Source organism: Falco cherrug, chromosome 4 (genome assembly GCF_023634085.1).
Source record: "Falco cherrug isolate bFalChe1 chromosome 4, bFalChe1.pri, whole genome shotgun sequence".
Taxonomy (NCBI): Eukaryota; Metazoa; Chordata; class Aves; order Falconiformes; family Falconidae; genus Falco; species Falco cherrug.
In genome coordinates this window covers 24,802,539-25,026,772 of record NC_073700.1, presented here as the reverse complement: position 1 = coordinate 25,026,772, position 224,234 = coordinate 24,802,539, and the positions used below count along the sequence as shown (strand labels likewise).

Sequence of the window (224,234 nt, the reverse complement as noted above, 5' to 3'; positions counted from 1 at the left end):
TCCAAGCCTCTTGCGCCAGGCACAAACCAGGAGGAGCCAGTTCCTGTAATTACAAAGTTGAGCCATAACAGAGGAAAACTAATCAGCTTGCTGGATGCCAGCAAATTAAATATTAATCTAACTATTGTGAACACAAAAATGTTCATCTTCAGATATTTTCTAGCACAAGTGTCAAAATCAGAGTGGAACGAAGGTTTTATTCATTTTCCATTATCAATTTAAATAAAAACACTCAGAAAAATGGGCAATGATGTGCAGAAGCCACTCAGCACAGGTAATTACAGTGCAAGTTTAGGCAGCTAATCACTCCTAGAATATGCTTCAGATCGAGATAACTCAGACTGGCTTGTTTCTCTGCTTTGTTAAATCAGGCAGACTCTCAGCATAGCCTGATGGGGATGAGGCTCCCAGTCAGCATCTTTAAATAACAATAGGGCTGTCTGGCGGGCATGGAAGCTCTTCTGCCAGCCAGTGGCAGGATGGACAAAAGGTCCTCTACAGCAAGAAAGCAAAGCCACAGGAGGGAGGGACACAGCAGGAGCCATGCTGGGAGTGGGGTGGGCAGCTCCAGGCAGGAGCAGGGAGCAGCGAGAAGGCAGGGCAGAGGGTACAGAGCAGGGCTGGTCTGGAAGCAGAAGGTATGAAAGCCACAGGTGAGGACATGCCTGGAAATGAGGAACAGCTGCAGCAGCAGGATGGAGAGGGATGGACATGGGAAGGCAGAGCCTCATGGGCAGCCTCTTGCAGCAGCTCTGGCCCTTGCAGCTCTCAGACAGAAGAGCCCCCCAAGGCCATGTATGTGGCACCCACACCCCACCTGGGACACTGCAGCTGGCGGTGCATGGCTCAGTCCTCATCCTCCCTGTCACCGAGCCCCACAGGGGCCGGAGGGAGGAACAGCAGCGCAGTCAAGGGGGAATAACGGCGCCAAACCCAAAGGACCCTTCTTCAAGGGAACCCATGTCTTCGTACTGCAGGCAGGAGGTGACTTTCCACAACCCTTCCTCTGGCACGTGGCCTGACCTTCCCGTGGGTGCCAGCCCACGTGCTTTACATGCCAGTTTCAACGAGGGCCTGACTCCACTGCCGGAGGTGGCCACAGCAAGCAGGAACGACGAGCCCTGACCCAGCATGGGGCAGATGCAATGACTGCGGTCCGTGTACCCGGGCTGGTGAAAGGGGCATTGACCTGAGGCAGAACACACTCAGCTGCAGCCTGGATAATTTTGCACTCTCCAGTGTCTGACCACTACATTCACTTGCTCCCCTCTATAGTTCTAGTGGATCACCTTTACGCTCTCTATCAGTAATTTACATGGGCTTTTTACTTGGAACTAAGAAGAATTATTTTTATAACAGCATTCATGGATATTCTCTCTTCTGCTTAATTATTAACTTTGCTGTAGTAAATAAAGGGTGTTTATGAATTCCATCAATCTCAACAAACCTTTTGCACGTAAAGTACTGACGCATTTGTAATGAAGCAGCAGCTTTTGCTTTATTTAAAGGAATGAAATGATAAATACAGTTCTGTGGATGCTCTTATGCAGTTTCTTACAATTCGAATGCCTGCCAGCAATTATGCCTGACTTACTAGCTACTTCATTATAACAGCCTAAAAGATAGGAGTGGACTGGAATAAATCGGGATTTTAAAGAGCTTGTACGCCCTTCAGCAACACACGGGTTTTCAGAGATGGCAGAAGCTCTATTAGTTAACACGGCACTCAGTATTCTGTTTTGAAACTAGTCTCTCTTCATGTCAGGAACTGTGCATGAGCTGAACTCAGCTACATCTCTGAACACTGCTTCTCGCAGACTCTGCTCACAGCAATGGTGGAGAGCTGCTTTGGAGGGAAATGCAGAAATTCCGTATTTGCTTCCTGTAGCCCATTCTATGTCCAGCCTTTCTTTGGTCATACCGATGGGCTTGTATTCTGAGGAGCACTGGTTGCCCTACTCATTGTTCTTAAGATCCTCATCAAATAGAACACACAGGGGAAGTGTCAGCAACTGAATTATTCAGTGTGGACCCCAAGATTGGCCTCACCATTGAAAATGCATCTCTCCAGAGACACACAAACTAAAGCAGTAGCTGTTCCTGGGTGTTACATATCCCAAGACACCTCTCCCACCTATTTATACATCATATTGATAAACAGGCATTGTCAGGGTTTCTTCTTCTGATCCACTTGATCCTGACAAAGAATAATTCCCCTGAAACAGACATGTTCTCTTCTGTTTTCTAAATAATCATCAATAATTTTTCCCCTCTTGATTTAAGAAAGCCGTGACCTTTGGGTATGTGCTACTTAGGATCCTAAGGGCTCAGTGCAAGCAACTGACAGAGAAGCCAGTAAATTATTCCAGCTGAGCAGCATAAACAACTAGAGCCTTTGTTGATATGAAATGAAAATGACTGTGCTCTCATTCTGGAAGAAACCGTAGCATTACAAAGCACAGGTTTGACAAGACAAGCTAAAACCTACACTCTTCAGATTCCAGTAGGCCGATGCCATATTAATTATTTATCAAGATGTTTTCTTAAAGTAGTGTCTTTGTGCCTTTAATTTTCAATTCCCTTAATGCTATAAGGATCTCTGCTGGCAATGCATCAATTATTAACAGAGTTAAAACAATATTTGTTTTCCCCAAATACATTTTTGAATGCTGTCCTCATACGAGTTAGGTTTTTCTGAAACTTTAATGAGGGACTCTGATTTCCTCCAGACTCATAGCTGAGGCTCGGGCTTGGCTGGGCTTTTGATTTGACTGGCGGAGCATGCACAGCACCGCATCCTTCACACTACTTGTCCCACCGGGACCAGGGTAGTGATCAAGCTAAACAGCTGTGATAAGGGAGGAGAAACAGCAGCACGTCTGTAACTGGGAATTTCAGTCACTGAGTTCAGAGGTTCTGTTGTTCTAGTGACTGTTTTGCATTTTCTTGTTCCAGCAGCTGTCCCCAGGCTCAGTAAAGAGAGCCTGTGCTTCTCTTGGTTTGGAATACTTTTCTCCTAACAAAGAAAACAACAGTGCAGTTCCTTTAATCTATGAGAAAGCCATTTCAATTCAGCAAAAGGATACTTAAAGCATCATGGTTTTAAGAATTTTATGCAATCTCAGCCACTTCTCTCTCTGCCAGGGAGCATATAAAAAGTTAAAACCCCAAATACTGCTTCTTGCTTTTCCAGGCCCTAATTATAAATACATTTTCACAAGGAGGGGTCAACTTAAGCCTAATATTGTGTGAAATCTCATAATTTCAATACAGTCTTCACTTGATGTGGATTGGTAATTGGAGCTGTGGAATCAATTTTTCCCATACTTGAAACACCTAGATGAGTATGAAATGTGTTGCATTTGTTCCATGCACGTCTACACTTTGCTTGGAGTGGAATAATCATTCTGATGTATTTTTTATAACAGAGCAATGTTTCCTCAGACTTTGATGTTTCACGTATGGAGCTATTATAACCGTTTGCCATTTAGATGCATGATCTGTGCCTAATCTCCAAAGCTTTGATGCATGCAATAATTATTACTATTGATGTCATTGCACCATATTTAAAATACAAACATCTCTTTGTAAGTCTACAGCTAACAGGAGAGGGAAGCAACCAGTCCACCAAGGCTGGAAATTTCCTGTTGGTAAATCACTGGAATGATGTAAGATAACATCTTATAACCTTCAGTGAGGCACTGCACTGACTATGCCCAACGCAAGGGCTAGTTGAGCAGGAAGGTGGTGCAATGTACGCTCTGGTCTCTCTGCAGGGAGAACAGCTCTAGAAAATTGAGCCCTGGGGTCTCCAGACACCACATTTTGACAATCTGCTCTTGATGCTTGACCCTGAACTCAACCATATGGCATGTTTCAGGCAACTCCTGCACCTGGGACTCAGAGTAATTTTATCTGTGCAGCGTGTGACTGGCTTTCAGGAACCTGGTGCATTCAAACCATGGTTTCCAGACCTGACTAAGCAGAACAACAACCAGCTGATACCAAGCTAAAGTTGTTACCTTGCCTCTTCTTACAAAGAAAGATGTGCAACCAACAACACTCCGGCTCCTGCAAGCCAAGGCAAGTGCCAGGGAGCCAGATTGTCTGAACAGGGCATGACTTTGTGCCTCTGTGCAGTAAGACAACCCTCCTGCACTTCTGTAAGAGGCGTTAAGTATAGGCTGCCTTTGCCTTGCTCAGACTCCACTGGTTGGTCTGACATGTCATGTCTGAGTAGAAATTTCATTGATTTTATTAGGTACAGCCAGTAGTGTTTTACATGACAGGATCAACAGGCAGAAGACAGAGTGGTTAGCTGAAAAAGAGAACAAAAGCAGAAGGCCAGCATGGGCAGACACAAGGATCAGGAGTTGAGGGCAGACGAGAACATCAGCAGGTAGGGAACAGAAGAGGCTCTTCAGAGCCACAAGCCAGTTACACATGGCAAAGACATTCACTGTTCACTGGCTGGACGGTCTCATCTTGCCTCCCAGCCTTACTCAGCCATTATGATCAAGCCATGGCCTTCGCTACCTCTGCCTCTTAGGAGGTGCATATGGCCGCCCTGCCCGTGCGGTCCTGACCTGCTCTGTTGGCTGTAGAACCTCTACTCCCTGGGCCCCCGGTGACTTAGGCAGCTGCCAGTAACTCAGGAGCTGAGCCCTGCTATGCAAATAGGCTCCAAAAATTGCTCCCAAAGACATCGGATGCGGTCAATTATCTGGAAGAAATATTAAATCCACGCAAAGAAATGGAACCAGAACTCTATGCAGGTCCTGACCAAGGAAAGCCTCTTCCCTGGCAGGCAGAAATTCCTTTGTTGGCCACCAAAGGCACAGCTCTGCACACCTCCTAGGGACCTTGGGGGACACCCTGGTGCTCCCAGCACCCATCATCCCCTTCTCAACTGCTTTTAAGATGATCACTGTACATGCCCTTCTTTCTTCTTCTTTAACCTACCAAACTAGAAAGACTGCCAGTGGCACAGTTCATCCAGCTGTGCTGCACTGTCCATCCAGCTGTGCTGCACTGTCATTTCATCCCAGGGGCACAAACCAGGGAGACAAGTGTAACTTATTCCTGTATGAACACTGTCTAATGTGCGTGCTGGACAAACTGACAGCACAGAAGACAGACATGACAAGAGCTTGCTTTTCAGATTACTTTATCCCCTTTCTAGTTAATGTGGTTCTGGTGTCAAAATTATTGAACTCTCCAGTTCCAGCTTCTAGGCAGTACTGCTGCTCTCTTGATCCAACACTGAGCAAAATTAGCAGGTTTGACATACTCCCTAGCAAAAGCTCCACTGCTTCTCTCACCAGTGTGCAGAGCACAAAAAAGTGAGGGCAGGCAATGAGATTCACAGCTGGTGTAAATCGTATAAGCTCCACTCTTGTCTATGGAGTCGCTCACTGTGGAGCTAGCCCACCACCATGAAAAGGCATTGGCAGTGTTCATGCATTCCCATTTAACTTCTGAAACATGAGCTGAATGCAGTATCTTGATCTTTAGCTGGTGACAAGAGACCTAACATGCTTCAGCAGGATGACACAGAGGTCCCAGATGTCTTTATCACCCGCCACAGCAGTCCATTTGATTTCCCCAGCAGAGATCTTTGGTAATCCACATTGTACAGGAGAGACCAAATTAATCTAGAACTGAATCAGATATTTCATTCTGCAGTACAGCAATACAGATCAGAAAGCACTAGGAAGGAGGTTAAAGGAAGACAGAATCTCTCTGAAAAGACAGTATCAAGCCCCAAGCCTGTCAAGCCTGCCACCTATGCCAAACACCCTGCGGTCACAGCAGGCATGCTTCTGCCAGGAACAACCACCCCACTGAAGCTCTCCTAGTTGCAGGGTGTTGGGGCCACTTCCCAGCCTGACATCTGCATATCAGTGAGATATCTGCAAGGTCTAATGACGGTTTTAAAAAATACATGAATTCAAGCATCAAATAGAATAAGTTCACAATGCAGGTAATTAGTAATCAAGTCTGGCCTTCAATGCCTCCCATTCTGGATCTAGCCAAGAGACCCTCAGAGCTGCACAAAAAGATGATACAGTCACCTGAGCAAATCTGCAAAAGTACCTCTGGGGTATTTAAGCATTCAGGTGGCAACGCAGCACAGCACAGTCTTGCTTTAATGTAGATTACCAGCTGCCCTTCATGATTTGGGTTGTTTAAAATAAAGCAAAGTACCGAGGGGGGCACTTTTCATAAAAATATGTTTGTGTATCTAAACAGCATGTAATAATGTTCTCTGGCATAACACTGATAACACATTAACCCTAGGTGTACATGTTGAGTTGTTGGTTTGTTTGGAAATGTTCATTTGGAAATGTATGTAACCCTCATGTAGATTGCTTTGAATTCACTGAAATAAGCACAACCAGTGCAGGGTCACACCTGTCCTACACCCTCGTGCTTGGTCCTTGCGCGTGGATCACCAGTTCCTGGATGGAGGTGCAGGGAGGGGTATGCAGGTCTGGCTCAGGACACTACCTCTCTGCCAGATCACAATCTGAACACAGCACCTCTGCTGAACAGGGCTCTAACAAGCCCACATTGTCACCTGAGGGTTGAGGATTATCATTCCCAAAGGAAAAAAAAAAAAAAAAAGACTATTAGCCTGCTGCACAGCAGAGAGCTCACTCCTGTGGCAGACAGTACTGTCCTTGCTTAGGAATCACAAAAATGATGGAAAAATCCCAGGAATTTTTTGGCTGCTTTCATCTGGAAACTTGTCCCAAAGTAATTTCTCGATGTGAAAACAAAAGGACATACAGGACTATCACCTAAAAGATGCTGCCTCGACTCTCATTCTACCCCAAAAACAAGTACAGTTGAAAACATGACACTTAATTTTTAGGCAGCAGTGTCAGCCTTGGCTTTTTAACTCACTATTCAACCTTAACCTGCCACAGGAATCAGAACGAACAAGGCTTGCTCAGTGTCTGGTATTCTCCCACTGATTAGCTGCCCAGGTCTTAAGTGTGCAAAGCACAGAGCAGGAGGAACAAATGAGCAGTCCTCGCTGAGGGGGAAGCAGCTGAAATATCCATAATGAAAATACAGTGCTGAAAACGCTCTGAACTTATTTTAATTTTTTTTCAGGCTTACATTGACAATCATTATTGTTATTATTACCAAACATTGGGCTTATATTAGTGATCATAAAATCAAGAATAATGGTGATATTGTGTTACCCTCCCCAAGGCAGGCACCAAAGGTAGAACATTGTGCATTTAGCCAACGAGGCTGCAGATGGGACACAGGTACCCACATAGCTTCTGAAGTCCAAAATGGGACTCTGGAAAGGACCCAGGTATCCCTCAACTTGAGAGGAGAAAAATAATTTCACCTGTTGCTGTCCTGGTCACTCTGTCAACAAATCAATGAAAGAGCTTCAATATCTACCATGAAAGCCTCAAATGCTGCATCATTTCTTCATCCTCAACAAGCTACTGAGTAGCTTCCCTGTCCTCTCGGTTCCAGAGAAGACATTTCTTCTGAACACTCTGACATCACATTGGCAAAACAGGCTTTGCACAAGAACACTGTAACCCCTTATTTCTTGCCAGCCTACCAAGATGGTGGGAAGTCTAAGACTGTGCATCTTAGATGGCAACAACTAGTTAGTGCTTAGCAAAGACAAAAAATAATGAAGGATGAAATGCCCTGCATGAAAAACTACAACTACTACTTCTTACTACCTTAGGTTCCTCATTTTTTCTGCACAGTCACTATTACACATGACAGTGGCTCCTCACACAGTTAGATCATGGCCTTCTGTGGCCAAACATATACACCATGTGAAACTGTCTTTACCACTGGAGGTTTATTTTCCACTGGAACAGAAAACAGCAGCTGATGCCTGTATAGCAGAAAGGTAGGGCTTGTGATAAAAGAACAGTAAGTATTTTGGTGCTTGTCAAACTGTTCCTGCATCACATCTCCAGAGTTCTCATTTTTCCCAGTGAGGCCAGAAAAAAAATCTCAGAGATAGGCTCACAGCAGCTCTCTGAAAGCATTTAAAGAGTGAAACACCAGCATCCTTTTCACCTACTCAGACTGCCCTCCCTTCCTGTCCAGGATCTCTTTGGCCAGCTAACCAGTCAGAAGACAGCCACATTCTGGGCAACTTCATGAATAAGGAAAAATCCCTACTTCTTGCAGCAGAATGCCAAAGTTGCTTATCATCTGGATACACAGAAGAAATACCTGTACAGTATATAAATCACCTGTCATCATCCTCCCCAGAAAACTCATTATTATAATAATCTAATCATTGTGATATCTATTGGCATTACTCCCACTAACATTAATCCTGATGAGTTCATCTGGTATTAATGCAGATGTCACAAGTACTTCTATGTGACTTTCCAGACTTGTTGTATGCTTAAGACCATCCTGGTTTCAGCTTCAAGAGAAAAAGCTGTTCATTCATCGCTTGCAGGACAGTCAGGCACCAAAGTCCCAGGATTCATTAATTAAGCTGATCCCTTTCCTTAAGTCTTCCTCTTCGTGAAAAAAGTACGTCATACCCCACCACTGCGCAGGCTTCTCCGAGTAGGGGATTTGTGTTTCCATTTTGCTATTTTGTGTACATTCCACAGAGCTGAGCGCAATGTCAGTGCTCAACACTTAACAACGATCTGTCCACAACTCTGCAGTCTCAAAGTCCATCCGATACGTAGGGGGTCAGTCTTCGAAAAGAGGGGAGCAGCTGGGGTTCCCTACGTGGTCTCTTCTGTGCCTGTGCCCCCCCACGGGCAGCACGCGGCCCCACGGGCACCAGGCGTTTCCGCATCAGCCTGCGGCAGGTAGTACAGCTGCTGGGGAGAGGCACAGCCTGCTGCAGTAGCAGGGATGGGGAAAACTCTGTCTGCTCTGCCCAGACATCTCACCACAGAGCCAGGAGTTTTACTACCAATTCCTTCAATGCTCTTTTACATTTCACTAGCTGTGCAGTAGACACGGCTGGAATGCAAAGTGCCGTGCCAGGTGCCGGTGCATCAGCTAACCCACGCTGCCCTCTTCAGGGGCTGCACGGGCCAGCTGGGCAGGGAATCACGGGCTGGTTTTCATGAACAGGCACAGCAAAAGCTTCATTTTAGCAAAGATAAAATGCTTCTCAAAAGGAAGGGCTTTTTCTATGGCACTAAATGTGCTCATCCTCTGCTTAGGTGCATAGGAGCAAGAATTGGCTTTTCTTCAGGAAGCGTCACAGAATTCCAGACTGGTTGGGGTGGTAAGGGACCCCTGGACATCATCCAGTCCAGCCCCCTGCTAAAGCAGGTACTCCTAGAGCTGGCTGCACAGAATCACATCCAGACAGGTTCTGAATATCTAGAGAAGGAGACTCCACAGCCTCTCTGGGCAGCCTGCTGCAGTGCTCCATCACCCTCACAGTAGTCTTCCCTTATATTCAGATGGAACTCCTGAACATGCACCCATGAAGATGGAAGACTAGGGCAGCAGAGGCAGTAGCTATACCCACTCCCTGTAACTGGGGGAGCAAACGGATGGAAGGAGATGAAGGGTAGCAAACCTGTACTCCCTGCTTCCCATACTGATGCAGTGGATAGGACACGCATGGGGATTCCCTGACAGCACATACCATCACATCCACACCCCAGGGAGCTCAGCTGTTTGATCACAGTCACAGACTTGAAACACTGGCACCATCCTACTTCAACTGTAGCTCAGGAAGCAATGCAACCAGTGACAAAGCCATTGGTCCACCCAGCAACAGGAATATCTTGCCCCAGAACTAGAAGGATGGGTATGTCATGCAGAGGAAAGGAAGAATGCTAGGAGACAACATGCACACCTCTCTCAGATTTGTCCAGTCATAAACTCCTGAAGTATGTGTGGAGAAGGGGCGAGTATCAAACAACAGGGACACAGCAATCAAAACGTGCACATTAATGGAGGATTTTAGCATTACATCAGTGTGAGGAAAGACCAGAAAGAAATTCACAGAGAATTTCAACTAGTTACATTTCACTGAACAGCTAGAATTCAGCAGTGAGCTGTGTTTGAAAGGTACAGCTCCACCTGGAAAGGTCATGGTCTAGCACATGCCACAAAGGCCTGCCAGTAATGCTATCTCCGTAAAGGGCTTTTAGCTTCCTCCCATTACACAAGAGGAAAAAGCTACACCCATCATATCCAAAGCAACTATCTGGAGGCAAGCTATGGCAGAGATCATGTATTTATAGTCCAATAATGTTTAAATATTTTGCTCCCATCTGCCACCCAGGGATATCTTTGCATTTTGCTTTTTCTTATCACCAAAGTCTATTCTCATTCCAGCCCACAGAGGCTGGTGAACAGTGTTTCTTTATTTTTCATTCCAGAGGATTATTACTTATGTTGAACCCATTTGTCCCTAATCGACACGTAAAACATAGTTCCCTAGGAATTCAGGTGTTATTTAAAGTTTTTCTCCAGTATCCAATTTGCCTTTTATTTATTTAGGGAGCTATTTCAGTGGGAAGCTTGCTGTTGAGAGACACCATGACTTGTTTACAGCACTGGTCCTGAAGGTGACCACGAGCTGGGGGAGTCAGGTAGGCAGCAACGTTACAGATTAAAGAAGCAATTAAAACACAGAATACAAATTAAATAAAAGCAAAAATAGCAAAGACAAGGGAGGAAAAGGAAACATAAATTGGGAAGAATACACTGGTGCTTACGATAATCACAGTGCGGGAACTGGAGTGGGCTGCTGAGCAAGCACCTCCCAGCCAGACATCGCTATTTCAGAGCAGCTCTGCCTGCTGGTTTGTGATCATGTATGTGGCTGCTAGCCAGGCTGGCACGTCACCTTTCCAGAGGCTGTCAGCCAGGCCTGAACTGACGGGATGGCTCCTGGACCACCGTTCAGTGGAAGGGCTTGCCTGGCTGCAGCAGAGCATGGGGCTGGTAACTCCCAGCAACAGACAGATGAAGTCCTGACTCTGGCCAGCTCTGCTCTGATGCAGACATACTGTGCAGCCCTGGGCAAGCCTCTCCACCTCCTCTTCTGTCAAAGGTGCAGGCTGACAGCGACACTCCTGACTGTCTCACAAGAAAGCGATATACTTGTGACTGGAGCTGCTCTGAGCCTACCTGATAGAGGAGGGACAACAAAACCTTGCAGCCAGGCATTCCTCAGCTCCCTCACAATACGGCTCACAGTCAGACATGCAGTGAGGAAAGGGACTGGACTTGGTCAGGTACCAGGAACTGAGAAGCCTCATTCACATGGACTTCTCTGGGAATGAAGCTCCTTGCACACAGAACTAGTCAGGTCCCTGTGCACAGCACCATGCTGCCAACTGCACACTCCCTGCACAGCACTTGCTTAGCAGCATGAAAAAACTGCATTCTCCTTAATTGCAGGGGCTTCTGAATGAGCATTAAGAAGCTAGGTCCATGCCCCAAACACAAAGTAACTGCTAATTATTCCCACTGCTATTCATTTCCTTTGGTCTCACTCTCTGATCATTTAATAGGAGGTAGATAGGTAGATTATGCAGTAATTGAACATTGGAAACAGCAGACATCCCCCCCCCCCGACCCAGCAGGGGATACACATTATTTACCCATAAAAAATATTCCAAGGGTTATTATCATGTAAACCGTGACTAATTAAATCCACAGAAATTCTTTCTGAGGCATATAAATGGGAAGATTCCTGCAGAGGAAAAGCTGGGGAGCCGGCTCCATCCTGACAGCAACACAGCCATGGAGTGAGAGGAAGCCCTGAACTTACCCCTGTGACTCTTGTGCTACACCGTGGGCAACGGAGCGTGCAAAGGAATGGGAATGGCAGAGACTGGAATCAGTGTCTGCTTAACCCATTCAAAATTTCCATCAAGAAAGGCCACAACCTCCTGATCATCTGGGTTCCTCTGTGCTAGCAGGCTGCTATCCCCTGGCACAGGCATTAAGAACACTCAGCAAGAAGTGCGTAGGCTTAGATCACCACCCACTGCAATGAAATCTCCGTAATCATACTCAGGGCTGCACTGACTGTTTCACAGAGAACTCAGAGTGGATCCTAGGTGCTGACTACCTCTTCTTCCTCTTTCTTCCTTCTCTCCAATCAATCAGCAAAACATCACTAGATCAAGGGCTCACCTGCCTGTCTCCAGTGCAATTTGTCATTCGCATAACAAGGCACTTGTGTCGCATCTTTAGATTTGACTTCCACTGCTGGCAACACAACTTTCACTGCAAGAACCAACCCAAGGCTTCAGTTACCGCCGACGAGCCAGAGGCACATTTTAGAGGTAAATAAAACAACAGTAAAAAGTATTGGCCCTAAGTGTAAATCTACATCACATGCAATTTCTTACTTAAAATGTGTCAAATTTAGGATAACAGACATGTAAGATTGGCCACATGAGTTCAAACCTAAAGTCTGTTCAGCCAAATATCCTGCTTTTGGCAACAGACAGGAGAAGAATATCTAGAGAATATAAGAATTAGAAAAGCATGTAGCAATACATCCCCAACCTCTAGTGACGTGCATACAGTTTGGAATCTTGCTGAGTCAGAGTAGGGTGGGTCTTGGTATTTAACATTCACAGATGGATTATTCTTCCACAATTTTATGCTTTCATTTTTTGAAGCTTTTAGCATCTACAACATCCTGGCACAAGGAGCTCCTCAGCTCCAGTATGCAGAGTGTTGTCGTGGTTTAACGCCAGACGGTAACTAACTGCCATGCAGCTGCTCGCTCGCTCCCCCTTCACCCAGAGGGGTGGGAGCAAGAACTGGAGAGGAACATAAAACTCAAGGGTTGAGACAAGAACAGCTTAATAATTGAGATAAAATAAGAACAAAAGAACAATAGTAACGATAACAGTAACAGTTGTAATGAAAAGTCGGGAGAAGGGGGGAGGAATGAAATCCAAAGGGAAGGGAGGAAAGAGAACCCATGACGCACGGCACAACTGCTCACCCCCCGCTGACCGATGCCCAGCCAGTCCCCGAGCAGCGACCGATCGGCAGCCCCAACCACCCCCCCTCAGTTTATATACCAAGCAGGATGGCCCATGGTATGGAAATGCCCCTCCGGCTGGTTCAGGCCAGCTGACCCCGCTGTGTCCCCTCCCAGCTTCCCGTGCCCCTCCAGCCCCCCAGCAAGGCCTGAGAAACCAAGAAGTCCTTGACCTAGTACCACCCAGCAACAACCAAAAACATCAGTGTGCCATCAACATTGTTTTTACACCAAATCCAAAACACAGCACTGCACCAGCTACTAAGAAGAAAACTAACTCTATCCCAGATGAAACCAGGACAAGCGTAAGAATCCCCCTTTTTATTTTGCTTTGAGTTTGACATACGTATTCTCATTTCCTTCCCTCCACCCCCAGTTCCTTTGTGAACAAGGCAGTGAGCAATCATTCCTTCCTCATCCTTCCTATTCCACATGGGTTTATACACATATATTCTATTTAATCATGTCTTTTGCAGAGCAAAGCTCTCCTCATAAAGAAGCCATTTCAGATTTTTGATCATTTTTGTCTCTCTTGTCTAATATTTTCTGGTTCAATTTTTTGCTTTATGAAATGGGGGCACAACACTGCATGGAGTAGTCAAGGCATGCAACACCAGGAATTTATGCAAGGACATAATCCTGTTACTTGTTTTGTTCCTTCTCTAAGAACTCCTAACGTGTTATTTACACTTATGACCAAGTGCTACACCGGCATTTCCATAGATGTATTTATTACAAACCCAGGTCTCATTCATGACTTAATCACCTCTGTGCTCATCACTGCATACACAAAACTAGGATTGTTCCTCCTTCTGCTCATCATTTTCTATGTCTGTACACTGAATTACATCAGGTCAGTCACTCACTATATCGGAGGGTTTCCACAGTGCTCTGCAGTGAACTCCTGCTTTTACTACCTTGAATAGCTGCAAATTGTCAGCAAACAAACAGTCATCATCCGTCTTTTCCTCCAGAGTATGTATGAGCACAAATCCCCCCAGGATTCCTCTAGCGACCTCCCCTCACTGTGAAAACTGGCCCTTTACTCCTGCACACTTTTTAAGTTATGTACCCATCTGGGGACATGTCCTCTCATCCCATACCTGCCTGCTTTATTCAGAAGTTTTTCACAAGGGACCTCACTGAATTCTTATTGGAAATCCAAGTGGAATATATAAATCCAGTTCCTGTCCTACATGTTTGCTGCCTCCTCCAGAGAACTCCAAGAGATTTGTGAGAGATTCCATTCTTTACAGCAGTCCTAAGTCTTCGGTGTGTCACATTTACCCACATGCTACTGACTTACGCTTTCCTAAAAGAACAGGACACTGATTCCGCCCCCACCCCATGCTGTCTCCAGGTTTTCCCCAATTAGGTTACAATGACTGGTGCACAGGGAGTTTTCCCAAGCGTTAACTTTGATCTACCCTGGGAATATTCACCCAAATGTTCCCGTGAAATCCTGCCTGAAGCTGCACTGAGCAGCACAGGACAGCTGGGAGAGGTGTCCCACTCCTCTCTGAGAAGGTGTGCATCAGAAAGTCAGAGGTGGTGCAAAGAGGGAAAGGTGAGCACTCCTATCCTGTTTGCACGATGGTGCTCTTGCACGGTTTCCTCCTCCAAGGGCACAGGAAAGCTCTAGGGTGCCAGACTGCACCTTTGCCATTGGTAATGGGCTGTTCAGCTGTCCACTCTCAGCTCTTAACATCCCCTGCCACAGGGACTCCTAAAACTAGCTTCAAAACAAGGGGTTCTGTTCCACACTCGGAATAGCAGCACAGGTGCAGCAGACAGCAGAGTGAAACAGCATGTGTAACTTGGGAGCCATTTGTCACAGACTTTAATTTCTTAGAGTGAAGAAGACAGAAGAATATAAGATTCATCACTTTAAATTCTATATAGTGACAAACCAGCAAATGCATTTAACAACTCAAATACACTTTATAGACAGTAATGGATACTGTTAAAGTGTAACCTGGTATTTGGATTATCAAAGGCAGAGTCTATCAATTTTTGTTTTTCTATTAAAGTTGTTTTTTCCATCTGTTGAAAGTGGCTCTTTGTGATTTCACAGGGCATTACACTTTATGTGTCTCATTTGCTGCACCCAAAGGAATTTCATTCTGCTACATTAAAAAATACCTTGGGACACTGGCTAAGCTTTTAACTTTCCAGAACACACTGTTCCATGTCTGTCTCATCCCAGCAGTTACCTTCTTTGAATATCTAATTTATACATACATAAATATATGCATATAATGTAACTCGTATGTCATATTGCCTTTGTCACAATGAGGATTCTGTCTTTATCCCTTTGCCCCAAACCCATGCTCGCCAGCCCAGCTTCTACCACATCTGTCTGGAAGGGATACAATCGACCTCTGAAGCACACATAGATCTGTATGTGACAGACATACAGACAGCTTTTGCTGTCCTGTGTGCTACACACAAGCAGAGAAACGGGAAACTACATCAAAGTTCATTTTGCTGCAGATGTCCTACAGACACACATGGGTATGCTTTCACTTTCATGTTAATCTTACTTTTTTCTTTGAAGGTGAAGCACAGGCCATTCTAGCTGAGCACTACCATGCCAAAGCAGGACTACCTCTTAGCAGAGGATCTTTAAAACCACGGCAACCAAACACCAACGATTTTGCCCTAGTAGTAAGCCTGGTCTCACATGTGTCCCAAGCTCTCCGTGCCTCTAGCTCCCTGCACACTTGCCTTCCTGTTACAGTCACTCTACTGAATTGGCTCAGATCCTCCCATCATTAGATCAGTATGCTGAAGGACCTTGCTACAAAGTACATTTGAGGAAGGTTTAGTGTATTGCTCAATCTAAGCTGCCTACTGAGTCTTCCCCAGCTGCATTGCTGCTTCACAAGCCGATAATGGCGACTGATGGTTTAGCCCCATAGGTGACTTGAACCCACTGTGCAACACACACTGGCAAAAGCAGAGAAGGGGCTAGGTCCTGCACAGCGGTGCAATCTGGTGGGCTGCCTTTTCAGAGCAGCAATATAGTCCACAGGTTCCAAACACAAGCTATATGTAAAGCATAGCTAGGTGACTCATTGTGAAACGTAGCCCACTCCCATGATGATGCATATTACATTCCTTTTAAAATCATTATGGAGGGAACTTCCAGGGCTGAGGAAACTGCACAGCATTTTCATGGATTGTTACAACATGAACAGATCCAGAGTGCATGCTGCTTCTTTTACCTTCACTGCAGTGACCCAGAAAGTTCTCTTCCCCAAGAGCTCTAGCCTGTTTGAACTAGAGGGTTTCTCACAAATACATGGGGGATGTTCCTTCTCTGAATGTGGAGGAAAATACACCCATTTCTACTAATTCTCCTCAACATGGCAAGTAGCTGCTCAATTCCGGAGCATGACGAGAGCATGATCTGACTTTGCAGGATGCCAAGCACTCCCCCCCTGGCCAGACTCTGTATGGAGCATACGAGGTGGGTATGCAGCTGCTCAAGAAGATTCAAAACCAAAATGCCACTCTCCGTCAAGTGCAACATCTTGGAACTAGCCAGGCGGAGGCAGCAGAGAAGCAGGGGCTCCTGCCACTGCCGCAAGCCTCCACCTGCCCTTACGGAGAAAGTAAAATACTTGTCCAGCCTGCGAACAACCGAGAGCAATGCTCAGGAGCAGCCCAGGCTGGGCGCACACAGCCACAATGGAGCGGAGCTTCAGTTTTTCTACTGCAAGTCAAGCAGTAACACCAAGCTATATACAAAAGACAGAGGTGATGCACATCACAAGCAAAACTGAGAAGTCTGAGCTTGATGTGTTTCTCTCCTGCATTTTCTCACAACCTCCAATATTATTATAGTGACGCACAACACCAGAGAATATAATTGCTGTAGTGATTACTTACAGCCATTACATTAAGCTTTAAAGTGCTCCTTTCAAATTGAACAATGTTTTTTCAAAGTCAACAGCTGGTTCACAGCTTGAAAGCAACAGTTAAGATAAATTAAATAAAAAGGGTAATAAAATCACAGGCTAAATTTAATTTCTGAAACACATGCAAACACCAGCAAAGCCTTTAAAACATCTTTTAAAAACATCCACACATACAAAAGTCAATACAGCCAACAATTATAAGAATGTGATGTATGAACACAAATAACTGTGTACACTTCTAAATATAGTTAAAATGGAGCACAAAAACAAATTCATGCAGCATTTATAGCCCTAGTCTAGAGGATAAGTCAAACAAAGTTTCACATGAGATTTGTAAATCTTGGGAGGAAGGAAAAAAAAATATTTTTTTTAATATATTCTTCTTCTTAAACACATATAAAGTGTGATTAATGAAAACAACACGTGCCTACCCTTAGGATAAAAAGGTGACCTCGGGCATGCTTAAGATCAGTACAGTGCAAGGAGCCTTTATCAGCTCTTGACATGCACTACTGGAACAACAGGCAAGACTTAGATTTCCAGAGTGTACAACTTCACTTAAATGCCAAGAGACTTTTGTCTGGCCTCATCTTCTCTTCTGTTTGCCATTGGGAGAACACTATTCACAATTCAAATGGCCTCTGCTTGGCTAGTGATGAAGTGCTGAAGCTACATATCCATTCAGATGAGGCAGAAAAACATAAAGGAGCCACGCTCTGGCTTTCTTCCACACTCCTGTCAGAAGCTTTCCACCTATGGCACCATTCCAAACAGGCCAACTAGCGAGCAAGCTGTCTCTTTGCCTCCACCCCATTATATTGTTGATCAGCTGTTCAGCATTTCACATCTTACCACGCTTGAAAAAGAAAATGACGCAAGAACGCAAAATACATATTCCACCTTCTTTATCACAACAGGGGGGGCTGCCATATCATAAAGGCTGTTTCTTATCAGTGCTCATTAGCAAGAAGAAATACCCCAAATCAGTTTTCCTTGTAAATATTTCCAGCAGGCAGACAGATTTGGTGTCACAGTTTAACATAAGTGTACGAGACAGGTATATGGAACAGACAGGTGTATTCTCAGTTACACACCATTTTCTTCCTTCCTCGCAGTTTGTCCCTTGCAAGCAGCAATAGGGACTATGACAGAAGAGATTAGCCAGCCACTTGCTCTAGAAATCACTGGGACTACCCGAGTAGTAAAAACTGCACTAAGCACACATCCAAAAGAATGAGATTAATACGTAAAAGAGGATGTACCTCATTATTTTTAAGAGGAGGCATATCTCTGTGAAGGTGGATTACACCAAATATTTTCCTACACTTAGTACACAAGCAAGATTTTGGCAGGCACTCAGAACAAGAGGATGGGTTGGCATATATTCAGTATGTGATTCACCTCACCTACATTTATCTGCTGCAGAGGCAAGGTCATCTGAGCTAGTCTTTTAGCTTCCTTCTGTAGCCTGAGGAGATAAACAGACACCCAGAGAGCGCAATTTAGCCCACTTGCTTGCCTACTCGAAGTATCTCATCTCAGGCTGAGATGGATCTCTCTCCCTCAAACAACTCAAGAGAGCTCAGGGGATCAGCTTGTGCTGGACACCTAGCAGAACCTGGCCCAGACTAAATATAACCTCCTACCTAGGGTCCAGCTGAGACAACAGAAAGGGTACTTACTGCCATAAAGATTTTTTTAAAAGATTTGTTGTAAAGATTTTTTTGTTCCTTTTAATGTTGAAGGAGCTGTCTGAACATGTTTGCAAATACAAAAGAGATTCAAGTTGATATAAGCAAAAAAAAGAAATAACTAAATTTTAAAAACAGCCAAACTTACACAATCTCCATCCAGCAAAGGTAACTAAGGCTACGTATGTAAGCAATACTGACTATGTTTCAGTTCCATCTCAGCACCGACACACATGTCCCAGATGGATGTTACATAATGTTTTTGGAAAAATAAGTGTTTTCCAGTGATTTTTGAAAGTAGAACTGGGTGTGCTGTTATAGCCTACTCCAGAAAGAACACTGTGTGTCCTACACACACTGCAATCAAATGCATTCCAAAGTGTCATGCAAAATGTCACCTTATCTCACTTAAAGTTATTCCATCTAGCAATATCAGAGAAATTATGACAATATGTTGTTCTACATGAAAGTACATGACAGCACTATTTGTGAGACCTGGCAGCTGCCACTCTCAGCAGAGCAGATGGCAGTGATAAAAACACAATGCAGGGAACAGGTTGATAAAGACATATCCGTCATTACGCTTTTGCTGTACAATTACACTCAGGTCCAAGATACAATCAAAATGCATGGCTGTGTCACTCTCGAGCAGGAAGACCTTGCTTATCTGAAGAAAATAACTTTTGTATAAAAACTAATTCTGTACATATTATTAATCAGAATCATTCATCTCCTGTCCACAGGAGAAAAGAAAGCAGCCAGGGAAGACATTTGAAGTCTTTAAAGTCTTACGTGTTCATACTTTTGCTCTTGCAGAGGCAGAGACAACTACTCATCACCTGTAATGGAAAATTAGAGTCAGCCATGATAACGAATGCTCTCATGGCTATCATCAGTTTACACTCCCATCCAGGTACCAGAGGGCATCTTACCTCCCATTTTCACTTTCTTCTTTTTTTTTGGGGGGGGGGGGGTGGGGGTGGGTGGGGCAGGCCCAGGGCAGGATGTGGAGAAGTGTTGTATGAGTATACTGGTCATGAAGGTACGAGCCAACCACTCCTAAAAGCAGAAACAGTCTACTTCCCTAAGGCACACATGGCACAGCAGCAGCACCACCAGCCTTTCCTGTGCTCCATCCCTGCCCCAGGCTGCGCAGGCCGTGCCTACGCTGCCAGGCACTTTTCTGCTGCCATGGCTAGTAAAGGCATACACCACCCAGGCCAGTCCTGACAGCACGTTCCTGATGCAGATGACTGGAGGGGCACTGACTGCCATCACCTCACAGAAGCACCACATTTGTCAGCAACAGTCCCTGCCCGCATACAGCCAGTCACCCCAGCCTGGCAGAGCTGCTGGTGCCCTTGGCAGCGCAGCACCTAGACACCAGTCCTGCAGGCAAACCACCAGAGCACCAACGTCAAACCCAACAGCTTTCCCGCACCGCAGACCGAGGAACCTACAGGTGCCAGTCCAGCTGAGATCAGCTGCTGGAAATGCTGTCTCAGAGAACAAGGACGCTAAATAATATTCACAGCCCTGTCGCAGCACTCTCCAAACTAGCCAGCTGCAACAAGGCTTTTACCATCCCACACCAGGTTAACTTCAGTAAGTAGTCCCTGCACCTTGCCCCAGCACGGCCACCCATCCCCCACAAGGGTTCAACCGTTCATCTACTGTCCGTGCTGTTTCTTCATACACTTCAGCCCAGCCCACTTTTTGCCTCTGCTGCATCCCTCTCCTTGTCTCTCCTCCATCCAGGGCACTCTCTCCCCCCTCCCTCTGTTTCTTCCAGGTCTCTCTCCATTACCTGCTCCTCCCCCATACACCCCCTTAGAGATATTTAACTACTTAGCAGGAACCAGCCACAGCTGCACCTGATCCACATCAGCCAACCCACCCCCCTGAAGCCAGCCCACAGCTGTATATTGTTAATTAATCCAGCTTTATTCCTCTACAATTCCTCTACATAGGCCTTTAACACCATTGACACACTTAGTTATACTAAGGCCTTATTTATAAATGGGCAAACTAATAAAATCAACTAGAATTTTAAGTTCTAGCTGAAAATCTGTTAGCCTTTGTAAGAGAATTTAAACCTGGGGCATGAACATAAAATGCACATATAATGTCTACTTTAATATATGAACTCCAATCAAAACCTTTTAAATTCCATACTTGCTTATTAAGTAATCAGAATAATTAACCTTGCAGTAGTTTTTAAAGTGTGTAAAATAAACACAGTGGTTTTAGCACTATATATGTTCCTACAAGATGTTAATGGAGACCACTTGTACTTTCCAAGATAAACAAAAATTAATCTCTAACAGCACAATAATTAATGATATGCAATGGAAGACATAACGTACAGGTAATTAACATGACAAAACAGAACACGGATGATACACAACCAAAGGTACAGCTAAATGCACATATAATTGAAATAGTTATGAATACAGATTAGCAGGTTTTAAACCTTTGTATAGTTAGAGAAAGAGCTCCTTTCCTAGGAAAACTGTGCTCCTGCCTGTCAGTCATTTTGCTTCTACTAGAACAAAGGATAATAAGCCTGATAATAACCTGTTAATATATTCTACTTGAAAATCTTCTATAAAATTGGCTATACTATTACATTTAAATATTGTGTGGTTTAATGTGCAAGCATACATTATATCCTGATATAATTCCAAAAATTTAAGTAAGTTTAGGAAACAAACAATTAAAGACCTGGCACCTAACTAGCACTAACAAACACCTAACTAGTTTGTTTTATGTAACAGTACACAGGCCTAACAAAGAGAGCAGAGCTGACAGGAGCTGGAACCCCAAAGGACAGTTATGAGGTATGAATTATCAGAATATGTTATCCAGCTGCCCCAACTCACTCCTGCAGCACTCACAATTCGGCATTTCCCATGGAAGGTGTCAACACCGTCTTAAGTGCAACTGCCTACACTAATATAGGAAGGGAATTAATCCTATGAGGGTTTGAGAAGTGGAGAAGTTAATTTATACTAGAAGCCTGACAGACCCTAACTCCAACTCACAACTGCAATTACTACCCATTATAAAAACACCTGGTTGTTAAAAATGTGGCTACAAACCTTGGATCTCTGCAAGGGCCACCTCGCCCCTCATGCCCTGGACTCAATAGGCTTCCTCTTGCAGGTTGTTTTTGAACCTTTACACTTTCCACTTGCAAAGGCATCATAAAATTCTGGATCCTTGCTCACCTGACGTGACTACAGAGTCCTTTAACAGCCCCCTACAGTTACTGCTAGACCCTCTTTCCTTTCTACAAATAATTAGCCAAATACCATTTAAAGGCTAATGTGTTTTAGGGTCTCACCTTTACATATCACAGAGACACAATTTATGGCAGCCTAATGGCAAGCTGTAGTGTAAGCTTAATAAGATGCATATAAAATTAATATTTCTGAAGATACAGGACTTATAAAATACTGTGGCAACCATCAAAATGTCATGAAATGTTACGAAATCTTCAACATAACTTCCATAGTTTCACCTTGGTTTATTTTCTTCTTTACAAAATGGGAAAGAGATGTATCAAGAATGTAAATTTTTCATTTATTGTCATAAATTTGCTTTTGTTTAAGAGCAACTGCAGTAACTGTGATGAGCACAATGTAAATTCCAGCTTAGGAAACCATCACTGCCGAAAGTCACAGTGGAAGGAAACACTAATTCTCAGGACAGGCTTTCCCCCTCAAGCTGCAAGTCACTTCAGGATGGGCTTCATCAACTGTCAGGATAAGGGCAGAAGTCCCACAGAAAGCATCTTCTCATGGCTCTAGGCTGCAAAGCACAGGTAACAAGGAGACGGACCACCTCCCTTAGTAATTCCAGAGTGCCAGGCTGCCAAAAAGGGACCCGGGCATTCCTGAGGAGCCGAGTGGCAGCTTGAAGTCCTGAGGAGCTGGAGAATCTTCAGTGCTGCTGTTGTGCTCCTGCAGTGATTATCCAAGAAACTACTCAGTACAAGAACTCCCCTCATAAGAGCACCAGAAAGGACCTGAGTCACAGCACACCTGGGATTTGAGACAAGGTGGACCAACAGCAGTTTCCTCACATGATCCGCTGTTGCCCATTCTGCTAATATATCCAAGAGGCAGCGGACAGCAGCGACCAGAGCGAGCTGCTGTGCTTACATGCCACTGCTCTTGCTGGCCCACCACTGCAGAGATCCTAGAATGAGACCTAGGATGCTCTCCATGTGTGACACGGTGGTGGAGAGGGTTTCATCTTTAATAAAAACTCCAGACAAAGTCAAACCACCTGACACTATTTTGCCCATCAGCACTGCAAGTAATTTACACATCCCTACTTGGGTTTATATATTTGGGGCATCTGTTTAGTTTTTATTACTTCTGGCCTTGGCTCCCACACTCCTTCACAGATCAAGTAACTGCCTTCCCTATTTGCTAATTCCAACAGCTGGTTATTACTCACCAGACTCCTGCTATACTCGCCTGGGGAAGAATCATAAATAAATGTGTACAAGCAAGCAGATGCTGTCATTTTAAAAATTGATCCACCCAGTAAAAATGTCCTATTTAGGACTCAAGTGGTGAATCATTAAGCGTGTGTCTTGATGTCATTTTAATAAAATCCAAAAAACAATCATAGGACTTTGTTCATTAATTCAAATTAGTAAATGAAGAAAGTGTTATAAGAGAGAGTATTATTAATAATAAATAATTAAATTATGAACAGCTCAAACACCTGCTCTTTCCAATAAAGACAAAGGCAAGGTAAGATACAGAGCATTTTTTGTTATTCGGTATAACTAATCACTTTTCCACCAGTGGCAGACAAGGTAACATCAGGTCACCATGGGTCCTGGAATCTATGACTGCAAGCAGAAGAGAGAAATACAGATGGTTTATCAGACTTTATTATCTCTCTTAATTGTGTGCCTGTTTATTAGCTTCTTTTTTTTTTTAAAAAAAGGTAATTTCTTTCTGAATGTCACTGCTAGGAGGAAGTGAGCTGTCTGAAGCATATTTTAAAAATACACAGAATATAAAAGAATAAAAAGTGCTTTGCAGACCGTAACGCAGGAAGCAGCAGGGAAAAAAAATCCTGGTACCAACTTTTCCTCCACATTTTAAGAGGGATATCTTTCTGCAAGGTTAGGCGGTTTGGCTTCTACAATCCTTAAAAAATTGACTTCTGATGAAAACAGCACAAGTTTCAGTGATGGTGGCATAATCCACAGGGACCATCAATTTCTGCAGGTTACACGGATAACAACAATCTTTGTTCCTTGGCAGCAGGAATTAAATGATCTCCTGTGGACTTAAAATGGAAATGTCTAGCACTAAAGTCATCCGCTTCCTTGGTCAGACAGCTCACAAAAAAAAAAAAAAAAAAAAAAGCTGCATTAGTTTACAGACATTTCAAAACCAGTATGCATGTACTGCAGGTTAATTACTCTGATACCAAAACTTCAAAACTTCCCACTTCAGCTCTTGCAAATCTGTTCTGTTTTGTTTTTTCAATAAAAACAATTTCAACCAAATTGCTAATATGCAGTATGGTATTATGGGCTTTTAGTGGATCTTCCTCCTAGACTAAAGGCCAAACACACTACAACATGACTGAGTACTCACCTGAAAACCTGTCTTGATTAGCTTAGCAGACATACAGCTCAGCCCTTTCAAGACTATTGATGCTATGTCAGCATTCAACTGTTGTACCTAAATATGACTGACCAGGAATAATTGTCTTCCAGTGCACGCTCAAAGATAAATGCTGAACCTCTCTGAACACCCAAAAACTAAGATCTACTCCCAATTGGTTCTTCACCTACAGTAAAACTCATAAAGTTTACCATGGCCTTAATGCCCCACTGTTGCACTAGATTACATGTTCAGAACTTAGTGTTATTTAAAATACCAGAAAGAAAATCCAAACCTTCGACATGTAATTTTTGAAAATATTCCTAATATTTAAACTAGGAAAACTATGATTTAACCAGAATTGTATTAACCAGCTTAAAGAGGAATAAGTTAATATAAACAGCAATAAAAACTGGAGAGTCTGTAAGCACAAGATTAGCAACACTTGGTAGCATCATCATAAATTACAAGTATTGAAAACAAGGTCTAATAAGAAGTTTTCCTTGCCAGTTAAACACTTCCTCCTATAGCAGCATATATTAACATTTAGCAATCAAGGAGGAGAAAATTCTAAATGAAGGTGCTAAAATCACAGTCACAGGACAAACTTAGAGGTGCCAAGAGAAAGGCAGTTAGAAGGCAGAGAATAGATGGGCCAGCATGATAAGCCACAGCAGCAAGTCTAAGGTGTGACAGAAGTGGAAGTCATTCGAGCAAGACAGCTGGGGAATGGGGTCGAGTCACAAGCAGCAGCAGTGACAGGAGGACTCAAATCAACTCTTTTTTGGAAAGCACTACTGACTGAGCATGGGACAAAGAAGAGTGAGTGTTCTCTCAGTACGAAAGGTGACAAATTTAAATTTTTCTGTAAACATAAGATTTTCATCAAGTCTGAAGATTTCAGCCCCAGACAAGAGGCACTTTTTTCTGAGTTAAAAATTCCTCATTTCTTGTTATGTTGCTTTAGATTTTGATTCCCAATGTTAAGACATTCCTCTGAGTTGCTGAATTTTAAGTAAAATAGCATTTTCTTTGCAGAAAGAAACACGTTCAGGGCACATTATGAAAGCAAGCCAGGGATGAAAGATGCCACGCAAAGCGTGTTAGAAGACTGAGGTGCATATTCCATACGGGAAGCATGTCTTAAGCACTGATTAAACCCATGCAGCATAAACCATGAAAAGGACACTGCCTGGCAGCAGCATTCATCCCCCATGCTTCTCAGGTCCTGTCAGGCTGCTCAGATCGGCATCCAGACAGGCCTTCTTCCTTAATACTTAAGATCAACAAAGATTTGTGTATCTCCCATCTTCCAGGAGTCATCTACCTGTTAATAGCTGTCCCACTTTTGGAACACAGAAATTTCCAAAGTGACAGCAGCCATCTTCCTCATACTATCGCCGTACGGTTAACAAGTAAGCTACAGCTGAAAGAAAATGACATTGGATTTATACATTCCCCTTCGATGCAAACAGCTGCGTCGCTCATGCAATTACCAAATTCCGGTGGGCTGGCTGCCCAGGAGCCCAAACGACCCCGAGTTTTGGCGACCCCACACTGCTCACGGAGACCCAGGGTTCAGTTTCAGAGCCGTTACCCCAGCAAAAAGCCAGCAAGGCCACCGGAGGGAACGGCCCCGCTGCCCTCACCCACCCGCACGCCCATCGCCCCCTTCCTTACATCTGCACGGGCAGAACCAGTTACGTGACGAACCGGGCGATAAGGCAGGTCTGGGCTACAAGGAACCCAGAAGCGAGCACTGTTTTAAGCCAGAGGATGTCTCCAGGCCGGCCCCCCCCGCACCGCACGGGACCCTGCGGCGAGGGCCCGGCCGCCGGGACGAACGGCCGGACCGCCCGGGAAAGCACGCGGCCCCGCCCCCGCCCCGCCCCCGCCCCTCCCCCGCGGCGCAGGCCCGGCCGCCATGGCGGCGGCGGCTGCTGAGGCGGGGGGCCCGGCCGCCGGCCCCGCGCTGTGGGCGGAGGTGCGGGCGCTGTTGCCCGGCGCCGAGGGGGGGCTGACCTTGGCGCTGAGCGGCGAGGTGGAGGACTGCGTCCTGCTGCTGCTGCGGCGGGCCCGCGGGCTGCTGTACGGCGCGGCGGGCCGGCCCGGCGGGGAGGCGGCGGCGGGGCTGCGGCGCCTGGGCGACGTCCTGCGCGACTACTCCTGGGAGAGGCTGAACGCGGGGCCGTGGCGGGAGGTCGTTAAGGCCTGGCGGCAGGTGTACGCCTACGGCTGCCTCTTCGGGGCGCTGGCCGAGGTCGCTGCTGGCCGCCCGCTGGCGCCCGCCGTCCGCCTCTGCGACATGGGGCTGCTGATGGGCGCCGCTGTCCTGGACAACGTCCTCGCTCGCCTGGTCCGCGTCCTGCAGGCGCACCTGCCGCGCGGGGAGCGGCGCGCCGCGGCCTCGTGGAGCGCCAAGGTACCGCCGCGGCCCTGAGGCGACCCGGCCGGCTTCCCCCCCCAGCCGGCTTCCCCCCCGGCCCGCTCCCCTCGGGTTCCACCCCCGGCCCGCTCTCTTCTGGTCCCCCCCGCGCCCCCTGGCCACCCCCGTTCTCCCGCCGCGGGCCGAGGCCGGGCTCCCCCCGGGCCGGCGGTCCCCCGTGTCCTGCTGTTTTCCCGGGGGCGGGCGGGCGCCCCCGCTGGCACAGCTGAAGGGGCCGCCTGTGTTCCAGAGGGCCCGGATCGCCCCCGCCCCGGCCCCGGCAGTGCCGCCAGGAGATGCGCTTCCACACCTCCGCTGCCCTTCGCTCGAGCATTTCAGAGACAACTATCTGATCCCGCAGAAGCCGGTGGTCTTGGAGGGCATTATGGACCACTGGCCCTGTATGAAGAAGTGGAGGTGAGAAGTAAGAGTTTCCGTCCCGGCCCAGTGAGGGCGAGGATCAGTCTGCTGGAGCGGTGGGACCCTCGCGGTAGGCAGGTGCCACCGGGGTGGCTGGTCAGCAGCACCTTCCCGCTGCCGGTTGTCTTTGCTTTGTAGAAGCTGCCCCACGGATGGGGGGAGCGCACCATGACATCCAGGTATCGCATGGTGGGTGCGCCGGGGGAGCCGACCCCGGCTGGGCTGGTGCTGAGGTGCCGCCCGCGGCCCTGCTGGCGACCCCCCCCAGGTGGGCGCCCCGTGCCGCTCAGCCAGACGGCAGTGGTGAGCACACGTGGTGTGACAGGTCACTGTTGCAGGGAGCTGCTCACGCCTTAGCTAGGTCAACGTTACACAGGTCGGTGGGTTTACATCTCTATCAGAACTTGCTGTAATTAGTGCGGTGGAAAGTGAATTCCAGAGGTGTGTCTGTGAGCGCAACTGGCTTTTCCATTCACAAGAGCAAGCACTGGTGTTTGTCCAGAGTTTGTTGAGTTTCAGATGCCACCATTCAGAAGTGAGTAATAACATCATGCCACTTGTGTAATGTAAGCAATGGAGCCAGTGTTTCCAATACTGCAAATTGAATATATGTGTGATGAAACTCATGATTCCTTAAAAGGGAAAAAGCACTCGCGCTTAGTTTGAGCAGCAATTGCTTTTGTTCCATAACCAAGGGTAAAATGGTCATTAACTGAACACACTTGCTATTTCTTAGGGATTTTATTCTTTTTTGAGGGAAAGTACTCCACTGCTTAACTTCAGACACTTAAAAAGATTAACCTGTCCACGTAGTTAATATCATTGTCAATGGAGAGATACACACCACCCATCAAAGTCCGTCCTCTGACTTTAGCCAGGTTGGACATTAATTGACACCTGCATACAGACTTTGGCACTGACAGAGATTTCATTTAGCATAAATCATAAAAAGATAGAACATCTTATTTAGCAAATGTGGCAGCAGGCAGCAAAAAGATTAGCTGTTCCTAGTCAAAAGACTTAACAGCTTAAATCTCCTTAGCTCGTAAGGAAACAACAATTAACTCAGGTAGACAAGGTTTTGAAACAAAATAGTTGTGTTATAATGTACACACAAACTTGACTGCTTATTTCTTTTCTGCTTGCATCCTTTTCTGCTGCCTTCTGCAACCTCTGGCTGGTTGGTTTTAGGAATAAAAAACTCATCGTAGTAGAGTTTTATTACGCTAAAAGATTAGATTTTCATTGATTGTCTTACATTCCAAATGAGTAAGAAAAGCAATATAAAAGGCTAATGGAACTTTCTTTATTTCAGTGTGGAATATTTCTATCAAGTTGCTGGGTGTCGCACAGTCCCTGTGGAACTGGGTGCCCGATACACAGATGAGGAGTGGTCTCAGAAGCTCATGACTGTCAGTGACTTCATCAACCAGTATATTGTGAATGAGGTCTGTTACTGTTATTCTGTTTCATCTCCAAATACAGCAGTGTGTTACTGGTACAGAATTTCTGCTTAGAACAAATACACTTACAGGTGATGTCAAGAGAGAGGGTATGTTAGAAGTACAACTCTGAATTACAAGGTTTGGCATATTTTCAAGATCTGAAGCTACAAATAAGCTAGGCTTGAGTTTTATATATAATCAAATGTACAGCAGCTAAAATCTGATGAATAGCTGGATACCTTCTGCAGCAAAAGCCTGAATGGTCGATTCTAAGCATAAGGGACCTTCACCCAGCTGTTTTGTTCCTCTTGGTTACTAAACTGCTTAGTGAGATCTGGGATCAAGATCCAAATTCATATGGCGCCACATAAAAAAATAGAAAGTTGATTAGCAATTGAATGTCATTTTACTTTCACAGCTCATGATCTGAAGCCCTCATCTCTGTTTCCTAGTCTTCTGTCAGGAAGAACCATGTGCCATTGCAGATTGGTCTGCAGTGCAGTCTGGAATAGAATATAGAGATACAGGGAGTGAAGGTGAACTCGTCTGTATACCAGCAGGGTTTAGCTATAAAGATGCAGAGATTCTGCAGGATTATAGCTAGTTTTTTTCCAGTAACTTTAGCCAGATAATTTGTTGATTGTGGGGATATATCTATACTCTTACAATTTCAGTGTAGCTGTAAGTTACTATTTCAGAAGACCCCATTATACTAGTCAGCTGTTGAAACAATTCTAGTATTCTCAAATAGGACATTAGAAATGGATGTTACCTGTACGTAGATTCTACTCACCTATAAGTAAATCAACTGTGACTCAGAAGTCTTGCCCTGTATGTCACTATGTGGTTTGTTTTTTTTTTTCTCTGCTGTAATTTCAGAACAGTGTAGGATACCTTGCCCAGCACCAGCTTTTCGATCAGGTAAAACTGAATGAATGTTTTTATCTTTCTGCAGTCAAGTGTTCCTTTTATAGCACAGGTCCTCACTGATGATGGCAAGTCTAGTACTAGACAGAAGGGGCATATGGAGAATTTATGATATTTCTTAAGTTTCTGTTCCCACAGTTTAAAGGAACAGAGGGAGGGGTTCATTCAATTTGCTGAAAGGCATGGGAACAAAACCCTTTGGAGGTGAAGACATTCAGTCCTAGCACTGTTTCGGTGCAATGTAGCATACGCTTAGAGGGATACTAGCTGCAAAGCAGCATTTCCTCAAAGAATATGTAGGTCAGGGAAGAGGTTTGGACACGAAACCGTCTTCAGTGGTGATATGGTCACCATATTCTGAAATGTCATTCCAGCTAACCAGAGATCAGGTTGGTGGGAGGCAGAGAAGCAAGCTTAATGTATAAAAGATCAGCTGCTCCTTTTCCATGATCAGCAAACCTTCTTATTCTTGTGGGTTTCTCTGGTTTCTGCTAAAGCAAAAGGTCTCTGAAGAATGAGGAACCTCTTTCTTTCTCCCACCTCTCCTTCCAACAGAACCTGCTTGCTAGGACAGAAAGTGTAAGGACATTTCCTGCAGATTCTTAGCAATTCAGCTACTTCTCTCCTGCCTGTGCTGGACAAGCAGGTCATTTGTTTTCTTTGTGTCAAGCCATGTTCCTCTGTTCTAAGAATTGCATACCTTTGGCAAGTCAGCACATACCCTTTCTAATGTTTATTTCTTTATGGGAATAGATCCCAGAATTGAAAGAGGATATCAGTATCCCTGACTACTGCTGCCTGGGGGAAGGGGAAGAAGATGACATCACTATTAATGCTTGGTTTGGTCCAGAAGGCACTATCTCACCTCTTCATCAGGATCCCCAGCAAAATTTTTTGGCTCAGGTCTGTACTCTACTTACTTTACACATGCCACTCTATACCTTAGAAAAAATGCTTATGGTATGTAAGTGTTAGAGACAAGGGTAGCAGACAACTTGATGAACAATTGAAGGACAGAGGATATGCAGGTATTATTTTGTTACTCTATTGCATTTGTCACTACTGCAACTTGATAGTCAGTGTAATCTTGTAGGCCGCAAGTGCTCCTCATTGAGGTAGACCATTACTTACCCTCATTTTACAGATGAGAAATGGAGATCACAAGCAGCAGCTTTTCCAAGGTCACACAAGGAGTTTGCAACAAAGTTGGGAAGAACCTGGATCCTATCATAGCATACCAAGGAGCTTCCTTTTCTGGAACAGCAAAATTTTGGGATGGACTTAGGTGCATACTTTAATCCACTTCACGTTACTTAGTAAAATACCTGCTTGTGCATGCATGGAGAGGCAGATGAAATACTACTTGCATTGTGACCTCATTGCTGCCAAGTGAGCTACTGGTGATAGGCTTCTTGATGATGACTTTTAGTGCAGAGTAACACAGTAAAATCATGGGGCCCTGTGTGGTAAGCGCTGTACAAGTCCAAAGATGTATTTCTGGTCCAGCTGACAGCTGTACTTCTTCAAACACTGAGGGGTTTTTAGCTTACTGGAAGGAGATCGCCATTTCTTCCTCTGTCCCATCAGACTCTTTAAAAAAATACGGCTTACACTTTCAAACATTTTCCAGTAGGATCATGACCTTGAGTACTTGCGCTTATATATGGGTTGAGCCTTAGTTCCTCTATCCCAAACAGTTGCATCTTGCTAACCTTGTTTTCACTTAGAACTGAGGCTTCATTCAGGCCTTCTTAAAGTGTTTTTTTACAACTGCTGTGCAATTATGTAGGTACTGTATTTCTCTTCCCTGCTAACCTGCCCCACATAGACACACACAGAGACAACTGGATTCTGAAGGTGAAGTATCCTACTATAAACACTATGTAAAGCTTGAGGGGAATTTTTTTAGGTGCAAGTCAGTTACAGAAGTTGTTGGACTGGGAAAAGATACTTCCCTTAAAAACTTCAGAATTTGTATTCTTCTGCCTGAGCCATGGGGTATTATCTGCCAGTGCTGTAAAAGAGTCTGTAATCTGAACAGCAGCTGATCTGACAGTTTTCAGTTTTCAATCAAAACTGCCCTGCTTCTTGATGCCATTTAAACTGTGGCTGTGGAATACAGGGAGGCACAAGTACAGGTAACAAGGTGGAATGATCCCTACTGGCCGGTGGTAGCTGCTGCAGAGATCATCATATTTCCATTAATGAGGAAACCAGTATCTGGAGATGCAGGCAGTGTTGCCCATTAACTTGCACATTCACCTTTGCAATACACAAGGCCTTAAGCCAGCGAGGCAAGTGAAGGAAGGAGCCATTAACAGCTCATGGCAGTCCAGGGTAACACCAACCCCCCAAAAGAAATTCAAGGATTCACGCTGTTGGAGCAATAACCGCTTTTCTTTACTTCTCTACATCACCAAAAATAGTGCTTAACTTGGTTCTTTAGAGAGCTAATTAATATCCATAATCCCTTTGGGGTATGGAAGGCATCCTAAAAACACATGGACAGCCACAGTTACTCAGATCAATGCTCCAGTAGTTTAACCAGCGATTGTAAAGAATGGGACGGGGCAGGAATGCATTGGTACTTGTCCAGCCTTTATGTGCTGTCCTTGAAGCAACATAAACTCTAGCATTACAACTTGGGTGTTGGTAAGATTTCAGGAAATCCTGTTCTGTTACATGGGAAGGGATGTTAAGCTAGAGGAAAAGCGGCTTGGTTAGGAATAGTTTGGTAGCATGCCAGTCCAGGGTGCTGTGGCTAGTCAGGGTACTGACTTGCCCTTTAATACAGTACTTCCAAACAAGTATGATCTTGCCTGGCCCTTGAAGGAATCTTATATCCTGGCCCAAGCAGCATGAATGTTTGCCCTGTGCCTTCAGCGGGCATTTCACCGGTGTCGGTGCAGGAATTGGCTTTGACTCGTTTGTTCTGCCACTTCATTCTAGGCACCAACCTGCAGTGCAGTGTAGTGTTCAGGTCAGTCAGCCCCATGCCTTATCAATTCTAGTCTTTCAATTAAGCACTCCAGCAGAAGAACTGATTTAATGACAACACGGAGATAAGGGCTAAAGGAGTATATGGAAGCTTAGGAGTCACTCTTAGCTGTCACCTCTGGCTGCTGACATGAACTGCACTGAAGACTCAAACTCCTTATTCTCAGTTCTTCGAATCACTTTTCTAGCTCTGTAGAGCCCAAATAACATTGTATAAATTGGGTGCCTTAAACTTTGAATTTAAAGTAACTTGGTTAAAGGCATTTCCTGGTGTATCAAATTCTTACTTGCTCCAAGGGAACGGGTACTTGAATTCCAATAGTCTGATTTAACTTTTTATTATAGCAGTGTCTGTTTATTAATTACAAAGATAATTATTTTTCTTGCAATCGGGTATATTTTGCTGTTAAATGCCAGCTGTGGCCCATAGTTTCTAATAACATGCAGGTTAATGACAGATGGAAAACATTTATTGTAATAATACAGGTATTTGGAAGAAAGTACATCCGTCTGTATTCACCGCAAGATTCAGAAAACCTGTACCCACATGAAAGCCAAATTCTTCACAACACTAGTCAGGTAAATAGTTGCCTGAAATTTTACTATCCGTAACGTTGCTTTATCAAATCGTATTTGAGTAAAGACATTCTACTGATAATTGTTCTGATTTTTTATAGGTTGATGTGGAAGATCCTGACTTAGTTAAATTTCCCAGTTTCAGAAAGGCTGCATTTCAGTCCTGTGTTCTAATGCCTGGACAGGTTCTGTTTATTCCAGTTAAATACTGGCACTATGTACGATCGCTTGATACGAGCTTCTCTGTCAGTTTCTGGTGGACATAGCTCTGAAGCATAAAGTCTGTTAGTATTATACTAAAAATTAAAAATCAGAAAAAGTCGCATCTGGCATCTTCTTACAAGAGAATTCTTCTTAAGCATGAGAATGTTCTTCCTTACCTAGAGGTTAGAGGTGGATTAAAAAAAACCCCAAACCAACAAACTCTTGTTTGAGCATGATGAATGAACCTGGATGGGTAAATGGAAAGCAGATGCTGCAGCAACATTTTTTGGGGGGATGTTTCTAATACAGTCTCCTCATAGAGTGCATCTGTTAGGTCATCATCTCATACGTGTGTGTACATTGGAAACTCTCTCTATAAGGGCACTGCTAGGACACTGCTTCAAATTATACTGGAACACCAGGTTAGTGTTATCTTCTACTTGGATTTCCTAACAGTAAAAATGAGAGTTACATAAACAATGAGGGATGGTGCTACCCAAAGGTTTGATGTGTTTAAAAAAATAAAAGCTAAAGCAAGATATCAAGCTCCTATACAGAAAACGTTACTAGTGTTAAGGCCTAGAAACATGTTAATCCACGGTTTAATTGCAGTTACTCGTACTTTGATTAACCATCAGCTGAACTGCTGGCACTTTGCCTTCTGCAGTGTCACACATTTCTACAGTGGAAAGATATGCTGCTGTTCCATTCTGGCACCTGGCAATATCTAGTCCTTGTCTTTTTTCCAAGTCACTCTTAAGGAAAAAGCATCCTTACATAAAACTGGAGAGCACAGTGCTAATACTAGAAACTAAAAGAGCCTTAAGGTGGTAGTTTTTTCAACACTTCAGACGTAAGCTGGCATTGCCCCAGAAGTCTTGTCCTACTCCTTCCCGATACTGTGGGAGCACTGCCTGTCCCATTGAGTGTAGCTGCTTATGACCTGGCGCTGTCAGATGAACGCTTGTGTGTCCAGAGAAGGGGCAAAACCTGAGCAGCAGTGCCAGCTGCAAGTGTTCACATTCTAGCCGTAAACCAGATATTCAGCCAGCCTTAGTGAGGACACTGCAAGTGCTGCATTGCTTTTTCACCTACTTGAAGCCCTGTCATGCTAGTAACAGGTTTCACGTTCATTTGTACAACTGAAACTGTACAATCAGGGAATGCTGTAGCTGAGAAAGGCTTCTTTTAATAGATCAGCTTGCAGGACTGAGTAAAAACATTTGCATCTTTCATTCCCAAACATGCACTGAGAGTCCCAACCCAAGAATATGTAAAACTGCATACACAAAACAGCTGGCGAGAAAGCTGTGCATGCATAACTGAAGAAGGAGAACAGGAAGGTCAGTAAGTTTTATTGTAAGAGTCTTGAAACTTCAGGAAAAAATAAGTACACTGAACAATGTACTGTCACTAACAAATACAATACAGCCTGTCTATTCTGTAGGAGTGGGGGGGGGGGGTAAAAGAGATTTCACTGAAAGCAATTTTTACAAACATTGTCTAGTTCTGAGAATGAAGCTTCTCCGCTTCCCTGTTTTTGATGGTGACTGGCAGTCCATCTGACTCGTACCTGTAACAGAAACAAAAGGAAGTTAATGAATGACACACATAAAAGGATTATATCATATATAACCTCCAGATTTTTAAAATGCTTTATATATTCCTGTGTTTCTGTTCAGAACGTCCAATTTCCCTGGATAAATAGAGGAATTCCAAAGAGATTGTGCTTTTCTTAGAACCTCAATAGTTCCAGAAGTTTTACTGTCATTAGTGTCATGTGGTGTCTGTCCCCTGCTCCCCCCTTCCCAATCCTTGCACTTTCAGGGTTCAGTGTTGCCCATGTATGGTTTACTGTCTGGAACATACAAATGAAATCAGAAATAACTGATATTGAGCTACAGTTATAAATAATCGAGGCAGTGCCACTAAATATTACAGTCTATTCTCTAGTATTACTAGACTCAATTTTTGTAAAAATAGGTTGCTTGGTACCTGGAATGTCACAAGACCAGAAATCATTACACTGCGGACAGCGGGGTTCAGTCTGAGCTCTGAAGTACTTTCTGACACAAGGTAAATGCATTCCAGTCCCACAGGATTCACATACTTGGCTCTGAAATCAGAAGTGTTGATTAAAATGTTTCTAACCTGTCCTTCAGTTTAGCACAAAGTTGTTACAAAACCCGGCAGATATGCAGTGCTTTACTCCAAAGAATGGTTCGCAGCTGGTGTATATGCAGGGGTCCAAGCTGGTGAATGGTAAGAGGAAGTATGTTCCTGGAAACTACAAAATACTATTTCCCTATAGGGACAAGATTTAGCTTGAAAGACAATGCTGAGCTATTTGGGTGTAATAAAGGAGACCAATTGGGATGGAAAAAACATGGAAGCACATTAGTTGGGAAGATGACAAGATGCAGGGTCAAGGAGAAAGGGAATGCAGTAGTTTTGGAATAGGAGTTCAGGCTGTAACCACTTACACAAGATTAAACTGGTAACTTACCTGCTATCAAGATACCATGCTATATATAAGCATACATGTTCACTCTGACGTCCAAGACACATGCCATTCCTGAACCAAAATCCCAGGACCAAAGATGAACATGTGTCACATGAAGACTGCTATTTCTAAGGTCCAAAGATAAGACAGCTAACATTTAACTGTTAGGCCTATTTAAGGATAAGGGGTTCATCTCTAGCCTGCTGGCTTTAGAAAGCAAGGCAGTGCAATAATGCTCCTCACTGGGTGAGTTTGGTTTCTCCAAGTTTATACTTTGAGGTACTGCTCCAAGACAAGTTTTTTTCCAAAGACAGAAGATAAAATAACCTAGACTGAGAAAAAAAAAAAAAAGGGGTGGGGGTGGTGGGTGGTGGTGTTTCTTTATATACATAGGCACCATTGCCAGATACAAGACCACAATTTTTCAGTGCCTGTCTAATACTCAAAGTATCATACACTTCAGCTATGACCACATAAGTACATTGGCAGATGCCTACTAAGGTTTTAAAAACAAATGTTACCTGGATGGCAAGGCTGTGACAGATGTTGCACTTCCTTGCGATATCTTGGTAGTTGCTCAGAATGAATTGTTCCATCTCGATTATGCAGCGAGTATGCAGAGTATATTCTCCATTTCTCTACAGAAACAAGTGGTGAGACAAGGAATTTCTTCTAATTCCTTTTACCTTTTTTGACTTCTCTAACCACCTGCTTGATAGCAAGCATTTGACATCCACTTTTTTCTGCCATCACAAAACTAACATGCCAACACTGATACAATGTAAAGCTGAAATACTTTTGAAGTAGCAGAACTCATTTGGAGGATCAGAATAAAGATGGCACACTTTAAGGGAGATTAGTGCTTGGAAGGTACAGATGAGCAACCATGCTCCTTAAGAGGCAGCTTTGAGACCCTCCACTGGCACATTAGCAGAAATTCTGCTGTCTTTCAGCACAATCTAGGCATTTATTGCTTAAGATATCTTTGAAAAATCTCTGTTAAATCACTTAACAGAAGTAAATGTGTGGCAGCAGCTTGGAGATCTATGATGCAGTGAATCCAGGAGAAGAGGGATTGAGGTCTCACTCGGCAAGCAACTGCAGAGTCCACATGGTAAGCTAATCTCAATTTCTCCCTCATGAAGTAAAGGAGATTTACAAATGTGCACAGAGGCCCACACATTTCTGGTACAGGAGTTTTTTTGCCTCACTGCTTTTCAGGATATTCTAAATATAACTAACTACTGATCACCCTGAAGAGCCTTCCCCAGCTCTTGTTCCAAGTTTAACTATGCCATGTTGTTGTGTACAAAGGTTGTCTATGTCACAGCACAGGGCTGTACACACACCCCCACCCAGCTCGGGTACAAGAAACTGAAACCATGTTGTTCTGTATAGACCTACCCAAGGACTTTCTCGTTGCAGATTTACTGCCTTGTCTGCAAAAATCAGCGGAGCAGAAATAAGCAGAAGCCCCACAAAACCATTTTTGCCATCATTTGTTAAAGAACAGCTCCAGTTTCAGCCATCACATCCATAAGAAAATAACAGCTGGACCTATTAGAATACAAACACTCGATATAGCAGTTACCTCAGAGAGCCACTTATCCTCCACAAACATGTTCAATACTTGCTCTGCTTCCTTTTTCTTCATTTTCTTTGTCTTAAGTTGGTCAGCCAAGTTTAAAATATCTGTAGAAGAGGCAAAGCCATTTTCTGATGAAATGATTAGGTCCATCTACAGAAGGAAACATTTTCAACTATTAAAAAGCCATACAATTAGATAAGACATACCTTCTAGTAATGTGCAGCTTTTTTAGCACCCATAAATATGAGATACACTACTATGGCTTGAACCAGAACTGTAAAACAAAGGCCAAAAGCAGAAACAATCACTGTTACCTTGACAGTTTTAATCTTTGCCAAGAAACATTTCTGTGAATGCAGTGCTGCCCAAATGAAGCTGCATTCAGGGACCCTTAAGCACACTCAGGGGTGACAGATCAGATTCTTTTTATCTGCTCTTTGTCAAGGTTCTTTTGAGGAAAAACCTCTCACCACTAAAGTAACTGTCCACTCTGGAGTCATTAGTGCTGCTGAACCTACTGGGCACTTGAAGGTTGTAGCAGTATTACCAATCTTGAGAGACTCTCTGGAAATGTTCCTGCTGTTCATTATCACAGAGCAGCATGCAGAGTTCTTACGCCAGTAGTAGTATGTGCATGACAATGCTGTATCTGTGGTGCTGACGTGGCTTTATAGGTTCTTCACCAATACAGGGGAGTACAGGGAAATACCTGGGTACTATCCACGTAGATTAGACTTTTGCAGCTCTCACAGAATATACAGAAAATTTAAACATGTACACAAAAATAACTTTAGTGGCTAGAGAAGTTAAGTCCTCAAAGTTTAAGACTATAAGAACAATTCCCTAAAACATGCAAGATACATAGCTATGATCGCAAGTCACATTAACTGTTCCTTATAAGAAACTGGATGTCAAATGTCCTGGAATCCCAGTTTGGAACTTTAAAAAATTCTCAAGTGTATGTTTTCTTGTTTAAAAAGCAGCATTCTGACTAGTTTATTAAACACAGAATTAACTGGTAAACAGTGACAGTAGACAAATGTTTCTATTCAAATCAGCAAATCCAATTTCTGTTAGTAGCATTAAAATCAACTGTATATTACTAGACTACTGAAGCCAGTGAAAAATTCAGCAATCAGAACTGAAAATCCTGAAGAAAGATGCTTAACTAAAAGCAGGTATGTCAAGTCACTAACTCCAAGGCGCACTCCCCTGTTGCTGATTTCAGTTTACTGATAACTGACTTTAAACAGGGAATCATTACTTGCCTGTACTCCCATCCCTGCCCCCTCCCCCATTCGGTTTGGGATAAACTTGAGCAAGGTGGCAACTAACTAGTTCCTGAACGACATCTCCATTCATTTCCATTTCCATTAATTTTAAGATGCTACCTTCACAAATAATGTGATTTTCTGACTAATAATTGTCATACTTACTGTTTTTCTGAACAATTCTAATTCATTTTCTGTATAGTCAGATGCCATTTTAGTTATTTCGGTTTCTGCCAAATTCACCTACAAAAAAAAACCAACCAACTTAAACTGAAATCAAAGTGCCTTTGTATTTCTACATCATAAATTACAAAAAGTCCTCTGGGGTAAAGAATACATGATCTTACAATTCACAGGAACATAATTTCTTTAAGTGGCATGAAAGAGACTGTTCCTTAAGGATGGCACCTGATGGTACTCAAGTCCTTTCTTTACAACCCCTCATCTTCCAGCCAGATGTTCTCCACAGCTGCCTCTGCCCAGTCCAAGCTCATAAAACAACCCAACCTCCCCCCTACAGAACTAACATAGAATATTAGTTCTATATAGTAGAACAAAAATACTATATCAGGATACCATGCTGGACAGCAGCAGTAACTGTTACAATACGCATTTTTGTTTCACCGTGAAAAACACAGATACTGCATATTCTTATTGCACATGCTACTGCAATTTATTATTAGCTCAACTTAAAAAAAAAATGACCCAGAAAGGCTAAAAGCAGCAGCTAATGTCAGAATACCTCTTGTAGTCTTTTGAAATTACTATATAACTGTCCCTCTCTGACATTGCAGAGCACCTAGGGAAACTTTTTACAGGCCATTCCTTAGCAACCCTTTTATTCTAGGTTGATCTTGAGTAAGAGAAAAAGAAAACTAATTGGAGGGCTCTCCGTGTTTTCTAGTTTAAAAATCAGTCTTGAGACAGAAAGCCTCCTGTGAAGACAACATCTCACCTCAGCACTTAAACAATGTTTATGCTAAATAAATCAGACACTGCTGTAGTCCCTGCTGCCACGTTTCATTTCCACGCACAGAGGCTGTTTGGCAGTTTATCCTCCCGCTTCCCTGTTCTACACGTCACTTCTACAGCAGGTGCCAGCAGAACAGAGGGACAGACCGGCAAAAACCAGGCGATGGCAGCACATCGCATACTTACTAAAGCATAATGTGCTCTCCCATCACTTTCCGACAGTCCTTTTCGGATCTGCATAAACAAAGGCTGTAGATGGCGGTTAACAGTACTGATGAAATCATCCAGTTTATCATGCACATAGTAGACTGAAAATAAATAAGAAAAAGCACATACACATAAAACCCAAACAACTACACATCAGTCATATCTTTTTATGTTTTATCTGCTGAAACTTTTTTTCCTAGGTAAAAGGCCTGAAAGTTAGTGAGGCAGAATTCAAACAGGTCCGTTACATCCAGCAGACCCATCATTTTCTTGTGCTGCTGACTACTAGCCTTCTGAGCAGCTCAGCTCCTTGACAGTCAGTTTAGAGAGTCCAGACATTCTGCCTTGCTGCATGGAACCCACCACATTAATCCATTAATTACAGTGACTTGAACTAAGTTGAATTGAAAGTAAAAAACTAACAGGAAAAATTATTCTGCACAACAAAAAACCATACTTGCTTTCTTTTAATTTACACACAAGGGATTCCTTGTTTGTGTTCTGTTTTGCAAATTAATGGCATGTAAAGGACCAAGTTACATACCAGAAAACTTAAAATTCTAGCATCATGGAAATACAGGTAATATCTTATGTCTGTGGAAGAGCTGCTAGTAGATGACACAATTAAGATGGACTCTGGAGTCATGCTGTAGAAGCACGCACTATGGCACAGCAATAGCACACACCCTCAAGAATTTCCATCCAAGACAAAATGATGTCAGTGGCAAAATTCCTGTTGACTTCAGCAGGCTAGGATTTAAAAAAAGAGTTAATTAACAGCTCACAATTTTAGGAAAATGATTGATGTCTCAAAACCACTACCAGTTATCACTAACTTAATACTACTCTCCGTTGTAAGTCAATCACTCGTGTAACAGCATTAGTCAGAGGTCCCACTCTCAAAACCCCACAATACTTTATACCATAGTACAATGCAGAAACATCAGTCACAGGATGCTCCTGCCCAAAAAGTTCATGGTTCTGACACAAAAGACCCCGTAAGTGAACAAAACCAACAAACATCAAGAACAGTAATAAAGTAAGTGTAATATTAAAGTAAGTACCATTTTGTCAAATTGTCGTGCCGCTCATCTGGCACCTGTTGGCAGGAAACACTCTGCATACATCAAAGCCAGGGAGTGTCAGTGACAGAGGGCAAGATGAAAGATAAAAGAATATTCTTTGTACAACAGCTGTAACATTTTAATGTGAGATGAATGGCTACTCTAGTAGACCTTCTGTGAAGAAAAGGGGTATAAACTCTCCGTAAAAAATGTATGGGGAACAGACCACACCAAAAGCTGCACTTTGACCAACTTTTTAGATGTTCAGCTTGTTAATTTATAATTCCAGACCCCAGAGAAACGATAAATGTCCTTTACTATTTGCAAAAGCTTGTAACTTCTAAGAAACAGTTCTTGTACAGGCAGTCATAGCAACTGATTGCATAGAAACTGTTTATTCAAATATATTACTACTGAAAAAAGTTATTTACTGTCAACAGATTTGATAAGAAATTAGACAAACGAATGTGATCTTAACTCATTAAGTACCTACAATCTTTGTAGTCTGACTCAAAGTGTGTACAGGAATCTCTTTGTCCATTTTTCTTCTGGTAAAAATATCTCGGAGGTGTCAACACTACTTTGAAAGACTGTGTTTAAGAAGACCTTGATGTAAAATGAGTATGTTAGATGTATACGGAGCCAGGACTACCCCCTACTTCCAAAATACAGATTAAACCGTTTGAATAGTCTTAATTTCAAATAACTTCCTCTGTAAAATGTAGTACTTAAAAAAAAATAGAATCTAAGACAGTTACAATTGCTGTAAATTATTTTTTGTTACATAAACAAAATTATTTCCTTCTCTAGGGCATAAAATGCAATCTCAACTAATACTGTATCACAGACGCACTCATTGTAATCTGGTTTTGGTCAAAATTAAAGCAAATTGCTATTCCAGTACCCAATTATGAGCACAACAAAGTTGTTTATAGCATGTAAAACCAAGTATATGCAGGACCCTGGTATTAATTCTTTGTGCCAATAAACAACTCTCAGCCCTGAACAGTTAATATAGATAACACGTGACAGCATTAGAGTTTGTTATGTGTTACACTAGAACACTGCCTGGGAGCATTTTCTTTAGAAGAAATTGTTTCAGTTCAATGATGGATAGCAGATGAGCAAATAAGACAGTAAATAAATGGAACACAAATATTTTGGGGGTTAGGGCAGGTCCTAAATTTAAACTCTTAATAATAAACTCAAATATTTTCTACAGAAAAGCTGAACAGACCCCTCACTGAAGATAAAGCAGAGGTTCTTGAAGAAAGCAGAATCTTTTCTCAATGTGTTTGCATGCAAACCATAAACAGCAGATAGTGTAACAAACTTACACACTCTTGGTTAATTATGACTTTTCAACAGGCACTGTGTTAATCTTCCTTGCTCAAAGACAAGTGAACAATAGCAATCTTTATTACTTAGTCTGACATGTCACAGCTTCATGATAAATTCAAAAACATACTGGCACAGTTGCAAAATTCGAGCTCCCATGTTTACGGCAAAAGACCACAAATAAGCTGAGTGAATGCTTTAAAAGAAAAAGATAGGGCCTTTACACATGGTTATCTATCTATGTACTTCAGCTCCCATGTCCTCTGCAACTAGAAGATAAAGCAGAAGATTAAGTACAATTCTAGTCTGCAAAGTAGCAATACGAAAATGTCATGGTTTTCTTCTACTTTGATGACACTGAGGAGATAAAATACAAGCCACTGACCACCAGTGTTGATACTTCCAGCATTTTCAAGATCAAACCATATTTAAAAAAACCTAATAACTACACAACAGCTTTTGGCATAGAGTTAATCAGTTTGCAAACTTCTCAGTATTAAACAAAAAAATAGAAAAACCCTTAAGAATAACACAGCAAATTACTTTGGATTTTAAATCACCGATGCTCAGGTTTCATTTCACAGAAGAGTAGAAGAAGAAATCATTCAGAAAAGTGAGTTTCTTTGAGCAAAAATCCATGGTGGGGTTTAGGATTTTTTTTTCTCCCATTTTCTTCAGCTACTTTCTTAGTACCAAGACAATTGATATAACAAGAAGCTCCCTATGAGGATTTGAAAATGCTGCCATCTAACTTGATTACAGCTAGAAAAAACTGAAGCAACAGGACCATTACCAGTAAGAGAATCTAAAATCTAAAATCTAAATTTAAAAAAATTTAAAACAAAGTTCTTTAAAAACTAAACATTCTTAATTATGCATCGCAGCACATTGTTCAATACCTTTTTTTCCACCCCTTCTGTTTAACAACATCAAAACCAAGCCTGAACACTTATTTGTAACAGCACAAGGTATTATACATAAATACCTAAACCCAGGCAATCCCTGCATTGAAAGCTTGACAAAGTTTCAACTATGGACTACACTACATCACTCACTGTTAGGTTTTTTTATATGTATCCTGCTTTTATTTTAAACTCATATGAAACCATTCACATTAAACCTCTTTCTACACATACATCTACCATACATGTTTCAGCCTTCCCATGAAAAATAGAATCCCTGGGAAAAGAATAGGTTGCTACTGTTGCCACACAACAATCTAGAACCAGAACAATTACACTGCAAACAAGTTCAGGGCAGGAAAAGACTAGTTATTCAAATGGTGCAAATGGATTTTCACCAGCACTGCAGTGCTGATACACTTGAAGAGTTCTAATGAACTTAAGTAAGAACTCATAGCCAAGACTTCAGTTTTAAAGTGCAATCACTAACCCACCACCTGAGTGATGACTAACACCTACACCCTACTGCAATGCTGTTTTGATACAACTGGAGACTGGCACATCCAATCTTTTTTCAGTCTTCTTTACACAGGGCGTATTGAATTTTGACCTAAGGGATACAGTCAGTCTTCATTACCAGAACATCTAAATGAGTAACTGAGAAGCTTCTCTACAATTTATGTTTCAACCCAACTACAAGGCACCCAATATGAAGCAAAAAAAAAAAATAATTCGCAGAAAATACAGCCTGTGTTACATGGGACACAAAAATAGATTACCTTAAATTCTATGGATAAGTGGATACAAATCCACAGTACAAACGGAAAAGTCCCTGTAGAGCAGGTAGCACTGTAACAAGATACAAGAATACTACCAAGTCTGGCAGGAGCATGGCTTCCAGAAGTAGCAATGGGCAAGACGATGCAGGCGAGATGGGAGAAAAGTACAGCCCTCCACCAAAAAACCCTCTTCTCATCCTCAGCATTCAATTCTCCCGCAACATGTCAAAGAAATAACTAAAGTGCATTTACTTAAAAGTGTTCACTACACTAGCGAAGTACTGCTGAGGAACTGTGGGATCTCACTGTCTGTACTCCCACTGATCTTCCCCAGTCCCTTTTCTGTCAGAGCTCTGATACTCTTCATTGTCTACACAAAAATGCCTAGTTCAAGAAGCCAAGAGCCACGCTTTCTTTTTCTAGTTTTGACATATTTGATGCACTATAAAGCAAAATATCAGAACAACAGTGTAGTGGATTGTTCTGTTGTTTTGCAATGCAAACTCTTCTGGTAACATGAAACACAGGCTTCAAACAGACCGTTATCTGCAAATTCCACCACAGATAAGAAAAATTCCCTGAAGCTCTAGCTGAACTTTGCAGATAAGATGCACGAAAGATGAGCACACTGGGTCACACATAGAAGTAACTGCTGGGGCTTTTGCTAGAGTACTAAATACTAAAAGACATACAAAACACGTAAAGTAAAAAATGCTTGTCTATTCTATGAATCCCTGTTTCTCATATAAAATTTATTTAGTGGGTCTTTCAATGGCCAAGCATGAAATATGTATGCTTAAGAAGTTGGTATGATTGCAGACTAAAGTCGACCCTAAGTTATTTTCTTCCGAGTTCAGCTACCAAGCCAGTTAAATAAAATACAAGATACAGTTAGACAAAAGCCAGTCTGATGCAATCCACATTAATGAATAGTTAATCAATACACTCCTTGCCTACCACCAAACAGGCAGGAAAAAAAGCAGTTTTCTTTTATACTTCCATTTTTCTAAACATCCTTTCATATATTGACTGTATAATTTTTCTGATGAATTTCGCTGTAAATTAATATACAGTTAAATTTTATAATTAATTGTATAAATACTACCTAATACTGTCCTTCAGCAAATACAGCCATTGGTTTGAAAGGCAACCTGACTTTGTCCCTCCAAATTATCCTTAGGTTCATAAAAAATACAGCAAAAGAAAATTTATCTGTGTTTTCTGTTAACCTTCTGGCATTGAAGACTGTGGCAAACAAAGCACTTGTGAATGACCACATCTTTGGAAAATAAATGCCTCATATTGTTACATACTCATCAAATGAAGATGTGCTGAATCCAAGAAAAAAACAGATAAACCTTGAAATCTATCAAAGGATAGAGAGCACATGAATCTCAATATTCATTCCACGACCTGTAAAAAACCAGTTATGCTATTACAGAGTGGCATGTGTTTTCCAGGGGAGATGCACCATCTTTCCAGCTGTACTATTCAGTTTCAGTTATTAAAGAACTTCAGCTGGCTTGAAAGACAGCAGGAAAAGTAACTATGAACTCTGCTATTTTTACTGTTTCCTGATTTCAGTCTGGGGTCAGGGTCAGAATAGTATTTTCCTCTCACAGTGTTTTGTAAAGGGGCCTGACAACAGCCAACTCAAATATTACCATTTCCCTGAAACGGTTACTGTTATGACTTGACTTCATTAGATGCAGCTTTTTTATCCTTTTGTATTTAAGGAAACCAATGTCATAGACAGGTGACAGCCTTGTTATGGAATGCTTACAACCTGCAGGAGAAAGGAAAACAATTCAAATACACTAGTTTTACTAACATTAGCTATAACCCGATCTAAAAAATATGGTTCAGATTGTAGTAAGCAGTATTAAGATGTATTTGAAGAAACTACATCGAAATCAGCAACAGCCCATTCAGGCTGAGTTTCCTCATAAAAATGCTATTACCATGATCTCATAAATTGTGATAGCATTAACTTTGCTGCTAACAAAGATGGGTTTGTCAGATCGCTGGTTCTTTTGTTCATAAAACAAACGCGGGGGAGAAGTGTTCCATTCAGTAAGTCAAGTTCAACACCCTTTTGCCTCCCAACGTGACAAAAAGCTTTCCTACGAGCATTTAATAAAACTGTAATAGTTTCAACTCCCACACTCTGTCTGTGTCATTTCACAAACTCCTCCATTACACATCAACTGTCACTATGCAGAAAAAATACCAAGTACTTGGTAGGCAGCAGTTGCAATGGAGCCATTTTTTTCTAAATCCTTCTATTAAATATACCTTCCTAATGAATAACTCCATCAGCTCTTACTGCAATACCACTCCCTGATCCTTCATACTGAAAACACGATCTAGCTAGGTTCTTTGTTCTTACAACACAATGAAGTCATTACAGCCATGCTATTGGCTTAGGCCACCTCTGGCACTTATGATAAATTCTTTTAAAAATCACAGTGGCTTCGTTCTCACAAATATAGAGGTAAACCTGTAAAAAGCAACCTTATTTTTCCACACTTCCATTTTTTTAAAGTCAGAAATCCAGGCAGGTGCTGAAATAAGCTCTTTTGCTCAGCAGAGTGGAAGGACTCCACGTGTGGCAGCAAAGCAAGATGGAGTTCACAACAGCTTGTGCACATTAGTGACTACGGTCTTTTCTCTCTTAACAGAGAGAAAGAATAGTTAGCAATGGTGATGCTAAATTTATCATCCCAGTTAACCACCAGCAACCAAACAGTTCAGTTCCTCTAGAGTTACTGGTTCAACACTCAACAGACTCATGCAGATATACTGAACTGACTAAACCCCTCAAACCACTGCTGAGAAGGCTTTTATTTTTAAAGTTGTAAATACTAGAGAACTAGAAAATAACTTGAGACAATTATTTAGTGCATACTAGATCTCAGAATGTGTAATTTAAACGTTTGCTGGAGTTATCTGCCTTTCAAAAGTAATGGTTTAAATTCACTAATTTGAACAGCATTTGTGTATTTCATTTTAAAAGGCACTTTCTGTTCTTATACATTCCATGTCCTTTTCAATTTTGTTCATAAACAAGGAGAAGATGAAAATAGAGGAATTTTATTCTTTCACTATTTTCTGGGAACCAGCAACTGACACATCTAATACCTACTTACTAATCAGCGCTAAACACACTACTCATGACAGCTTTATTTTGGATTATACCCACCACATTTTCCAAAGTAGTGAAGATGAAATACAGATCTCTGATCTGTAAGGTGTCTGAAAAAAATCCTTATTCAGTTGATTACACATTCCTGTACGATTTAAGTTTGAACATGAGCTTCAAACAAATTTTATAGTATACAATCAAATTTTTATTACATGTACCATAAATTTCAGCTTGGTATAGCATATATTAAAACTAACCAGCTGACCATGTAATCTGTCAGATGTGACGGATTTAGTCAAGATGAGTAACAGCATACAATTCAGTATGAATAAGTATGAAGGAAAACATTCTGGAAATTTCAGCATTATCGAGTGTGAAAAATGGATTTTTTTTTTAAACCTATGAAAAACATCTTTGCTAAAATAAGAAGTGTTAGCATGACCAGATTAAAACTTAAGCTTCCTCATTGCTGGGTTATTTTATCTTTTAGGAAAGAAAGAGAACACTCACATCATTAAAGTTTTTTAACTTCTTTTTAGATGGCATATGCTTTTCAGCAGTCTAATTATTTGTAAGCTGCACCAGGAAAAAAAATAGCTCTTCCATCTCCCTAATTTTTCTCAAAAATTAAGACACACCTTTATGTATTTCACAGCAGCGCCTGTGTAATTTCCTTGCCTCTGATCCTTCCATTATCCCATGAGACATGAGGACCTGCAAGAACCGCCGATGAGCATCGGTCATCTGAGCTGCCATCGCAATATTCCACCTGGCTTGAAATGCTGCGAATGGTGTAAACTGTAATTAATGCACATGCTCATGCAAATTAAAAATACAGTCCAAGCATACATAAGATTTCAATTAAACTCTCTAACATTGAATCGGGGCAAAACAGCAGATACCCCACGTTGTTCTCAGAATACACATGGTGACTAACTCCAAGGTTCTACGAAAAGGAAGCAAAAGATAGAAGATAAACTAAGTTTAGCTATAGACTAAGACAACGTTGGCACCGTGCTATCACACCCCTAACGTCTGTGTAACACCACCTCGCGTAGTTCCGTGTTGGATGCTTCTGCTCACTGCACATCCTAATAACTTGTCTAGAGCGTAACTTGCTGCAGACAGAAAATCCTCCTCTAAACGTTCTGAAGCACAGCAGAACTAAATAAAAGCATCTCAAGAAATTCCTCGGCCACTGCGGCCAAATAATGGCCAATAGTTCACAAGAAAAAAGGAGCTTCCAGGCTCCTCCAAGCCAAGAGACCAAGTAACAAAGCGAACCAGAGACGCCGCGGCCTGCCGGGACTGGCCGGGCCCGCAGGCGGACCCTGCCCGGCGGCTTCCCCCGTGCCCGGCGGCCGAGGCCGCGCCGTCGCCCCCCCCGGGCGGGAGGCCCAAGCGCTCCGGGCGCCGCGGCGGGCACGGCCTCGGGCGGGAGCACCCTGGAGGCCGCGCAAAGCGCGCCGGCTCCGGCCGTCCACCGCAGGCCTCGCCACGCAGCGGGGCGGCCGCTGGCCGAGCTCCGGCCTGCCCCGCCCGCCCCTCCGCCCGCTCGGCCTGGGTCTGCCGCCAGCCGCAGGCAGCCGCACGAGAAACTGCCCCGTCCCCGCCGCTGCCAAGGCCGACCTCCCGCTCGGGCTCGGACCCCCGCCCTGCTCGCCCGGCCCCGCGCTCCACCGGGCCGCCTCACCCGCCAGCACCGTCGTCCCCCGTGCTCAGCAGCTCGGTGCTCGCTGCCGCCGCCTGCCATCGACCGGCTCAGCAGCGGGCGGGGCGGGGCCGGGCCGTTTCCGGCGCGGCGGGGCGCGGCGGGGCGGGCAGCTCTTGCTGCCGGCGGGCAGGCGCAGAGCAGCGCGGCCGTGGAGCGTGGCGTCTGTGCCGGGGCTGGCCTGCAGGTGCCGCGGGGCCGCGCCCGCCCGGACCGAAACTGAAGCCGAAGCCCGGGCCCGGCGGCCGGACCAGGCGAGGTACTGCTGGAGGCCGCCTTCTTATTAACTGTGGCTGGGGCCGAGCGCACACTGGAGCGCGCTGTCCGTCTTCTCCTGCTCCGCGCTCCTGGGGCGGTGGCGGCCCCGGCGGGGGGCAGCTCGGGCGGGCGGCGCGGGGTGGTCATGCCGCCGGTCACCGCTCCGAGGTGGGAGGCCCAGGACGCGGCGGTCGGGGGCTCACTCTGCCTTCGGGTCGGTGTTCTGAGGTAGCAGGGGAGAGGAGCGGTGCGGTTCTCAGAGGTCTCCTCTCAGCCGGGAGCCCGGCGGCGGAGGGCGGCGGCTGCCCGGTGTAGCGCTGAGGGCCGGCCGGGGCGCTGCGCTCCGGCAGAGCCTGGGGCCGGTTCCTGGCGAGCTCCCGCAGCCGGGGCTCAGGGCCGCAGGGTGGGGGGAGCCGCTGCGGTCCAGGCGTCGGGTATTTGTGTGGGCTCTTTCACCGTGCCAGGGTTAAGCAGTTTCTGTAGCTCCTGTCAGGCCTTAGTTAGAAAGTGCCCAACGTGCCTTGCCGCTTGCGGGCGCTGATTCGCGGTATGTCCAACGGAGTGAGAGCGCTGTGTTGCTTACGGGCCCCAGTGGCGTGGTGTGTGTGCTCTGCTGGCCTCTGTCCCCTCAATATGAAAACGGCTGGGATGCAGAAACTTTAGCCGGTTTAGTCGTAAAGGTTTTTTTAAGAACCCATCTGCTCATTTTGAGAGGCTTTCCTCGTGTTTGTGAGGAGAGGTTTATCCAGATGTGCCCTGTCCCCCTCCAGAAATGCAGATGTCATTTGTATGTTGTCACATCAAATAACATTAATGATATCCCAAACTACACGAAGGAATTTTGTAGAACAAGGTTAATATTAAAATATTAGTAAAATTACTAATTTTAAAAGAATGGAAAAAATGCTTTACTCCTTTAAAAGACACCATTCTGAAGTTAAATTCCTTCTTTAGTGATCAAACAGTGTGATGCAGGAAATACTGTGTCAGATAAACAATAATATGTGTATTATGCCCTTTAAAATAAAAAATGGGACAAAGCTTCGCCACTGAAGAATCCGTAATCTACGGACCTCTCCACAGATCTCAGTTTCTGCTTGTCCAGCCGTAGTAGTCTCAGCAAGAAGAGATAACGTTAACACAACGGTGTATTAACTGGATGGCAAAGCAGCAAGTGGCAGTGGTTTGTTGTTCAGTTTAGGTAACACAAAGTGGGAACTATTGAATTTATCTTCTGGCTCTTCATTGACCAAAGCTGCCATCCTTTAATTATTGGAACTTCTAAATATCTTCCAGTTAGAAAGTCTACCCTTTCATCTAAACCTCCACTTTAAAATAGTATACAGGACTTCCTCCTCAACTTCCAAATTCTTGTGAAAACCCACTTTGTCAGAGACGCCTGCGCTTTTCACCATACACGTACTTTGTGCAGTTACCTCTGGGAGTCACACTGCATGTCAAAGATAGGCATTATGGTTTATGTTCCTGTAGGTCTGTCATCTTGTGTAGGCACGTAGGGGAACAAAAAAATCAATTAAAAGCAGCAATAAAAAAAGATAGAAATTACTCCCTGACTTATTTAAATTCTGATACAAAATCAGTTCAGGAATTTTTGCTTTGCTACATACTGCTTATCTCATTTTAGTCTGCAATTGCAGCTAATGTTTTAAACCAGAAAGCATAAGACAAGATGTATTTTAATTTCGGAAAGAGCCACTTTGAAATAGCAAGTGTTTCTTTACCTGTACAATTGCAGCAAAGGTAAATTAAGCAGAAATTACTGTCATCTGTCTTCTGGGAATTAATTACTCCTTGGGCTTAACCGTTTTGCAAATTATGCCTGTAATTTCTTTAGAAGCCCGGACCAGAAGTTGTTACTGTTTTTCTTGACAGTAAATGAAATCTTTTCAATCATACTGTATTTTTTGTTGGGACAGGAGTGATAAACATCAAAGCATATAACTTTTGCCAGTGATCTCATAGACCTGCTTCTAGCCCTGATAGAGATTTCTTTCGTAGTGTTGGGGAAGTCACATCTTTTATACCTTACTTTCCTCAGATATATTTGGATTACTAGGTTTGCTGTCAGTTTAGGATTCTCTATATGTGTTTTGTACTTGTTTAAGATTGGTATTTTATTATCTGATACAAAGAATAACTTAGAGCTAACAGACAGGAAAGGTATTGCCAATTTAAAATTTCCTCCCTTTGTATTGGATTTATAGTCCACTACTCTTAAAAAAAAAAAATAACAAAACTGCACAAATTTTCTTTTTTTTTTTTTGAGCTGTGGGTTAACTCCGTTTTCATCAACATGTGCACATCTTTTCCCCCTGGGGAAGGGGGGAACTTTTTGCTCTGTGATCTGTTGATTCTTATGTGATGATGCTTATGTGATACAGGATTCTCTGCCAAAGTTTAAGAGTTTCTTGGAACTGCAGTCATGCAGCAGTATTACTTAACAATGGACTGGAAAGCAAATGCTTCCTCTCTTGAGGATTCCAGGAAAAAGGAAGAAAAGAAGAAGGGTTTTTTGTGCTGGAGCAGTTTGCTTTTTTTTTTTTTTTTTTTTTTTTTTCCCCTCTCCCCCTGCCCCAGCAGCAGCAAAGGCAGTTGTTTTGTTCTAAAAACATTTATACTGTGCTCAGTCGTGTTTTGTCTGTTCCTAAAACATTAAAAGCTCATCTCTTGAGTGATAGTTTTCTTGAGAATTTATGATAAATTTGTCTTTCAAGTATGTCCTTTATTGCTAGATGAGCAGTAACTGCCTCAGAGAAGGTCACAAAAGAGTTTCCATTCTAATCTTCTATTTTTGCTAACAGTGTTGTTACCCATGAACCTCTAAGGTTGACATTTCCCATGTTTAATTTTCAGAAGCTTATTTTGAAGAGTGGTCAGTCATGCATTTGAGAATGGAAGAAATACAGTATCATTAAACATGACTTTTTCTGACAAGTGCAGAAACTTGGATTATGAGTTAATTGCCTTGGAGCCAACATACTGAAGTAAAGATTGATCATAAGTGAAGTGCTAGTAATTCTAAATATATTGAAAAAAAAAAAGATTCTATTGCTACATTTCACAGTAGTTTGATTTATGTAGATATATTTATCAGTAAAAGGTGTGGTTGTCTGTATTAAAAAGTGATTTTTTTTTTCTGTCCCTTACACAACTGAGAGAGAATCTGGCTGTTGCCTACCTTGTGTTTATTCTATTTGAGTGTTTGACAGCAAATATTCAGCAGCTGTGCTTGAGAATCTTCCCAGTTTTGGAGAGGAGTTATCTGAGGGCCTGTGGCTTTGGTAGCATGCCTTTGAGGCTGCACATCCTTATGTGTATTCAGTGCCCACATACATTTCTTCAAAAGGTCATGATTTTTTTCCTGAGCTTGTTACATAATAAGTTTATAGGGTGGCAGAGTTGCTGATCTCTCATTAGTTCCTTTTGTCTTGTGAGCTGGTGAAGCTCAAATCATTAGAAGTGTCAAAGGTTGTTCTACTGCTGTAGCTGTAGCAGAGGGTATCAAACCACCATTAACAGGTAAGTTTCAACGGTCTCTTCTGCTTCAGAATCTAACAGAACTTCTGCAGAAAGCCCAACATCACTGTTCTGCTCCAGGAGATCTGATTTCTCTCTTCTTTACTGAGTGGAACAGAGAATTGTGAGGTTTTGAAATAAAAAAATAACCTGCCACCTGGGAACTTTGCAAATGTAAACAGAGCAACTGTAGCATGCAGGTAGTAAAAACACTGCATCCAGGCTCGGAGGTTTGAAAACACAAAGAGCAGGAGAGGAAGAGACAAAAGGGTTGTGTATTAAGAGAATGTGCTGCTGAATGAGTCTTATCCCCCTTTATACTGAATGCAAAGTCATGGTTATTCCATAGTAGTTAGTGTGACTTGCATTTAAAATTTTGGTAAATTTGTATGTAATCACATACATTTCTAGTGTTTCATTTTTCAGAAAAAAATGAAAGCTGGTAGCCATATCTAATCCAGAGTATGATCTGGATTATACTAAGTGGCTGAATTGCATTAGCAGAGAAATCTTGGGGAAAGAAGTTTTTTTGGAAGTCTTTATTTCATTTGTTTTCAGTTTACTTAAGTAGCTTATCTGTGCTTAAATAATTTTAATACGTAAAAGCTGCATAACTTTCCTTCCCTGAAGTTGTTCTGGTTGTATCATGATTAGGTATGTGTCTTACAACTTCTAATTATTTACTGTTTTAATGAATCTACACTCTGTTGAAGCAAGGTTCAGAAGTCTTTGCTAAAATCTTTTCCAAGAGGATGGTATTCTTATTATCTAGGGTACCGGTGATAGGACTTGGGGAAAACATTTTAGTCAATAGATCAGATGCTTCAATCTTATTTTTTTTCACTTGCCTGAGTAGAATTGTAGGGCTTTGGTGGTATATTGATTGTAAGCAATTTTGGTCTAGTGCTTACCCTTTTAATAGCTCGCATACTGGCAGCTTTGCTCTTCTAGTAGCTGAAAAGAGTAGGTCCGCTGCCAATGTCAGTCTAGCATCCTCTGTAATTAAACCTTTGCAGGAACATCTTCTAGCTTGTTTGTATTATCCTTATTTTTCCATGCTTAATGCTGTTCTGTGAGCTAACTTTAGGGGAACCAGGCACTGCAGGATCCTAACTTCTAGCAGAGGAAGAACTATACATACCCAAACCTTAACCGGGACAGTGGTGTAAGCTTATAATAATGTTCTTTTCAGAATTTCAGCACACCTTGTCCTACTGAACCTGGCTAGCATCGATAATGGCAAGACTGCCAAGTGCTGCACTGCATGTCCTGTGGATCCTTTTCTTCACCTATTCAACAAGTGAAGGTATGTTTCTCAATGTTTTAAATTATTCTATTGGGGTTCATTTTCCCATGACTAGTAGGCAACACGAGTACCATTAATTAACATAAAATGTGTAGTAACTTCAAATGTCAGAAATCTGTATACTAGAATAAATTCTTATTTTTTTCTTTTAATTGACCTTTTCCAAATGGGCAAGAAAAAAAATAGGAATTTGCAGGAAGGAGAAACCGTAGTTTGGGAAGTCTTCTTGCTTCCCCATTATCTAAACTCTGTTGGACACCTTACTACAAAGAAGGTGCTCAGCAGTAACCCAGGGACAACTCTGCAGAAATCCTGTAAGACCAGAAAGCACTAGTCTCTCATTTGCTTGTTTTCATAACTGCCACTGTTTGCCATGTGGGACCTTGAGAGGGAGGAGGGATGCTGTAGGTATCGCCTCTAGGTCTGCTGTTAAAGGGCATCTGGTGATTTGTGTTCTCTGAAGTGTGCAGAGTTACTGAGTTGGGAAATGTAGTTGACTGAATTTGAACAAATTTTGCAGGTGCTTGCTGTCAGACATTACGTGCTCTGGCTTGTGTCTGTGCAGGGATAGGTGACTGACATAGTGTCCTGTGTGTTCTTCACTGCACCCTTCATTTGGTCTGGCAGGACATGTGGCTGCATTAAGTCTTCATGCTGCTTGATAGCTAATGGTCATTTTCTGAAGTTTGACTGGCAGGAGCTGAATATGAAACTTTTTTTCTTTGTATCTTTTGTGATACTTGATTATAAAGGCAAAATTAGATATATGAAATCATGTTTTCCAGCAGTGCATTTTTATTCTCTGGAAAATTAATCTTACATTTTGCTTTCTGTACTTTTTAAGTAGTTCCACAGTAGTCCACAGTGGTTTTGCCTTTTTTCTTAAAAAAGCAAACCAAAATACTTAAAATTCAAAATAGCCTGTCTCTAAAAAAAGTTTATTAGCTACTTTCTTGTGTACTATGAAATAGTATAATTTGAACTAATGTGAAGGATGAAGGTTTGCGAGAGCGCATTGGCTGCATCATCTGATCTAGGTAATCCCACATTTTCTGTAAATGAACTTTATCAGGGCATAATTTTACAGATTTTCCCCCCTGTCATCTTGTCACCCCACCCTGGTTAACTACATGTTTTAAGTTTCTTCAGCATTGTATTGTAGTTGAGGATTAAAAAAGAAATCCAGTATTTCGGTTCCCTTTTTTAACTACATGGATTGAAAACAAACTGTACTGTATGTGGTTTCGAAATTCTCAAATATCTAAAGTTTTAAAAAAATGTGTATCAGAGGTAGCAAAGGGAGAAGGTCACAGGAAAAGAAGAGAGAAGATACTTTAGAGTTCTGGAAAGACATGAGGACTCTGAAAGGCAAGATAAAGCTGCTAGTCATAGCTTAACACAGCAGGAAGAGCTTCATTTAATTGAAGTATTCTTGAAATTGTAAGATCATTCACACATTGCAAAATAATGATGTTCACCTTTTAAAGGGCTTAAAATGTTAGTACTTCTTTAAAAAGTATATCTTAAAGTGGAAGAAAAGAAACTAGTCATAAAAATGCAAATGACAACCAAATACGAACAATAGCCACAGGATAGATAGATAACGGTTCTTTCAAAATAAACGAGCAGTGTGACTGTTAAAGTATTGCAGAAGTTTAATCTTTAACTTGCTGCTTTTCTGATGATTTTGGGGTTTTTTTGAAGAATCAGGGACCATCAGAACAAAAGGAAACTAAATGTGGAGCTGCCATCCAAAAAGGATATGAGTGATAGTTCTTATCTACAAGTTAACTATCTAGCCTTAGTAAATAATATAAAATATTTTCTAAATAATTGAACAATAATGAAGCTGTAAACTGCAGTCAGTTTTAGGTTTATAAGGAGTCAATATACCAGACAATTTAGATTACAATTTTTATAGAATTTTTAAATAGTTCCTTGACATTGCTGTAAATCCTCATTTGCATAAGTGAGCCCCACTAAGGTTATTGAGCTTACTGAAGTGATCCAAGGCTGCTTGGTAGTCAAGTTTTATGGGAGGTCTTTTAGAAGGCAAGTGAAAGTGATGTGTAGATTTTAATGAGGGTGAAAGACTGTATTCTGATAGTACTAAGCAATTGTTTCTTTGAGTCAGGTTTTTATTGAAGTACCAGAGGATCTGGTGATGGATCCCATTGTGTGTTACATATCATGTCCACTAAAAGGCATCTGACCATCCTGTTTTTACTACATTTGCAGATACTGTACTGTATCAGAGTATGCAGAAGTCATATCAGAATAAATAACACATGTGGTCTACAGAAAAGTAGAAATGTAGGAAGGATAAAATTGGGTATTTTTGACATCAAAAGTTTTTGCTTGGAAGGAATAATCTGAAATTTAAGTACCCATTGGAAAGAATAAGCCAATCAAGCAGTAGTGGCTGAAGGACAGGTATCTTGCAGCGTGTGAATTGTTGGCAACTTAATCTGGAATTTGCAATGTAAATTACAAGAATGGAGAGCGATTGGTGTGCTGGGCCATGTAAACAAAATTCACCCTTGTATAATTGCCACAGGAAAACTTCTAGCAGAATCCCTTAGGAAACTATCAGAAAAATACCTATTAATAGGATTCTAAAAAAACAGCTAAAGCTGGTTCTAAATTCAAAATTGTTACAGGGAGTTGAGAGGTGGAGCAGGAGAGAAGGATTTAGATCTGTACAACTTAGGCAAGAAAAGGGAGACAATAGTATTTACTGATAACAGAGAAGTCAAACATCAGAGAAGGCAGAGAATTGTCTGGGATGATGAAAGTATGCTTTCAATTTTTTTTCTTAAGTACTGCCAGTGAAGGAGATTGTAAATGTGAACCTGGGGAGCACAGTGGCTTTGGGCTTCTCTGTACCTACTCTGCTTAGAACAATGTGACTCGCTCTCCAGGTCTCCAAACACTGTCATAATAATGAAAAGTAGAAGACAGAACAGGAAATACTGAGTGAAATTAAGAAAAGGCATATATTAGAAGAAAGCCTGTGACAGGAAGATCTAGGTAGTGGGGAGCTGCTCTGGAGGGGCAGAGGGCATGCGTTTGGGAACCTTGGAACTCTTGTAGGTAAAACACCAGTACACACCTGTAGGCAGTGATCGTGGTCAGACTTAATTATCTGCATTTTGGCTTTTGAACCTTTTGTATTTAACACATAGGATTATGCTGTTTTATAATTAAATGTTGATGTGTTTTAGATAGAGCTATCAGAATGCGATTTTCTGTGCTTGGAAGCTGTGTTGGATGAGTTATCCCTTTCTGTTTCAATATTACTACTGCGGACCACCTTCTTTCTCTCCAGGACTGTAGGCATTCTCTCTGGAAAGGTGGAGACAGTTGGTGACACTCATCTCTTTCAGTTTACCCAGAACACAAAAAATAACAATGCTTTCACTTAATGTATAGGGAGTTGGTAGCTCTGTTTAGATGGAAAATTTAATGTTTCTGCTTAGTCTAATTTATTCTTTTTATTCTCTTGCTTCTCATTGTGTGCTGCTTCTCCCTAGTTATGTCTGCAGGACACGTACGGGAATTTGCATGCGTCACTGACTATGACAAAGAGCTGGTTTGTCACTGGAAGGTGCCTGCAGACATTAACTGTTCCAGAGAATTCCTGCTCTACTACAGGAAGGAATTTCTTTCTAAACAGTGAGTGTTTAATAAGATGTTACATTATCATTGTTGGAACTTCATGTATTCTGTAGCCATTACCAGCTTTGATTCCCTCCCTCTACTATGGGTGCCTGGAACAAGATGTAGTAATCCAGATTATTCTTCTTGCTAGGGGAAAATGGGTTGCTGCAGTTAACGGCATGCTCTGTTCTGTGGTTTACCCTTCTGCACACCTCTCTGCACTCTTAATACAGAGGAGTGATCAGGTCCCACTTGTAGGAGTGTGGTGTGGTTTAACCTCAGCCGGCAACCAAGCACCATGCAGCCACTTGCTCACTCCCCCCTACCCGGAGGGGTGGGGAGGAGAATCAGAAAGGAATGTAAAACTTGAGGGTTGAGATAAGAACAATGTAATAATTTAAACAGAATAAAGAGGTAAGAACAAAAAAAATAATAATATTATCAATTATAATGGAAAGGTGGGGAAAAAGGATAAAATCCAAAGGAAAAGGGAAAAACAAGTGATGCGCAGTACAACTGCTCACCACCGACTGATGCCCCGCCAGTCCCCAACAACAACCCCTGCCCCAGCTAACCCTCCAAGTGTCTATACCAGGCATGACGTCCCATGGTATGGAATACCTCTCTGGCTGGTTCAGGACAGCTGACCTGGCTGTTTCCCCTCCCAGTCTCTTGTGCCCCTCCAGCACGCTGGCTGGCAAGGCCCAAGAAACTGAATATAAACATTACCCAGCAACAATTAAAAACATCAGTGCGGTTATCAGCATTGTTCTCGCATCAGAGCCAAAACAAAGCACTGTACTAGCTACTAAAAAGAAAGTTAACTCCATCCCAGCTGAAACCAGGACAGAGTGGTAGGGCTCCCATAAGTTTACCCAACCTTAGTTTCTTGTGAAATTTAACCTCCTTCGGGAGAAATCTTACCTGATTCACCAGTCTGTAGCCTGTGTGAAAGGTACTCTCCCTTAGAACCCAGGTGATTATCTCTGCATACAGTCTAACTCTGTTGAAGCACAGACTGTTGTCCCTAACCTGTAGCAGGGCCAGTCATTGTCTCCTACTAAGGAAGATGCCTCTGTGCTATCCTGTTCCTCTCCATATGATTTCTCCACACAGATGTCTAAATAACCAAATAACAGTATCTTTGTACACTGTAGTAAACCTGTTCCTATACTAGCAAGCTGACAGTCCACTCCAGAGGTTGAAGTGTGATGAAGGGTGTTAATTTTTCCTTTTGGGATCAATCCTTAGCCTTTCTGTCAAGTTTTTCATTTGTACAATACAGATATCCAAGGGGTGTTTGGGGAGGGTGGGGTTTTGGGGGAGCTCAGTTTTGGTTTGGGTTTTTTGGGGCTAAACATTTCTGGGAACTGAGCTTGTTTGTCTTGGATATGATTAGGTCTGCACATTGGGAAGCTTGATTTCACCTTATCAAGAAACAGCGTGCCACAGTCTAAGCATCACATAATTTTCTGCCTGTTTTTCAGAATGAGTGTGTGTGTCCCTGAAAATGAAGACAACAGTTTAAGGTGCACTTGCACAATATGTTCGGATTATTTTGTATCAGGCCTCACATATATTTTAACTCTACAGTTCAATGGGACTGATATGTGGAATTACAGTGTTACGCCAGCCCTGGTTGGTAAGAAACTGTTTACTTTGTCACCAGGACATCAGTTTCCAGGCTTTGCAATCCTAGCTAATTCTTCATCCATGTCACTGGAACAGTTTTTCCTTGTCGAAAGTGAAAAGTGCCATGCTGGCTTAAATGCAAAATCAGTTTGGCTTAGAAATCTTGATTCTGGCAAGCAGAGGGTGATTCTTCTTTTAGCTGTACCCTCTCAGCTGCCAGCCAGCAGCAGTTTGTCGGCTTAGGCATCATTAGTGCGTTTTACTTGTGGCTGTGGAATTCAAGGATGAAAAGGAGCATGCCACTTTCAGTTCCTACAAAGACACTAGGCTGTAGCTACTGAGATTTCTTCCATTCCTGTCTCTGTCGTACTCTGATTTTTCATGCTAGTTGAATCATCCCTCATGAGCAGAGATTATTTTTTATCACTGGTTGTTATAATCCAACAGCAATTACTGTAAAAGAAGTTAATGACTGCTCTTCCACAGGGCAGAGTGTAGATATGGTTTATGTCTCTGGGCACCTAGTTTGTTTAGAACAGTGTACTTGTTCACACTTGTCACCTCAAAGACTCGGAAATCATTCACTTACCTGAGGCAGACATACATCTGCATGGGTGAGATGGTTCTTTTCAGAATACTTGATTGTTTCTGCTGCTCATCAGCAAGATAAGCAGGAGCCTGCATCAGTTTCTCAGAGTCAGGTGGCCAGGATGCACCCGGACAGCATGGCTGTGAAGCTGTCAGAAGCTCCTGCCTGCCCCACGGTACAGCGTGCTATTGTGAGGGCACAGGTCGTTCCTGTTTTTCCAGGCTAAAAGCTGCATCCAGTGCACCAAAAGGTTGAACTTGCCGTTTGTTCATCCAGCTTGAAGAATCTGTGCTTGTTATATGAATACCTTGCAGTTGCTCTGGTTTGGCCTCTATCTCCTTGTGCTACAGCATAGTGAAAAGAGCTAAATGCATTGGCTGCAGTGAGATTCTGGTCACTGGTGAATGTTTGCCCCTCTGCTTCTCTCCACCAGTGCTTTCCCGTTGCCATGTTCTCCTTATTTGTATTTTTTAACATACAGTTAAGCCAAGGGCCCCCAAAAATCTTGCCATTGAGAAAGTTGAAAATGGTAATTTCAATCTGACCTGGGAGGAGAGCTACTCTCCTCCATCCATGCTCTCTGGACAGCCGGTCATCTATGAAGTGAAATACTGGAGGAAGCAGCACCCAACAGAGGTAAGAGACAGCCAGTCTCTTCATTTTCTCTGGAGCTTTCAAGTTTAAAAAGTCCTCTGAAAAGTCTTGAAACCATTTCATGGCTATTGGTGTAAGGGCCAGCAAGGGCATATCCCACAATGTTCCTGATCACACACTTTCCGTAGGTCACGTTCCCCCAGGGAGGTTCAGGTGGGCTTTAAAGGACTGAAACTAATCTGACTGCCACCTCAGAGTGGTCTGATGCTCTCAGCAGGCAGGGCAGAGGTTGAAAATACAATGCTTCTCTTCCCTGAAATTAATTTGCTCCTTGGACCTCAGGAAGCCAGAGGCTGTTCATGGCTCTGTGGTGTACTTGAGGGGTTTCAGACATCCTCCTGAACAATCCACTTTAGCACTGGGCTGCTTCTGATAGGGCAAGAACATGCATGGTGGCATGTCACACATACCATGTGCTCATGACCACAGAACGCAGCATCACACGCAGCAGATCAGGTATACAGTCATTCATCTGCTCATTTGTGAAAGGTCGCTGAAACACGTAACACTTGCTATTTAATTGCTGTCACTAACACTTCAGCTCCTAAAGAAATCCAAGTGAACTTTCTTACTGTCTTTTCAGGTTTCTGTAAAAACCATTAAGTACCAGACAAAAAGCTTTGAAATTACTGCAAGCTCCTTGAGGAGAGGCTATGATTATGCTGCAAGTGTAAGGTGCAACTATACAGACTACCCAGCTTACTGGAGTGAATGGAGTGACAAAGTTGAATTTCACTATGGTAAGTATAGTAACAAATAGCAGCTTGATAAAAGGATGGTATAGTTTTATAAACCATATCATATATACCCCACCACTCTCCTCTCGGGGAGAGTTCCAGAATCATCATCTTCATCCTTTTGAATGTATCGTGGATACCTCTGTACAGGCTTCTGAAGAGACTAGATGTAAAAAGGCAACTCCTGGGGAAACTAAGGAAGAGAAGACCAAGAGAAGTAGGATTGCTTAGCCTTGTGAAAAAAAGGCTGAAAGGGGATGTGTGTGTTCTCTATAAATACTTCATGAAGTAGACACCAGGGAAGTAGGAGAGATACTTAAACTGAAGAACAACATTGACGTAAGAGCAAGTGGGTATAAATGAACCAAGAGATGCAGGCTGCAAATTAAGCAATACTTTAACCATCAGAGGGCTGAGGGTTTATAAAAATGTCTGAAGAGCAAAAGAGAGGACAAGAAGCATAGCTGTACTACAGTGGAGATTTTAGGGACCATGTGACAGGTTTGTCCCAGAGAGCTGGCACGTGGCCTCACAGTATGTGTTGGCTCTCCCAGCTCCTAACACTCACAGTAACTGACCACAATACCTGTACTGATCTTTCAGACATGCCACACACCATCAACACTGGTAGCTGTGTATGTTCTGTTGCTTACCTACTAGAAGCTTTATTTTCCCTTCTTTTGCACCTTAAAAAGTACTCCTTCAGAGAACAGCAATGAATTTAGTATTGCCAGTACTTGTATGTATATGCACATACACATGTAAATCTGTATGTTTAACAGATTACCAAGTAACAGCTGAAGATGTTCTGCAGATGGCTGTTCCAGTTTCCTGCATACTGATCATGGCAGTATCTGTAACTTGTTACTTCTGTTTTACCAAGTATGTATTGTACCGTTAACAGGTTTAATAGATGAGCAGTTTGCACAGACATCATTATTGCTATTGATTAGCTGAATGTTTAGTAGTACAGGAATCAAATGTTTTATTTTTCCTAGGCACCTTTATCTTGTTCTCTGAGCAAACATTTTATAAACAAGAATCAGTTGCACTCTGTCATGTTCTGTATAGGTAACTGAATATTCTCTATTAGTTGTACTAGAATGGGCTTGTTAACAGCGTCCAAAACAGGCTGCAGTTACGGGGTCTGTCAGTTTTCAACCCCAGTGTTTGCTGGAATTTTTAATTTTTTTTAGTGGTAATGTGAAAGTGAGGTCCTGTCTGTTCTGCACATCATTTCAAACATGATTAGAAGAATATGTGACTGTGGGTGTGCAGAGCAGTCATGCACCAAACATATAAACATATTTGCACTCGTTTAATGAAAAGCAGCACTTGGAGATGCACAGCGTTTCCTGTTGCTGCCATGCAAATGGCTAAGAGGGAAGTATACACTAATGAAGCCAAAATGCAGTCAAAGCAAACTATTTTAATTCTTCCTTTGCAGAGTGAAGAAAGAATGGTGGGATCAAATCCCAAATCCAGCTAAGAGCCATTTGGTTGTAAAAAATGTCAAGGTAATTGACAGACTTTGCAAAGAATACCTTTTCCTGATCACCAGAAGTAGAATATGTAACAAGTGCTATTGTCTAGCTAGTGCAGGGATACTAAATGCAATTCACATGTGTCCTGAATCTCATTTATATCTTCATTAGTTTTCAGTTTTGTGCTACATTGATGAAATTAAGTTCCCTTTCCATGACTTAAAGCAGAGTCATATGGAATACCAAATGTAAGTAAGATAAAGGAAAAAAAACAACACCTCTGCTTTACATTATAAAATAGTTTCCCATTACATAAACATTAACTGTCCTTTCCTTTTCGCTTCCGAAATCAGAAGCTGCAAGAAATGTCTGGTTCAAAGTTTGCCAAGCCAAAGCTTCAAGGGAAAAGATAACATCAGGAATGTTGAGAAATCTTGCAGTTGCCACAGCAAGTCTGGAGAGTGGTTTCCAAAAGGCAGCAGTGGAGTTTTAACCCCTGAGACAATTTTGATTGAAGAGTCTATAGAAATCTGTGAATGTTTAACAGACATTGAGGCTGAGAGCCAGGAAGAGACTAGTGACCCAATCACCGTGTTTGAGCCTGATGAGAACAGTGTCAGTGCTCTCAGAGAACACACTGAACACAATGATGCACTAGCTGACATGTTTCTTGAGCTCCTGGTAGATGAAAACGTGCAAGACAATAAAGACCCAGGCATCATCACAGGTAAGAATAAAACCTTTGAGAATCTCGAGTCAGAAAATCCATCACAGCAAAATCCAAAAGAAAGTGCAGCCCAGAGTTGGCAGCCATGTGATATTTCTCATACACTCTCCATTTTTACCAAAGCCTCGCAAGATGACTACAATTGCAGTACAGCTAGCAAGAAGTCAGAACAATCAGAACAATCCTTTGAATCTGGCTATCGGAGCTCCAGCACAAATTCTGCTTCTCTGGATGCAAGAGATGTTCAGCACATGGTTCATCAAAGCCTTTCTCCGTGCAGTTCTGACAATCAGCATGACTTGTGTGTCCTGATCCAGCAAGCTCCAAATAAACCATCCTCTCTGACCAGAAAAGACAGAATAAGCAACCCTGCACATGAGAGTTTTGATATCTTTGTGTCTCCATCCATGGGTTTGTGTAGCTCTGCATATAAGAGCTTTGACACCCTTATCTCTCCCTCCGTGGAGCCCTATGGTTCTGCCTACAAGAGCTTTGACACCCTTATCTCTCCCTCCGTGGAGCCCTATGGTTCTGCCTACAAGAGCTTTCACACCCTTATCTCTCCCTCCGTGGAGCCCTATGGTTCTGCCTACAAGAGCTTTCACACCCTTATCTCTCCGTCTGTGGAGCCCTATGGTTCTGCCTACAAGAGCTTTCACACCCTTATCTCTCCGTCTGTGGAGCCCAGTGGTTCTGCCTACAAGAGCTGTGACACCCTTATGTCTTCATCTGTGGAGCCCAGTGGTTCTGCCTACAAAAGCTTTGATATTCTTGTGTCTGCATTCAAGGAACCAAGTAGCTCTGTATATAAAAGCTTTGATACCCTTCTGTCTCCATCTATGGCTAACAGTAGCCTGACTGTGTGTTTTGAAAATATGTGCTCCTCACCACCTTTGACACAGTTTTCAGAGACGCTAGAACTTAGCTGTGGAGATGAAATTTATGGACCCCCTAGCAATCAGACATGTTATACCAACTACAGATCTCCCTGCACTGAGCTTGAGTTTCAAAACACCTGTTCAGAACATGCTGATTTTCCATCTTCCCCCACACATGTAAATGAGAGTGCTTCAGTTTTCCTACCAGAAAAAGAAATACATAAGCAAGTAACATATCAAAATCTTCAAAAGAAAGCAAATGGAATTTTTTGCCCCATTGGATTTCAACCACCTGGTTATCAACCTTTTGATAATGCACTTAAATGTAATGGTACATACAGTGACAATGACAGTGAGGTTATCTCTAGGTCACTGTATGAACCCTTCATTCATCTTTTGTACAACAACCTGAGAGAAACCCCTGCAGGTACCATAATCTGTGAACCTGACCAGAGGACAGATGACCAAGTATGTTTGATTGTACAGGCTTTTGACTGCAGCGTTGTCCCAGGTTTAGCCTCTAATGAAAATGTCATGCGGACCAGTGATGGCAGCCTATGGATCACCAACTCTACTGAGCTGTCTAGTAATAGCAAAGATGAAAATACCAGCAGAGGCGAACAGCTGTTGCATTTGTTGGAACAGAACTGTCAGTATTTTAACAACAGAGAAAGAACTATGAAGTGGACTAAAGCTAGCAGCTTTAACTGTGCTGGTAAAGGGATGCAAGAGAGCAACAGTAACAGACTAAATACTGACTTTAACTGCCATACGCATGACCACCTAAGAAATGCCGGGGAAAATAAAGAGATGATAAAGCATGCAGTAGGCAGGAGGTATGGCTCAGCAGCTAGCTTGCCAGAAGAATCACTGGACAGCACTGGGCTGAACTTAAAAAGCACAGAGCCCCTGGGCTCAGATAAGGTGTCACCTCCTCTTTTTGTGGGTGACTTCTGTCCTGATTCTTGCACCATTTGCAGTGAGGGTTGCAGATTGGCACCTGTAGTTAAAAAAAGCCCAGTAGAATTATTGAGGGAATACAACAGGAAGAATGAAAAAAAAATGAAACTTGTACAGGCTCTTGCTCAGGAAGACAACTGCTACATGAAGGTAGCCTAGTCACTGTTGCCAAGACTGAACCAAAGTCTTTGGAAATGAACTGTATGGCAAATTGAAATGTTGCTTTTTCTTCTGATCTTGCCTGAAACGAGGGCTACTACAATTCAGATGTGAGTTCAGTGGGTTGTAACATTCACACCTGCTGCAGGGCTGGCACCCGGTATGTGAGGCAGGCCCCTGCAGGACAGCAGAGGTTAGCACCTAATAATTTCAGCTACAACTCTTGTCGGGGCAGCAAAGCCAGAGCTTAAGGCTCTCTGGCCGTGATTGTTCTCTAAAAGCGAGCAGCAGCTGCACAAAGCAGGAGTTCTTAATGCAGCTCCTGTGGTTATTGCCCTGACTCTGTGTGTTGCTTGGGAAGCACACAGAGGTGATGTGGAAGGTGCTGACACCCCTGGAAGTGGGGCCTAAGTGCAGGTCAGAAGGGAATTTACTTGTACTGGCAGCCTCACGCAGCTTCCATAATTTATTTATTGGGTGGGGAATGGAGGAGGAAGGTCCCGTGTGCCTAGCCCCAGCATGGGTGTATGTTTGTATACTTGCTTAATCAAGACCTGAAATAAAGATCACTGTCACTAGGCTTAAGCAATGCTGTTACTGATTATTAGTTTCTTATTACGTAGAAGCAAGCAGAGTTACTCCATACTTCTACAACTGTAAATGGAACCAGGCATTTCTAAGTAGTGTTTTCCCAGGAAGTTTGTACAGTTTATGGTCAGCCTCCCTAAAGTGATGGAGCATTTTCTCAGGTTCTTGTGCAGTCAGAATGGGAATTATGCCTGTAGCTTTAAGGCAGCATATACTTCTTGTTGGATAATTGTTCCAAAAGTTTTACTCGTGAGTCTGAACTTTTCTAGGGCATTATCTTCTATTTTGGTACAGTAAATAACACCCTAGTATGCTGGCAGTGGCACAAAATAGTTACGAACTGTTAAGGAACTTTATGCATGTTCTCATTATTTCAAAAACCTTATTTGCAATGCCATTCATAAGGAAAGAAACAATGGTGCTAAGCGCAGAAACTGGTCTAAAGTGTTTTGTCAGTAAGAATTTTTGTACTGCAGATCTCATCAAAGTTCAGGTTGGCCAAGTGGTAGAGGTATCTATGCATCAATTTTGCATTGGTAAAAAGGTATATAAGCCCTGGAAGGAGACTTGCAGTGAAGTGTCTGTATTCAAAATGTGGTAGTTTACATTTGTATAGGCACTGGTTTGTAGCTTGCTCACTAAGGTGGTTAGATTCACTGTTTGTAGTAAGGTGCTGATGAACATGTTATTTATTTGTTTTTAATGAAAATATTAATTTGAATTTTATTTTCAGTCAGGTGAGGTTGAATTCTATCAGAAATACTCATTCTTTGCATGAGGACAGTCACTGCTGTAGTTAACATCAGCACAGATTCGGTGAAGTGGGAGGGCTGTGAGGCAGACAGGCGAAGAGGCTTTTCAAGACCCATCAACCAAACCCACACTGAAATGGTGGAACAGGAAGATGCACAGAGGCCATAGTCTGCCTTATGAGTAAGCTGACTCACTTCCCTAAATCCAAAGTGAAGTTTAAGCAAAATCACACACCTAGTTATTGCAGCTACCCGGAATGGGTTACTCGCTGTTTACTGTAGTAGTAATGGGGCTGTGAAGGGACGTGCAGGGGACATCAGTGATGCTTTCTTCCCCTTCTGCTTCTTGCACTTTCTCTTGTGCTCTGTGAAATCCTCCTGGAAGGCTTGCACTTGGCTGGAGCAGCCAGTCTGGAGAGGTCTGCTCAGGCCGGATTGGAAAGCTATTTGCTGCAGCACTTCTCTGCTGAGCCCCAGCTTCATTCTGCCTTCCTCTGGCTTTGTTTCTTCTATGCAGCTATGCCCTCCTGTCTGCTTGCTTCTGTTGGCCAGCTGGCTGTGCATGGGTATTCTTCCCCTTCTCTTCTTCCAGTATTTCTCTGGTGAAATCAAACTGCAACTCTTTGAGAAAGAGGACCCCTGTTCCTATGCCTTTGCATAACCAGAACTGGCGATACACACCAGGGCTGGCTGGGCGGCTGGCCAGCTCTCCCCCTGCCCTGTGACAGGCGTGATGTATGACTGCAGTGGGAGCTAGGGTCACGTTCCGTCCTCCACTTTTACTGTCCGTAGCTGTTGCCAGACTATAAAACACAGGTAGGTTTCACATGACAGGTTTCTGGCCTAAGATGATGATCTGCCCGGAGTGTGCGGGAGTTCTGATTGTGGGCTGGCTCCAGGACTGCCAGCCAGGTGTGCCGGCCCCAGCCTGGGCTTGCAAAGGTGCTTCCCCTCCTGAGAGGGGAACTTCATTCCTGAAGGCTGGGACCTGCCAAGTGTATCCTTTTAGCTAGCAGAGGGCTCCTACCAGGACAGAGAATTACTGATTGTAGTAAGTGTATTTTCAGTGTCTTTCAGTTTGTTTTGTAAGACTGCAGTGCAAGTGGAGGCTTGTGCCAGGTTTTAGCTTAGTTACAGTGCCACTTACTGCTTGTTCACTCTGCCTCCACATCTTTCTCACCTGGCTGCCTACCAGGTATTGGCAACCTGACTCACTGAGTGAAATGGGTTCCTGAGAAAAGCGGGTGTATTCCTAGTTCAGGAGAAGGTAGTTGTGATACACTGATTTTGCTTTGCAGAGAATGCCACAGCCTTGCTGGTTTTTTCTTTCTCTTCCTGAACAGTGTTGGCACCTTGGAAATATGCACGTGTGGAACAGCAAAAGCCTATCAGGTACGAGGCTTGTCATTACCTGTGGAAAACTAACAATAACCATGAGACGAGGGTGAGACTAGTATGGAACAGGAGCTTGAGGGATGTGGCGTCAAGTTCTTGTGGGTAGGGACAAGTTAATTTAGGGGGAAGGAGGAGTCGGCTTTTTAAATAACTTGTCTCTACATCTTTCTTTGCAGCCCTGCATTGTTGAGGCAGGGTGCTAGGATGTCCAAGTGCATATCAATCACGAGCTACAAACTTTATCTAAGAAAACAAGTTCTTTTAGGTGTTGCATTCTAACAGCAACATGGCCAAAGGAACAAAGGGTGAAGGAACCAAATGGAGGGGTTGTGACTTCCAAAACCCTGGTCCCTAGTGTTTACCTCTGACCATGGAATTATGTGACAAAACTCCATAGTGAACAGAGACTGTGAGGACAGCTGGCTTTCTCCTAGCCATGGCTTTTCTGTAGGTAACTCCTTAGGGAGCATGATTTGTGCAGTTTGTGTTCCAGCTCTGACAGAGGGGCTTCCAGTGTGTAATTTTGTATACAGTTGCTTTCACAAAGAACAGGTGGTTTTGACCAGTTCTCAGGGGGTTGTGCCCATGCAGTGTGCAGGCGTGTGCATGCACATATGCACACACATACGTATACCATTTCCACCTCTGCAGATTGCTGAGTATCAGGTCTGCCCCAGGCTCCCACATGGTGATGTATCACAATTGCACATTACCCGGAATTTTTATTTTTTTACCACGTTGTTATGACTAAGGCAGCCATGTCATGCCGTCAGCTTTTCATCGGATGCTGCAGCCATGGCACAGCCCTCGTGGCCCCTCTGACTAAACTGTGGTGACAAGGTCAGAAGCCAAGCAACAGCTCAGCATGAACTGGCTGACAGCCTGCAGGACTATGGTCTCTCAAAGCAGATTGCTCCCAAAGCAAAGGACAAAAATAGCCAAATGAGGAGGAGGGCACTTACTAGGTACCTTGCTAACACACTTAAAGCTAAACCTTACTAAATTGCGATGCCTCGGTGTGTTTTCCCAAAGCACCTAGTAACAGCCATCAGCAGCACCACTGGTTTGTTAAGTTGTGACTTCTCATTCCTTTGACAAGCTGAGAAAGCAATGTTGAGAGGAACTTTACACCTCTGCAGTACTCTGGCCAAAGGTGCTTGGTTCTGTTTGTCCCTTGTGCTGTCCTGCTTGCATCATGTCCCTTCTGTGGCTTTCTACAACATGGAAATTTCCACATAGCCACCTCTGTCCCTCCAGCAAGACTGCAAGATGAAAGAGAAGAAAAACTGGCTGCAGCCCTGGGTGAAGAGTGAGGAACTGACTTGTGGCATATTTAGCTGCCTAAAGGGGAGGAGCAGCTGTTTTCTTCTTTTACTCTTAGCCAAATACTTCCTATAAAACTCTGACCGTCTGTGTAGGAGACTTTTAAGTTCTGTATTCTGAATGCAGAGGGGGAACTAATGGCAGAGGTTGGTGCGGTACCAGCCTGTGACCTGCAGCCTGTCTTTGATAGAGCGATGACTGTGCTAGACCTGCCCCAGTCCATGGAGTGTGGCAGGTGCCTGAAGGAGCTCCTCTCCCAGTTCAGTGATGGACCAGCCGCTCCCATGGTCCTGGCTGTGCTCCATGGTGTAAGAGCAGGGCGCTCACGGCAGCATGGTGTTTGTCCTCTGCTTGAAGGTTACAGAGTCAGTGCCTTTATGCATCACTGGGACTTTCCTACTTGCTGCTGTTTACCCAGCTCTTAGACATGGGGAATTTGCCATAAGCTGAAGAGTCTGAGTTTGGCTGCTTTTCCCCAGCTCAGCCACTGCTGGTTTCACTTGCAGTGAGCCACCCACACAGCAGCAAGATATATAACAGGGTGAGAAAGCGTGGGACTGCCTTCTTGGGGTAGAATTTCCACAACTGGCTCGGGGTTGTAACCAGTCCCTGGCTCTTGATGCTCCAAAGAGTTGCTGTGAGAACCAGGTCTGCACTGGCTGTGGTTGGCCATGAAGTTCATGCTCTTGGCCCTGGGTGAGCAGCCAGCAGAGGCCTCGGGGAGCTGCTCAGGCAGGCTCATGCCATGCATTCACTGACCAGTGCATGTGTCTGGCAGGCTCTGGGCCTGAAGGTCATGTAGGGCAGTTCATTGCTGGGTGGTCTGCTCCCCCACTGCCTAGCTGAGGCACTCCACAGGCATGTAGGATGCTCTGGCACAACCCGAGGGAGGCCACGGAGCCATCAAGTGCCTTGTTTCCTCCACAAAGGCTCAACCCATAGTTGAGCATGTGCTACCTATTCCGTGGCCTCATTCTGTGCTGTGCTGGGCCCCTGTGACAGACACCATCTGTTTGCTAACCTGACAGAAGCATCAGGGGTTCCTCCCTCTTCTGGCTAGGCCCCCTTTGCTGTTCTTGTGACTTGTCTTAAAAACCTCCAGCTGCGCTCCCCAGTGTAAAGGACCAACACATTCAGCTGCTGTCCGTGTTGTCTCTATCTTGTGCATTACCTGCTGTTTTAACTTCTTGCTGCTTGGGCACATCACTTCCCAACTTCTGCACATGCACAGTGACAGGATAAGGAGTGTGGAAACCATGCTCTGTAGGGCTGGTCACAGAAGGCAACCAAAGATGCAGGCAGCTTCCTCATTTGAGCATGAGCCTCACACCACAACCAAAGCCACCGTGGAGCATGGAATCCCCCGGCCCCTACATTTTGTAGGAACGACCTTCAGACTCCTCCTCTTGTTGCTGAGTGCTGTAAATATTTACCAGTGCTGATTTGGATGCAGATACACTGATGTGACACAATTTCATTGCATTAGTCCCTGTGCTCTACTGGAGCTAATAACCCCATGTTTTGGCCTTTTTAGCCTCAAAAAAAAGTTCCTGCCTTCTGCCACCTTACAATGAACTCTTACCAGTATCAGGAAAGCCACAGCTTCACAAAACTTGGACTGTCCCAAGAAAGTCTTGTAAAACTTTTTCGTTTCTCTATGCAGAAATGTATTTTGAATTTTTGAAAACATTGGTTACTTTGGAGCAATCTGTTTCCATGAAAATCCTGTTTATCCCCAGCACTGTTAATAAGCCCCATGATATTGCAAGGTGCTTCTCATAACTTTTGCTTGTTTGTCCATCCTGCCTTTTCTCCTGAAGACACAGTACATCCCTGCTAGTGACATGAGAAGCCACTAACTGTGGTAGGACTTTGTGTCCTGTAGGTCTGGGATGGAGCCAGCAATGCTGCTGGGGTCTTCGGTCTGCCACGCAGTCATCTCCTGCAGCTCCCTGCTTGCCACGTGGAAGCAGCATGCGGTGCAAGCTGTTAGCTTTTGCTTTGAAACTGCATCCACAGTCAGAGACTGAAAACGGCTAGCATGTTTCTCACCCTACTAGAGATGCCAGAAGCTGTCCAAGGCCCACTCAGTTGCGGCACCCAGCACCAGGTGTGGAAGGCCTGCTGGAAAACTTGTGGCCTGGTAGCAGGGATGGGATGTGGTGATCATTGACAGCTGTGGTAAAACAAAAGATCTAGGAGACTCGGGTGAGGCTCTTGCCATAAATAGCTGTATGCCAGCAGCAGAGCTCTGGTGTCGGTGCATCCCTGCGAGCAGAGATCTGAGGACCAGCTGATGGATGTTGGCTCGAAGTGGGTGGGTTTCTGCCAACCTGCATGAAAGGAGCAGGGAGTTCTGTCAGCACTGCTGGCTGAGGTGAGCGCTGTGCTTGCTGACTGTGCACAGTCAGTGCTCTTTGGAAGTGTAAATGCAAAAGATGTGACCTGGGACCAGTTTGAGAATGGCTGTGGTAGGGGAGGATGAGGCGCATCAGCTGAAGAGACAAGAAAAGGCTGATGCTTAGTTTGTGAAGCTGCAGGAACCCAGCTGTGAGGCAGGGCTCTGACAGACATGGAGGGAGAGTACTGCCCACGGGCTATCCAAAGAGGTCTAGGCTCTCAGAGGAGGGCTATGTGGAGGCTGTCTTGGGGAGGAGTGTGCTTTCCTATGGGCTGGATGTATACAGTGCAGTGAGGCATGTGGGGAGATGCTCAGGGCATGTTTTGCATGGTGCAGATGAGGTTGGTGGGTTTGAGCCTGAGGAGAGCTGTAGGTTTCTGTTCCAGATTGGCAGGGTGAGTTCAGAAGCACAGTCATTCCTGTTTCTGTTTACCAGCGTGTGTCTGGTGATTTCCTAAGAGAAGATACGAGCCTCTGTGCGGTCCCCTCCATGTGAGCAAGACATACACAGTCACAGCTCTGTGAAGGTAAGCCCTTTTCCTCTGGTGGGAGCCAATGTGATGTCCTCCTGCTGCAGCATTCATTAAGAATGGGTTCAGACTTGAGGTGTATCAGGGAAAACAAGAGGCTGAGCCCATTGTTGCTTGCTACAAAGAGATAACTAGCAAAGGGGAAAGGGAGGCAGGAGGGCAGGGTGCTGGGGTCTCTGTGGCTGGCACTCAGTATTTCCCAGACCAAAAGCACTGAACTCCCTCCGCAGCACCCTGTGTCAGCTCACAGGCTGCCAGCCTGGTGGGCTTTGTTATTTTTCAGCCACCTGCTTTGCTGACTAACACCTTGGCTTTCTGCCTGGCTCATTCATATTTTACCCCATTTCCTGAGCTTTGAGGTGGTTTCTTCTATTGCTTTCCCTTCCAGCAGAACACTTACTTGTGTCTCAGCTGTTCCTTTGCCATTTTTTACTCATTACTTATTGTAATGTATGATTATCTTCTTCCTATATGTCACCAGCCAGTAAAGATGCCTTTGACCCTAGCATTATACCAGGTCTGTATCTTTAACGATGCTGAGAATATTGTTTTAATTCCATTGTGACAGGAAGAAAATACAGAGGTCGTACTGTTTTTGTGGGGTTTTTTCCCCCACATCATGAACTTGATAACTGCAAATGTCACCAATTCTCTCTTCTAGAGAAATGAATTTTCAGCTCCAATTGTTATTTCCTCTGTGTGTCTTTATTCTTACTGATAAATAAATACAGATATAGCCCTTCTTCCAGTCATGGAAAAATGCATTTGGATCATCAGTAACCTTAGCAGAATGTACCAAGCCTTCCCTGGTGTGCTTGTTACACTTGCTGCTTGGTGAATGTTGCCACTGCAGACTGGGCTGAGATTATATCTGGATGAAAGTAGTTGCCTCTTACCTCTAATCAATGTAAATCCATGTCAGTGGAACTGCCTCGGGTCTCCAAGTGCTTTTCCTTGGGGGCTGAATTCAGCTGCCCTGAAGTGCCAGGGAATCTTGGGTGTGGAGGAGTCGGTGCCCCACACAGCACAGAGTAGCTGTAGAGCTCTGTGCTGTTGGGGGGGTCACTGCATGCTGAACCCACCTTGCTTGGCTCCATGCAGGTGTATCTACGTAGTGTGCTCCAGGTGGCAATGAGTGTCAGGGGTGCTAGAGATCCTGCATGTGTGTCCTACATCACGGCTCTTCCCAAACTATGTGTGGTGGGCACGGTCCCTCTCAGTCCCCAAGAGAGAACTGGTGGGTCACACTGCGCTGGCCTTCCCAGGACTGACGAGCTGGGAGTATGTTAAGCATTTGCTCTGCAGGGACAAGACTACTTGTGGCTCTTCCCATTGCAGCACTCGCACAGTTTTGCATACGCGCATGCGTAGGCACAGTGCTAGGTGACAGAAGAGAGTCAATTACTGAGTCTCCACACATCAATGCATAATGAGCTGTCCCAGCCTTCTGTCAGGCCCTGAATGCTTCCCTTGGATTCGCCAACAGCGAGCGTCACAGCAAGTGTACACACCTGAATTCTGTCAGTCAGCGCAGGATAAACTTTCTTCAATTAGAATTAAGTATCTTAGGAGCTCTGACTGCCACTGCTGCCCTCTCTTGGAGCTTGTTACCGACCTTCAGTCCTACCTCGCGTTCCTTGTCTCTGTACAGTAAACGCCTCCATGCCCCTGACTCACCCTCGAAAAACGGATGTTTTGGACCATCGAGGCCGGGGCAGGCAGCTCTGGACCACACTTGCCAGGTAGTGGCTGGTAACTGGGATGGCCCTGTGCTGGTTGTGCACTGCTGTAACGTGCATGGAGAAGATCCCGTTGGCCCAACAGCCATTCCTCACCGTGTTTGGAGCAGTCTCTGAGAGAGACTAGCTCTTCCTTCCGCACACTTTGTGGACAACTTACAGGCACGGTGCCAGGCCCAAGCTTCCTGAAAATACTTGTCTGAGCTGATGCTTCTTGTGGGTTGTGGAGGTTGTCACTGTTGGGTGCGGTGTGGGACAGCACAGGGTCTGTTAGGCTGAGCAGCTAAGCTAGACATTTCCCAGGGAGTTGTAATATCTTTTGTGAGGGTAGCAGGCCAGGCCAGCGGTGTAGCTTTTGCTCCATAGTTACTCAGGGCTCTGCAAGGTGTGCTAGCACCATTATTTGTGCAGAGGAAGGAGGGAAGGAGCAGCATGTGTGATCGGTCCAAAGAGTGGTAGTCTGGCAGGCATGAGCTACACTACTTTAAAAACGTGATAATACGCATTTGATATAACAGAGCTAATTTTTAAAGCAAGATTACTGGTGGTACTCTAAGACCAACTGCTTTATAAATTTAAACATATTGCGCCTAAATGCATGTTCTTCTCAAACTTAACTCATTAAAAATGAAAAATTGCTTGTTGCACTGTTTTCTGTATAGCTGCTTAGCCTGCAGTTGTTCTCTGTTACTATCCTTTTGTTGTATATTAACTGAATCCCACGTTAGCTTTTTTAATAGTTTTGATTTAGACCTGCTGGCCTGCTTTATGGCCCAGAATACGTACAGCCTTTTATAAAAAATCTGGCATGTTTTGTAAAAAATTTGGCAACCTCCTGGGAACATCCCCTGACATATCGACACCTCGCCTTGTTTCTGTCTGCATACCAGCACAGAAGTTGGAGCTGCTCCCTTTTCCCCATGGCTGCGTATTCATTGCTCTAGACTGGGATCAGCAGCCTTTTAAGTCTGGATTTCTCCTTTTCAAACAGATGTTATGTATACTGGAAGCAGTAAGCTCATGATTATTTTTTTTTAAATATCTTATCAGTACATGACAGACAGACAGCTGCTACTGCTGAATATGGAGCTGGGACCTTCTGTCCTGAGCATCTTCTGACAGTCTTATGCTCTCTGTGGCCTGTGATTGTCCTTGCCTACATGAAAGGCGAGATATATTTTGTTCTATAACTACGGTAAAAACGTATTGTACTTGGACTGACCAGCTGTGACTCTACCCTACCTGTAATTTCCCTTACAGCTGCCTGAGGAGCCCTGAGGTTGGGTCGGGGCTGGCTGCTGCAGGCTGTGCGGCCGCAGCTGGGTGATGCTGTGCTGTGCCGAGACCCTGCCCCTCCTCTTGCGGTGCAGGGGGTAGGGGCAGCGGGCTCTGCAGCTCAGCAGGTCTCGGGGCTGAACACAGCTCACCTTCCTGCACCCAGCTGCTTTGTGCCCGCTTCACTGCTGCCATCTCTGTGGGTTATTCCAGCTCCTTGTTCTTTTCCCTCCCACCACCACGCCATACTGGGTGTGCCAAGTCCCCTCCATCGTGCTGGTCCTTTCCCTCTTGCCCAGGAGCACAAGGAGCATGCTCTGGGCTCCTTGCAGCCCCTTGTAAGGTACATGGAGGTGAGATGACCTACCCTCCCTTGGCTCAGCCTTGCGATCTGCGGAGCCCCGGCACAGACACAAGCTGCAGGTGTGAGCTCAGGGTAGGGGTGAGTCCCTCTGCGGAGCCAGACCACCTCCCTGCCTGCAGGCCGAGGCTGGTGCTGTTGCCCTGGTCCCGAGGGCCATTCTGGGGGCCAGGGGAAGCAGAGCACAGTGGTACTTGACTGTCTCTGATGTGGTACACACTGAACTATATAGTTAGGCTTAACCATTTATTGCCTTGACACTGATGTCTCCCCACTGCAAGGCTCTAACTCCACCAGCCTCGCTATGACCTTTTAGAGCTGAGGCTTGTGAGTTTTTATTGTCTCTCCCACTTTTTTCTCGCATGAAAGTAAGAGAGCAGAGCAATACAGTAATAAATGTTGTGTGGGTGTTTGGACCCGAAGTCATTGCCTCCTCTGCTCACCACATCCTTCTATCAGCACAGTAATACCGATACAGTGGTGACGTCAACCCCCATTTATCACTGTGTATTCCAATACGCTACAGCCCTTCACTGTGCACAAGCAGGCTTTACTCTTACTCAGTGCTGATGAGACCCACCTGCTTTCCAGCTCCTGTTCATGCAGTGTCTGCAGTCACAGCAATGATTTAAACAGGCCAGCCATAGAAGTGTTGGAGGGCTGAAAAGCACAGCTGAAAGGACAGAGCAAGGTAATGCCAATGTTTCCACCAACTTTCCCTGCTGCCAGTTTGTTACTGCTTCATAGCTGTGACTAAATATTTCTTATAGCTGATGTGGCCCATGTGCCCCTGCTGTCATTGCTATTGGCCTCTACTGGGCAGCTAGAGAATCCCGTCTCCCTGTTGCTTTAGCTTTGTGATTAGATGGCAGTGTACATTGATGATGAATTTTTTTCAAGAAGGCGGCTTGGTTTTGCATGTAACTGGTGGAGTGAGGGACTTCCGCTCTTTTTTGCTTGGGTGTAGCTATGACATTTATTTTCTCATGCTTGGAAATACCAGAATTTTTTAAATTTAAACTGAGTTCTTAATTAGGGGGTGGGGGTGGGGGCATGTGTGTGTGAAAGTTTAGCTTAGACCACATCCATCTTTGGCAGCTTATAGCACCATATTTCCGGATCCTTAACAAAAATAATCTTCATAAACGTCTGTGTCTCTATTGGTCCTATTTCCTATTCTCTGGTGTATTAAAACCTTGTAGCATCATTTTCATGTGCATGTCTATGTGAATGGCTAATCCACTTCATTACTGTGCCATCATACGCTGTTCCCTAGGATACTACAGGGTTTGCAGCAGTGGTGCCTAGCAGCTGCACAATGCTTGGACTTTTATAAGAATTAAGTAACTGTGTTTCAAGTATGCCCGAAGCTGTCTCAGAGTCCCCGTTTCACAGACAGAAATTGAACGAGGTAGTAGAAAGGATTTTTCTAATGCCAGACAGGGAATAAGTTCCTGCCTCTGCTCATTGCCCACTGCCATTCTTCCCTCCAAGTGAGCAATCACAGGAGCAGGGTGCTGACAGGTGGAAGCCGATGAGAAGGGTGCAACAGATGGAGAGATGCAGGAAAGGTAGGGGGTCTTAATCATACACTGGGATTGAGGCTTGTGGAGGGCCTGATTGGAGGAAGTTTCAGAACAGGGGCTGCTATACATCTCTCTGAAGCTATGAGTTCTTCTAGTCATCAAAGACCATGGAGACACTGCTGCAGAGCTGTATCATTCCCAGTTCTTCTGCATGCACATCCATGTCTTGTTGTGATGTCCTGGAGCACAGCCCGGTCAGACACACATCATACTGACGCTTTCTCTGTGCTCGCAGAGGTAGCAGTCCTTCCCCACCACCTGAGGTAGGAGAACTGCATAAGAAGTGAAGGAGATAAGTGTTGGAGTGATCAGTGGGCACTGGCAGGGGTAAGAGGTGGGACAGTGGAGTCCCAAGTGAGGAAGTATTGTCGCCTTGCTTCACCTAAGTTAGCAGATCCTACTACTTTTCTATCTTATTTTTGCTACTGTGCTGTTATTCAGGAAACTTCCTTCTAGATCACAATCTTGTTATGTTAACCTTTCTCCAGTGTGTAATGGCAGCCTCTGAAATCTCCATGAGGCGTCTTCCCGATGAGCTACTACCCAAGCTTGACCTTTCCCTGTTCAATCTTTCTGTCCCTTTGAATTGATGGTACTATCCTCTGAGCAGAGGAAGGCGACTAGGGAAGGCACTTTAACGAAACCACAGTCCAGTAGCTAAAAGCAGCAAAGACTTTCCTTGCATTGCTCTGTCCATTTAGGCATGAATGGGGGTAAAAGTGAGGGAGCTACAGAAATACCGTGAACATGAAACGGTGGGGGCACTGCCAGTCGGTCTTCAGAGCTCTCTGAGGGCCCAGCCCTTCCTTTGCTGAAGAAGAGGCAGCGAGTCTCCTTTCTTGGCCTTACAGGGTGGCCGACAGTGGAGCGTGACCACAGTGCTTCTGCAGCAGAGCACGGTGCTGATGGCACCACCCGCCCCGCAGCCCGGAGCGTGTGCAGGGGCTACAGCTGGTGCCAGGGCAGGGGGGCCTGAGGAAGGACAGCAGCCACCCTGGGGACTGTGTGCTCTCTCAGGGTGGGAACAGGCAGCAACAGGGCAGGTCGCTGGCATCCTGAGCTGGGGGACCCCTGGATATTCTAAGCCCAGAGACAATACATTCTCAGTACTTCACAGGGAGAAGGACGATTTCAAAAAGCATGAATCATGTCCCCAGGACGAGTGACCTGTAGGACCCAGTGGCCAGTTCATTCAGCATAGCTCTTCTGTTAAATGTGCTGCAAGGAACAGGGCCCTTGATGCTAGGAAGTCATGAGCAAATGCAGCGTCAGGAGCCTGCCCGTCTCGAGGACATCTGTTTCCATGGCGCAGTCAGTCTTGGTGTGAAGTTGGGTGAGCAGAGTTCGGTTGGCAGGGTGTCAGGTCCCTTCCTCAAAGGAGTGAGAATTTGGAGAAGAGCCGTGGAAGGACAAGTGGGAGCACAAGGTGGGGTTGGACAGTGGACTGTGTCTTGGGAATCAGGAACTGCACCACCAGGAGTGGTAATGATGACGGTTAGCATACAGAGAAAACTTGGAGAACTGGGAGCAGAGGCGTCAAGAAAAGCTGCTTCCTCAAGGAAGCGTATGATGCAGAAAGAAGGGCTGGAGTGAGGGGAAAGAGAATTTCTGTCCTGCCACTCGCAGTAGTGTGAGGGAGAGTAGCAGAATGCCTGGGGCTCGTTGAGCTGCAGCATGCACTGCGTCTGCAGGGAAAGATTGGCAGGAAAGGAGGGGCAGCAGCAGCATGGCTGCTCCCACCGCAGGGCTGAGGTGCTGCAGCCATGAGGTGTTTGTAGCACCTCCTGAGCGAGCCTTGCTGATCTCATCTGGATACTGTGGTGCCTTGAGAGCAAGTCTCTGAGCTCACATGGAGCTGCAGGGGCTTTTTGGTGGCTGCTAAATTTATTTTGCTTTCATTATTTGAGTAAGCCTGGGAAATTTTCAAATAGCACAAATACTCCCCATGTGGGAGAGGCCTCACTGGCATTCTGTCTGCTGAGTGACTGGATGTTTGTTGCTGGTGGTGGCAGAGGAGGCACAGGCACCCCAGGACCTGGGTCCTGCACCCAGGTCGGGGCAACCACCAGTATCAAGATAGGCTGGGGGATGAAGGAATTGAGAGCAGCCCTGCAGGGAAGGACTTGGGATGCTGGTGGATGAAAAGCTGGACATGGACAATGTGCACTTGCAGCACAGAAAGCCAACCGTATCCTGGGCTGCATCACTAGAAGCGTGGCCAGCAGGTCAAGGGTGGTGATTCTGCCCCTCTGCTCCACTCTGGTGAGACTCCACCTGGAGTACTGCATCCAGCTCTGGGGCCCTCAGTACAGGAAAGACATGGACCTGTTGGAGTGAGTCCAAAGGAGGCCATGAAGATGACAGAGGGCTGGAGCATATCTCCTATGAGGAAAGGCTGAGAGAGTTGGGGTGGCTCAACCTGGAGCAGAGAAGTATCTGGGGAGACCTTGGAGGAGCTTCCAGTACCTAAAGGGGGCTTATAAGAAAGATGGGGACAGGCTTTTTAGTAGGGCCTGTTGTGATAGGACAAGGGGTAATGGTTTTAAACTAACAGAGGGTAGATTCAGACTAGGTATGAGGAAGAATTTTTTTATGAAGGTGGTGAAACACTGGAATAGGTTGCTCAGAGAGGTAGGTGTTCCATACCCCATCCCTGGAGGTTGGACAGGGCTCTGAGCAACCTGATCTGGCTGAAGATGCCCCTGCTCATTGCAGGGCAGTTGGACTAGATTAGTCCACTTAAAGGTGCCTTCCAACCCAAACAATTCAATATCTGCACCAGGTCCTGCCAGGAGTTCTGGGTATCTTTTGGTGGCTGCAGCATGCTGCCCAGTCTTCACCTATACAACTTTCAGAGATGCCTCTGTGCCATCTAGTGCAGGGGTTTTTGCAGAGCTCGGGCTCTGCAGAGACACTCTTGTGTGTCCAATCACTGGCAGTGTTGCTGCTCTGTGTGGCACGTGGGCCTTCCCTGCTGTCTGTGCATCCTTGCAACTTGCTGCCAACAGAAACAAGTCCCAAAACCAATGCAGGTTGCTTCTCCAAAGTCTTGTTCCCGGGCAGCCTAGCCCATTCCAGAGTAGCTTGAGAAAACAGTGCTGAAATCTGTACTGGGTATCAACAGCCAGTACTCTGCAGTGACCTCATTTTAAGTCTTTCTGTGGACATCTGTGTGTTTCTGTAAATGTTAAATACTGTGAAAACACAGCCTTACTGTGTTGTGTGGCTTGAGGATCTGGTCTTGGAGCAGATGCTGTGGGCTGAGCAATCATTTGTATGTGATTCTGTTTCCTCATATTGTTGTAAACATTCCGCTGTCCTCTTCTCTGAAGACTTTCCTGTAGGTTCTCTTCACCAAACTGCATCATGAGAGCCTTCCCCTGAAGTGAGTGCTGTACACTCTCTTCTCTGCCACATGGGAGGCTGTTATTTTTTCGTCTGGTGTGCCTTCCTGGAGTTGCTTAACTAGATGCTCCATGCTTGTTTGACCATGGGTAGGCCAAATCAATGAGTTCTCACAAGCCTTACTCATACAGACCCACAGTGACAGTCAGACTGTATTTGACTAATTCACTGTACAGATGTTCAAGCCGCAGCAATGTCACTTCTCCTAGTTGCAAGCCATTTCTAGTTGCAGGAAACCAATGAAGAAAAAATGGGTTTGTACTTAACCCAAGTGCCTTCCTGTTGCATGGATAGACTGAGGCTGCAGCCACTTTTCTGCTTTCTCTGTGCACATGCCACTGGAAAGGAGTAGAGATTTCACTGGCCTGGTTCATGGCCAGCTGGCAGGGCTGTTGGTCATCCCCTCCCTTAGCCCGTGGGAGTAGCTGAGATGACTTGCCTAAATTAGGCACTTTACTTTTAGATATTTAAATGAAAGCAAGATTGATTCCACCTCAGCCTTCAACACATGAGTAGGTGGCTGAGCTGAACTTTTAGTTGGTTTTTTGGGTTCCTTTTAAGGTGGGTTTTGTTGTTTGTTTGGCTTTTTTTTTTTTTTCCCCAGGGCATCCAGTCTGAACCAACATGAGGAACAAACTGTGGCTCCAGAGTATTTCCTTCTTCCTTTTATTCCAGTGCAGTAAGTTCCCATATATCCCTTCCTGCCGTACACCCACATGATTTGTCTTGGTGGCCATTGGCACAGGCTGAGATGTGCATGGCACGAGGCTGCCATGGGACAGCAAGCACGAGATGGGGTACCAGGGGAGAGGGTTCCATGGGATAATAAGTTATGGCAGAGGCTCCACGGGCAGGATGCAGATGCATCTGGCTCCGCAGATGCATCAGGCTCTGCAGATGCAAGAAGATAACGCAGGTGGGCAGAGCTCACCCAGACTGCATACCACTCCAGGGAGCAGCACCAGTGGGGAGGGTGCAGAGGCAGTGCCTGCCTTGCATTGAAATGTCTCTCATTGACATTATAGTAGGATTTCCTCCCCAACCCCTCACCCCCTAAAAAAGACCACCCCACCTTTGCCATAGGGAAGGTTGTGGTGGCCAAGACCAGGATATCCCCAGGTCTTATGGCCACTGTTGGCAGGACAGCCAGGGACAGTGGAGCCCTTTAGTGCAGCTCTGTGCTGTGCCATCACTCCCCCGTTCCTGCTGGTTCCAAGCCACTGTGCAAGCTGCAGCTGACTCAGAGCTGACTTTCTGAACAGGTCAGCTGGACAGAAAAAGACATTGACAACAGTGTCTACAAAGAACAGGTGCAAGTTTAGCGTTTTGCATGCTGCTTCTAGGCAGAGCATTGGACCTGCTCCAAACCTAAATAGCAGCAAAGAACAATTCAGAGTTGTGTCTTCCTGCTGTACAGGATCATTGTGATGTCTGGTGTGAATTTTGTGTAACACAAGCCAGGGAATTACCCTGTACTAATTTCAGTGTGGACCAAACTAAATCTTACTGTTAGTAGTATTTGATTTTTGTTTCTGAAGCTGCCAAGGATGGACAAATCATCCTAGATCTAACGGGGCTTAGGACAATTAATTATTCCCTTCCCAGTAAAAAACTGTCCTCTTCTTAACTTTGTTAACAGATTCTTGCCCAAAGCTGCCCACTTGCAGCTTACCAGCTAGCTAGGAAGAGCAGTCCATTTGACTGATCGACATAACAGTGTAGAAGAATGCTAATTAGGGATACTTCTTAGCTTATCGGTACTTGCTGCGCTCTCTAAAGGAAAGCAATTTTTTGTAGGAGAGGAAAGTTAGGCTAAGGGAGAAAAAGTATGTTGTTCAGGACACTGGAACAAACCATGCTTGTACCAGGGCTCCCAGAGGAGCCTACTGAGGGCTCCCAGAGGAGCCTACTGAGGGCTCAAAATGAAAAGTTAAAACTTCATGAAAACTGTAGAACAAAATTCTGAAGTCAGTGTGAAACAAAAAAGTCAAAATGAAACAAAGTGACAACGACATAATTTGAATCACTTACAGTTTAATAAAGCCTGTGTACACCCTTGGGGCCAGCCCATCGCAAGCATCCCCAAATTTCTTCTGTTGCCATCCTGACCCTGCGGGGGTCTGGTATGCAAACTTGAGTGTTGCCCAGCACTCACACAGGGAGGGCAGCCTGTGCTCTGGTGCAACAGGCCAAGGAAGAAACTTTTGTGATGAGTGAACTCAGTGGCAAAAGTTGGACTTCATTTTCCTTTGAACTTACTCTGGCCTGGAATAAGGTGGCACCCTCCATGGGACATGCCTGTTGTGCCCTGTAACTGTAAACAAAGAGGCAACTTGTTTGTGAGGACTGTCATTTGATCTGGACAGCAGAACAGGTGTTTCTGGTCCATCAGTACTTACACTGCCTGCATTCCATGGTGATGGTTGTTCTCTGCATCGACGTTTGGCTTTAACTGTAAATAATCAGGCACAGCGGTTGTTGAGCACATCACACAGGCCTGCTTTTATCTTATGCAAACAACTCTTCATAACACCAAGTACGTTCAGCAAAGGGAAGGTAGGAAGCAGGGAGTGCAGCTTCTCTAACCAGACAAGCGGCAGAATGACAAAGGGAGGTGAACTCACAACGTGGTGGTTAGCATCACAGGGTTTGGGTGCCTGATGGCTGTGAACTAGTGTGTGCCTGTCAGGCTGGGGGCAGTAGTAGGGGATGACCCATGCTTGATCTGAGCATGGATGTAACAACCCTGAGATCTTCCCCTCGACGATGACAATTGTATACGTACACGTAAAGAGATGAATAGTCACTGCAGTACGCATTGTTTGCAGCAGCATGGCACGCTGCATCTCCTACAGGCCTGCCTTTCCCCCTCAGTTTTTCCTGGTGCAGTAGCGGTGGCTCTGGTCAGCCCAAGATGCTGTCAGGAGAGGACTCGCCAATGCAGGCGTTTCTGGCTCCACTGCTGTCTTCCCTGCCTTGAAATCCAGGGGGATAACTTGTGTGTGTTATGCACAGAACAACAGTGCTTTTGTGCAGCACATACCAGATACTGATATGTGATCAGCGCTCCTGCAGGACCATTAGAAGAGCGTAAATGCTGCTTTGTGATCACTTTCAAATTAGCTGATTTTCAGACCCACAAATGTAAATTCTACAATTGCCTCTCAAGTTCTCCTTAGAAGTCTGTTTCAGTTTAAGCAATTAATAAATTGTGCCTGTCATTTTGGTATCAGGATGATTTATGGAAATTATAGTAACTACAATTTTTTTTTTTTTTTTTTTTTTTTGCCAAAATTCCATGAAAAGCATATTCTGAGCCTCTGGAGCTGGACATGAAAAGCGTTGATGCTGCAGATATCAGCTGTAGAAAATAATAAGCAGAGGGAATGGTAAAGAAATTACTAAAATACCACTTTTTTAAATGCACAAAGTGCCACATAGATGTCGTAAAGTGAAAACTAGACTCACAAAGAACAGTACTCAGCTTAGGAAATGGTATCATTGAAATGTATAAATATGCTACTGTTTCTGATGGGGTAATCATGCCTCTTTTATGTGCTACGTAAACTATGACTCTTGCAGAAATAATACATCACTCTGCTGTAGTGACTGTGTAAGAGGGGACAGAGATAAATTTGAAAATCCAGCCACAGTTTGGGCATTGCCTGGTATTTTGGCGCGCTGGAGATTGATACTGTGTTTTCTCTTTTCAAACCTACAGCTACGCGTTGTGAAAACCTCACTTGTTTTGTGGACTATGTACAGACCCTGTCCTGCATCCTGAGGAATGACTTGGGTGCCAGTTTGTTTAACCTCACTGCAACATGGTACGTCTCAGCAGGTTTCCCTCAGCAAAGGATCCCTGGTTCCCGTGTCCATGGCCCGCTACACACCCTGGCTCCCTCAGCATTGTTTTCTCACCCGCCCTGGGAATACCTTGTCCCTTGTTGCTATTAATGATGGAGTTTCACTCGTGCCTGCTGGCAGGGCTCATGCAGCTTGTCCAAGCCTCTCCTGGCTGCTGTTGTGCCCCAGCAAGGTAGTGGGTTCAGGTGGGCTGCACGGCCCTGGGGAGCACCTTTCCTTCCTACAGACACTTCAGCGTACCTTTCCTGCTTCTCTCAAAGATGCTAAGCTGAGCAAATAGCAGGAAAAAAACCCGTATGTCAAAGTTCAAAGATAATTTTTTATTTGAACATGTTGCCTCTCTTTCTTATTAATTTCTGTGCCTGGTGGTTCAGCCACAGATTAGTCCAACTACAGCATGTGATAGATGTGGACTTGTTTGTTTGTTTTGGTGGGTTTAGGGTTCCCGAGGAAGATCCAGAAAATACTGTGGCTGCCTGCAGTCTCCTGCAGTTGTCTAGGAACAGCAGTCACACCCAGTACATGTGCACTGTGGACATGACTGAACTCCCGGCAGATACAAAGGTGCAGGTGGATGCTACAGAGACAGCTGATAGGCAACGCATGATTTCCAAAGGCTTTTTTATGGCAGAGAACAGTAAGTACAAAACTGGTGGATTTGGTAAATACTGTCCAACCTTATGTCTGTCTGTTAGGATAGCCTGGGCAAGGAGTGAGCGTGGCAGCTGGTGGTGGGGTGCTGTGTTTGGTGTGCACCCCTCTGCACAGAGCACTGTGCTGTATTGTTGCCATTGTAAATGACAGAAACATTTCTGCTTGAGGCTGAGCTTAGAGCTCACTTGGCCCCAGCCTTTTTGTGGGGAAATTCCTTTTCCCCATGAAGCAGTAGGTGATAAATTTACACCTTAGGCCAGTCTCATGCCTCCCCTATGCAAGTGTTTGTTCTTGGCTAGAATCTAAAGGGCAGGAGGAATTGCTTTAATTGCAAATGCCACAAATGTACTCACAGCAGTCCCAGGAGGCTCTTGCAGTGATTGCCTAAACCAACATGACATTGTTGTGGGTGGTGCAAGGTGTTCCAGACACAATGGAGGTGGCAGTTCCCTGTTCTGGGGCAATTCCTAACCATTTCTCCTGCATGACAGGAAGGCTGAGTGCAATCATATAGCTGACTTGGTGGAACGCGGGTGCGTTCTGAGTTGTGCAGCAAACTGAAGAAAAGGGATGGTTAGCCCAGCACACAGGTACCATGTAGGTGTATGAAAAAGTATTTTTCTACTTCTGAAATTCTGCTTTCTGATTCTTCTGAAATTAGTGTCATCTTTTTGACAAATGCCATAATGTTTCAAGAAAGCCCCTTGCCCCCCTGACAGACTATACATTGGGTAGTGGTGCTTTGCATGTCTTCCAGATGTCCCCTTGCAGAGATGCAGAGGCATCATAGCTCACTGACGGACCCTGCAGACTAGCACTGGAGTTCGGGCATTACTGCTTCTTGATATAAGAAAACACCCTTCAGGGGACACAGCAGCCTGCCTTTTAGGCACTTACAACACAGGGTTTTGCACTGGATTTATGTAGCGTCCACTAGCCTCAGCTTTTTCTGATGTCTTTGTTAACACTGAGGGGTATTTCCCCAACTGTGGAAGTGACCGTGACTACACACGTCCTCCTATGCCATGAAAAGAACAAGGTGCTCTACTCTTCACATCTCCCAGGAGGTATTAGCCCCTTGTGCTATCTTCTCCTGCTTCTTAGGTGATGAGGAGGTTCAGAGACAGGCAGAAGGCACATTCAGAGAAATGTGGGCCTGACTTCGCTGTGCTGCTGAGGTGTGAGGTTCTGTGCACGGCTCAGGACTGCTCGGTCTGAGAGGCGGGAATGCTGTGGACATTCCTACACAGGAGGGCCCACCCCTGCCAGGGCAGCTTTGCTCTCTACTCACTCTGCATTGCTAGTACCGTGCTGGGCCACCTCTTGTGTGCAGTAACGTCATGAAGGGTAACACCATCCTGTCTTCCAGTCAAACCACAGCCCCCGTTCAATCTGACTGCTGTGTTCTCAGAAGGTTACAATATTTCTTGGGAAACAATCTACCAGAACTCTCCTTTCTACTTTTTGAATGAAGAGCTGGAATATCAGCTGCGTTACAAGAGAAGGACCGACACCTGGGAGGTGAGTGAGATGTCAGTTTATCATCAAGTAGGATGTGCTAGCAAAGAGGAGGCCAGCATAACCAGAACAGGAGCGCTGGGGAAAAGAAGGGGTTTTGTGGCTTAGAAAAGGTGTCTCTTTGCTTGCCTGGACTAAAAACAGGCAAAAGTGAAACAAGAATTGAGAAGCAGAAGCTGTTTGGAGAAATGCTAGATCCTGCAGGGAAGGCTGGTAGTTCCTTTGCTTCTCATACTGCCCTGCAGGGAAGGATCCCCAGGGCCCGGTGCAGTTACTGACCAGCCAGAGCATGGCCTCGCAGAAACAGCATGAAAGCAGAGGCGATTACTTTGCAGGGCTCCTCACTGTGCAGCAGTGAGGGTAGTCACTCCAGCCCTGAGTGTCTGGTGTTTAATCATTCACAGACTCAGAAGACTAAAGCTGTCCATGAAGACAAACGGACACTGGTGATCCTGCCTTGGGAATTCCAGGCGAACACTGAGTATGAGTTCCAAGTGAGAGCCAGACCCCGAGAAGACACTGGCTACCATGGGTTTTGGAGTGAATGGAGTCCTCCACTGACACTGAAAACCAGCCCTGCCGGTACTTGCTACCAGCTCTCCTTGCCCTTTCAGTTGGTCTGATGTCAGAGAATGCTTCTAGAACTCTATTCAAATCTAATTAATTAGCACAAATTCTAAATAGTCTAGTGAAGGCAGGCATGTTTGGCTTGCTTACGGAGTATGTAGTCCCAGGCCTGGGCTGACAGGTGCTGTCTGTATTGACCTTCTCACTGTGCTGCAAAGGCCACTGTACGGCACGGGTCACGGGAGGAGGATCTGGTGGGGTGGCTATAGGTTTGGGTGCCTCAGCAGGCGTGCAGCCTCTAGCTTCCTTCGCAGTGTCCAGGGTCCTGCTTGTAGCTTTCAGAAATGGGGAAGATGCAGTAAAGGTGCCTCCACTACTGGGGTTTAGTATTGCCTTCAGCTGAGGGGGTGGGGATGCTGCTCTGAGGGCTACATTCCGTGTCTGGGTTCTGATGGCTGGCCATGCTGGGCATGGGCATCAGGTTTGGTAGCCACCACTCCCACTCCACAGGGAGTGCACAGTACCTTGTGCACAAACATGCACCCGTGCTTGTCATGATGGAACAGAGGTCATGAAAATAGGGAGTCTTTTTTTCAAAGAGAGCAGGACGGGATGACTGTGGTCAATGTTAGCAGCATGTGCTGAACTTCCCTGCTCTCGCTGATCTGCAGCCCAAACTGAAGTATTATGTGGTGCTGTGGCCACAGGGTCAGGCTCCATTCGCTAATGGTTATCTGAGTTCCAGGTCTCGAAGGTGCTCCCTTCCACCACAGGCAGAGAGCAGCCAACAAGCGCTCATGTAATCAACACCTTTTCTTCACACATCTCTGGCCAGCTGCACTCTCTTTTCACTTCACGGCTCATCTGTGGAGGTGTCCCTAAACCAGGAGTCAGAAACACCAGGGGTCTGTGTCAGGGAGCTGTCTTGCCCCAAGCACGTTGGCTGTCAGTCTGTGGTACAGCCAGCCCATAAGGGCAGCTGATGTGCTGCTCCTTTCATTGATTCAGTCTTCTCCAAGCGTCCTCATTCAGACCTCATGTCTGCAGTGCTGGGCCCCAGGTGACAGTCTCAGTGTCCCCAGGAGAAAGTCTGGGGTAGAAATTGAGGGTACCTTCTCACCATTTCTTGCTTATTGACCCGGATAGAAATGCGAGGTGAGCCTGAATGACCTTGTCTCTTTCTCCAGCAGTGACACAGACAGCAAGCATGGGATGGATGCTGCTGTTTGGTGTTGTTGTGGCGATCACTGTCTCAATCACAACCTTTCTGGCCAAACAGCGGAGGTAAGAATGCTTCAGGAAGCTGGAGAAAATGCTTCTATTCTGTCTTGCTAAAGATGGGATGTTCGCATGCACCCTTCTTTGCAACTTGTATATCCATACACAGACCCAGCTGTGGGCCTGTGAGGGCCACCAAAGCATGGTCTCCAGCTGGGGCACTGCCAAGAGCACCTTGCTCTTCTCTGGGGTTCTGCTGCCGCTCAGCTGGCTCGGACAAGGCAATGGCATCTGGGGACTGAGCAGGGGCCACCCAGCCTCCTTGGGCTGTTCTCCTGGTCCTGGCTCTGCAGTTGCCACATGGGAGGAGTAGCCAGGGATGGCCTGCCCCTTTCCAAAGCTGGCACAGGCCCCTCTACACTGGCTGGGGGCTTGTCTCCTTTCACAGAGGAGCACGCCAGCCTGGTGCAGCAACGGGGCTGGTGCACCCCTCATCCACAGAAGTGCACAGGGCAGCATTCTGGCCCTTAGGGGAAAATGCACTTCCAGCACTTGGTGCTTTTCCAGGAAGGAAAAAATTAGAATCCCTTTCCTTAGTGTGAATATTGTGCACACAAGTCCTGAGGGCTGTGGCCCCACCTCCAGCGAGGCTCACAAGAAAGGCCATCAGACAGCTCTGACAGCACAAGGCATCCTTGGATCCTCAGCTCCTTGCTAATTTGAGAGGCCAGCGAGGCTGGGCAGGTGATTTCAGCTGCCTGAATTGGATCTGGAGATGCCTTGCTTTCCATCTGTAATGTGCGCTTAACCCCAAAGCCTTTCTCTTTTCTCCTCCAGCTTATGGAAGAAGATGACTTGCATCCCAGACCCTGCTCCCTTTTTCAAACCTCTTTACCTGGTACATAATGGAGATTTCAAGGTATAAATGGGCTACACGAGCAAGTGGAGCACATGACCAAGTTAAACTAAAGGGCCCGTCATGCTGTCCTGGACAAGGGATTCTCGTTAGTGCAGTGGGAGGGGGAATCTATCTCAAGGGAATTCCAGACAGCTCCAGATATAAGGACCAGAACTCCCCAGTGTCTATTCTGTGCCACAAAGGCCTTTATGTCACATCTGTGCTGCGTATTGCCTGTAGGTGCTGTCTCAGTGGGTGAGCTGAGCTCATATGTGATCTGTGAAGCCTGGGAACCTGAAGGCAGTGGACAAAGGGATACCAGAACAGTAACTGGGTATTTTTCCAAAGCTCCAGTCCCATGTTGCCATCAAGGCCGTGGAGTAGACTTCATTATAGAGCCAGATTTCCCACTCCAGCCTCTGCATTGACACAAGCTCAACATTAAGGCTTGTAGTCCTCTCTGAAGAGTCACTCATACAGATGATAGCTGTGCATATCGTCCTGGACAGATGGATGGAGCTTTGGGGGCAAATAAGTGCTGTGTGATAGTACTGTGCTTCCCTAGGAAGGAAGTGTCTTTGATTAACTGCCTAGCCCTCCCAAATTCTCTTCTCACTTAACACCAGCCAAGCTTGCTCATGTGGCAAAATGGTTTGCAAAGACTGCAGAGTGTGCTGGATTTCTCAGGATACAAAAGAACGTTGAGCATCCATAAATAATGGTTGTATTAAGCTGAAGAGCATCTCACAACACCGTTATCAAATTGTAAATGTGCTGGCATGTTGGTGCAGACATCACTGCCTCTTGCTGAACAAGTTCCTGGTGTTACAGCAGCACTGGTCAGAGACACTTCAGTGTCTGCTTTTTGTTTCTGCTTTTTCTTTGACCCTCTGGGAGAGGGACACCATCTGGGCCCTAATGATCTTCCTGTACTTTCCCACTGCTGCATGGCTGACATTTGCAGTGAGGTTAAGCAAGCAGTCTTGGATGGATGCCATTCAAGCTGACGCCTGCACTGAGCGTCTCTTCCTTCCTGTGTTCGTCTTTCAGCCCTATTATGGCTTGCCATATCTGCACCAGAGGGGTGCTTGAATCCCCTTGTGAGACAGGTGGCAGTGGTTGCTCTCAGGCAAAGGAACCAGGACCATGTGGACTCGGTGTGGGAATTCCTGAGAGTCACGGGCTAGTGCTGATAGTGGAAGTGAAAGCAGCCTGCGTGCCGAGAGCCATGCCGCTCTCAGGGTGAGGCCATGGGGTTCTCTGGTCTGTGGGAGTTACGTTCCTGCTCATTTCTAGTTAGGTTGTTCAGTGCTGCTGGGAAGGGAATGAGCCTCAGCTGCTAAAGCCAAGTTATTTCTTAAAAAAATTTGCAGATCAAAGCAGCAGTTGCCCACACAGCCACAGCACAAGATGCCGAGGCAAGGGGTGTCAAGAGGATGCAGTGACATCACTAGCATGTGAACAGGCTCGTCATTTTTGGCTAGCAAGAAAGTGATTGATGTAGGGCCCGTTCAACTGCATCAAAGCAAGTGGTTAGGTTATGTCTGTGACAAATGGTCAGCAAATTGCAATAGTAATGCTCTGCAGACAACAGTCCTGGACTGGGTAGGAAGCAGTGAAAATGTTAGAGGAAAAGTTAAGACATAAAAAGTGAAGGGAAAGCAGAGGAAAGTTGTTTACGCTTGTGTGTACATGTGTCTTTAGATTCATGTTGGGTGGGAGTTTGCAAAGAGCAGTCAAGAGGGAGTAGGAAATAGTCTGCCTGCTCAGTTCTAAGAAAGGGATTTCCTGCTGTTTCTTCAAATAGTCTTTTGCCCTTTAGGTGTCTTTCTGTCCATTAGGGCTTTAATAAGTTCTTTGTAGCTTAGTTTAAAAATAAATTAAAATATACTTGCTGCTTCCTGCTGTAATTAAGATTTTTCCATGCTCTGTGTCAGAGGGTAATAAGCTGTGTCAAGTTGTTCGTTTCCCAAATACTTTGCTCATGTCTAGTTATGGTGAGTGCATTTTGGGGCAGGAGGCTGATAAGATTAAGGCTGTGGCAACACCCAGCTCTCATGAAGCACTCTGTCAGAAGCCTTCACACTGTTTATGAAGCTCAGCATTGTTACCTATTTTATATGCAGGAGAAAGTGGTGCACTTAGAAGAGCCTTGGCACAGCCCAGCTGTTAGGCAAGTGTCAGACAGGGAGCAGAACCAAATCTTGAGCCTGTGCTGTGTCCAGCTGCTGGGCTATAGAATCCTCTGGTAGGACTTACTGGCATTCCTTAGTGGCACATGCCTAAAGTTTTCTGTGATCTGGGTGTCTGATTCAGTGACTTCTTCAAAAAGAACAGAAACTTTTACATTGCTCTTAGGTCAGAGATGCCTTTACTTGCAGATATGGCTGAATGCACAAGGCTTGTGATCTAGAGATAATGCATGGCACAGGGCAGAATGTAATACTACTGGTGACACAGAAAGGCAAGATTCAGTATGCGGCACTCCCTAATCACCTGAGCGAGTGTTATCTGCAGCAGGCAGTGGCTACAGCTTTTGGAGGTTCCCATCCCCTGCCTACCCCCCTGCTTCCTTCTTGTCACTGTGAGAGAAAAGGCTGGTATGGGGCAAGGCATACAGAATCCCAGGGAACTGAGGTATGTGATGGAGCAGGGCTATCTGTGTGTTGGCTGGAGATGCAGCACATAAGGAAGGACAATCAGCTTCTCCCCCGGAGAAGCAGTGTCCAAGACAAGAGAGCAGGGACCCTTGGTGGCTTGGGCTGGGACCTCAGACTGATGCACGAAGGAGTGCTGCTGTGGGCACTGGCATTCTTTGCAGCATAAAGAAACCTGCAAAGCCATGCAAACCCCTCAAAGCTAATTATTTTCAATTATTTTGAGTCAGTTCTGCTGCAGCTGCCTGTGTCTGGTAATAGCAGCATCTCATACCCTGCTGTTTTGGAGGAGTCAGAGTTTGACTTTGCCTCTAAAAGCATGAGAACTTTGGTCATTTCTGTGGAGCCTTAATGATAGCAATGATAGAACCTGATTGTACTAATCTCTCTCTCCCTCCGTCCTTTTATGCAGAAGTGGGTTGGTGCCTCACACACAAAAATGACCCTCAATTTCTTTGAATGGGGAATAGTCCTTCCAGAGGTCCTAGAAGTTTACACCGTGCATCCTTCCAACAGTACCTCACAGGAGGAGCTGCGCGAGCTGAAAAAAGATCTGCCTTGCAAGCCCTGTGTGTCTTGCCTAACTACCCCGGGTCAGGATAGCCAGTCCCTGCTGTCTAGCACGAACAGTAGCAGTGTGACTCAGGACCAGTCATACGGGCACTTGTCCATTGACACTGTGACTGTGGCTGATGAATTTACACCTTGTAACTGCCCGTGCAACTGTAACCGTGTGTACAGAGGACATGAGCATACCAGTGAGGAAGATAACAGTGCTGGAGAAACTGGTTACCCCAGGGTTAACGTTGACGATGAAGACAGAAGGACATCCAGTGGCTTGCACCTGGCTGACCTGAGCATGCAGGACAGAATACTTGCTTCAGGCTCTGTGTCCACAGACCACCCGGGGAGTGCAAGTGTCCCAGCCCACCAGCAAGTAGAAGGGGCTTTGGAAGGAGGGGTGGGGAGCATCCTAGAAGCACTTTGCTTGCAGCCTGATCAGTGGGATTTGGAAAACGCAGGTTCCCTACCTTCTCCTGATGGTGAGAGTGTTTCCTACAGTGAAGGCTCCTATGACTTCTTCCCTCACATTGCAAGGCCCGGTGATAGTTACCCGATGATCTGCGTAGATTTGGACACTATTGACAGTGGCTTTGTGGACTCGGACTGCGGGAGTCCAGTTGACTGTGAATTTGAGCAAAACAGTCCTCTTGAGCGGGAGGGGGAAGACTTTCCACGGAGCTACGTCAAGCAGTGGGTCTCCTGTCGCTCTGACAGCCCTGTCAGTGGGACACAGACAAACTAAGGACTTGATGTTGCCTTGCAGAGTGTAGGACCTTTTCCATACTGCGCCAGAAGTGGAGTGTTAGCAAAATTCAAGAGAGAAACAGTTTATTTTATGTAAGCCTTATTGCATACAACTGAAGACTGTTAGGTCCATAGAAATATATGCCTACTTCTATTGCCAGTTATCCTGTTAATGTTTCAAACTTGATGCATGACTGGCTTTTTTTTTTTAGAATTTAAGGTCAAACCCTTTATAATAGCAGAAAAAGCAACTGTACCTTGAAAATTACCCTTTGGCTTATGTAGATGTGCAAATTTTTTGACAGCAACCTTATAAAGAGTACAAAACTTTAAATTATTTTCCCTGGTATTCTCACATGACTTGAGATTTTGGGTGTACGTGGAGTCTTAGAAGCATAACCTGTGGCAAGCATGTTTGTTACATTAAAGTTCCCCTATGCTTTCCAAGCAACACAGGTGGTGTTACTTTTCCTACTAATGTCTTTGGCTCTTTAAGCCCAGCTGTAACAGTTTGTTAATTTTGTAGAGTCCTAGCCCTGTCCATGGGGTATGATCAAAACCAATTTCTCCTATAATCATCACAGGACTGTGCATCCAAGAGACCAAACAACTCGGGTTTCAGAAAGACTTTGCCTTTGCAGGTGGAGTCTGGAAGTGAAAAGTCTTCAAAACACATATAATTTCAGGCAAACTCTTGCTACTAGGGCTTTCTACTGAATTAGCATCTTTTCCAGCATTTTCCAAGCACTTTCACTGAAACATTGAGTGACTTTTAGAATATGCAGGAATTTCAAAAATGTTGTTGCTACCTGGATGTGCCTGCAACTCCATCTTCTGCCTTGGACCTGGTCTGCTGCAGTTAACAGGTCAGTAGCACAAATTTTGAGTGGTTTCTGCTAGCCAATAAAGCCAACCACGAAACTGCTATTTGCGCTGTAACTGTGAATATGTTTCCCTCTGACATCTCTGTTTAGGATAATTGTCTTTAAAAGTTACTGTAATGCTGATATTGAAGGTGAAGACCTACATCTTATGTAGGCACAGTGCTATTAACCCATGGGCTGCTTGGCTCCAGAAGATCTTATACTGAGAGAACCTTTTGGTGAATGATGTATGTTTCCAGTGCAGTAACAATCTGTTGTTGCTGTGATACCAAAAAACTCTCTTCCCTCTCCCCCATCTCTTGCCCAAGACTTTAGCCAACCCCACAGCTCCCTAAACGAGGGAGCACTGTAATGAAGAGAGGCTGCTTCTCTCACAGGTGAGTGCTGGGGAGGTTTTTTGTGCATCCACACCCCTGGTTTGATTGTTAGAACAGCCGTGGTCTCTGCTGCATTGGTTTTGAACCTACAGGGCTTAGCTTTGTCCATGTTGTTATTACTCCTTCAGTATACCCCTAGCTCAGAGGCTTCCTAGGCACTGCTCCAAGATACCAGCTTTTTGGTTCCTTCCTTTTTTTTAATTTTTCTTGCCATCTTCTGTGATAAGTCATGGAGGGTGTTGTCTTAGCGTGGTTATGCATCCTTCCTTCTGTGTCGCGAGTACCCTGCATGCCCTCCCCGAGGGAGCAGAGGATCGGGCCGGCTCCACTCCCTTCCCTATGAGCTGAGCCTGCCCCGCACTGTCTAACAAGGGCTGATTGCATCGTGCTCATGTCTACAAGTGTGCACTGGGCAAAAGCATCACTGGTAGTTTGTAGCAGAGTCTTCTGCAGCTTCAGCTTGCAGCTATTTGCGCTTCAGAAACAACATTGTGGTAACTGGCCCCAGGCTGCTTAAGGGAGGAGGGAAAACCTGCCTCTCTTTCTAGGGCCTTTGCATCTCGGTTCTGTGCACTCCTCGTTTCTGTTAGCATGGTTGGCCCCAGGACTGCTCCTCCCAGGAGGAGCTGTTCCTGTTACTGCAACACTACCTCGCTGCGCAGCTGGTAGGTGGTGGTTTGGTGCTACTCTGGGCTAGAAGCTGCCTCCGGTCACCATCGGAGGCAGACTTCACGGGCAGAGAAGAGCTCGCTTTGATATGTGCTGTAAGGATATTAAAATAAGGGCAACTGTTCCCTTTGAAGTAAGCCGTAACCATTAAGCTTCTGGCCAATGAGTTGTTGATACTGTGAATGTGGAGGGGTTTGAGGTGGGCTTTTTTTCTGTGGCTCCCAGGAGCAAACTGCAAATGTCCCTGACCTAGCAATATCTAATTTAGAAAAACTGTTTCCCCAGGAATGCTAGGGCTGTTGGTAGTATTGCAAGTCATATTTTGTCAGTTTTTGGGAGGCCTCCGCAGCTTTCAAACAAGCCGTCTCTAAAGGCCTTACTCACAGTAGCCCACCACGGCAGATTCCTGAATAGCCACGTGAAGCACAGGAAGGAGTTGTGATTGCGTTGTTTATGATCATGAGCGTGGTAAAGGCATTTGATGTTTAAGTGCTTGGCCAAGCAGCCTGCTTAAAAGAACAGAGTTTGCAATATGCTGCTTAAGCCCTTTACTGCGGAGGAGTCTGCTTAGATCGCCTGGTTACCTGAGCACACAGCAGGAGCGGTGGCTTTAGCCACCTTGCCAAGGTGAGGTTAGTCACGCACTGAGCAGTGGAATGAGGTAGTAAGAAGATGCCAGCAGCACCACCCATGTGGACAAAGGCTTTAGATGGCTGTGGTCTGCTGTGCATTGTGCAGTATTCACAACAGTCAGGGACATGATAGTGGACTTAAGGTGTTGCAGTGACCAGAACGGTGTCCTTTTACTGGGGGACTTGATGAGCAGAGGACAGGAGGGAGGTCAGATCTCACAGATTCTTGAGTGACAGCATGGTTGGAATACAGAAGTGGTCTTGGATTATAGCACAGATCATCCACTCTGATGGACTAACAATGTGTTCACTAGCCAAGCACTGAAGCAGGTAGACACAGAAATCCCAGTCTATATGAGTCTGAGTCTGTATAGGCTCAAAAATGTGCATCATTGTACAAGCCAAGGAATGCAGCACAAACACAGCAAGTGCTGCATGTCCCAGTAGCTTCTACTGTAATGGGATGCTTCTGTCCCTTACTGTGTTCGCCTCTGTAGTGAGCCATAGCCAGAGGAGATAGTAAAGCATATGCATTCAGTCCAGGGTTGACAGTAGACAAACAGCGGGTGTCTATCCAAATGGAGCACTTTGGGGGAAAAAACAAATCACCCCAACCAACCAACCAAAACCCAAAAAACAAAACAAGCAAACAAAAGCTTAAGGTAGATGCAACTTAAAGCAAATCATCTGTTGAGAAACAATGTTCACCTCATGGAAGCTAATTGCCGGACAGGTGTGAACGGGTTCTATGGTTCCTAGAAAACATGAAAGAAGGATCTGGTGGCCTTTGGAGAGCAGAAGTTCTGTTAATGGCCTTTGGGCTGAGTGGCACTTGGGGTAGGGGGGAAGCATGAAAAAAGGCAACTTGCAGACAGCTGTGATGTTCTTGTCTGGCATACTGCTCTGTATTTTGGAACAGTCATATGAAAGGAAACTGGGAAAAGAAGTTTGTGCTTTGCCATTTGAGCAAAACTGCTGCTGAACTCTTTTACTGAATTTTTTTTTTCCTGTCTGCCCTGTAGGCAGAACATGGTAAAAGCTGTGGGTCTTACATGGCCGTGGCATCTTTATGGTGGCCTGTGGCAGTAGGCTGGGAAGGTGCAGGGGTATAATTTGTCTCTACATGAGACTAGATGTTTGCTCCTGCAGCAGGCAGCTCAGGCATCTGGACAGCTCTGAGGCAGCAAGTATTACTTACATGATACTCTGAAGGCTGCCTGCATTTTAGGAGCTTTCTGTTTCTGCTCCTGTCCAGGATTGTGGTAACCATAAGTTATGTGTCATACCCATTTAGACAGGTAACTGAGGCCTCGTGGGAGTTGGGAGAAGTCTTACTGGATGGGGAAGGCCCAAAAGGAGGTGTTGGGAGAAGCAGCGTATCTCAGTCTGTAGTACCAGTTTGGAAATGTCTGTCTTCATTCCTGCATGGGCCCTGTCTTCCTGTCTTTTGGCCCTAAAGCTGATGCTGGTGGACTGTTGTTCAGCCTGTGCTTTGCCTGCCTCTCTCCCGTTCTCTGCCACTAGACCTGCGCGTGTGACTGACTTGATGGACCCTGATGGTAACACTACCCCTGCAGTGTTGGAGCTGGGTATGGAAAGATCTGTGCCTTACACACTCCAGGATTTGGGCATGGAAGCACTGTGGGGCTTGTTTGCCTCTGCTTCCAGAGCTCCCCTTTGAGCACGGTGCAGCAGCAGCCCGTGGAGGAAGTACAGGACAGGGCAGCTCAGGGATGCCTCGGGTGTCTGAGCACAGCTGGGAGAGGCCGTGGGTGGAATCAGTCTCTCCTCACATCCAGATAGGGCTAGGAGATGGCTTTAAGTCACTTAGGGAGCTCTTCTGTTTGCCTTTTTTATATAAATGTTGCAAGAAGGTACTTTCATATTCAGCAAATTACTTGGCTTTTAAAGTGTTAACTCTTTAACAGAAATTCCTCCGTTTCTCCATCACTCATGAGTAATTGCAGATGCAGCTACTTGAACTCAATCTGATGATCTGAACAGTTTTTCATTGGTTCTTGAGATTATCTTTAAAATCGGGCACAGTAAGCTCTGCTTTATTATGCTGCTGCTGCTACTGCCTGATCATCAAACCACACAACCTAACTATCAAGGGATAGAAGCAGTGCATAAAGTGAAGTTTCCTTTGAGCTGGTAAGACAGTTTAACATATTTCTGTGCTATGCGTCACAGTAAATAATGATAGGATAAATCTACCGAGCTAAGATATTGAAAAATAATTTCTTTACCTAGATGTGGAATTCTATATTGTTTCTTGTGCTAGGAACCTAGAGCAATAAAATCACCAGAAGGGTCTTTGCGCTTTTGTCCTGCTAGTCTGCTGAGCACAAACCCACACTGTTACGTTCATTCTGGTACAGATTGCGCTAGAAGGAAGCACCATCTTGAACAAATGATTTTCATGTGCTCCTCTTTGACTGAGAGAGATCAGTGTAAATGAATCTGACTGAAATAGATCCCAGTGTTTGGGACTGTGCAGACAAAAATATGCTTTTTTAACGCATGTAAATACATGTATATACATATATTTTATGTGTGTGTGTCTGTATGAATATCACTTTGTTGCTTTAGTCATCCTTTGTAGCAGTTTTTTTTCAGCCTCTGGGATCCCAAGTCTGTCAAATGCAAAAGTACGTAGCAGTTCATGAGCATCAGATTGTGGAAAAATGGCTACGCAAAGATGAACGGAGAAAAAGACTGGTTACATGGGCTTCTCTCTGATAATCTGTTCAGATAAGGGAATCTTGGTACTTTTTCCTTATTCTCCAGCCGTTCACATGCTGATCATGTGAGTCTACCATGTGCACTTGACATGCTTTGTCAGACGTGCTTAGGGGCCTAGGTATTCCAGAGGTAGATAGTCTTTTATTAATTGTTCTTAAAGAACCTACAAAATATTTTCTTGTAGGCAAGGATGGCTGAAGGAGTGTCCTTGACAAACAATCACACTTAGTGCACAATGGATCACTCTGGAGTACGTGCACTTGGGGCTAACCTTAACAGACGGAGGGATGTGCATGTTGGTACAGACACACTATTGTCCGTCATGCTGGACCTCACAGGTGTGAGTCAGTGTCCTGCCTTTCTTTAGAGCCTGTTGGTGCTGCCTCTGGGAGAGATTTAAGCAAAGGAAGGAATTATGGCCAAGGGAGAGCAGGTCACTTATGACTAATTGTTAAGATGTCGGGAATGGGAACAGAGTGTCTGAGGGTCTGTGTCTGCTGTGCCTGCTCCCACTGTGCACCACTAATTGCATCTTGCTGTGAGAGGGAGAGCAAGCAGAGCACGTTTTGGAACAGCTCAGAGACACTGCCAAATCAAAACCTGAAGCTTCTGACTTCCTCTGAGAATTTTAGGTGGGCATAGCAGACCTCACAAGCGAGCTGCAACAAGAAAAACTGCACTGATGAAACAATCTACTCTATATAAAAGCTGATGGCAGAGGTGGGATAGAACCTAGGAGTCCTGGCTGGCTGCTGTGGGCTGGCATTTAGTATCACTACATGTATCAAAGGGTACTCGGGCATGTTGAAGAATTTTCGCACACGTGAAAATCCCTGCTCATGCTCTAGTATGACACTTCAGTTTCATGTTTTATCAGGCCTTTGTAAAGCTGATCTTGTCTTACTTGTAGTCATCCAAATGTTGGAGATGCAAAGGTCCTTTTTTGTGTCTGTCACTTTGATCCCATTAAATTTCTCTGCATAATTCTTCTTTCTCTTCTTTGTCACATCAAATATAAGCTTCTTGTCCCCACTTTCAAAGTCACTGACAGCCTCTCCTTGTCCTCTTGTCATCTCTCACTTCCCTATCAAGACGTCAACTCTTTCTATGAAGCCAGCTTCCACCTCCCACTCACCAAATCAGCTCCTCCTAACCTTCCTCCATACTACTTACACACCGAAGGTGCTGCCTGCAATTCTCTTGAGCTACCTTAATCTCGCTCCAAGTCTCCACAAAGCTCTGCTTTGCTAAAACCCAGATGATATCTAGGCTACCCACATGCTGAGACTGTGCTGTCACCTTCTTGTATTACTTCCCCTTTCAGGGGGATATATATAAAATAATTCATTTTACCCTAGAAATTCTTAAAAGCAAAGGTCATCTGGGGTTAGCCAGAACTTTGAATGACTGCTATTGCTATACCCATTTGTATTACCAGAAATCTGCAATCACCTGTCTTTCTGTTGATCAGCAGTTGAGAGCATTTAGAAAATGTGTTGTATAAATTCTGGTTAAAATGACTTGAAATTACTCTTGGGAAATGGAGGGAGCTGATGGAACCACAGGAGGGGAGGGGAAAGGTGTGGCTGCAAGGCCCCATTTCCTCGAGCAGAAGAGCTCTGCGCTGGAAATGTACAGAGAGGATGGAAACACCATTGCAACCAGCTTGAGACAGCTTGGGAACCTGAGGTCACCGGTCAGCTTTCAGTGCTAAGCCAACGCCTGGACTGGCAGCAGCATGCCTGGTATAACTTTTCGGGGCTTTCGCTCCGACATTTGGTCCCTTTCTTTCCTGTAGAGTGAAGGTGGCTCTTCTCACTTCCTCTGACACCTCCCACATCTACAGTTTTCACAGGGCTTTTCTGCCTTCACCCACAACTCAGCACTGTTGCAGAAACTGGACATTAGTACAAAAAAAAAAAAAAAAAAAAAAAGCATCAAGCAGGCTGGCTAGGAAGTAGATTTGTCTTCCAGTCCCCCAGCTGCTGTGATAGTGCTGTTGCAGCTAGCACTGGAGTGCCATCAGAGCTAAGAATTGGGGGTTTTGGTTTTTTAGATACCTTACCAAGATTTATGTACTACATGTCTTGGATCATGTTTAGGCGAGAGGTTCCAGCAATAAAGGTAGTTCCCCTTTGTACAGATTCTGCACTTTGTTTCTGTCTAACTGCATCTACCTTCAGTGTCCAACTACTGGATTCTTTCTATCTTTTTCTGGTAGATTTAGAAAAGAAGAAGAAGAAGAAGAATAAAAAATAAAATATTTTTACCTGTAATCTTCTTCCCATGTAAGATACATCACAAGTGGTTTGAAATTACTACTTAGCCTTTCCTTTGGTTAATCAAAGATATTTAGTTGTCTTTAATTGTTCATTTCTGAGGAAAGTTATCCAGGATTAAATAATTCTTATAGCCCTTTTCAGAACCATTTTCATCTTTTCAGCAACTTTTTGTTTAAAGTGTGGAACGCAACAGAAGGAATGAACTAATAATGGTGTTACAAATGCTACATGTAGCTGCAATAACATTTATTTTAATTGATATGTATCCACAGTCCTGTGTTAGCTCCTTTAATTGCATTAATGTACTGCAGAATCTTGTTCAGCTGGTTATGCGCTATTTCCCCAAACCATTTTCTGGTAAGCCTTTTGGAATGTAGTGTTCTATGATCTACTTGTGACTAATGTTCAAGGCTTCTAACACAAAGATTTGCTTTTAAACATGCTGCATTTGTTTCCAGGTGAGCTGGAAAGCCAGGAAATGTCTGACACGTTTAAAACATTGCAGAACTGAACAAAGAACTTGGGGTGGGTGTGTTATCAAACTAGTAGCAATTACCTGGAAATGCTGTAGCGTGGTTTAGTTATCTTGACCTATGTTTGTTTGTGTGACTGAACAAGTTCTTGTGGGCACATGTATCATTCTACTTAAGGCAGCTCACTCTATTTCATATTTAGTCAGCCTTACTGTATCTGTCACAGGGATCATATGCAACCCTGATTAGAATGATAAGCAGAGGAGAGACTTCATGCCTCCCAGCCTCTCTCAGCTAAAATCAGCTAATGGTGACACTTCCTCTTGACAACCCCTGCTCTGAAGGTCTGCAGCAAAACAGGATATTTACCAAAACCCATAGATGAAGAGGTGGTGAAGTGGAAGCCAGAAAGATTCCTTTTCTCTTGATCAGTTTCTGAAATGCTGTAATTATTTTACTATTTAATTCAGAAAAGGGACACCACAAGCAGGCATAATTACAGGAAAGAGGTTGATACGTGGATGCTGCTGTCCACCTTTGTGAAATCTGGGACTGGAAGAATACTCTTGGTCATGGAGTCCAGCTCCTGCTGCTGTAGCCACCAGATTGCTTAAATCCCTTCAGGAAGACAATCCTAATGATTGAAATACCACAACCCTTGCTAAGTGTAGGCTCTTTCTCACTTGCTCTTATTCAAAACTGCTTCAGACCCTTTGTTGGGTAGAAACCACGACCTTATTCTATAGCCAGGCTGTACCCATTCGGCCCTGTGCTAATGCCATACTTGTTGGGTTTTCTATCCTGACGCTTCTCTCTCCCTTTTCCCCAGCTTCTGAAAGAGAGCTTGTAACAACCAAAATTTGCCAGGGTTTTTTTCTTTTTGCAATAACTAAGCCAAGCTCCTTCAAGACAGAACATTTCTCACAGCTTCTCGTTACCCCAGCCCTAGAGCTCAGTTCAGTGTCCATGCTGGGCAAGCAGCACAAACACTTTTGCTCCAATATTTTTTTAATTTGCAAGTGACTGTTTTAGTCTGTACTTATTAGCAGTCTCTGCCTACAAACTTATTCCGTGTTTTCTGGGTTCCAGGCTGAGTCGTGGGCTCCTTAAAGCAGCACACTACCTGCGGAGGTGCTGGGCTTGTTTGCTGCATTAAGGTAACAGTAAATATTGCAAACCGGAAGCATCTTAAAAAAACACCATCTATCCCTGAGTAGATCAGGTCAGGATTCTTCATATTAAACTTTGCTGGAAAATCATGAAATCAGAAACTTTGTCATAAAAAGTACCATCTTAAATGAAAACTTAATCAGGAAAGAATTCACAGAATGGAATTTCTGAATAAAAAGAGAGTCCAGCATAACCTTGTAGAGAGATAACATTCTGTATTGCAAAGGATACACTTCAAATATCCTTATACAACCCTTCAGTAAGTTGGGGTAATGAACCTAAGTGGCCCTAAGTATTCTACATACCTGGTGAGGGCTTTGACCAGGAGTATATCAGCTGTTCCTTCTGCTTCTGCCTTTGGGAGTTTTCTTTTATGGCAAGGAAGTACTTAGGGGAAGGAAAAATGATCCCAAGATTCCCACACTGCAGATAAGCAACTTGGTTATCTGCCTGGAATTGTAGCTTCTCGTGTGTGTGTGTGTGTGTGTTTGAGAGAGGGAAAAATATGACAGGTCTTAGTTTTGTTCAGATATGAAATGGGTGAATTTCTAAAACAAAAAATGTGTAGGGTAGAACACCCATTTCTATCCCAGCTTTTGCTCCTGAACTGGAACCTTTTCACACTAGTTCAGGACAACTCCAAGTGGCTTGAAGGAAAGGTTCCCTCGAAAGTTTTGTGACACCGGTGAGTCAAGCACGTGTTCCTCTAGTGAAGAGAAAGGGAAGGTGCAGCAGACCAGTTACTCAAAAAAAACCCCCCAAAAACCAAACAAAAAAACCCCACTTCGTTGAAGGCAGGCAGCAGTGTTTGTGGTGTAGGTGGCTTTCAGCAGATGACTACTGCTGATGGTCAAGCTCATGAGAGAAAAATCTATAGAAGCCTTCAATCTGCAGAAATTATGTCTGGTCCAGGAGGCCCCTGAGCTACAAACGTCTGGAGGCTGAAAGTGTTCTCAGGGAAAAACATCTATGCTTCCTCTGTTGCTATGGTTTTCTCTAAGCATCTGGTTTTGGTTACTGTCAGAAAGAGGATACAGGGAAACATGAACGTTCCAACCGACTGTGGCTCTCTGCTGCTCTTAAATTGACATAAACCATATGCCTAAAGGTGCAAGAAGGAAGGAAAGATGGAATGCTCCCACACCCCTGATCAAATGGCTGGAATGAAAGATTTCCTTTCAGGCAGCTGGTGCTTTGGGTTCCTATGCGAAGTACTACTTACTGCCATGAGAGCAGCTCCTATAGAAGAAACAGTATAGCGGAATTGGTGCCCCATCTGACAGTCAGGGTCAGCTTGTGTCAGAGCTGGCAGAAGCATGTAGCTAAAGCTTCAACCTGCTGGTACAAATACGAACAAAACTGCTTCTAACACTTGTTCTATTTTAGATACTGCCTGGGATGGGAGGAGATGTGTGGCAGCTGGGCCTCCAGCTGTGCGTTACTGCTGTGCTGCTCTTTGGTGGAGGAGGAGAGAGAGGTAAGAGGAGATCTGGAACAGGTCCACTGTGGGAAGAGGCACGTGCATGTGCTTGTTTTTCATCCACAGCCCCTGAAGTATGCAGCGCAAGATCTTGCGACTGCCCTTTCCCAGGTCCTGGGGACCAGTACAGCTGGCTGGCAATGCCAGGCCTGTGGAGCTGAGCACATACTGGTCAAGCTGGGCAGCAGAAACATGTAGCCACTGCCCAAGGCTCCTGCCCTCAGGTCTTAGACTCATCTCGTGCAGTGAAGTGTGGTACAAGAGAGGAAGAACATTTTGAGGAAGGACAGATGAGGTGTTGCTAGAGGAAGTACGGAGCAAGGCCTCCACAGGTGACACCCGACTGCAGCTCTGTCTCCTTCCTCTGCAGAGCTCCCTGGCAGCTTGAGCTGCCTGAATAACTATGTGACTACCGTGAGCTGCATGTGGGCAACGTCGGAACCTGCGGGCAATGGACCTTTCCACCTGCACTTCACCAAGTAAGAGCCGCACACCGAGCCGTCCGTGGCAGCCCCGGCGCTGGCACAGGCAGGACAGCACTGGAGCAGATGGGGCCCCGGCCGTGGGCTTCGCCCCCCCCCCAGCAGGGCACCTGTGGCACGGCTAGCTCTGCTGCCCCATCACCCCGTACCTGGGCTGCCCTGGAAGCTGCTCCCTCTCGCCTGCTGTGGGCCCACAGCCCGGCAGGTGCTGCCGGGGTCCGGTGTGGCAGGTCCCTGGCCCCGCATTGCCGAGTCCCAGCCTCCGCTCCCCACCACCTGCGCACTGCCAGAGCCCACCCTACATGAAGCTGCCTCATCAGTTTCTAATAGCTTCTTGTTGCCTAGAAATTTAACCCCTAGTGGTTTAATCTAAATGACTTAATATATATACACAAAAGGATTTTGAAAGTCCAGTGAGTTATAAGCTTTAATAACAGTCTTAGAATATTATGTGAATAATTTTTCCTCTAGCAGAAGGAACGAGGTGAATAGTTTGCTTATTATCCTATCACCAGGCATTGTGATGTGCTAATTTGGGGTGAATATGTTTAGATTATGTAATAACATTGCCGTGACTACCAATAACTAGTGAACTGTTACAGGAGGGAAAGCCACGCTGACATTAGATGCCTCATACATTCTGGTAAGGTAAAGTCAAAAATAGCCCAACTCTTAATGATACTGGATTTTATATCTATAAAAAAACGCCAAGCTGATAAACTGTGGTATCCCAGTTTATTGCAGGGTCACATGCACCAAGAAAAATTTGGTAACAACCAGCTACATTAGATAATTTAATATTAGAAGACTGTTCTTTGGAGCTATTTCCCCAAGATGAAGTTTTCTGTCATTCATCCTGTTACGCTGTGCTGAAGCTTGTGAATATTAAAAAAAAACAAAACAACAACAACAAGCAAGCAACAAACCGACCTCTGACATGTTTTGCCATCGGTACTGGTGTGTTCATAGCGAAAGAGGCTTTAACGTACAACTTGTTAGCTTTGTGCTGTGCACTTTAACTGTCCACCCACTCCTACCCCCCTATACCAGCTGCTTTCCTGGCAGCAACACGCAGGAGCCCCCTTTCAGAGGGCTCAGGGGCAGGTACTGGGCTCTGCGTGCAGCACCTGGGAGGCCTGGTGCTCTCAGAGTGAGGTTATGAAGGTGTCTCCTTCCTCCCTCTTCAGCCCGGCTGTCCAGCCAGCTTTAGCATTGCTTTCTCTGCGGTCTGCACTGAAGAGGTTCATGCACTTCCAGAATGTGGTGCTGCACTAAGCTCCCACCCATCTTTCATAAACTGAAAAGCACTTAATCATATGACTTAAAAGAAACTTTCAGCCCTTTTATTCTTCTAGCCTCTGGTCAAAGGGCCACAACGCCAGCTGCAAACTGACTGCCAGAGAGAACATGCAGAATCAGTACCACTGCACAATCCATTTAGCGAGCCAGATCTTGGAAACAGATGGTTATAGAGTCTCCCTCCAAGGCAACTTCTTTGGACATAATCACACATACATTACCTTTCCAGAGTACAATCCCCGCAAGCACAGTAAGTATGAACCAGGGCAGCTGTGAGCTGAGGCTCTGCCTAGCAGCTTTGTGGTAGGTCTGATAAGCTAACAAAGGGTGTCTCAAAGACAGCAAGTGAAAATAATGTAAACAAGCCAGACTAGTCATCCCTGGAGAGTGCACTATGTGGACTTAATCAGTCAGGATGTAGTCCCAGTGTTTCTTCGTTCTGAGTTTCCCAGGACTTCAGAGAGGGCTGACTCTGGAGCATCTTTCAATCTTATTTCTCATCTGCATCATGTTTTCTTGTGCCATGGATAATGTACAATTGGATTGCCTTTATAGTTGGGTGGGTTTTTTTTCTAAGAAATGAAGTAATGAGGAATCAAAGGTGTGGATCTAATTCAATGTCCCATGGCCTAGTACTTCAGAGAAATGCTCTAGTATGCAAAATCTCAGAGCCTGTCTACATCAGTAGTATGTTGGAAGAGGAGAATGTGACATCCAGAGTTGTTGTTTGCTTGCAGGACTATCCCCAGGGGCTATTGGAGTTACCAGTAATTTATCTCAGTTCTGTAGCTATTCTGACCTACCCTGTAAGCTAATTTGGTATATTGCTGGTCTTAGTATCACTCTTCAGACCCAGCTTTATCTTCCAAGACTTTGGTGAGTCTAGTATTATGCATCTCCTTCTGTGGTGTTCATGTCCCAAATATAATGAAAAAATCTACTTCTCTATTTGCAGTAAAACTTGATCCACCTTTGAACATCCAGAGGAATGTCACTGCCAGCAAGTGTCAGATATGGTGGAGTGTGCCGTGGTACCTCGTTGACATTCTTCAATATGAGTTGCAGTATAAGGAGTACAGCATGTCCTGGGAGGCAAGTGGATGAGGCGCACACTGATACTGCCTTGCTTTTTGGGCGCAATGGCCTTGCCACTCAGCTCGGGGCCTTCTGGCAGCTGACTGTTTAAGCTGGCCTGGTTTCCCACATCAAGGCGGAAAGATTTTATATAAAACATCCATACTGAAGATCAATATATCTTCTTCTCCTGAACCCTGCGTTCAGGAATCATCCACCATCATGCATGCCCCCTTCTTGCATCCAAGAAAAGAGCATTTGGTAAAGGGGGAAAACAAAACCAGAATATTTAAAAGAGCATCCCTTTGCCCAGCCTTGTTAACAGAAATTCTTTGTAATACTTTGTAGGTCGCATTGAACAAGACACTACCCAGTTCACTGCCACAGATAGAAATTGAAGCCACAGAGCTTCGCAGTGGCATTGTTTATGTTGCACGAGTTCGCTGCAAAGTTTCTGAAAATGAGGATTCATACCATAGTCAGTGGAGCGAGTGGAGCCAGACAACAGAGTTTCAGAAACCAGGTACAAAGAATGTTGTTTTACCTTGATTCATGTCTTTTCATGTCCATGTTCCAAAAAAAGGAAGACACCTGGTAAAATGAAGCTTTTCAAATCAGAACCAGCTTCATTCAAGCTTTCATAGCCAAATTACTTTCCTTGAGGTCTTTTGCAGCCTGTTTCATTTGCATTGCTTGGTTATTTGGTATTCTATCCTGACTTCCAGACTTTCTATCTGTTATTTTTGTACTGATTCTTTTCCTAGGTGTACTAGAACTGTCTGAAAAGAATGTAAATACCAAAACTATGCAGTTCTTGTTCATTCCTCTGAGTTTTGGCACTGTACTCTATTTATTTTGGAACTGCAAGTTTTCTTCAAGGTATGTTTCAGTTGTTCAGTAAGTTTGCCTTGATCTTCACACCCTGAAGACGGTAAATCAAATGTCCTTAGATCCCTTTTGCTTCCTATTTCTGCTGCACAGACTCAATCATTTTCAAAAGCTCTTTTGACATCTTGGGACGTGACATGTTTCCTTGGCTGATGATAGTTAATGATCTACTACACAATTCTTAAGGAAACCAAAGTGTCTTTGTGGCACCCAAGCTTAGCTAAAGCTCAAGGTTGAGGGTCTTTTGCAGTTAAAGAAATTTAAACCCATGGATTTTTTTTTAAGTTTCATGTAGATAAATTAAAATTGCATGCACCAGCAATCTGCAAACATGGTTAAACTGATGTCGGTGTTAAGCCACTTGTGACATACAGGGGAAAAAAGTGTCTCTAGAATCTTGGTTCACCCATCTCAGCAATTTTTTATGCTGGCAGAGCAAAGGTAAAACCTCTTACTCTCTTCTGCCTTGACATACATTATTATGCCCCATATACATGTCGCTCTTGGAGAAACAGAATACATGATGTCCATATGATTAAATATTTTTACAGGATAGACCCTAGTAAAGGGACTAGGATGTCTGGCAGAATTTCTCTGTCTAAATGTAATGAAACTAGAACTCTCTAAAACACCTCCAGAAACAATGGTTTAGATCAAATAAGTTGCTAAAGAAGCGCATAAATAGCTCAGTGCATATAATGAGTAATAGACTAGTACTGAGTTTGTGGCACATACCATTCCTCAGAAACTTTGAAGACTCTGCTTCAGGCTAGAAACATTAAATGCATGCACAGGAGGCAGACAAACAATTGCATAAGATGTCAGAAACCATATGAAATGGGCTTCTGCAATCTTTCTAACATAAGTGTGGGGCTTTCATCTAATCAGTGTGCTATATCATCAAGACAGAATACGGAAAAATTGTCAGGTTTTGTTTTTAATTTATTTTAAGTGTTGTTTTCTCACTTCAGGGCAAAAAGCCTGTCCTGCTTTAACATTCCCACACCAGCTGCTTTCTTTCAGCCGCTCTATAATTTGCACAATGGGAATTTTAAGGTAAGAAATAAGTTTCATTTCTTTCTTATGACCCTCAGTTCTTGAGGGGAGGATTTTTTTTTTTTCCTGGGATTAATCATTCTAGCTCCTGAGCAAAGTTACTGACACATGGTTCTGGTCTTCCTGGGAATTTAGTTTGTCAGTTTCCTGCCTCCACATACTAGCTGCACCACCAGAGCTTCTGTCCAGCTTCTCTTTCCTTAAAACAAAACCCCTCCAGTGACTCACTCCCAATCCATGCTGAACTTGGAAGGTGCACCCTGTCTTTGCAAAGCCAAAGCTATACAAGCAGCTTGCAGTATATTCCGTGAAATTAGCCACTAGATTCTCTATCCTATTACTTTGCCCAGTAGATTTGCATGAAACCTCTGGATTATCATGCCAAAGCCATAGGGAAAGAACAGTTATTTAAAAAATTCCAACTCTAAGCAAAATGTCCTGAACTTACTGATACTTTCACTAGGACTGGGTTGGACCTAATGAGGCTTGTAGCCAGCTTGGAAAAGAAGAGGCCAGCAACTCAAACAAAGTGACTGCAGATGGAGTTTCTGATCTCAACATCCAAGAACAGATTTCCCAGATATCCTTGAAACCTATGGAAAGCACAAATCTGGTTGCTGCAGAAGAAAACTCTGCATTTGCTTCAGGTCCAAGCCAGCAGTATGTCCCCAGCAGGTATGTAAAAGCAGAAGAGATAGAAATGAGGCTAGGACTGTTGTTTGCACAAACCCATGCTGATGATACAGTTGGCCCGAAAATCTCTGAAATAATTAAAACCAACCTTGAGAACCCTAGCATGGGAAGGAATTACCCCTCTCACCCAGCGCATGGCAAGGGTGACTTCCTTATGCTTCAGGAGCCTTCAGAGATAGCAAGTGTGTCCTTCAGCAGCAGTGACTATTGTACCTTGTGTGACGATGACACCACAGGAGGTCTGATTCCTGCTGAACTACTGAAGCTCTCCAATGGCAATAATCTTGTCAAACATCAGAACGATCAGAGTAACCTTCCCTGAGGAATACTGCCTACAAAGATCCTTCTGCTGTCCTCTCACCTCCCAACACTGTCTTCGCAAGTGGCTTAAATGGTAACTATGCAGACAATTACACACATATATGATTTTTAGGTAAATCCTCAATTTCTGTACTTCAAAAGAAGGTTGTGATCAACTCCTCTAGCTTGCAAATTCTACCCCTATAAGCATGGCAAGGCCCAACTCCAGCAACATCTGCAGCCTCAGGAGACACGTGACCATTCCCTTCCCTAAATCAACTTCCTGGCAGCAGCAGAAACCCAGCAACCCCCTAGCTGCAGCAGCAGACCTGCTGTTTTTCTTCAGGAAGCGCTACTGGAATTGTCTGCCTCTCAGAAGCCACAATGTTTGCAATGTACTGAGCAACAGTTTAAACGCCATCTTTATTTTAAAATTTGGTGGCTTGCTACAACAGGGTTACAGCATTAGTGGATAAAGGAAGAGCAACTGATGTCATCTGCCTGGACTTGTGCAAAATATTTGACACCATCTCACACAACATTCTTGTCTCTAAATTGGAAAGACATGGATTTGACAGATGGACCGCTCAGTGGACAAGGGGACTGGCTGGCTGGTCAAACTCAAAGGGCTGTGGTCAATGGCTCAATGTCTAAGTGGAGATCAGTGACAAGTGGCATCACCCAGGGGTTGGTCTCAGGACTGGTGCTGTTTGATATCTTGGTTGACAACACAGGCAGTGGGACTGAGCAGGTTTGCTGACAGCACTGAGCTGTGTGGTGCAGTCAACATGCTGGAGGGAAGGGATGCTGTCCAGAGGGACCTTGACAGGCTTGAGAGGTGGGCCTGTGCAAACCTCATGAAGATCAACAAGGCCAAGTGCAAGGTCCTGCATGTGAGTCAGGGCAATCTCAAGCACAGATACAGGCTGGGCTGAGAATGGATTGAGAGCAGCCCTGAGGAGAAGGACTTGGGGGTGTTGGTGGATGAGAAGCTCAACGTGACCCAGCAGTATGTACTTGCAGCCCAGAAAGCCAGCCGTATCCAGGACTGCATCAAAAGCAGTGTGACCAGCAGGTCGAGAGAGGTGATCCTCCCCTTCTACTCTGCTCTGGTGAAACCCTACCTGCAGCTCTGGGCCCCCAGCATAAGAATAACACGGACCTGTTGGAGCAAGTCAAGAGGAGACCATGAAGATGATCAGAGGGCTGGAGCACCTCTCCTATGAAGACAGGCTGAGAGAGTTGCAGTTGTTCAGCCTGGAGAGGAGAAGGCTCTGCGGAGACCTTATAGCAGCCTTCCACTACCTAAAGGGGTCTTAGAAGAAAGCTGGAGAGGGACTTTTTACAAGGACATGTAGGGACAGGACAAGGGGGAATGGCTTTAAACTGGAAGAGGGTAAATTTAGATTAGATGGAAGAAACTCTTCACTGTGAGGGTGGCGAGGCACTGGCACAGTTGCCCATCCACAGGATGCCCCATCCCTGGCAGTGTTCAAGGCCAGGCTGGATGGGGCTTGGAGCAACCTGGTCTGGTGGAAGGTGTCCCTGCCCGTGGCAGGGGCTTGGAACGAGATGGTCTTTAAGGTCCCTTCCAACTCAAACCATTCTAGGATGGATCCTTCCAGTGGAAGACAGAGAACTACTATCTAGGAAGGAGGCATAACGTGGGCTCTGGTCAAGCATTTGAAGCCTTTCGTTTCCTGGGACTACTAAGTTCATGCTCTGTGTACCATCTGCAACCAGAACAAAGTAGTCAGTATTTTCCCCTTTCTTTTATTTCTGTTCAGTTTTGCCAGAGGAAACAATTTCAAAAGATATTTAAGTAATACTTGTAAGCCACTAAGGAGTTGAAAATGTTCTGTGACAAAGATTTTGGTTTAGTTTTGGTCTTGGATTTTGGTGGTGTATTTTTGTTTTTTTTTTTCCTTGAAGTGACTAAAGTAAAAGAACTAACACACTATGATTATTCAGAAATAAATAAAACAGAGGAATAATGTAAACTTCCATTTTTCAGAAGTTAGTGTCTGAGAGGTTTGGAAAGAACTTTAGAAAACATTAACTATATTAATCATTAGTAAAAGTTGGTTTGAAAACATCACAGAAGTAAGAGACGGAAGAACTAAATGCTCTCCCTAGTTTGCAGACTAAAGCACTAAGCCAGTACTGCTGCTACCACCATCAACAGAAAAAGGGATAAGAAGGCTCCTGAGTGAAGACATATTTTACAGCTCATAAAGCCAAGGGGGATCAGCGTGGTGAGCTTATCCCATGGTGTCTAGCATGTGAGCACCAGTATAGTTCTGTTAGTGCCCACCCAATAGCTATATCTCTGGTGAAATATTTGTGTTACCAGTAATGAGTGATAGAAGCTGTATCTCTGTTCCATCTTCTGCTGTTTAGTCATCTGCATGCTCATTTCAAGAGGGGTAAGAAGATCAGACTGCATGTTTCTTAACAGTATAAGTACTGCAGCACTGATGCAAACTCATTTTGAAAGAGCAGCAAACAAGTCACATTAAGACACAGCACTCAGCCTGTTGTGCCCTCTCAGTTAGGGTGACTTGTCTTCACAGTATGGCTTCTAATGCCTCACAGTGAAACGCAGGTGTCAAATAGTGGTGCTTGGCATGCTGAACCACTCCCTGCAGCCCTGAGCTTCAGGGCCTTAAGATCATTGATCTGCAAACTCCCGCTCAAAGGTGCAGGAGCCTAGCCTGTGAAAGCAATCTTTTTTCCTGAGACTGCCATTAGTCAATGGCCAAATAAAGCCGTAAATCTTTTCCTGGTTAAGTATGCAGATAGGAGGAGAGTCATTCCACAGACAAGAGAAACAAGCTTGCTCTTTTTAGTTTACTTTTTGTTAAATTTGATCATTGTGTAAACAAAGGACAGAGAATGTTGGTTAGAGCAGCACCATCTTATGAAGTACCCAATGTGAGCTGTTGTTGATAGCTCCACAGCCCTATCACTCCATCTTTCCTGTATCGATGTGCTCCTGTGAGTCATGAAATCCTGTGCTGCAGAAGTCTATCACCACAGGCCTTTCCAGACATACATAGTCCCTTGAGTCTCCCAGCACCCCTCAGCAGAGCATATGCTCTTTCACAGACCTATCCACATGTTCGCTCATCTAACCAGTAAAGACACCAAAAATGATAAATAATCTGTTTAATGTTCGCTAATTTAATCTAATCTGCAGATCTGCTCCTGTTAGAGGCACAGTGATTCTGTAGACAGAGGTGCTTATCAATTGCAGAGATTTAAACTATCAGTTCTAGAGCAAGAACTATAATATTTGACAACATAGATATTTATGTACTGGTGATCATAATTGGAAAAGAGGAGGGGATGTTCTTTTTATGGTAGGAAAGGAAATGAATGCACAGGGGATTTTGTTTCTTTGCTTTTAATAACATGTAAACCAAGGATTAAATTGCAACACGGGACTACAGCACTTGGATTGCTTCTTCTTTGATGCTCAAGGACCCTAGTTAATTGAGAAAACCCCAAATCTCAGTGTCAAATCTTACCATTTTAGGGCTGATGAACAGATTGATTTGATCAACATTCTTCCCATTTTCAGTGCATATTGGAGCACAGCGCAGAAACTGCTGTGATAGCATCAGCTCTACATTATCATGTGCATGCACAACAGCCCAGTATTATGCGATATTTGCCTCTGTCTAGAAGCAGTATATTTATATTGATATGGTACTGCAGGCCCAACACAATGTGGTTTTTTTGAGCTAAGCTGATTCACATGAAGCCTAGTATAGGCAGTGCCAGAGCATAGCAGTAACAGTGATTGCTGTCTCAATGCAAGTAATGAGTTAGTTGTCTTTTGTATTATCTCTGTCTAACACGGTCTGCCAAATGCTGAAAAAAATTGTAAGCCATAGGCAAGTCTAAATAAAGCATTAGTTGAAGAAAGGAATTAGGGCATTGATGTGGACAGCCTAGTGAAGACTTTTTCATAACATACTTTTACATCCAAAACCAGACAACAGATAAATTGAGAATGAGATTCACAGTACTAGAGAAAAAAAAATTAGGAACGCTTTCACATAAATCAATAGCATGCCTCACCTCGTGTCAGTGTGCACAAGTGGATACCCATCTTTATAACGAGATTACGGTTTTCAATAGCTTGCACAGTGGTTCCCACAGCTCAATATACCACAGGAGTAGGTGCACCAGTGCCAACACGTAAGTAATACAGCTTTTTGATTCCTAATACCGGTTATCTTCTTTAAACAGCTGAAGATCATATATGCCATTGGAAGATTACTGACCTTGCCTTCATGTCCTAAAACTCTGCGCTGCTGCTACCACCAAACTGAAGTTTTTTGTCTGCTGGAGATAAGGATGAAGTTAGTTATTTAATCGGCGTTCTGTGGGAGGGATAAGACAGGATGCATTCTTTCCTGGCTGGGAAATCTCAGACCAGCTCTGAGGAAACAAATGCAGCCAGCCTAGCAGGATTTCTGGGGCCAGGTAGTCCAGTGACATGGAAGCCGCCTGCCAATCTGATGGAACTTGTGTAGGGAGCCGAGGAGACGCCCAGGCTTTGTCCATAGCGTGCCCGTCTCGGGTATTCTGATGTTTGCGACAGTCAGTTTTCCCACTGCTGCGATACAGCTGCTTGCAGGTGCAAACTGGCTGTTAAAAATGCACCTGCCTCTCCGCCTGAGGCCCGGCGGCTACGTGACTGCGCCCCTTTGCGGCGGGCACCGAAGCGCCTCTCCCCGCTGTCACCGGTCAGGGGCTCCGCGCGGCCCGCTCGGCCTCAGGGCCTGGGGGCGCCGCGCCGCCTCCGCTTAGGCCCGAGCGACGCGGTTTGCCCTCGGCGGTGGCCCCGGGGGGCTCCACGGCTCCGGGCTGTAGGTAGGTTGCGCTGCGGGTAGCCCCCCCCCCCGGCGGATGCTGCAGCTCCAGCCCTCTGGCCGCGCCTAGCCCTGCGCCCAGCCCTACCGCCCCGTCCCGCCGGCACCCCCACCGCTCCGGGACCCCCGGCCGGGCCGGGGCACTGGGGTCTGCAGCGCCCGCGAGCCCTGTCAGCAGCGCCGCGCCCTGCGGGGCCGAGCCGTGCTCCCGCGGCGCGCCACCGCCCCCTGCCGGCCCGCCCGCGCCATCGCCCTCAGCTTGGAAAGGGAACATCTGCCCCCAGGCGGACAGCGAAGGTACGGACAAGTCAAAAATATCGCCATTGCAGCCGCTCGGCGGGGCCGCGGAGAGCAGCAGCCCGCCGCCGCCGCTGGGAACGGGCGCCCCCTTCCGGCTGCCTTCGTGCGCTGCGGCCAGCCGGGCCCCGGCGGGCAGCGGGCCCCGGTGGGCAACGAGCCCTGGCAGGCAGCGGGCCCCGGTGGGCAACAGGCCCCGGCGGACAGCGGGCCCCGGTGGGTAACAGGCCCCGGCGGACAGCGGGCCCCGGTGGGCAACGAGCCCCGGCGGGCAGCGGGCCCCGGTGGGCAACGAGCCCCGGCGGGCAGTGGGCCCTGGTGGGCAACAGGCCCCGGCGGACAGCGGGCTCCGGCAGAAAGGCAAAGGTGCAGGGCTGTGGGCTGGAGGGTTTTGCAGTTTAAACGCAGTCACTGTGTAAACCTCGGCTTGAGCCGCTGTACACCAAATAGGTAGGTCAGGAAGATTCACAAAACGTGTCTTCTGTGAAGTAAGATCAGACTGAGTGTAGAGGAATGCTCCCGATCAGACACAGAAATGAGGTTCTCAAAACGTTTTGTACTAAAAGTAGCTGAGTAGCTGGAGCAAAATGTCTACACGGCTTTAAAATGCGCGTTGACCTATGAAGGTAATTATATCTCCACATTCACGTCTGGGGACTACCAAAATGGGATTTAAATGATGCTTAAAATAGGATCTCCACAGACAGAGCAAAAAAGGGAAAGGCCTTTCAGACACCTGATTTAATTGTCTAGATTTTAAAGTGCCCAAGAGTTCCCTCTCCCATTTCTGTTCTTGGTGAAAGGCTGCATCAGTCACACCTCCACTGGGAATTAACGTTCACATTGCTGTTACTTCTGTTGATTTCATTTTTCCTCTGCATTTTGTGTAGAAATACCCTCATATTCTAACTTTCTTTATATGGATTGCTGCTCACTTCTTTTTACTTTCCAAAGATAGTATTTTTTCGTAAAATAAAATTATGTTCCAAAAGTAGTAGAGATTCTCTGTTAACGTGGCCTCCACAGCTTCTACTGCTCGTACTGTGCAATGCAAACCCATGCCCCATATAGAAAAAATGCTGCACTTTTAACTGCAAAATTAACTGCAACTGTAAAACACCAGTTTACTTTTTTGACAAGAGTAATGGTTTGGGCATACTTAAAATTAAAAGTAGGCTTTTTCCAAGCTGTCTCATTTTAGAGATCACGTGACTGGAGAAGATCAGTACCCAGGACTGCAGAGGAATATATTTGCACTTGGATTTGGTTCTTGGGGAATTACAAAGATGTTTTCTGAGCGCTGCTGGAAGAAACTTGTAATGTTAGTAGGCAGAAGTATAAGATCCCCTTATCAATAAAGGGTAGGCAGAAATTTGTTGCATATATATTTTTTAAATTTTGTAAATAAACTGGGATTGCAGGAAATAGACTTCTGGGAAAACATCGATGCTGAATTATTGTAAGGAAAGTAGGAGAAACTCTGCCAAATAGCAAAAAGCTTTTGCATCTCTTAGGGCATTAATGCTGTAACGCTGTTTATGGCTACTGAATATTTCGTCACTTTGCTGTTTTTCATATAGGTGAATTCAAACAGAACCTCCTGGCCAAAAGACAGATTCTTTTCAGTTCGATCTGGCAAAACTTCTCTCTCATCTGTTCACAGTTTTGGCTCTGTAACTAGACAGTATCTTAACAGTCCACACAGCTGACTGAACAGTCAGATTTATGTTTGTTTATGTCCTTGCATATTTTTATAAGGCTCAGAAAGTATCAGGCTTGCCACAGAACTAATAACATTTATGGACTGCAAAGAGGAAAGTTTATTTCCTATTAAATTTGTTTTTCAATTTCAAACATATTTCAAATGTTACACAGCTAAGAGTTGTGAACACAAAAAAAAGGAAGGTATGAAAAAGGGCAGACATAATAATACTACATGACTACTCAACTAAGCTGTATACGTCAAAACAGTTTGGTTCAGACTTACTTCTTTTTCCAGCAGGGCTAACTTAGGCAGGCATGATATTCTGATTCATTTGCATCTCTGCTTATCTGGGCTGTGGATCAGCCATACAGACTATACGTGTGTATCACCATGCTTGAACTAAGGCAAACGCACACCAGGCAATCACTATATGCAATTTGCTAGGTTCTGCTGCTTAACATCAGACAGACCATAGCATTTTCCTTTAAGCAAAACAAAGAATGGTGCCTTCAGAAGAGAGGTAGTAAAGCACACAGTACCAACTAAAGCTGTTCCACGAAATACCACATATATCAATTAAAGCCTTTCAGCATGGAAAACCTTCATTGATGCTGTAAAGAGCAGCTTTGCTGTGTCATCCTTTTGAGATGAAGACAATGCTGCAGAGTGCAATGGCTTCACCTAGCCGAGTTCAGGAGTCCAGAGACCTCCTGGAAAACTTGTACAGTAGATTTTTATCTCTTGTTCAGTTGAACACAAACTGAGCAACTAAAATTAAGTAGAAAAGGGGGCAACAATAAAATCTATGAGCTTGTCAGCAGTGAGAGGAAAGGGAAAGCAGGGGCCCATTACTGAATGGGAAAGGGAGCGAATAACAGATGATGTGTAATCGATTGAAGGATACAGCACCCTCTTTTTGTTTCAGTAGAACAATAAAGTTTAGCAACGAAGATAATTAATATGATTCTTTTTAACAAGATGATAGTAGCACACAGAATTTGAGTTAAAACCCTTAGCAGTGTTAAATTCTGCAGGGCCAGGCAGCATTTGCCCTAAAATATTTTTTGCAAAAAAAAGAACAACAAAAAAACCTCAAGTGAACCGCAAAAACTACCTGAAGCAGTCTCTGCCATGTTGAAAGTCATTTCTGAGAAGCTGTGCTGAACAAGAAACCTAGAGGACTTCTGAAAGATTAACAGTCTCCTCTTCAAATGTAGGAAAAATACAGCCCAAAATAATGATAAACCAATTAGCATGACTTCATTCTTTAAAAGGATTCTGGCATAAAAATACATATTTTTAAAATATCTAAAGGATTAAAAAGTGAGAAACAATATAAATTGATGAATCAACTTCTGTCTTTGACTACAGAATTTACTTGATGATAATGGGGAAGAAGCAGATAATAATTTGACTTTGGTTAGTATTTTTGACAGAGTTCGATTTTAAAGGAATACTAAGGAAGCTAGTTAGCTTAAATGATACCAGCTAGACTTACGAATGAACAATTAGACTTTTTGAAAATGCACTGGATTAATCATTATTAGTTCCTCATTAAATGGCATTTCAGGTGGTGTTCCAGGAGCCTATCCTGGCTCAGTCTTGGCCCTATTCAGTATTTTCATTAATTTTGGTGATGAAATAGGAACTATGCATACAAGATTTGTGACATTGTTCTGGGAAGGATTTTAGTCATGTTGGGAGATGAAAAAGAGGAGAAAAATTTTTTTGACAAATTCTGAGTGCAGTCTAAATAACGTGAATTTTCATAAAGTGCAAAGGATTGCACTTCAAAAGAGAAAGGAAAAGCATCACTGTAAACTGGGAAATAATAGTTTATTATTTAATAATATATTATTAAATAATATATTATTATTTAATAGATTGAAATAGGATTTGAGAGTTGCAGAGTACTGCAATGTAAATAATGAATTAACAGTGAGATGATACTGTAAATGGACAAATACTACTATAGCACATAAAGAGAGACATGTAATTTGAGAATGGTAGGAAGTACTTATTTGGTTCTACTTTTAATAAATGAGTTCGCAGTTGAATAGTGTATCAAAGTCTAGGTATGATACCTTCAGGAAGACACGTATCAGTTGGAAAGAATCTGGGGAAGGAGACGCTATGAGGGAGGCCACCAATTTTGATACAGTCTGAAAAAAAAACAAACGGTATACCTAAAAACCCACACCCCCACGTACACATTCACCCAACAACTGGTTATGATCAATTGATCTACTCGCCTGCTGAGGAAAAGGAAGTGAAAATCATCATGCAGGAAAGCCGATTTACTTACTTGGCTATTGCAAAAATCTTTCCAGAGAAAGCAGTTCAAGAGCAGGACCCTGCGGCTGCCCTGGCCCTGCGCCCCATCCCCCGCTCGGCGCCGAGTGCCGGTGTTGCGGGTTCCGATGCAGTTCAGTGATATAGATGATCCTTTCCTGCATCGTCTTTTTGAGTAATCCCTCACAATTCAAAAATCCTTTGAGAAATTCGTTTGCTTCAAAGCGCGGCGGCCCCAGCCCGGCAGCGCCCGCGGCGGCCGGTGGGCAGGGCCGCGCCCCCCCGCGTACCTGGAGAACGCTCGTGACCGCGGCCGACGGCGATTCAGCTCCCGGCCTGCAAAGCGCGGCCGTGCGCCGAGAGCAGCGCTCGGACCCGGTGAGTCCCGACGCAGGGGACAGGGGCACGGGCGCTTCTCCCCGAGCAGGCGGGACTCCGCTGCGAACGCCCGCGCCGACGCGGCGTTTCCGACGCACCTGAGCCCGCGGCCGTGGCGGGGGCCGGGAGCTCCCAATGGCCCTTCCCCAGCTGGGTTCGGTTGCCGCGGCCACCAGGCCAGTGCTCAGGCCCGGCCGGCCCCCAACCCCGCCCGGCCGCCCTGACGTCACCGCGCCGCCGCGCTCGCGGCGCTCTTGCGTCGTGGCACGAGCCCGGGCACGGGCGCGGGGCGGAGGCCGCGCCGCCCTGCCCGCCCCCTCCGGACGGGAGCGCAAAGCCGACCGCGCACGCGCGACCCGGCCGCGGCCGCTGGGGCTGACGAGCGACGCTCCGCCGGGGCCCTCGCGTGAGTAGCGGGTGGCGCCTCCAATGACCGGGTGGGCTGCGCGGAAGTCCCGCCCACTGCTGGGGGGGTATTGTTGTGGGTGACGTCACGGACGGAGGATGCGGGCGCCCCATTGGCTCGGGCTCGGCGGCCGTGCGCTGGGATCTTAAAGGGCGACCGGAGCGCGGGCCGCGCCGGCCGGGCGGGGCCCATGGCCAGCACCAGCAGCCACCTGGTGAGTCCGGACAGCGGGGCCGGGGCTGCCCACCGGCCGCCCCGCGCTGCGGCAAGAAGTAGGCCCGGGGGTGGCCACCCGCTCCCCTCATGCTGCCGGGCGGCGGCGCGGTTTCGCGGGTGGCCCCGTCGCTTGCCGCCCGCTTGGGCGGGGAGGGCGGCCGGGCGAGCGCCTCTCTCTGCGGGGTCGGCCTTGGCGCTGCAGCTCTCGGTGCGCTTTCCATCCCCGTCGTCGTCGTCCCCCCGCCTCCTGGGTCGTCGCGGGCCTGGCGGGAGGGCCCTGCGCCTGCCCTGGCTCCGGCGGGACCCTAAGCTGAAGGTGGGCGGCGGCCCGGGCTGGGCGCGGCGGCGCGGAGAAGCCAGGCTGGGGCCGAGCCGAGGCGGCCGCCCCATAGCCTCTCGCTCTCGGTTCCGGGTGCGGGGCGTTGGCGCGGCGCTGGCGGGCCGCTTGCCCCCGGAGAGCCGGCGCCGCTGCCGGCGGCCCTGCTGCTCTGCCGTGGGAACGGACGCGTGAGGAGGGTCGGGGGGGTCGCGGAAGGGCGCCGTCCCGGTTGTTTACGTTCGTCTGGCAGAGAGAAACTAGCGTTTTGCGAGCAGGGACTAACGTCAGGTGAAGTTGTAGGCGATACGGAGAAGTGGCAATGGTGGAACTTGCCTGGCGCTGTAGATTCCCCGGTTTAGTTGGTGTAGAAATTCCCCTACGGAGCGAGCGTTTCTCACGGAGCCGCCTGCCAGCTCTGCCTGGTGTCGGTGCGGCTGGCTGGAGGCGCGGTGCCTGCTGCCGTGCCCTGGCGTCTCGCGTGCCTCCCGTCAGCCGCGAGCTGCCGAGCCCTTGAAACTTTTTCATCGGTTGGAATTGGCTAAGGAGGGTCTTCCTCGTAGAGACCGGCATGGCTGCGTTGATTCCTGGAGCCCTGTTTTGGTGTGCTCTCCTCCTCGTGCTCTGCTTTTTTTCATCAGGGTGTTAACACATGATCGTGTTTGTTGTCTTGAGGATGAGAATCATTATATGGAGTAGCCCTACGGGTGGGGACAACGGGGACACACATGAAATACTGCACTGAGGATTATGAAATAAAGCAATGTTTGATTATTAAAGGAATTAGTTTTGCTTTCCTGCTGCTCATTGGCATCAGAGATGACTTCTGTTCACTTGGACTCTCTTAAAGAGGGAGTATGCTTCTCTTTGTGCTTCTGTCCTTTCTTGTTGCCTCTCTTTTCAGATTTTTCTTTCCAAAATACTTCAGATTCTGTTCCTTTTCTATATATAGTTTAAGTGCCCGTCTGTAAGAGAAACAGAGAATGAATGAAGAACAAAGTTGACAACCATTTTTGTTAAAACCAACATATTTTTTCAGGGTAGCTTATTTTTAATTCCTTCTCTTCCATCCTGTTTAGTAATTCTTGGTTGGTTGAGTGCACTGACTGGCAGTAGTGTATAGACGTGGCTTGATTGAGCAAACCTTTTTGTAATTCAGAAGATATCAAATATTGGAAATTCAGTATTTCTAAGGCTCTGACCAAGTTACTGTTAACATTTGTGTAATGGAGATAATTACATTAATGAGTTCTGTGATTATTTTACTATAAATGCAAAAGAATGGGGGAGGGGGGGCAGAGCACAGCTTTGAAAAGAGTATTCTAGCATTCCTTTGTCAAAACAGTTAATTTTTATATTCTTGTGTGTGGGAACAATTCCTAAAACATTCTGCTATTTTCTGAACACATGGTACCGAAGAGGGAATTGTGCTTTCAAGAAGGAAACCGCTTTAGTGTTGCTTTAGTTGCAGGTGTTAGTGTAGTCTTAGTATTTGCTGTTAATGCCTTCATTATAAGCATATTTGGTCTCATATCAAGAAGTGATCTTCCTCTCAAAGAGTTTGGAAGAATGGTTGTTTACAGCTTCATTTTCAGCAACATCTTCACTGAAAGGTGTAGGTACTCGAGTGATTATTAGATTGTCAGTGTTTCTGACCTGACAAGAGCTATAGTACAGTCACATCTGTCTGAACAAAACTGCCAGCTTTCCCCTCCACCCCCTACCATGGAACTAATATAAACTATGCTTCTTAAATAATTGGATACTTAATAGAGTAAGTTCTGCATCTGTGCTAGGAATTAGACTAACCTATGGTAAGAGTTCTATTTGTAGTCATTTGTAGTTATAAAACTTCCAGACAGGCTTGAGGAGTTTTCCCTGCATGCCTATCTACTTAATATTCTCTTCTGTTGGGTTTCCAGCATAAAGCAATGACTAATCTCTGTCACTTGTGCATAGGCTTTTAACTGCGATATGTTTTCTGTAAATCTCTTCCTAAAGCAGGCTGCAGGAATAGTAAATAGTTAAAGACACGAGTATTGAGAAGGTGCTTAAAGGTGAAAAAATGGAAGAAGATTAAGAGGAGTAATTTTGTATGCATTCATATTTCTAATGTGGGAAGTGCTGGTAGCTAGTGGAAAGGAGAAGATCCAGAGAATAATCTGGGTATAATAGCGATGTTCAACTAAACAATTAATCCACTGTGTGGATAGGCTTTTCTTTTTTTAAAGCAAATTATTCTTTGGGTTGTTGGTCTGTTGCTTAGAGTGCTAGAAGTAATGTTTGTTTCATATAGCTCTTGAAACTCTTCAAGTAGATTACTGTAGCTGGACACTGAAAGACAACCTGCAAACTCAGGCTCATCTCACTTCCCTAAAGCAAATCAGTTGGAGGGCAGCATTGCAGGGAAAACTCAGAAAGGGATGCTGACTACTGAAGTACTTGCAGGAGTTTTGGTACAGAAGGCATGAAACAAGGAGCACAGTCACGTTGATAGGCTGAAAAAGGTAATAAACTTGCAAAGTAATAAAAATAGGTTTGGTAGATGAGGATGTGAAATGTTTTAGTAATACCTGTGTTTTAATATCTATTTTATCTAATATTTTTTTCCTAGAAAAGCTGTATGGATTTCTGTAGAACTAGTACATTTTTGCCATCATAAAATATACAAGTGAGAAATTCCTTTTTAATGTGGAAAGCTAAAAACTTAGTTCAGAAAACACTATATTTGAAAGATAAAAATCTTTCTCCAAGTTTCTCATATTGGAGCTTCCTGAAAAATTTGTATGAAGCCAAGGAATTACTGGTATTTCAAATGGGAAAACTTTTTTTGCAGGTGGCTAAGTTAGATTATGTGTTAGATTAATTAAGAAGCAAAAAAGGGGAAGGAGGTGATTTTTCTCCCTCCTAACTTCCCTTTCTGACATCTTACAGGTAAGCTTGTGGAAGGTTGCTAAGGTCTAACTAAATTGCGTGAAAGGACTGAACACAGCGTGCACAAAGTTAGCTGTTTGTTTGGTCTAGAACCTTATTTTTTGCACCTTATGGATTCTGCTCAGCAGCGCTGTAGGAAATAACTGGTTTGTTGTGTGACTGAATATTGAAGCTGCTTCCTGCTTTAAAAGACAAGCTGTGAATACTTCAACTGGCAAATATTCTTTAATTCATTATGGTGAAAAATTGCAAGGTATAACTTGCTTAGCACATTCTTCTGGAAGGAAAGTATAAATTTGATGTTCATATTTTTTTTAGTGATCCTGCAGGAATTTAATTTACAGCTCTTGACTGTGCTGTCCAGCCTTTGTACACTCCATCTACGTACAGCCACTTTTGTGTAGCTGTTTCTCTGCTCTTCACCCGAAACTGTTCTTTTTGCCTCCTAGAACTGCTGGCATAGGAAGTCCTTTAGTGTTTGTTAGTGTGAGCTCTCATCCATGGTGCACAGAAACCTCTTAATATTGGTGTGCTTCATGTGATGACTGACAGTGTAGAATGTGATCTAGACTCTTGCCATTACAGATGGCTTTTGTTTTCTTGTGAGCTGGCCTAGATCTGTTTGTGTGAAATGAATTCTCAATGGCTTGTTTACATATATAGCTATTTGGGCCATAGGCTGACTTTAGGTTCTTAGAGATTTTTTTTTTTGTGGTTTCCTGTTTCTGATCTGTTTTGAGGCTCGGGGTGGCAGCAGGTGGGGAGGAGTAGGAGTGGAAGGAGGCCTTAAATAGTCTCTGGTCCTGAAGGTGCTTACAAGTTAAGTGCTTTGCTTAGTGGTAAAGGAGGTTAGAGGGTAACTGGCTGATATGCAGGTTCTTACAAATCCTTTCATTAGCTTTAATCCCTACCTGAATTTGGAATTAGAGTCCTGGAAACTATTGGCAGGAAATAACACTGTATGGGTAAGGTTGTCAAATTTAGAAAAGAGCATTTGCATTAACTGAAATGTTTGGGTCAACACTGCTCTGTATGTGAGAAATTAATTTCTGTAGAAACAAAATCAGTCTTGTGGATAAAATACCTTTATTCTCTAATGAAGAGTCAAAACTTTCTAACGATGTAGAGTTGTTCTCTGTGCTTCTATTTCCTTGAGACTATTGGTTATATTTTTGCTAATATAACACAGATCTAATTTCCTCATTACTCATGGATTAACTGTTACAGGTTTACTGCAGAAAAGTAAGGAACTGGTGGTAGTGATCAGATATGAAGGAGGTAAAGTCTCAGAGCTGAGCTTTGTTTCTGGTGTTTTGAGATTATTTTATGTGAACTGTACATATGTCTCCCCAAACTTTAAAACACTTCTTTGTATACCATGAACTTAATGACTATGTACGTCCAGAAAGCTGAAGAAAAAAAATCAATTAATTTTGATTCTTCTTCAGAGTTAATCTTCTTGATTATATTTTGAAGATAGGACATGTATCTTCCAAAACTGGTCTCAAACATAAGGCAAACAACTGCCAACTAGATAGCAGAGTCTTTTTTAACAGCCTACTTGTGCCTTACAGTAATATAAGGAAAAGTCCCTGGAAAAAAAAAAGTCAAATTCTCATAGGCTATTAGAGCATGGCATTGTCAGGCTTAGCCAGGGCTTTTTGTGTGTGTGTGTATATATATATTTGGGGTTTTCCCCCCCCCTCTGAAATAATAACTGTGTCTTATGGTGATTTATTGTATTTTCAACATTACCTTCCTATTACGGTAACTCTCCTTTAAAATTTGTTAGGGCTATTAATATATTAAGCAGACTACATCAACCTAAATTCTTTTCATACTTCTGTTTCCCACTATTGCAGAGGTCCCAGCCAGATTAGGTAGAATAGTGTCTCTGAAGAATTATCTGCTCCAAACTTTTCCCTTCCATTAACACTTACAGTCTTTATTCTTGAAATGTATTACCAGGACATTATTTTAAAATGTCGTCTTCTCTTTTAAATAGTGGTCATTTCTATCAAGATGCTTTGCTAAGAGATTTTTTGGGGAACAGTTTTATGCAGTGCTCAATGAATGCTTACCTTCCAGTGTTTGAGAGGTTTCAAATGACACTGTGTGCGAAGGTGAGCATAGTTGTTTTGGTGGGTCAGAGCCTAGACTTCTTTAATCAGCATGGCAGTCTGTTGAAACAACAAAGTAGCCCTTTTATATGACCAAATGCTTTTGAAATTGGCATGGCTTATTCATAAAAATGGTCTGTTAAGCAACAGTATTTTCATGTGGCAGCTTCCAAGATCAAAAAATTGCACTCCAGATAGGTGTATGACTTCAGATTCTTTTGCAAAACAAATTTATATTTAAATAGCTTTTGTAATTGAAATATGATATTTCAGTCTGTTCTTCTAAATGTAGTAATCAGTAACCATTTATGAATCTTTATCAGAGTATAGATTGTGACAAGTTTTTTGGCTTCAGACTGTTTTGCTGGCTGTAATGGTTGGCTTCTTCAAGACATGGAGTTGATGGGCAGTTTGTTGGGTTATGAGCTAGATCTTAAGTTCTCTACTGTAATCTTTGCATACCATTTGATGATGAGGTTTGAAAGAGTGCTGATGCAGCTCTACACAACGTAAACACAAACTACTGCTACAGAAGATTAGAGTTTCATGTTAATGCTTTTATTAATATCTACAAATAACTAATACTTGGAGTAGGGTTTGTTTACTGCAGTGTGAAGAAAATGGCTTACTATGATCTTCAAAGAAGTTCTCTGTAGAAAAAAACCATCCTGTTATCCCAGGAAAGTAACTTTGGCATCTTTGTAACCTAGTACGTTTTTTACTAAGTGCCTCATTTGTTTTTTTGGAAAGGAGTGTTTGTGCTTGGAAATGCCTGTTGATTTTATGTGTTTGGATTTTCTCTTAGCCATTTGAATTATCTGCCTTAAAGGTTGAACGAGATCTGTCATTTCAATATAAACTTTACTTCTTGTGATAGGTTGAAGATTAATCAGCTTGTTTAATTAACTTAAAAACAGGAGATGAAAAAAAAAGCCTTAATATCACCCCCTTTGATCAGTTTTTTTTTACTAGGTTTTTTTAACTCTACGTTTTGCACTCTGCTGCACAGGTAAGTCGTTGAAGTATGACTTACCTAGTCTTCTCTCAGATGGAAACATTATTTGCCAATGTCATATTCAGTTAGAATTATTACTATTTTTAATATATTCCTTCTTTTCAATGGATGAATGTTGAGTGTGATTCTTTAAAGCCTTTGGCAATGTTTTCCTCCCTCAGATTTCATAATCTGAAAGCATACTTCTAAGTCAGTTTCCTTACTGTTTTGGTCTAGTGGTATTCCTTCCTGATTAGGGAGATATGTAATCTTCTGTAAAGCTAAAAGTGTGACCAGAGAACATGGTTTTTAAATACCTCCCAATTACTATGGTGCTGTAAGTTAGGGTTTCTTTAATATGGCTGTATGTATTTGAGTGTCAAAGTTAACCTGTTAGGTGGGCAAACATTTTACTGTACTGCTGAGGCTTAATCTGAGTTTTGTCCTGCTCATTACATGCTTGATTGTTATAAGACAGTCTGACAGCATCTAGTGGCACTTCAAGGCATATGAATGGTTTTTCTTTTGTTCTTCAGGCAAATATTTCAATTCCTTAAAGGTAATAATAGTGTTGGAAAGTAGATGTTTTATTAAATTATTTAAATTATCTGACAAACTTCTAAGCGTATATTAGTGGAAACTGGCATACAGTGGAGTTTCATAAATTGAGTATATTGTTTCTATATCCACACATATGTACAATTAGTTAATAGAGACAGGATGCTGTTGGTCACTTTAGTCTGACAGTCCGTTTTTAGACAGAAGTCCAGGTCTTAAATAGGTATGAGCATATAAGGTATGAGAATTTGTTTACTGCAGTTTACGAAGACACACCATCTGTTATTGTTCTGGGTTGCCGTTATTTGTGGCAGTCACCCTGATGTAGCAGTGTACAGAGTTTATGAACTGTTGTTGAATATTGATTGGAATCACATGATAATAATTAAACTTCCTGCAAGCCACTCCTGGATGGGGTTAGTGCATAATGGGAAGTGCCACCTGTACTGGAAGGTGAGGCTGAGGCTTCTAGGTTTATTTTTGTTGTTCTGAATCAGTGTTTCTTTGTATCTTAAATTTTTTGTAGCTGAGCTACCCTGCTTTTGCCTACATTCTCTTTTTAGGTACTCTCTGAGGAATAGTTTGAGGACATATATTCAGGCCCATCTTAGTATATGACCTGATGAGTTGCTTTTTTCTTTTGGAATATGCTGGGACTTCCAGGGTGTGTTGCACTCTAGCCTTTGAAGCAGAGGCTGTCACAAGTAGGTGTTGGAGAACCTGGAGAAGGTAAACATTTTCAGTGTTGGATATTAAGTGGGAGGAGGCCAATGGAAAAGCTGTGCAAATACCTGTTAATTGCCCCTTATTATGTTCTCTTTCAGATACAAGATGTCAGGTGCAGTTGCTCCATCTTTGTCAACCCTCTGAAACACCAGTGTGCCATGGAAAGTATATACTAAATACAACTGCCTAGCTGTTCATTTTCTTCCCTTTGCATTTTGCAGATAAATCCTTAGGAGACCCCAGGTTGTCAATGTTTAAATTGTAAGCAATAAAAAATACATTTCAGTTTCAGATTTTTTGGCTTGTGTGACTATCATAATGATTTACAAAACCTTTCAGGCCAAGCCTATCTTAACTTAAACTGTCTAGCAAAATCTCAGTGTTGAGAAGTAGCAGCAAGTTAGCTTTATCTCTAAAACTACAAAACACCTGTCTGATGAAAGCAATGACCTTCTCTCAATGTGAAATAAAGGACTTTATTCCTCCTTAATTGCACAGATAAATAGATGGATGTAGAGGAATTATAGGGTAATGAAGCTGGGTTAATTAACATTAATATACAGCTGTGGACTGGCTTCAGGGGGATGGGTTGGCTGATGTGGATCAGGTGCAGCTGTGGCTGGTTCCTGCTAAGCAGTTAAATAGCTCTAAGGGGTGTATGGAAGAGGAGCAGGTAATGAAGAGAGACCTGGAAGAAGCAGAGGGAGGAGAGAGAGCGTCCCAGACACAGCAGAGACGAGAAGCAGGGTGGACTGGCTTGAAAAGGATGAAGAAACAGCACGGACAGTAGATGAACTTTTGAAACCTTGTGGGGGGTTGGTAGCTGTGCCAGGGCAAGGCGCAGGAACTGCTTACTGAAGTTAACTTGGTATAGGGTGGTAAAGCCTTGTTGCAGCCAGCTAGTTTTGGTAGTGCTGTGACAGATGGACTCTATACTTTCACTTGAAGACAAGTGTATTAAATTTGGACAGTGAATCTTAGATTCATAGATTTTGGAAGATCTTCCTGTTTCTGTACTAAAAGGGCTATGTTTGGCAGAGAGGTAAAAGCTGAGACTGAATACTTGGACAGCTGGGGAGGGTATCTTATACTATATCATGTGGTATCTGCTTGGAAAGCCTCTCAGATTCCATTTGTATATGAAAAGATTAATTCATAGATACCCTAGAGTGCTATGTTGCTTTCTGAATCCTGTAATTTCTTAAGCGGACTTTGTTGATGTAGGGCATAGATGTTTGTGTTGGTTTTCTCCATGATAGCCTGTGACCTTATTATAATTTAGCCGAACACATGACATACACCACTCAGTAATTCTTAAATCCAGTAAGACTTGTGCTGAATTGCAGGTGACCCTAATTTTTCGAGTTCTGTATTCTCTGATACCACAAAGCTAAATCAGTCAGATTCTTTAATAAACAGATTTCAGGAGCTTAATCTAGCCAGATGATTAGATGTTTTCACAGGAGTTCAGTGTCTTAATTTTCACCTGAAACTGTTTTGGTTTTGTTCTTAAAGGTTGCACAGTACTAGTGGCAGTAAGACTTTACTTATTCTAGCTGATACTTTCTGGTTTTGTATATTCAGGTGTAGAATAGCTTCAGTTCTTTGTCCACTTGTTTCCCACCATTATGCATAATTTCTTGAACCATATTTTAATTTGTAGTAATGTTTTGGTAGAAACAAAAGTAAAGTCTCACTGTTTGTCTAATTTACCAAAAGCTGTAGATTGCTTTAAGTTACACACTTTTGTTGCCAATTGGTGTGTGGTTTTTGTTTTGGGGTTTTTTTGCTCCCTCAGTCTTAGATTTGTGTAATTACTCTTCTTCTTTCAGGCTTTTTGGTCAATCCTGGTGTGAACTGCAATAGATCCTTGTTTGGGCGTGACTATTTAAAGTTGTTTAGAATTTAACCAGTGTCACTTAGAATATGTTGTCCTACATTAATTTTTCTCAACAGTATTCTGTATTTCAGACATTATGTGATGTCAGGTCAAATCTTTTGTGGATGTCTGTCTGCATTATTTCATTTAGTAGACCTGTAATACATTTTATCATAAAAAACGTTTATAAGAGGATTGTGGCAATGTCCTAGCTTATACAGTCTCATCATCAGTGTTTATAACCAAAACAAATATACCAGTTGAGGTGTAGAGCTCATGTTGCTTTGTGTAAATAGTACTTCCTGTTAGCAAGGAAAAAAATTCCCCTATAGGTAAGTGGATGGAAGAGCTTTTCTGATCATGTCTCCCCTGTATCTTCATGCAGCTAAAGACTCAGTAATGAAGTCAGCAGTTAGACTCAGTGTTACCAGACAAGTGGCAGGTTAGGACCCTATTCACACTGACTTGCTTTGTAACAGGAATGAGATCATGCTAGTAGAGTTTCAGTGGTAGCACAGATATTCTGTCATCTTCAGGGTTCAGTATCATGTCAGTTAGGACAGAAGTAAAAGATACTAGAAGCTTTGGAACACAGAGTCTCTACAAGTATTTTTTGCTGCTGTTGATAAAACAGTATCTGGAAGCTGTGTTGCATATTTTGCTGTGAGAAAAAAACTAGTAGAGCTGCAGTTTTTGTGGTTGTACTTGCTTTAAAGCAGTGTGTGGTATTTGTGTGATGCATACTATGTGCTTAGATATATTAAAAATTGTATTAGTAGTGCTTTTGTCAAAATGCTGAATTGCATTTTTGCAAAAAGGTATTGCAAGAGGTATAAGTCCTTCTAGGCAGCAGGGAGCTTTGCCTGTGACTGGCTTTTCATGCAGAGGGGAGCGAGGAGAGTATAAAAGGAAGAATGTAGTGATATGTAGTGGGCTTTTTGCAGTGGTTCAAGTTTCCTTAAAATTTATTTCAGCTGTTTGCAGGCAAGTGGGTAAAAGAACAATGTAAGGACTTCATGTCATGTAAATAAAAAGAAGCCTGATTCTAGTGACAGTGAAAATGAGTTAATGAAGATTTTGATGCATCTGATCTACAATTCCACTTACCTTCCACAGATTTGTTACTTTCATACTTACTAGGTTTTCAACTTCACAGTATGTTGCACTAAGAAGGAAAAAATTTCTATAAATTGGAAACAGCACCCTTGGGAAAGTGCTTGGGAAAGTAGGTAGCATTAGAGATTAGTTTTTAAAAGCGGATGTAGAATTATTAGATTAGTGGTGACCAGTGTGGTCCACAGTGATCCATGACGTGCAATAGGTAAGTCTGTTTTCACTGTGTGAGGGTCTCTGCTTTCACTGGCTTGCCAACTGAGAAACGTTGATAATTGCTGCAAGTAGAGCATCCTCAAGCTTCTGAGAACTGCAGGTGCAGTTCAGAAGGTTTTTAAAATCTTCAGTGATTGACTTCGTATTTCACTAAAAATGTCTGTATCTAACAGAAGCAGAATTTTAAATCTGATTTTTGCAAAAGAGTGCTTATATGAGATCAGACTGGACGAGCTAGCCTGTGCTCTCTGGCATATGTGAAAACATATGCAGAAATATGTATAGTCTCTGCAGACATGTTTTTTTGGAGTCTTTCAAAGTAAAACTGACAAGGTAAATAATACAGGATACAAAATACTAAACAAGATTGTGAAGTGTGGAAAGAAAAGTGTAGTGGTGATCTTTTCTATAAATGTCTGGATTCAACATACCTAATGGTGCATAGTTCTGGCACTTCTTGGGTAACTGATTCTTGAAATCTATTGCATATTCCTCTGTCCTTCTTGTTCTTAATCTTGACTTTCCTTTGCAAAAGTCAGGGGACTAATTGACGTTATACCTTGGCTGGAAATAACCTTCTCTTCCTACAGAGTCCTGTCTGTTCTTCCCTTAGGACTTCTCTATACTTGATATTCATTGTGATTTAGTTTCAGATACTGTGCAAGGAAATATACTGCATTCAACACCTTTTTCACCCTTTCTCTCAGTGCTCTCTGATGCTTTTGTGGTGGGTTTTTTGCTTGATTGTTTGTTTTTCAAGGTGATCTTGCTAGCTGCAGAATCTAATCAGATCTGCCACAATGCTGCTGCTTTATTTACCTGTAAACCCTCAGTTGCTGTAGAATAGCCTGACTGGAAGCCAGTTTGTCATTGAAATGCTAATATTTTGTCTGTGTGCATGTGTGTTATTTACTGTATTTCAATTAATAGGATGTTTCTCACATTGTCATCACCTCAGCTGTTGAGCAGTCATGCTTGTGTTGGCCTTGCTGCACTCTTAAGAGGAAAGAGTACAATGTTTTTAGTTCTAGTTACTGTTTATACAGGTTTATACAGGTTGCTGTTTGAGTAGCTGTTTGAAGGAAAGATTCAGTTGAGCTATGAGGATGCTGGTGACAGCAACTAGTTTGGGGAAAGTGTCAGCTACAATATCTGCATAAAAGGAACTGTGACCTACAGCACACATGCTGTAACATGCAATTTTCACAATAGCAGCATCAATATACTTTCTTTTCTTCAAAGGGAAGAGTGCTACATAACTGATTCTGAGTAGGGGATGTGCTACTGTCTGGGGGAGTTAATGAACTTTTCAAAAAGCAAAATTCTGCCATCTGTCTCCAAGTCTGCCCTCAGCCTGTCCTCCCTTCTGTCCTCACAAAAGCTGTACAAAATATAGCAAATAGCTATCATTAGAGGCAGATTCCTCTAAGTCTCCCTTGTATCACAAAGCTTGGACACAGGTCTAATAAAAGCTGTTACCTGTTCTTGATCAGCTTGCCCTATTGGTGTAGTCAGTTCTTGGAAAAAGCCCTAAGGAGCAATAGAGATCCTGAAGCAGGTAGGCTGCACTCAGGTTGGAAAGGTGATACTCCCTTAGGCTTCTTGAAAGCTATTGTTTAGAGTAGTTGCTTAATAATAGTTGATTTTCTATCTTGTGGGAATGGGTATTTGCATATAATTTATGGTGAGTGGAGAAAATGAAGAGTTTTAACAGTATCCCTTTTGACCTTGTTATCTTTGTCTTAATTTAGAAGGTATACGTTTGCATGTTTAGAAATATGTTCATATCTCATTGTTCTGTGGTGTCACTAAATGTGTAAGTGAAGTGTATTTCTGAATTGTATCTTACTTGTGAAAGATGTTTAGCAGTAAATGAAAGCTATTTTCTCCTACTGCATAGAGCACAGCCAAATGAGTAATTGCTAATGTGGGACCTAGGTGCTTTAAGCCCATGTGCATGATTGAATGCAAGTCCAATTCCCTTCTAAAGCGGTTTCTGATAGAAATGCAGAAATTCTTCTGAATCAGATTGAAATTCATGAGATAAAAATTTGTGTCAGAAGCAGTGTTTATTTGAATATCAACATGAACTATGTTACAGACTAGGTCAGGGCTGTATAATACATCTGTTTTGAGGTTACGATATTTTCATTGTCATATAGTTTCATTCTGCTGGACATACTTTAGAATACTGAGATTAAAAAATAATATTCAGATAGAGTGTTAACTTTCTTAAATATTCCCACTGTTTGTGTACCAGGTTTTATTGTCAGAAGTAGTTCAGCAGAGCTCTCCTACTGTCTGTGTTTTCTGGCCAATTTCAGGTAAAACATTTGAAGTAGAATAGAGTAATGGAGGGTGTTACCAACAGGGAGGGAAACAGCTTGACCTGTTTCCTTGGTCTTACTTGGGAAAAATTGATAAAAGTGTACCAAATGATGGTTTGATTTGTATATTATAAGAATCGGTATTTGGAGTCTTACCTTCATGTACTTGCTGTTTTCTGGGCAATATCTGGTTCTTTTTTTTTGGAATCGGGATGTCTTTATGTGATCATATGTACAATATAAATAGTGTAATCTTCCTTGTTTTGAAAGGTCATGAACCAGAGCATTCTTCAAAAAAAGAACTGAATATTGCTGATTAGTAAACCCTCCAACTGACCTGCCTTTTCTATGTTGTTCCTGCTTTTCTTCATGTCCTTTCCCGATGTGTATTAAAGAGAAATACTACTGGAGAAAGTGGGATTCCAAGTAAAAATGTAGGAATATATCCTTGGTCTCTATTAAAGTTTTCATGCTTTACTTGCTCATTTGCAGTTCATCATAACTTGGATCTCTAAACTAATGTCACTTGTGAATACAGGTGTTGATTGCATAACTAGATAATTCTTTTAATTTCAGGAAGACTGTTACTTGTTAAGATTGGACGGATGGCTTTGTCTCTGAGCATGAAATAAAGTTTAATAGATCATGTTACTCACAGGAGAATGTACTGTGAAATTTGATACCTTGGTGTCAGGGAGCATTTGAGTGTGGGGAAAAAAAAAAAAGCATTCTTAAAGTGTTCAGACTTTTGACTTATGGCTATTTGTATGTGCACAGCATGACCTAAACAGAGTTGTTTATTTTGGAAATGGCAGCTCTTAATTTGTGAAATAGTAACACTCCCTCCTAAAGACATTTTAGTGATAACCCTTTCAAATAGAAGTTTGTGCTGATTGTATGGAAACAAGGTGCAGATGTGTGTGGTAATTATTTGAAGGTATGGGAATAAAGTTTCATTTCTCTTTTGCAGTATGATGCTGTTCCACTCCAGTCTAGTGTGGTGTTATGCTCCTGTTCATCGCCATCAATGGTGAGGAACCAAGCAGATTCCAGCACTCCATCTGTCATTTCCACCTGTGGCAGCAGACAGGGATCTAACATGGAGGGCACTGCAGCTGAATCAAGATCTAGTTCAAACTCCTTGCAGCAGCATACAGGACAGCAGCCTCCACAGCCTCGAAAGAAACGACCTGATGACTTCAAATTTGGGAAAATTCTGGGTGAAGGATCTTTTTCAACGGTAACTTTACTTTCTATAAAAAGTGCTGAATTTCTTGGATAAACTTCAAAACTTGCTGTGAAAGTAATATTGCTGAGATTTAAATCTGGAGGGAACAGCTTGAAGAGTAGATGGGTGGGACATAGTGATTTTAACTGTTAAAATTAAGTGTTGCAGTAAATATGGGTGCTGATTTTTCAAGTACCTTTTAAACTCCTCAGAAGTTCCATTGTGTCCTGCTGACTTGATGCTTGGATTTTTAGGAGGCATTGCTTTCTAATGTAAGTTTGATGTTATATTGGGTCATGTTAAAATTTTATGATAGAAAGGATTGGAGCTGGGCTAGGATTTTGTCATGGTAAGAACTTCTACAGCATGTCTTATCTGTGGCAGGAGCTACTGCCAGATGCTTAGGGAAGAAGTAAGAACAGTGATAGTTCTCCAATACTTTCTCAACCTCTAGTGTCATGGCCCTCAAGGACTTAATGAGCCACAGTTAATATCTTTGTATTCAGGAGCCTAAAATGATTGTTTCTAAGTAGCCTTAAATGGATTGTTTCTAACTTGTCACATCCATGGCGTTGCACAAGAATTAATTACTTGTTATCCTAAAGAACCCATGAAACAATTAATACTTTCATTTGATGCTTTTGTAGTTGCCACATTGTAAGGCAAGTAGTATAATATTTCTGTATCTTTTTCACATGTTGTTTCTTGTATATATTTTTTGGTTGTTATCTCTAAATACTGGGCTTTTCTGGTTCTTCCTGTACAGTCTACTGTGGTGTTCAGGAATCAGGCCTCTAGCAGTCATCAAGAGTAATCTGCACTTAAGTACATAGTTTGTAATTTGCAGGTTTCCCTAAAGAATCCAACAGAGTTGCTACCTCTTGGGTATATCAGAACACTTTTGCTTCAGTGAGACACTTTGTTTCTGTTTGTGGTCTCTGAAAATTGGTACCATGTTCCTTGTAAACAGGCATCCATAGCGCCTAGCCAGACTCCAAATAAACTTCTGGTCCAGCATTCTGCTACCTGTTCACTGGTAGATGGCTTTTTTGGACCCAGGTCTAGGTAGCACAAATGCATTTAGATGGGCAGCAGGAGAGAGACAGAATACTGTGAAAATGTTAATCCCTATGTAGCTTTATTCTTTTGAGTTTTACAAGTAGACTTTCAGTTACCGTAATCATCTGAGCCTCAGTGCTAGAGAGAGCATGTTCAGGAGTTAGTTCTTCCTGCTTGTCACCATCTCTGTCAGCTTAGCAGTTCTGGTCTGTTACTGTGGAGCTATGACTTTAGAAACTGACCAGTAGTTTTAGGGATACCTTTTGTAGTGATTAGACTTCACTGGAAATGCATGCTTGTCTGCTTTCCATGGCCACTGAACAGGTCACAAACTGTTGCTGAGGGGGGCCTTAACAGTACCTGCTAATTTTTTTTAAAAAAAGTAATGCAGTCTTCAGCAATATCTTTTTTTATTATTATTTGAAACCCTTAAGCTCAGGATAAAGACTGTAGCCTTCACCCTATAGACTGCATCCTTAAAGAAGGAAACTTGCTTGCTGTTCTTACAGAATCACAAAAGGACTGAGGTTGCAAAGGGCCTCTAGAGGTGATCTCATCCAATTCCTATGCTCAAGCCGGATCACCTAGAGCCAGTTGCCCAGGACCATGTGTGGCTGGCTTTTGAGTATCTCCAAGGATGGAGATTCCACAGCCTCTCTGGGCAACCTGTGCCAGTCACCCTCACAGTAAAAAAGCATTTCCTGATGCTCAGATAGAACCTCCTGTGTTTCAGTTTGTCCCACTGCTGAAAAGAACCTGACTCCATGTTTACACTTCCCCTTCAGATATTTATGTGCATGGGTGAGATTTTCCCAGAGTCTTTTATCTAGGCTGAATAATCCCATCTTTCTCAGCCTTTCCTCAAATGAGAGATTATCTGTTAATAATCTTTGAGGTCCTCCTATGGACAGTCTCCAGTAGCTCCATGTCTCTGTTTTACTGAGGAGCTCGGAACTGGACACAGTACTCCAGGTGTGATTTTACCAGTGTTGAATAGAGGGGAAAGGATCACCTCCATCAGCATACTGGCAGCACTCCTCCTAATGGAGCCCAGAATACCATTTGCTGCCTTTGCAGTAAGGGCACATTGCCGGCTCATGTTCAAATTGGTCTCCAACAGGTCCTCTGAGTCCTCTTCTGCAACGCTGCTTTCCAGCCTGTCAGCCCCCAGCATATACAGTTTCATGGGATTATTCCTCCCTAGGAGGAGGAGTTTGCAGTTCAAAAAAGGGAACTGCATGAGAATCCTGCCTGCTCATTTCTCCAGTCTGTTGAGGTCCCTCTGGATGGCAGCAAAACCCTCTGATGTATCAGCTCAGCACTAGAGCTCTTGTTCTGTGGGGCATGTATCCTTTGAGTTGTTATCAAAACATCTTTTTAAAATGCGTATACTTTGTTTTTGTTAAACGTGGTTGTAGATTCAGAGATCTGGTTGTACTCCCCAAGATCTTCACTAATATCCTGACTGAAAAGCGTTCATCTCAAAAAAGCAGGGGCCTTTGTGCCTCCCATGACAGCATCTGTTATGTGGTGGCAGAATAATTCTGATATTTGGGTGGCAGGCATGTTGTCCTGCTCACCGCCTTTTATATGACTGGTATGTATTCCTCACCATCATTCCTTGGTTTTGTCTCCACCTGTAAGTAAAGCTCCTCTTTTTAAGAAGAGGAGTTCTAAGAAGTGTGAGGGTCTGGGCAAAATCAGTTTTTAAATGCAGATTTAATCTCTGGCAACCTGAAGTATTTGTTGACCATGTCAGCCAATTATGTTGGCAATTATTTCTGCTTTGTAGTCTTCTGTTGAGGATTGTCTGCTCTTGCCATCTTACCTTCCTCCAGTTTGAGACATTTAACTACACTTCTTGCCTTGCTGTTGTGTGAATTAGCAAGTTAACACATTTATATGTTCTGTGAATGTTTTTGTGTTTGTTTTGGTTTTGGGTGTTTTTTTAAGCTGTTGAGGTCTAATTCCTTTCTATAGAATCTACATTCCTTATTGATATTACTGCTTCTCTAGGGTGCATAGGATTCAGGCCCCTGATAGCAGAGATGTGGTATTAACATGTACCTCTGTGGGATTTTTTCTTTTTTTGTGCGATTCTGCTGGGTTTTTTTGTGGATTATTAGTTAGGAAGAAATTAGGATATATGGTATACTTGTATTTGTTCAGTGAGGAAGGGACTTGAGCATACCCAAGTACTGATGCTAGGAGGTAAATACTCAATCCTGTGTACTTAGAACACTGCTGTTCAATATCAGTGTGACTGTGTGGGTAATACATCTGAAATCTAATGGTAAAAAAATTTGATACTGCGCAAGGCTGGAGGAGAGTCAGTCTTGGGAGTTGTACAGCTTAATTCAAGTTTCAGAATTATTAGCCAAGGTATATTTTCACCTGTATCAATTGATCCCTTCTGCCATCTGTGGACTCTATGTGTGTATAAACGGGCAAGATTGCCTCTTGGATTTTTTTGTTTACTGATGGCACTAAATTGTTTTATGAAAATGTATAAGGATCAATTTCCAAAATGCAGAAAGTTAGCACTATATATCTGGATATTTATTTCACTGACTTTCTGTGACCTGCTGCTGGACCATCTGGTGGTTACCCAGTCAGATGTACATGTCTTTTAACAAAACAGCTGGTGTTAGGCTGAACCAAATTTCTGCAGAAGTTTTGCTGAAGCCAGCATAATATGAACACATGATGAAATATTTTGTTGATTGGAGTTGTGATAGCTTATTTTGTACTGTCAGTATTCTAAATACCTACTGGAAGATCAAAATCAATGTTAGTGTATGCCTTTAATGAATGGTTAACAATTTTTTTTTTCTCTTCTCTGGCAACAGGTTGTCTTGGCTCGAGAATTGGCAAGTTCTAGAGAATATGCCAGTAAGTATTGACTCCTTCAACATGAACTTTTAAAAAATACAGTATCAGCATAGTTATGTTACCAAACGCTTGTTCAAAAGACAGAATCAGTGGTTTTATGATGATTTTCTTACCTAAACAAAAAAAGACCCAAAATTACTTAGATGGACTTCATTTGGTTGTACCCTCCGCATTTTTTTCACTCTGTGTCTCTTTTTCATTAAGTTAAAATTCTAGAAAAACGTCATATCATAAAAGAAAACAAGGTGCCATATGTGACACGAGAGAGAGATGTAATGTCCCGTCTGGATCACCCTTTTTTTGTGAAACTCTACTTCACCTTTCAGGATGATGAAAAGCTATGTATCCTTTGTGTTTTAAAACTTGCTGTAACACTTCCTTAAAAGTAACAATTCCCAGTTTTGCTTCCTTTGAAATATTGTCTAACAGGAATGATGAAAATAGCTTGGGGTATTTAAGATATCTTAGTGTTTCTGATGCAGTTTTTGCACTGATGTTTTTAATAGGAATTAAGCAAAGAGAATGAGCGTGCCCTCTCAAAGAGAAGAGTGGGTGGCTTGCAGGATAGGGGAGACTAAAAACAATAACTTATATTGGCCATGTGGTAGATACTGAAGGGCAGCTTGCAACCAATCTAAACTTAAAATAATTTAGAAAAAATAATAATTGGGCGGTGTATGGAGAAACATTTTATAAATGTTTTATTTCTGATATATACAGTAAAACACTGCAGTTCCTGTGTTTAAAATACGGGCAACCAGCTGTATTTACTACCGTTCCTTATTTGAACAATTAGATCTATTCATTTTTTTTCTTATGGAAAAAAGTACTTGCAGAATAATCTGAGATGGGAAGCTGAAACTCTTCTGTTTAGGCTATTGTTCCCCAAATTCACTGCGTAGCAGTAATTGCCAAGTGCAGTTTCATCTTGGAAGCTCATTGGTTTGCAGTTAGCTTTTTTTTCTTGTGAAGAAAATGTTAATCATGTGCATTTCCTAAACTTTGATTTGGCAGTGTCAAGGGTAAAAGAATAGATCAGTCTGCTTCTGGGGTCAGTAAGAAGTTGTGTTTTTCACAGAGTCTGCTGGCAGTGCTAACAGGCACTATATATGTGTCTGTGTACACCCATGTGCAGGCCTGCATTAAATAGAACTTACAGGGGCTCTCCTTTATAATGTAAACATTTGCTCATTGAACACTGGGCTGACTTTGGAACTTTGCAGATGATGGGGCAGTTTTAAACTTAGGTTGAATGCTTATAATGACTGTTTATAGTTTTCTTTGAGGGCAGTTATGTATACAGTTCAAATGAATTATTCAGGTGACTGTCTGGAAGAAGTACAAATTTAACCCTTTATGATGTTGTTGCTATGCTGAGAGATCGGACCAGAGCCTGTGTCCTGGATTGTTAACATATTTAAGAAATTGTTTTGGATTGCTACCATGTGGAGTTTCAAATTAACCAACTTCACTTCTTTCGCCATTGCTCATGTATTTTTAGTAGTATTCTTGTCTTTGGAATGAGGTGTGGGGATTTTAGTTGTAGAATGGTTTAGTCATAGACCTTAACTAACATTCAGATTTTGGGCTTAGCTATGCCAAAAACGGAGAGCTGCTAAAGTATATACGCAAAATTGGCTCATTTGATGAGACCTGTACAAGGTTTTATACTGCTGAAATTGTATCAGCCCTGGAGTATTTGCATGGGAAAGGAATAATTCACAGGTAATACAAAGTTGAAACCAACATGTATTTGACTATGTACAAGGTGTTTTTTCTAGAAATATTCTTTGTGAAGTCTAAAGCAAGTGTGGATTTTGTAGAAAGCTAATGAGAGCATAATAGCATTTGTTAGCATTAGTGCTGCTGTTAACATAGGGAGCTAAACAAAGAAAACTTTAGGAGGATAGTCAATCTCTGTTACTAGACCAACTGTTCTAGCAGGAAAAAGTAAGAAAACTTTTTGGCCTAGAATTAATATTACCAAAAGCTCATTTTTTTTCAAGCTTGATCAGTTGGTGTAAGAACAGAAACTGACTTTTTGTTTAACTAATTTTTTTCTGTTGTCATGTACCAAAAGTAACTAGAATTCTGTTGGTGTATGAATTCATGTGCAGCATGTCATCAAGGAAAGTAAAATTAATGTATGTCAGTTTTCACTGATGAACAGTTGCCACAGAGCCGAACAATAACTAGGGAAACAGTGAAATTTAGCAAAGTTTTTAATAGGACCTTCACATTTGTTCTTGATGTAATTATATTGTCTGGATAAGCATGTTTTGTCATACATGTTTGTTAAAAACCTAAAGCTCTAAGTGTGAGAAAGCTGAGCTGCAGAGTTTTTTGGGTAAGAAATCTGTTTTGTCTATTGGTTCCCAAGCAGTTGTTACAGAACGGTAGATGCTAGTTGGCAGAAGGCTGGCTGGTTGTAATTCTGGTAGCATTATTTCTTCTTTCAGTTATATTTAAAAGGAAAGTATTTTCCTAATACTTTTCTGTGAGGTAATTTGGAAAATAATGTAAGGGGGCTGGACGTGGGGAGTACTAAAAGTATAAAATTTTCTACAGTGGGGAAGGAAGTTCAAGAAGTCCCAGTTTCACGTTGATTATATAGGCCATGTGTTAGGCTGGGAGAATACTTATGAAATGAGTATAGCATCATTGTCACTATTACTAAGCCTGTATTGGAAATCTTGGTTTGTAAAAGAGCAGCTTTGTATTATGTCTTCGTATGCTCACTAAGAGAACAGTGAAATTGTGCAGTTAGAGAACTTATTATAAAGTTTTTTTAATTATAGACCTATAGCTTTAGCAGTGCCTGAAAGTTCTTGGGATTTTCTGCTACCTTTAAAGAAATATGACATGAGATAGAATCACTTTAAGATGCCAGGCTACTCTGGAAAAGTTACTGCAGATACATCTTGATACATAGAGAGATATATAGCTATATCCCAGATCCATCATGCAATATTAATATATTAACTGTACGTATATGTGTGCATGGAATACAGTATATATGCGTACAGATGTATATGTAAAAAAGAAAAACAACCCTGCACAGAACTGTTAAAAAAGTTCCATTCCATTCATGAACTTTCTACTTCTCTCCAAGAATAGTTACAGAAAAACGAACGGGATTTTTATGGCTTGTGTATCATAATTAGTTAATTGCAATTGCTTTCTGTGGTACTGCACAGACTTTAAATTGTGCCACTTTTCAATGATGGTTTTCAACAATAGGAGGCGGTATTCTGAGGGATATAATGCTGCACAGTGGTTGATGGAAACAGCTTTGAATTTGCACTGATTTTTCTTAACAGTTAATCAAAACAATTCCCATGCTTCCAGATTGCTTTATGAGCATCCAAAGATACTTCTTAGGAGGGAAGTATGTAGTCTTTTCTTGTCAGTTGAGGAAACTTGGTGCAAAGGAAACTATACCATAGCAGTGTAACTCAATGCTATTTTTTATTTGTTGCTAATGAACCTCTTGACATCTAATTATGTATTGCTGTATATTGTGTATATGTTACCTTGAGGTCTGGTTTTGTTCAGAATGGGAGGCAGTTTGAAATACAGATTATACATGGATTTGTGTGTGACAAATGTAAACATGCCATTTACAGTTCTTATCTGTTGTGGATGTTTGGGGCGGGGGTGGGGGGGGTGGGGGTGGGATGGAAGGTGGTTGCCATTGTTTGACTGAAATTTTGCACTGAGTAAACAGGCCTAGAAGATCTTACTGCTGTATCAATTTGTCAAATGTTATTTAAGGCTTGTGAGTGAAGGGTGGGGTGTTTTGGTTTTTTATGGAGGTGGTTGTTGTAGTTGTTGAACAAGTGAGATGCACAGTAGCTTAGGTTTAAGATTATTCTTCATGCCTTTTTATAAAAATGTTAATAGTCTTTCCAAAATCTTAGCAGTGTGCATGATGACAGGTACAAGTCAGAGCAAAGTGGACACAACAACGTTTATAGAATGTCTGCATAATTTATGATAGCATGGTGTGCATAAGTCACTAGGCAGTTTTGCAACTTTTAATTTGTGTGCTGTTTAAATATAAAAATCTGCCTTTTCCAGGGATCTTAAGCCAGAGAACATCTTGCTAAATGAAGACATGCACATTCAAATAACAGACTTTGGAACAGCAAAAGTATTACCTGCAGACAGCAGACAAGGTATGCCATTACATACTATATGTGATACAGGTAACTGTAGCAACTGGTCCTTTGAAAATGTATGTATGTTGTATTTACCAAATTGTAACCTTCAAATATCATTACCTTTTCTCTAACAAATTCACAGAGATCTTGAAATTGTTTTGACTGTCACTGCTTAGATTATGTCAGAAGAGATAATACTTGGTGTAGTGGTATAACCAGCTAGATCACCAAATATAGTGGGTAGTTAAACTACTTCAAATTATTTTAATTTGCAAGACAAGAACACAAACAAATAGTCACTGTGGTTAAATACATAAGCAGTGTGAAAACTTACTGTTTCAGCAGAGCCACAGTAACTATCAGAGTTGCTCAAATGTGGAGGTATAGAATTCTTGTGTCATTAGTTGCTTTGTATTAACCTGTGAACCCATGGTGCAGCAAAGAATGCCTAAATAAAAGCACTAGGCTGAACTGATTCTGATAAACTTAATTTTTAACTTGAATCTAGTAAGCTTGTGTTGGTAGATTTTATACCTAAAAGTGCCTAGATGCCTAGCTTCTTGAACCAAATAGATATCACTAAGATTGTTTTGTCTTTTCTGAGCGGGTTTTGCATATGGGTAGAGAAATGAAATTCCCATAGGTTCTTTGTAGTGTTACATAACTTGCAATAGTTCGCCTTTGAAATTTTTTTTAATTGGGTATGGGTGCAGGGGTGGAAGGGGAAGGCTGGTTTCTGCATGAGTATGTATTTGCTTATTTCTTTTAATTTTCTTATCAGCACGGGCAAACTCATTTGTGGGGACAGCACAGTATGTTTCTCCAGAACTGCTAACAGAGAAATCTGCCTGCAAAAGGTGAGGACTCAGCTGTGTTTCAGGACTTTACTAACTCTGTCAGGATACTGTCAAATGGTGGGGAGTGGATAAATAAAGCAAGCAAGCTTAGTATTTCAAAGAAACAAGACACTTGAGTATAAATGTTTTTTTAAGGGTTTGAAATACTTTTTTCTTAAACAAGTGCTGCTTCTTGTCTGAGTGCTGGCTTCCTCAGTTCATCTACCTTAAGTTCTACAGGCAGGATTAGATGTTGTCAGGAGAAGGCGGTGTGTAATGTGAAGTTGGATTTCTCCTACCCTTAAATAAATCAGAAAAGTTTTTTCTGTTGTTGAAGTGATATAATTATTTTAATTCTGGTTTATGTAATCTTGCTCTAATATGGTAACTCCTGCTGTAAAAGCAACAAAATATTGCATTCTGTCAGGGGAAAAGCTACAGCTTTCTTTAACTTGTATTTGGATCAACTTGCAGTTATCTTTGCTAAGCTTTGCTTGGGATTTGCAATGGTTTAAAGCTTATCTCCGTTCCAGGTATGGATGATAACCCTTAAGGGATTTTTTTATTGTTTTAATTGGTTCTTAATGGTAACCTACAGACTATATTGTATATCTATTACATTACAATGATGGAAAAATAATCGTTGACAGATCATCGGGAAAAAAGATCACTTATATGAATAACTGGTAATTTGTGCTAGCATTTCACGAAATGATAGGAATGCCATTAGGCTTTCCACTTTTGTTTCTAGTAAAGAGGTTTTGACTGGTTTGACTAACGGAAAGACTTCATCAGGCTGTCATCTCTTTTTAGAAGTTTCATAATTCTTCAGCTTTATAGAAAACTCTTGTGTAGTTTGATAGTATTTTAGCCTTCCATTAGAATTTCTAAGCATTAATCAAATCTATGTATACTTTACCTCCAGGTGAAATGTTAAAAATACTCTTTCAGGCCAACACGTTAAAACTTAATTTTTCTTACCTACATACAACATAGCCTACCTTTTAGTTTGTGTCTTAAGAAAAGCTTTAACTGAAAAAGCTGTATTGTGGCTTATTATGCATAAAACATTTAGAGGAAAGGATTTTAATTATGAAGAGCATATGTTACCTTAAGTTGGATACATCTTTGAATTGCTGTAGTGGATAATTCTTTTTAGTCTCTTTACATACCCATTAATTATTTTGACTGAGAATTCAGCTGTCTTGCACATGCGCTTGTAGTCAGTTATTGTGGGCTGATTACTATACACTTTTTCTATTCCCTGAAAGTTGTGTTATTAGCCTACTCTTCTGTCAAGGAATGAAGTGAAAATAATGTGGAAATTATGCTAGCAGGTTTGTCCAATGTGTTCATGGTATGTTCTAACTAGCAGAAGCTTAAGAACTCTTTTTAAAATTACAGCTTAAAGACTTCTTATAGGGAAACATGCTATATGTTTTTTCCTCTTTCTCTTGAAGCTCTGACCTCTGGGCTCTGGGATGTATAATATATCAGCTTGTAGCTGGATTGCCGCCATTTAGAGCTGGGTAAGAAATTTAAACTAATTCTTTATATGTAGATCATAAATATACTGACTTGGTTTTGACTTTTACCTTACTACTGGTTCTGAAGTACAACTTCTTATGGTGTAGTGTTGGTGTTAATGTCATGCCTGCTTTTATTTGTCCTTTCTGATGTCATGAAGATGCTTAGACAGCTATAACTAGAGTTCCTGAGATTCCTTAATTTATCCTAGGATTTCACATGTAATATATACTGTAAAGGTTTATGAGGGTATGAGGCACCTCTGTATTGAGCCATTTGAACTTTTCTTGTTATTATTCAAGTATCTGATGCTTACAGGATACTTGGAAAGCTCTGTCCCTTTACCTAGAAAGATTTATGGGAATGTGACTTAACTTGTAGATCTCCTGTTGAATGTTTGTCCACGTTATGCACTGTTAAGGTGAAAGAATGATGGAGAACTAATAATAAAAGCTAATATTATTCTCTTTTGCAGAAATGAATATCTTATATTCCAGAAGATAATAAAGTTGGAATATGACTTCCCAGAAAAATTTTTTCCCAAGGCAAAAGACCTTGTTGAAAAGCTCTTGGTAAATATTTGCTGCTGTTAAATGAGTTGATGACATTGGAAACATTCAGCTTATCCTGAAGTTCCTATGCACTCTATTGCAAACCTTATAACAAGAACGACTGTGAGCATTATTGACTGTATAGGGGAGTGTCTTGAAAATGAACATCCATTATTAAACAGGAATAAATTGGCATTCTAAAGTGTGGGCAAGGAATGTCTCTCAGTGAAATGGAAGCAAATGGTTCAGAGTACTGTGTGTTACAGGCAGAAATTAAGATTCAAGTGTTTAGTATTACATAGTACTCAGATTAATTCTTGTTAAATTGTATAATGCATAGTTTAGGTCAGGGGTCCTTGAACTACAGCCCATGGGCCGTATCCAGCCCCCCAGGGTCCTCAGTTTGGCCCCCGGTATTTACAGAACCCCCCTGCCCCCCCCTGCCGGGGGTTGGGGGGGGAAGCCAAGCAGCCGCAGATGACCTCCTGCCACTTCATCCGTGTGCCGGCCCCCTGTTTAAAAAGTTTGAGGACCCCTGGTTTAGCTGTGCATCATGGGGAGATATATTCATTACAATGTACATGAACTTTGCTTGCATTTTAGCATGCATTTATCTTGAACTTCATGCATGTCTCGGTATCAGCCAAAAAATTACTTGCATGTGATGTTTGACAGATAAGAAGAAAAAATAGTTCTGTCTCATCAGTGAGAGCAGAGAACATTTTGGGTGGTATAAGCTTTTTGAAGTCAGTAGTCTAGCATATTAGCATGGGGCAGGAGGAAACTGTTTTATGTTTGTGAGTGCGTGTAACCGTTGTAAAAGACCTAGCAGCATGTTCCTGTGTCAAGGCTAGCCAGTGCCTGTCGAATAGTAAGGTCCAGGTTATGTCAACATTCTGATACTGGTGTAGTTCTATGGTGCTTGAGAGGCTGATGTTTGACACCAACTATAGCTTCTGCAGCTTCTTGCATCAATATAATGTTATGCTGGGCTCTACTTAAATCAGCTATGCTCAATCAAACTTTTCTGTATATTTACTTGGTTTTGTTTCTGTCTTTAGGAAGAAACAAAGCCAAAAAATTGTGGGGACATAAAGAAGTGCTCCTTTCTCTAGATCTGTGAGCTCTAATACAAAATGTTACTGGCAAGACATAATGACAAATAACATCTCGTAGTCTCCTTATATTCTAGATATGTATGCTTAGGGCAGTGAGACCAACTGGTTTTAAGTTTTTGTGTGCTGTTGTGCAAATGTGAGTGGTGTCTTGCACTTGTCATTATTTTATGTGTGTTAATTTAATTGTAATCTACTTAGGTTCTAGATGCTACCAACAGATTAGGTTGTGAAGAAATGGGAGGATATGGACCTCTTAAGGCTCATCCCTTCTTTGAATCCATTGTGTGGGAGAACCTACATCTTCAGACACCCCCAAAACTTACAGCGTATTTACCTGCCATGTCGGAGGATGATGAAGACTGTTATGGAAATGTATGTCTATGGATATATTTAGCTCTGCTGCCTGAGGCTTTGATTAAAGCATAATTGCATATTAAATATTTTTATTGAAACTACTGATTAGTTATATTTTATGGAGACTCAATTATTAAAAGTCTCATGTAAAATTGCTGGTTAAAATTTGAACTATTCAGCATTCATTTTCTGATACCATTAGTTTTTGGAAAAAATACTGGTTGGCTTGCTTTTGGCCAAGCATACTTTTTTGGATAAGTGCCTGTTAATCTATAGAAAGTAGGCTGTCTTTTTGCTCAAAAGCATGCTTAAATTTAATTTTGGATTTTAGTGCAAATTAAGATTTTTAATCAAAGAAATTTCACTGCTTCATTTTGTTTCCTCCTTTAGTATGACAATCTCCTGAGTCAGTTTGGTTGCATGCAAGTTTCTGGTTCTGCCTCTTCCCATTCACTGTCTGCTCCAGAGACAAGTACACCACAGACATCAGGAGGAAATATTGAACAGTATATTCATGATCTTGACAACAATTCCTTTGAGCTGGACCTACAGTTTTCTGAAGATGAAAAGAGGTTACTTCTGGCAAAACAAGCTGGTGGAAATCCTTGGTAAGGTCTTTGAATATAGCTCATCTGTTACTTGCACAGCAATAAGGAATCTAGAAGAATAAGTTGATACAAATTAATATTTGTCAATATCTTCAAGCAAACAATTAGCAACCAGATTTTTCTTCTATTTTTAAAGCAATAGCAGGGGAAAACCTAATACTATGTTTCTAAAATTTACAAGGTCTAGAAGATAGGCAGAAATGATGCTATACCAGTGCTGAGATGTCTTTCCTCTGGAGCCCTAGAACTAGAAAAGGTTCCTTCTTTGTTACAGTTGCTGTTAGGTGGGTTTTTTTGAATGATAATATTCTGTTGATATCTACCCAAAGTGCCTATAGACCATTTACTTACTAGTGTTTCTCTTCACTCTTTAGAGGAGTTTCTCATCTGTCACTTTCCCCACCCCTGTCAGATTTCAGAAAAAAGTCTGGCTTGGAATGAGGAGGATGAGTCCCAAACTCATCTAGTTAAAGCTGTTCAGGACGCTTTGGAAAAAGGAGATACTAGGGAGAGACGTAGAAAATTGCTTGATGAAGATAAAAACTGTTTCTGTGGAAGAATTACTTCTGAAGTAATAGTGTGGGTTTTTTGTTGTTTGTTTTTTTTAAGGCACCAGTTTGTAGAAAATAACTTAATTCTAAAAATGGGTCCAGTGGACAAAAGAAAGGTAAGAACTTTTCTGAATTCTCTGTAACAAGATTTGGCTGTCACATTTTTGCATAGTTGCAGCATGGATAAGGGATCTGTTTTAGAGCTTCCTTGCTTAACTTATTTGGAAGTGTCAAATTCTTTTGTTTATTTTTTAACAGGTAGTGTTTTCTTGTGAATGGATTGGCTTTTATTAATTTAGTGGTGTGCTCTTGATTTTTGAAAAAGGCTAAATGTGCTATTGATGCTTTTATTTTGAGACTGTAGTAAATGAGGTTTTGTTCCCCCTTCTCCTCCCAACCTGATATAGCCCACTAAATGCTTTGTCTTGATGCATGTCTTCATGTGGATCAAGCCACAAATACTGGAAAATAAAATACAAGCCCATATTGTCCTTAACTGTGGTGTTTTTCCTGGATCCAATAAATGCCTGTATCCTGAGAGAGGCAGTGGTGATATTAGAACAGCTTTAATTATTAATTTTAATGTGGTACAGATGAGCAACGATAGTGTGTCAGCTTTGTAGGAATGTAGGTTCTCTTTCATTTAAGTTACTACCTGCTTGTTCCTAGTTTTCTCCACAAAATCAGGAGTATTGAATTCTGTGCTGGAATCTTTGACAAATAGATTTTGCTTTTTTCTAGAGCTAGTTGTTTTATGTTTTGTTAGAACTTGGAGATGCTTTCTTAAATTACTACATGGCAGAACACAACTAGTAGGGGTGCACTGCAAACCCCTAAAAAAGGAGTGAAGCAAAGGAAAACAAACAGCAACAGTCCCCCAGACTCAAACATCCTATCCTATCACTGAGCTGTTTTACTTCTACCTCTGTTGTTAAATTCAGATATACACATTCAATTTTTCTTCATTTTTTTTTGTATTGTTGCTTCTACTTTTCTTGTTAGGGTTTGTTTGCACGTCGGCGCCAGTTGCTGCTCACAGAAGGACCCCACCTGTATTATGTGGATCCTGTCAACAAGGTTCTAAAAGGAGAAATTCCATGGTCTCTAGAGTTGCGACCAGAAGCAAAGAATTTTAAGACATTTTTTGTTCACACAGTAAGCAACTTTCATTTCTTTGTAAGTTGTGCTAAGGTCCTTGGACAATTATTGTAAACTCTTAACAAATAATGTTTCCTGGAGAAGATATAATTCCTTAAATACAAGTGTTGATAGCCTTAATTAAAAAAAAAAGACAAAAATCCTCAAAGAAACAAACCAATGACAAAACCCAAACCTCCAAAAACCAAACCAAAAAATTTATGAAACCCCCAGTATACACATTTCCCACAAAAATACAAGTGTATTTTTTAATATTTGCATGTCAATAAACTATAGGTGGGTTTGGGGATTTAAAAGAAGTTCTTAAGAAGGACTCTTAAAATTTAGCCCTCTTTGTATATAGTGGATCACAAGGATCAACAATATATTATCAGTTGACTGCTTAACAGTATTGAGATGCCAGACGTATGGCTATTCAGCAATACATAATGTTATATAACTGTAATTTAACTTTTGGAAAGTTTAGGAATAGAATTTGAATAATTATTTTATTGGTGGATGTAGAGTAATTACTGCTTTTTTTTGTTAAACTGTTTGGGGTACTCATTAAAATGTTGTTCACTTACAGCCAAACAGGACATATTACCTGATGGACCCGAGTGGGAATGCTCATAAATGGTGCAAAAAGATACATGAAGTTTGGCGGCACAGATACCACCAGAATGCTGCTAAATAGTAAAGCTCATCCAAACTTTCCCAGTTTCCCTACTTGCTGCTAGAACTCCGTGTGCAGCCGATCAGAGGAATCTTTTCAACCCACCTATTACCATCTCAAGGGGAAGCATATGTCTGAAATGTTCTGGGTTTTTTTGTTTTTGTTTTTTTACTAAGAAAGAAAAAAAGAAAAGCAAAAACCTAATGGAATTCAGGGTCGCTTTGCTCGCTCTTTGTGCTTCTGTTGAGGCTTCCACATGCATATCACTGCAGTGAAGATCTTGCTTTTGTGCACTTCAGCTCAATTTCTGCTGCAGACTAGAGGATAGACCTTGCATTACCAGCTTCACTTAAGATGAGTTAAAACCAATCCACACGCACACATGCTGAATCATGTACCAGCCTTGCATTTTATGGGGCTGGAGTTTTCTGTGACTTTCAGATTATCATTAAACTGTATTTCATCAGGGAGCTTTTATATGCCTCTCCTAAGCACCACCTCTTTTTCTCTTCCTTTCCTCACAGTCCCCCAGCTTATTGGTATATGGCATTTGTAGCCTGGTCAGTTGCACCCATGTGTAATTCCTAATATAGTTCTGGTTGCAGGATTTATGTGGTACTTTAGTAATTATGTGAATGAATCAGATGTATGTGTCTGGCAGACAGGCTCCAGTGATACAGGTTTTGAGAGAGTGAAATGCTGAGCATGGCACTGAAAGTTCTCTAAAATTGTAATGTTGGCTTCTGAAGCATATAAGATCTTAAACATTCAATTTTAATTTTAATATGAATCATGTGTGTTTAATCAAGGGACAAGAAACTTAACTAGCATGCTTTTAACTAATGCTAACTAAAGACTTAGCTAGTTAGTATTGGGGGGAAAAAGGTTACTATTGAAGTAGTAAATAGTTTTTCACCTTTTCAGGAGGTGAGGGCTAGAAGCTTTCTTTCCAGGTTGTGCATGTATTGTGCATTTTAGTGGGGCCAGCCTGTTTACCTGGGTAGAGAAGGAAGTGTGAAAGCTTTGTAGAATTGATTACTTGACTTTTTTTTGTCTCATTGAATAATGAGATGTACAAAATCCTGTTTTTGGTCCATGGCCAAATATTTAGTAACTCTGAAAAAAATTTAAGCAATTGAAAAATCAGATCCATAAAGCAATCTAGTTAAAATTTCAAAGGAAAGATATTGATAAAAGGAGAAAATATATGATACTTAAGGCATATCTAGAAAATGAAAATATTTTTCATATCGATATCCTTTATCCTCTTCAAATTAAGGCTTTTTTTGTGGTCAAACATTTCTTGTAATGCTGCAAAGACAAAACTTTATGTGCTAAAAACAACTTACCTAATGTTTTTTTCAACATGCTTGTGTTCCTGAACCTTGCAGAGAGGAATGACCTAGGTCTGTACAAAGGCATTCCTTGTTTTAAAAGTGGTATAAACATCACACCTATTTATTTGCCTTCTATGTATACCATCTCTTGGCATTTTGAAGTATCATATTATGATGTGCTTTTCCTTCCACCAAAGAAAGAAATGTTCTCCTGCAATGCTGAAAAACTCATGGGCTACTGTTCTAGAAGCAGTATTTCTAAAAGCAATGGCTTATCAGGATTTTACGTGAATGTTGGGTATTTTGTTGTCGTACAGGATGAAGGCAAGGTATTATTGATCTCTTAAAAACTGTTGTGTGGTTGGACTTGATGCCAGTTCAGCTTTTCCAGTATCTTTCAGTCTTTAAAGGAGAGAGAGTGCAGTTGCCTTTTCTTTTGGAGGATCTACATTCTTGTAATCTTCTATTATCCCACCACGTACACAGACTTGACAGAAGTAAATCACTGGCTTACAGTGCCTGGTGTTAAGGAAGCTAAGGTGCCCTGTAAATGGCTGAGACAAGACAGACGGAACACCATCCCTTTTGTGTCACGAAAAACTTCATCACATACAAGTTGCACTCCTTTTCACTAAAATTTTAATAGCACAGTACACCACCTCTCTGTGCCTGTGTTAATCCTGTATTTACCATTCCAAACAAGATGACGTGTACTCTAAGTTTGTTGCAGTGCTATCCATTTGTTCTCTGGTTGTCAAATTCCAGCTGTACATTGGGTTCCCTGGAGGCAACCCTACTGCTTTTGGACTTAGTCTTTGGTATGGAGATGTCAGTGTACCAATTTCCAACTTTATACAGGAGAGTTTTGCGGTGTCATGGTGCCACTGCTGTTCAATGTGACAAAACTTGGCCATATGTAAAAAGTCTGGCAAAGTTGTTCTGCTAATACTGAACACCTCAGCTTCATTAGGAGGTGGAGTGACCTCCATTGGCTTGGTCACTAGGTGGAAATCTAGGAATGCGTAAGCATGTTTTCTGTGATATTTAGGCTTGTGATCATTTTGCCATTACAAAGGAATTTTTGCTCTTTCACACCCTGAAAATTCTCTCTCAGAGCACTTCTGTCCTGCCCACCAAAAGTGTTCAGCCAAAGGAATCTTGGTAGTGGTAAGCTCTCAAGAAGTTGTCTGGAAGGCTGATGTCTACATTCTGGTATTACATCTTTATTTTGATAATGCTGTCATTAGGAAACCGCGATCATCTCTTGCAGGCATCCCTCTCCTTAGAACTTCAGTGTTCCAAATCAAGCTTTCTTTAGCTGCTGCGTTTTTGGGAAGGGACCAGAACTTTTCTGGAAGAGGTATTTGTCGGTCTTGGACTGTAAGTTGAATCCATGGTTTTGAAAGATGGCAGAATAGAGTGAGGCAAGACAAAACAATCATGTGCATTTAAGTATGTTTCACTGGTTTTTCTACTTAAATGTGCATTGCCAGGTGTGATATGCTATGAAGGGCTGGTTCCTGTTCTAAATGCTTATATCCAGAAGCAGGGTAGCTTCAGACCTTTGTCCTGAAGATTACTCATGTGGTTCATGGGAATTCACGGAATTAAATGTACAAGGGAGGTTCTTCAGAGCTGCAGATAAGTCAGTTAATTTCTCTGCTTTTTATTCAAGGTCTTTCAAAGCACAAAAAGGGTTGTTAGGCACTTGAAGACTCTTCTTCAGACTCCTCACTGCAAACCTACTGAAAATCCAATCTGTTGTTTCATTCCATCTTTTGTATTTTGAACAATTGCCAGTCATTTATAAAGAATCTGGTCAGTAATTGATTTTGTTTTGCTTGGGATTTGAACTTCGGGAAGGTGTTTATTGCTTCTGTATTCTGTGGGGTGGAGCTCACAAAAGGATGAAGTACTACTGCTAGAAAGGGCTTTTGAATCACACTGTTCTATTCAGTGTCCAGCCCGGTTACAGGAAGTTTAAAACCGCTTTGATAAACTGGAGACATGAGTTATTGCCATTGCCCTTAAAGACTGGTTTTGAGAAGGATTTATATTAAGGCAGGCTTGCTTCAGATGTGATGTGGAGGCATTGTGAGCAGACTGACATTACCTATTAAGATCTCATGTGCTAAGCATTTAGATACTGAAGACATCAAGCCATTGGATAGTAGTACTGTGCTCTGCTTGTCTCCTTCTGGCATGATTTATTTGTGAGGTATCTGCCATATATAAGCCCAGAAAAAACACAGCTCTGTAGGTCAAAACAAAAATTTGGTAATTGTAATCCCTTTTCATAGTTCAAGATGCTTAATGTGCTTGGTATTACTATGTTTTGTGCTGGGAACTTTGAAGAATCCTGAGGGATTCCCACATGTACACTTAACAGTTTCCTTTGAATGATGTAGTAAAGCAGAGACAGCTGCTTCGTTTGGCCAGTGGACAAAAATCTGATTTCAACACCTTGCTGAGGAGAGAACTTTATATTAATAGTTGCCTAAAGATGTGGTCTGTGGATTCTGATCATCCTTTCTACTAGTGAATTACATGAATAGGTGTGGTATTTATATCTGAAATTTTGCTGAATGCCTGTAATATTTTATGCAGATATTTTATTAATCAAATGGAAGTGCTCCTGCAAAGCTTCATGACACGGATTGTCCATCAGCTGATCAAGCAAGCTTACAGACAAGTAATTCTCTGACCCAAAATGGCATGCTTTCAGTTAAGACTGGTGATTTAAGAATGTTTCCTCTTTCTTAAAAGAAATGTGACTTCTACACAGCAAACAATCGGAGAGGTCCTTAAGCGCCCCATGACCTGGTCTGTCTGTTGGCATGGCAGTGAATGTAGATGGTTGCCATTTGACAAAGCTTCCTATGACCATGTACTGACTCTGACTGGATGTGGCAAATGTTCTAAATTGTAGCAGAACTTACAATTACTGTATCTGACAAAAGAGAAGAAATAGGAACCAGGAACTATAATCAGTTTTGATAGTTGTATGCTAGCTGTTTTCAGGTTGGTGGCAGTCAGTTACGTGTGTATATTCTCTACCTGGTTTGTAGCTGTAACTGTGATGTACAGATAAAAAAAAAAAAAGAAAGAAAACCCCCACCCCCTTCAACAAACACCGAAAAACAATCTCCCCTCCTCCAAGAACTTACGAAAACAGAAGCAAATAATGCAATGATATAAGATACACACTTTTGTATTTTTATTCTTATAAGATTATTTGCTGGCTCTTGTTGGCCTCTAGTTCAGTCTGTGTTATTTAAATTCTAATATATGAATTATTTGGATTGAATTCATGTTCGGGGCCATGGTGTTGTATGTATTGATGTACAGCCTTGAATGTGAATAATTATTGTAAACTATATTTTACACCTTTTTTCTGGCTTTATTATATAAATTTTCTATTGGTCGATGATTTAATCATATCTCATAATTTAATGACTGTTTATTCTCCTCTCGACAGATTTCTGTGCTGTAGATGTGTAGTTAGTGACTGGATGACGGATTTCACTTATGCTTGGTAGTCTGTAATAAAGGCATGTAGGGTCCTGGCCCGGCCTCCGCCTCGTCCTTCCGCGGGGGGGGAACCTCCGGGCCAGGGGCGGCGCTGTGGGCGCCATCGGGGGCGGGGCGGGGCAGGGGGGGCAGTCTAGGCTGGGCGTTTCCGGTGGGAGGCGCGCCCGGGGACCTGTAGCTGGGGCGGACCCTTCCGGCGGCGGCGAGGATGGCGGCGGAGAGCCACTGCGATTTCCCGGTGCCCCCGAGCGGCGGCCTGGGCCCGGGCGGGCCCTGCCGCCGCTGCAGCTCGGCGCCGCCGCCGGGCACCGTGCCCGGCAAGTGGGTGCGGCTGAACGTGGGGGGCACCTGCTTCCTGACCACTCGGCAGACGCTCTGCAGGGACCCCAAGTCCTTCCTCTTCCGCCTCTGCCAGGCCGACCCCGACCTGGACTCGGACAAGGTGAGCGCGGGCCCCGCCGCGCCGCTCCCTGGGCTGGGCCGCCTCCCCGCCGCGCCAGGGAGCGTTGCGGGCGGTGCCGCGGTCCCGCGTGGGAGCCGGGGCTCGGCGTGCCGTGTCCCCTCCCTGCGGGGTGCGACCGCGGGGCCGGGGCCGCTCGCCGGGGCACGGGCGGCCGCGCTGCCTCAGGGGCGCGTGTGCGGGGCGGCGGGGGCGGGCTGGCCCCCCCGGCCGGCGGAGCCGTCGCCTTCCGAGTAACGCAGCTGCTCGTAAACACAGCGGAGGGCGTGCAGGGTCGCTCGATTGTCTGCTTGCGTCTTCACGTTGTCTGACCGGATTGAGTTTTAACGTTTTAATGGAGTGTCTGCCCGCGCTGTATGTTATTTCTGCACTGTCATCATCCTCTTGTTTAATTTCAAGAAGCAGATCAAAGTACTTCGGGTAATAACCGCTCTCACTTAACCGTAGAGTTCTGTGTTCCACCAGTTCTTTGAGAAAAGTATCATTTATTCGGCATGGACCGCAAATGCGGGGTGATGCTGAGTATTCCGGTATTCATTCTGACTCATTTTTTAGTAGGGAAAGAAAAATTACTGATTAAAATTTTATTTATGGAGTGGTATGCGGCAATGGATGTAAAGTATTTGTATCTAATGCTGACTCTGAAAGAGATTTTGGAGCAAAACTGCCAAAAATGGTCTCCCGGTACAATACACTTAAGGAAAAGAAGGGAACAGCTTATAACTCTTGAACATATAACCAACAGGTGGAAAATAAAAGAGCTGATTTTTCTATGTCAACTAATTATTTTTTTTCAGTGAGACTGGTAGTAAATTTTCTCATGCATAACTTCCAGAAAGGATGTTTAAACGCCTAAGAAGATAGAGAACAGAACCTGAATAAAAAAAGTGTTCTAGAATTAGAGAAAATACCTTAAAGCGTGGTGGTGGTGGTGTGGGGATTGGCTTTTGTTGTCTTTGCTTTGGTTTGGATTCTTTTGAAGAGGATTAGCTCAAACTGACCTATAAAAGTCATTTTTAAAATGTAGGTAGCTTGCTGATGTGTCAGAAGCTGGTTTTACTTGGGCAGGAGTAGGAAAGCTTTCTTCTAAGGTTTCTTAAATAAAAGGCACATGTTTCAGGTGTTCCACTGAAAAAAAGGGCTTGTTTGCTTGCTCTCTCAATATCATCAGAGACAGCGAGAAGGCATATTTTTAGAAGCAATGCTTTAGTTCTAATTAAGGCATTTGGCTGCCTTTTTTCACCAGTTGATGAAATCATCTTTCACAAGCGCAGTCAGTGAGGTGTTGCTATCTTGCAAAAATTTCATGAGGCTACTAATCTAAACATTTTCTTTTTTACTGTACTTACCTTTTTGGGAATCATAAATTTATGCTCAGATTATTTAGCTATTTGGTAGAATATGGAGAGACGATGAATTCTTTTTCCACATTGGTAGACCTAACGTAGTTATAGTCTTTAATAGCATACATGACAACTTAAAGCTAGCTGCAGTCACAGCTATAGAAATATATCCTTTGCTTACAAGGAACATGCCTGTATTTTATTTGAGCTGCTTAGATATGACTGTCATCTTCTTTTGCCATTGTAGAAGTCTATTGAAACCCCTTTAGTAAGCCCAAACAAATTGCATTGCCCTTTCGTTCCAAGTAGCCTTTTTAAGAAAATTGTAGCTGGTATAGTTATCTTTAATAGATTATTGTGCAGATCAGTAGCATGAGACAAGTAGATTTAGAGAAATTCCTGTTATTTAAAGAAGTATTCTCTAGGCTTACAAACCTGGATGTCTTCAATTTGATGTACAAAAAGCAAAGTCTTTCGTGGTTAAATATGGGCTATGGTCTTCTTTTCAGTACACTGTTTGTCAGAGTTTCATGTTCCATTGTCTTGACCGTCTGTGGTCATTGATTTTTCACTTCATTCAGAGCCTGGTTCCTGCAGTCACTTGTCATCTTGGATTTTGTAGAAGTGACCTACCTCTTAGAGTACTGTACCCAAGATCACTTAAACACATAGAGCCTTTCTTCCAGGGATTTGATTCAGAATCTTTAGAATCTTCATCTCCGTAATCTGAGCAATGCCTTTTTTTCCCCTCTGAATGATAACAAATATCATTCCTTTCAAGAGGAAAAAAAGACTTCCCTGACGTCTCACGAGTTTGTGAATGTACCATGTGGTTATGATAGCATATCAATAGATTGTATGGTTTAGTTTTGAAATATCAGATGCCTTTAACTGATGAGCACAGATACGACAAGGGAATAATTGATGGTATTTGTGTTATCATCCTGGACTCTGGTTCTTCTCCTTTGCTACGTGCATGTAAATCAAAATCTGATAGTAACAGATTTGTTTTTTCCCTCATGGTGTTGCTTCTGGGAGTGCCATTATGAGCTGTAACCTGATAGTAAGTTGATAGATCTTTCTCGGTCATATGCTAAAGATTACTTACAATGACTACCACATAGCGCAATTTTGTGCGCATAAATCAGTCGTTCTTACAAGGTGCAGCTAACAGATAAAGATACTGCCCTCTTAAAGCCTGGAGCATTAGATCTGGTCTTTGACCTGTAATTCCCTGGGTTTGATTCCAAATTGTGTTTTCTTCCTAAAAATCCCATGGGTTTTAGACACCTAGTTTTAAACTTTAAAGTGAGAATGTGTATTTGAGCTCGTATGTAGGCTGATGCCTGTTAACACCCACCCCAGACATACTTGCCTCTGCCTCCAGATGAGGATGTCGAGTAGGTGGGGCAGGGAGAATCCTGAGGGATGGGCCAGCAGATGACGTTATCGAAACCAATAGCCGCAGCCCTCTGTTTGGAAGAACTAGCCTTAACAATGTATATCATGTTTCCTGTGTGGGGAATTTGTCTGGGATGCACTTCAGTAACTCACTTTGGGAAGTTTTAGCTGTATTTTCAAGAGGTTAATACTGAATCGTGCTCATAATACAAAACACGTTTTATAGTTCATAGGCACGTTTCATAGTCCCCTGATCATGCTCCATGTGATATGTAGCTCAGGAAAAATGAAAGAGGAGGTATAATTTTTTAAGTTAAACCAGCTTGTGGAGACCTCTAATGTCCCAGCTGACAAAAGGGTGTGGGCAGACTGCATATCTAGAAGCAAGACCAAGCAGAAGAGCCAGTAATTAAACTAACTCGTACACCAGTAAATATATGTCTGTGAAGATAAAAGTTTGGTTCACACTCTTGTTTTGCAAGATTGCCAAATCAGAATCTTTAGAAAACGAAGCCATGAGAAATGCTTATCTCAGATAAGAACAGACCTGTAAGCAAACCCAAAAATTAATAATAGAGCTGTTTCTGCCTAAAGTCAACCAGTGAAGCATACCAAAATTAATCATGTTGATATATTAAGAAGTTCCGAAAGAGGTTGAATGGGTGAGTTTATTAGAAATGAGAACAAGAAACTGAAATAGTTCATGGGTTGCACTTCACAAGTGTCAGTTGCATACATAGTGATTTTCCTCTACTGGAATTTCTACACCAACATGGGAGTTTTTGTTGTTTGCATAAATCATAGGATTTCCTTAATGCTTGCTGTTAAAAAGAATTGAAAGGCTTCAAGAAAGGTGGCACGTTTGCCTTTACATTATTTCACGTGCTAATGTTGAACAAAGCTGTGCAGCCTGTCTTGCAATCAGGTATGTTTTCAGTTGCAACAGAAGAAAGATAAACCTTGGCACACCCTATGGCAAAACTGGTGTTGAATGGAATGAGGTAGTGATGTTGATTCTCTGAATTCGGTACGTTTCACAATGTCGTACGTATCTTTCTGTTTAAGATTTCTTTGTATTTAAGACTATTTGAGAATTATTTGAGCAAATGAATGAGTGGTAGTGGTCATCCTGCTGTTCACAATAGGTTTTGTTTTCTGGAGTATTTAAATCTTGCTTTAGAGATGAGTACGTAAAAATAAGACAAGCAGAGTCTTGCTCACTTGTTCATCCTTGTTTAACTTACTTGATGCTTGTACTGTAAGTTTTACTGCCAGGTATTTCCTGGTGTCAGCATCTGCCTATTTTATCTATATACCAGTTTTTCTTTTATAAACTGTTCTATCATTCTTTAAACTTTCCCCTAAGTGAGAAGACTGTCAGCCTTTCTTAATAAGGTTTTTGGCAACAGTATTCACACTTGATTTTTGATGCATTTTTAAAGTTAAGTATAATTCTACTGAGGTGGAATCTGTTAAAGAAGGAAGGAAGCAAGCACTGAGTGTTTTAGAAGAATCTTACTGGCAGCACTAAAAAGTAACTTAATTGTAGTCATTATTCTGAGGTAAACTTATTTGTGCACGAGACTTCTGACTAGTTAGGTGGGTTTTGTTATTAGTGTAGTTTTGATTAGTACTGGCCGTCTGCTGATGCTCAAAGTTTTTAGGTGATGTAGTTTGAGAAAAATGTGTTCTGGGCATCTAGCTCAAGATCTAAAAAGCACAGGGGGTAGGGGAGATAATTATCTCTAAACCTAGATTTAGTGCCAGATACTGTTGTATTTCTGTGCATGTTGCTGCCTTTAGTAGAACTTCGGCTTGCTCAGTATGTGTAAGTCATGTCAGTTTTTTAGATACCCACATATCTAAAAGCACACGGCTTTGAGCCAAGAGTTGGCAGTGTGGTTTCGGAGTGTGTCCATTCTGGAAAAGTATTTGAGAAGTCTTTGGACCAGTTTTGACCTCAACGAAGATAATTAACTAGAAATACACTTTTGACATTTCGGCTAGTGTATTAATGCAGTTCTCAGGAAGAAGGTTAAATGGGATTAGGGAGATGTATGTATTTGGTCCTCCTTCTGAGTCCTACTGGGATCCTGTACCTGATTCTAGTATTCACAATTCAAGTTCACTGCAGAAATTGGAGAACTTGGAGGGTAGTCACAAGATGTAATACAATTTGGTGGAAGGTTGTAAAGAGCAAAACTGGGGATTTTTTTGGCAAGAAGTTTAAGGAGTGACTTCTCAGTCCAGAAGTACATACATGGAGACTAGAAATCTTAAAAGTGAAGGCTGTGCAGTCTAGCAAAGGTATTGTAAGATCCAGCTAGTGAAGCGTGAAGCTATAGGTGTGCAGGCTAGAAAGTACATATTTTTAACAGTGACAGTAATTAGTTACCGGAATGGCTTGCACAAAATGGCTAGGTTTCATCATTGCTTTCTAAAGGTTAAATTTCACTGTAAATAAATTGAGTGCTGTGTATGTTTTAAATGAAGATCAGACTAAGTATTCATTATGGTTTTTTTGAGCCTCAGTCTCTATAAAGACTGAAGTAGAAATGTTTGAGACTGGAATACATGATCATTTACATGTTTTGGCAATATTTTTCAAATTCTTTGAAAATACATGTGCATTTTGAGTCTCCTGTCTCCATGAATGCTGGACTGTAGATACACAATAGGGTTAATTCTTAAGGGAGAAAGAATACGATTCTGAGCTACGCTGACTTTTCATTGGTATGCTGAACCAGGTGATTGAAAATTTAAGAGCAAGTTATTAGGCTTCCTCTAAAATTCCATGGTATTTGTAACTTGGACTAAACATTGGTGTTGGAGAGTGACAATAAACAAATACGGTCTTCACTGTAGCTCAGCAATGTTGTCTTTTAAATGATGTCCTTGTAAAAAGGAGCAGGTATGGGAAAGGTTTAGTACTTATGGACAAGGAAGGAAAAACTCTTGGTAGAGGGAAGAATTTAGTACAAAAATAGAGCTGGGTAAAGATACAAACACCCATGTGGTTAATTACTGCTTTTGTGTTGGATGCAGAAAGATGACTGGAGCATTTGCTTTGAGCATCCTTACGAAGAGTAGCACAATTTGTATGGAACACCTATGAGGTTGAAACGTGAGGTGATGTGACTATACTGAAGAGAGAGGAAACTTGAGTTTCAGCTGCTGTTCTGGTAAACATTAACGCCTGTTTGTATAGAATACATCTACAAGAGGGAAAACCGAGATGTTATTAGAATATGGATTTATCTGGTGTTTGTAGTATTCACCTGAAACCTGGGAAATGGCTTCAAAATACCTACACTGGTTGTGTCAGTCAAGATTCAAACTTGCTCAAAGCTTGTAAAAACCTAATTAACTAGTTAGCAGAGGAAGTAGCATAGCTGGGGCAACACAGTCTATTAACATTCAAGCTAGTTTAGGGCTAGTTCAGTTACACTGGCACAAACTGTAGCTACACATTTAAACTGTCTAAATCACATTTGAAGTGCAATTTATTATTCATACCGTACAATAAAACAAAAATGTTTCCTTAGAAAGAGTGTCCAAAAAGCGAATTACAATGAGAATACAGTGTGTTTTCATGAATGTGTGGATGAAGCCAATCCTGACAATATCCCAAAATTGTGCAAAGATTTATAACCCATATTTTGAGTTCTAAGTGGAGCAGATGACTACATTACTATGTCAGCTTTTATTGGATTTATGTTTACATAAACATCTTTAAAGATCTAGCATAATCGGCTTTTCTTGGTGATTTCAGATTGAAGGATAATCAAGCAGCTTACTGTAAAGGAGGAGTGAGAAGGTATTTTCTATAGGAAGATACCTAGGCAGTCAGTTTTGTGGCTCTTTTGCTTGTGCATTCTTTGCATATTTTTAAAATGTTCTTTACATTTTGGGGCTTGACTCTCAGGCTTTAGTCTACAGGATACCTGAGTTGTAAGGTCCAAAGTCCAAAACACATAATTCTCTTTGGAAGAATGTTAATTAGTGCATGTTTTCCATATCTGTAATATGGGTATGCAAGTGCCCAGTTACTCTGAATTGTTCAGTCTACTCGTAATTCTGCGTGGAATTTACACACTGAAGCGAATGCTGTTGACAGAATTTGGATTGCTCACTGTAAGAACTTAGCCAGAGCTCTTAAACTTTAACTATTGATAATTACTAATGTAAAAAAGAAGTTACTATTACACCATAAATTGTAAGACTTTTGGGTTCCTTTTTTCTTCTTTTTTAATATTTTTTGAAGACATGTAGTTGCTGGAGGGGCTTCACAGAGTAAACTATGACACTAGTGAGATGGCACTTGATTTGTGTGGTGTAGTACACGTGTTTGGTATAGCATTTGTGTTTATCGATGTGAAGATTAAACATTTTTATAGATTCTAGATGGTAATTTGGTGAGGAAGAAAATTTGAGTGGTCAGGAAAGGAACAGTGTAACAGAAAAAAAAAGGTGAGGAACAATAGCATGGAAAAAAAGAAAGTTTGTGGATGATGAGGAAAATGATTAAAGATAGGTAGAAAACATGCAATTCTTATATTTCATAGAGTGGATGTCGTCAGTATGTGTAAAGCATTTTTGGTACAAGTGCTAATAATAAACTCTGATGTGCATGCTAGGCTAAGGAGTTCAGGTAATGCAGTCTGCTGATGACCTCATTAGGCAGAATTTGAAAGAGAAGACCTGACATAGCTTGTTCCCTTTGTGGTTTTGTTGGGAGCTTGTGTAATATACAGAAATCTACTCAGTTAAGAGTAATTTCAGGCACTGTAGTCTGTAAACAGACAAAAAAAAAATATCTGCTTTTTTTTATTTGGCCCTTTCGTGTAAGGAGTGAAGTAACCATTGTTACTTGAGATTTCCTGTAGAGCTTTTTAGTTATTTTGCTTCTGTGACCTACCTGTCTGTCTCTGTAATGGCGTAGGGCTGGTGGCCGGCATGACTTTAGAGAGTGATGTGAGAAAACACTGTAGTGTAAAAGATTACAATAATCTTATTGAAGAAGCTTGTTTCTAGAGACTTTTTTTCCCTTAACTGAGAGGAATTCCAGTTTTGTAAGCCTGTATGCTTCTTAATTCAGTTCAACTGATGACCAAAGACTGTGCTGTTTTCTTTAAAACAGTGTTTCATTTCATCAGGTTTAGATCTTCCTTTCCAACTGCACTGGTTTCTGTTCCTGTATTAAATAATACTTTTCAGCTTATAATTCATACACTTGTCAGCTAATTTAATTTCTTTGGGTTGTATCTGTAGGTTGTTCATTCTTGAAGTGTTTTGGTACTGTAAATATATTTAAATGTCAACCCTTAAAAGTACACCATTTTCTGTACTTCATCTGTCTACTGGGTTTGGTGCATAGTCTTGCTTCTGTGAGACTATGAGTTTAGGTCAGAAGAAATTGTGATTAGACTTCATGAAGCACTGTATGCTCTGAGTGTAGGTTAACTGACAGCATGTTTTAATATATTACCATTTTCTTGAACAGTTAATTTTATATAAACTATGACACCCCTTCATTTCTAAAATGGCAGTGTGTCTGAGTGTGTAAAGCATTTAGCTTTTAACTACAGAAGGATGTTTATGTTGTTTGTAGTTCAGGCTGTGGCCTTTCTACGTTCTACCAACTCTGGTTAGACAAGCACAGTTATTCAGAAACTAAATCCATGTGCCTGAAAAGACATCTACCATCCTTTTTCCAATAAAACATTTTAGGAACTTTAGATACTGTTAAGTAGAGAGAGTCTTCAGGTATCATGGTTCAAATCGTACCTATCCACATTAATGCCCAGATGCAAAGGATTGGGTCAGTAGAATGTTTTTTCATGTGGAAGAGCAGGTATTACTATCACATGTAGTTTTGGGGGAGAATGATTCAAATTTAACTAGGATTTGTTGTTAGTACTGATGCTTTTTTAGTATCTTCTGTAAACTACTATATTAGAAATAAGAATAAATAAAAAAAATATTTGGGGTGCTGCCACATCTCTCCAGCGTATATCTGTAGGATATCTACTGCACCAAAACTTTAGGTACTAAAGGATTAATGCTGGCAGTGATCCACTGGACAGTAGAAAGGAGGAGCAGCGGATCTATGAGATATCTGTCTTACCAGTCTTCCTTAGACCTCTGGCTAGCACAAAGTATGTCAGTACTGCACTGATCACAAGTGTTCACACACAGACTCTAAATTATGTAGGAAATAATCAATTTTGCTTCTTTATCTCTTTGTCAAGAATATCATCTATGCAGGTGAATTTCTTGAACTGTATTTTGTGTTCCACAAAATGCTGTGCAGTGTTCAGTAAACTGAGCATCAGTTAGTTTGATCTATCTCTCTTTGTCTGCGTGAGGTAGGTAGGAACTGCATCTTCAGTATACTTTTGGGTTTTTTAGAAGATGCACATACAACCCTTGCTTGGTACACAGCCATTCTCAGTAGCCTGTGAGTATTTGTACATCTGAGCTAAGACAAAACCAAATGTTTTTAGAACAACCTGTTGAGGTTAAAGAGAAGATAGGTTTGTTTGCCTTTAATGGAGTTGGACTTGATGATCCTTATGGGTCCCTTCCAAGTTGAGATATTCTGTGATTCTATGAAATTTAAAAAAAAAAAAAAAAAAAAAAAAAGAAGAAAGAAAAGCTGGTATTTGAACCTCACTGGAATACAGCCTTTGTTCTGATTCTTCAGGTTTCCAAACAAAACGATAGTTTCCTGTTTTTAAGTGTTACTTTTAACTTTAATTTTCAGTGTTCTCACTTACTACTTAGATCTTTCATGCTAACAATGTTATTAATCTTTTTATGAGGGCTTGGGGGGAATTGATCAGGTAAGAGAAGTTGTGTAGTACATGATTGAATCAAGTGATCAGTCTGATACAATTACAACTTTGTTGTTAAATTCCTTATAATGCGTTTAATAAATTTGGCTTTAAGGAATGTGACTGTGTCTGAATACCTAATTGCTATTCAGATGCAAAGCTGAATATTAGCTTGAATTCCTGCTTGGATGTTCAAATCATTGTGGGGTTTTTGGCTTTGTTTGTTTGTTTGCTTGGGGGTTTTTTTTGTGTGTTTTGGGTTTTGTTTGGTTTGTTTTTGTTTGGTTGGTGTTTTTTTTTCTCTAATCTAGGATGAAACGGGTGCCTATTTAATAGACAGAGACCCAACCTACTTTGGGCCAGTGCTGAACTATCTCAGACATGGGAAGCTGGTTATTAACAAGGACCTGGCTGAGGAAGGTAAGATGTTACTAAATCTCCTGCTTTCTTGTCACTTGCTTATTATTTTCATTGCTTTTGAGTCACCAAAATTAACTTACAAGTAAATGGTAAATTTTAATCAGTGTAGCATTTCGATCTGTTTCAAGTGAAGCTGGTGGGTATCATGCAGTTATAGTATATGCTGTAATTTGAGTGTTTTGAGTATGATTCCTGACTTCACAACCCCCATCCCCAGTTAGAAAGAGAGCATAAATATTCAAATATGAGGAGAGATGCCCATTATTGTATAATCTTGTATCTTTTCTGCATGACTGTGTGAAATATTTGGATTCAAGCAAAAGAATACTGGCTGCAAAACAAGATTTAGAAAACGTAAAGCGAAGTAAGAATGCAGTTCTGGGTTGTTCAGATGTGTGGAATATGCTTTTGAAGAGTAAATTCTGACCCCAGCTTCTCCCTCCCTGTCCCAAACTGATGATCTACTTTACACTAATGGAGGATGACTGTTTTAAACCATGTAGTACTAAAACTGTATTAATAAGGTTTTGAAGAAATTGGACAAAGAGAAACACAGTCTAACAATACTAGCAGGAAATAGTGTGAAACATAATTTCCATGTGCATTGTTAAACACATAGTATGTGTGGAGAACAGGTAAGGCTTGAACATGTGAGTGGGAGCAGTCTGCAGTATACATCTTTAAGCTTTTGTTTCAGGGTCTGATATCTCAAACGACAGGAAGAAAAATTTTCTGCACGCTTGGAGCTGCAGAGCTTTCCAGAGGGATTGTTTTAATTTCTGTTTCGTATTCCAGCCTGAGGCAGGGGCTGAGCTGTGGTGATCAGTCGGTCTGCTATGGAATGGCATTTGTGCTCCCTTTTTTTTGTGTCCAGCCTCTCATTCTGTATGTGAAATGGCATCAGTTTTCTTCGGGGGTTTTTTAGGACAGTTTGTCAGAATGAGCTAAACTTTGAACTACATGTGCCTGAACAAAGCCAGAATTGTTAGGCTGGTAAACAAACTTTTACTAGGGCAAGAGAAATCATTTTCCATAGCCGTAGAGAAGATAATCTTAGGAATTGGTTGGGGTTTTGGCCTGGAATCATTGGTTACACTGTCTTTCCAAAAAATGTTCTCATACTAGGTGTACTGGAAGAGGCTGAATTCTACAATATCACATCACTAATAAAATTGGTAAAGGACAAAATAAGAGAAAGAGACAGCAAGATCTCACAGGTGAGGCTGTTTTCTAGTGTGGTTTTGATTATTTGTTCTATGGCAAGTAGTGGGTGGGTTCCATTTTTGTTTTCCTTAACTGCTCCTTTCCCCAGTAAGGTACTGCATGGCTTCCATCACTGGCTGAGCTGGAACTATTAGGATGCAAAGACTAATATTCTAAATCGCCAGTACCTGCTAGTCCGCTTACAAAGGACACAGACGTATGGTTCTAGTTCTTGTTCAAAAACAGAAAACATTCTAAAGAATTGATCAAAAATGTCTGGTAGTAGCAGAATTTGTCATAATATAATTTCTGGAAATAGTTATTTTAGAAAACAGCTTTTGCAGAATATATTTTTCTCATGTTTAAATACTCTGAATATGATGAGATTGCCTACCTACAGTACAACTGTTACTTATACTGTATGTTTATACAGTGTGTTTATACAGCATATGTACTGATGCTGTTCAGCTCCTGTGACACGCTTTTGTAGCAAAGTTAGTTTCTTTATTTGTAGTGCTATGTAGCTAAGAAGAATCTGCCTCTTCTCATAGCAGCTCATGATTATTTCTTCATGGAAGTGAATATGATAGGGGAATTGTTAAGTAAAGAAAGTATTCAAGTTTGTTCTTTAGCTCTGCCACTCTGGCCTTCCCTGATAACTGAGCGCTCATGGAGACATTACAAAATCATGTTGCAGATTTCTCTTGAAGTCGGGTTGTGGGATAGCAGAGTTGCTCTCATAGCATTTTCTAAAGGGTTTCAGCTGAAATGGTCCTACTTATTTGTTGCTCTGCATGGGAAACTTTGATAGGGAAATAAAAGACTTTTGAATATGGTCAGACATTCCATAAAGTTAGCCTCTGCAGAACCTCAGCCTTGATTTTGAATGATGTGGTTTGCTACCACATGGAATGATAGGTAAGTCTTAAGAATATTTTGTTGTAACTGTTAAGTAGCACTTTTAGTCCCTGAAACATTTGTTAAGCATTGAGTCTTCTGCAAGGTGATTCTGAACAGATGAGATTTCTTTTGAAAGGCGGAGTGTTCAAGGTGTTGTTGTTTACTGTTTCTAAAGAGGAAGGGCAACTTTAGACAAGTCACAAACACAGTGAAGTCCATGTTGTATTGAGCATCTTATGTTTCTTCTTGAAGGTGCCAGTCAAACATGTGTACAGGGTGCTGCAGTGCCAGGAAGAGGAACTCACTCAAATGGTTTCCACAATGTCCGATGGCTGGAAATTTGAACAGGTAAAAAAACCATACAGGATATAGTTACAAAGTCTTCTAAAAATTCCATTATGTGAAAGAGGAGTATAAAGTCAATTCTATGCATCTTTTTTAAGTCCAGTCATTTTCAGAAATTGGATAGATAAAGATACATAGTTAAGTTAAAATTTTATATTTGTATTATTGTCAGAGAACAACAAAATTGTAGCTTCCCAGGAGGTACATTGTGCTAACTTTCTATAAAAACATCTACATCATGTTTGAAGCTTAATTCTTCAGTGGTTACACACGAGCATTTGAAAGGTGAATAAATTAAAATTAACTACTACAAGTTTGTACAAATGGTAGGTCAGATATAAAGAGCTCTGAGTAAAAGAGATTAGCTTGGGAGATGAATGTTTGTCAGGCCCAAACAAGGGTTCTTCAGATAAAGGACGGATACACGTAGGAGGGTGAATGTAACCAGCATGAATGTGAAGCTGGATAGGTGTGAGCTACGTGAATGTTTTCATTCTTTGCCCTGCATAAAAGTCAGTTTGTGTGTACATTCAAGAATGTATTGTAAAATTGCAAGATCTCTGTTACCTTTGCTAGTCTCTGTAGGTAAGAAACTAAGTGGCCGCTTCATCCTTCACATTTCTAACCTACCAGAATATTTAAACTGCATTGGAGCAAGGAATCTGTTAACTCTTGAGCGAGACACAAGTGCTCAGCTACCAGCACTTTTTGCAGCGTCTGGTGCCAGCTGTAGGAGAGGCTGGAGTAAGCACAAAGCTCTTGTCATGTGCAGTCTCACTCTAATAACACAACAAAACAACGTTTTAAAAAAGTATGGCACACAAAGGTAAAAGAGAATGTTCTGTTTATATTTGATGAAATGTGTAAGCTGCTGGTGTCATGGAGATGGCCGTGATCAAATAAACTAAACCAGCACAGAAAAAGCTCCTTACGCTTCAGTCCTCTGGCTCAGGTGTTAGCAGGTCTGTTTAGCATGCCAGAAGCTGAATGTAAGTCCCTAGGAAAAGCTGTCATGTAATACACATGACTATTTCTTGACCAGTACATTGACAAAAATTTTTTTTACGCTCTTCATTGTCATGAGAAACTCGCTTTCATTACAAATACAGATTCTTTACTTTTTAACAGATTAAATGATACTATGGCTTTTACCTGTCCTAAAGCCTTGTATTCCTTGGGGATATTGTATTTGGGAGCGGTACTGCTGTGACAGTACAACTGCTGAAAAAAATATTACAATCTCTTTTAGAATTTAGAATCTTTTAGAACTGGAAAATTTCAAGTGGTTTTCTTAAACATTATGTCCTTGTTTCATCAGCTTTCTTTTTACATCTTCCGTCCCCCATGTTGCTTTCTCTTGGACGCCCAGTTTGAGGTACATAAACACAACAGCTGTATGGTCTCATAATACTCAGCTTCTCGTTACCTCAGACTAGTCCATCCTCTCTTTTGGTTGTATTGCAGACCTGCTTTTAGCAGACACCATTCATGTGAAACATGATTAGAATATTCTGTATAATCTAAACAGTTTTATTGTTAGGATCTGACAACACTGTAGCATTTTGGTAACTTTTTATCTTTTCTAAACCTGTGTTGCTCAGCAGCATGCTTCCTTCAGAAGCAGACTTTGGGGTGGCACCTACCACACTTCGTACATATTATCATTGGTGGGGTAGAAATCATCAGCTTTTTCAGAGGCGTAATATTACTATGGGTTGAGAGTCCTTGTGCTCTGTGCCACATATAGTATCTTTTAGTGGTTGGTTTTGGTCAGAAATATGTCTTTCCCCTTAACATTTCAAAATTTTCTTGTAAAATACAATTGGATGTGGTGATTAAATAGGACTGGAGGATGTTAATCTTCTGGTGCACTTAGGTGGATGTAATGATGCACTTTTACAAAGAGTAGGAGTGAAAGTGCTGCTAGGATACTGCAGTCATGTATCAGTCCAAGTTCAAAAATTACTGGCAATAGTTGTGCTGCCCCACTTTTGTGATTTCAGTGGGTTATTTTGTAGATGATCTTTTACTTCAATTGTTACCTTTTCAGGCAATCAGAAAAAAACAATGTTTTGGCAATACTGCACAAAGAGAAACTTTGGGCTTTACAAAGTTGCTTCATACAAAGGCTTTAGATGCCAGTCATGTAAATTTTAATGCTGAGTGTAACCTGAGTGTTGCACCATAGTGCTGTCTTAAATACATTTACTGTATAGAAGGATGGTATTTAGCTGCTGCCTTCAAAATGATTCACATAACAACAACAGGATAAAAAAAGTAATAATTCATTCTTCATGAGCCTTCTCATCAATAGTAATCTCCAGTTTACTCAAATAGGCAATTTTTTTCTGGTTGTTCACACTTAATTTAAAGTTCTGATCTTTCTTAAGTGCACTGACAGGCTATGCTTTAAATTAAATGAGCTAGGAATTACCATGCATTATTAAGTTAAAATAATTTTTGTAATAAGAAGTTGAGAAATTCAGCTGTGGTTTTGAACTTCTGAGTTATTAGAAATTTGGCAAGTGTGAACAGAGTTCTTGGTACTGATTTTTATGGGAACAAGACAGACAGCTTTTTCCACTCCAGGTATTTTCTTGGATCTTCTGTAAATTACATCTTCTAAAACCAATTTAGAGCACCAAACTTTTTTCCTCCAGTTGACTTCATATGTTTCCTGAGCTGTATTTTATCAATATCTGGAACAAGATTAAGCTCTTTCATACCCAGCCTTGATATATATATATATCAGCTTTATATAACACCTTCCAGTCTTATATCCACGTTACCTTCTGCAACATGGCAACTATGACAGGAAAATAATGCTCACTTTCATAATGCACCAAACTGTTTATGTTTTACAGAGTAGTTGGCTACACCACAGTGATGTGGGGAGTTTTCTGACTTATCAGTAGTTCTTAACTTCCCTTGAAATTGCAAAGGGCTTTGCAACTGCCTCCATAAATTTGAAGTATGTTGAAATTAAAGTTGTACCTTGATAGCAACCTGTTCTAGTGGCAAGTAAATGTTACCTGAACGTTTCAGCTCATCTGTTATTTGTATGATTTGGACAACAGTATGTGCTTCAGCTTTACAAAGGTTTCTTTTTGTGTTTTGCTTTGATTGGTTATTTCAGCTTGTCAGTATAGGTTCCCAGTACAGCTGTGGCCGGGCCCAGCAGTCAGAGTATCTGCTCATAGTGTCACGGGAAGTGAAAGGGGAAGAGAGATGCTTCCAGAAATGCTGCAGTGAGGTGTGTCACACCTTTCTTTTTGCCCTCACACTGATATGCTTGGCCTCCTTGCGTTTCTGCTGCTTTCAAATCATTCCACTTTATTCCTGGATGTACAGCACATAGTAATTTGTGTGTATTTGTGACTAGCTTTTATTCACAGTATTTCATTATACATTATGAATGTTTATATTGTAAAAATAATAAAACAGCAATCAACAAACCCACCCACCCCCAGTTACTTAGTTAAGGGTTTTCCTTAAGAAAAGTTCTTACTTTCTCAATAGGTGACTTTTCCTTAAATCTTCCTCCAAAGTTAGCAGCCTTTGATCCAAACATTAGGAGCCCTGTAAACAAAGCTTCGAGTTCACTGGGTTCAGAAAGGGACATTTCTTTGTTAATCATTGCCCCAGTTCGAGTGTATTTCATCCACCTAATAGCCAGTTTTATTCTGAGTTCAAACCCTTTATTTCTGCTAACTCAGAAGTTAACCGCTCTTTTAGGCAGATGAAATATTTTTAAACTGGAACATCAAATAACAGAATTTTTCAGAAATAAAATGTGGAAGAATGAGGGGAGAACAAAACCAGCAGTTTTAAATCTTGTCTCAAGTGGGAAGAAAGTCCGGGGGGGGGGGGGGGGTTGGCTTTATTTTTTGTTGTTTTGGGTTTTTCCCCCCTTGGGAAATTTCCTCAAAACCCAAATGAAGGATCATAGCTTCACTTACTGGCTTTTTGGGTTGTCTCATCTTTCCCCTCACCCTCAGGTCACGGCTTTTTAAATTGCTGTGTTACTTCCCAGTGTTGAAGAGTCTGGGAGGGATTTTTTGCTAACAAGTAACATTGGAGGCAGTTTCCAGTTCTTTAAGTAGCTGTGCTCTGTTTTGAAGTGTCATATATGAATTGATTTGGGAACCTGGTGTTCTGTGGTATTTTTCATTAGTAAAATACTCTGAGTACTTGTTCTTTTCCTTGCTATATGTATGCTCACTCAGTCTGAAAGATCTGTATAACGTCATGAAGGTAACATGACAGTAAAGTGGCTTGATATGAGCCGAATCTTGCCTATGAGTTCACATGGGCACTTAGCCATGCAATTCCAGATTTTAAACCTGGAATGTTGCCTAGTTGTATTCCAGAATCTGCTTTCAATGTACCAACAATGTAACTGTTTCTTAAAGTTGTATAGGTAACATTCAAAATGTGGAATTAATGCACTGGGTTTGCAGACTTTCTGGAACCGAGTAGGAAATGTGACCTGTTGTTAAGGATGTGTAGGGTGCAGGCAGCATGATGTTATTCATGCGCTGATGTCCTAGGTAGTTGAAAGTAAAATTCAGCATAATTAAATGGGAGATGAGGAAAGGCGGGTATAAAATTTAAAAAAAAAAAAAAACACAAAAAAAACCCACAAAAAAAAACAACTGGAAGGGAATTATTTTCCTTCCTCCTCAATTTGATGTCTGACAATTGCACTAAGAGACCTGAAATAAATATGCTAAATATGCTTGTGATCCTGGTTTCACTCTTCAGTGCTCAGCTTAACAACTGATGTGTATGTATCTCTATAGCCTTTTGCAAATCCTTTGAGAAGGCAGCAGAATGAACTCTAAAAGCCATAGCGGCATTCTTACATGCATATAACCTGTGTAAAAAAAAATGAGGAGAGGACTTTCTTTTTTTCTATCTAAAACCAAGAAAAAGACAAACTTTCTAGTGTACAAGGAATTCACCATGTCTGAAAAAGAACTAATATTCAAATATAAGAATATTTGAATAGAATTTGAGAATAATTGTTATGAACTTTACTTGATTTTGAGAATCAGACCATCACACAAAGAGAAGGAAGTTGGTAGTCATGAAGTAGAAGAGTTAGTTAATATGAGTAACTCCAGTGAGAAGCCAAGAAAGACAGGGATGCAGTTTGTGCAAGTTGGAGTGGTTATCTGTGATGGTAATACTATTGCTAATTTGTCCTGCAAATGTACTGTATAGATTCTGAATCAATATTGTTAAACTAGTATAGCAAATCTGCATAGGCAGGTTATGGAAATAGCAGCCAATTTTGAGATCTCTCTCAATTCAGTTAGGCGTGAAATTTGTTCACTTCAAAACCAACATTCCTAGAAGTGATGCACCAACCATTTTGCCTATTCATAGGGATATTTTTAGGTGTACAGTCATTGATTCAAGACAGGCAGCGATTTTGCTGCCATTGAGTAACTTGATGCAGGAATCATTTGACCTGTTCTCTCAGCTATACTACTTTTATCATCTGTTTTTCTTAAATAGTCTATTTTGAAATTTTTGAAATTGAAAGTTATACTCTCACAGAGCTGCAGACTTAGGAAAAGTTTCTCAGAAAGTTACCTCATTATTGTCCCTGAAATCATTCTTAAATCTTTCCTCTTTGAAAAAAACGCCTAACCATAGCTAGGCATCAGGTAGTCACCATCCACTTTATGTATGCCAGACTGTTTGTGGTTTTTAACTTTGCTCTATTTGATTGTCAGCTTTTATCTTACTTAGAAGTTCAATCTTTATGAGACAGGAACTTCCCTGTTATTTCTTAAGTCTTTTCAGGAAAATCCTGACCTGTACTGGCACATAAAGTAATATAATGCAAATAAATATATTTCTGTTGATCTAATTATGATGATAATGATTGTAATAATAATTAATATTAGTAATAATTAATTATGATAATAATAATACTTCTTTCCATTCCTGTCTTTTTTTAGTTACAGCTGACAGCCTACTAGTGTCAGCACCCTTATTCAGTGCAGTGAATGGATCATGATCTAATAAATTTTCTGTGATAAGTAACATTGTCATTTTCCTGTGCTTGGTTATGACACTGTTGGTGCTCCTGGACGCTCAAGCAGGATCACACTGCTTTAATAAGGAGTGTAATGAAACAGGTCATGGAAGGAAAAAAAACATGAGGAGAAATACATACACACATGTATATAAATGTATATAGAATCAGAAAAATCTACAAAATTCAGAGTTTCAAAATGTTCTTTTTTTCCTCCTTAAGTTCTTGGTCACTAAAACTCCCTACTGGTTAAGCCCCATGAGCCAAAAAGAGTTTGTCCTTTCCAGAAGTCTGAGAAACAGTAGGCTGGATAATCTGATATCCTTTTCCTGTGCATTGTAATGCATGTTTTGCAGACCTCAGATTACTCTGATTTGTTGTAGGTTCTTTTTTTGGGGGGATGGGGAGGCATGGCAGGGACAGACAGACATGGGGTCAGGGAGTTTAGCAATTCCTTCCAGTTTATCAGCATCCTTCTTAAAGTGTTGCCACCAACACTGGGAACAGTGGGGTGACTTTTGGAATACAAGTGCTAAAATATTACTTTATTTCTGATCAGACTTTCAGACACAACAGTTCAGTTCTAATCTGCAATAATTTTCCATGGTTTCTTTTTCTTCCATCACCCTTATTACTGCTGATTCTTCGCAAAAAGCTACAATGAAGTTTCTAGCATGCTATTGATACTATGCCAATAATACATTCTTAGTTGCACATATGTGGAACTGCTTACAAGAGTTATCACATGTTGGAGTTTCAAAGAACTTGTGTTTAATGTTGCAAGAGTGACTATCTTGAAATGCGCCAGCTGAGTAGTAATGGCAAAAAGTCATCCAGATGTTTTGCAGTCAGCTAAATTGATAGTGCTATCCAACTGGCTAATAAGTAATTGGTCTGCCACATCTCCTAGAAAGACATAGGTGCAAAAGGTCAGCTTTTTTAGATTATGAAGCATTAGTGAGGGATGTGAGCAGCTATCAGCTGAGGACCTATCAGCCTTCTTGGACTAGGATTGATGGTTTGGGTCTTGTAGCATATCAACTTTCAGAGAGGTAATTTATTTATTTTGACTGTCAATGAGTAAAGAATTCTATTTCCTTCTGGTAGTTGTTATCATAGCTTATCTGATATCAGATTCTTGCCATTTTGCAAGAAGAAAAGTTGGCTGTATACTAAATCAAAATTATTCTTCAAACTTCTCTTCAGAGAAGGTAGATTGTGTGGCTTTATTTAAACATGTATCCAGCTTTTTGAATGTTTTCTAGCCTTTAAGTAGGTTAAAATTACTGTTTAAAGTAGTCCTACATTTTATCTCAGTAATTGAAGCAGTTACTGTATTTGAATTATATGGTTTGTAATTGCTATATAATATATAGGATAAACTTTACACCACTTCAGCAGACTTAGAGGCAGCTTAACTGCTTTTCTTCTGAAAATTTGTGCATGATGTTTTTTGCTGATAGGGAAGAGAATCAACAAATCTCTCTATATGAAGTAAGTCTGGGTTGATTTTCCAGCTTTTCAGTGGACTTTCTTAGCCCATTTTGTGCAATTAAGCAACTAGTTACTTTTTGGGGTTTATGATTCTGTTATACAAACATGCTATGGTGCAGACTACAGAGTATCCCTTGTGAAAGATTAATAGACTTAATGTCTCAAGATAAACGGTGTCTTTGTATTCCAGTGAGGATGTATTGGTGCTTCTAAAAAAACTGGGAGTTTGTATCTTCGTTACATGGTTTTTGTGGAAAAAACATCTTTATCGCATTCATTTTTGATCTGCCTGTGTTCATTACTGACTATGTATGCATTTTGCAAAATTAGAGTGATGTTAGGAGTGGAGGAGGGAGGGAAATGCTTCTGGTGATCACACCCAGACAGTGTAGTTAAAGTAGGCAGGTTGAGAGCACTGAATTCTGATTGCCAGTACTGTTCATTGGACGCTGAGCCTTGTATGCTGTAATACCATCAGGGTCCAAAAACTTTGACATTGCCTAGGCCTGGCATCAGGTTGGTTCATTGTGCAGACATACTGCCTGCTGCTCTTTGTCTGTGGAGGTGCTTGCTTGGCTGTCTTACCACAGTGCTGGAACATCTGCACATCTCTCCTCTCTCCTTAAAAGTACTATGAGGCTTTATTTTCTCCCGACAGTGCTATATGGAAGCTGTGTTTAACTTTGGTGTATTTCCACTTTTGTTGGGGGAATAATCTTATCACTGAAGTACGGGTTCTGAACCAAGATTTCATCTTGGCTGCATCTTCCCTGCTTTAAAAAGGCTTTTACTCTGTTTGGTGCTCTGCTAGACTAATGACAGTACAGAGTTTGGATTTAGACAGGTAACTATGGTGTTGCAAATGCTGTTGCCCTAAAAAACAAGTGAATCCATTTCTATGGGGCCATTACCAGGATATTTTAATGATATAAGTAAGAGAGATTGGGGAATAGGACAGCCTGATAATGTGTGGTGACTTGGTAGGTAGATTTACTATAGTTTTGGTAATAACATGTAGATAGAGTGTACCTGTGCAATAGGTTGATTTTTAGGGCTTTGATCTGTGTCAATAGTAATAGCCCCATACATTATCTTGTCAGACTTTTGAAGTAAACCTTTAAAATATGTGAACCAGCTACATCTGAATTGATTCAGACTTGGAAAGACAGGCTATGTAAAGCTTCTAGCATTAGTAAGTGTGTAAGGTAAGACAAGTTACATGAAATTTCTGCCATTTGATAAATGTACTGATGATCGTACTGATGTTGAGTGTATCCTTCTTTCTCAGTAAATTGTCATTTATGATTCAATACTGAGACTTGTAGAAGCTTGTAAATACATCATGTCTCATTATACATGGCTTCTGCTTGTAGTGCTTCCTTAACTTCCCTGTAGCAGTAGGTATGAGCTTCAGATGTTAAGCTTGGTGTCCCACCATGCTGTGTCTTGCTCTTTTCCAATCAAATGAAAATTTTGTCTTTGTCTACTCAAACTGTGCTTTAATAGAAGTACCATTGCTCTAGGTAAGGTGGTGGGTATCCCTTCAGGCTAAAGTGTTTCCTGCATGCATCCATTTACATGTTAAATCATGCCACATTTAAGATACCACATACAAACTTTTTAAAAATTAACTTTGGAGGATGGGAAAGTTTCCAGTAAATAACAGAAACAGGGAACAGGCTACTTCTCTACTGGCCTGCCTCTGTAGCCTTTTCTTTCACGGTATAATCATAACCGTAAATCATTAATTATGTAAATGTTTAAAAAGAAAAACTATGTTTATCTCATCATCAGAGTGTCAGTGTATTTGTCAACATCAAAATGTGTTTGCATTGAAGTGGAGAATCATGCTTCAGGCACAACCAACAGTCTGAAGGTTGAGGAGTGTTTGTACTAATGACAAGTATTTATGGAATTTTTTTAATGTGGAAATGCGATTGACTTTTTTTTGTTTTTTCTCCCCCCATCTTTCAGCTGGTCAGTATTGGTTCATCCTATAACTATGGCAATGAAGATCAGGCTGAGTTTCTGTGTGTTGTCTCAAAGGAATTGCATAACACTCCCTATGGCACAACCAGTGAACCCAGTGAAAAAGCAAAGGTAATTTACTAAACGTTGGACTGAAGAAATGGTGTCAAATTGGGTGGGCTTCACTAAGTTGTGCTAGGCCTACCTTTGTTCTGGACCATTATTTAATTGCCTTTTTTCCCTTTCACTTATGATTAATAATGGTTCCCTGTCCATTGTATGAGAGACTGTAAATGGTACAGCCACCTTGCATTTCTTATACCAAATGGGTTCTCTACATGCAATACTCTGTACTGTTCCTGATACCTGTCCTATTTTTTTGAGTATTGGCAAATGTTTGGTGTTACAGCTGAGAATCTAGGTTTTGTTTCTGATGCATTTGAATGGTTCCTTATTCTGCCACTGTTCAGTCAAAACCTGTTTTTCTTGCTTGAGTTCAGCTGAAGAAGTCTTACCGTCAGGAATGGAGGTTGTAATATGCTGTCTCTGAAAAACATACCCATGCAATATGTTATAAAATGAAGGTATTTGTTAGGTTAATATTTTCAGGTTTCTACCTGGTTCTCTACTTTTCTGTAACTGGCTTTATAAAAAGATTGTAATGGGCACAATATCTTAGCATTTTACTTGGTTGTCTTTCAGAGTTTGTACAAGGGAAAATGTAAATACACAACTGAATAGTAGTAAGGCAGACTGCTTATGTACTTAAGTGTAGTCTTATCTTCAGCGCATATTGAACAGTTTTTATCATTGTATCTACTTTGTATGAGGAGGCGACTACAGACGACTGGATACTTCTGTAGTTGGCTTAAAAGCTTTTGATTTAGTATATGTAGATGGAAAGCAATTGGTAAAACATCAAAGATTCCATTTTCAAGAATCTCCTTCAATGAAATTTTTTTAATAGTGCTAAGAATTGATCTGGGTCTTGGCACTGAGGCCTCAAATAGGTAAAACTTCACTGCTTTCTGTGCCTTGTCACTTGGTTATCCAGCTACACATATGGAGACATTTTTGTAAATTGCGCTATAAAAACGCTCCAAACTTTCTTTTGGATTCTTATTGAAATGATTAATTTATGCTAATGGTTGAGATAAAACTTCCAAAGAGCTGTAAGGCATTAATGTAGTCAAGGGTAAACAGTAAACCTGGGAAAGCCACACTCACTCTTTCCAAAACCCTAGTCAAGGTCTGCTTTTGCCAGAGTGCTTCAGAAAAACTTTAGCAGTAGACAAGTTAAAGAAGTGTGTGGTAATAATTTAGGGCTGAGATATGTACCTGAAATAAAACATGGAATTCTAGAACCTAATAAACATTTTCATAAGGAATGGTAGTACATCTTCAGGCAACTTCATAAGTTGCCAGAGTTACACTGCATCCTTAATGTAAAAGAAAATATGGACCAAATGAAACTATTAAATCCTAAATACAAAAGTTCACTGTGCAGTACAGCTCTGTAGATTCAGTCACTCTGAGAGAAGCAGAATCATTGAAGTGCTTCTTTGTCGTTGTTTCAGAGAAGAGAGCACAGCGTAATTTGACCAGGGTGATGAATAATAATTACTTTATTTTTGGTTGGAGTTTTAAACAGTCAGTCTTTCTGCCCTGGAAGAATTGAGCTGTTGCTAGTAATTAATGACAATACTTGAAGAATTATTTTTTATATATTGTGTTTCTAATATGTAAAAAAAAAATTGATCTATATTGTGCCTGGAAAAAAAAAAAAAGAAAAAAAAAACTTTTTGCTGAGAAGTTTCTGACAGCTGTGTTCAGGAATCTTGACTGGATAGACCTTGGGAGCTCTTGTCTCAATATTTCCCTCTTAGCCAATGTTAATCCTCTAGTCTGCAATCTGTTCATTAGTGTCAGAGTTGGTCTTTGTGAAGTTCATATGATTGAAAATCTGGTATCCAGTGATATATACAGAACGTATTCATGTACTGGCACTGACTTCTAGAAGCCATGAGAAAGTCTTCCTATCACTTTTACAGGAAGTTAGGTTAGAGAAAACAAAAATCTACCAGTATGTAATTTTTATTGACAAGCACTTCAATTTTAATTTATAATACTGGACTTTCAGAACAGGAAAAAACACTTTCTGATAGCCCATTTAATCAAGCTTCACCTTCATTCCTTCTTAAGAGATTTTTTTTCTTGTGTTTTCTTTTTTTGGAAAACAATGTGCATAGTAAGTTAGTAGTTGACTTCCACATAACCTTCTAATACAGCTAAGCAAAAGAGGTTAACGGCATTGGGGACATTGACTTAAATGGTTCCAGTGGCTTTAACTGGTAAGCATGGCACTACTGAAAGATAACCTGTATTCACATGAGCATTCTTCCCTTTTATACCACTTTATTGATCTGTCACTCTTGGGACAAATGACCAAAGCTTATTCATAACATCTGCATCCAGAGTTAGATTCTCAAGTGCTATCCTTTCCCATCCATGGTGAAGAGTTACATGGATTTAAAGTACCAGCTTTGCAGTTTTATTTAAATTTTCTCTATACTTCTGGTCCCTATTGTTTTGTTGCATGGCACTGTTGACTTCTATCTGCTGATTTTAGGACATTTGAAAAAGGAAATTTTAATGAAATCTATAATGTTCCTCATTGAAATTCCTTGCTGTCATACTTTCTTACAAAGAGAGGGAGTCCCAGATAAAAGTAAATAAATGTCGTTCCCAGATGCTTCAAGTATAAATGGACTGTACTTTGTTGCAGCTCTGACTCACTTGCAATCTCTTCTTTTCCCTTCCTTTCTCTATACTTGCTGCATGCTGCATGCCACTCAGAGTGAGGATGAAGAAACGGATTACGATATGAATGACTCAGATTAAGTGTAAATGTCATGGTGAGCACTAGCTGCCCTAGGATTTTACCCAGATGCTTTTCTGCCCCATCCAATTCCTACCCCCAGTAGTGGTGCCCTTTGGCTAGCCCTGGTGGTGTGTGTGTTTGTGGTTATAGTTGTGGCACGGTTAGCAAAGGTAGTTTTCCTGTTCTGGATATTATTTCTTCAACAGAATAATTAGTGTTACTGTTACAAGCTGTATTGTGATTGGTTCCTTTGAACCAATCTCTTTGCTGAGAAGGAGAGCTCTTCATGTAGATTCCAGGGTCAGAATTGCTTTTCATTTTTATTTTCCATGCACCAGCTTTTCTGTTCAAATGTTGGGTTTTTTTACATGTTGGGTCATCTGATACAAACTTACAGTATACATTTCTGGTAAATGTCTGATTTGGCAAAAAGTTAGTGAACTTGACTGAAGTGCAACATAGTCAAAAGATGGTCTTCTGATAATTTTGGAACTGACAACTTTTGAATCAAGACTTGGCAAATATAAGTAAATATTGTGATCTTGGTGCTACAGTTATATTTGTCATAGGAAACAACTCTCTCTGAGGAGGGATCAGGTCCTTTCCACTCTAGTATGACATCTTATTGAAGTCACAAGTGGGAGAACACAAAGTTGCATCACAAAGAACAACTGTTCCAACCTTTTCCTGATGTGTCTGCAAGCACTGCTCATATTTATTCTACTATCCAATTTCTAGAAGGTAACTTATCATTGAATATTCGGTGATACAGTGTGCGGGTAGTCATTTGAGCCTGTATAAATTGAAGATACTTACCATTGCATGAGATGGAACTCCAGCTTCTCATGTATACACCTGAACTTTTTAGTTGTAAAACAACCTTACACTTCTTCTTTCTCAAGTGTTGCTTCCACATGGCTGAAGAAGAACCTATTTTATTTTCTTAACTGATGCTAACAGAAACTACTGCTCAGGTAGAATAAGGTATTTTGCCAAGTCTTCAGGAATGGCTGTAAGGAATGGATCAGATCTGAAGCTTTTTTGAAAAAAATAAACTGGCACTGTGCTGGTATTGAAAGCAAGCTTCTTAAGCTGCCTGAGAGACAAACAGTCCTTAAAACGCTATTCTATATGCACCAGATTTATTTTGAGTGGGAGGAAATAGTTATTCTGTTCTGCTTCCCTAAGAAGCAATCACACTCGGGGCCCCTACGATATGAGAGTTCATTCAACATGGTTTAGAGTTTGTCAACTTTGGATGTGGTGCACCTGGAGCAAAAATGGAACTGAAACATGAAAATAAAGAATCTTTTTGTCAGATCTGCACTAGGGTCAGGTCAGTCCCCAGTATCAGTACAGACCAGGTGATGAATGGACTGAGAGCAGCACTGCAGAGAAGGACTTCAGGATATTGGTGGGTAAAAAAACTGGATATGAGCCAGCAACATAAACTTGTAGCCCAGAAAGCCAATTATCTGGGACTGCATCACCAGCAGCATGGCCAGCAGGTCAAGGGAGGTGATTCTTCCCCTCTACTCTGCTCTGGTGAGACCCCCACCTGCAGCACGGTGTCCAGCTCTGGGGTCCCCAGCACAAGAAAGACATGTTAAAGTGGGTCCAGAGGAGGGACACAAAAATGGTCTGAGGACTGGAGCACCTCTGCAATGAAAACAGGCTGAGAGAGTTAGAATTGTTTGGCCTGGAGAAGATAAGGCTCCAGGGAGACCTTATTGCGGCCTTCCAATGCTTAAAAGGGGCTTATAAGAAAGATGGAGAAAGACATTTTACCAGGGCCTGTAGTGACAAGACAAAGGGCAATGTTTTTAAACCGAAAGAGGGTAGATTCAGATTGGGTATAATGACAGAATCTTTACTGTGAGGGTGGTGAGGCACAGGAACAGGTTGCCCAGGGAAGGTGTGGATGCCCCATCCCTGGAAGTGTTCAAGGTTGGGTTGGGGCGGGGGGAGCTTTGAGCATCATTTCAAGCATTTCACCTTGTGAAAGATGTCCCTGCCCATGGATGAAGGGGTTGAACTAGATGATCTTTAAAGGTTCCTTCCAACCCAAACCATTTGGTGATTCTGTATTCTAAAGTGTGCAGACAGAGGAGCATTATCAGTGAAGTCACCTGTTTAGCTAGTAAAGCACGTTCTCAAATGAAAACTTCGTCTGTGCCTGGTTCTGCTCCAGACATACTCCTCAATCCTAGCTATTAACAGTTTGTGAGAAGACCTGACATAACTGTTTCAAATTTTATTGACCTCTATTAGTGTTGAGCTGTCTTCTTTTGACAGTTTTGCTCAGTAAGCCACCAAAGTTTTTAGGAATAGTCTTATTACAGGGCTTTTCAGGAAAAAAAAGGAGGAATTTTGAATTGTAGAACAGAGTCAAGTCACCATTTCAATATTTAGTAAGTACGTACAATTTTGATACAATTCCTGATAATTGGAATTCATTTTCTTCTTTTGACAAAGTCACTGTCCGTGACTAGTACTCTTTCACACAGTTTCTGAGCAGAGGTGGATGGAACACCTCTCATGGGAGCTTGCTGATTGGAAATCATTTCCCCTTTAGTAAAGGTAGGGGTTACAGAAGAATTACCAAGAAAACTGTGTTAAAATATTGCCTGATCTGATAGAATTTTCTGCTTTACATTGGGTTTACTGGCTCAGTGAAGTGTGCAAAGTTCAGCATCCAGATCTGGCTTAGCTTTATCTTATTGTATGTATTCTTGAAGCTACAGAAAATAGTTCTAACTCTTAATCTTAGAAGTACTTTTTGTCTTCTATGAGAGAATAAACTCAGATGTTTCATTTTAAATTGAAAAGATTCACGGAATTAATAGATCCAGTATTATCTTCTCACTGCAGAGGTGCTTGTTTCAGCCATATTTTTCTCTGTTGGAGATTGTTTCACTTTACGTGTTGGCTGTGTCAGACCATTACCCACTGTGGGGACATCTACTCCAGCACTTTGTTCTCAGCTGTGAGCAACAGCAGCTACTTGAGGAAAGTATTTTAAGTATGAAGCATATTTATAAAATTAACTCTTGATATATTTCCCCACCTTCCAGTAAGTCTCAGTTTAGGAATTTTGCCTTCAAGCCTGCATCCAGATCATTGTATGAAAGCTACAGTGACACTATGATGCCGTGAGCAGGTATCAGTGACCCTGTGTTCTGTAAGTTTGTCTGATGCCTTTTGGATGTATTATACCAGCAGCTGCTGAGCAATTTTCAGGGCCTGGCGTTTCCTCACAGAATTCACTTACATCTTTCCTACAGTTTCATATGAAATGCTTTTTGCTTAGTACACATAGTAAATTATCTTAATGGAATACACAATGTTTGCATATAAAATATACCCTAAAGCATGTCATGGCCGGCAGGAAACATCTTTCTTTATTTTGGAAATTTGTCAAAGTAGCTACAGTGACAACTGGCTTCCTAACTTCAAAATAATAATACAGAATTTGAAATTAAAAATAACTTTGTATGTACAGAGTGAGATCCAGGTACTGCAGGAAGTGCAGTGAGCAAGTGATAAAATGGATTTTTTAATTTTTTTTTTTTAAGCTAACACTGAACTGTCTCTGAACTGTCCCTGAGGCACACAAATGGTGACAGGTTCTTTATGAACTCCAGTCCTTAAAAAAAAATCCTATGGAGTTGTGGAAAGCAGGTGAGACCCTACTTGACTACAGTCACTGAGAGAGGCGTATTAGGCTTGATGACTGCTAGAGGCTACAATGTTATCAACATTTTAACAATATTTAAAAGAAACCAAATATCTATACTTGGAATAAAAAAGCATACATGAAACTACTGTGCTGTGTTAAGCGGTTGCCAATGTTTAACTGACAAGCACAAAGACTGAAGGGTTGGTGTGTGCTGTCAGATTTTGTGGGTCCTCTGGGATGGAATATGCTACTGAGTACTAGCATCAGGTGTTTGCCTTAGTATCAGACTACAGTGAAATCACTGTAGAAGGGAGTTCTTTTTTGAAGACAGCTATGCCATTATCCAGGGATTGTGCCTTTGCTTGCTTCCAGCTTTGGAAATCAAGAGCCCTTGCCAGTACTAGAAAAACTGTCAAGAAGCGAAAGAAAATGAAGTATCATTAGAGATACTTTTACTTTAGAAATTAACATGGTTAAGTACTTGTGCTGGGTGTATTTGAAGCTTTGCTTAATGCTTTATTTGGCTGCTGTCACAATTGGTTCTAGAGTTTGCTTAGGCAGTTAGCTCTACTGTGCAGCCTGAGAGCCGACCTCGTTATTCCTGATTGCCATTCCATTTAGAGTAGCAACATGAGAAACCTTGTTGCTTGGACAGTCAATCCTAAGACTTGGATCCTTTCCTCACGGGAGGAGCCAAAGAGAATTGAAACAGAAAAGAGAAAAAGGTGTCAAATTGGAAGTAGAATAGGCAGTCTTCATGTTGTAAGATGCTATAGACTAGGGTGCCTAGGTTTTTCAGGGGCAGATGTTTTGTTTCCATTAGACTGAAGTCCCTGTATTTAATATATGCCTTTTGAAGTGAATATTAAACAAACCAACTGCTTTTAGGGAAAAAAATCCTTTTACTCACTGTAATGGGGATCTCGGTTCCTTGGTAACAGTGGGAGAATCAAATTTCTTAGACAGAGTAAGAAATACATTCCTCATGAAGTCAGAGCCTGTGTTGCCCCTCAGCTGCCTGACTTGGTGTTTCAAGGGATAATGATGAACAATGTAATGCATGAAAAGTTCAATGCACTGTGTCCTGTGTCCACATAAATAATTTTCATGGGGGCAAGGATGCCTAAAAAACTTGTGAGATCTTGCATGAACCAATATTATTACTGTAAAAATATTTTTAAACTGCTGTCAGAGTAATACTTGTTTTCATATAGCAGGTCAGTCCAACTGGTAAGCTTTGTGTGTCTAAACAGCATAGTAAAAGGCTGTGAAGGAATGTAGTTGGTTGACTTTAATTCATGCAAAAGACCAAGCCTGGGCATCTATTTCACATTTTGAATCAGTCTGTTGATGCAAATCTTGCCAGCTCGTAGTCTTGGCCTTTGAAAACTTCCTGTGTCCTCTCATCCAGTGCCTCATTTGTGCACATTTTGAGTTGATAGTTCATGTTTTCAGCACTAATTTATGGGACACAATTTGCAGCTGAAACTTCAGAGAGCTGAAGACATTTTACTGGAACAAGAAAAATGAAGATTAAAACTGATTTCTAATCAAGTACCCATGTTCATTTACCATACAGGACCTAAGCATCTTCAGAACTAGGATGAGGTGCAATGGCTTAATTTTTACGTCTACCAACCCTTAAGCTTTGGTTGTATTAATCGTACTCAATTCCTAGCAGTAATTTACATCTGTTTTAATGATGATCGATAGTAGATATTGTATGTATCAATCTGTCTTTTTCTAGCCTTGAAGCACAGACTTCAGGAATGTCCTTGAACCAGCTCCCTGACGCTTCATCAGTTATTTGAAATAGTCATTATGTTGCTCTTTGACCTCCGTCTGTAGGAATGGCATTGAGCGAATTTTCATTTATAGAATTTTTATTGGTCTGTTTCAGATTTTGCAAGAACGAGGTTCCAGGATGTGAAGACAGTATTGAATGGTGACAATTTTTTCTCTTTTATTCCAAGACACAGTGAATTGTCACACTGAAGAGGCTCAGCTGCAAAAGAAAATACCTGATTTTAGACAATTTTCTGTTGATCTGGGTTCAACCATTTTTGCCTATAAGCTGGTGTCAACTGGCTGAAAGCATTGCAAGATTATGCAATGGGAATAGATGGTGTGGGAGTGTGTGTTAAGTTTTGGTTGTAGTGCATGGTTGTACTCTCTTGTGGGCTGACTGACACTGGTCATTTGAAAAGAAATGACCATGCACGCATATTTTCCTCCGAGACATGTAGCACTTAATGCCTGGTGCTGGATGACCCAATGTTGATCAGTTTGGAGACATTTTCCTACTAATCATTGTAAACGTTTAAAGGACAATGTAATTGGTGCTACACACACACACACTCTACAGCCCACAAATGCAAATAATTGGGCCTACTTTGTTTCAGAATCAGCGGCAGCCCCAGTTGACTGTGTTATACTGCACATTCCTTATGGCTCTGTGACATGCTCTTACATAAGAACAGCCTAGGAGATCAACTGAAATTAGCACGTAAAAAGTTACACAACAGACAAAAGGTTTCTCAAATGGAAGGTTGTATATATTGACTGGATTTATAGCATATTTTAATACCCAAAGGGAAGACTAAACTCAGAGAAAATGGCTTTCATCTGAGTTATTCTTGATGTTCCTTCTGTTAAAACAGTCTCTTCCTGAGAAAGTTATGCTCCAGTCTTAGCCAGATGTTTGGAAGGGGAATCAAAATTCACTTAAACATTCTGTTTCTTTTGAGATATTTGTACTCATATGTGTGTTTGTGCTTTTATAACATGCCTATAAGCATTGAACTCTGTGGATTACAGCAGAGATTTTTCAAGAGCTGAAGGCTGTACAGAAATACGGCTGGCTAGTCCTAGATGCCTATATCTGTGACTGGGATTAAAATCAACCGTGAGCGTGAACACAAGCTCATCCAATTGAAAAACTTAATTACTCAGACATTCAGGATACCTGTAATCAACCTTTCTCTTTCTGTACTATTTCATCTATGCAGTTAAAGAACACTGACTGAAAACATCTGGTGCAGCTTTATTAGTTTGTCGCTGATGAAGGCTAATACATAAGACTGGAGCTTTTTAATACACTATGTTTTGAGCAAAATCTTTAGCACATCTTTAAAACACTTAATGAAATTGACAGTATAAAACTCAGCTTCGTTGACTTATGAAAACAGTGGAAGGGAATTTCAAAAGGCTACAAGATTGTTTTGAATTCTAAAGACGTGACCGTTTTCATTCTCAGTAACTTCAGAATTTATGCATATACTCTAGGTAATCCTTGACACAAAAGCCTGATATTCAAACACCCAGGGTCTACTTTTTTTTTTTTTTTAAAGGACTTATTATACATTGGTAAAAGTTTGGCAGAAACAATTTGTAAAAAACCATTTCTACTAAGCAAGTTAAGTAATGGGCTAAATGTTTTGTCCATGCATCTAATGCTTGAAAGGGTTTGTAATGCATTTTGTGACTTGGATGTGGTCTGCACAGGAAGCTGCTGGCCCCTGCGCAACAACACATAAAAAGTTTGTCTTTTTTTAAGATGTTAAAACTGAATTGAATTTACTAAAAATGTAATTGTGTAGGGGAAAATGTTTATACTTTTATACTTTTTTAGACACCCCTATTTTATCAGCTTAAATTTAGCACCCAAATTTCCCCTAAATAGTAACAGATTATCTTGTGTATCTGAAAATAACTTTAACAGTTGTCTGTGTTAACTGCATATTAAAACATTTCCTCTGCTGCAGTAGTTACTGTGTTTTTAAACAGTATGACTCCACGGAATTCTCTGAGCTCCCTAGCTCATGGAATTGCAGCTAACGATGTTTCTTGTTGTTTTCTTTGTGTCCTACAGAAGAATTTGGCATTGGTCTAAGTGGATTTTAATGCCTAAAATACCTGTTTTACAATGATCCTTATGAATCGGCATTTCTGTTGTCTTTCTTATTTAACCCAAAAAAGTATTTCATAAAGTGAAAATTTCAAGAATGACAGCAGCAAAGCATGAGTAACAAACTGAGCAAACTGAACAAATTTAGAATATGTAAAAGGGCATGTTTCTCCAAGTATGTTTTTTCACTGGAGTATTTTCAGTTTAAAAACATGCTTTTATGGTGAGATTTCCTACAATCTAATTTACATTGTATCCTTGTTGTAGCAAATTTTGGGGAAATGAGTGGTTAATCATTTTGCACTTTGTTTCCAGTACCTCACAAAGATTTTAAGGGGGGGGGGGGGGGGGGGGGGGAAGGCAAGCTTTAATAGGCAGGTACCTTGTAAATTATTTTAAATATGATGTTGTTTGAGACCACCTGAAATAACTACTTTCCTGTTCTTGCTAACGTCATTATTGCTTTAATTTTTGTGAACATGTGAGGCTTTCAGATAGATGGAAGTGCTACTGTATGCCTTTTTCAAGGCATTAAGAATGGATCCCTATGTTAAGTTTGGTTTCTTTTTATTTGACTCTTGTAATTTCAAATAAAATTAGCTACGGTAACAAGGTAATTGCATTAGAGTCCAATCTACATCACCAGGTTTTGCAAGCATTGCTTCGTCTGTTACGATCTTGCAGGATGAGGTAATGTACTGGTAGTTTAAGCGGGAGTCCTTTGGTTCTTCTCTGTCATTTGGGGAGTATTTACCTCAGGAGAACTGCCTGTGACTGTGTAAAGCCGGGGGGTTCACTGGGGGGCTGTAGTTGGATAGCCATGCTGCAAAAACCTTTGACGTTAACTCTGGATTTACACAGCTTCTCTGTTCTTAAATCAGAACAGTATTCCAGGTTAGAGTTTAAGATCCTGAGCACAGAGAGATGATAGCAGAAAGAAGTGAAGCAGGAAAGCAGAGATACCAAAACATAAGAGTTAATCAAGGTGACCTCTCATGAAAATGTAAATTCTATGAAATATTTAACTTTCAACCCTTCTGCTATACAAATAGTCAGTGAAGTTGTTTGGTGTGTTGTCCATGGAACAGGAGGTTACTTCAGCAGATGATTAGTGGATTTTCAGTGAAATTGTTTAAAGGCTTTTACACAACAAACTCCTTGCAGAACTTGTTTAATCACTGAGAAGTTCAGTTTTACCATAGCAATTTTGTGCTTTGAGTTAGGAAACAGAGAGCATACTGTTGGCCTTAAGTTTTGTCAGCGGCTAATTTTCTGTATTGAAGGTAACATTTTTATATTAAAGGTTTTTGACTTCTTCAAGTGGCAATTATATCAGAGCTTATCTGCAATGAATAAGTCATTCCGAGGCCTCTTAAGATGTGAATGTCACCTGGTCCATAATAACAGTCCAAAAGTGTAGTCTGACTCAGCAGCTCCCACAGTAAATGTGAAATGGATTATTTTTATTTTTTTTCAAATTAACAAAAGACACAAGTTTACTGGGAATTCTCTCCCACTTACTGTGGGGTTCCCATGGATTATGGCTAATTGCAGTTTGTTACCCCACAGTAACTGAATTGTGTGTCAAAGGCCTGATAGTATTTAGAAGCTTGTATTGATTACCTACTAAAGTTTCTGCCCTCAGAATCATATACTCATAAAATTTGGGAAATGTACTGTCTTGTTTTTCAAATTCAGCTATGTTTCTTGTAATGATAAAAGTTCCTTTGTAAAATCTTTGATTTGATAAATGTGATAAATCTTCCATTGTAGCATTAGTAAAAGAGATTTCTTAAGAAATTGAACTTGGTGTATCCATCCAACTCTTTTGTCTACAGATTTTCTTTAGACAATAGCTGTGTACCTCCATTTCTAGCAGTGTGATTGCACAGTTATGTTTGATTAGAAACAGGAGTATTTCCTGAAGATACCAAAACTGAATCTCTTCTTTCTCTGAGAGGGGGGCTTTTTTCAGGAGAAGTATGAAAACTAGCAGATTAGCTAAAAGAAAACTTGATTGCAAGCATGCTTAGGGAACAGGTTTGGTGAGTAGGATGATGGTGTTTTCAGAAGACTGCTTCTCAGAGCAGAACACTGTATTCTGTGAACGTCTGTTGAGGTTGTTGAGTGTTGTCCGTCTCTTTTTGAGCTGTAGAGAGCTACCACCAGCAAATTAACACACTAATTACAAATTACAGTTACAAAAATGAACTTGGAGTGTAAAAATACAATAGTATCTGATTGAACAAAATGACCTAGAAAATGGATTATAAAGCGTATTGTCCAGTCATTCAGGTATACTGGAATACATTGCTTGAGAAGTGAAGTACTGGGCTTTTAATGAAGATCAAAGTCAAGTGAAAGAGAGTCTGGAGATGAAGCTTGGGATTTTGTTCACCTGAGGTGCGATAAAATCATAAATTATCATTCTCCTATTTTATTCTCTCTGTCACCACATCAAAAGTATCTTTGAAGTTTTTTAAATGAACTTCTTCAATCAGCCCTGAAAGGTTGGGGCTTTTGAAAAGGGGATGAGATTTTGTTATGCTGTTAACGGTACCTGTTAGCTCAGGGCAGTTGGATTAGAACTTCCAGTGGTCATTGGAGAGGTATCTTTTCTAAGACAACAATTTTGAAATACATGCAGTCTGAGGATGCTACCTGTTACTTTGTTATAGTTTAGACTCCAGCTTTAAGGGCAATCTCAGGACGTTACCTGGGTTTGTATGTAGAATTATTCTTAAAATTGTTTTTAAAATGAAAATTTATACTATGTGGAAGGCTCTCTAGGGAATTCATTGTCATATAGCCTTTCTTTTGGCTCACAACAGTTCAGGAGCTGTAAAGGCTTCTTGCAGAACTGAGGCTTTAAAGGGCTAAATAGATCTTACTGTTCAGTTTGCCTATAAATGACTGTCAGAGAGAAGGAACTCTCCATTTTCAGTGCAGAAATGCTAAGGGCTAAAATCCTTTCCAGGGCTAATTTGAGGTTTTGAAAGACACATAATGTTTAAGAAGCAGCTTATCTGTTTTTCTTTCAGCTCATGGACTCTAAAAAAATTTTTTACAAATTGCTGAACCAATTGCAGATTGAAGCATTCATATATGGCTGGAATTTCAGTATCCAGCTTGCAAGGAGTACACTAGAGAAGACAGTACACTTGTCCACCACTTTGTTATTGCCTATGCTGAAATGTAACAACTTCTGAACGGCACTGGCAATAGAGAGATTTTGAGGAAGATTCTGCCCCAGGCAAGTGTTGAATATTGCAACTTTGCTGTCCTTTACTTCAGCAAGGTCTGCCAAGGCATAAACTTCTCAAAAGTTTAGTGAACAGATACTGCTGCAAATGCAGCTTTCTAGGCCCATCAAATGGTTCTCTTTAGGATGTTGTGTGTTAATAACTACTATAATGAGAGAAAATTCTAGGAAGTTATTTTGCTACTTTGGGGATGGGTGGAAAGGGAGGAGGTTCTGTAACAGCGGTCTTCTTGCCTTGGAAAGCTGAGCCTAAGTTTTGACCTGACTTAACACCTGTTGAGATTTCCAGGCCTGGTCATCTGAAATGTAAGAGTTAATGTATTAATGTACATGATCATTGCTCCTTTTGAAGATTTTCCAAAAGCTTATGCACAATTTTACTCAAACTTACCTTGGCTCACATGTGCTTGCTAGGATGAAGCAAGTGCCAAGGCACTGTAAGAGAAACATTGCCAACCTGTCTACCTGGACCTGAAGCAAGATCACCAAACTGAAGGAGTATCAAATGGCACCTATTTCTACCTGCTTCTGCCCTGAGCCTCATCTGAGGCTAGCTATGAAAGATCTGTTTCCTATGGACTCTCTTGACCCTCCTACCCAACTCAACAGGTGTTCTTCCCTTCCCCCCCTCCCCCCAAATCACTGATCTCAAAATCAGTTGTGCATGAGCTGTTTGTGTTGCTATCCGAGTGGCCATACTTGCGACATCTTATTTACTGGATAGTGGATTAGCAATAACACTTTATTTTGTGCCAGTTCATTATCTCTGAAGTGTTCTTACTGCAGCAAAGTTTGAGTTTTGATCTGGTTTTAATGCTATTGCATTAGCCAAATCTCTTAGCACAGACATAGACAAGAAACTGAATCCATGGAATTTCCCTGGACAAAAATCTGCTAGGGCTTCCCAAGTCATTTGAGGATGGTTACAGCTAACCATCATTTTTAAAACAAACATACAATTAAAATGTGTGTGGGTATTTTTTTAACCTTCTTTTCATAACACTAGCATATTGTAAACTGCATGAAATAAACCTGTTTTTTTCCTTTTAAAGTCTGATGTCTTACATCTTTTCTAAATCCATTAATGTTGACACTAACAGTGTAGTATCACTGATATTGCTAGTTCAGCACTTCAGATAGAAAATGTAGTTGCATTTTTGTGCAGTGATTCAAAGCAGGAATACTTTCTCCTTTGTAAAGGAGACTTAGCCTTTTCTACAGCCCCAAAGACTTTGTCACAAAAGAAAAAAAAAAGGTCATGTTTCTTCACATATATATCCACTGGGACATTAAGGTATTTTTCTTTGCATTTACTATGACTACTGCTCAACATTACAGTAGGAAAATAGTATTATATGGATATATAATCACACAAAAAAACACATACCAAGTTTAAACTAATCACTTTGTGTACATTTTCTTTCACACAACTCACAAATCACCCTAACATCACAGATTTTAGAAGCCAGTACTGTGCATTTTATTGGAAATGCTTCTTTTGTTTGAAAAATTAAGCTAACTTAAGTTGATACTTTGTAATAAGGCCAACAAACAGTATAAGAAATGTTAAGAAGAAGCCACATAGTACGTGTTTGCTGCAAAAATTTTAAAGCTAGAAATGGCAGAGGGAAGTAAATAAGTACCAAGTGCAAGTTGCTGAAATTACTTGGGCAGTTTGACAGCTGTGCCCTCTAAAAGTATAGAAAAGTTTGTAATTCAGTATTAATATTGAGAAGAGCACTGGACTGCTCCTCTTTTCCAAACTGCTAGTAAAAATTAAGTATGAGAAGCTAAGACCTGTGAGTTCTAAAATCTTAGAGGCTGTACAGTTACATATGAGGTGAACTTAATCTTAACAGTTTAATCAGTTTTAAATGCAAGGTGCATTCTAATTTTCCTTACTTATGCAGCAACTTCAGCAAAATGGGGTCATTTTACTAAAGTGATTTTGGCATTTTAATTGCATTTGGATTTTACTAAAGTGAATTTGACTCCTTTTTGTAGGTATCAAAACCAAAATAAATTTAAACAAGAATATGAATTGTTCGGGGGGGAGGGGGGTTGCGGAGCCAACGCAACCTTAAAAGAGCTCTAAGGCCACTCGGCACATCCCCTTGGCTGAATTCAGAGCAGCTGCAATGAAAAGATGTGTTGTCTCCTCTGTAAAGCCCCAAGTGATGAAGACTCCATACCTATGCTCTCCCCAGTAGGCACTCCTCTAGTGTTGTAGTATCTTTTGCAGTAGAAGGATATTTTTAATACATCTGCTCCTTTTTTTCTTGCTGCAGTTTAAGCTGATGACCCCTTGTTCCCTCCGTTATGGCCCATGAATCGTTGATAGTTGCTTTACCGTTTGCAACAGCCTTTCACTTTCTCAGAGACTGTTTAAAGCTCCGTGGTGAAGTGATACAAAAAGAAAAACAAAAGTTTAGGTGGGAATTTTAAAAGCCAAGTAGAACAAAGCATAAACAGAACGGTGCCGCAGTGCCTGGAGCCGCTGGGGGGGCGCCGGGGGCCTGGGCTGCACGGCCCTCGACTTGGGCACCGAGCTGGGTTAAGGCCGATTGGGATTGCGGCGGTTATTTATTAAAATAGTCAATTCTAGAGTTCCTAAGAAGGGAAACAATGTTGAACTTTAATGCTGGATAGAACGCAGTTCAAGAAACACAAACGCAACCGGTGCGAGGCGGGGCTGAGTGGAGGATCCAGGCCTAAAACGTCTTTAAAATCAGGAAAAAAAAAAAAAAAAAAGTCAGAGGCGAGAACAGAACGCGGTCTGTACCCTGCCGCTGAAGGTGCGTTGTCGGACACCAGCTGCCCGCCCCCCGCAACCCGAGCAAACAACGGGGACACGCCACCCGCGGAGGCCGCGGCGCTGCCCCTCACCGGGCGGATGAAACTGCCGGTGCAGCCCAGGGGCGCAGCTGGGGAGCTGGCCCGCGCCTCGGCTGCTGCCGCCCCCCTGCCCCGCGCCGCCTGCCCGCCGCCCCCTGCCCTGCCCGCTGTCCCTTTCCCGCCGCCCCCTGAACGCCGCTCCCTGCCCGCCGCTGCCCCGCCGCCGCGGCGCGCCCCGCCCCGCCCCCTTTGACAGGCTCTCGCGCCTGCCAATCACCCCCGAAGCCCCGCCAGGGGCCGAGTCCCCACCCTCCAATCAGAGGCCCGGCCGGGCACAGTGGGCGGGATCTGGGCAGGCTCCAGAGCGTCCTGGGGCAGGCGCCTCCTGCTAGACCCGCGCCAGCGCCCTGCGAGGGACCAGGCCTGTGGGGCCGCGGGTGACGCTCTCAGCGCCCGGGGTGAGACCTCGCTCGGCTTCTCGGCGGCGGTCCGTGGGGGCGCTGGGTCCGACCCACCGCGCCGCCTTCCCTGCGTCCTGTGCGCAGGCGCTGGCCGGGCGCCGCGGGTCCTGTGGCGCGAGGGAGCGCGCAGCGCGGCGGGCGGCTCGCGGGGGCTCAGGGCGCGCGGCGCGGCGGTACGGACGGGTCGGGACGAGGGACACGCGGCGGCGCCGCGCTCCGCGCCCAGGGGAAAGGGAGGGAGCGGGAAGTGGGGGGTGGACGGGGAGGGGGGGGGGGGGGGAAGGGGAGGGGGAGGGAAACTCCGAAACAGAGACAAAGGGGGGGAGCCGAGCCGGGAACATCCGGGTCACTCGCCGCCGCTTCAATCCGGGACACGCGCGGGTGCTGCGGCCGATCACGGTGAGGCCTGGCCGGGCGCGGGCCCTGAGACGGCGGGGCCTAGTGCGGCGCGCAGGCGGCCCCAGGCCCTGCCGGCGCGGGGGGGCCTGGCCTGGCGCTCGCCGTCTGCGGCGCGAGGGGACGGGCGGCCGCGGGGCGGGCGGGCATATAGTGGCTGTGGCCTCGCGGCTGGGCCCGCCGGCGCGTCGTTGCCTGCCCGAGGTGGCTCCGCAGCCCGCCCCCTAAAGGCCTCGGTTGCCGTGGGCCGAGCTCGCCGCGGGGACCTGGGCACCGCCGGGCCTGCGCGGAGCAGTGCCCGCCCCGCCAGGGACTCGCCCGGGAGCCGGCGGGCGGGCGCCTGGGTGTCCTGTTGAAGGCCGCGGCCGCCAGCCCCGCGCGCAGCGGTCTCGGCGGGGCAGGGCCGCCCGGGCCCGGTGACGGGGCCGCTCGGGCATCGGGGCCCGTCGCCGCGCGGCTCCTTTTGTTGTTCTCCCCGCGGCTGCGGCCGCCGTTCGGGCCGCGCCGCCTCTGCAGCCTCTCGCATGTCGCAGGCAGGAGGAGGCTTTCTGCTCCAGCCGGGAGCTGGCGTGCTGTGACTAGACCTCAGCCCTTGGCCTTCTCCGCCCATTCTGAAAAGTAAAGTTTCTCTAGTTCTGGGGCAGGCTGCTCCAGCTGGTAGTTTCTTCTCTCAGCGTTTAACCTGCAAAGTGAAAATGTGAGGCTAGCAATAAACTATTATTATTTTTTTACTGTTAGGAATTTAAGAACTGCTGACAGTTCTTGAGACTGAAGTAGCATGTTGTTGATGTGTTTGGAGTCTTGTCAGGGGTCAGAATTGTGGATGTGACTGCTGTTCCTGTGGCAGCAGAACACTTCTTTGCAAGGCTGGCTTTTACAGGTTCCCTCCTCCCACCACTCAGAGGTTGCAGATGGGTAAAGTGATCTGTAGTGCAACACAGTCTGCATTTGTGATGGGTGTGTCAGTTTTGCTTTGTCCTTTTTTTCCAAAATAGGTGGTAGTGACAGCAGCAGAGGCAGCAGCTACTGAGTAAACTTGGAAGTTTCTGTTAATTTTCTAATGAGCTGATAGCAGTAGAAGGAGCATTACTACCTCTTAATGCCGGGGTGTGTTTGGGGGGACTAAACCCAAACAAAATAGGAAGACTGGTTTCTTAAGCTTGTGTTGCCCCTGCAAGGTAGGGTTGATAAAACTTTCCCTGGTGCAGAATTTTGTGTTCTTTTCAATGATGTCATGTGTGAATATGTTGAGTCTTCTCATTCTGTTCATTAGCAGTAAATTTCTCAGGTGAAGAAAACAAATTGGATGTGGGACTAGAAAAAATAAAATCAAAACTCTTAAGAACTGGGGTGTTTGGGGTTTTTTCATTTGTGTGGTGTTGGGTGTTTGGGAGTGTCTTTTTAAAAAAAAATTAACAATTTCAGGTTAATAGTTGTCTTGCATTTGTGAGGGGTTTCAAAAGCTTGCAAGAGCTAAACTTTAACATACATATATTTGGGCAAACAGCTATTCGGGGAGGGGGGGGAAGCCAAGCAAACAAACTATGCACATAAATTATTGAAGATAAAAGTAGCAGTGAGAATATCATACCTTCAGGTTTAATACCCACTTAGTATTTCACTTCCTCCTGCTACTCCATAATTTCTGATACCAAAATATATACAGGGATGATTGGTCTCCATTTATCCTCTCTCAGGCTCCAGCAGAACTAAAGTTAAATTATTTTACCAAAGAGCTGCTATAGAGTATGTATCAGCAGTTTGTTGATAGATTGATTTGCCTTTGGGCAGATGTTTACCTAATGGGATCTTCATTTTTTAAGTGGGCTTCCAGTCTTATTTGTCTCTAATCTGTAGTTGGTAGTAGTTTGTGATGAGGTTTTAGATGCCTGTCTGCTGTTGTCAGGCCTGTGGAGACTATACATGTGAAGCCTGTGCTCTTGTGTACAGTGACGTTTTGGATGTAGTCTTATCAGTGCTTAACCAAGTCAAATGTCTCGAGATTTGAAAAAGTATTTATAGAACATAAGAAAACCTTTAATTTACTAGGGCACAGTATAGTGTATAACTAGTTGCAAAAGCAGGTGGGATACAGGGCCTGAAAACCTGCAGGTTTTTTTCTGTTGAAAAGTTACTTGGTTGGTGATGTTTTGTAGGATGCATGTTGTTTATATGCCCTCTGAGAAGCTGGCATTTCTCTTGAGGTACATGTAATTAATTGGCTGTTAGCCACAGGAAATATAATTCATGTGTCTGGAAGCATCCTGCAATGTTTCTTGGCAGAAGAGGTAGTTGAGTTAGTAAACTATTGAAGTATATTTGAATGGTTAATAAGCACAAATAATTTTCTCAGCTTATTTTGGAAGGCTATTATTATTACAGTGGACCACCAGGTACCAACAGCACAACCAAAAGCCGTATATTCAGTAGTTCATTTACAGCTGTTGCATGGGCATGGGCTCACAAAATACTTAAAATTACTCTTTGTATAATGTAGTTAAGGGAGAGGTTTTTCTTGTTCAGGTGGTATCTTTTCAGTGGCTCTGCATCTTCTGCATATGAACAGACTAAAATCTGAAGTGGTATGTACAGTTTGTGTTGACCAAGTCCTGCAAATCTTCTGACATAACCAAGATACAGATACCTGTGTTGGGAATACTAGGGGAATATTAGGCTGAATGTAGGATTTCTTTGTGTGCGTGTTTACTGAGCATGAATGGTCCCTTTTTCAAAAACATCTATCTGATGTGAATTTAATTGCTAGTTTGAAGTTGAAATTACGGATTATGGGTGTCCATGCAAAACTGACTTTGGGGGGCAGGGGGAAAGCTAGAAGGAGGAATTTGAAATACCAGTTTTCCTAGGAACTACATAGAACTCTTAATCTGTTGCTTTTAAAGACTTTAAGGTGTTTGCACTGCTAGCCACTTTTGACGATGTGTAAATACTTAAATTGGAAGCGTGCTGTCTTTTAATCTTTAAAGGGTATAGCAGATGAACAGATCTACATATCTTACGTGGAGTAGGTCAGTGCCTGGTAAGTCTTTACAGCATTAACATCATGCTAAAGGGCATAGCATGAACATGTGAGACTTTCAAATATCTTTCTGAGCTACAATTCATATGGTTATAGTAGTAGACTGCAATACTCTTACAAGTAATCTGTGCACTAACAACATTAATTTTGCATTAATTCTTAACCAGTGTTTAAACGTTTGTTTTAATAGAGTGGTAACACTCCTTTCATTAGTTCTGTGAGCTTGTTTAGTGGAAGAATTCTACTCTCCTGGCTGTTGTAAGGGCTTGTTAGCTAGGTGTGGAGTTGAGAACAAATTGATATGACTTAACCAACTGCCAGGTTATCAGCTCTTATTTAAAATGTGTAGAAGTGCAGTAGGGAGAAGGATTAAAACCTTCATTGGAGGTTTTTTTGGGTCATGAAACTCTGAGTTTAGGTACAGTTTGACAAGGAAAAATACACTCTTGCTCTGACTGCTCTCCTAGGTGAATGGAGGACCCTTCCTTGAATTTGAAAACATCCCTCTGTTGCAACCATCATGTCTGGAGCTGTTCATACATCATATGCAATAGTGACCTGTGCTCTGAGTGTTTCTTCTGCAGCCTCAGTCACCATGCTTGGGTGGTACTAAGGCAGTGAAGGTGCAGGAAGATCATTCAGTTTATACTGGAACTGGAAACCTGCCTCGTCGGATGAGTGGCCCAGTGGCTTTTCCTCAGCTCAGTTTTCTATAGCTGTCTGTTTCTGCTGCTGTCAAGAAGTTGTGTAGTGGCATCACTGCAAAACTGAGAAGATTTTGTTAAATTCTGTGCCTGTGTTGCTCTTTTGTAGAATACTGGCTTTCAATGGGAATTTACAGTCAAAAAATTACATTCCTTATTGCTGTTCGGCAGAAACAGGAGCAGTACAGGTGTTTGCCTACAGAAGAAAGCCATACCTTTTGTGGTGTAGTAAGGAGATAGGTATGTGTTCATCAGTCACACAAGTAGGAAGCACTTTTCCCAATACTGCTAGTGTTTCTGTTGTCAAGCTACTGTCAAAGTTTCTGAGATGTGGTTCAAATATAAAACACAAGGTGGGGATACTATTTAGTAGGTCAAGTCCAGTAACAAAGATGATGTTGATGTGAGAAAATTTAGTATTATTCCTGATGTTAACTTCTACAAGGTGCGCAAAAGCCTGTGTCTTGGCTGTAGTAGTGAAATTCAGAGGCCAGGATATTTCCTGAGTAGGGCTTATAAATAGATGATATAATGTGTTGTTTACACTACAAGTAAAAGATTATACTAAAAGCAATTATTTTTGTTTTAGAGGGACTCTGAATATGTCTGGCATAGCTCTTAGCAGACTTGCACAGGAGAGAAAAGCCTGGAGAAAAGATCATCCATTTGTAAGTATGAGAGTTGTCAAACTTCTGACTGCAGTTATTATGGTGTTCTAATGATGATTTTTTTTTTTACCCTGATGTGATTCTTTTTAAATAAAAAAGCTGCTTAAAACTATGTAGCGCAAAAGGAAATAACTATGTAAAGTTTGAATGTATGTCATGAAGTATTCTAAGTACACCTACTGAAATGCTCACCCTTTGGCTTTTTGCCTTAATTCAGGGATTTGTAGCAGTACCTACAAAAAATCCAGATGGCACAATGAATCTAATGAACTGGGAGTGTGCTATTCCAGGAAAGAAAGGGGTAAGACTTACTGTTGTCCTGACATCTCACTTATGGTGAAAAGTAACATAATCCTGCTTATGTGGTGCACTGACAATTTGGAGTATAACTTACACGTAGTTTAATAGAAATGCTTGGGTCCTGCTGCTACTTTAGAATCCAGGTGGAGTAGCCTAAGAATGATACGGGACAATATACACAATGAACCTGTTCAGCTGTTGGCACTGACCACCTTAAGAATAAAAGTTTTCAGAGGAGTGTGTAAGAATCCTGCATTGAGCAAACTTGAGATTGTCTTATGCTTCATGCCAGGGTTTGACTTCAGTTCTTACTAAATGCTGGTGTAAGCCTTAAAGCTTGAAAATTAATACTACCAGAATGTTTCCTCTGCTGGTTTACTGCCAGTACCTTTTTTTGTCCACAGAACAGTGAGGCCCTTCAGTCCTAGAGAAGTGCTGTAGCCCTGTTTTTAACTTTTTTTTATTCCATGGAAAATAATTCTGCATTATCAACGTGGAATGTCATCACCTTCCATTTTATGGAATTCTCTCTTTTTGTATTGGGGAAAGAAAAATAGAACTCCCCAATGTTGTTTCTTTTTATCTGATTTCACATGTGCTTCTGTGTCCCTTTCCTTAAAATAAAGAGGGAAAGGGAAAAGTCTGTAGAGACCAAAATTGTGGTTTTTATCAACTTGATCTAGGGGATAGGACAAATGCAAACTTTCAAGTGGATAAAATCATTAATGCATGAAGGTTCTTTGATTTTGTACACTGCCATTACAACATCTCATTCTGAGCAGGATCTTCTTTCTGTTTTTCAAGATGTTAGTATGTAGACATTATTCTTCAATTCATTGGATGCAGTTGTTTCTTCTGAGATAATAGTATTAATTACTCCATCATTTTCATTCTTCGGATTTTTGGTGTTTTTGCATTGGATATGAGACTTTTGTTGCTTTGCCTGTATTACTGCCTCTTGCTTAAGTCCCCTTCATATCTTGTTTCCTAGATTCTGAGAAGACAGCATGTGTAGGCAAAACCTGCAGATTCTGTACTACTAAGTTTAACACTGAACATGGCATTGCTGTTACAGTTCTAACTTAGCTCAGTATTTGGTAGTTGTTAGCACAGCTCAAGTTAGTTCTTAAAGAAGCATCTAAAAGTCAGTGTAAGGATCCCCTTGTGTTCTGCCAAAGCAAGGTTAGCCATCATAATAGCAAGTTAAGATGTCACCTTTAAATACATGCTATACAAAATCTTTATGCTACTGCTTTAAAGTTTTGTAAACCACAAAATGGAGTGGATAAGACTCTTAAAGCCAACTTCTTGCCTCCTAGAAAATGTGTTGCACCAGGAAAAGATCAGTTATGCTCATGTGATCGGTGATACTTTTAAAAATCAGGGGGTTTAATCAGTAATAATGCCATCTCTTTAACAACCAGCAGCACGCCTCACTCATCTCTACCAGACCAACCAGTTGCTCTCTGTTGCCTCTGTGTTTGAAGGCATGCTGTACTGCAGTTGCTTCCCCTGAGACAGATGAGTAGTTGAAACCACCAAAATGCTTTCTTGTCAACCAGATCAAAAATGGAAGTGTTGTTAATCCTGGGTTGGATACCTCCTTTCACCTTTTTGACAGCAAATCACTTGTTAACTACCTAGAACTCAACTGGAAGAATATCTGCAACCTGTCTGGTAATGCAATATGATCTTGATGGTGCTGCTGTCATACTGTTACCATAGTAAGCCTTTTGAGTGTCGGCTGTCTTTCATATGTAGCTATGTTGCTCTATCAGAAAGATAGAGTAAAAGTAAGTAAAGTAAGTATGTTAAAACTTTTTGTTGACTGTTCTGGCGTTTTACTTGAAGAAACTATTAAAAGCTATTTGTCTTTCCCTATGACTGAAGGCAAACAAAATGGGAAGAGTTTATTCTTCAAAAGGCTCTTTTCTAAAAATGGACAAGTTGTGTCTTCTGAGAAGGTATGGGGAATAGTTATTGCTAGTTGTTGACAGCTGGCTACTGCTGTTCAGAACATTTTCTTTAGATACACTGTAGCAAATATAATCAAACTCACTTCTTAAAACACAGTTATCTTTGTATTCTGTAGCAGGTTTTTCTCCTGTTCTAGCTTGAGACTCTGCACAGAAAGTCCCAGCAACAATGGAGTGCTTTTGCTCTTCTCGAGTGGGGGGTTTTTTCCCTTGTGCTAAAAATTACACAATTCAGGTAGGAAAGAATAGAGGATTTCCTTCTAAGGTGGTCTTCAAACATACCTGAGGATAAGATTTGATCATTTATGCTGATGTGAGACCATCGTTATTCCAGTTTGTTTTAAAAAATTAACCCAGCACTTACTTCCGTTGCAGTATTTCCATAGCAAGGGCAAGTTAGAGAAGTGGTCTGAATTTTACATACGTAATAAGCTTTTCTGTATTTCTGTACTTCTTACCTGAAGTCAGTTTGTCAGAAGGTGGGCTTTTTTCCTTATTTCCAACTAAGATGACCATGAAGTATATATTTGAGACAGGCTTTTCTCTTTTGCTAGACATTTTTCCATATTTATATGACCCTTTTGAGTCATGCTGCCCTATTTGGTCTGCTCTGCAGCATGGGACTTGCTCTTGTTAGTGCTTTTCCCAGTTTCTGATGGGGATAAAAAGCTTCTTGGAATTTCTTTTACACAAAAAGATGAAATCTGTCAGACTCTTTGCTACCAACTACAGAGTTAGTTTTAGATTAGTAAACCTTACATTAACTGTAGCAGTACTACAGTGGTGTCCAGATTTTTTGTTGATTTATGGCTTGCTTAGACACATTCTTGTGAGGCAAAATGGGAGCCATTTACATCCACGTGCTTAAGGGGTGTATCCACATTCTATCTTCTCAGACTTCTTTTCAGCGGGGTATAATGGCCCCTTCCTCATTGCATGTGTGTCATATAAAACTAGATGGTTTTGTCAGCTATGATCCCAACTCTATCAATGACTCAGCAATGCTTGCTAGCTGTAATGAAGTGGAAAAGCAGGGTTTTTTTCCTTCAGCTCCTTATATAGGTAGGATAACTTGTCTCAGTCTAGACAGCATGCTGCAGCGTAGAACAGCTATTTTTTGCTATGTAGCAGAAGGATGCCTTGTACTTTGCCTGAGAAACTGTCACCTTGATAAGCTTTTTTCCACGAGTTTTGACTTTTCTTTAATCTAAACTGTACCCTAACTTTTTATAGACACCATGGGAAGGAGGCTTATTTAAACTACGGATGCTTTTCAAGGATGATTACCCTTCTTCACCCCCAAAATGTAAGTAAAATGTTCTAATAAGCCCATGGTTTTTAGTCAGTGTTAAACTAGTCCATGATGTTCTACTAATGGTTATTAGTTTCCTAACATTTTTTTTTTTTTAAGAAAGGTTGCTTTTTTTTCTTTTCCCACCCACCACTTTGCATTTAGAAAGTTGTGATGAAATGAGTGAAGTGCTCAGTATAACAAAACTGGGAGGCGAGGGGGATTGCTGTGTGGGTTTCCTCAGAGTCTGACAGAAGAACAACTGGAAGTGTTTGCTGCTTGATCAGCACTCTTTGGAAACTAATAGGTAGACATGGCTAAACCAAATCCCTTTGCTTGTGAAGTTGGCCTTACTCAGAAGCCAAGAACTTAGGGGGAAAAAAATGTTCCATCAACTTCAACTTTTTCATCCACTTGCTCTAAAACATCAATCTGTTCCTTTTCTGATACTATGTACAACAAGTATCTTCAGATACCTAGTTTCCTTGTTGAGTTTTTGAATTTTCCTTATCCCATCTCAAACTTGCCTACTTTAGAAATCTGAAAACACCTGTTGCTTTGCCTAGTTTCTTGGTTCTTGAATTGGCTACCGTATCAAGTCAATGACAGTGATTACAAACTGCTCTTTTGATAGGAATTCTTGTTTCATTTTAGTGTTTCAGCTGTAACAGTTGTCTTGGCTACTCCTTTTGTTTATTACTACCTAAATACATTGTGACACAAGGGGAAACATTTTAACTAGAAAATATTTAACATCAGTATCTGGAGAAATACCAACAGGCACATCCTGCAAGTGTTAAATGAACTGTGGTGCCTTAAAGTAAGCTGTGTATGTGACTCCTAAGATTTCTTACCAATGCAGGTTCTGAATTTCTACCGAACTTCATTCAGCAGCTCATGAGCAAGACTTTACTTGTGATGCCAGATGGATTAGAAAACTGCATTAATATGTAGATATCTTACATATTGCTAAACAGGTGTTCATTACATTACTCAAGATAGTGGCTGTTGCATCTAAGTCCTGATTAAAGAAATGCCAGAATATAGATGGAGTAGCAGAAGGAGAGCTGCACAAGCCTACTACTTCATTCAGTCTTGCAGCTTAAACTTGGTTCTTGTTCAGGGCATCTTGATTATAGACAAAGGAAGTATAACTGAAAAATTGCTAGGAACTCTGTCATCTTTTTATGGAACGTTTTAAAGTGAGGAGAGAAGAGATGAGTGAAGGGCAGTATCTTTCTTTTATGTAACAGTATGTGAGTCTAGAAAGATAGGAATGTTTTAAAAAGGTCTTTATTATAGAGCTGCTACAATCTGTCAGTTCTGATCCCTAAACCAAAAGATCACTGGTTACAATGATAGTGTTATGTTGCCTGGACTGATACCACAGATGTGATGGAGTACTGCTTGAAGTGCAAGATAGGTCCAGCAGTTTGCAAGGCTTTTTTTTTTTTTTTTTTTTTTGGGGGGGGGGGCGGGGGGGAGGAGGGCGGTGCTGTGGCGAAGGAGTGCCGCAGGGATGCTGGGGGTGGACAGGGGACAGGGGCAGGAGGCTTGTCTTTGGCCAGTTTTGGGTTTGTTTTTCTGTCCTAACTGATACAAACCAACTCTCTGATCTTAGTCTTAGCACTGCATGCAAGTAATTCTCTCTTCTTCGTCAGGTAAATTTGAACCACCATTATTCCATCCAAACGTGTATCCTTCAGGCACAGTGTGTCTCTCCATCTTAGAGGAGGATAAGGACTGGAGGCCAGCAATCACAATTAAACAGGTCATTAATTGTACTTGGATGTATTCTTAGCCCTTTTTATTTGCTTTGCTTGCTTATCTGATGTGAATGAAAAATGTTTGCTGTGTGTTTCTACAGCTGGTTTTAGAAGGCTTTTTTTTAATTGAATGTCTCTTTAGTAATGCCTGTGTTACTTCTACTCCTTTGTCCACAGATCTTGTTAGGAATACAAGAACTTCTAAATGAACCAAATATTCAAGACCCAGCTCAAGCAGAGGCTTACACAATTTACTGGCAAGTATCTTTGTGTATCAATTTGAAAGCTGTTATATTGGTTGCAGCTGTCTGTTACTTATAACATGCAAATGAAGGAATGATCAGGGTAATTTTCTTGACCTTCATGGCTGTGTCCTGTGGTGATGTCTAGCTTGTGCCAAACCAGTAACCTCATGGTGAATAGACTAGTAGAGCTCTTAATAGCATCACAACAGCAATAAAGTGTGTGAAGACTGTTTCGTTAGACCATGATTCTCATCACGATTCTAGCCCGGCACAGAATCCTTTTCCCTAAAGGCTGAGTAGTAGTAATGAGACATAATGATTTCATGAGACCCAGTGATAGAGGAGACCAAATTAGGTGACAAGTCCCATTCATCAGTACAGGAGTAACTTCTGTCCAGTAGTGAGTACCTATAAGCACTTGTGCCTGAAGGAGGGAGAGCTGCTGTGATTGCTGGAGGAAATACGTAGCACTTTGTGAAAACTAGATCTTCCAAAAGAATAGGTTAAAAAGTACAGAAAGCTTGTCTTGTGGCTTTAGCAGAATGCAGCTTGCATCAGTTGGGAAAGATGATCCTTTGTGAGCTAGAAAGTACTTTTTCTTATAGGCTTAATCTTAAAATTTTCCCACCATTAAAAATGGATGGCTGATCAGTAAACTTTAGGGGAGAAGAGCACTTTAAACAAATGCTTTTGGCACTGACAACTACTGAAATAATGTACAAGATGGAAATGTGGAATTATTATTCTGGACAGATGAACAATTCCAGGATAGTACCATGTTTGAAAAATGGCATTTTGTGAGACTTCACATGCAAGCTGTATCAGAAATGTCTGTTACAGGATCCTAGAGAAAAGGAAACATAGGAATGGGTAGTGTGTCTTTGATTTATTTAAAGGCTTCACTCAATGTTGTTTTTTAAGTATCTGCTGAAGACTTGATGGGACTAAGTGCATATGGAGGACAGTTAGGTGGCCACAGTTGCAGGTAGCACCTTTAGGAGCCAGTGATGATGAGGCAGGCCCCCCCCTCCATTTTTAAAAAAAGTACTGAGGGAATATAGGGCAGGAATAATATACTTGTGTAAGTAGTCTGTGTGTTTTATTTTTCCATTTCATCCCACATGCTTGTATGTACAAGGATCAGTCTTTGCTAGTCTTGTTCCTGTTTTATTGTGCTTCTAGAAAAAAAACCCAAACTATTGAGAATAAACTATTACACACTGGTTTTGTTACTTCAGACATATATAGTCTTCCATTTATTCTCTTATGTCTTGGATGTGTAGTATTTCAGATGGGTTGCTATATTTTCTGTAGTCTGAGAGTGTGACTCATAATGAGCAACAGGTAGAAGCACCTCAACAGAGCAGGATTGTGTATGCATCTGTAATTTGGCATAGTTGATAAAATACTGAAGATGCAGTATTGTTTACATAGATGTCTTTTATTCTTGAAGTTTAACTTGACTAAACTTTGTATTCAAAATAAGAATACTTGTTCTCATTCTCAGGATTGCTTTGGTACTGTCATTCTAACTTTAGCACTCCTGATGTGCTAACCTACTTCCTCCTCTACTGTAGGCATGCAGAGTCTACTATGGCAGGCATTCTTCGTGCAGATTTTGAGGATGTAAGACTTAACAGCTAGGTTGTGTTCTCATGTGACAGTGCAATATAACTTTAAAGGAAAAATTCCAGAATACAGTTTGTAAGTTTGTTTATGAGAAGAAGCTCTAGTATTTTCAGTCTGTGTGCTGGTAATTGTTAACTGGTTGTGATCAGAATTGGCATCACTACTTCTTCCCCTCAAACCGTCAAATTCTGAGGATATAATTTGCTGCCTTTTTTTTTTTTTTTCACTGCAGCAAGCCTTCATAGCTGAAAGTAAGTTAAGTTTACTGCAAAGCTGTCTGCAAAATCTAGTCACTGTAAACTACCTTTGGCACAAGAGTAATGGTAACAAATTTTTGTCTAGCTCTTGACTGACACTTCTGACAGCCAATACAAAATATGGTGGTGAATGTAAATGGATGTTCTACTAAGCTACTACCATTCCTTGTTGGCCCAAGAATAGAGAACAAAGAATTTGTCCTTGTATGTGTTGAGTCGGTGGCTTAATGACTGGTGTTAGTTCTCTGAAGGTAGTACTTGCTTGTTTAATCAATCCGTAGCAAGTATGCTAGACTTAAGTGAACTATAGTGCTTTTTCAAAATGTTGAGCTAGTTGTTTGGGGTTTTTTTTTCAACTGAAGGTTTGGATAAACCTAATGCAGTGTGTCAGGATCTGCAGAGATAAAAGGCTGAAACTACCATACCATTATCATTTTCCTGTTTCTTAAAAGTGCTTCTCCTCTCTCCCCAAAGCAGTAAAGATGATGCTTTAAAATCACATAAAGTCTGCCAACTGTTAGCGAACTGTTCTCATCAACCACTTTGTGCTGTTAGGATGCTGGAATTTATTTTTTATGACCTCAGGTCTTAAGGGGTAGTGGAAAGCTTACGTTCAGAGGAGTAAGAATGCTTGCACGTAAGGTACAGCAGGCCTTCAGAAAGAGCAAGCGCAAACCTGTTTACAGACCATATCATATGGTATGAAGTCAGATAGTACAATCATTTAATGACAGATAAGGTTTGGGAAGTAACTAGTTAAACAGAACAGTGCTTCCCTCCAAAGGAAGTTACCAGACTAATGGTCCAGAAAGGCCGTTAAAGTAGTTCGGTGAATTCCTTTGTTTTGCCTTCAGCAATGATGTAGTTTCATATTGAAGAGAAACAGAACAGTAACTGTAATATGACCTCTGAATTCTCAAGCTGCAATTACCCTTTCTCTCTCTTCTATACAGCCAAAACAGAGTGGAATATGAAAAGAGGGTTCGAGCACAAGCCAAGAAGTTTGCACCATCATAAGCATCTGTCATGCAGCATCTTAAAAAGGAAGGGATGGCAAGAACTTGTTTACAAAACTTTTGCAAAATCTAATGTTGCTATGTACAATTAATATCCACTTAGGGGAGGGGGTTGTATGTGTGCCATTTTCCATATTCGCCACTTGTATACAGTTCTAAATTTGCTGAATTGCCCCCCGTTTTTTCATACAGGGTCTCTTCCTTCAGTCTTTTGTATTTTTGATTGTTATGTAAAACTTGCTTTTATTTTAATATTGATGTCAGTATTTCAACTGCTGTAAAATTATAAACTTTTATACTTCTATAAATTCACTAGTATCTCTAGTTACTTTGCTATCTGATGCAGGCATGCTTTAAAATGTTAGAACTATATTTAGCCTCTAGCTGGCTGTATGAAAAAAAACATGCCCTCTACCCCCTTCCCTCCCTGAGTTTGTTTTTCTATCTTTCAGAAACTAGGTTGTTATTGCTTAAGAGCCTCTGAGATCCAAAGTCAGCCAGCATCCTTATTCTGCATCACTTCCTTTGTGTTTATATGGCATTCTGTCTGTGTTGCTGTTTAGAGTAAATAAACTGTTTATATAAAGGGCTTTGTTTCATTTATCTTCATTAAAATACTGCCATTTAAATGGCTTTGAACACAATTCAGTGCAAGTCCTGTGATGCTGCACTTATCTTTTTGTTTAGATGTTGCCTTCCATTTCTTTTCCCTGCCCTGCCCCCAACAGTGGCCCTTCTTTGGGCCTCCAGTGGTAACTGCGGCTATTCAACTGTTACCTGTTCCTTAAACAGCCTACGGATTTCTCACTAGCTAGAGACCAACTGCTTACTGTGCGTAACTGGATCAACATACTGCTGTGACAGTGTTAACATAAAATAACAATGTTAGATCAGTATGAACAATAATAGAAGCTGTCCAAGGAATGCAAGGTGACCTACAGCAACTGGGGATTTTCAATGGTACTTACCAGAAATTCTTTTGTGCCTTCTTCCTTATGTCAATGTATATAGATTTTTAGGGAAAGGACGTGCTCTATGCAATTACAGTTTCCTTCTGTAAAGGAAATCTGTTAAATTATGTAAGTTATTTTCATGTATGTCAAGCTGATATGCCCTCTATTAAACTTTCACTGCTTTTTTTTTAATTGTATTTTTTAGTCAAAATCATTCTGCAAACCAAATGAAGTGTGAAAAGCTTTGTGCCATACAAGCTGTAGCTTCTTCATTGCTTTTGTGATTAAAAAATGGCAACTGCTAGAGACTTCAGTTATTCTAAGTGTGATACAGCTCTGTTCTCAGATCTGTTCTGCTTGTCTGCATTTGATTACAATAGCTTTGTAACATAAAGGCATTTGCCCAAATCAGAATAGCTAACACACATTATTCTTAGACCTGTAAAAATTGTTTGTGTAGGATTTCTTCCTTACCTTTCTCTTGAAGTCCATGTTAAAACAGCTGATTTAGGAAAGTCTGTGTGTGCTTGGGGTGGGAAAGTGACTAATTGAGTGAAACTTGAGTTAAAGGAAAGATTCCCTGACAAATTCATTTACTTGGGGTGGTTTGGTTTTTTTTTTAAAGGGAGATGGAATACTTGTACCACTGAAACTGCTGCTGTGACTCCCAATTCTAGCTCCAGTAGGGCTGGCATTTAATATCTCTAGTAGAAGAGGGTTGAGGTAAAAATCTTGCTGTGACTCAAAGGACTTGGTATACATGAAGGTAACACAAAGATTTGTCCTGAATATCTCCAGTTCTGCTGAAGGGTTGCTGAAGTTTAGGCTTAAATAAGTTCCAGCTGGGTGCTGGAAACTCAAAAAAGAGCATTCAATTTAAAAGTACAGAAAATAACTGCTAACAGCTGCACTTTCACTATACACAAACTGGCAGTATATGGGAAAGTGAACTAAGATGCAAGTGCTGATGAGAGTCTGACTCACATGTTGTCTGGCCCTTAAATATTTATCTCCCACTTGCCAGAGTGCCACTACAAGTAAGGAGCATTGCTGAACCTGTTACCTTGAAATTTTATGGTACAGTTCTGAATATACAGTGCTAAAACAGTGTATATTGCTTAGGGCTATCTATCAGAGTAAATAAAAAATAGCAAGTGAAGTTACTGAAAAGACATACTGAGATGATACAACAATTCCAGGAATAATTTTTTTACTTTTCAGCTTAGATAGTTTACCCTAAACCAGATGAAGTAGTTGAAATACACATGGCAGGTTCAAGGCTGCAAAAAGTCAGAGGCACCTTCTGTGGCAGGGGCACTGAACAGGGCAGTAACTTGGTCAGGTTTCTCATCTGAAATATAACCCAGAAGTTAGAAGGGTTAGTTAATATAGTATTAGGTAAAAATAATCCCTGTAAAACACTTTCCAGACATTGAATAGAATACAGGGCTTTTTTTTTTTTTTTTTTACCTTGTAACTAAGCTTCAGGCTCTTTACATAGTAATTAGCATTTCATGAACTAAAAATTAAATAACCTAAAGCCTTCATGTGTATAAACAGGCCCATAAATCCACATACAGCCCAAGGTTCACCCAAAGGAAGGCATTTGCTAAGTTACAGGTGAACAAGCCACTTAACCATTTATAAACAAAGTTTTTATACAAGATGTTGCAACTTTTGGGGATTTTTTTTTTTGGGGGGGGGAGGTGTTTATTTATGTGGTTTGGTTTGGTTTTAGATTTTGTTGTTGGGATTTTTTCCACTTTCAAGTTCATTTATTAGTGGTTGTTGCAGCAATGTTACAGTACCATGATCTTCTGGACTGCTCTCATCACTGCTTTCAGTGGCATCATCTGAAGTGCTCACGCTGTCTTCCTCAGATTCTTCATTACCTTGTGCTAGTCTGGAAACATTTTTCAGCATTATAAAAGCAAAGCAACTTACAATAAAAAAAACGGTATTCAGATTAAATTCCATTACCCTGGGGAACTGATTGGTCTGTTCAGATTAGAAAATTCTTTTCCTGAGTCAACATCAAATGGATCTAGAAAAAGGAGGAAAAACACACACGTTGATGAAGAAGGCATATTTTGACGGCCTGTCTTCATTTTCATTGTAAGAGAAGATTATTGACAGGGAGGGGAAGGCATAGGAAGTCTGGTTCAGCTTTCTGATAAGTTTATCATAGCTGTTTTGTTCAAAAGCAAGCGAGGTGAGAAACAACTGCCAAGTCCTGCCCTCATTCTAGTCTTTTCACTCTTTCCCATGCTTTTTGCGTCCTGTTTCTGCTGCCCGACCCTCCCTGGGGTTCAGTAGCTCTTTGCGGGTAGTGAGAGTGTACATGGAGGTTCTGGAATCTTTCGGTAAGAAAACATGGGTTTTCTCAGAATGGCTTATTTCTAAAAGGGCTATGTAGTTAGTTTGCATCTATGGAGAAGTGAAGTATAGCTGTCCAGGTTTAGCTCTTGCTGAGTAAGGGCAGGGCTAGATTTACCTTGGCTTATAGAGCTGGGGAGAACTGTTGCCTCGGAAAAGTCAAATAAGGCATGATAGCTTTGGTATTACTGTCCATCCTGAAAATACAGGGTCATGGGTGGAAGCGTGCTTTACTTGGTATAATAGCGTTGCCCCTTAAGAACTGTCTTCAGATTAGTGTAACACTAGTTGTGCTTCCACCACACAACAGGGTGATTCCATTCAGCCTAGCACGTCATGGCAAAGAGATCAAAGTTCAGAGAAACTAAAAGCTGTCTACCATCTCCTTGCAGTGTGATCCCCTGGCCTATTTTTGTGGGACTTAACCACTGTGAAAGGAAAACATTAATTAGGAGCATCTCTCTTCATATATTTTGATAATCCCATTTGGCTTGTTTTGTACTGTTTTGAATGAGACCAAGCACTCACCTGTGAATACAACCTGAAATAATGGGGTATCAAGAAGTTACTAGAAGAATTTGGGAATAAACTGTGGTACTTATTAAAGGCCATTAATTATCTTTACAGGTCTGACTTTAAACATCTTGATTAGGTACTATATAAACATGTCCATTAAAGGTCTTACTTAGGTTTACGTATAACTAACTTGCTCTCAGATGTATCCCTGTATTTCTCTTATAGTCCACCTAAATTACTAGTCTTTTTACTTGTATCTGCTTTTAACATCTGTAGATAAAATGAAGAAGAATCATGTTTTCTTTTTACTCCGATATCCTTAATTTAATCAGGGTAGCTGCTCCACAGCTCAGCTGTGAATACACAACTATATGCATTAAATTGCTTTAGTTGTTTTCATCTTTCTAAGTTGAAAAAAATAGGCAAATTTGCTTATAAAAAGAATACGCAGTATAAAGACAGAATAACACATATCAACAAAACTCTTATCTCTACCTTGCCAATAGTTTCATGAGATTAACAGAAAAGATTGTAAGGAAACTAGTTAGGAAGAGGATGTATGTGGTGTGTCTCTGGGTTTTCTTACCTATTTCTTCGTCTTTTGTTTCTTGGACACTGGCTAAAAAATCCTGTTCAACTCTCAGCACTTCTTCCTCACAATGACAGGCTGCATATTTTTCCAAGAGATTTTTGTTTAAGTCAATAAATGCCATACCCCATTTAAATTTCCTTAGAAGAATGGTGGCTAGGTCTGGGAATCCTAAAACAGAAAATAAATCATCAGGTGTTTTTTTCAGTACGAGATTTCACTCAGTTTAAAGATTTCTAAGTTCAGTACATATCTACGTATTGCTACAATAGAGAGATGTTTGCCAGTATTTTTCAGTGTTCGGGGATTCAGATTCTTCAAAAATCTTTTCAAATTTCAGTTTAATGTGAAATACCTACCTGAATCTAAGAAAAGGTCTTTTAGTGAGCGTTATATAAAAATGTTTTGTACAGGTAATGAATGATTCAAGCTCTAGCTCCCACAGTCCTTCAGTAAGAGAGCAGCTGTACATATGGTATTTTCAGAAGACAAGATTTGTCTGCGGTACATTACAGCATGTCTCCAGTTGTCAAGAAAGTTCTGTGATGAGCCTGAAACACACCGCAAGGTTCTGTTCTTAACCAGAACCCACCCCATTAACAGGCAGCTGTTACCTCCCATTAAGACAAAGGGGCCCAGGGATTCATGCTCTGTCTTCTCTAGGTTTTTTAAACAGTTTTTCTAACATTAAGTGCCATCCTGACTAAACCAGAATCATCAGTTTATGTGTCCTGTTTAGTAGCTGACATGAACACCCCACAGATACCTTGATGCTGCCAGACAGAAGTGCTTGGAAGGAAGCTAGACAACGTGATTCCCAACTCAACAAAGTGATGGCCAGTGGGACAGCATTACAGTTCGTTTTATCGCAGATCATCTCATCTGATCTATTAAGGATGTAAGAATTGCTGGCAACACATTTCACACCAGACACATTACAGCCTACCAACAATATAAAAAGCTGCAGCAAAAGCTTCCACGCAGGACAGCTTGCATGGCCGGCCATAGTTCACAGGATTTGCAGCCAACAAGTAAGGCAGCAGCCGTAGGTAACTTCCTCTCATTTTATTAAAGGGAGTTTCTTCTAATTTGGCCCATGAGCAATCTATGACTGCAATTCCACTCTGAGCCACGACATGCCTGGAAAAAGAAACATTGCTTTATTTGAAAAAAATCTTATCATTGTATTGGTAAAGTGAGAATTACAACTGGCACTTTATACTGGCAACAAATTCACATATAACCCCCCTCCCCTTTGTCAATCAAAAAATCTTTCATAAAATAGAGGTGCAACGTGAAAGAATAACATCCTTTTCCTGTGGACATGCATATGGCAAAAAAAGTTTATCCATACATTTCAAACTGAAAGTGAAAAAATCTAGGTATAAAAATGTGACAACAGTGTGGTTAATAGAAACATTCACATTCTTAAAAGTACACCAAAATCTGGATTTACATTCTCTGCTAGCTTCTGAAGACGAATCTTTTCTCTGAGTAAATACACCTTTATAAAAATTCTGCTGGCACGTTTGAAGGAAATTCTCAGCATTTCGCACAAGTAAGTTTTCTAGGTCATGCACTGTGTTGCCTAGACTCAGAACTTGCACATGGAATCATAAAAGATGCAGTAGCTGTTGGGCCGTGACCCTGATTAACCTACAAACCACACAGATTTCGCATCGGCAGCTACAGGCACTTTTTCCACCTGGTACCAGTTTGTGTACAAACGATAACCTGGTTTAATAGGAGGGCTGTGCTTCTCATGTTCATGCATCGGTGTAATGTAACAGGAAGGTCAAGTTTATGCCGTAGCGCTGTTCTGGCCCTGAATCGCAGCACAAAACATTCTCCCTAAGGCACCGTGGCGGCAGCGAGCGAGCCCTGCGCCCCGCCGGCGGCTTACCTGTCAGCCGGGGAGACGCACTGGGCGGCCAGGGGGCTGAGGACGAGGCCCGGGAACCGCTGGCGGAGCCGCAGGGTGCGGAGCAGCCCTTTCCGCGCCAGCCTCCTCCCGGTGCATTTCCTGGGGTCGCAGTGCCCGAGCTCCCACATGGCAAGAGGGCACGGGAGCTCCGCCGCCGCGGCCTGGCCCTCCACGCAGGCTGCAAACGGCAGGCGCGGGTTAGCGCCCCGCGGCCGCCCGCCCGCCCCTGGCCCCCCGCCCGTCCCGCAGCGCGCTCCCACCTCTCAGCGCGGCCTCCGCTTCCGCCGCGAAGGTGCGGAGGCCGCCGCCGCCGCTCCGCCTGCCCCGCCGGGGGACCCCGCGCCGGCCGCGCTCCATAGCTCAGTGTCGGGGCGGAGCGGCCGCTCCGTGGCCCCGCGCCCTTCCGCTACCGGCGGAAGAGGCGATGGCGGCCGCCCGGCTGCTGCTGGCGGCGCTGGGCGCGGCGCTGGGTGAGCGCGGGGGCGGGCGGGGGGCAGCGGTGGGGCCGGACCGGCCGCCCGCCGCCGCCAACGGCTCTCTGCCCGGCAGGTCCCTTCGCCTCGGCGGGGAAGATGAAGATCGTGGAGGAGCCGAACACGTTCGGGTACGTGGCCACCTGCCGGCCTTGTCCCGCCAACCCCGGGTCCCTGTGCTGCTCCCGGCCCCGCAGCCGCTCCCGGTCCTGGCCCGAGCCCCGCTGCCGGCCCCCGCACCCCGTCCCGGCTCGGCCCCCGCTGCCGGCCCGCGCTCCCCGCTGCCGGCCCGCGCCCCCGCTCCCCGCTGCCGGACCCCGCTCCCCGCTCCCCGCTGCCGGACCCCGCTCCCCGCTGCCGGACCCCGCTGCCGGCCCCCGCTCCCCGCTCCCCGCTGCCGGACCCCGCTCCCCGCTCCCGCTCCCCGCTGCCGGACCCCGCTCCCCGCTGCCGGACCCCGCTTCTGCTCCCTGTTCCCCGTTTGCGCGGGGCGCTCCGGAGCGGGGGCGCACGCGTGACTCGGCCCTGGCCGTGCCCCTCCCCCCTCGCAAGGCTGAACAACCCGTTCCTGCCCCAGCCCAGCCGGCTGCAGCCGAAGGTGGCCCCGTCCGCCCTGTCAGGTACGTGCCAGCGTCACCCGCTGCCCCCGATTCCGGCCTTTAGTGAAGGCCCCTTGCAGAGCAGCCTGCCTGCACTTCATGCAGGCAAAGACGAATGTCACCTGTCATTTTATGAGCGTCATGGAAAATAAGCATGGGCAAATATGTTTTATTGTGCTTCTGAAATGTTAAAACCTAGATTAACCTCTGCGGAGTTCATGCCCCAGTGCTGTTCAGATTGCTGCTGCGCTGGTACCCACACCTCCTGCGCTGCACATGCTGAGCCAGCCGCAGATCCTTCTGATCCTTAGTAAAAACTTCTTTCTTCTTGAAACAATCCTGACATCCTTGCAATTGTCATATAAAAGCCATCCCGTCATCTGATAGTACTTGGTACTCACAAACTGCTTTTAAAAAAAGTCCTGAGTGGTCTTGGAACAGGTCGTGGGAGCTCAGTTTGACACTCAAAGCCTGGGTGCTGCAATGTCAGTCCAGCCCTTTACCAAAATAAACAGGAATCTAAAATATTTTAGACCATGTATAGAGAGAGTAGATAAAATAATGAAAGCAAACTAAAAGAAAAATAAATGACAGCAAAGAGTAAGCAAAAGGAAATAACTCTTGTCTCTCAGCAAACCTTAGGCACAGACTTAAACCCTGTTCAGGTTCAGCAAATGCATTTTGGTGTGGTGACATTGAATGTGGTCATGCTTAATGTGTTCTGTCATGTTTTGTAAATATTTTTATTTATTTAGATGTATGTATGTGCATATATACATATGTATTTATAAATTCAAATCAAGTGTGGAAATTCTGCATGTGAAAAGTGAGATAGTTAGAAATGTGGTTAGTAAGAGTTATAATGCTGAATGGAAAGATGCCAAAAATAGCAGGAAAAAAGTTAGGACAGTATGCTGGAAAGCCTTCTTTCCTGCATGTGGGAGCTTATGTGTAGCCAAAAATTGTGTCTATGGAACTGGAATCTAGGAGGTGGAATGCTGTCTTGCACAATTATTTCTTTAGCGCAGAAACCTGACTTGTTCTTCTCTTCTACAAGACAGTTGGGGTAATAGTTCCTATAATGTCTCTTCCAGATCACGTGCCCAAATGATGGAGGCAAGAGTTCAATGCATTCCTCAGGGACATCCCGATTTGCTTTTCTTCCTCTGCGGGGAGAGCATCCTAATCTCTAAGGCACAGACTGCAAGCAGTAGAAGGGGCAAACCCTTTGGCCCAGCCTATGATAATCTCTAGACTGAAATGCAAGATCATACAGTCATACAAATGACATGGGAAGGAACCTGCTGGTGTCCCAGCGATTAGGGCATTCCAGAGGGCATGACTCTGGTGGTCTGATCTTCTACTTTGTAGGATTCCTTGTCTAGATCTTTGGAAGAAGTACATAGGCAGTCCTAATAGTGGGGAATTAGAATCCAGGGTGGGGTTTTATTTTAGTTGCTTTGTAGTCTCTTTTCTTCTTTCCTTACAAGTACTGCACTCCATGCAAAGTTACCTTAAGCAAGGGACACTGAAATACCCCTGTAGCACATGGCTCAGAACTTCTGGCCCTTTTTTGAATGACAAGTCACCTGTCTTAGATTCCTTCTACAGCAAGGTTGGAGTGGTTCATTCTACAAAAGTAGAATTGTAACTGCTGACCCGTCTGATGGTACAAGGTTTATCTTGTTGAATACTAACTGGATGAGACTGTGAAGTCTAACTGTGAAAAGGAGTATCTATTTCAGGAATCTCAGTGGAACTTAAATACACAGCACTGTTGACATTCTGAGCTTTACTAGTATAAACTTGAGGAGTTTGGATGACTTTGGGGACAGACAGCTTCCAAACAAGAGTCCTAGTGATTTCAATGTTAGATTTTGGCGAGATTTGCACTGTTGATTCCTCTTATGCATCTGGCCTCCTCCTATTTGTTTGTATACAGGTTTCTTATTTATGTTGTAGAAAGAGGCTTATCTATTTCACTGAGTATTGAAGATGAAAAATGTTAAAGATGCAGAGTCGCTTAAATTTAATTTAAAAATTATTTTTCCTTGATGTCATTTTGTGGTGTTTTTAGGCCCTGCACATCTCTTTAGGCTTGCTGGCAAGTGTTTCAGTTTTGTGGAATCTACGTGAGTAATGGATTTGAAAATTTGATTCTATATATTTATTAGCAATTAACTATTTTTTTGTTTCAGTCTGAAACACTTCTTTTTTTCTTTTTATTTCAAGGTACAAGTATGAGTTTTGTCCTTTCCATAATGTCACTCAGCATGAGCAGACTTTTCGATGGAATGCCTATAGTGGGATTTTGGGGTGAGGCTTTTAGACCTTTTAAATTTTACCTGTGTTGTTAGCAGACTTTTATAGATTGTCAAAAAGGAAGCAGTTTTAAAATTATTTTTCTTTTATCTGTCAGCTTAGTTCATTGTATTTCCCAAGTCATTATGCGTAAAAATACCACGTCTTGAAAAATTCAAATTTTTTTGTTGATAAATACTAAACTCCTGTTTTAGCTGGAGGCTGATACATAACCAGCGCCAACTGCAGTTGTGATATGCCCATGTGAGAAATTCAGTAATGTTTAACTACAGCTTATACTAACCAAAATTTCATGTCTGTTCACTATTTTCACTTTGAGTTGAATATAACCTTACAAAATGAAATGAGTGCTTTACGCCTAGTGGTTGTGTTAAACTTATTAAATAAAAGGTAATAAAAGACTCGGTGTAGACCCTAAGAAGTATCCCAAAGTATTCAAAGACACCAGAGTATCCAAATCATAAGACCTAAAGTAAATGTAATTATATTATAAACCAGAGAACTGCTTTAAAATTACTGCCTTTCCAACTGTTTTGTATATAGATGTCTCTTTTTCCCCCCCTGCCTATGCACAATAATTCGTTAATAATCTCATTAATGAGATAATTAATGAGAGGAAAAGGTACACCAAGACGCTGAGATTATCGTTGGCTTTAGGACTAGCAGAAGTAGAGACTAGTTTTTGTGGGTGCTCTCACCAGCACTAAAAATCCTGCAGAGTTCCACAGGGTACTTGGCATCATGGAATTAATGGTGGGATTGATCTATAAACTGTTACCTTACTGGATTTAAACATGGATTTGTAAGTGCAGAAGGTTTGCAAACTGAAAGCTGATCCAAAACTGTGCTCTCAAAGTAATGTTGATGCGCCTGCCCTATACAGCAGCCTGGATTCCATACTACGCTGTTTATAAGGTCTTGGCTGTAAGAAATGGGAATACTAAGACAATGAAAGTGAAGTATATACAATTAAATTGAACATGATATAAGGGTATTCCTGTTTTTCTTCCTGAGTGTTCACCTTTTTCTTTCCACTTACTTAAAATAAAATGGTGTCCTATTTTTTCAGAATCTGGCATGAATGGGAAATTGAGAACAACACATTTGTTGGAATGTGGATGAGGGAAGGAGACTCATGTGAAACTAAGAGCAGACAGACAAAGGTACAATAACCTAGATGATGCTAATTCAGACAGCATGACTCTCTACACACACTCGTGACACTTTACAGACTGAAACATTCCTACCTTGAAGAAGTCATAATTCAAGATATGATATAAAGATGAATTTCTGTAGGAGCTAGGTGAATGAATAGAAGAGGGAAGCTAAAATCAGGATAACGTTTTGAAGGTGTTTACTTATGTGTATTCTCACTAGTTACTTTTAACTTTTTTTTTTTCTTTGATAGAGTATTCTTTTCTGGTATTGTCACTACTGTGGAAACATAGAGTGCTTTGTAGTTTGTGTCAGGAAAAATAAAGAAACAGAGCTATTTGTTGAATTCAAGATGCCAGCCTATTGTGCTAGGAACATCCAGGGAGAAGAATTAGCCAGTTAACAGCAGCATGCTGAGGAGTTAGGTAAGGTGTTAAAACAAGAGCAGAGGGCATGCAAAGAGAATCGGGAAGGAATTGAATATATGGGAGTGACAGAGGAACCAACTCAAAGAGAAGCAGATTCTGGTGTGAGTACATTTTAAAGCAGAAGTAAAAATTCTTGCTTTGTGGAGTGGTTAAAATGTTTCTTTTCACATTCTAACAGTCTCTGTGCCAAGTTACTATTTATCTATAAGGGTAAGGAAGGCTGGCTGAGACTTGCCCAATGTGTGGCACATGATTTGCACACATCCTTTATCCTTCTATTCATTAATGTTTTTCCATCTCCCATTTCAGTGTGTGATACAGTTTTACAAGTATAATGTATTAAACTTCACATTCGCTGGTGACATAGATTGCTATAGAGAAGAAGTTAAAGATACCGTATAGTTCACAACAGGCCTCTTTTCGTGTAGAAGATGCTTAGCTATTACTATGATGAGTGACAATACAATACTTTAGAGAGAGGGATATATATAGTTGGAGTAATAACTAATATGAAGATGGGATAAGGGACAGAATTTCTTGGCCAAGGTGAAAATACTGTAATGGAGGTGCCTTGTTAACGTCTTTATCTCCCATAGGGGCTGCAGAAAGAATTAATAGTCTTGTATGACCTTTGATACTGTGATCCATATCTTTCACTGGCATTTAGTTTTGAACAGACAGAAAATACTGGTGCTCGAAGTTGAGAGATGAAAGCAAATTTCTGCAGGCTAGATGTTTATTGTTCTCTTTATTTAGCACAATGGTCAGAACTAAAACTTAAGTGAATTGTGCTTGTGTCAGATGAGGTTCTAAATAAAGGGTGTCCTATTCACCCTCCTTTTTACTTTTATTCTTGCTGGAAATACAGTGCTTTGGACTCCAAGGAGCAATGGTGGGTGAGGGGATCATTTCCCATTAAGGGAAGCAGTTTTCACATTTGACAAAATAATTTGCAGATGTGCTTGCTATGATTCTTTTTCTGTGGATAGCAGCACTGGAAACTTTGACATGACAGTATGTACAGAGGTGCATCTGCTAGCATTGAAAGATGGCAAACTGATCTGTCAATGCTGGTCCTGTTTCACATGGAGATGCTTTGCTCATCTTTGTTTTTACTCATGTTTAGGTTCACCTTGTTTGCGGAAAGAGCAATAAATTGGCTTATGTGTCTGAGCCGAGTACTTGTGTTTACTCTCTGACATTTGAGACTCCTCTTGTGTGCCATCCTCACTCTCTTTTAGGTAAGATTAAGAAAATTATTTGTGTGGAGCAGCTGGCATGTTATGCCAACCTAAGAGTTATTTTTTAGGTTCTTTGAGGCTGTAACTTCATATAAATGAGTATTAAATGTAGCATAATATGAAGTGTATTTTAAATCCCAATTATATGATTGGGATATATGAGATAACATATAGGTATTTCTCAAATAAATTGTCATTGCTAGTATAGATCCTGTGACTGATTTGGTGGTTGGTTGTTTTTTTTTTTAACTTGGACTGGTCATAGGAATCAGCCCTGTACTATCTGCTCAATTACTTACATTACGAAAAGGGCAAGCTCAGTTAGAATGACATTCAACAAAGAAATACGAGGCCTTCTAGCTGGAAATAAGAGAAAAAATTTTGGTCAGTGGCATTATCCAGAGACTTTAAATATGTGAAGCAGAATTTAAGCTTAGCCCCAACTCTTGGCAGCAGTAGAGACAATGTACTGTACAGAAAATACGGAGTTCTTAAGACAAACATGCTTGCATGCTACTAAAGGAACACGTAACTAATGCAGGACAGCTGCTGATTTTTACACGGTTTGAGTTCCATTTTTTAGTTTATCCAACTCTGACTGAAGCACTGCAAAGGAAGTGGGATGAAGCAGAGCAGCTTCTGTATGATGAACTAGTAACTGACCAGGTTTGTTACTTTTTTCCCACCTCTTTTTGGTAAAGAACAATTACTGTCAAATAGCCAAACCTGGCTTCTGCAGTTTCTCTTTTTGGAGTGGATGTGTTTATTCTGCAGCTGGCAAATAGTATTTTTTATGCTTTGTAACTGCTATATCAACTGGTAATTGTAATGTTTTCTACAGTGAAGCTTGAGAAGTTGGAATGGCCAGTGCAAAGTACAGGTGGAGATGAGGGTCAGGTGCACTGACTATTATTGTCTTCTGGAAATTTTCTTTTTTAGGGATACAAAAAAATACTGAAAGAGATTTTTGAGGAAGCAGGACTTCTAAAAGCAACAGAAGAAAAGGAAGTTGAGAAACACAGTAAGAAAACAAGTCTGGAATTTGAAACAGTGGAGAAGTGCAGTAAGGTATAGAGCCTAGTTTTTACAATATGGAATTAAATTGCCATCTTTTTACTGTATGACAGTATCAGTGTGACAGCATTATATAAATACTCTTTGGATTCAGCTGAAATCTGTTCATGGGATTATGTTTTCTGATTTCAATATGTAACAGTCTGCATACAGAGCGATTCGATATCTTTAACTCTTAAGTCAAAACCAAACCAGCACAACTGATTGCCCCCAGTAATGGGGGTTGTGTAGGAATTAGTTTAGGTGCTTGGGTTATGAACACCCTGTAAGTACTCTTGCTAGGGAATATCAGTCTGGCAGTATGAAAGAATTACTAATGAAGATAAATGTGTAACCAGCCTTGGGAATGTTGACACTCCTCTCTGTGGGTAATTACCCAGACTTGTGTCAGAAAGCACCAGCTGTTCCATGAGCAAAGGCAGAATGATCTATGCTGTGTCCATTTCTGAATGACTTTCATGTGTGTGAACAGTACTTCTGTTTCAACAGAATTGAAATGAGGAAGATAGAGGTAGAAGGTGTGCTCAGCCTGAAAGACAGCAAGCTGAACATCAAAAAAAGAGCATGGAAGGGAATTAATTCATCGTAATGCAGAAAAGAAACTGCTGTCATTTTATTTGAAAACATAGCAAATGCAAAACATCATGTAGTAATTCCTGAATATAACCAGATAAACTGTGGTTAACCTGAGTATAGTTATATAAAGATCACCATTTTGATGTTCTAATAGGAGCTGGAATATTCACCTATTTCTTTTACAGTATAGTTAACAATACAGTATTTATTATCTTTTTTCTGGCTTCATCATAGCTTAATTGACATGAAGTTGGCCATTGTGGTAACCACAGAATCTTAAGTTAATCTTTAGCTCTTTCTTGATTCGTGTGAAAACCAAAACACAATAAAAAATCAGGGCTTCTTCAAGATTTCGTGTGTGGTTTGGGTCTCTTAGTAGGTCAAGAGCTGAAGAGGGGACGAGTTTCCAGACTGTAGCATTACGATACAAAATAAAATAAGGCTGGTCCTGTAGCAAACTAATGAAAACAATTTTGTGCTACGATAAAATGCTAGTTAGAGGATAGATCAAAAATTATTACAGAAAGCACCTGAAGGCTTGGGAAAAGCTGGCTCCTGTTTTGGCAACATAGAAATCTATCTTTTTATACAATTTGCACCTTGTTCTTGGAATAAGCAGTTTCTTTTTAAGATTTTTTTAAGTCAAAAGCTATAACAGCAGTGGTCAGTCCCATTGTTTTTTATAAACCCCCATTTTATGGTTGCATTTGGAGACTGGGAGACCATTTTAAAATTATTTTCTTTCTTAGGAATACAAGCTACTTTCTAAAGAAATAAAAAAACTTAAAGATTTATTAAATCAGCACGGTATTGCATACAAAGGAAATTCTGGTGAGTTTTTTTGGTATCGTTCTTTTTCTTTATTGCCTATTCAGAATGTGAATACCCAAATACTGTTTTCAGTTACAGCAAGGATTAAATGACCTGTCATATATGGAGGTAAAATTCAGTAGACATATTTTTTAATAAGTACTTAAGGTCTTGATTCCAGCTCAAGAGGACTTGTTTTGTCCCCAGGAAATCTGTTTCAGCTTTATTGGGAAGTTTTGTCTGCTGTTTTAAGTGAAGTTCATCTGCGGTATTTACGGTGCCAAAGGAAGTTGGTGTTACAGCATTTGTAGCACATCAGCATGTTTTAAGTAACTCCACTTTCTGCATAGTCAACCACAAGCCCTGACTTCCTCAAGAACACTTGAAATGGTCTCTGTGTTTGTTTGGATTGGTTTTATCTTTCTTAGTCACTGTTTTTTTTCTCTCTGATTCTGTTAGGTAAGCACCATATCATATGCAGTTTTTAGAAGGAAAGACTGTTTGGTGCTGTATCTGGATTGATTCCAGACAAATTGTTCTTGCTTTTGTTGTTGGGTTGGGCTTTTTTGTCCCATCCATCCCTACCCCCCTTCCAGCCCATCATGCCCGTTATTACATGAGCTGTTTGTCTAAGGGGGATTTAATTTCCCTGAATATATATATTTACACTTTTCATGTTCAGAATTGGCACCTCAAGAGAACAGTGAAACTTAGAACTAATTAAATTAACTTAAAATTAGTGACATATTTATTTTTATCTTTTTGTTTTGAGAAACTAACTTTGTTTTTTAAAATTGGTGACTTTCTTCTCTAGGGAAAACTCATCATATTAGCATTTTTGTAAAACATTTTATCTGCATGTTTAAACTATTAACTATGTAATTTGCACAGTATTTCTGCCTGTTTGGTAGTTCATTTTAATTATTGCAGATTAGAACTGTATAATCAAAACCAGAATTCACAGCTTACCATAGATGACCTATTTCAAAACTATTTAGTGAATTCTGTGACAAAGATGTTATGGTGTTTAAAAGCGGAAATAACTGATGTCTTTAAATATTACAGCTGAAAATACCAGTGTTGAACATGGAAGTCACAAGCTGGCAACTGCAGTGACAACTGTTCTTAATGGCTCAAAGGATGACGAGCACCTGCACGGTGATACAGGAGTTTGGAATGACACAGTATGAAGAAAGTTGAGCAGTAAACAGCAAGTTCATACGGAATGTCAAGCAAGTTGAGTGTGTTTATCGTGTCACCAAGATGATTTACCTTCTGCAAATATGCTTGAGTTTCTGCCCCAAAGCCAAGGGAAGGTGACAGTGTTGAGGGTGTTATAAACGATAACAATTAAAACTATTTTATTTTGGATTCGATCAATTTAGGTTGAGAAACAATAAGCAAAAAAGCGCTGGGTGCGCGGAGAACTCAATTAGTTCCACCACACGCACACCTGAGTCCTAAAAGCAGCATCTTTTATGCCCGGATCTTGACCAATCCCTTCTCGCCGATGTTCGTCCTGCCCTCTCCCCACCGGGCCGTTAGGGTACGCCTTCTCCTCCTACTGGCTCTCCTTTGGCGCGCTTTTCCAAATCTCAAGGTCTTGGCCTCCTTCGGCGGGCCTTCCCTGCCATGGTTTCGGGCCTTCCCTGCCATGGTTTCGCTTTCCTTATCTCCCTCGGCG

General features: G+C 42.2%; 10 protein-coding genes and 3 long non-coding RNA genes across 37 annotated transcripts; 8 read left to right on the top strand and 5 right to left on the bottom strand.

The window, feature by feature from the left end:
* Positions 1-22,131: 22,131 nt before the first annotated feature.
* LOC129735982 (uncharacterized) lies at positions 22,132-26,108 on the bottom strand. Of its 3 annotated transcripts, XR_008732029.1 has the most exons (3): positions 25,937-26,108; positions 25,584-25,676; positions 22,132-23,985 (listed from the first exon to the last, which is right to left on the bottom strand). It is a non-coding gene; the product is annotated as an uncharacterized LOC129735982 (long non-coding RNA). The 3 variants fall into 3 exon arrangements; XR_008732028.1 differs by lacking the exon at positions 25,584-25,676; XR_008732027.1 differs by lacking the exon at positions 25,937-26,108 and having other exon boundaries at positions 25,584-25,930.
* Positions 26,109-26,146: 38 nt separating this feature from the next.
* Positions 26,147-33,368, top strand: KDM8 (lysine demethylase 8). 3 transcript variants are annotated; one of them, XM_055709025.1, is made up of 7 exons: positions 26,147-26,678; positions 26,932-27,098; positions 28,417-28,549; positions 29,426-29,467; positions 30,227-30,376; positions 32,957-33,049; positions 33,148-33,368. In XM_055709025.1, exons 1-7 carry the CDS (start codon positions 26,181-26,183, stop codon positions 33,310-33,312), a joined length of 1,248 nt encoding a protein of 415 aa, XP_055565000.1. In that variant the 5' UTR covers positions 26,147-26,180; the 3' UTR covers positions 33,313-33,368. The 3 variants fall into 3 exon arrangements, with proteins under 3 accessions (XP_055565000.1, XP_055565002.1, XP_055565001.1); XM_055709027.1 differs by lacking the exon at positions 33,148-33,368 and adding an exon at positions 30,618-30,758; XM_055709026.1 differs by lacking the exon at positions 29,426-29,467.
* A 1,209-nt stretch (positions 33,369-34,577) lies between these two features.
* On the bottom strand, positions 34,578-48,840 carry NSMCE1 (NSE1 homolog, SMC5-SMC6 complex component). Of its 2 annotated transcripts, none has more exons than XM_055709029.1 (8): positions 48,713-48,840; positions 47,658-47,801; positions 39,771-39,892; positions 38,778-38,855; positions 37,345-37,491; positions 36,275-36,391; positions 35,246-35,366; positions 34,578-34,823 (listed from the first exon to the last, which is right to left on the bottom strand). In XM_055709029.1, exons 2-8 carry the CDS (start codon positions 47,773-47,775, stop codon positions 34,741-34,743), a joined length of 786 nt encoding a protein of 261 aa, XP_055565004.1. In that variant the 5' UTR covers positions 47,776-47,801; positions 48,713-48,840; the 3' UTR covers positions 34,578-34,740. The 2 variants fall into 2 exon arrangements, with proteins under 2 accessions (XP_055565004.1, XP_055565003.1); XM_055709028.1 differs by having other exon boundaries at positions 47,658-47,817; positions 48,713-48,810.
* Positions 48,841-48,842: 2 nt separating this feature from the next.
* IL4R (interleukin 4 receptor) lies at positions 48,843-65,896 on the top strand. 4 transcript variants are annotated; one of them, XM_055709013.1, is made up of 11 exons: positions 48,843-48,989; positions 53,718-53,831; positions 57,365-57,506; positions 58,979-59,133; positions 60,194-60,348; positions 60,950-61,106; positions 61,886-61,985; positions 62,551-62,620; positions 62,759-62,835; positions 62,941-63,314; positions 63,438-65,896. In XM_055709013.1, the coding sequence occupies exons 2-11, from the start codon at positions 53,762-53,764 to the stop codon at positions 65,309-65,311; spliced, it is 3,174 nt and encodes a 1,057-aa protein (XP_055564988.1). In that variant the 5' UTR covers positions 48,843-48,989; positions 53,718-53,761; the 3' UTR covers positions 65,312-65,896. The 4 variants fall into 4 exon arrangements, with proteins under 4 accessions (XP_055564988.1, XP_055564987.1, XP_055564985.1 ...); XM_055709012.1 differs by having other exon boundaries at positions 62,944-65,896; XM_055709010.1 differs by having other exon boundaries at positions 62,941-65,896.
* A 141-nt stretch (positions 65,897-66,037) lies between these two features.
* Positions 66,038-93,804, top strand: IL21R (interleukin 21 receptor). 4 transcript variants are annotated; one of them, XM_055709022.1, is made up of 10 exons: positions 66,038-72,297; positions 76,267-76,366; positions 81,271-81,345; positions 84,388-84,493; positions 84,974-85,170; positions 86,557-86,708; positions 87,110-87,287; positions 88,460-88,556; positions 89,328-89,409; positions 92,458-93,804. In XM_055709022.1, the coding sequence occupies exons 3-10, from the start codon at positions 81,291-81,293 to the stop codon at positions 93,349-93,351; spliced, it is 1,761 nt and encodes a 586-aa protein (XP_055564997.1). In that variant the 5' UTR covers positions 66,038-72,297; positions 76,267-76,366; positions 81,271-81,290; the 3' UTR covers positions 93,352-93,804. The 4 variants fall into 4 exon arrangements, with proteins under 4 accessions (XP_055564997.1, XP_014139040.1, XP_055564998.1 ...); XM_014283565.3 differs by lacking the exon at positions 76,267-76,366; XM_055709023.1 differs by lacking the exon at positions 66,038-72,297 and having other exon boundaries at positions 72,824-76,366; positions 88,463-88,556.
* Positions 93,805-94,404: 600 nt separating this feature from the next.
* On the top strand, positions 94,405-113,308 carry LOC106630798 (interleukin-9 receptor-like). Its single transcript, XM_027811700.2, has 9 exons — positions 94,405-102,572; positions 103,972-104,062; positions 104,436-104,544; positions 105,903-106,096; positions 106,802-106,938; positions 107,269-107,443; positions 107,685-107,799; positions 108,780-108,864; positions 109,328-113,308. Exons 2-9 carry the CDS (start codon positions 103,984-103,986, stop codon positions 109,877-109,879), a joined length of 1,446 nt encoding a protein of 481 aa, XP_027667501.2. The 5' UTR covers positions 94,405-102,572; positions 103,972-103,983; the 3' UTR covers positions 109,880-113,308.
* LOC129735980 (uncharacterized) lies at positions 105,269-107,392 on the bottom strand. The gene is made up of 2 exons (XR_008732024.1): positions 107,262-107,392; positions 105,269-106,931 (listed from the first exon to the last, which is right to left on the bottom strand). It is a non-coding gene; the product is annotated as an uncharacterized LOC129735980 (long non-coding RNA).
* A 2,828-nt stretch (positions 113,309-116,136) lies between the features above and the next one.
* On the bottom strand, positions 116,137-119,463 carry LOC106631451 (uncharacterized). 2 transcript variants are annotated; one of them, XR_008732023.1, is made up of 2 exons: positions 119,325-119,463; positions 116,137-118,904 (listed from the first exon to the last, which is right to left on the bottom strand). It is a non-coding gene; the product is annotated as an uncharacterized LOC106631451 (long non-coding RNA). The 2 variants fall into 2 exon arrangements; XR_003561919.2 differs by lacking the exon at positions 119,325-119,463 and adding an exon at positions 119,048-119,185.
* PDPK1 (3-phosphoinositide dependent protein kinase 1) lies at positions 119,177-154,820 on the top strand. 6 transcript variants are annotated; one of them, XM_055709016.1, is made up of 15 exons: positions 119,892-120,032; positions 127,781-127,843; positions 134,188-134,457; positions 138,354-138,396; positions 138,601-138,738; positions 139,977-140,121; positions 142,477-142,574; positions 143,341-143,416; positions 144,856-144,924; positions 145,398-145,494; positions 146,790-146,963; positions 147,336-147,553; positions 148,163-148,220; positions 149,107-149,259; positions 149,831-154,820. In XM_055709016.1, the coding sequence occupies exons 1-15, from the start codon at positions 120,009-120,011 to the stop codon at positions 149,936-149,938; spliced, it is 1,734 nt and encodes a 577-aa protein (XP_055564991.1). In that variant the 5' UTR covers positions 119,892-120,008; the 3' UTR covers positions 149,939-154,820. The 6 variants fall into 6 exon arrangements, with proteins under 6 accessions (XP_055564990.1, XP_055564994.1, XP_055564993.1 ...); XM_055709015.1 differs by lacking the exons at positions 119,892-120,032; positions 127,781-127,843 and adding an exon at positions 119,177-119,412; XM_055709019.1 differs by lacking the exons at positions 119,892-120,032; positions 127,781-127,843 and adding an exon at positions 119,794-119,818.
* A 129-nt stretch (positions 154,821-154,949) lies between these two features.
* On the top strand, positions 154,950-191,984 carry KCTD5 (potassium channel tetramerization domain containing 5). Of its 6 annotated transcripts, XM_055709004.1 has the most exons (8): positions 154,950-155,227; positions 165,137-165,245; positions 166,371-166,462; positions 167,601-167,696; positions 170,830-170,946; positions 177,211-177,336; positions 180,061-180,119; positions 185,665-191,984. In XM_055709004.1, the coding sequence occupies exons 1-7, from the start codon at positions 154,994-154,996 to the stop codon at positions 180,103-180,105; spliced, it is 819 nt and encodes a 272-aa protein (XP_055564979.1). In that variant the 5' UTR covers positions 154,950-154,993; the 3' UTR covers positions 180,106-180,119; positions 185,665-191,984. The 6 variants fall into 6 exon arrangements, with proteins under 6 accessions (XP_055564979.1, XP_055564981.1, XP_055564982.1 ...); XM_055709006.1 differs by lacking the exon at positions 180,061-180,119 and having other exon boundaries at positions 154,956-155,227; positions 191,348-191,984; XM_055709007.1 differs by lacking the exon at positions 170,830-170,946 and having other exon boundaries at positions 154,956-155,227; positions 185,665-188,013.
* Positions 191,985-194,077: 2,093 nt separating this feature from the next.
* Positions 194,078-208,103, top strand: UBE2I (ubiquitin conjugating enzyme E2 I). 3 transcript variants are annotated; one of them, XM_055709262.1, is made up of 7 exons: positions 194,078-194,226; positions 198,956-199,034; positions 199,252-199,335; positions 202,544-202,616; positions 204,263-204,372; positions 204,545-204,624; positions 207,452-208,103. In XM_055709262.1, exons 2-7 carry the CDS (start codon positions 198,969-198,971, stop codon positions 207,513-207,515), a joined length of 477 nt encoding a protein of 158 aa, XP_055565237.1. In that variant the 5' UTR covers positions 194,078-194,226; positions 198,956-198,968; the 3' UTR covers positions 207,516-208,103. The 3 variants fall into 3 exon arrangements, with proteins under 3 accessions (XP_055565237.1, XP_055565238.1, XP_055565239.1); XM_055709263.1 differs by lacking the exon at positions 194,078-194,226 and adding an exon at positions 194,288-194,402; XM_055709264.1 differs by lacking the exon at positions 194,078-194,226 and adding an exon at positions 194,509-194,628.
* A 592-nt stretch (positions 208,104-208,695) lies between these two features.
* On the bottom strand, positions 208,696-214,262 carry TSR3 (TSR3 ribosome maturation factor). The gene is made up of 7 exons (XM_055709260.1): positions 214,133-214,262; positions 213,852-214,050; positions 212,895-213,088; positions 211,946-212,119; positions 210,448-210,511; positions 210,276-210,370; positions 208,696-209,818 (listed from the first exon to the last, which is right to left on the bottom strand). The coding sequence occupies exons 1-7, from the start codon at positions 214,227-214,229 to the stop codon at positions 209,742-209,744; spliced, it is 900 nt and encodes a 299-aa protein (XP_055565235.1). The 5' UTR covers positions 214,230-214,262; the 3' UTR covers positions 208,696-209,741.
* Positions 214,210-223,924, top strand: GNPTG (N-acetylglucosamine-1-phosphate transferase subunit gamma). Its single transcript, XM_055709261.1, has 11 exons — positions 214,210-214,342; positions 214,422-214,476; positions 214,898-214,965; positions 217,022-217,076; positions 217,177-217,260; positions 218,336-218,429; positions 219,976-220,090; positions 220,674-220,756; positions 221,030-221,158; positions 222,490-222,571; positions 223,616-223,924. The coding sequence occupies exons 1-11, from the start codon at positions 214,297-214,299 to the stop codon at positions 223,738-223,740; spliced, it is 936 nt and encodes a 311-aa protein (XP_055565236.1). The 5' UTR covers positions 214,210-214,296; the 3' UTR covers positions 223,741-223,924.
* The last annotated feature ends 310 nt before the right edge of the window (positions 223,925-224,234 follow it).

Excerpts from the sequence above, each read along its gene's own strand:
- IL4R (XM_055709010.1), top strand. The coding sequence starts at position 53,762 with ATGGCAAGACTGCCAAGTGCTGCACTGCATGTCCTGTGGATCCTTTTC. Across the intron at positions 61,107-61,885 it reads CAAAGTTGAATTTCACTATG|ATTACCAAGTAACAGCTGAA; the intron begins GTAAGTATAGTA and ends TATGTTTAACAG. Across the intron at positions 62,836-62,940 it reads AGTCATATGGAATACCAAAT|AAGCTGCAAGAAATGTCTGG; the intron begins GTAAGTAAGATA and ends TTCCGAAATCAG.
- LOC106630798 (XM_027811700.2), top strand. The coding sequence starts at position 103,984 with ATGGGAGGAGATGTGTGGCAGCTGGGCCTCCAGCTGTGCGTTACTGCT. Across the intron at positions 106,097-106,801 it reads GTACAATCCCCGCAAGCACA|TAAAACTTGATCCACCTTTG; the intron begins GTAAGTATGAAC and ends CTCTATTTGCAG. Across the intron at positions 106,939-107,268 it reads AGTACAGCATGTCCTGGGAG|GTCGCATTGAACAAGACACT; the intron begins GCAAGTGGATGA and ends AATACTTTGTAG.
- TSR3 (XM_055709260.1), bottom strand. The coding sequence starts at position 214,229 with ATGGAGCGCGGCCGGCGCGGGGTCCCCCGGCGGGGCAGGCGGAGCGGC. Across the intron at positions 214,051-214,132 it reads AGCGGAGGCCGCGCTGAGAG|CCTGCGTGGAGGGCCAGGCC; the intron begins GTGGGAGCGCGC and ends TGCCGTTTGCAG. Across the intron at positions 212,120-212,894 it reads TGCAGCTTTTTATATTGTTG|GATTCCCAGACCTAGCCACC; the intron begins GTAGGCTGTAAT and ends TTTCTGTTTTAG.
- UBE2I (XM_055709262.1), top strand. The coding sequence starts at position 198,969 with ATGTCTGGCATAGCTCTTAGCAGACTTGCACAGGAGAGAAAAGCCTGG. Across the intron at positions 199,035-199,251 it reads GGAGAAAAGATCATCCATTT|GGATTTGTAGCAGTACCTAC; the intron begins GTAAGTATGAGA and ends GCCTTAATTCAG. Across the intron at positions 199,336-202,543 it reads CTATTCCAGGAAAGAAAGGG|ACACCATGGGAAGGAGGCTT; the intron begins GTAAGACTTACT and ends AACTTTTTATAG.
- NSMCE1 (XM_055709028.1), bottom strand. The coding sequence starts at position 48,772 with ATGGCAGGCGGCGGCAGCGAGCACCGAGCTGCTGAGCACGGGGGACGA. Across the intron at positions 47,818-48,712 it reads GGGGACGACGGTGCTGGCGG|TTTACACCATTCGCAGCATT; the intron begins GTGAGGCGGCCC and ends CATTAATTACAG. Across the intron at positions 37,492-38,777 it reads TAGAATTGTTCAGAAAAACA|ATGGACCTAATCATTTCATC; the intron begins GTAAGTATGACA and ends TTCCTTCTGTAG.
- GNPTG (XM_055709261.1), top strand. The coding sequence starts at position 214,297 with ATGGCGGCCGCCCGGCTGCTGCTGGCGGCGCTGGGCGCGGCGCTGG. Across the intron at positions 214,343-214,421 it reads GGCGCTGGGCGCGGCGCTGG|GTCCCTTCGCCTCGGCGGGG; the intron begins GTGAGCGCGGGG and ends TCTGCCCGGCAG. Across the intron at positions 220,757-221,029 it reads ATGAACTAGTAACTGACCAG|GGATACAAAAAAATACTGAA; the intron begins GTTTGTTACTTT and ends TTTCTTTTTTAG.
- KCTD5 (XM_055709004.1), top strand. The coding sequence starts at position 154,994 with ATGGCGGCGGAGAGCCACTGCGATTTCCCGGTGCCCCCGAGCGGCGGC. Across the intron at positions 165,246-166,370 it reads CAAGGACCTGGCTGAGGAAG|GTGTACTGGAAGAGGCTGAA; the intron begins GTAAGATGTTAC and ends TTCTCATACTAG. Across the intron at positions 167,697-170,829 it reads ATGGCTGGAAATTTGAACAG|CTTGTCAGTATAGGTTCCCA; the intron begins GTAAAAAAACCA and ends TGGTTATTTCAG.
- KDM8 (XM_055709025.1), top strand. The coding sequence starts at position 26,181 with ATGGCGGCGGCGGCTGCTGAGGCGGGGGGCCCGGCCGCCGGCCCCGCG. Across the intron at positions 27,099-28,416 it reads CCCTGTATGAAGAAGTGGAG|TGTGGAATATTTCTATCAAG; the intron begins GTGAGAAGTAAG and ends TCTTTATTTCAG. Across the intron at positions 29,468-30,226 it reads AGCACCAGCTTTTCGATCAG|ATCCCAGAATTGAAAGAGGA; the intron begins GTAAAACTGAAT and ends TTATGGGAATAG.
- IL21R (XM_014283565.3), top strand. The coding sequence starts at position 81,291 with ATGAGGAACAAACTGTGGCTCCAGAGTATTTCCTTCTTCCTTTTATTC. Across the intron at positions 85,171-86,556 it reads CTTTTTTATGGCAGAGAACA|TCAAACCACAGCCCCCGTTC; the intron begins GTAAGTACAAAA and ends CCTGTCTTCCAG. Across the intron at positions 89,410-92,457 it reads TACATAATGGAGATTTCAAG|AAGTGGGTTGGTGCCTCACA; the intron begins GTATAAATGGGC and ends CCTTTTATGCAG.
- PDPK1 (XM_055709015.1), top strand. The coding sequence starts at position 119,182 with ATGATCCTTTCCTGCATCGTCTTTTTGAGTAATCCCTCACAATTCAAA. Across the intron at positions 140,122-142,476 it reads GGGAAAGGAATAATTCACAG|GGATCTTAAGCCAGAGAACA; the intron begins GTAATACAAAGT and ends TGCCTTTTCCAG. Across the intron at positions 142,575-143,340 it reads ACCTGCAGACAGCAGACAAG|CACGGGCAAACTCATTTGTG; the intron begins GTATGCCATTAC and ends TTTTCTTATCAG.